This window comes from Carya illinoinensis, chromosome 1 (genome assembly GCF_018687715.1).
Source record: "Carya illinoinensis cultivar Pawnee chromosome 1, C.illinoinensisPawnee_v1, whole genome shotgun sequence".
In the NCBI taxonomy this organism is placed as follows: Eukaryota; Viridiplantae; Streptophyta; class Magnoliopsida; order Fagales; family Juglandaceae; genus Carya; species Carya illinoinensis.
Genome location: NC_056752.1, coordinates 52,971,579 through 53,254,633, shown reverse-complemented (window position 1 = coordinate 53,254,633; position 283,055 = coordinate 52,971,579). Strand labels below are relative to the sequence as shown.

The window sequence follows — 283,055 nt, the reverse complement described above, 5'->3', positions numbered from 1 at the left end:
CGTTACTGCCATTCTTTTCATTTCAAATTGCTCAATTCATCTTCTGTCATTAGTTTTACCCGATGAAGTGTTGGCACTTTTTTTATGTATATTTTTTAATGATGATTTTTTTGTTGTTGTTGTGAAGGTTATTACTTGTTTCTTGTAGAATGTTATATTGAATGGAACTCTGTGAAATAATGATAACATGAATCGGGTTCACCTTCTGCTGATATGACCCTGGCCATTGTAGCGCTTTGAGCGTTGTTTATTATTAGCCGGGTGGTGCTCATCCCATCTAGTGCATGGGTTTGTGGGGTTGGGATTCTTTCATGGTTTGTTAAGAAGTATGGCATTCTAGCTTGAATACATCCAACAATTGGGCTTGGCTCAAGTGGACAGTTGTGTTGTTCCATATCAAATATTTAAGAGTACTCTGCGCAATCATTGTTAATGATACTGCACTTTTGATGGTGTGCTCATTTATTTACCTAATTTGATGGCATGTTGAGCATCAATTTTCTTATCATATTGTATCACTAACTTGTACATGCTTGGCTACTTTTACTCTTTCTGTATGCCTATTTCTTATTGGGGTGCTCAGAATGTTAATTTCTCTGCAGTGGAGGATTAGAGCTCCTCTGTGACTCTGTGAAGATCCACAATGTCAATGTTGATCCACAAAATGGTACAGAGAAGGTGAGTCTCTACAATTATAAAATGATTCCAGAAAAGCATAAAAATGAGATATGCTTTTTCATGTCTGTGGTTAGAAGACTCAACATGTTCTCTCTGTCCTTGTAGTTAATCATGAAAGATTTGCTCAGTTGGGTCCGTACCAATTTGATCAAGGAGAGGCCTGAAATGTTCATGAAAGAAGATTCTGTGTAAGTTTGAATCTGCTTCTGAATTTTGAATGTGTGCGCACACTGCACTCGTAGGTTATGCCATTGTGATCATGAATTAGGTTAGTGATTAATAACACTTCTAAGGAGAAGAACAGAAAGGTGGAAAGGGGGGTAGCCGGAGAAAGATAGGGAGCTGTCACCAACAAACCTCTATTCTCTGTTAAGTCATAAAGTGACTAATTTGATTTGCATCGTTCTATCCTTCTTAAACATGTAGTGGCACTGTTTTCTTTCAGGAGACCTGGTGTTCTGGTCCTTGTGAATGATTGTGATTGGGAGCTAAGTGGACAGCTCGATACTACCCTAGAAGAGAAGGATGTGGTGGTTTTCATTTCAACCTTGCATGGTGGATAGCTAGATGATCGTGTTGTGTACTCAATATGATAATACAATGTCATGGTCTCAGCAACGTATTTACCTCTCTGTACTTTTCTTCTAGACATCATTGAAGCATATACAAGAAAGTGATGAAAGTTTTTGCCGTTTTCTCATCTGTGATGAACTTCAACTTTTGACCATCTAGTATTTACGACATTTTCCAGATGAATGTAGTTTGTTCTAAGCTGTGTGTAGATTTAGTGCACGTTTGGGATTGCGGTAGGAAATATAGCTTATAATTTTAGGATTTATAGCTCATAACTTAAGTAATAAGTTCTACTATTAAAAAATTATTTATTATTTGGTAACTATATGTTTAAAATACTTTCAAACATGTTACGTTTGTTTGGAAACAAATTAAAAAAGTACTTTTTGAATTTTGAGGTAGAAATGACCATTATTTGAATTTTTAAAGATTATGATCATATTCTTGAATGTTTAAAAGTTGTAATTATCTTAAAATTGTATAGATATTTTCGTCTATTGATAGTCTTTTTAAAATTTGAATTACGTTCTGCATTATTCGGAAAAGTATTCCTCAAATATACTTTTTAACTTATTTGAGATTAAAGGTGCTTTAATACGATTTAATTTTATCATTAAAGAGTTTTTAAGAATATTTAAACACTTTTTAAGGCTCTTATTGCAACCCCAGTTTGGCCCTTTTAAGTTCGTTATGAGAAATATAGAAACCAAGGCAATCTCTTAAGAGTCCAACATGAATGCAAATTGCCAGCGGCAAATCAACTGCACTCCGCAAAAGGAAGCAAATGTGTCTGTGACGTAACAAAACTTCTAAATTGTAGATATGGTGTTAGCCTTGATTAGTAGGGATACGGGGGATGGATAGTGGATAGAGGAAGAGCTGTTTGTTTTACCAAGTGTCCTCGGTTAAATAGATCTTAACTGATTTCTACTCACGATTACCAAATTTTTGCAACCCATCAATTGATTGAAATTTTAACTCTCTAGAATGAGAGGCAAATTATCAACATGGAACGATATAGCTGCTGCTCTTTATTTGGTCAGTTTACAAAAAAGGGTAAGATATTAAAAGAAAAAGGCAAGAAATTTGTTGAGAGTGGGATTTGAACCCACGCCCTTTCGGACCAGAACCTTAATCTGGCGCCTTAGACCAACTCGGCCATCTCAACATCGTATGCTAAACCTTTACAATTAAAATACTTATTTATGTTTGCAATGTCCACGGCAGATCCTTCTCCTATATTTGCACAATTATCATATTTTATTTTCAACCGCTTCTAATTGGGTGTTGTGGTACAGACTTACAGTTTAGATAGGTGCAAAACGCTACCCCGTAAGAGTAATCCAAGCACACTTTCTATCATCGTGTGCATTGGAGCTAGCAAAATGACATGCGCTATATTCTATGTAGCTTTTAAAAACATGGGTGGTGCTACTCCGCAGAGGGAGGCCACAGAAAGAGTTACGCAAAAGTTTTTAAATCTAGTTTCAAGCACAATTACATATTAATATGTGCATCAATTTAATTTGATTGATTAAAAATTAAATTTTATTAAAAATTACTAATTTAAATTTTAAGCATAAAGAAATCAATATTAATATGCAGATTAATACGCGACTTTATTTGTACCTAATAAAACATAAAGTTTTGTCTCTTCTGTTTTTTTTTCAAACATTTTTTTAAACTCATTAAATATTTAAAAATAAATAAAAATCACAAATAAATTAAAAAAAATATTTACTTAATTATTAGGTTAAAAAAAAAAAACTCAAATCGGTAGCCACATCGGTGACCACTTCTGTAGGAGAAGTATTTCCCTTAAAACATAGGACTATCTTCTTTGGCAGATGATTTTCGTTCCATCTACCAAATGAATTTAGCAACGGTCCGTTCATCTCAATATTTATAACTTTCACTAATCTTCCACAACTTCCAACTACAAGCTTTGTTGTAACCTCGTGAGTTCGAGATATTGGCGAGAATTAGCTGTAACCTCTCGAGGTCCTGGTTGACCGTGGTGGCCGCATCTTGTTTCTTTTTTCCTGCTGCTATGGGGTCAACTTTTCCATTTCTGGGACAATGAAGAAACAGGCCGGGGGGAGCAGGCGTCGCATAATGCAGCTCTAGATTCTCTCCAAATAGTGAGGTCTTTCACTAAATCACAACTTCATATATGAAGAAAAAAGAGATTTATATGCTACCAAAAACTAATTCACCTTCCATGGGTGGTCCAAATACCCAAGAAAAAGCCACAAAAACGCTTTCATCACACCCAGAAAATAATGGCATGTAATCTATATTCTCATCAATTCAAACTGTATGTAGACGTTCAGAAATTAAAAAAAGGAATTTACCATTATCGAAATTGTTCAAGATAGAAATGTGAAAAAAAAAATTATAAATATACCACTTATATATCTGAAAAGGTTCATCTTAAAAATTACAAATAAGTTTGAGCGGCAGAAAACATCAACCAGAGGTAAAATGAGAAGACTGACTTCCCTTGGCAGTCTAAAGAAAGGGAGATGGTGCCGTCTGATTGTAAACATGGAAAGAATGAGGGAAGGAAAAAGGAACAAAGGCAATACCATTGAGCCGAGCATCATCACACCTTTTGCTTTCCTTTTCTAAGTCGTTCTAGCTCTGCTTCAGCATCTTTCAACTGCTGCCTCAGTGTGGATACCTTTTGTTCCAACTCCTCCACTGTGCCTTTACTCGTGGAAGGTTGATATGGTGACACAAAATTATTTGAAAATGCCTTCAGAGCTTCAACCCCTGTAACCTACAAAATCAATATCTGACTTGTCAAAAGGGCCAACACTAACAGCTAAAATTAATTTGTTTACCCCTCATCTAGAATGACAAACTTCAGATTAGGTCATCACTTTTAAATATTCCAAAAGTTTTGCCACGATGTAGTTTACCTCTTGGGGCAGCAAAGGCAACTTGGTGATGTGAAAGTCATCATACAACATATAGAACTGGTCAAGGTACTTCTGTTGCATCCGCATTCTAGCTTTGAGTAACTTGGACTCTACATCTACAAGTAGAAAACCGGCCGACAGATACATGAATTTTGTTTTCGATTAAAAAGGTTATTTCCATATGAAAAAAAAAAACATGAAAACATGTAAACTTGCCTTCTTCATCATAAAGTAATTGGTTAATGATAATATTGTGTGTATCTATCTCAAACTTGGTGAGTTCCTGGACCAGTCTCTCTGTTTCATAAAGAGAGAGGAACTCTGGAATGCAAACACAGATAAAGGTTGTCAAGTCCTGCCAACAGGGAAATATAAGCGCATTAAGAATAACTACAAAAAATTTTGATATTCCATATGATTTTGAGTGAACCAGTAAACACGGACAACAAGGTCAAGTGCTTAAAAAATAACTACAAAACATCCAAACTAATTGCAAACTTGATTGATGAAATGCTGGCAAGTCACACGAAATTACAACCAACCTCACAATTCATAGTGCTTTTAATTCTAGCAGATTTTATAGTAGTTTGACTGATCTTTGTATTTTGAAATATTTTTTTTTTTTGATAAGTAAACAGTAGTATTAATAATAATAGGCATAGCCCAAGTACACAAGATGGTATACAAGAGGTAAGACCTATCTAGGTAGCTACAGTAGTCACTAGAAACTCATGTACATTTAGGCCATTAAAGTCTATAGCTAGCGACCACAGAAATAAAGTGCTGAAAAAAAAGATACAAAGCTCCTCCGTTGTCCTCTCCTTGTCTTCAAAAGTTCGTTCATTTCGCTCTTGCCAAATGCACCACATAATGCAGATAGGTACCATCTTCCACACAGCTTTGATATGTAGGTCTCCCCCCGGCATCGCCCAACTGGCTAGTAATTCAACTACTGACTTCGGCATCACCCAGTTTAACCCTACACGACGGAATACTTCACACCACACGGCACTAGCTGTCTCACAATGTAGCAGGAGATGATTCACTGATTCACCAGCTCTCTTACACATACAACACCAATCAGTAATGATTACCCGCCTCTTCCGCAGATTATCGGTAGTCAGAATCTTACCCAGGGCTGCTGTCCAAATGAAGAACAGTGATTTGGGCGGTGCTCTATTCCTCCACAATCTTCTCCATGGAAACGGAGCATTCGGTATAGCTGTAAGGGCCTTATAATAAGAGCGAACCGAGAAAATACCCTTTCCCGTATATTTCCACCACAGCTTATCTTCATGCAAACCATTCGGCTTCATAGAGTACACTAGGTTGAAAAAATCTGTAAAACTGTTTACTTCCCAATCATGTGCTGCTCTATAAAAAGTGACGTTCCAGTGAACATGGTCCCCTGAGCGAACCAAAAGGTCCGCGACCGAAGCTTCTTGGTCACAAGCCACTTGATATACACAAGGAAAAGCGTCCTTCAATGCCTCCTCCCCACACCAAATGTCCCTCCAAAAACTTACACGTGTGCCTTCCCCCACCAAAAGTTTAGTATGGTTGGCAAACAGATTCCATCCCCTTCTTATTTGCTTCCAAATCCCCACTCCATACGATCCATTCCCCTCTCTAGTACACCATCCCCCCCATAGGCTGCCATATTTACTGTGAACTACTACTTTCCATAAAGCTTCCGGCTCCATATTATATCTCCAAAACCATTTCCCTAGAAGAGCCCGATTGAATTTTCTCAAGTTCTTTATCCCCAATCCTCCTGAAGAAATTGGTCTGCAAACCGTGTCCCATTTGATTAGGTGAAACTTGAATTCATCCCCCAAACCACTCCAAAGGAAATCGCGATACAGTTTTTCAATCCTTGCCGCCACCGAAGCTGGAATTGTAAACAAAGACAGAAAATAAGTGGGTAAGTTAGAAAGAGTACTCTTTATCAAGGTCACCCGGCCTCCTTTCGACAAGTACAGTCTCTTCCATCCAGCCAATCTTCTCTCTATTTTCTCAATCACTGTATCCCATATAGCTATGGCTCGTGAAGCCGCCCCCAACGGTAAACCCAAATATGTCATAGGAAGAGTGGCTACCTTACACCCCAACGTGTTAGCCAACTGTCGAGATCTACTCACATTCCCAACTGGTACTAATTCTGATTTATCAAAATTTACTCTCAAACCTGATGCTGCTTCAAAGCATAACAGCAACGCTTTCAGAGTTCTAAGTTGTTCTTGATCAGCCTCACAGAAAATTAAAGTATCATCAGCAAAAAGTAAATGAGAGATTGAGATAATGCCCCTATTCAGATCACCCACAGAAAAACCAGCCAACAAACCATTATTAACTAGAGCCATTAACATCCTACTCAGGGCTTCCATGATTATAACAAAGAGGAGTGGGGATAGCGGATCCCCTTGTCTTAGACCTCTCGAGCTGTTAAAAAAACCTTCTGGACTGCCATTAATCAAAATTGAGAATCTTGCTGTTGAAATGCACCATCTAATCCACCTACACCATTTTTCCCCAAATCCACACCTCCTCAAAAGATAGATAAGAAAGTCCCAATTTACATGATCATATGCCTTTTCCATGTCTAATTTACAAATAATCCCTGCCATACCGGATTTTAATCTACTATCCAAGCATTCATTGGCTATTAAAACCGAATCCAGAATTTGACGACCCCTAACAAAGGCATTTTGTGGCTTTGAGATTATCTTACCAAGGGACTCTCCCAACCTGTTTGCTAATACCTTTGAAATAATTTTATAGACCCCGTTAATGAGGCTAACGGGCCTATAATCCTTCACTTCCACAGCCTCGGTCTTCTTCGGAATTAATGCAATAAAAGTCGTATTCAAACTTTTCTGAAATTTCCCAGACGAGAATAATTCCTGGAAGACATTCAACAAATCCTCTTTTATCACCTCCCAACAAGTGTAGAAGAACCCCATCGAAAAACCGTCTGGTCCTGGCGCTTTGTCTTTCCCCATTCGTCTGATCACTTCATATATCTCCTCTTCCTCAAACGCTCTTTCCAACCTAGCTGCTGTCTGCGGCTCAATGGAATCAAAAACAAGACCATCCACTCTAGGCCTCCATCCCTCCCTTTCTGTAAATAATTGTTCATAGAAATTCAGCACGTGTTCCCGTATCACAGGGGCCTCAGTACACTCTCTACCATTTATATTCAGCATCTCAATGGTATTATTCCTCCTATGAGAGTTTGCCACTCTATGGAAAAATTTCGTACTTCTATCCCCTTCTTTCAACCACAAAGCTCTTGATTTTTGTCGCCAAGAGATCTCTTCACAAGATAATACCCTTTCCAACTCTGAAGTCAATTCTGCCTTTCTTGATCTTTCCTCTACGGTGAGAGCTCGACCTTCATTGATCCTATCAAGAACCTGCAATTCTCCCATCATGACTTTCTTTTGCTCCCCTAGATCCCCAAAAGATTGGGAATTCCACAGTTTTAGATCTTCCTTTAAAGCCTTTAGTTTGACTAGCTTGTAATAACATAAGGCCTTTACCATGATGCTTTGAGCAAGAAAATACCACAGCCTAGTAATCATCAGGTTCAGATGTCTAGTTGAATCTTACGTCTCTCAATATGACAGAGAAAATGGTCAATTTTAATGTTATCACAACACCTTAACTTCCTAAACAAAACAGCTACCATAGAAAGTCCAGATGAGAACATGACCGCAGGACAAAATATCCACAAACATGCCACCAAATTAATTCACACCCAAAAGTTACTGCAAGTGATTGCAGGCCGCAGAGGGGTGCAAATCATGCTTAAGCCAAACTGCACTTTCAAGAGGGTCAATCTACTAAGAGACCACACTTTTTTGTTTCTTTTGGCTAAGTAAGGAACCAGGCTTCAAACAAATTCTTCCCGCCTCCAATGTTATAATCTACGAGACTTTCACTTACCTCTTATAAAGAGTACAAGAAGTTAATTTCAAATGTCCTGGTGCAGTAGAACATGTCTTTTATTAGAGCAGTTCAAGATTGGGAAGTGGGAGATATTTCTGACTTTTTCAGCACCTTGTATGCATTGAATTTGGAGTGTGGTGGGGAGGACAAACTGCTGTGGATTCATCCCAGGAACAAGAATTTTTAATTTGGAATGTCCTGGTGCAGTAGAACGTGTCATTTATTAGAGCAGTTCAAGATTGGGAAGTGGGAGCTATTTATGACTTTTTCAGCACCTTGTATGCATTGAATTTGGTGTGTGGGGGGAGGACAAACTGCTGTGGATTCATCCCAGGAACAAGAATTTTTCAGTTAGATCCTTATATAATGCTATGCTACTCATACCTATAAAAAAATAATAATAATAATGCTATGCTACTCATTAATCTACTGTTTTCCCTTGGAAGTGCATTTGGAAAAGTAAAGTGCCCCTAAAAGTTACTTTTTTGGTTGGCTGGCCTCTCATGGGAAAATTCTGACCATAGATAAGTTAAGGAAGCATGGTATTTTCATAATAGATAGGTGCTTTATGTGTAAAAAGAATGGTGAAACGTCATATCATCTTCTTCTCCACTGTGAAGTGGCGAAGGCTTTATGGGATGAGATCTTTGTAATGCTGGACATTGCTTGGGTGATGCCTAAGAGGGTGGTGGATCTTTTGGCTTTGCTGGAATGGAATACGGGGAAATCATCAAGTAGCGGTTGTTTGGAAGATGGTGCCTCTATGTCTTATATAGTGCATTAGGGGGGGATTAGAGACTTATTTTTCCAATCTTTGTTACTTTGGGCTAAGGCCATTGTTTTAGAGGTTTTAATGACTTTTATGCTTCTTTTTCTTGCTCGTAGGCTGTAAGTAGGTATTTCTCTCTTGTATACTACCTGTGTACTTGGGCTTTGCCTAATTATGACAATCAATAAATTTTCTTACTTATTAAAAAAAAAAAAAAAAAAGAGTATCAAAAGTTAATTTCGATTTAGAAAAAGGTTGTGATTATTATTTAAAAAAAAAAAACTCAGATGAGAAGGGGGTTAATCTACCTATGCAGCTGATTTTTGGGACATGGAACCTCACCAAGGCAGGGCCTCTTGGATCCAACCAAGAGGAGTAAACCTCAAATACATCACCTTACCAACCAGACCTGTGAACTCCTACTGTGGAATCAAACCCAAGATATCTTGTCTATAGCTCATCCCAAGACCGTCCTTTAACCACTAAGTTGCACTCTTGATGGGTACCTATGCAGGTTATTCATATGCAATGTGCTTTTTAAGTTCAAAGTAACAATTTAAAGCCTTTTTAATTTTTTTTATTATCAGTACAGACTTTTTTAAAATTATATCACGACTAGGCACATAGTTTGGGAAAAATAATTAAAGAAACTTCATATTACTCTTTATACAATTTCTCATTACACTTCCAATGCCCCATGAGCTTCCAGCCCTCCAAAACCTCCAGTAACTACAGTTCACACCACCCCCAATAAATTTAAAAACTAGCATTAAGATATTAGGGATTTAAGGTTGGCTCTAACTTTTATACATGTCCACTATTCGCATATGATTCAATACAAATAATTGGAAATCTATTAAAACAGAGAGGAGTAAATGACGTATGAATGGGGCAATCTTACTGGGTCTTTGAATTGTTTATTAACTTGTTCAATCACATCTTTCATGCCTTCGAGCTTTCCCAGAATTGCATCCTCACCAAACTCTTCATCCACACCAAAGAGTCGGGTCATCTGCCATAATAGTTTCAAAGCATACCATTTAGATATTTCTATCCTTAAAGATACCCATCAAAGAGGATACAGTTAGAGATGATTTAGAATATGTCAAAATCTAAAGCAACAAGAAGAATGCATGAAATATGGATTGCAATATCGGATCATTTCTGTTGCAATCACATCTTTAATGGTGTCTTTTGCAAGGAACATACCTGACTGATTATACCGCCAAATTTACTTTTCAAGGACATCATTTTCGTGAGACCCTTTTCTAAGGTTGATGGAAATTGCAACAAGCGCAGTGTATGGCCAGTTGGAGCAGTGTCAAAAACTATGACCGAATAATCCATTGTTTGCACTAATCTGTATGACAGTTCAGGCAAATAAAACCAAACTTATATGCTGCAATTGATGACACAGTCTACAGAGAAGAGGTGCATATGCATGCATAGCAAATGCAACACATGAAAATGCTTAATGCATCCATTTCCATTTTGCTTTGCATGCAAATTTTTTTAAGGAAAATTAAACATGGTAAATAGAAGTCAATCCCTGCAAACAAGCCCAATCAAACACTAAACCCAAAAAAAAATTCTACAAAAAAAAAGTTCGACTCATTTTATGATTCAGCGTCATGATATAGGCGAGTAAGAAGTATGGTCTACAACGAAAATTGGAGGTAATAGGTCTCATGAATATATCTTTAACTAATAAGGTGAATAAAGATTAAAGGGTCAACATCATGATACTCTGCTTTACTGGCATTGACTGACGCATTCAACCCTCCCCCACTCAAAATAAAAAGGGTATATCAACTGATAAACATAACAGATGTCTTCCGCCCAGTAGACCTTACCAAACTTGTACCTGCAGCCGACTCCTGTAATCGGTACTAATGAAAAGTCTATTGGCTAACTGTCGTTATTCCTATGTCTAGAATATTTTAATAACACCAGGAATGATCATCAATCATATACTAATCTCAATGAAAATATGGAATCCTCCAACAGCTTCATATAAGTCAACTAAAACACACAAATCGTAACAGCACTCGATTCACTTTAATCAAGTGAGGAATAGAGATCCGATGAATTTGGTGGTTCAATATAATCAAATAGAAGGAACGGGATTCTTACTTCAGCATCTCTGCAAAGCTCATAGCCTCATCAATTCCAGGAATTGCATTTGCTAGTTCAGAAAACAAGCCGTCCATTCCATCGGCACTGCCCACATCATCATTTTCCACATTCGGATCCACCTCCTAGAAAGGATCATACGAAACGTCAACTCGCAACAAACAGAACAAGAAAATAGATAATAATGCAAGTAAAATGCAGTTCGAAAACTAAGATATAATGGTTCAAATATATCTTTATTTTAGAAGAAAGCCCAGACAACCCAAATGTCTAGTCCACGGTCAACAGATCAGCGGATAATCATCGTTGCTTAAAAGCACTGCCATAATTTCCCCTAATATCGATAGAAAAAATGAAGAACTTTCTCTATAAATTGGGTATTTCCCAAATTCATCAAATACAACCGCAATCTCGCAAATAACTCAACAACAAAATATACCCAACAAAAATTCAAAATCCGAGTCTACACGGATTCATTTAAACGAAAACCTCAAAGTTTCAAAATCGAACCAGATAACCAGCTGATAAACCACCAAAACTTTCATAATTCACACAATAAAAAAAGATAAGGAAAAAACCAGAACCCCCAAGAAAATAAAAAACCAATAAAGGGTACAACTTATGACCCAAAAAATGTACCATAGCATAGAGATTGGAAAACCCGTTAACCAAGGTGGGTGTCTTGGTGAACCGTTGCTGAAACGCATCGCTGAGATTGTGAGCAGGGTCGGTGGAGATGATCAAAACAGAGGATCGAACCCTAGAGAGGAGGATTGAGATGATGGAGCTACAGGTGGTCTTGCCCACGCCACCTTTTCCTCCCACAAAGACCCACTTGAGCGACTCTTGATCCAGTATGTTATTTAAGGTTCCTTCTGGTAACTCTGTAGCCATTTATGCAGCTTTCGGTATTTGTTTTTGTATCTCTATCTCACACGACTGGAGCCCAGAAATTTTAGGGCGAGAAATTATTGGGTTTTGGTTTCGGATGGAAAGGGCTCGATTTAATTCGAAACAGACTACAAATCGAACTCAACCAAATTGAAGTTCCGGAGACGGGTTTGTGAAGAGTATCTAATGTGCGCTAATAGGGCGTACCGTCGGATTGTGCGAGTCGAAGAGAGTAGTCCTAAAAGCGACTGAGACTGCCTCTAATATCCTCCCAAGCCAACTGCTCCAAAAGATGACGCGATGTAATTAGGCCCCCGTTTTGGATTCGAAACTTGTAGTTTTTCTTATATTATTATTATAATTTTTTAAAATTTTTATATAAAATATAATAAATAATTTAAATTTTTAAAATTTAAATTTAATTTTTTTAAATTAGAAAATAATATTATAACGTTATTTGATTTAATTTTTATCTTTTATCTAAAATTATCTTATAGAATCTCTAAATCTAAACTTTTTTTTACCATATATTTTATTATTTTTAATTATTATAAATAATTTTACATCTGCTTATAATATGCCATATAACAGATATGATTCAGAATATTTAAATTAAAAATTAAAAATATAATATTTCTCTTAGTTAATTATAATCAAAACTTTTTAAGATTTTTTAAGCCAAATGTATTTTTTAATTATTTTTAAGATTTTTGAAGCCAGAGGTTATAGGTTCAGTCTAGTTGTTTAGATAGTGAGATAGGATAAAATAATTTTAGATAAAAGTTAAAAATTGAATAAAATATTATTAGAATATTATTTTTAATATTATTATTATTTTAAAATTTGAAAAAAGTTGAATTATTTATTATATTTTGTGTAAGAATTTGAAAAAATTATAATAATGAGATGAAATAAAATGAGATGATTTGAGTCTTTCTCAATCCGAACTAACTCTTAACTTGAGCATATTAATCCCAATGTTCACCAAAGAATATCGCCTCAAATACGTTGGCTTTATCCCTTTGCTTGTGCCGAAATCTCCCGGTGATTCCTTCCCTCCAATCGAGTACATTGCAAGTTTGCAACAGACATCATTACTTTGCAGATTATGACTGTATGTGATAATCCATTAATGTTTAAATCCCCTATCAAGTTCAAAGGTTCACTACTTTCTCTTTTAGTATTAGTGAAAGCAAAGTCGTATCATCTCGAAAATTAGAAGCAGAAGATTATGGCATAGCCGTTGCATCGCCACCAGTGTAGTTGGAAAATGAAGCATCTCTTCCATATACTTGTTGGTGGATGAAGCAAGCCAAGGTCGGGTTGTTTGGATTATCTTTACTCGCATAACCAAGCTGAGGAATTTTCCTTAAATGTTAAAATGCATCATGCAATTTATAGTTAGTTTGATCCAGTATATATATAGAAAGGAGCATAACAGTTTCTGCATTCGTCTGTGAGTAGAAAAGCAAATAAAGGGGCACAGATTGAAAGATCCCATCCTCAACAGCATTTAGATATATATATATATATATATTTATATATCTGCTGAATACTAGCAATGTAGAGCATTGGCTACCGTTGATTGGTGTGCATATACAACCATGCTATACAACAGTTGTTCAAGTTAAGAGTGAACAAGGGCATCAGTAGAGAGAGTTGTAGGTGAAGCAGGTAGCAATGATGGATGAAATACAGATGAGGAGTGCAGGAGCTAAGGTGATATTCAAGAGTCTACTCTCACCCAAATAACCAGACAGTGTTATTGTACCATCTGCAATTACTCGAGCCAGGGTCCCGGCTTCCGTGGAAAGCAGTCCACCATTGTATGTGCCACGGGAAAGCCTTGATGACATGACGCGAGATAGGAGTGATAAGTTCACACCTGGATTGCCCAAGCAAATGAGATACAAAATCATGTTCTGGAAGCAAAGGGTCCTCCAACAACAGATGCAGTATATATAACACTAAACAGTTATTTTCCAATGAAGATTTGATGGCTCAAGCAAATGGGATCCAAAATTTTGTGCAAAGCAAGGAAAAGATCCACCTTAAAATTCAATCAATATGCCAATTGCAATGTAAAAAAAGAAAAAGAAAAAAAAAGGAATAGGTCTGCTTAGATTTAGATATTCATTTCAGCCTTGTGACAGAGAACTAAGACCTAATCCAACCCACAGATTTTCTTTCTGATCAGAGAACTCCAATTATAAATTGGTAAACGAGTTCAGGCAAAGTTTTGGGGAGCTTCATGCCAATTTTTTTAAGTCCAAAAGTAATTTTTGCCAGCTTAGCCTGGGTTCAGGCCATCACAATCAAATGAGGGTAATTTGAACTAATAATGAAAGAAGTAAACAAATTATACAAGCAAATAATTCTTGCACAACTATCCAGTGTTTCCTATGAACAGAATGAGCCATAGTTACCTTCAAGGACTTCAGCGGATACAAATGTGATTAGAGCTGAGCCAACATATTGAGGGACAGAGTAAGGGATGAATACTTGGAAGCTTAGAAGTATACCAAAACACACCATAATTTCAGATGCCAGTAGGACTTGCCTGCAATCAGGTAAACCAGAAAAAGAAAAACAAATAAGGGGGAAGGGAAAAAAAAAAGACTAGAACTTCATAATCAGATGACTAGAACTTATCACCACATGAATGAGAAGATGCCACTACTTGGGGTTGGCTGAAAATTTAGACCATCATCAATGTTGCTCATGAGGCCCAAAAAAAATGTAGGATCGATGGCAACCTTAAGTAATATTCATGTATTCAGCACCCATATTACTAAATTTTGAAGCATTCAGACAACTTGTTGAAGGCAAGTGGCGTACTTGTGCAGAAACATCAGGATGTTGAACTTCTGCTCTTATCTACTTGTATTTATAATAACTACCAAGAAAAGGTGAAATCGAACCCATTTTGATGGTAAATCACCTTAGAAGTTTTGTACATATTGTGGAGGAGCAATAGCCTAAATTCTTCCTTTAATTGAGAGGGGAGAGGGGTTGCAATTGTGTGCTTAAATTCTTCTACCTTTCTTCAAACATGTTGCCGATATAGTTTCCAACAATAATGTTTACTGGAAGCACTGTTAGCCCGAGACATGCAAGAAAGACTGCCACACTGCTGCTTTGCCAAATAAAATAATATCCAGTGATGACACTTGATTCAGCAAGTAAAATCTCCATGGCATATTTGAGCATAAAATACACAAATAGTTGAACCTGGAAAGTAAGAGATCATGGTAAGAAATTCAATGACATTTACTATGTAGAGATTTGCAAAACTACAGAATGAAAAATGATAAATAGATGGAGGAATTACACTTTTTGCCCAGTTAAGATCTAAACATAGATTGTGCCATTGAACCAATTTTTAGATCATCTAAACAGCCAGATCTTAGTCATGTATGCAATTTGAAATACAAGTTGTTTTAGGAGCAAATTAATACTTTGGGGTGCAAAGTGGACAACATGTGATAGTTATGGACAAAAGGTGTAATTTCCTCTAAATAGGTTTCAACAGGGATTATAAATTGAATGCCTAAAATGCATATAAATAATGTCGAATGTAAATGTAGCTCCTATTGACTCTAAACCTTTACTGATGGTGTAAGTAGTCTATATGCCATCACAATTGACGTGACAGGCTTTTGAAATTCCCCAGAATCTTCTTCAATATCATCACATTCTTGGTCTTCGCCATCATCTTGTTGCTTAGCTTCTGATTTCACTAGCAATGGTTGAGTGAAATCACTATTTACAGCAACTTTTGCCAATGGTCCTAGGCCAGAAAAACAGTGCATAATTAGAAATCAGGCAAGTTCACAAATTTAAAAAATTACATAAATATTATTATCAACAAAAATCCAAGCAAGTGGTGATGCATAGAAAGCTACTTCTTATAGCCGTTATTTATTGTCAGGCTGCTTGGCCCAAGCCTGCCATGGTGATCTAGTTTGAGGGTATCTAGACACCGTATAATATTGACATTAACTGAGAGAGATGATATAGGGCACTGCCTCAAGAATACTCAGCACATAGATATAGGTTCCCGAATCAGCATTTACTGAGCATGAGGAAGTGTCATCTATTCACTTGATGGATATAGCTCATGCTCCAGGTAATGCCGAAGGTCTGATTTTGAAGTGTAGAGTAGATGGAACAGAAAGGTTTAGCAATTTGATATACAATTACAGTTTTCTGCTGCAGATTGTTTTCTAAAGTGAAGAGACATGGTATGATAAAAGCAAAAAGATTCACTAGTTATTACAATGAAGAAAGGGAAACGGATGGTAATATAATTAACCCAAAGGAGCAATCCTGTTCACATACCAGCGTTAGCTTCCTGCGGCACAGCAGTTTCTTTAGTCTCAAGAGAAGGCTCTCTAAAAGAAATCCATAACCACAATAAGTAGACAAGCCACGCAAGAGTCATAAGCCAACCGGGCAATGTATTCTCATTGAAAGTAAGCTTTGAAATCTTAAAATTCTTCTGGAGTAAACAAGCAAGAGCTGGACCACATGCCATTCCAAGCGCACTCGCACTTACAAAACCTGCAGACGCCTGCATTCTCAATTTGAGGGGTACACAATCACTGATATAACGCCTGTTAACAGCCCTTGCAGAACCTAACCTGACATTTTGATAGCATGACCTCATCAGTTGATGAAGTGAAACCGAAGTGAATGTTTTTTAAAAAAACGAGAATGAAGTAGTATCTCTAGGCAGAGTCACAAACATAATCATCATAATAATAAACAAATTTTTTTTAATGAAAGATATAATAATAAACAAGATGTACATACAGAAATTTAAACTCCTGTGGAGCCCAAAGGTGCCCTTATTCATCTTGTTTTCAAAACAATGTATTCTTTCCAAAAATGATTGCTTATATATCACGGGCAACTTGAACAGAGGATTAGCTATACGTACAAATGCAAGGCCAATTGGATATACAATCCTGTCAAAATTCAAGTTTCCATTTTTCAATCATGCACATAAAACAGTTAAGAATACCTCTGAACCAATTATAAATGTAAATTAATTAACCATTGAGTATAGCATGCGCAATAATCAGAAAATTTACTAGTTGAATGTTTTTTCTCAAGTAAAGAGGACTAAAAAGATCACTTACCCACAGAAGAGCCGACCAATCAGAAGAACAGATATTGAATTCAGATCAAAAGCCAGAGCATATAAGGTGTTTCCCACAAGAAGGACAACACTACTAAATACAAGGGGCCTGAAGTACGATCTATTTGACCATGCACTAAAATAAACTGAAGAAAACACCTGAGCAACAGCCATAGAACCTATCACAACTCCACAGACTGTTGCTGCAGCTCCAAGGCTCAAGGAGTAGCTGTCTGCTGTCGGAACTATAATGTATGTGTTGACCATATATAGAAATGTGTTTACCAAGTTCAGGAGAAGTGACATAAAATGATATCTCTGGTCAGCACTATCATCTTGAGATGGAGTTGGCAAGTCGTCCTCCATGATAAAGGCATGTCTTCCCAAAAAGTGAAGGTAATTTGTAGAGTTTGATAATTTCTCTACAGCTGACCTAATAGAATCGATGACAGGATCCTGCAAAACCAGTAAAAAAGACAACTATTATCATATGCAGCTGGAAGATTTTAGAATATGTCAAAATACTTAAGTGAACCCATAAACAATGCTTCGTTGTGAAACAGTTATGTGCAATAACTACCTGAAGTTTGATACAGAGCAATTCTACTGAAGTTTCCAATACAAATACTTCAATATTTTCAATTCAGTTAAGAACTTTTAAATTTAATTGTATCATTAATAAATATGTTGCATAATCTAATTTTATTCAGTTAAGAACTTTTAAATTTAATTGTTTCATTAATAAATATGTTGCATAATCTAATTTTATAGTTTTGTAGACATCATGACACCAACAACTTGAGTTATTTTTTCAGTAGTTAATACCCAGTTCAGAGGTACTAACTTTGATGAAAACTTCATAAACCGTTCAGAAAGTAAATCATGGTAACATCGCATATAATCTTGAATGGAGATAAGAGAAAACCGGGTGGGATAAAGCAGGGTGATCATATATCGATATGTAGTTCCCCTGATGGTGTTGAAGGTCTTGAAGATCTGCGAGATTGCGACATATGGCTCCAACGACGGCACCAAACCCCTGCAGTTCAGTTACTAGCTGGTAATGCCTTCCATTCACGTTTAGAGACAATAGAGCTAACCTATGCCTTGTGAAGTTATTATCATATATGAACAGATCTCAAAGCTGAAAGTAGGAGTGAAATATGAAAATAGGGGGAAAATCAAGGGAATTATAAGAAATTAAGAGACCTCATGCATAAGATTTATATTTGTTCTAAATTGGTCAATTACCACGTGCTTGAAAACTTGTCGCAGCTGGGAGTAAGGATGATTTGCACGAGTTTTGACATAGTAGTCGGTGAACTTATAACCAAACCGCTTATCGAACTTTTTCAATATCTTACGCAAACCAATGGCATTGATCTCAACAAAAGAGAGAAGCCTTAAAAGATCACATCCAACTGCTCTATATGCTTCCTGTAATTCAGATATTTTTGATCCATCTGGCTGCTGTAAAAGAGCATGGTGCTGTTGTCTAAGATCGGATAACCTGGTAGCAAGTTGCCCTTGTTGTTCTAGCAGGAAAAGGACAATCCTTTCGATCTGTGATTCAAGATTAATCAAAGATGAAATAAATATTTGCAATCAAGTTTGACTGCATGACCATAACATTTGCATTATTAATGAATCTACATGGATTATCCATGCCAGAAGGATCACTTAAAAGGCAAATGATAAAGCAAAAATACGCCCTTTTTCTCTATATTCATAATTGGGAGAATGGTTATAAAAAATTGAGTTCAGCATGCTCGCCTAAAGAACAATGAGACACTGAAAATCTCGGCGTTAAGGATAGTAAAACTGAGTAGGAGCAAGACAAATGGACAAAATGCAGGAATGCAGATGGACTGGCATGGAAGCAATGAAAAAATAGTCTCAAATGATGTCCTATGTAACTTCCAAGTGTGACCACCCTGCAACTAATCATGGGTTTTTGAGCTTCCTCTGGACTAGTCATGCAAAGGGTAGAATCATTTATTATAGCAAAAATTACCTCACAGTCGAGCAATCTTGAGAAGTCCATCAGAAAATTATCACCATTTTGTGTTCCGACCTCAATCTGTTGTCTGTATCGATTAACTTTCTTCTTCATTAATTTGTAATTGATGTAGCATCTGAAAAGAATCAAAACAAAGCACACGATAGAATAAAAAAAATAGCACCGGAAAGAGGGAGTGGGAAAAAAAAAAACAAACAAACAAGAAATTTCATATTTTGCATAACGATTACTCATTAACATAATTTTAAAAAGAAACGGGAAAATCTCGCTGTGGACGTAAAAATAGGTTCACACTTCCTTTACTGTATTGGCTTTAACCATTTCTGAAGCACTGGGGTTTCCTAAATAAACATTTCCTCTCCAAGTTTCCTTTGGCATTATATCTCAAAATCCGCGTGAAATATGTCAACATAACACAGAGATATGACTTTAAAAATAAAAAAATAAAAAAACCTACTTGTAAAACACCACTTCTTTTTTTCAAATGTATTCAGCTAGGCTATGGACTACCGCGCAGGAATGTATACGTTGCTTACTGAAATGATCTCATTGCTCAATACATGGCAGGGGCAATAAAACCCATTTCTTAGCAAATAGTATTTGGACCTTAAACCTTGGCTGAAAGTCGGGAGAAGTAGGAGCATACCCTTGCCATTCTTCAATTTGTGATTCTCTCAGCTTCTTTCCAAAGGCCACCATATCTTAGCTAGGAAAAAGGACTGATGTACTGTAATAAATCATCATCAAATGGCAAGTAAGAGACTAATTATAAGCGTTTATTATAAGTAGTGCGAGCACCCCATTTTCTCGACAAGTTTCTGAAGGCTAGAAGCCCGACAGATCAAATCAAGCTAAGAAATGGAAACCATGCAGACAACTTCCTTTCCACTTCAATCCTAATAATTCGTTCGTCTGGTTATAAAGCAAAGAAAACGAAGAGCTTGCCATTTATATTTTCATGATTTATAACTGCAATGAAAATACAGGACTTAATTTTTTTTTTTTAAAAAAAACACACACACACACACAAAACCTCCACGCCTACACATTGATACACATAAATTGGGGTTGCCACAATAAGCTTATATTTGCAGCCTGCCCTCTATCACTAGAGGATAGGCAGTATTGATGGACTTGCGCGCTTTCTTTCCAGAAGAAGAAATAGAAAAGTCATGCATGCAGCTAGCTAGCTTTAGTACTATCAATCCCTTGATAGCAATTAAGCACAATCGAAAACCGAAAAGAAAGAAAATATATAAAATTAATTCCAATGAAAATGGTAATCAAATTAAATGACTTTTTTTTTTTTTTTTAGTATTGTCCATCTTTTCCTCCTTCAACTTCCTTTCATTCATAGTCTGTCATCATCTGAAGTAAATTCTCGATATTAGTTCCCTCAAGTTAAAACCTGCGTATTTAAAACATCCACCGTTTTAAGTGTTTTTTTTTCCTCCTGCGCGCTATGATTCAAGGAGATAAGAAATATAGGATAACTGATATGGAAAGCAACTATCAAAACGACAATCCAAATTCAAAACACTAACAATGCTGCTGCTAATTAGCAGGCCAGGAAACAAACTGAAAAATCGCCCACGTAAAAAAAGAAAAAGAAAAAAAGGATCAGAAACCCAAATGCAGCTAGAAATTAAAACCATAAAAATAATAAACATATCTTTCATGAATTATATGTTTATTAAACTACTTACTTGACCTTGTTTACGAGAGCTAGCTAGCTAGCTACATATATATTTAATTAGTAAGTTAATCTTGTGAGATATATAGCATATATTTACATATCATGCTAATTAATTCAATTTCAGTATGCAAGAATTATATGTACCGTACGTAGTGTGCGCGCGCAAGAAGCTAGCAAAGCTACATGAGCATGATGCAGAGATCGATACCCCCGGACTCACGGTCTGAGTTCCTGGTGATGAGAAACTCCAACTTCACCCTACAATGGATACCGAGATTAGCCTAGAATATATAATATCTATGGGTCTGCTAACTCTACTGTAAAAGAAAAAAAAAAAAAAAAATATCAGTGAGATACACAGAGAAGCTGCCAAAGAGCTGAAACGACAAGCTTCACAGCATGAGTAGTTTTGGTTCACACTTCACATATGAGACTGTACTTTACTTGCCACCCTCAGAAAACCGTACAACTCGAGCATCTAGCTGAGCTTCGTTTGCCTCACTCAGAGAGTCGGATCAATATTAAACGAAGCTACAAGGCCCACGTGTGAACCTACAATGCCACAAGAGCAATTAGGTACACTCAGGAAGTAAATTTTATTTTTTTTAAAATAATTATACGATATTTATATATTTTATAATTATATATAACATTGTTTTTTAAAAAAAAAAAAAATTTTATCAATAAGAAATTAATTTTTTTTAAATAAGTTTCATATTTTTTTTACTTTTTTATGAAAATTTTATAAAAGGAATACTTGATACTTGCCTACTTGTCAATATTATTTATATATATGTGGTATATTATACTACAACATATTTCGTACGTACGTTAGGGTCCCACGTACAACATGCTTCCTTAATTTACTAGGGACGACACGCGAGACACGTCCGATCCGTCAATTTAGCGGCACAAAAATTTTGTATTGCCTGCTGTATACATTCGCTTTAAATGGTCACACTGGGAATATTCTCAAATCAAAATGAATATGCTCGCCCGGTCTCTCTTTTTTCTGGACCTTTAAATTAATTTACCATTGATACAGGGGTCATAATTTAAGGTCGACAGATTTAAGGGCACGTGTGGTGTGGGGGTCATTAGTCATGATGTCGACATCATGATATCTCCAAAATGTTGAAGTGTGGTCTTAAAGCTACTATTATTATTGGCCAAGTAAAATCATCAAGATATGATATGATCCGAAGTACTGTGTGCAGTCTAAAAATTAAAAATACTCATATTTGTGATTTTTAGGTCCATATATATATCGCAGATTATTGGTGCTAAAACGACCAAATCTTGACTAATTAGAAGCGAAAGCACATCGTTGTAATAAAAGTGGAGAAATAAAAACGAATCAAGTATGAATGGGAAAAAACGCAGCAGCTTATCAGCTATAAGGTAAGTGATTTCGATATTTCTAGACAGCTTTCTGACCGGTGAGGTTGAAAAATGAAAATAGCATAAAGAAACATATATATATATATAGTTATAGTGGTAACTGGTAGGAGTTAAATGCATCTAATCAAGTTTGAGATTCGTGATCTTTCATATCTATATCTAATTAGCAAGGCTTGTCGCTCGATGTGGACTTTGTCTATGCCTAACATGAAAGCTTTAAGCATGATTTAGACGGGTCCTTGTCCATTCCTAAGGGAGGGCCCATTGCTCAAAATCCATCTCATTAAACAAGGAAGTGTACAGTATATATAAAATAATAATAAACTTATTATTTCTTATTACTCATTTATTATTTTTTATATTATTTTTTTATTTATTAATTAAAAAAGTAATTACTAATAAAATTATATTTTTTTAATGATTGAGACTTAAAAAGTAATAATAAATATTTCAAATACATTATAAAATAATAAATGAGTGATAGGAAATAATAAGTCTATCATTATATATATATATTAAAAGAATATTAAATTTTTTTTTTTTTTTTAATTTTAGAAAATACCATCCTTACGTTAGTCATTGCGCATTATGAGAAACAAACCCCGTAAGATTAATGTGAAACATCAATGCATTTACTTTGCAAAGAACTCTAGACCATAAAAATAAAAAAATAAAAAAAAGGGGGAAAGAGAAAATGTGCCTTTTTGTTCGCATATACATAATAAATTGTGGATAAAAGTGGACCAATGAGTGATCGCAAACTGTTACCTTTGGATGACCATCATGTTCGATCATCTTGTTTTTTCCTCCTTTGTCTTGTGCGATTTAATTTTGTTATGCTCATCTGCATGGTATCGTTACTTAATTGATACGCCGACAAACGTTGAAAAACGAAAAGTACGAAAATATAATTCCGAAGATCACATCTGCAATCATGGCCATCGGATCAAGGGTTTCCAATCATTTACTTTGTGGCTAAGAGTGCCTCATTCATCATATCTTTTGGGGCCGGCGCCGCCCGGGGGGGGGGGGGGGGGAGGGGCGGTGTGCGGGGTTTTCGCCACGTCTTCTATCGTTGTCTTCTTCTTCTTCTTTATTTTTTTTACTCATTGTTATTTTCTAATAATATAATTATGCGGCCTAGTGACTGTATCTATTCATGAACGTGCCTACAAATTTGGTTCTGTTGTAATCATTGCATCAATTTGAAACTAATTGAGATCGATCGAGTTGCATGAGTTAGCTACAGACAATTCGCGACAAAGAATCATGTTGTGATAGGTCTGGATGTTGATTTTATGTTCTCAGCACTAAGACCGGGCTAGCCCAGCATTGCATGAATTAGCTAGGGTCACTCCTGCCGGTGGAGGGGTTGTGTCATGCGTGTGTGTGTATATATATATATATAATATATCTCTTTTATCTTTAGATGAGTCAAATGACAAATTAATCGATCAAGTGATCGGCTTAATTATTAGGTAGAAGAATTGTAATGAACAGACGAACACATTCAGAAGGGCACTTCTTGTATAATTATATCTTGGTTTTTCCCATGGCACGATTCACTTGAGAGTAGATAAATCCAAGTAATTATTTTATTTGAAGAGACTTCTTAGAAGTTTCAAGGTGCGACTTTAGTTACTTCAATTCCTTACAAAATTAGTATAAAAATAGACTAATTACTTAAATAGTAAAATTTGATTTATAAGATTTAAGTTTTAAAATTTTTCTTATTAATCAAATTTTATCATATATTAGGTGTGCTCTACACACTAACTTTAAAATAGAATAATTATGTATATATATTCTATATTGGATAAATTTATTTATAATCCTTTTTATAAACATCCTCTGAATATCTCTTGATGCGTCGTTAAATTATAAGCTTACAAGTAAAATATAATCAATAATTTCAAATTATTTAATATCACTTCATAGAATGATGACAGTGTAAAGGGATTTTCCCCTCAGGCCAGAGGCCCAAAGTACAGGCCCAAGTACGAGGGAGGCCCAAGTCAGCCAAGCAACGCATCAATTCATCGGAGGACCCCAGCCTTAGAGCAGAGGTTGGCCTGCGAATTCAAACATGCGAGAAACCCCCCATAACACGAAGAAGGAAGGAACACGCCATCTCGGCATCCCCCGATGGAGCCTAGTCTCATGTAACCCTGAGCAGACAGGTGGGCACAATTTGCAGAAGGCCCTTAAACCTCTAACAGATTGGGAATGGAGAAATTGACAGAATGCACCCATATGATGAACAGGACAAGGAGCCACCTCACATTAATTACGCTACCCCCAAAGCCACTTCGCATTAAAGGAACCTGATTAAAAAAAACTATCGAAGGGACACATCCCCCTAACATAGGGTATGGACAGCTGACCCCATAAATCAAGTATAAAAGGTAATCTCCTAGTACTAAAAACTCTCTATTTACTCGCACAAAAACTCTAATATGATATTGACTTTAGTATCGAAGACTCCCTGACCACCATTATGACCCTCGTTTGGCGGTGTTTTCTTTGTGTTCACAGCCTCAAGATTGAAAATCCTGATAGCCCATTTCAAATGTGTGCAAAACATGAAGTCAATAGTAGCGCCAACTATGGAATCTTCATAGACTGCACATGTCCTTCGTACGTCTGCAAGAAATTATTCTTAGATAACTCAATAACAAGATGAAATGATGTCAATGGACATGGAAGCCAAATTATAGACAACAAAACAATTGGTAGGATAGCTGACTGGTGAGGTGAATACCCTATGAAAAGATAACGAGAGGTGTAATTAATGGATGTTTATCTTTATCTTTAGATAAGTCAAATGATAAATTAGTCGATCCAGCAGTCGGCTTAATTATTAGGTAGAAGAATTGTAATGAACATACGAACACACTCACAAGGGCACTTCTTGTATAATTATATCTTGGTTTTTCCCATGGCATGATTCACACGATAGTAGATAAATCCAAGTAATTATTTTATTTGAAGAGACTTCTTAGAAGTTCCAAGGTGTGCCTTTAGTTAATTCAATTATTTTGCAGAATTAGTATAAAGATAAGCTAATTATTAATTAGCTAATACTTATAAATGTATAAGTTATTTTATTCTCAAATTAATGTGTAGAACCTATTATCCACGTCACTTAAATAGAAAATTTTAATTTATAAGATTCAAATTTTAAAATTTATCTTTCAAATTAAATTATGTCATATAGAGACTTTACTATGTGTGTTGTATACACTAACTTGAGAATAGAATAACTTTCTATGTATATTTTTTATTAGATAAATCTTTTTATCATCATTCTTTGATCTATTGATATAGTATTAAATGATAGGCCTACAAGTAAACAAAATAAATAGTCTCTAATCATTTAATAGAACATCATAAAACAAAGATGAGTAACATTTTTCTTCCACATTATTGATCATGAGTTGGTACAATATAAACTATGCTTAATTTTTGGTAAAAATAATATCAAAGAAGAATATTGACATACATATAATGTAGCTTGAAATATAAACAGATTGATGAAAGAGTATTTTCATCAAATCTTGTAAGTTGGCATTGTTACGTGACATAATTTAATTTATTAAAAAAATAATTTATCTTTTAAGTTAAATCATGCTGGCTAAATAAATAAGGTGGAAAGTGTGCATCTACGTCGAATTAAGAATATAATTTAGTGCATATGGAATATGCGTCAGTGCGTCACATTCACCTAGCTAGCTCCACTAGTAACAGGTCAGAATTCCAAAACCTAGCTAGAGTAATCTCCATTATTCTCCATATATATACCCTACGAAAAAATTAGAATTACAAAAAGAGATATTCAAGGGAGGCTGATAGATTATTAGGGCCTTATAAAATGGCTGGAAAAGAATAAGGGTGATCGTCATGATATAACCTTTGACTTAATAATTATATATACTGGGATTGAGAATTGGAAGTGGACAGACTTTCTACCAATCCCGCTAAGGGGGAAAAAGCATGCTTAATTATAGATCACTTGGAATCGTACCGAATGACATATCCTCAGGTGAGGTTTAGGTAACTTGAGATGGAATTTAAAAATTAAATAAAATATTATTTTTTTAAAAATTTTAAAAATTAAATTATTTATTATATTTTATAAAAAAGAAAATAAATATCTAAGAATGATCTAATTAATATGATTATCATCTATCGACTCTATTAATTACAATACAAGAAAGTAGTAAACTGGATGCGTACTGATCATATACATGATGCGTGTATGTGTGTTTGAAAACATGAGGAACTGAAAAGCTTCATATTAATTTATTTATTAAGTTTGAAGATGACACTTTTGATTGGAAACACCGATGGGAATCAAAAACAAAAACAAAGAGAAAAAGAAGGAAAAAGATCAGAAAAACTTATTGGAAATTAATACTTCCTAGCTAGGTTCTGAAGGAGGAGGAGTAATTCTAATAACAAGCCCAGGGAAAACATCATCCGGGTCGTGAATATGAGGGTTCTGCTCAACTATAAAGGGGTCGCCGCACTTATCACTGATCGTGTGGAGTGTTTCACCTTCTCCGACCACGTAAATTTCGTCACACGGCTTTTCCGAGAGCTGGGTGCTCTTCATGTCCTGATCGTATATAAGGGTACTGGTTTCCCTAAAATAGCATAGCAATATAAGGGCGACCAGAAAAAAGGCACAGTACCAGGAGGCTGCTTCTTCAATAGATTCTGATATGATTATAGGCCTCTTGGATTGGTTGGAAGCCATGATCAGGCCAGGAGATAGCTAGACTGAGTACTGAAAATAAATACGAAATAGAAAGTTGGGGGAGAAGATGGTGGGCAGTTTTGGAGTTTACATAATTAAGGTTTATTTGATCGATACAGTTTGATTTGTAAAATAAATTTTAAAATTTAAATTTTATAAATTAAATCTTATTTTTTAATTTTCAAATTGTACCCGATGAATATTATATGATATAGAAATGAGATTTTAGAATAACAGTAATCTATAAAACTGGATTGGGTAGGATAGTTGTGTTTTGTGGAGTTGGAGCTATAAAGAAAAGGGCCACGAGGTTTTACCTGAATCAGCTTCTTCTTCTTTTTATTTATTCGGGCAAACTCCAACCCGAAAAAGGGAAAGGAATTCAATCACGAGAGGGCCAAACGAGTTATTCTACGCATCCACAACTGTAGAGGTGCACACTTTACACACCATACGTGGCGTCTTCTCTTTTTTTTTTTTTTTTTTTTTCTCTCTTTTATGCTAAAATTAGCATTTGAATTTTAAACCATCGATGTATTGAACCCATCGTACTCCCGCGTCCCCCTCCCTCCCTTTCGTCGCATAGCACACTCAAGCGTCACCGTCCCTGTCGTTGCCCAACAACGGCGACTCATCGGCCTGCCTCTGACTATCGCCGCTTAGCCTTTTTTCCCCACAGTCCATTTCAAACAAGGGGGAGTTCACGGGGACCACTCGTCACCTAGCACCCGCGTCGTCGTCCCTCTCGTTGCCCAGCACCCGCAAGCCTTCCACTGCACAGTTCAAATCCTTCCCCCTATTTTGGAAGAGTTAAAGCAAAATGAAAGTCTCCTCTCATTATTTTCTGGGTTTTCTTTGGAGTGAGAAATTGCTCCGAATTTGGTCTTCGTAGCTCCAGAGTTTTTCTACAAAGGTACTCGAAGACACAGAGTAACAGACAGAAAGAAAAAGAGACACTCGCAGCTTGATAAGGCCAAAGGGGCCTAGCACCGGAGAGAGCAAGCCTCCGTACTTTTCACAGACTGGAATATAACTGTGAGTTATTTACGAGATTTGCCATTTTCTTTGATTCACTCTCTGCTCCTCTCGGATCTGCTAATCTCTCGTGCATGCCTGAAAATGCAGTTTTAAATTCAAACATTCAATGCCTCGATCTGTGCGGTGTTGTTTTGTTGCTTGTTATTCTTCGTTCTTTGACCTCCACCTCTCTCTGGTTTTGCCCTTCCTTGCATTTCTATTTCTTCACAGTGATTCGATTCGAAAACGTTGTTTATTTATTTAAAGCTTGGTTTGGCTGTTGTGAAAATGTAGGATATTAAATCAAGTAAAAAAAAATCAAATATTAGATTTATGATTCGATTATTATCTCCTTGGACCTTGTTTTTATTTGGAATATAATCTCAAGGTTATATTCTTTTCATGTTTTCATCAATCTACGAATTCAGAAGAACGGGAATCTTTGCTCAGCAAAGACTAATGCATCTGTTTGCTCTGGTTGACTTTAATCCATTATGTGTGTATATGAAAACATACATATGTCATGTGTTTCTGTCGTAGAAATGCATATCTAAGCTGAAACTTTTACATTTGCGTAAAAGATTTGTAGGCATATGGATGCTCTAAAGTTGAATCCAGCAAATGAGTGATCTCCTTTATTGATTTATTAAAGAATTACTGAAGTATTGGCTTTAATGATACAATAATCTCCCTATTGTCAATATGCCACCTTGTCATTTACTATATCTGAGTGTGTGCCTATTGTCTGTTATTTGTGCTGAACTTGCTTTACTCTTATAATATTGATAAAGAAGCAGTACTAGTAACCTTTTGAAGGTGATGACACCATATATATCTTTCAGAAATGGTATTGGTTAAGTGAAAACTGAAAATGCCTTATTTTTTGAATGGAACTCTCTTTTTGTGGCAAAGAGTCTTGTGCCATTAACTTTTAATGCTGTGAAGATTTTTAATATTATTAACTCCTTCTTTCCTATATCATGTATCTTGTTTTATGTGGGATTAGTGGCTTACTTGTGCCTGTCCTTGACTGCTATAGATAGTTTTATTATACTTTGTGCATCTGGGGTTTACTCTTTAGGGGTAAATTTGAAGGCTCTGCCTCGATGAGGTTCTACATTATTAAAAAAGGTCTAGCCAAGTTAGAGTCATCCTCAGTTTGATATCTGAATGCTTCAATGGAAAGAGAATTTTCAATTAGAAATGGCAATATTAGCTATACTAGTTGTTATCCTGATCCCATACTTTGGAAATAAATATTAACTGGTTGGTCAGTAAAGGCTGCAAATTAGTTGGTTGCGGTTCAGCAGCACCTGCCCTAAAGGTTTCAAATGATGATCTTGTAAAAATAGTTGATACTTTTGATGAATGGATATTTGTTCGAACTGGGATTCAAAACTGTCAGGTTCTTTCAGGTCAATTCTTATTTGCAATACATGATGATGACATATAATGGATACTTGTGAAGCATCTATGGTTACTTTACTTTTGCTAGCCCAAATATTAAATAAAACAGATTGTTCGAGAATGGATGAAGGCAGTTGGTTGTTCTATTCCCTTCGAAACTGTTTATGTCTGGTAAAAGCTTATTTTTGGTTTTTATACTCAATCCTCTAGGGGTGTAGCATCACCCTTGGTAAAATGCATTATGTTGTTTTTGGGTGCATGCAAATATATTTTGGTTGGGATGAAACAATGATCATCATGGGTAATTAATTCCTAGTTTCTGCAATATATATGTTGTCATTTGCTGGGTGTGATCTGCTATCTCAGGCTTTGCTTACATGTAAATATATGTAAGTTCTTACCTTTGCTTACATGTGTTGCGCATGCACTCCCATCATCTCTGACTGCAACATCATATTACAGTGAATATTTACCTTGAGGAGGACATTCCCAGTTTTGTATACTTGCTAAAGTTTGCACTTTTGGTTCCCACTTGGAGTTGTGCTCTTTTTGAACTTTGAAGCTTGTTGAAGTTTTTTTACTATTAAAATTTCATCATTACAGTGTTTGTGTTCCTTTTCTGATGAGGTTATGATGGTATTCTTCTAAGTCCAAGCTCTTTTTGCTTGTTTATCTTCAGCCAAATTTTCCTCATTTATGGCTATTAGTATATTTACTCTTGCCATTTTTCAGATTTGGTTTCAACCCAGGATCGGATTTTGGCAAGATTGAAAGCAAAGACAAGTGGACAGTTTCTAAGGGTGTTGCAGTGAAGCTGATTGTATATCTTGTATTACTATAGTTTGTCAATATTACTTTCACTAGGCCATCGTAGGACGTTCTTTAAATTGGAGTGAAGATTTTTTTGTAAATGAAATTGATGGCTAATGAGATAGTCATTATCATGTGAACAGTGTACTAATTATAAGTGAAATCTAAGAGTTTTTAGGAAAAGTTACTATGCTAGCAATCTGTGTTACAGACAACGGCTCCAGAGTTGCATCACAGGAAAATGCCTCTAGAGTTGTTGTTACAAGCTTTCCAAAGTGCTAAAATCATATTGAGTTGACTTTAAGCCTCAATAAGTTGTTACATATTTCCATAATTTCATTTTGTTATACATTTTCAATTACTTTTTAAAAATAAACAGTTGATGTGTTTTGTCAAAAGGCAAGTCCAGATTATGTTATACCATATGATTGACTTGTGGATATATTGAATCTTAACAAGAGAATGCATAACTTTGATTTTGTTATATATACAAGATGATTGTTTTCTCAGTGCAATACAAAACATACCATTACAGTTGATCCATAAGAAAAAGATGTATTTCATACAACGTGCTATTTATATACAATTTATCCGAATCATTACTTATATATAAAAAAAAAAAATTATCCGAATCAAGCCAAAATTATTACAAATATGGCAATCCAGTATAAACACTAATTTTTTCTTTTTCTTCTTAAGAGTTCTCTCTCTCTTGTACTTTATCTTCCTTTTTACTAACTTCATTCTCACGTAGCAATATGTCATCCCACATCTTCCATAATTTATTCTCTCTTATACGAATGTTTTCCTCTAGCAAGTGAAGTATTCCGCCCAAACGAAAAATTCACATCTCCTCACTTCTCCCTGCACACAGTACCAACATTTAATTCAAATGATAAAGCATAATGTGCAAAATAATATTGGTCCAAGCTCTCTTCCTATCTTGGATCATATTCCAATTCTTCCACAAAATAAAATCACAACAATACTTACACACAACGCTATAGGCATTGTGATTTGATATTCAATATTGACTCTCAAGAATAAGTAACCATAAATGATTAACTATGCTGCAGTTGAATCCACAACTTTGGCTGAAAGCAATAACTTACTCATCTAGCATATATTTCAATCGTTGAATTGCTTTTCAAATCACAAACAATTGCATACCTATGAACAAAGAAACCTGTTACAATAATCAACTAAGAAAGGGGAACAATAAAATTACAAGGTACCAAAATAAAAAATAAAGGAAAACAAGAGGGGCAATACATGATCAGATCGCACTAACAAAGTTGAGAAAATCAAAAAGAGGAATGTGAAAACTTTCTTGCAGAAAGAAAACCAGAAAATAATAGAAATGAAAGTAGAATCTAAATTAGCTTTAATAAATTAATAATTAATAAATGAAACTTAAGAAAAAGTCAAAATGAATATTTAATGAAACATATGCCCTTCAAAATTAACTTGACCATACAACTAGGACTAATATTATAGCAAGAAACACATTACATAGGGCCCAGAACGGCACAAGCGCTGAGGTTACCATGTCAAATATTGCCTCAAAATAACTCAGGCAACTAAAGAAGAAGAGCAACATACACAGTGTCTGGTATTTATTACTGATTGAAGAAAATGTCAAAATGAATAAAGGACCTGGTCTTTTTTCTTTCCAAATTTCATCAAGCCTGGCCTCCTACTTATCATTTTTATCAAAACTACAACAATCGTATATAATGTCTTATCCTCTCTCTAATGCCATTTTCTAAACAACCAAACAAGTCTTTTGTATGGAAACACTAATTACCAAAAATCAAATCAAGCATGTGCGGTCTACGTAAGGGGAGAGATGACAATAGGGCGAGAATGGGACCTTGGTGAAGCGAGGAGCAAAGTCTTTGAGACGCTTAGGGTTGCGCTTAATGGCCATGGCCAAGACACGGTGGAGCCAGTTGGGTTTCGAAAGGACGAAAGAGACACTGCAGCTTGGAAACCGGGGGACACATGGACTCAAGAAAGACGGCCAGAAACAGAGCGATAGCGCTGAGTCTTGACTGTACAGTTCATACTATGTAGTCATTTTTTAGAGTCTGTACACTTTGGCTGCACTTTTAACTAATTTGAACTGAGATCAGAGAAAAAGACATGGAGGTCACCGGGTCATCATCCATAGGCGATGCAGGGGGTGGGAGTGGGGGAGAGGATGGGCAACACGGGAGGTTGGGGGAGAGGATGAGCAACGCGGGGGTGGGGGTGGGTGAGAGGATAGGTGAATTTCAAATGAAGTGAAACCAAAGAGAGGGAACTGGAATTTCGAATGAAGTGAAACCAAAGAGAGGGAAAGGGAATGCGCAGAGGGAGAAAAATGGAAATTCACCTTAAGGCCACGTAAGGTGTGCTGAGGCTGAAGCCAAATAGTGACTGATGCGAAGATTAATTCGACTCAAAATATTAGCCATTAGATCAGCCCAACCCCACGCAACCCAATATGCGAATTCCCAAACCCAAACCCTAAGTCCTAGACTCCTCCGGAGTCCGCGCTCCCGCTTGCATCATCCAGCGCCACCATTTCAGACCGGTAGATGGAGAAGAAGATGATGATTTCTGAGTCACCGAGGACCAGTCGACGCATTAAAAAGCGCAAGCTCGCAAACGTTTGTGGTACAGAATCTCCACCATTTTACTCTTTCGGTGTTTTCCATGCATTCCTCTATCCTTATTTGGTTGCCGAGAAAATATTGAACGGAAATTAGAAGCAATTCGATTTGTTTTGACTCGGTTAAGAAACATAATCGGGATCTGACTTCAAAACTAATGCTAAATAATTCGAAACCAAACTAATATCATTTAGATTAGATTACAGGGATTACATTTTTTTTTTCCCTTTTCGGCAGCTTAATATAGCACTTTTTGACTCGTTTTACCTCTCTATTCCCCAGTTCCTTTTCAATTCTCTTTTTTTACGCATATATTTCCTTTGAAACTTTTTTCCGAAGAAACAAACAGAACCTTCGTTACATGTACCAACTGTACTCTTTAATTTTTCTCTTTAAATTTTCTTTCAGTTAAAACTTATAAGAAAAGGAAATCCAGGGAAGAACGGGTCAGTCCACTTATTGAAAAATATTGGTTTCAAAGGTACCATCTATTCTCGAGATACGATGAGGGTATCAAAATGGACGAGGAGGGATGGTATTCTGTTACACCCGAAGAGATTGCGATTCGACACGCTCAGAGGAGTGGGAATGGAATTGTGATCGATTGCTTTGCAGGCGTTGGTGGCAACGCTATCCAGTTTGCTAGAATGTAATTTCCACAACTTGGGTACTGTTCAAAACATAAAGCCTAAACATCAGTTTATGAGTCATTCTGAATTTTAGATAGATTTATGAGTACCTAGTTCCCACCAAACACTCGGAGAATTAGACATCTTTTAAAAAGAATTACATTTCCTTTCAAAGGTTTCATTTTGCAAGGCTTGAACATACTTTGCAAATATTAATATATATTTTTAACACTTTGAGTGACTGTCAAATTTTTTATAAGTAATAAGAAAATTTTATTTACAAGTAAATAGACATAGCCCATGTATACAGGAAGTAGGAGAAAACACCTAAATACAAGCTAGGAACTATAATAGGCTAAAAGCAAATCATGAAGATTATCTCCATTCAATACAAGAGCCTTTGCCCAAATTCTCTTTGAATTTGAATTGCGAACTCATTATATATTGTTCTTATTTTCCTCAAATAAATACAACAAAGAAATTGCTATATCTTGAAGTAGAGAGCCTAATAATTCTTCTTCTTCTTCTTCCCCCCCCCCCCCCCCCCCCCCCCCCGGTTAGGTGTTATTCAGTTGTTGCTATTGACATCGATCCTCAAAAAATTGAATTTGCCATTAATAATGCAAAAATATACGGTGTGGAAGATTATATCGATTTCATTGTTGGAGACTTCTTCCAACTTGCTCCATCACTGAAGGTAAAGTTTTCATACCATTCCAAATGGTGGAAATTCTGAAGTAATAAGCAAATTGAGAATGCAACCATGCCCACAACTGCTGACTGGAGTCACAGATTGTTTTTATACATTGAAAATTCTATGGGTTTTTGACATACTACCCGAAATGTTTTGCCCTATCTTGTTTTACTAAAATGTTTCTTACTTAAAAAAAATTGTTGTGACCTATTGCCTGCTGACATTTTCCATATTGGAAAATGCTAAAACCCACTACAATTTTAGTACAATGGTCATACAAACTGAGTTGGCAGATCATGTGATTGGTTGCCGATCAACAGTATAATAAATATGGCTCTGACTTGCATTTTAATTTTAACCCCTGATTGATGACTCACCAGCTTGTAAAACCTATATAGAAAAACTTGTGGTGTTTCTAGCATTACTCTTTGATGTTTTAGTTGGTTACAACTGCACACAAAGGCAAGAATTTCCTGATGGATTTAATCATTTAATCATTTTTACAAATTACAATGCAAACTTACATATGGCAACTATGGATTTCTTCTGTTCTGTATTTTTATTTTTTATTTTTGGATTTTGGCTGCTGTATAGTTTCTTTCCAAATTTAATTGCTTGCATGATTATGAAGTGAATTTATAGGAATGGGGAAGAGAGGATGAAAATTGAAACAGGAGTCACTATTATTTTTTTTTCCCAAAATATACCATATTAAAAACTTGGGTTAGAATATATAATGAGAGTCACAATTGGGAATGCATACCGAAAAGAGAAATGAAGATTTTGACTGCAAAAATTAGGATTTGATAGGATAATTAGAGAAACAGTGAGGAAGAGAGTTAATACGGAAAGCAAAAGGGAAGATTGGGAAAAATAAGTTGTATAAGTTATCACTCTTCATAGTCAGAAAGAGAAGTATATATTAAAGAATTGACCAATATCTGTATAGCATGATGTCATAATTTTACTTTGATTAATGTTTAATGTTGAAACTGCATGTTTTTTTAGTTGATGCATGTGTAGCATTTTATCTTGGAATGGAAGTTGTACTTCCTTTGTTATTGTTTGTCTTAAAATTTTTTTTGATGTTTTAATTTTGTTAGGGGGACATGGTGTTTCTTGCTCCGCCATGGGGAGGTCCATCGTACAAAAGTATTGAAAAATTTACGCTTGATTCTCTCGAGCCAAGAGATGGGTATGTAATGGATGCTTTTAATCTTCTGCACAAGGGCAAGAAGGAACATTTCATGAATTTATGCGCAGAGTAGGATGCTGATATATAAGTGCGTACATGTTACTTGTCTGAAATATAGTAATTATAAGAATACGAATAAAAATGTAGAACTGATAAAAAAAAAATGCAAATGTAGACAAGTTTTTTATCATATTCGCAGAGCTGCCTCTGATCAATGTTGAGCCTGAGGTTTGTGTTTCAAGTACTCGGGCATGGATTTATGAAAACTTGTAAATAATGGTGTTTGCACACAATAAAGACTTGATTTGCGTAGGAATGGTAACATTACATTTTATTTGATCAATGTACAATTCTACAGCAGCAATGTGTTTTAGACGGTGAAGCAAAAGTCTGGTTTCACCTTTTGGCTGCTGACTACATTACATGACCAGAAAGAGAGAAGAGGGGGGGGGGGGGGAACTACATTCTTGCATGTATAATAATCTTGCAATCCACGTCATCAAATATAATTATAATTGCTGCAACTTTTTAGCTCACAAACTCATAAAACATGATTTCTTTGTTGTTTTCTTCGTGTTCTCTTGTTACCTTGTACGATATGTGATATGAATTCTATTAGATTGATTAGCAAGCTAATGCTATGTACAGGTTCACCATATTTCAGGTTGCTCAGGCAATAACACCTAACATCATTATGTTCTTACCACGGAATGTGGATTTGCAGCAAGTGGAAGAGCTTTCTTGGCTGTCTTCTCCTCCCCTAGAAGTTGAGGTATGGGCTTGTTAACCTACCAGACTTTAATAAGATCGTAGAATGTCAGTTAAAAAAAATGTATTCCCGTGTCTTCTGATGGTATCAAGATTGGCATGTCCACCTCTTAAATTTTCCAGTCCAATGGTAATGAGATTCTTTACATGGTGGAATCAATTTCATGTGCAGATTGAAGAAAATTATGTGCAACGCAATGTAAAGGGTGTCACAGCTTACTTTAGTGGTGCAGTGTGCGGTCAACTTGGTTGGTCATAATTTTTTTCAGCTGTAGCCTTGTATATTTCAGACTTAAGAATACTCTGATTTTGTTTGGTGTATTTATTTGTGTAAACAAATGATTTTTTATCAAAGAACTAGTAAACTTTTTCATTATTTCCATTTCACCATAGAGGAATGGAGATTTGCAGTGGCTTCTTGTGCAAGTTTTAGTTTCTTGATTTAATGTTTTAACTTGTAACTTATGTGCGACCCGCAGCAAATTCATAACATATTGGTATTCTTGTTTGCAAATATAATTGATCTTCTAAGTGTTGCGGGACCTTTGAGCACAGCCCTCAGCTCTAGTGCAAAAACCTGGTCTGCATGTAAAATAGAGGGAGGGGTTAGATCTATGGATACAAGCCGAATAGAACAACTCCCTTCACTATGTTTTCTGTCATGCCATGACTAAAGCTGTTACGCTAGGGAAAGTAAAAGTCCTGGTTAGAAGCAGTAATTTCGACAGTTAAATTTAAGGATATTATACCCTATCAAAAATAAATAAATTTAAGGATATTATATTTTGCAGTCACAAACTATCATTTAAAAAAAAAATCATCTAAATTCCAAAATTTTTAATTTATTTCTTACCAGTAAGTTTCAATTTTGAATTTGCCCCGTTTATATATAAACATTAAGATTGTACCACAACCAGTTTCTTTGTTGTTCCATCCATAATGCTCATACATTAACAGAGGATGCAATTTTTGAAGTATAAATAATTTAGGGTATGATTTGATGTTCTTTATGGTTTAGAGCAAAATGAAAAATATATGACAGTTTGTCCGGGAAAAGTCTGATTTTTTTCTTAATTGTTTTAGGCTTTTCATAAATTGAGTACTTCCCGTGGTAGCAGTAACACCCCGTTTATTAGAAGTACCACAAAACGTACCAACCATTACAAGGGAACACATCACTGTGTCTGTAAGCATGATATAGCAATCCTTCCACTACTGTTGGAGGCTCATTTAAGTAAATTGTGCTTTATGAAGTTGGCACTACAACAGATTCTTAAGCCACATCGTGAGAGTTGCGTTTTCTAGACAATTTTCAATTCTTTGAGCCATGATGTATGCAGTGGACATGGATCAGGTTTTCCTTCTGATATTGCCTTCTCCGAGAGTGAGTAGAACCAACCATTCCTCCATTTAAACTGCAAGAATGAGGAAACTTGACAGTTAAACAAGTTTAAGTTCATGAAATCGTGTATATATGAATAAAAAGTCAATATGAGGATTGGATCTTTTACCTCTTTAACTGCTGTAGGAAAGTGGGAAACTGCTCGGGAGTACGCACATAGTCTATCTTCCATGGCTTCTTCAAATACCAAGTCTTTTTCGGCCGCTGCTGCAGTAGCAAGTTCTGCAATAAGACTAGACACCTGAAAGCATGCATAAATCATGGTCAAGGTCTAAACTCAATTCTGGTTCTCAAATTAAAACCAATATGAGCTTCAAGTTGCCTCCATAACTCCCAAAATCTCATATCATCTCATATAATCATTACAATTTTTTCAAATTCTTATACAAAATATAATAAACAATTCAACATTTTCAAATTCCAAAAAGAAATTAACATTAAAAAATTATATTATAATAATATTTTATTCAACTTTCAACACAACATCTCATCTCATATGAACTATATAACCAAAGGAGGCCTTAGCCTCTCATATTGTCAGCTAGAGATGGCAATAATAATGTACTGCAAAAAAAGAAAAAATATTGACAAAAGCAACTTACTTCTGAGCGGTATTCCTTCTCCACAGCACCTACAGTTGCCCCAGGATGACGAGCTCCCACAAGCATGAATGCCGATATCCATATCAGCTTTTCTAACATCTGCTTTTGAAATGCTTCCCTGTTGAGAACCTAGCTCACATTCAACCTTGTATTCAATAAATTTCTCAACATTGAAATATTCAAGTCATTGTCAAAATCTTCTAACTATGAATCGCCTGGAGAAAACCCTGAACATAATTACAAAACATTCAACACAATCTCAAAAGTTATTGCGAAATCCTTCCTTCACCTTGCAAGAGAGGCCTCCAGCATGTAATCTTGCAGCTACGGCCGATGCCCACTTCCCATATGCTGCTGTCAGCCCTTCAGGATTGGTATCAGTCTTCCCATCAACAGGGGCTTCTCCAAGCTTTGATACGGCAAAATATGCTAATACTTGGTCCGCATCACTCAGACCTTTACTTTGAAGCCATGGCTCCAGCATTCCATTCTGGACAAATATCAAATCTGCTAGATTGTCAAGATCCATTAAATAATAGAAATACATAATTCAAAGTCATAGCCCAAAAGGACATTAAGCCCAAAATTCCAGATAAAATCAACCAAGAAAACCAAGCATTCTTGTTAATGTACCAAAAAGAAGATTGGAAAGTTTGATATTAACCAGTAAAATTGGGATAAATGAGTACTGCAAATGTTAGGAGACCCAGCTCTGAACTATTGAATATATGATAAAATGAATATCAAGAAAAGTATTAGCTGGGGTAGTCCTGCTAAAGCCTTTGAGCAATTTCAGATTTTAGGCATTTGTTAAAATTCTTTGTTCGATTGAGAATTTGTAACTTTTCTTGGCTAGTTTGTAAGATCTGTTAAATTTTCACTCATAGAAAATATATATAGGATGTATATATCGTGGGGATAGAAAAGATGTCCCAATATAAAATGAGTAGCCGCACTAGTATCGTAAATGGCACTTTCCATCTAACACAAGCTCATGCGAAACTACGGCAAGCATCAATACGGTTTGATTCTGAAATGTGGGACTCGGAATCGGCATTATCTCACTATTTCTGAATATCGAGTTTGTGCAATCAATTATCGTGAATGAGATTTTTACCAATAGAACCAATATAAATCAAAATGCAACCTCAGAGTTTCAACAGTCTCACTCCAAAACAAGAATAACATTAATGAAATAACGATGAAAAGTGATTGCTAATGATAAAGGTGGAGGTACCGTTCCATCTGGAGGGAGGAGTGGCCTGAAGAACGGCATCAAGATCATCGTTCCTGGTGCAGACCAAGATGGGGCCTTCGAAATCGAGCGGCACGGACTCGCCCCTCTTGACTAGAAAATCCTGACCGTTGCCCATGTCCTGGAAGGCCCTACCTACGCGTCCGCCACCAACAATCACGGCCGGGACAACCTTGGTGGCGGTAGCGGGGGTGGCCATGGCCATGGTTCTGAGTCTGCCTGTACTGGGTACCAAGAGGTGGAGTCTGAGAGAGCTAGAGAGTGAGATGGAGAGTGTGTTGGCCATGGCTAAGCGCGGCTGGGCACATGGTTTCAGTATAGGTTTAGGGTCTTGTTTATTCAGAGAGAGAGAGAGAGAATTGACAGAGTGGAGAAGGTAAAGCCACTCGTTCTTTCCTCTGCCCTATCACTTTATCCACACACGGCCGTTAACCAGCGGAGGATGCTTTCTGGCGGAAGAAAAACTCCCAAATTTGACAACTTACTTTAAAAAATAAAAAATAAAAATGACACCACTTTCTCCTGCCCAGAAAATTAAAAAAAATATATATATATATATTTATGAAAATGTTATGTGTTCACTGCATTTGCCTCCTCTGTTGCTGCCTTGCCATGTAGCGGCTACGTAAGTTATTATTAAAAAATAAAAATAAAGAATAATACTAAGATATATATTTTTAATAATGACGCCGTTACGTGATAGAGTAATTTTATGTATAATTATTTTTATATATTCTTTATATATTTTACTGATGTAATTGATTGTATCAAATTTTTTTAACACATAACTAATCATATTAAAAATATATATTAAAAAATATATAAAAATAACTACATATAAAATTTTTCTTCTGTAAAATAGCGAGATATCGGACATGAAAAGTGTACCCATTACTGGTAGCATGCCTCACTCTCTATACAACAGTTCCTCAATTACTGATTGCCTCTTTTTGTTATTTTCTCGATCCTTTAAAAACTCGGATATATATGAGAGAATCTTTATGCTCTTTAGTTTAGGAGGCGATTCTCTCGATGCCACATGCGGAATGCTGTATAACATTTTTTTTTTAATTTTAATAAATTTTTAATTTAGTCTCCTTATCTATATTTTGGTAATAATAAAACTTAAGAAAGCTTTAAATTTCCAAAAATGCAGAAATATTAAATATAGAGATAAATATATAAATATTTAAAAAGAAAAAAAGCGAGCTTTTGGAGAATATAAACTGGTCATCTTCATTGTAAGCAGTCGGCAGTAATTAAGGGGAGTTGTTGGGTTTGAAACAACCTCATATTAATTTCCTGCATGGTCGGAGATTTAATTCGCTTTTTTTTTTTAAAAAAAAAAGAATTTTATGTAGTACGTCAATTATAATAAGGGGCCCCTCATGCTATGGGAATTTGTGGCATCATACCAATGAACGTTAGAAGTGGGGAGCTAGCCACCTGTTTTTTTCAGTAATTAAAAATATAGCTAGCTTTCCAAGTCGGCCTGATGATCAATATCCCCGGCCCTCCCACATACTCGGTGCCTCCATGCATCCATCTATGCATTGTTTGGCGTTAATGTCCCCATGCCTATTAAAATGTTTTGATTAAATTTATTTATTTATTTATTTATTTTTTGTTTTTGGGTTTTTGTTTTTAAGAACTTAAAAGATGGATTCTAGTTCTTGCTTTTCGAATTAATTATGACCGGAGAACACGCCAAAGAGGCCATTTTGTAATTAATCAAATAATAGGTACTTGCTCATGAAACTCATGATGAGTCGGCCTCTAGTCTTTCTTTTTTGCCTTGCCGATCACTCCTTTGGCCTAGATTTGTGGGATTTTTTTCTGCCTTACAACCTTTTCATAATTTATATAATTTTAAATATAATTATACTTTTTATTATATTTAAATCGGGAGGTGGGCAACAAACTCCACTATTCTGCCCTGCCCCCACCCCCGCTATGCAGAGAGAAATCCCAAGCAGGGATGAGGCCCCGCTACTTATATAAATTATTGTCAGGTGATACAAGAGTTTCACATTATTTAAGTGAGATTCTTGTATTGTTTTGATCTATTATATAAAATTTACATTAAGTTATATTAATTTATACATAATATATATTAACAAATTAAAAAATTATGTTACTAGTTTTTTAAATTATAATCATATTTATAAATTTAAATTTATAATTTAAATCTAAAAATATGTTTTAATTTTAGAACCAAAAATAGTTTATAAGCCCAATTAATCATGAGCACTATTGCAACAGGCGGGAGTAAGGCGGATAAAGGGTTTGCCCCTACCCCTATATTTCAAGGTGGGGTGTGGGATGAAAACCTCACCCCCTCATGTGAGGGTGAGGTTCGGGAAGGGTCGACCCCGCCATGGACAAATAGTAATCTTATTTAAATCTATCAAATCAAAATAAAATTTAAAATAATATTATTTTATTACATAATTATAAATAAATTCTTATTTAGTAATACAGTTCTGGTACTAACTGATCGGTCTGATTTTTCAGTAATGATAGCCCTCCACTTAAAAGCTACCACCCCAGCAATCACATTAAATTCAAGCTACCATCGTGTTATGTGAACTTTACTTGATTTCTCTTGGACGAACTTGATTATAAAACAACCGGTAGATGAAAAAGCAATTGCATGAGTTAGGAACCGTAACAAGTTTCAACAATAAAATTTCAATTATTTTCAACTTTCTTTTTTTGAAATTGAATTTTAACGGATGTATTAAAATTTTAATATATGCTTGGAAGAAACCCATAGAGCATTACAATTTACGTATTATTGATTTGTAAAAGATAATTGCATGATTTGTTGCCCAAAGGTGTTTGACAAAATGTTTGAAAGATAGATTTCATAAATGTTGCCTAGAGCTCTAGAAATTTCACCTGTTCAATTTTGACAGTGAATGGTCTACTCAATTGGCATTCTGGGCAAGAACCAACATTCACTTTTGAATATGAATTCTGAAAAAATGGCTGGTACCAGTCCTTCATCCTCAATTTTAAGATACATGGTGAAGCATTGTTTGAGGAGGGTGCAATAAGGTTGTGTCGAGATGGGGAAGGGGCTGAGCTGTGAAGGGGTGGGTTACAAAGGACTGTCTCTGGAGGGGGCTATGTCACTTTGCAGGGGCTAATTTTCTATGTATGTGCTGGTTCATATTAACTGTGGTGGAAAGTCTATTTGGCAATATATTATTCGCAGGGTGTTAAATGAGATCCTTGAACGGATCTGTTTGTAGAAATTCTCTAATATTCCGTTTGGTTACACAGATGAGATAAGATTATATGAGATGTTTTGAATAGTAATAAATAAAATATTGTTATAATATAAGTTTTTAATATTAATTTTGTATTGAAATTTGAAAAAATTATATTATTTATTATATTTTATATAAAAAAATTTTAAAAATTATAATAATAAACTAAAATAAGATGAAATTTTTAATTTTGATTAATCCATCCCGATCTAAGTGACATCATTTCATAATTTCTCTTCTTCTTTATTAGGGTGCGCGCGCACTAGACCGAAACTGTCAAATCCGGTTGGTTAGCTTTGATTTCTCGTCTTCAAGGACCAAAACAATAGGAGATTTTGTGGTTGAGTTTGTTACCGCCGCATTCACTCTAAATTTTGGTGGTGTTGTTGCGGTGAAAATGATACGTGCAGAGCCCATGGATTTTATTATCTAGAAGTTGTAGTACAAGCAAATATTTATTATAGTAAAGCTGGCTATTTATATATCTTTTTTAAAATTACTCATCATCTTTTTAATTCTCATTTTTTTATTATCTTCTAAATTATCGTCAAATATTAATCGACAAAATAATAATAGAATCATGGTATATATAATTATAAAATATGAATATTCTGCACATTATTTTTTGAGAAAAATAAGAGTTTATTATTAAAATATATATATTTTTTCTTATAACTCTCATATTTGTTATTATTTTTTTTAAATACGATTCTAAAGCAGCAAATATCATTTCTTAAAAAAAATAAAAATCATAAGACATGCAAAATATTTAGACGAGAATGGAACCAAATATACATGAGAGGAGAATATTGCGTTACTGCCATACGTGTTTACATCGCTACATACCTAATTAGCAGCTAGATCTTAATCCATGCGCCAGCCATCCATCTTCCGGCCTTTTCATCTTAATGGCACCAAACTTTCAACCTAAGGGCACTGCCTTCCCCTCTAGCCTAATTAATTAATTAATAAGGTTTACCTGTACGTAATTAAGGAGTCCTCAAGCCTCGTAGAGTAGTTGATACATCATTTGAAAAAAAGTTAATATTTTGCTATAGACATGGCCCTTGACTATAACCTACACCATAGCTCTAATTGTGCCAAGCGACTTTACCCGCCGGCCGCCACCGCCGAAAAGAGGAACGAACGTATGAAAGGGATCGATTAGGCAATTGGCCATACAATAATAGCTAGCCTAGCTAGATTTAGGTGCAACAATGCAATCTAGTATCTCACCTATTCTAATGAATTGACCTCATTTCATATGGGCAATGCTATACAACCTCCGAACATTTCAAACTCCACTTTTTTTTAATTTTTTAATATTTTTTTTGAATTTATTCTTTTTAAATTAATTTAATTCTTTTATTCATTATTTATATATTAAATATTTAATAAAAGATAAAATAATAAAAATTTAAAAAAAATATAAAATGTGATGTATTGGGAGGTTGTGAAGATTTTTTCTTTCATATAACACGTTTATGATTTATTTTATAATAAAATTTAAAATATTATATATTAATTTTTAGAAATAATGATGAAACAGTAAAAAAATACTTACTTCAGCTGGAGCCTCAGTGGAAATAGTAGCATTTTACGTATATTTTTCAAAGCTCAATCATTTCCAAATTAGCAATTTAAGCAACTGTTCACCTACAGTACTTGATCCCTTAAAAGATAATAATAAAATTGATCTGAATATTCGCTTCTGATCTTATGATCCGTAGCATTAAATGAGCCAACTTCAAATTAAATCTTTGTTATCGCAGTAAAAATTATGTTTACTTTTTTAAGTCATTTTGAGAAGAGGTGCAAATTTTAAATAGGTAAGTCACTCTTTAAAATTATTTTCTATTTATCTACAACTAATTTTTGAGGTAAATAACAAATAATTGGGCAACAAAAGTTTGTAAACTCCATGATAGGGGCAAATTAACAAGACAACAAAATATTAGTTGATTCCTGAAATTCACCAAAAATTAATGAAACATGATTGATTGGAGAAGCATAAATCCTAAATTCCACATGGTATTATAAAAGTAAAAACATCAAGACAATGACACACCAAACAAGAGAGAGAGAGAGAGGAGAAAATGGGGTTAGGTTAAAAATTAAGAATGAAAAAGTATAAGCTTATTTGGAAAACCCTATTAGGTAAATCAGGATTAGGGCAAAGTAGAAGCTAATTATATCGTTAGATCAATTTCCTCATAACACAAAACAAGAAAAAGAAAAAAAAAAGGAGTCATAAAGAAATAGTAACGACAAAGGGGAAGAGACTCCAACCCGCTTAGAGCCGGCCATAAAAAACGTCCTCAGCCGGCCGGCTATCACCTCCCTTTAAAGTCCTTCTCATTGGATGACTTTAGTCATCTCTCTCTCTCTCTCTCTCTCTCTCTCTAGTGATCGAAGGTAATTAATGGCGAAAAGCTCAGTCAAGAACAGTACTACCACTGCAAACACCAGTAACAATACCGAGAGCCCCGCAACCAAGGTGAAGCGGACGCGCAAAAGCGTCCCTCGAGACTCTCCTCCTCAGCGTAGTTCGATCTACCGGGGCGTCACGAGGTTGGAACTTGGATGGATGCAATGCTTTCTTTTGTTGACATATGTATATATTTGCTTGCAATTCATTACATTTTTATACGTTCTGGTTTTATCGATGTTCGCCGACTGATGATTTAGGCATCGGTGGACGGGCCGCTATGAAGCTCATTTGTGGGACAAGAATTGCTGGAATGAGTCGCAGAACAAGAAAGGAAGACAAGGTTCTTCTTCTTCTTCTCTTCCGATCCTTTTAAAAATAAATAATAAATAAGAAACATAATTTTGATCCGTTAATATGCACTCTTTATGATTTAAATATATTACTCATCATCAGTAACAATCTGTTTGTTCTGTAATTCTCTCTCTGTTTCCGGTACGATGATGGCGGTGGCGATTTCCAACCTTAATGCAGTATATTTAGGTAATTTTTTTTTTTTTTTGAGAGGTGGGGGGAAGATTAATTGTTTTGCTTGTTCTGATCTTAATCCATTCGCTCTTTATAAATAACATTTGAAGGAAATGAAGAGTTGGAGAGAAACAATTGTAGTTATCTTGTTATATATTTTGTAAAAAATTCAATGTAATTAGAGACGTCGGAATTTTTAGGGGCATATGATAATGAAGAAGCCGCCGCACATGCTTATGATTTGGCAGCATTGAAGTATTGGGGACAAGAAACCATCCTCAATTTCCCGGTACATAGTTCTCATGATCTCTTATAAGTTTTGTGACGTTGATTTGTTAACGTAAGTAATTATCAATCTCGTTTGATAATAATGTATGATAATTAATACATTATAACGTAATTAATAATTGATCATGTATTATTAGCTCGCAACCTACCAAGAAGAACTCAAAGAAATGGAAGGTCAGTCAAAAGAAGAGTACATCGGTGCTTTGAGGAGGTAATTGATCTGAAATTTCTGCCGAATTGATCTTACCATGAATATATAATCGTTACATGATGAAAATACCAATTGGTTTTTTATTTCTTTTCACTGTGATTCAATGTACAGAAAAAGTAGTGGGTTTTCTCGTGGGGTCTCAAAGTACAGAGGCGTAGCAAGGTATTTAAAGATTCCTCAATTTAGCCAATTTCATCAGTACTCCATCCTCGATCCGGCCTGTCGATTTATTTTACTAACTCATGAACATGAGAATCTCGATTTAAAAATAAATATTGGATATTTTTTTAAAAAATATTTTCCATCTATCTCCAATGGACGGCGCTAGCTAAAACGTGCATTCATATATGCATCTTCCTGCATGCCTGTCCCGTATGTATGTATATACACTGCAATTAATATCGCCACGAGTTGTTGCTGAAAAACAAGAATACCCTTTAGTCAGTAGCTCACGAACCTTTACGGCGATCTCTAATTGTCGAAATAATTTGGTAACCATCGCAATCTAATTATATTGGTCTCACAGATGTTACTCCTATTGCATGCTCTCATCATGTGTTTTATCTGGTCACCGACTTTCTGTGATTTTCAAATGTTCAGACATCATCACAATGGACGGTGGGAAGCTCGCATTGGCAGAGTTTTCGGCAACAAATATCTCTATCTTGGAACCTATGGTCCGTATTTAATTCCACATTTTTCTTATGATTATCTATGATCGGGCTCTCTCCATTTTTACAATTGTTTTCTCGGTAAAATTAAAAAATAAAATTAACTAGGTCCTCGGATTTTAAATTAATGAATTAAAAATTATAATAGTGTACAATTTACACCCATTTACCAAGTACTTACTGGCCCATCACCTTCTGCGCGGATGAATGATGGATGCACCCAGGGAGTCATTTTCTTTACTGCCACGTCACTAGAATAAGTGTCGTACAATCATAAACAGCAAACGAATGCAGTTAGCTAGGTACCTTTTTTTCCGAGGAGTTTTGTTTTATATAAATGAATTTGTATACCTGTTATTTTTTTATTTAAAATTTAAATTAGTATAATTTTTATTAAAATTTGATTTTTTAATCAATTACGTTGAATTGACGCGCATATCAATTAGCATTCAGATTCTAGCTAGCCAGCAGCCCTCATTACAACATAGAAATTAAATAATAATAATAATAATAAATTAATTGAAAATATATGAAAGTGAGATGTTTCCCGCTAAAATAACTAGTATTTCCTAGATCCTATAAATAAATATAGACAACAAGCATGTGATATGGGTCAAGATAATGGGATAAATCTAGCTGTACGTGTAATCAAATCCACTATCCAGTTGGTTGGGAAATAGATCACCAAACTTCAACTGCTTTATATATTCAATCCCCATCCGACTTTAATACAACTTCTCTTACCCGGCCTCACCGGATTTTGCAGGAAACAATTAAATTCCATATGCAGTCTAATTATACAATATTTATTTCCAAAATATTACCCCTACCATACTATCATTTTTTTTTAACATTATTTTATTTTATTGATGCACTCAGCCACTCAAGAGGAAGCAGCCACAGCATATGACATGGCAGCCATAGAGTATCGTGGACTTAACGCTGTTACTAACTTTGACCTCAGTCGTTATATCAAGTGGCTACGCCCTAATCCCAATAACCAATTTGATAGCCTCACCAACCCGAACGACCTTCAATCCAACCTTAATTGTTCTTTTAATCTATTGGAAAACCCTAATCCTCCTGAGCTTGGCTTAAGCTTCTTATCCAACCATACTAATTCAAGTGCCAGTGATACAACCCTAGCTCCTCCAATGCTTGGCAGTGGTGCCTCATCGACATCGTCAGCTCTAGGGCTTCTGTTGCAATCCTCCAAGTTTAAGGAAATGCTGGAAAGGACATCGGTAGCAGACAGTCCACCAACGCCTCAAGAGTCTGACCAACCGCGTCGAAGTTTTCCAGACGATATTCAGACATACTTTGATTGCCAAGACTCCGGCAGCTATGCTGATGGTGATGATCATATTATATTTGGGGACTTGAACTCGATTGCTTCTCCAATTTTTGACGTTGAACTTGGCCACTGAAGACAATGATTATGTGAATATGGCCCCAGAAAAAAGGTAAGAGTAAAGAGAAAATGCGAAATTTTCTTAGTCATTGAAAAGAGAGAAAACACTTGATATTCTTTTTTATTTTTGCAAATGTTTCTCTCCTTTCTTTAAAATATGGAGAGAAAGAGTCTGGTAATCGCTATGATCAGTTAATTTACATGTAGATATAGACGGGATTAGACATTCATTAATTATCAGATATTTCTTTCAATAAGACGTTGGATGATTGGCATGTAAGTGCTTCAATTTATAACTGTCTTTTCCCAAGTACTTATATTTTACTTGTTCTTATAATTTTCTGAACTAGTCTTATGTTTTGCAATCTTCGTAGAAATTCGTAGATTTTTCTTTTTTGGGGAGAAGACGCCCCCCGAGGGGGGGGACCATTAGCACATGATTGGAATGCCGTATTATATATTACACGGTTCTAAATTTGGCATGTGACACATTGTTTACATGGTAGATTGTAGGATCTTCATGAAGATGACACCATAAATTAGTTCCTCATGAAACTTCCCCAAACTTCATAGTTAACGTTAAAATCCGATATATGTCACGATCATCACCGTAGGCCAGCAGTAGAACTCGCTTTTACATGCATGGTACTGATAGTAACAATGTCAGACTCGTCAATTTCTGAAAATCTTTGAAGCTAGCAGCTTTAAATTAACCTGGACCCCCAGACTTCGGATATATCTTTCCCAACAGCTACAATACTGTTTGCTGTTTTGTGGTTACTTCTCATTTGTTTTCAGTAGCAAGAGAACCCAAATTGCAATAAGTAAAGCACACAATCTACATTATTTAAATGTTAATATTTGATTTATAAGTTTCAAATTTTAAAATTTATATTCCAAATCAAATTATACAATACCCTTTTTTTGGTTGTTGTTGTAATTTTCATCCTTTGTTGCATTGTCTGTAATATTGGCATATGGATATATATATATATATATATATATGCTTCTCAGTTTTCTTAAAAATACATACAATTTTGGGTTTGTCCCAGATGCACGAGGGCTGTTAAATTTTGTTAATTTATAAAATTGATTATCAGATGCTAAAGCAATTGTTTAGCAATCAAAAACCAATTTCTAGCCTTTTTGGCGGAAACTCTTTGTAGGCTAGGCTAGATGGAGATCATGAACTCTTTTAGCGAGTACCGTCCTTCGGTTTTATTTTTTTAAAAACCATAACTTGAGTTAAATAAAGCAACTTTCAATTAAGCCCCATTAGGGAAAATATTTTATAAGTTAAGAAGGGAGAAAGAAAACGAAGTTGTCGATAAACACCCAATTTTTGAGTTGGACTTGGGAAGAGCCTGCCTGCATTTTCTTACGAGCAAAATGGATCTGGGTTATATGGGTTTTGGTGTGAAGCCCATTTTTCGGCAGATACTAAGGAGATCCATTAACCCAAAAAAAACAATGAACATCTGAAAAACTATTCCTGGCTCCCAATCCTTTTCCCTATAAATAAATAAAATCGAAGGAAACTCCTTTAATTATCATTTTACTTTTCACTTTCGTTCATGATTTGAAACATGTTGCAATTTACTCACCCAATTAATATTTAACCGTTAGTTAGTTGAGTAATAGGTGATGTAGTAAGATCTCAACTGTTATATCTTAAAAAGAGGAGTAAATTTTTTATATATATATATAACCTTAATTTGGTGGGCAAAATTATACAATATTTCAGACTCTTTTTGGTCTCCACATTAGAAAGTAACATGTAATATGTTGTACATGAATCATGATGATCTTCCTCCATATATATGTTCTAGTTTGTGCATGGTTTGAACTGGGGGAAACTATATATATATATTACTCCTAAATTTTATTGCCATTAATGATAAATATAATAGCTTGGCGCCGCTTGGAAGAATTGTATTCACATCAATTCACCTGTTTTTATCATTATGATCTCCTGTTCATTATATGAAACTGCAAGTTTCTCCTGCAAATCCCAGCTCTGACTGTTTAATATCATATACAACCCTTTGGTTCTTCTGTTGATAGTTCCCAACAATACCAACCTCATCTTCATAGGAGAGACTTGCAACTGCGAAACAAACCTGAGATGCATCACTTTTTACGACATAAAGGATGCCTGTTACATCCACATTCAGCTCAGCATTACCCTCGAAGTGCAATTTTAGTGTAGGAATATTCACTTCCGAATATCCACTGAGGTTGAAGCAAGTGTCCAAGATAGAAAATCCTGGTGCTGGAGGAAGCCCAGACATTTGTTTCAGAAACTCCGCTTTCACAGCCTGGTAAACTGATGGAGCAAGCCTTGAAATAACAGTCCCAGAATCGATCAGAATTCTGCCATGAGCTAGACTTGGAGCTTGTACAGCCACCCCACCGATGCTTATGCCAGTAAGGTTGAGAAAATAGAAGTTGGACAACTGCGGATTCTGAACCATTCTGGTGTAAGAAATGGGAGTGGAATTCTTGAATACCGAAGAATCTCCACCCATAACCAACGATCCAGAAGCCCCAGCTTCAGTGGAAGGTAAGCAGTAGGAGAAAACCCCTCCAAATAAGGCAGAACTTTGAGAGATCACTGAGACATCGCTCCTTCCCAGCCCCATGAGACCTGAAGCTCCTCCAAAAAGACCTTTATTGTTCCGACCACAGCCGAATAGAAAATCATTCACAGGAGTTGCTCCGAGGTTAAGGTGGTCACGAGCTAGCTCGCCCTTAGTGTAGGACCCATCTCCATAGTTAACGACATAGTTACATGAAGAAGGTTGGTTGCTTCCACACAGGGGTGAATTCCAAGAAGCAGATTGAATCGACCGACATGCTGGTGAATTGCACAAAATTGATTGGTATGAGGAGGATGCCGAAGGGTTGAAGAGAGGTTCTTTTTGATTGTAACATGAATTGCAAGGCTGGCATTGAACCCACGTCAAATCGCTTCCCGTGTCCACAATAACTGTCATATTTCGGCCTCCCAACCCGATGGTTACGATATAGTTTAGTGTCTCAAGTTCTATTCCAGAAGTTAATGGGATTTGAGCTTTGGACACATCTTCGACACCACCGGACGCGGCTTTGTTTCGTATCCGGGATTGTAGTAACTTGACATGAGAATTATCCAATATCAAACGTTTTTGTTGCTTCTCACTCCAGTCGATGATCTTTCCTGAGCAGTAGTCTCGGTGTTTCATTTCCAATATAGTTGCACCATTCTCCCTCCCTACTTCTTAAAAGAACTGGATTAAAAACCGATAGATTTTGCATTGATTTTTCGCGATGACAACAAGTCCTAAAGAAGAAGATAGCAGTCCTAGCTAGAAATTATTAAGGATGAGCCAGCTGAATCATGAATACTAAATATCAAAGCACTTAATCCAAAATTAGTAGATTCCACAATTCAAAGGAAAGTAAAGCAACGCCAAGATATATATCCTATATATTAATTATCAAGACATCCGTTCCAGCTACTTCCAAGCCCAGCTGTGGCGGATACGTAAAAGGCTAGCGCACAAAGTCGGCCATATATTTTCAAGCCAGGACGATCTCTGTCAACTTGCAAAGCCAAAATAACAAAATATATATACATGCAGGACTCTCAGTGTCGGTTCATATTCGTCGCTGTACGTGGAGTACTGCCGCAGGGCATAAATCGGAGAAAAAAACTGAAGCTTTTAAGCCGATTAATGTCTATGTAAAATAGATGCAACACTCAAAGTCGGATTTGACTAATTAATTGTAATAGATGATATTATTTTACCGATTGTTACGAGGCTCCATGAGTAGTAATTATTTGTAATCATCAGAAACTCATGAACACGTTGAATTATCATCTAATCATAATTGAAATTACTTAACTAACCTTTCACTAGTTCAAGCAATTAATCAATACCAACCTAATACCTTGAAGAGAGAGAGAGAGAGAGAGAGAGAGCGCAATGATAGTTTTTACTTTTTCCCCTAAAGCAATGGCAGAGTCACTTTATGGTGAGGAGAAACAGTTACCCCCATTGAAATGTTAAGAAACAAATTAATTAAGAAGGAAATTAAAGAAAATCATATTTTTCAAAGTTGGTCTTCGTTTATGTAGTTAAAAGACAAAACAACAAACCCCCGTGATTCTAAATATGACTTTAGTTTGCAGAAACAGATCAGGGAGAGAGCTAAAGAGGAATTAAGTTTAGAGCGGGCAGGGGAAATTAAATAAGAAAGAAAATAAATCATGAAAAAGAGGAAAAACAAGAAGGATAAGAGAAAAAATGATCTAGGAAATTTTTTTTATTTTTTTTTATTTCTACACTTGTGGACGTAATTAGTGTAAAATTATTCAAGCCCTTTAAATTTCTAATTAAATTGACATTATTTAACAGATATGACATTATATCTGTTAAATTAATTATAACTTACATTGAAGGAGTACGTACATGGTTTTTATTTCTCTGGTGTATTTGATTTATTTGTTCTTGACAGTGTATTATAAGAGTTGGACTTGATTCTTTTAGGCCTAATTTAATACCTATGATCTTATAAATAATGTATTTATTGATTAGATATTACAGTGGTTTAAGCATTGATTGATTTAGTGATACTCGAAGTTTTAATTCTTACTTCCCTTTACTTACCCCCCAAAAAAAAAAAAAAAAAAAAATCAGTAGTTCTATAAATTAAGGACTAATCATTTAGGATATTTTTCGAAGATAATGCCAGCCCATGTATTTAAACATCTGTCCTAAAGCATAAAAGCAGTCAGACTAGAGAAGAAAGCAATCGTTGATAACAAATCTCAAAGTGGAGAATAAAACAAAGTTCTAAAAGCTATATCCAGCTATATATATATATATATATATATATGTAAGTAGTTTATGAGCTTTACTTTTTCCCTTTGCCAAAACTCACTTGATTTCCGGGAGATGCAACTCGGTGTACCATTTTGCTGTTTCCATTGAAAACTTTGCAGGCTGAGGACCTTCTTCTCTTCATAACAGTGGACCCCATTTGCAATGCTGAGGTAAAGAAAAAGAAGAGAAAGCATCAAGGGGAAAAGAGGCAATGCATCCACCATTGTTGAGGGAAAGTACTGAAGAAAGATAACAAATGCGTTTGCCGAGATCAGAACGGAATTAGGAGAGAGCAAGAACAGTGAGAGGTATAGAGAAAGAAGGGGAGAGGGGGAGTTGTGTGGACAGAGTCTTGGGAGTTGGAGTTTGGGTTGAGAACAAAAGAGAAATGGCTGGCCTTAGGACCCACCAGTGCATGAGAAATTATTGGGGTTTCACGTGCACATATTGGGGGAGGGAGGAACAAAATGGGCTGCTCTGTTTATATGTGAGTGGGATTGACAACTTGTGATTACCAACAATTTTAGTGGTTTAGTGAGCTTTCATTGATAAGGACTCGCCCATTCACGGAATCGAACTGTCATAACATATATATATATATATATATATATAGAGAGAGAGAGAGAGAGAGAGAGAGAGAGAGAGGTGTTTTGCGTCTTATGTATATGAAACATTGTCTGCTATGATGGATGCATGCATGCATGGGACTTGGGAGTTGCAGATGTCACTTGTACGTTTGCATATAGTTTTCATGCTTTGCTTATTGCAAGGGATAGAAAGATTATACGGAAAATAAAAGCACTGATCATATCAGGTTTTCATGATCCTGTGCATGCATTACTTCAATGTATAAACGAGTATCAAGCTGCTTTCTGGTTTTCTATGTTTGTGACAGCAGTGTCATTTATCTCAAGCTGTAAGAAAATAGTTTTTAGATGAAGTATACGAAGAAATTTATTAGCCTAACTTATTACATAAATTGGTTAAAAAAAAAAAGAGATTTATTCCAACCTTATAAATATGTTCAAGACCTGTTTACAGATAATGTGAGATTTATTATTCAACACCCTCTTTCATTTGCAGGCCAGTATTGTTTCTGATCCTTGTTACGAGTAAATAGTGTGGGTCCCATTCGTCCTGTGGTAGACTCTAATATCATGAAAAAATTATTAAGTTTGATTTATCTCATTAAACCGGTTCAAAAAGAGAGGTTTGCTCTAACCTTATAAATATACAAAAATTCTATATGCAGTCATTTTTGTGCACTCTTTTGTGCACTCCAGTGATATGATTGGTTGGATATTAAAAAAAAATTAATCCAGTTAATCATATCAGTGGAGTGCGCAGGAAGTACGCAAAAATGACTGTATGTAGCATTGCTCATAAATATATCCAAGACCTTATTCACATGCAATATAGGATTTATTCCTCAACAATATATATGTATTTGCTTCACGTGAGTAATCTTAGCTACAAGCTCCAAATAAATAAATTCCGTACAAGTCTTTTGTAAAAAAATAGATCCATTAATAAAAAATTATTTTTTTATATTTTTTAAGATGAAGTTCACTTTTTTACAAAAGCTTGAGCGATAAGTAGTAGGGTTTGTATAAATAATAAAATAAAATAAAAATAAAAATAATTTTAAAATATATAAAGGATATGACATGAAATAATGAGTAGCATCCTACTATACAAATCATTTATCTATTATAGAACCTTATCCCTAAGATGAAGTATATACGAGACTCTCGAATCTTTGGAGGAATTGATGTTTCAAGATTCCTTTCCTAACATTAGGCCGCTGCTGCTGTTTTTTATTTATTTATAATTCTTTTGGGCTGAGAAATTGATCGAGATTCAGATCTATCGAAGCCCAGCAGATAGGTTCCTCAGCCCAACTTATGAACAGTCCAGAAATAAATTTTAAGCCCATTAAAGTCATGCTAAGAGTTCCGTCAAGCTGGACCTCTAGTGATGCTATTATATCTCTCTTTATGCCGTTGGGCTACTAAGACCCAATGACTAATATTCAATTATTATAATAAAAAATATTTTTTAATTGTGCTGGATGGTCAACGAAACACGACAAAGTGGATCCTGTCTTTCCTTTGGCAAGTGGCCAAGTGCATCTTGTCTACTATCTAGTGTTAACCTTATCCACAAGGATAAAGATCTGTCCTACGTGTCAAACACCTCCACCAGATGATGCCACGTAGCGTTGCCAGCCAATCACCTTAACTGCAACTATAAGACAAGAGGAAACACACCCCGAACGAAGGTTCACGAACAGGGCCCCGCATTTATCCGAATTCCATGCGTGGGCGCACGTGTCACCTAGACCCTACCAAACAACTCATAGCCCACACCTCACCATCCCTCAACCACCACACCAATAGACAAAATTACCGCCCACAAGAGGGACTTGTGCCGCCCGTTTCAAGGACATTTCAGTAAAATCGAGAAGTGCATCGCTGTTCATCTTTGACCACGTGGCGATTCTTTCGTGCACGCGTAGCGCCCGTGAGTCGGCTGAGGCTCTATCAAATGAAAGCTTCCCTCTTCGTCTCTGTCATTGTGTTGTTTAGACCCCCTCTCCAGCGCCTAAAACAATCCCCTGTTCGCCGTGTCAACTCACCGAATTAAATTCCCTGCCGTTCGTGATTGGAAGATATCGTTGCGTCTCGCTCCGTTATTGACTGACTCGCAGCTTGCTAGATGGTTCAGTTAATGAATTCCGGGATGGAATCGGACACCAACTGCCGGAAAAAGCTCGGGGTGAAGCTGGAGGCTGATGACTCGTTAGAAGATCAAATCGGCCCGCTTAACAAGCGATCCAAAACCGAATCGTGTCCACAGGTTTTGAGTTTTCTCCGCTCACATTAAATTCCTTTTATTTTCCCACGCTTCCTCAGCAACCAAAAGGAGCAAACTTTTCTGGTTCCGTTTGTTTTCTGCAAGATACAGTGGCTAACGATATCTTTTTATTGCACCTTAATCTTTTCTGGTTTTCTACTACCAATGGCTTAATACCTCATTTCCGTTTCTCTTTATTACACCTTTTCAGCTATTGAACAGAACCCTGTTTTCCTCACAGCTTATTATGTTTTCTTTGATGATAAATAGTTAATTGTGTTGGTTAGTTATGATTTCATTCTGATGATTTCTGAGACCCTCCTATGCTTTATTATCAACCTAACAGAGCTAATTGAGTTCATTTTTAGTTTCCCTCCCTCCCAACTAACCAGACGCCAGACGGTAACATATCCCAACTTCCTTTTACGGATAGAGCTGCTTGTATTAGCTTCTTCTTAGAGCTCATCGATTGTTCGTGTCACCAGTGGCATAAGTCTAATTTCCTTCTTTTTTCCACTTTTGAATTTGCCAAACAGAGTTAACACAGACACACAGTGACACACCCCTCTTGCAAACGAACATAGATTCACTTTGCTGGTTAGTTATCATGCTAGATTTATCATTTCTATGCGCCATGCGTTAGATACTTTCTGTGCTTCCTCAGCAACCAAATAGTGGCATAAATGTTGTTCTTTATGTTAGGAGGCTGTGGTACGGGACACACAATTATAATTGAAGTAGAAATGAGAAAAAAATGAAAAATAATGAACAAGAAAAATTTTTTGTGGAAAAATCTTTAAACTAATTGGAGCAAAAATCTTTTACGGGTAAATTGTAGAAGGATTTTACTATAGCAAAAATGATTACAAGAATCTTTCTTAAATAAGGAGAGCACAATTGACAATACTCTCTCTTATAAGAGGAGAAAAATACTCTCTTATAAAAGGAAAGATAATATTTAAGAGAAATTTTACTATTTTTTTCTCTAAAAATTCTCTCTCTCTATATTTTGCTTCCAAAAATGGGATAATATTTTGAAGAATAAAAGCATGTATATATAGGAAATAAAGGTTGTGGGAATATGGCGGTTTGGTAATGTGAATTCAAGTTGGAATAGCTTGATATGTGCTGTCTTTTAAATTACAAATAACCTACTATTTTTGACCAATTCTAATGCTTAATAGAGAAGAAAAATGCTTCTTATCCTCTTATCCATTTTTTGACAGTTTAAACCCACAAAAATGGCTTAACCACCACATATCTCCCACTCAAAGTCACTTTTGTAATCCTTTTATCTTTTCTACATTTTACATCTCCATGCCGCTTACGTATCTGGTAGGCCCAAGGAGGATTGACACCAGATAAACTTGTCATTACTAATTTGATTTGTTAATATATCTGCTAGGTTGTCTTTTGTATGGATTTTTTGTATATCCACACTTCTTTCTTCTATCTTCTCACAAACGAAGTGATACTGAATTCATATGTGCATTGTCTTTGAATGAAATGTTAGATTCTTTGCCAGATGCAAAGCACTTTGACTATCACAAAATAGAGCAATCTTCTCTTGTATGTGTCTGAGCTCCTTCAATAGCATTTGCAACCATATTGTCTCTTTGCTAGCTTGTGTAGCTGCGACATATTCTGCCTCCGTCGTAGAAGTAGCCACAATAGACTGCAATTTTGAAACCCAGCTTACAGCTCCTCTAGCAAGAGTAAACACACAACTTGAGGTGGACTTGCTCTTGTCAAGATCACCTGCATAATTTGAATCAACATAGCCTCTGACAGTAAAGTCTGACCCTCCATAACATAATGCAACATTTGAGGTATCCTTGACATATCTCAAGATCCTCTTTATAGCACTCCAATGCTCTTTACCAGGATTCGTCATGTATCGACTAACCACTCCCACTGCTTGTGCAATGTCTAGTCTTGTACAAACTATAGCGAACATTAAGCTACCCACTGCTGATACATACGGTACTCGAGACATTTCCATCCTCTCTGCTTTATTGTTAGGACTCATACTTGAGGATAACTTGAAATTAATAGGAAGAGGTGTAGAAATTGGCTTACAATCTTGCATGTTGAAGCACCGCAAGATTTTTTTCAAATAATTTTATGAGAAAGTCATATCTTCCTATTATTTATGTCTTGATAAATTTGCATCTCTAGAGTCTTGTTTGCTGGTCCCAAGTCCTTCATTTCAAACTCCCTAGCTAACTGTGCCTTTAAGTCTGTAATACAATCTTTGTTGGGGCTTGCTATTAACATGTCGTCAACATACAACAACAGAATAATGAAATTACAATCACCAAATCTCTTGTAGTAATCACAAGGATTTGAACTATGTTTGTTGTATCCAAAACTCATGATAAAGGAATCAAATCTCTTATACTAATATTTCGGCGCCTGTTTGAGACCATATAGAGGTTTGTTCAACCTGTAAATGAAGTTCTCTTTTCCTTTTTTTTAAAAAATTTCTGGTTAGAGCATGCAAATCTCTTCTTCAAGTTCTTCATGAAGAAATGCAGTTTTCACGTCCAATTGCTCTAAGTACAAGTCAAATGTAGCACGCATCGCCGGAACTGCTCAAACTGTAGTGAGTCAAACAACAGGAGAGAATATTTCGTTGAAGTATATGCCTTTTTTCTAAGCGAATCCTTTCACCACCAATCCAGCACGATACAGCTCCACTTGGTCATTGCCGTCTTGTATGATCTTGTAAATCCATTTGTTTCCAATGACCTTCATTCCTTGCCGTAATGGAACAAGATCCCATGTTTTTTTTTTTTTTTATGGAGAGTTTCAATTTCTTCTTGCATTGCTACTATCCACAGAGAAGCTTCTTGGCTTTTTGTAGCCTCATGGGAAGTTGACGGCTCTCCATCTTCTGTTAGTAGACAGTATGCGACATTTCCTTCCATGATGTACTCTAAGTGCCAAGCTGGTTTTATTCTCTCCTAAGTTGGACGTCGAACTTGTGGAGTTGCACGCTCAACTTGTTCTTGTTCTTCGTGCTCTAATTCTGCTTTAGAAGAAACTTGAAATGTAGTAGTCCCTGGTTTCTCTTTTGAAGTGTTATAATTTTCTTTTTCTTGTATTTTATCTTCTACAAATATAACATCCTTGCTGATTAGCACCTTGTGGGCAGCGGGATTCCACAGGCGATACCCCTTGACTCCATCAGCATACCCTAAGAAAATACATTTCCTACATTTTGGATCTAGCTTTGATGTTTATTGGGCGTTGTATATAATATAAATAGGACTTCCGAATGTATGTGAGTAAGAATAATCAGTTGGCTTATTAGTCCACATCTCCATCGGCATTTTCAGATCAATTGCAGTTGATGGTGACTGATTGATCACATAACTAGCAGTCTTGACTGCTTCTGCCCAAAATGACTTGGCCATTCCCGCAGTTCTCAACATCGCTCTTGTCCGTTCTAACAAGGTTCTGTTCATCCGCTCTGCTACTCCATTTTTTTGTGGAGTGTATGCCACTGTGAGTTGCCTTTTGATATCTTCTTGTTGACAAAAGCTATCAAATCCAACACCAATATATTCTCCTCTATTGTCTGTCCTTAAACACTTGATCTTCTTTTCAGATTCAAGCTCAACCCGTGCTTTGAATATTTTGAAAATTGGAAATACATCTTCCCTATTTTTTATTGGATACACCGAATATCTCCTGGAGTAATCGTCAATAAAAGATAAAGTAGTATTTTGCTCCTCCTAGGGACAAAACTGGCACTTGCCAAATATCAGAATGGATTAGTTCTAAGATAGCTTTGCTTCTAGCAGAGGAGCTGCTGAATTTCAATCTGTGCTGCTTACTAGTAACACTGTGCTCTCAAAAGGGTAATGAAACCTTTTTGAGCTGGAAGAAGCTTTTGTTCAGCAAGAATCTTCAAACCTCGTTCCAACATGTGGCCAAAGTTACGGTGCCACATCATTATTAATTCTCTTGCCGAACTTGCCAACACAGTGGATGCTTCTCTTTCTTGTTGTGTTTCTCCTTTAAGCATGTACAAATTTGCAATTATCTTTTCTGCTTTCATCATTACAAGTGCGCCTTTAACTATTTTCAAGATCCCATTTTGAATATGGGTTTTACAACCCACTATTACCTAATTGTCCCAAAGACAACAGATTTTTCTTCAAGCCTTTCACATCATACCTCCTGGATGGTGCGAGCCGTATCATCACATATCTTCAATTTGATGGTACCAATACCAGCAATCTTCAAGGCATGATCATCTCCCATGAACACAGATCCTCCTGAGATAGGTTCATACTGATGGAACCATTCTCTCTGAGGAATCATATGCCGTGTTGCTCTCAAGTCCATAAGCCAGACATCAGCAAATCTTCTTCTGCCTACAGTAACTGTTGTTGCCTAACTATATAAAATTTCACCATCATTTGATGTGTTTGCTACACAACCATGAGCTTTTGACGACTCAGGACCTTTTCCTTTGGCTTCTTCGTTCTTCTTGAGATGACAACTCTCCCTTTTGTATTGTCATTTCTTGCCACAATGATGACACTTGACATTCTTCTTACTTTTAGATTTTGATCTACTCTAATTTTGACTCCCATTGGGGCCACATTCCGTTGATCTCCCTCTCCTCATTGCCAAAGCTTCGGCTTGCTGTGAACCTCTCGGTCTATCTTGTATGCTTTTGCGCCGACTTTCTTCTTCAAGAACCGTAGCTATAATATCATTAGAGACTAGAACTTCAATGTTGTTGGTTAAGTTGATGATGAGTTGATCATACGAATCAGGTAGACTTTGAAGTAGAATTTCAGCATGTTCACCCGTCTCTATATTATGCCCCATTGCTATGAGCTGTGAAAATAAAGTGTTGAGGGTGTTGGTGTGGTTTGTCACCATAGTTGACTTCATCATCAGAAGGGTATAAAGTTTTCTCCTCAAGAAAATTTTGTTATGTAGTGATTTGACCTTATACAATTTTGTCAAAGTATCCCAAATCTTTTTTGCTACATTTTTCTCCGCCAGACTTGACAATACTCCATCGGCTAGTGCTAGGTGCAGATTAGCAATAGCATTGTCATCCATCTTGTTCCACTTGCCGTCGTCAGTGATCTCATCGGGCCTATCTCCAATTGACGCCAAGCAGTTATCTTTCATCAAAACTGCTTTTATTCTCATTTTCCACAATGAGAAATTACTCCCATTGAACTTCTTTATTTCGTACTTTGTCGCCATTATTGAATATGTCTCCTTTCCACTAACTAGATTTAACTGTAACACGAAAAACTGGCTATAAACCTGGCTCTGATACCAATATGTGGCGGTAAAGCCACTTTTATGGGGCAAAGCTGTCAACAAATGAATAAAGATGATAAGAAGCATTTTTGTTCTCCATTAAGCATTAGAACTGGTCAAAAGCGGTGGGTTATTTGTGGTGTAAAAGACGGCACATATCAAGCTGTTCCGACTTGAATTCACATTGTCAAATTGCCATATTCCCACCGCCTTCATTTCCTATATATACATGCTTTTGTTCTTCAAAATATTATTCCGTTTTTGGAAGCAAAATGTATATACATAGAGAGAGAGAGAGAGAGATGAGAGTTTTTAGAGAGAAAAATAGTGAGGTTTTTCCTAAATATTGTTTTTTTTTTATAAGAGAGAGTATTGTCAATTGTGCTCTCCTTATTTGAGAGAGAAATTATTGTAATCTTTTTGCAATAGTGAAATCCTTCTAAAATTTGCCCGTGGAAAATTTTTGCTCCAATTAGTTTGGAGATTTTTACACGTAAAATTTTTGGTGTTCATTATTTTTTATTTTTTTCTCATTTCTACTTTAGTTGTAATTGTGTGCCCCGTACCACAATGTCCTAACACTTTAAATGTCGGAATTGTTTACTTTCTTGCATTGTTTTTTTCCCAACAGTGGAATTCAGGACCTGGCGCCTTGGCTATCCCTCCCTCAATGTACAATCCCCTGGATGAGCCAAGCCCACTTGGCTTGCGTCTCCGAAAGAGCCCGTCCCTTTTGGATTTGATTCAAATGAAGCTCTCTCAACAGAACTCTTCAAAGTTGGCCAACGTGGACAAAAAGGATCACAAGGGTACTAATGATAAGCTCAAGGCTTCAAACTTTCCAGGCTCCATTCTGAAAATTGGAACGTGGGAGGTATATTTACATTCGTTTCTGGACTCAATTGAGATTGAAACTCTTACGTAGAATACATTCTTTTGGCAAACGTTGTGCTTAGTGTTGATTTTTAAGTTCTATGATGTTGCAGTATAAGTCGAGGTATGAGGGAGACTTGGTGGCAAAATGTTACTTTGCGAAGCATAAGCTTGTGTGGGAAGTTCTTGATGGTGGTCTTAAGAATAAAATTGAAATTCAGTGGTCAGATATTGTGGCTATCAAAGCAAACTACCCGGATGATGAACCAGGAACTTTGGATGTTGTGGTAATTCATATTTGTTTGTATCATTTGCATTTTTTTTATTATCACTATCGTCTATATGTAATTTAGATTTTGATTGTAGTTTGGTGGTGTTGTCTGATACAGCTGGCCAGGCGGCCCCTTTTCTTTAGGGAGACAAACCCACAGCCTAGGAAGCATACCTTATGGCAGGCAACATCAGATTTTACCGGTGGACAAGCTAGCATACATAGGTACTGCACAAATACCAGTCTTGCCATGGTATTAATCTGTCTCATTAGATCTCTAAGTCAGCAAGTGACTGAATGAGCAAATATGCTATAGGTGTTAGCCTGTTTGGAACAATTAAATGATCATATTTTGTAATCTTTGTAACATGATCAAAGTACTGAAACAATTGGAATATTAAGTTCAATAAGTAAGCTAGCTTACTGCATATATGTAGTTAATCTCCTGAGTAACACTAATATCCATTGATACTTCAACTTGTTAGAAGAGTGTTGTTTCATAGATCCACCATTTTTGAGTTTGCATAAGCATCATTTTTCTTCAATACTTTGATCTAATCCCTATTTATGTAACCATTTTATTATTTAAATTCTTTGTTCTTTAAGTAATAAAAGGGTGCATTTGGTACGTTCATGGGAAAAATTGCTAATTGTAGCAAACAATTACAAGAACCCAAATGCTCACTTGTGGACCATTAGAGCATGGAATGTGCTTGAAAGTAAGCATTGTTCTTATTTTGCTGTGAAGTATTGCTAGTTTCCAAAAGCAAGCATTGTTCTTATTTGCTGTGAAGTATTGCTAGTTTCCAGAAATTGGGTAATAGGTTAGTAACTTTCGCAGACATACTGTTGGAAATTGATGGCTAGATTGGTCTGGCATCATGTGAAAGTAGGAAGGTAGTTTCCTGCTTAATCAAAATATTTTGATCTGGCTCCATTAAATTAGGATGTCCAAAGGGCCTCTTTGAAAAATCAGGGGAAGCTTCAAGTGTCTCCCTCTTGTCTGCCTCATTTATTAGGTTTTGTCTATCAACTAACACCTTGGGTCCTTGTAAATTATATTCTCTGTTAACTTGGATTCATACAAATTGATTTATTGCTATATTGAAGTCACACATTTTCCTTGCGACAGTTGCTTCTCTAATATGTTCTTGTAGCCAAATATTTGGTACTGTTTTTACAATGTATTTATTAGAACGCTTCTTATGAAATACATAAAGATTTATCCATTCCTCCATACTTCAGTTTACAGTTGTTTTACACGCAAGCAGTTCTATTGGCTTCTGCTTCTTTTTAATGTTGGTAAAATATTAATGTAAGAAGGGATTTCTTTAGCATAATGCAAAAATAGCATGAATCACTACTGTTTGTTGTATAATTAGGACTCCAAATATGCGATGATGCTGATGTAGCTTTTGATATTGTCACAGGCGACATTTTCTGAAGTGCCCACCAGGCACACTGGGCAAGCACTTTGAAAAGCTAATTCAATGTGATCCTCGATTATACTTTCTAAGTCAACAACATGAAATTGTGTTAGACTGCCCATTTTTCGAACCGGGAGTAGCTGTGTTTGAGGATCTAAATGAATCCAGCCACGTGTTTGATTTAAATGGTGAAGCGAGACCTGCTTTTCTCGGTTTGGGGGATGTAGCATCACCTTCTCAGGCTCAATCATCATCAACAAAAAATGAACAAGATTACATTGGTAGAAATCTCGAAAATTTTTCCCAGGAAACTTCTTCTCCGAGCTCAGGTAAAATTTTGAGCTTGGAAAGGAAAGTTTTGGATATAATTTCAGCTAAAAGGCCACGTATTCATGTGGCTATACTCTATAGTACTAGAATCTGATGTGATGATAAATGCATTCCCTTCACTTAATGAGTCTCCTTGATGAAATTTAGTTTGCATCTCTAGAAAACAATTTATACCGTATGAGAGCCGTGTTCTGGTTTTTCAATTTTTTTTTCATACAGACACTGCCTTGTAATTGTTCTAGTCTAACTAGTATCTTTTATTTAGTGATGGACACTAATGCAATTGAAGAAATAAGGAGCATTGAAGGCAAGAGTTCGAAGTTGCTCGGCCATTTGGATCAAATCAAAGTGCCTGGATTTCATCCATCAATGTCTATGAGTGATCTAGTGAGCCACATTGAAAACTGTATTGCAGAACAGATGACATCTGAAAATCCCGTCTTTTCTGGCATGAAACAACATGGAATAGACATTCTGGAGGAGATTACACAGTACTTGTTTAGCGACTCTCAATTAACATCGGCTTCTGATGAGCAGTCACTCATGTCAAGGGTCAATTCTCTCTGCTGCCTTCTGCAGAAAGATCCTTCACCTGCACAAAAACTGCAGGCTGAACGTGATGATGATGGTGATGGAAATGCTGATCAGAAAATAGGTGTGGCTGTTGCTGCGGCAGCAAATAAAAGTAAGCCTGCAGATGAATCTCCTGCACCTTGGGTTGAATCCATTGGTGTTTCTGGCTGCAAACAGCCGCAGGCCATGTCAAGGAAGGACTCATTTGCGGATCTTCTTCTTAATCTTCCAAGGATAGCATCTCTCCCACAGTTTTTGTTTAGCTTGCCAGAAGATTCTGATAATCAAGCTAGATAGCGATCCTCGTCTAATCTTCTTATAAGAAGCATGACACTTTAGTTTATTCTGGCCGCTGTGAATATTGTACCTATAGTTCGCTGAAACTTTTAAAGGTTAGGCAAGGAATTTACGTTGATGGAAGATCCTGACATGTTCATATTGCGAAAGCTAGTGGTTAGTAATACCACAGATCTGTATTATCTCGTATGCATGTGTTGGTGAATCCTTCTGCATCTGAGTTTGTGGTGCATCCGACGCAGATACCTTTTCATTCTACGATTTACTACTCTGCCATGTGGATGCAGTCTGCGGTTCACATTGAGGGAGAGATCATGGATGTTACATTGTGAACCACAGTCCACGTACATGGCCGTTTTCATTTTGCTAAACATTGTTAGAAAAACAAAGTAACCACTCGAATGTATAGTTGTAATATAAATGAGATTGGAACTTTGTAGAAACAAAAACAAATCATATCCAATGTACGTACTAGCACTACCAACAATATATAATTAACCATCCAATGTACTAGAACTTCCAACAACCTATGTTTTTATTTATAAGCTTTTGTTTTTAATGAATGCATTGAACTCTTTCCGGACAACCCTACCAAATAATAAACAAACAAACAAACAATGAAACAAGCAAACGACCGCTATGGTTCATCTGGGCCTTCATCCCCCATCGACTCGTCCTGTATCATGTTCATCAACATGGATATCTGCTCTTGCAGCATTGTGTTTTCTCTCTCGATCTCAGTACGTTTGCTTCTTTCTTGCAGAAGCTGGAGCTGCAGGTGTTCTAGGCATTGAGCATCCTCCTCCAATTGCTCATTTAGGCCATCGATCTCCCGGTCCTGCAAAGTGTAAAAAAGGGATGGATCATTTTGTGTTGCAACGGTCATAACATCCATGCGTGCAGTCTGCGGTTGAAAACAAGGTGGGGGTTTCGGAATAGGACCTTCCTGTTCATTTCTTGGATAGCTATCTTCCGCATGCTCTCAACAACATCCACATTGACTAGTTTTCTCTTCTTACCAATTAGCCAGCCTCGGGGATAGCTCGTGGAGTCGAAGTCGGGTGGTGGGAGTAGAGATTCAGCCGATGGTCGCCGGCCATTTATATCCGTTATAGGATCTAATGGTTCAAACAGAGCCTTTCGACGCTCAGAGAGCTCAGAAATTGCAGCGGATTCCTGCACCTTCTCTTCAGTACTCAGAGTTTCTTCCTGTTTGTTGGGTGTTTCATTAGCATTGTCTTCCGTTAGCTTGTCTAAATTCCTCCCGCTAGCTGTTGGAAATAAGTTACTATTCTAGTTCCAACAAACTTAGAGACGCTGGCATATCTATACACTATCAAACATGATAATTGATAAGGAAGCAATGTCGTTATGCCATTTCTTGTATCCCACGTGGTGAATACAAGAAACAATCTTCAATGCTTGAGTGCAGATCGCATCAAACAAAAATTTGGTTTGTTACAAATGCCAACATGCAAAATATAAGAGATACCACTGCCAGCACTAAGCATGCATATGTGTACGTACAAATAATATTGCTAGAATCTATAAAAACCAACTCGAGCGGTTGGAAATCTCGAGGCAAAATTTGATCCTGATCAACATTCTAAAAATGATTTTACTTGCCATGTGTGAAATTTGGTTTGTATTGCAACGTTTTGTCACAACCACAACTGCAGATGCTCTCAACATCGATCTCTAAATGGATTGGGTAAAAATCATTTTTTATTAGCATCTCTAGATCACTTTTAATTTGTATGCTTCGCATTTTGAGTGCATGACTTTATGTATCAATAAGGAGGAAGCTGACAGAAAGCTAATAGGAAATTGCATTAATAGAAATATGCAACTACACGCAAATTATTCCATCACAACCCAATAAGATTTGAGGATAGATCCATCATTTCACGTTTTCACTTCATTCTTACTCCCGACCCAATAATGCATTTCGATATATACTCGAATAGATTTTTATTTTTCAGTAGCTTAAAATACAAAAGGTGCACAGGAAAGAGGGTGAAACATCCAAGCATGGTTGGTGCAAAGTTAGGTATAGAATCGACCTTTCAGTAGGGACTCCAAGAAGTGTAAAACATCCGCTGGAATCCTATAACATTGGAAAAATACAGCCTATGCATACATCAAAAGAAGAAAACCGGTAATAAAGGATAGTCTTACTCGCCATTTCGATCAAAATGTAAGCATTATATATATATATATATATAGAACATACCACATATTATATTGCCATCCAATTATGATCAGTGCTTGGACGTACAATAAATCCCACTTTGCATGTGACATAATGGTAACCAAATTAAGGTCTCCAGGAAACACATTTGGTAATTAAAGCAGTTTCAAGCAAAAGAAAGTTCTACTATACGCACAGGCTGCCTGTGCACGCTAATTTCATTGATGCTGCGAGTATCCGTGCGCGTAACATTTTTTATTTGCAAAAACCAAACAGCCCCGTCAATTGGTGGAAGTGGACACTATTTCCGACATATTAAAATGTGCAATAAAAACGTGATCAATCAATTAATGAATATAGTGTAGATCAAAAGATGAAGCTAGGGCAATATAAACTACGAAACTAAAGTTGGTAGAAAAGGGCTACCTAACCACATGAATCATGCGACATATTGTAACTCACCGCACAGACAGAAAACAAGACAATCTGACCTAACTCAAGCCCCATGTAATCAATTCCAGACCTGCATGTGTTCCTCTGTCAAACACCTTCCCTAATTTAAATGGAAAAACATTTTCGAGAGGTTGTCATATTGCCTATTTTGTAATTAAAATATTTTATTAAGGAATTATACATAGGTAAAGAAAAATAAATAAATAAAATATTCAGACTTCAAAGTAATTAAAATAGGCAATTTGGGCTTAAGCTGAAACAAATGAGACATGGCTAATAAAATAAAGAAATTATAGATAGAAGAAGATTACATAAGCCCAATAAGCATAAAACAGAAATCTGACCGGGTATAAAGAAGTGAGCTTTGTTTAAAGCCCATCCTCCCTCATACTATTACTAGTCTAGACGTGGAATTTAACATAAAATTGTTAAATAAATAAATACACCGATGATTGAGAGAGAGACATATTAATGAGTAGCGTATGTACGAGGAAAGTCTGAAACTTTTGATACTGTTATGTCTTCTCTCTCTCTCTCTGCCTCTATCTTTGAGTGAGGATTGCGGTAGATGAATTCTTTGATGATATTAATCCAATACAATCTATTGGGTTTAGACTGTTTGGATGGAATTTATTTTTACTACTTTTTTTTTGGGGTGGGTTGAGTAAAGTAATCAGAAAGTGCAGGCTGTACGAGAATCTCTACATAAATCTGTAGGAAAAACAAGCTACGCAGAGATCTCCTCTAAAACTAAGCAAATACTACAATCAGTATATGACTCTTGAACTCCAGATTACACAGACAAATTTTCAAGCAGGGATAAGGGTTTGTAAGGTTCTCTTTGGAATTAATCATGCAAATGTCAGAGAGAGAGAGAGAACTGACACTACCTGATCTCTTTCGAGATTTCCAAAAAATTCGAGGAGAAGAGACAGGAGAGAACCCTGGCAAAGCCACATCCACCACCTTCTTTCTTTCCCTAATCGCGTTTTGGTTTTCCATTGAAGAAGAACAGGAAGAAGAAGAAATAAAGAACAAACTTCGTTTATTAGTTATTAGAGAGAGAGAGAGAGAGAGAGAGAGAGAGAGGTTTGATGCTCTTGTTGCCGTTGTTTGTTGGAGTTTAAGAAGGCGATCTTGTTTGTTGTGAATTTGGTTGGCGTTACCTGCAAGAGAAGAGAGAGATGGATAATTGTAAAGACATTATTCCACGGAAAAAGGGACCTCAACGGGGCCCACCTCTTTCGTAAAGGTCTCTTTCTTCGCTTTCCATTCTTCAATATTTTCATTTAACTTATTTTCCGCGAAAGTTCTATAGACCTGGATAATAAGACTTCAATCAATTTTTACCATTGATTAAGAAATTTTAAATTAATGGTAAGGTCTCTTTAAAAATAAGACTTTTCGAAATTTCCGTTTTTTTTTTTTAATATATTTTTTTCATCTTGCATTGCCTTCTATTTGCCAACAAGAGACGTCTTCAATAAAATTGGATCCATTCACTTCCATTAATTTTTAATTACTATTTTCGTTATTTTTTTAAACAAAAAAATTGGTGTCGGCTGGAAAAACTCATTTTGTGTTCATCTAAGATGACGGTGGTCTGTTAAAAAAAACCAAAAAAAAAAAAAAGATGACAGTGGTCTGTGGGCTGAGTTCTTATAGTTTTGAGGGTTGAATTAGATAGATTATAAATGTGTGCCTTAAGTGGTTGGGCTGAGCTTGTATTGGGCTGGACTCCAACAATAACAGGCCCAGAGCGACTTTTAGACTAGGTAAGCTTAGGTTGAACTTAGTCCGCTCCAAAAACAGCCAAAGCAAAAATACTCGGTTATGAGAGAGCAGAGAGATTCCTAAAATAAGTTTTATTATATTTATTGAGTCTTTATTATTTTTTAAAATTTTATTAGAGCTATTTTAATGGTTGTGAATCAGTTTATATGTCGAACCTCTCTTTCATTCTAAATCTTAAAATTTACGAAGAATTATATTTCTAAGCCGGTTGAAGTTACCAACACCACACACCGTGATGTGCGAATCCAGCCTAGTCGCCACGTCATGATTTTTCACTTTCCACCATGGGGTTCGTCCCTTTAAATAGTTTCCTCCTCGTCAGTTTCCTCTTCGTCTCCCTCACTTCCCTCTGTGCGTAGCCCACCAAAATCTCATTTCCAAAATCTCAGAGTTTGTTTCATTGTTGTGCGAGAAAAGGACGATCTGCTGCATCACCGTGCGAGAAGTTGCTCCGCACCCACCAAGCCTCTGTTTTCCCTAGGTGATTTCTCTCTCTCTTTTGCACCTTTGCTAGACCGACACCGGCAAGTTCTCCACCTCTATTTCCTTCACTCTCTAGCTATCTCATGCTCAATTTCTCAAAATTTTGTAGGTTCCACCTCCTAGCCCTCTTGCTCTCGATTTCTCGACATTTTGCAAATTCCACCTCTATTTCTTTCACTTTTTGAATTTTACGCTCACGGTTGCTCAACATTTTGTAGGTTACTCCACCTCCATTTCCTCTATTCTCTTATAATTATCTCAACAAAGATATTGCATATAATGGACTGCTTTTGTTGTCATTTTAAGGTTTTTTCTCCTTTGCAAGCCATCTCTTAAATGCATGACTACTCTATGGACAATGAAGGGTTTTTAACGTTTTGTGTAGTACATAGAGCATTCCTTTTGTTGGAACATGTAGCAGAATGGATGGATACCTATGCTCATGCATTGTTTTTATTGTGCTCATTAAGATTGCCACATCGATTTGTCTGTGCTCATTGTTTTATCCTTTCAAGTTATTGTGTTACTTGAACAAAGCACAATTGGTCAAAGGAGCACAGAGGAGCAACGCTGGAGAGGGGCAATGCAGGGGGAGCAAAAAATTTGGAATGTGCGTGCGTAAGAAGAAATTCAGTAAAACGTTCGTTTTACTATAAGGAAAAAATAAATAAATAAAATGCCACTTCACCCAATATGTAGTGTTGGAGAAGTGAATGCAGATGAATATCAGTACTCCAAATTTAAATATTTGAATATGAAGTTTATAGCTTAAAGCTTGTCTTAGGCAATGGGCGGAACCACATGCATCTAAGAGGGGGCCTTCCAAACTTTTTTGAAAAATCAAGATACATCTTAGTTTTTATTCATAATTTTATAAATATAAAAAATGGCCCATCCAAAAAAATTTATAATCTTCATATATTCTATAAAATTTTAATATATTTAGAAATGTCTTTTCAATTTTTTTCCTGTAGTCTCAAAATTTAGTATAATTCCTATATGTTATTTATTTTCAAGAATGTAGTCTCACCAAAATTAAATTAAACTAAGTTTAGGATAAATAATAAACTTATTAATATGGATCTCAAAGTTTTTTGTTATACAATATTAGGCTTCTTAATTTGAAATTTAAAGTAAAAATAGAAAAAAAAATCATTGAAGATTGGTAATCTATATGGAAGATAGTTAAGAGGTTTTATTCTCCAGACTTCATTGCATAAGAAAAATCTTATTTAAGGTATTTATTATAATATTATTTGCTTAATGTAATATGAAAATATATAGAGTTTATATAAAACTTATAATGAAAGATGACATTCTAAAAATTCACTTGATAGTTTATACGAAGTAAATAAATTCTAAATATTTCATTATAAACATAATGATAGATGCATATTAGTTTTATACATTATCGTAAAAAACCTGAAACACATATTAAGATGTTTTATTTTTAGAATTTTATATTTACATGTATATTGCAAATTATTGAGATATAATTTTATATATATTTATGTTTTTATAATTTTTAAATTTAAATGTGTCGCACATTAGGAATTTTGGCCCCCCCTCAAAAAAATTCCTGGTTCAACCACTGGTCTTAGATTTAATGAAGAAATTCATGGGATTAAGCATATGCTTGATGCTTGTCTGGCCTAGTTTAGTTACACAGATCAAATTATCTCAACTCATCTCATATATTTATTACAATTTTTTTAAACTCCTATGAAAAATATAATAAATAATTTAATTTTTTTAATTTTTAAAATAAAAATAATATTTAACAATATTTTATTTAATTTTTAATTTTTATCTCATTTATTTCATCTATTAACCAAACGAGGCAGTAGTGTTGGGCTGAGTCCATCCCATAACTGTAGTCTGTAGGCTTTTTGATGGTTTAATTGAAATCGCAGTAAACTACTAAAAGAATGAATATTGAGCCATCGGCCTATTTGTAACTAAACCGGACCAGCAGAAAGCCCACTGCATTTGAAGATTTAAAATTTTCAATTTGTTTTCAAACCTAATACAACTTCCTTGATATCCATCAATTTTTGAATATTTCTAGCACAAAATGTCAACCGTTCTACCGGCATTGACCAACACTAGCAAAATGAAAAAAAAAAAAAGAATTTCATAACAGTTAGATTTTCAATTAGAGTTTTGCTAATCATCATTTACACACAACATATTTAAGCTAGGCTTGGATACAAAAATAGTTTTAATTCATCTCATTTCATTATTACATTAATTGATTTACGTCCATATACTATATATTTGGTAAGAGAAAAAATATATAAAATATGTGTGGTATGAAGATGATAAGTAGAATTTTTCTTTCATATAATATGCAAATTGAAAAATATAGATACTTTGACACAAATTGTAGCTCTTGATAATTTAAAAGGAAAATACTTTAGTCATAAAATGATTACATAAAAATAAACCACAAATTAACGTGACTTGTTGTGATACGCCAAATTCTAAAATTATTTTTATTGTAAAGTAAATCTAACGGATCCTACGAAGTTACGTCAGTTTGTGAGTTTATTTTTATGTAATCTTTTTCTGTCGGTAACAATTCTTAATTTGAAATATAAAATGAAAAAGAATAAACGGTAGTTTTTTCACTAAAATTAATAATCCTCCATATCTTTGGGTTGTCTTATTCATTATTCAGAAAATTATAGAGAGACTACAACACCCTTAATCATATTGGCTACAGAGGGCAGGACTTGAGGAACCTATAAATTCTTGCACAGACAATAGTCACCCTCAATTATTCAGAATCTGGATGTTTTGGAGACCTGAAAGGAAGAAAAAATTACACATAGACAACAATGAAGAAAACAAAATGCATTACTATCTTGTAAATTTAGACCCATACATAAACTTAAATTGAAGATGTCGATAGATTTGTATATCTCAAGAAAAGTTCATCTTTTGAAACCGGTGTACATGGTGGTGCTATTTTGGGGGAGGCGGCGGCGATGGATTGCGTCTTTCCATGCAATCTACGTTTCCAAATGAGATCCTTGAGCTCTCTACAAGAGCCAAGAAACATGATACAGTACATAGTGAATATAGTATCGTCTCTAGATCATATATTCATTTTTATATATGAAAACTATAGTTGTAAAGAGGAAAATATATTCTAAAATTAAATTTGAAAAAGTAAATGAACATAACATACAGTACATTGGTATTAGTAGAATTGTTTTCTTTTGTATTTGCTTTTCAACAAACCATAAGATAAGATAACTGGGTTTCAAATCTTCATCTATAGTTTCACTTGGAAAAAACATACAAAGAGAGATGATCAAAACATATACTGGAAGGAAATATGACATTGTTTAATCATATTGACATGGTACATTGATAGGAGAATATAAAAGCAATTATAGGCTAATTTTCATGCAGTTTGATCGATTGAATTAAAAAGACCATCTCTTAAATGTTTTGGAAAGGCAGAGAAGTCCTCTTACCATTTTTCCTTTCCTTTTAGGTAAGACTTAACCTAAAAGTTTTATTATGCTTGTACGGTAACAATTTCATAACTTTTTCCCACAGAAAGTTGGGTTAGAAAAAGCTTTTACTTGCAAGGAAAGGTTTATAGAAAAAGCAACCAATTATAGAGGGACACGAGTGAGTGTTATACCTTGCAAGCTTCTTGCTTCGACCAACGCAGGAGGAGTTGAAATTCCATGAAAAATGACGAGACAAATGAGAAAGGATGTGGCGCTCGTAATGATCAGACTCTTCATCTTGTTCGAAACTGGCCTGTTGGGTTGATCAAGCATAAGGTTTGGCCGTTATTTATACACAGGGCAGTTGAGTAATGAGATGTGTGAAATAAAATCATTCACATCTCTTTCGAGTTTCAACCATCAGCCTGTCTTGTTCGTTGTTCCTGCCTAGATGCAGCCCACTTCAGTAGACCGACCATATGTATAATAGAATTTAATAATTTTTACCTGGTAAAGGTAAACCTTCGAGGCCCATGCAGTGGGCATTTGGAAAACCTTTTTCTTCAGTTTCCCCACTCCCACTGCCATTCTTGATTTTAGATTTTCTTATGGCACAGCTTGCTTTAATTTAAGCTCAGTTGGCATTGTTCCAAGTTGGCTATATAAGTTGAATAGTCTGTAATAACAAGAAAAATTAACTAATTGTTTTATTTTAAAGCGAATTTAAATTTTAAAAAAAATGTACGTGTCTCATACCAATTGCGAGTAAAGAACGGGATTAAAATATTTATAATTTTAATAAGATATTTTAGTTGTGTTTACATTCATTCATCTACCATATTGTAACAAGAGAATATACATGGCCACGTTGGTTAGGTAGAGTTTGACTTGATCAAGATGATTTTTAACTAGTTAACTAACTCCCATTTTAATATATATATATTAAAATTTAATAATTATATAGATGATGCTACTTTACTAACTACCATTTTTAACTAGTTTACTAACTACCATCTATATATATATATATTTCTATAATAATAAGTGCATATCCCGCTGCTACAGGAATGAGCAGTAAAAATTCATGTTCCGTTTTTTTCTTTGGTATTTATTGTATAGTTACTTTTTTAATATTTTGTTTTCTTCCTTTGTGTCCGTTTATATAAGGATGTTTTGATCTTTAGTGAAGTTGTGTCAATGATATTTTTTCAGAAGAATTTCAGACTACACAAATCTTGCTGAAACCCAAAGCACCAAAACTGTGAAATTTTAGAATTTTTGAGATTTGTTTGGTCGGCTGCTAATGGGAGGGATAGAGATAGGCTTCTAGAGAGATTTAAGAGGAAAAGCCATAGGCAGGTCAATCTTATCTCTCTGATTCCCAAACCAAAGGCTGGGGAAGAGAAGAAGCCTCAGGAGAAAGAGACTCCCAAACTTGAAGAGAAGAAAGAAGAGGTTTTTTCTTTAATTTTTTCTGGGGAAACAAAATTTTCTATAGATTTTTATCCTTTTTTTTTTTATTTGCTAATTCATTTGAGGCCTTTAATTATTTGATACAACCTCATATCGTCTCAGTGCTGTCGAATTCAAGCACGAACTTGGAAAAGGTGAAGAGTGAGCCAGCATGACTCGAACCCCATCCCAGCTCTTGGTTTTTTATCCGACGGTGGATATCAAGAACCAGATGTCGGATAAGAGGAAGGAGCCGGAGAAGAAGGTAAAATCCAAGGTTTTGTTTTTGTTTTTTTCTTGGGAATTCATTTTCTGTAATTTCTGTCACTTCCGTATCTGAACTTGGACCAATATGCAATTTTTTTGCTTCAAGATTCATGACTATCTCCAGCCTCACCTATCTGCACCGCCGCCACATCGTCCATCGCGACATCAAGCCCTCCAATCTTCTTACCGACGCCCAAAACCATGTTAAGATCGTCGATTTCAGAGTCGGTAGGTTCTCTCGCAGACTATGGACCCCAGCAACTCCGCTTGGGGACCATTGTGTACATGAGCCTCGAGAGGATTAACACGAATCAAAACCACGGCCAATACAACGGGTACGCGGGTGATATTTGGAGCTTCGGGGCGAGCATCCTGGAATTTTACATGGGGAAATTCCCCTTCAAAATTGGGAGGCAGGGTGATTGGGCCACCTTAATGTGCACTATTTGTATGGCCCAACCACTCGAGGTCCTGCCCACAGCTTCCAGAGAGTTTCTGCACTTCATTGCCTGTTGTTTGCAGAGGGAGCCGAGTCGTCGCTGGACCGCCTCGCAGTTGTTGACGCATCCTTTCATTACGCAGAGAAACCACACCCAGAGCCAAGTTCATCAGAATCTCCATCAACTTTTACCTCCTCCATGCCTGTTTTCTTCTTAGTCTTCTTCTATTTTCTTTCATTTTTGTTACTTGAAGAATGATAAAGATTGTGTAATTTTGATACAATGGGCAAGTTTGATTTTTAGGATCAGAAATTTGGGTCTCGGGCTTTGCCTCCGGCGAGCACTCTTTGGAGACGAGCTCGATGCTGTCGGATTCAAGCACGAACTTAGAGAAGGTGAAGAGCGAGCCAGCATGACTCGAACCCAAGAATGATAAAGATTGTGTAATTTTGATACGATGGGCAAGTTTGATTTTTAGGATCAGAAATTTGGGTCTCGGGCTTTGCCTCCGGTGAGCACTCTCTGGAGATGAGCTCGATGCCGTCGAATTCAAGCACGAACTTGGAGAAGGTGAAGAGCGAGCCAGCACGACTCGAGCCCCATCACAGCTCTTGGTTTTCGATCCGACGGTGAATATCAAGAACCAGATGTCGGAGAAAAGGAAGGAGAGGGAGAAAAAGGTAAAATCCAAGGTTTTGTTTTTGTCTTCTTTTTTTTTTTGGGAATTCGTTTTCGGTAATTTCCATCACTTCCGTATTTGAACTTGGAACAACTTTCAGCTTTTGGGGGGCAAACGGTGTACGAAGAAGACCAAGATGGAAATCTCCCAAGACGCTGAGAAGCTTCCTTACGTTCACGTCAGAGCTCGTCGCGGTCAAGCTACCAATAGCCATAGCTTGGCAGAGCGAGTATTCTCTTAATTAAAGACTAATTACGACTTAATTATTATGTTGTTTCCGACTTAATTATTATTCTGTTTTCTAAAAATTTAATCACAATAGGATTTACTCAAGTTTTCAATTTTATTAATTTGTATTAAAAATTCACAGGCGAGGAGAGAGAAAATTAATGCTCCAATGAAGACCTTGTACAAAGATCTTTGTTTGGAACTTTTGAAACATAGAAATGATTTAGTGAAAAAATGTTGTAGTAAGAGTAGGGCCCAGTGGGGTGGGTGGGTTAGTGGGTGGGTGGGTGAGTTAATATAAAAAGATATATATTAAGAAGATGATTTAGTGAGAAATGTTGTAGGTTGTGTAGGGTCCAGTGGGGTGGGTGGGTTAGTAGGTGAGTCGCCGGAGTTTTACAAATCAAGTTTTGTCATTTCATTATATGAAAAGTATGATTTACACATTAACTTAAATAGATATTTTTTGAAAAACAAAGATATTAAATATATTATTCTGAGAATCAACAAAGGCAGCTCAACCACCCCTCTTCTTACTAGACTTTCTTTTGACGAAATTAAGAGGAGCTCTCGTGTTTACATTGTACTCGGTATTAATTAAAAAGTAAGTAATAGTAGAAAGAATAACTTTTATTTTACTTTTATTAGATTATATAAGATGTGGTACTTTAAATGAGATGATAATATATATATATATATATATATAGAATTTTCTTAATGGATATGTTTAGAGTTTGGTATACAATAATTTCAACTGGTAAACACTTGACCATTTCATCGTCACTTCGCTTTAGAGTTAAATTTTGTTTTTTTTTTCCTACTTTTTCGACCAACAAGCATGCAGTTCCATCAAATTTTTGGTCGTCTGAGTCTTGAGCCAGCCAAGCTTTGTAGTTGCATGTGTCGAATCTGCCAAAATTCCGTTTGGAAGAAGAAGAGAGGCATCTTATCCTTCGCATCCTATCAACAGTGAACTGCAGTCTAAGAAGATAAGGCATTGGCCTATATATAAATATATATATATATATACATACATATATATATTATTTACATATTTGCGGTGTCCAATCTTTCAGCAATCATACAAAATGACAAGATGACAACGCCCTCCAAGTATAAAAAAATACCGTATGCAAAGACAGCAACATCCATGAGAAAATTGATATATATATATATATATATACAAGTGGGGTCGTCCTCCATGCCTTGATTCCTAAAAACCAAACTCACATCTTCCTTGAACGCGTAGGCGTACGGGTCCTACCCCTGCACATTGTACAGCGTTTACAAGTCTATCGTCTGCGACGCCGACAACATCGACACGTTCAGCGACTCCACCTTTTGCGTCTTGCACATACCATAAAAGCATCAGTTCCTCATATATTTATCATTGGATTCCTCCGTTATCATCGAATTGGGTTTTTCCCTTATAATCGACATGCTACAGGCATGAGGGCAGTTCATCGAGATAAACTATTTGATAATAATAAGAGGCAGTTATCATCAACCTGTATCACCTACCTCAAGACAATTTCCCAAATCATGCATACCTAAAAATTTCTTTGACTATGTCCAGTTGGTGCGTTGTTGCCTTCCTATCCATGCATATATATATATATATATACACATATATTATTTTCAAAATAATCGTCGATCGCAAATTTCAAGATGTAGGTCCCTCCAACTATTTTTGTATCCCTCCTCTGTCTCAACGTCTGAATCCACTCTTGATCCCTTCAACATTTGATTTCAATATTCTTTTTTATCGGTGATCATACGATGAATCTCATACACCACATATTTAATATTTTTATTTTTTAAATTCTTTTTTAAATTTTTTTAAATTTATTCTTTTAAATTAATTTAATTTTTTTATTTATTATTCATATACTAAATATTTAATAAAAAATTAAAAAATTGAAAAAATAGATGATATATAGTATATGGAATGATGGATTTATATTTAAAATTATATATATATGTGCAGGCACGCATGCAATTTTATTTTTTTATTTTTTTAATTCTCTTTTTCACACTAAGTACTGAGCGAGCTGCTTGCTTGGCATTGGCAAGAGGTAGACCAATTAATTAAACTCATTGTAATAATTAAGAAACTCATACATATATGCATCACAGCTGGATGTTGCTAGATAGCTAGCTAGCATGCATGTTCAGTAGACTATTACCCTTGAGAACTTGAAAATTAATTAATTAATTAATAGTGATGGGGGATGATTAGGAGTGATGTAGTAATAATAATGGATTAAGGTCAATGATTATCTTCGCTTAGGTGAATTAGCTTTTGACCTTTTATAGACCATATCTATCGGTTCCCTATTTTAAAAAATATTAATTAATAATAATAATGGATGATGAGGTAGCTCAATTTGAAGACTTTTTTCTTTTCTGCTTAATTTTGTTTTTCCTAGAAACTTTTTACCCTACTGCATGTACTACTATAATGAATAATTGTCTAACTAGAGTGAGTGGTATGATCTCATATTATAAGAAAAATGATCATTTATAACATATTATATATGCTGAAAATGATTATTTATAATCAAAACTCATTTTAGTTAAAAAAAAATATTTTCGTAAGATAATAAATGATGTAAAGATAAATAAAAAAAATTATTTATAAATATGATGTAAAGATAATAAATACAATTCTTCAAATTTTGGTAACTGGTCCAAGACACGACTTATTTACCTTACATGTCCGAGTCATGATCAATTTCAGGTTGTACACATTCAATTATCGTCTCATGGTGGGACCGTTTTGTCTTATTGGATGAGAGACTTATGATCATCTTTTGTTAAATATGGTGGGGCCTATTAGTTCAAATTCGGAATTACATGGCACCCACCTCTCTCGCTCTCATCTCTCGTCTTTTTATGTATGTGTTTTTGTCTGCCGTCAGCCGTGGCCATTGAGTATCAGAAATCTAATTTGTACATAAGAAAATTAATATAATATTAATTAAATTATTTAAATTGATTTTTATATTTTTTGGCAGGTAAGGTTAAGCCAATTCATTTTTAGGTACTTAGAAATGGACCCTCTTCAAAGTCAATTTCTTTTTCTACTTCACTTAAAAATTAAAGAATGAGGAAAAAGCATACACGTCGCACCTAACACTCGATATAAATGATCATCAATGATGCACCTAACACGTCGCACCTTTTGATTTATATTCCCTTTAATATAAATTGTTAACATATAAAATAGTTTATGGTGGAGTGCATATCTTACTAATTAATTAATGATGTGAACTGAAGTTTCTGCCTCTCTACAGCTTTTAGATAATACTGAATCCAAATAGAGGTGAAATTAAATTAATTAATAGAGATCAATTGAAAGATAAAAAGCCATCTTTCTATGTTTAAAATATGGAACACGCTTTAACAGATTTCTCAAAGTAGAAATTTTTTTTAAAAAAGAACTAACCTTAGTGAAGATCCGTTGATGGGATTGTTGATTTTCTTCCTTAGAGAAATTTTTTGTTTTATAGATCTGAGAAAGAAAAAGCATACACGTCGCACCTAACACTCGATATAGATGATCATCAATGATGCACCTAACACGTCGCACCTTTTGATTTATATTCCCTTTAATATAAATTGTTAACATATAAAATAGTTTATGGTGGAGTGCATATCTTACTAATTAATTAATGATGTGAACCGAATTTTCTACCTCTCTACAGCTTTTAGATAATACTGAATCCAAATAGAGGTGAAATTAAATTAATTAATAGAGATCAACTGAAAGATAAAAAGCCATCTTTCTATGTTAAAAATATGGAACACGTTTTAACAGATTTCTCAAAGTAGAAATTTTTTTAAAAAAAGAACTAACCTTAGTGAAGATCCGTTGATGGGATTGTTGATTTTCTTCCTTAGAGAAATTTTTTGTTTTATAGATCTGAGAAAGAAAATAAAACAAAAACAAATCTGTTCAAATAAAAAAAAAATCGTAAACAACAATCTAGATTTATATATGTATTATCAAGAATAGTAATGAATTTAAATGATTGAATGAGTTATATCTTATCTATTTAATATGGATTTAAATATATTTATAAATTAATAAGAATTTAGATATATTTATAAAAATTTTAAAAAATATAATTTAATCAATAGAAGATACTGTTTACTTAAAATACAAATATATATTTTATGATTGAGGATGAAACGTCAATGTTAGGTTGATGGGGTCAATTCTATGATGCCATACGTCCCTGGCACATTACTAAAGCAAATTCATCGATCCCCACACCACCGTTAGTTGAAATCAAGGTCTTGCACGTCTCTACACGCTACTGTTTAGGTCTCGTTAACTTTTACGACTAAAATAAAAATTTTAAAAATTAAAAAATTTTTATTGTCAAAAATTTTATAAAATTAAATATATTTATAAATTAATGAGAATTTAGATATATTTATAAAATTTTTAAAAAATATAAGTTAATCAATAGAAGATATTGTTTACTTAAAATGCAAATATATATTTTATGATTGAGGATGAAACGTCAATGTTAGGTTGATTGGGTCAATTCTATGATGTCATACGTCCCTGTCACGTTACTAAAGCAAATTCATCGATCCCCGCACCACCATCAGTTGAAATCAAGGCCCTGCACGTCTCTACACGCTACTGTTTAGGTCTCGTTAACTTTTACAACTAAAATAAAAATTTTAAAAATTAAAAATTTTTTATTGTCAAAAATTTTATAAAAATAAATACATATTTTAATTTATTAATTTTTATTTTAAAATATCTCAAGTTTTTCTCAAATTTTCATTTCAAAAAATTTAAAATTTCTTCTCAAATTTTCATCTCAAAAGATCTCAAATTTCTGCTAAAAAAATCTCAAGTTTCTTTTCTCATTAAGCAAGGCAGCTTTGAATATACAACATTAATTTCCTAAAAAAAAAAAAGACAAAGGACTTTGCAATAAGTTGACCAGAAAGGTAATGTTTACTTAAGAAGATGAGATGATTTTGGAGATTTTCATTATTTAAGAGCATTATTTAAGAGGTTTGATCAAGAGTTTACCAGTTGAAATTATTGTATACCAAACTCTAAACATATCCATTAAGAAAATTCTATACATATATTATATTATCATCTCATTTAAAGTATCACATCTTATATAATGTAATAAAAGTAAAATAAAAGTTATTCTTTCTACTATTACTTACTTTTTAATTAATACCGAATACAATGTAAACACGAAAGCTCCTCTTAATTTCATCAAAAGAAAGTCTCGTAAGAAGAGGGAGTGGTTGAGCTGCCTTTGTCGATTCTCAGAATAATATATTTAACATCTTTGTTTTTCAAAAAATATCTATTTAAGTTAATGGGTAAATCATACTTTTCATATTATGAAATGACAAAACTTGATTTGTAAAACTCCGGCAACTCACCCACTAACCCACCCACCCCACTGGACCTACAACATTTTCTCACTAAATCATCTTCTTAATATATATCTTTTTATATTAACTCACCCACCCACCCACTAACCCATCCATCCCACTGGGCCCTACTCTCACTACAACTTAGTACATGTTGTAGTGAGAGTAGGGCCCAGTGGGATGGATGGGTTAGTGGGTGGGTGGGTGAGTTAATATAAAAAGATATATATTAAGAAGATGATTTAGTGAGAAAATGTTGTAGGTTGTGTAGGGTCCAGTGGAGTGGGTGGGTTAGTGGTGAGTTGCCGTAGTTTTACAAATCAAGTTTTGTCATTTCATAATATGAAAAGTATGATTTACACGATGAATTTGCTTTAGTAATGTGATAGGGACGTATGGTATCATAGAATTGACCCCATCAACCTAACATTGACAATATTGGAAAACCCACATATAATGTATTTGTGCTGAGAAGTTGATTATCTCCCACCAAATCAAAATGCCAAGTCCAACCTGAGGTTAAAAATTAATAGAAATAAGAGATTGATTAGATTACGAATGATAAAGACATCAGAGTTGCAAGTGTACCGCCAAAAAGAAGGTAACATCATTTAGCTCAGCACGATATATCCACTTGTTACATCGCCATGCGAGCCAAAAATAGGATCTTGAGAGGATAGATAAATCATAGACATCATTCGAGGTCGTTCGTTCCTTTCTTAGGTAGGGGCATTCTATTCTAACATTAATGAAATAATTAGATTTGTGTCTTCCCAGAAATTTAAGCTATTTGAAATGATATTTAACATAGTATAAGAAAATGATTTAATCACCTTCCAATTGATTTACGAAAATTAACAAATTTGTTAAGGGAAAAATGGTCATCGATCTCTGGTTCATATATCAGCTTAAACCTTAAACAACTAAAACAAGCTTTGATCTTCTTTTTTTATTTTTTCATATCTACTAAAATTGCACTTTAAAAAAATATGCACGAAATTAAAATGACTTGTGACATACCTTAACTCTGATTAGCCCATCTGTTTGGAACTCCCAATCAACAATGTAATCATAGTTTGCGACCGATGCCACCATTCTAACCACCAACGTCACCTTTGGCCTCACTTCCCTAATCCGCCAAAAGAAATTAAAACCAAACATAAGAAGTTAGGCATCATAACACGTGGATTCGCATGCCAACAGACAAACTAATCGAAGCCACATGATTGCTTACATCCGTACCCGTGATCGGGCTCTCCGAGTGGCGCCAACCGATGTCGCCGGCATAGCTCTCGAACACGCAGATCATGTTCGATCGAACGTACGGTGTCCCATCACCGGCCGCAAACTCACCGTCCATGTAATGCGCGTTCCGTGGACAATCGTTAAGCGGTTCGAGCGGCATGGCTTGCAACCCGAACCCGTATTCGCCCGCATCCATATAAGTCTTGTCCATGTAAGGCACAAACAATTCAAAACTAAAGCCTTTGCACATGACGTCCCTTAGCTTCCCGGTATCTGGGTCCAGGACCCTGGCCCAAAAAACTATCACGCCGGCTCTCGCGTCGGGTTTCAGGTGAAATTCCCAGTTTGCCCATTTGACTAGGTGTTCGTCTTCGATGTTAAAACTCGGACCCTTCGGTTGCTAAATGGATATCGGGTTCGGTGGGTTCATTGCCTGATGGAGCTCCTGAACTGAATAACGATAGTCTGTGTTGGCGGCCTTTGGAATTGGTATCTCCCTGCCCTTATCCGATATCTCCACCACTTGTTTGGTGTCCAGGTCAACCAGCACGGTCAAACCTTCGATTGGTCTCATGTAGAAGTTCGCAGTGCCCTCCATGGAGTAGCACTGTACCTTAATCAACCTCCTGTTCTCCTCAGACGTCCCGTACCACCCCGTCGAAATCGGCAGGCACGCGAGGTCCGCAAGATCAATTCCTCGCTGGACAATCGTGCGGTTGAAGTCCGCGTTGGCGAGCGGGGCAAACGTAGACAGGGTCATGTCCTCCATCGTCATCGTGGGGTAGCCGGAGTGCAAGCCGGTTTCTCGCACGACCACCTGGCCGGTACCGAGATCGACGGTCAACCGTGTGACTTGCCGCGGACACGTGCCACAACTGAGGCCTTTCTCGGTAACAAGGGGTCGCCCTTTTTCCATTTCAGGACGAGCGGTTTCTCGGGCTCCTCGAGGTCGATCGAGTGGAGAGAGTAGCTGGAAGACGCGAAGAGCTCGTGGGAGGAGAGGATGGAGCGGACCTTCTTGAGTTCTTGGATAGTCAGGGGGTCTAGAGGGTGGTGGGGTGTGTCTGACGCATGGTTGTGGTGGCGCTTGCGGTTCGGAGGCTCTTTGAGCAGGTTGGTTTGTTTAGTTTGGATGCGGTTCTTGGAGGTGCACCACGGTGAGTTGGTGGCACAATCAAGGAGGTCAGTCATGCTTGGCGGCGCGTAGGGGAGGTGAACAAAGGTGAAAAGTAGGACAAGGGAGATACTGAGAAACGAGAAGCGGAGGACGGTTCTGGCTTCCATGGTCTATCAGTTTCTCTCTCTCTCCCTCCCCCCCCCCCCCCCCCCTCTTTCTCTCTCTCTCTCTCTCTCTCTCTCTCCGTGGAAGGGGGAAGGAGCTTGACGGCTGCGTTGAGAAGGCTCTCAGTGACTGTGGGGCAGTGAATGATTGGAATTGTGAACGACCAGCTTGAAAATTTGATACGGATATACATACCCGGAAGGTAGAGGACCATCCAACTGTGGACGGTGGAGTGAACAGTTATATCTTAAAAGTAAAGAATCTTCTCTTTTATTTTCTTGCCCCTCCTTTTTTTTTGTTTTTTTTGTCGCCTTATGTTTGAAGAATCAGGATTTTTATTTCTGCGCAATAAACCAGAATTGTTTAAAATAAACAAAAAAAAAAGCAAAACAAAACAAAAAGCAAAAACAAAGTGGATTTAGTATAGGAAAACACTGCTTAGCATATTTTTCACCAAATTTCTTAATTAATATCTTAATGTTCTCTTTATAGTTTTAGGCATGAATTGTAGGGATTTGATATTTTTAATTAAATCATTAAGATATTGTCATGTTAAATGTTTTTTCATCCATTTAAGGTCAAGTTTTAATGAGGGGTTAAAGTAACACGTTTCATTGTTTGATGGTCAAATGTTTTTCCTTATTAAAAAAAGTGCTAGTTTGAGAAACTAACTAACTAAGGCTGGTTTGAATAAAAAGATACTTATATTTCATTCTATCTTATCTTAGGAAAATGTTATTAAAATCAAATGAAATCATTAGCATATTAACTATTTTAAGACCCGTGATGGACACTTTTCTTAAAATAGATTCTTTTGTTTGTATTTATTTTAGACATGAGTGCAAGAGTTGGTGATAACTTTCTAAAAAATACAAATATTTTAACAAATAAGAGATCACATATACATTAATTATTTCTAGATGTTATTATATATAGATTAAAATATTTTTTTATAGTGTTAGATAAGACCAGGCAGTAGTTCCTCTGAAATCAAAATCGAACTATTTTTTTTTTCATTTCTCATATTTTTTCATTTAAATGTATTTTTGTCTGTTTGTTTCTCTGCTTGTTTGTTTCTGTAGGTCTGATTTCGTAGAATTTGCACCCATAGGTTGCTGCGGCATTCATTTGGAACTTTGAATCCCCCATGTGCACTGCTTGAAAATCTCTTTGTCCTGTCCTTGCCCTCTCTCTGTCTCTCTCTACCCCTTGCTCTTCCTCTTGTCAAAATTAACTGCAATGACATCTAAATTCTTTTGTTTGTATTTATTTTAGACAAGAGTTGTGAACTGTTTGTTTCGCCAGAGGTATCTGCCTTGTCATTTTGATAAATAACATAGATATGATAATGCTTAACTTCGTCTACTTGCTTGTTTGGTAATTGAAGATGGGATATATTCGAAAGGCCATATATGTGTGCGAGTACCATTTTTGCTTGCACGAATTATTAATTGATCAACACGTACAAATTATATTAATGTAATTAAGTATTTTTAATTAATTATACACTATCTATCTAGCATTTTGAGATTCGTGTCAAAAAGATTTTGACTTTTATTAATATTTTTATTAACTTTTTATCTTCATAACAAAGATTAAAACATTCGTGGAAAAGGTCAGATTGAAAATTATGTGACATCTTTTTTATTACATTTGAAAAAATATTATTCAATTTTTATATGTTCATATAAGTGCATTTACAATTCAGATAAATTAATGATATTATATCATTGTCATGTAAATAATTACTTTTCTCATTATATTGATTTGTTTTAATACATTTGTTTTATTCTAAGAGTTATTATTTTGTTTGATCCATTTAAGATTTGTTACTTTTGTGGTTTTTTTATAGCCTTTTATTTTTGATGGGTTTAAGAATGAAGCAAAGAAAATGGTTGTTGCGCTCGTGGATATGGAGCGACCTTTTGTACCACCCGGCACGCCAAACACTTCATACGTTTAGTGCAAAGGAGGTATTCTTAAAATGTTTTTTTGCACAAAAATAATTTCTTAGCATTTGTTTTCGTAGTGTAACATTTTATTTAGTATCTGGTTTTAGATTATAACATGATAACTCAACATTGGTGAAATATTGTCTCCAATATCACATGAATTCAAAACTTGAACGCTAAAAGATCTTTTGCTTGCTTTTGTTATGGCCGGAGTACGTAATTTCATGACTTATTTTCCATTAGAGATCATAAGCTTTGATTTTATTTAAAAATATATGTTTGTCTTAATCATTAAAACCCTCCCAACTCTCGTCAGCTTTTTCAATTTATTATTAACACAATTATATTACACTAAAAAAAATATTATTTAGTTATAGTTAGTTATTTTTTACGAAAATAATTTTTTTTACTAAAATGAGTTTTGATTATAAATAATCATTTTCATCATATATAATATGTTATAAATGATCATTTTTCTTATAATATGAGATCATACCACTCACTCTAATTAGACAATTATTCAATATAATAGTACATGCAGTAGGGTAAAAAGTTTCTAGGAAAAACAAAATTAAGCAGAAAAGGAAAAAGTCTACAAATTGGGCTACCTGATCATCCATTATTATTATTAATTAATAGTTTTTTAAAAAGGGAACTGATAGATATGGTCTATAAAGGTCAAAAGCTAATTCACCTAAGCGAAGATAATCATTGATCTTAATCCACTACTACTATTACATCACTCCTAATCATCCTCTGCCACCATTAATTAATTAATTAATTTTCAAGTTTTCAACATGCTAGCTACCTAGCAACATCCAGCTGTGATGTATATATGTATGAGTTTCTAAATTCCTACAGTGAGTTTAATTAACTGGTCTACCTGTTCTAAAAATAATACAGCTAAGTATTATTCTATTTGTTGGTTTTAAAAAATAAAGATAGACAATTTAAGAAAATATAATGAACAGTTAGCGTAATGTATTAAATATGATATTATATCATGTTAATGGTGTTGCGAGTAGAGTAGTTAATCTAGAGATCTAACGGGTCGAAGACAGACTTAGTCGAGCATCCAAACAAGTCGTAATTCACCAAAAAGCAAAACTAAAAACCGCTTTAAGGACGCCTGGTTTTCATTTGGTGGGAGAGAATGTACTTCTCAGCACAAATACATGGCATGTGAGTTTTCCTTGTGTGTATTGTCACGTACACAAACCTCCCACATTCCTCTCACGAAAAGTGTTCTCCATTGACCCACCCCAACTCCTATCATTTCGCTCCTCACCTTCTCTTTCCTCTCACTTATTTTCTCTACTTTTTTTTGCCCTATCTCATAGAATTTTCATGTTCTGGTAGTTCTGTTTCTCTCATGAACTCCAGCCCTAAAGCTATGTACGAAGAGATTTTGGTCGTTGTCTTCTTTGGTTTTCTCTTTTTTGCTCTGTTTGGAGGGTTTTCTGATGGAAAACGGTACGGATTCAACCTCCCAGGATTTTTTCAGCTGTACCCATGTCTAACATCTTCTGTTTCAGTGGTAAACTCTCAATTGCCTTAGAAAAACATAAATGATATATTTTAAGTGTTCTTCTAAATAACATACTTAGTAAAGAATTCATCAAAATTAAGCCGTTAACTTCTCTCTCTCTCTCTCTCTCTCTCTCTCTCTCTCTCTCTCTCTCAACAAAAATGGTGACCCTCTGTTTTAGACCAGATAACTCTAATCCGTAAGATTTTTACAGGTCTTCTGTAGCTGTCAGGTGTCGCAGCTATGATACTATATCGCTCTTCTGTAGCTGTCAAGCGCCGTAGCTATGATACTACATTGCTTTTCTGTAGCTGTCAGGCACCGCAGCTATGATACTACATCGCTCTTCTGTAGTTGTCAGGCGCCGCAGAACTATGATGCTACATCTCTTGTCTCTTGTAGAGAAATGCTTCACGAAAGATGTTATGAAGCAATAAAGAGATACTTTGTCATAATTTTCTATATAAAAGAATTATTCAGCTCATCTTCTTTCGCATCTCATCTTATTCACTTTTCTAAATTTAGTCTGCATTCTTACTCTGCAATCTCTTTCTGCATTCTCACTCTACAATGGCTTAGCAATATTCTCATAACCAATATATGACGTATTCTGCACTTCGTTCACCAGTTGTTTCTGCTTCTACCGTAGGTGCTATAATGCAATACAATAATGATCTGACTAATAAGTCAGATGATGAAATTATCTACGAACTTAGGAGTCTCGGTACCCGATACTCATCAACCATTATCGCATTTTCTCAGCGACTACAATCCAAGACTGGTGGGGTTAACAAACTCAACGAGAATATTTCTATCTTTCAGCGGCTTTTTCTAAAGTCCACATGAAAATAGAAGCACTAAAGCAAGAGAACAGAAATTTAAAATTCTTGCTTAAATATTCTTTTCGATTGCCTACTCCTTTAGATAGGAGAGGCATGCAAATTTTTGAAGAGTAAGAGCGTTTAAGCAATGAGGCGAAGAGCCTCAAATTTCTGTAATTTTGTTTCGAGATAATAAAATAATACTTTACAAATATTCTATCTTCTGTTAGATCTTCTATGTGTTCCATTTTATTTCTCCTTTAATAATGCACACTTTCTTACAAAATCGTAATATGAATCTGAAATACTAATTATATTTAAGATATAGTATTTTAGATCTAATAATTTCATTCATCTCCCCCATGAATGTTCTCTAAATCCCAACTGAAATTTCTCATTTTACAAATTTTTTAGTTACAGTTCACTTGTAAAATCTTTGCTTGTTATTTGGAAAAATTTCAGGGGATCAAGATATCAACAATCATGACAATGCTGCTGCTCTCCTTCTAAACAAGTTGATTCACATGAATAACCTCAGTTATTTCAGTATACTGAATGAGATGTACTTATTTCTTCTATTCTTTATTTTAGGGCATTTCATAAGTTTGAATTTGACAATGTATGAAAACCTGCTGCTGAGCTTTGTGGTCACATTCACCCCCAAGTATCAACAACTGTGCCCAACCTTGTTATTAGTGCATCTTATTTGGCTTATGCTTGAAACTGTTTGATTATTTGATTATGTTTTTTTTTCTTTTTTCTTTTTTAAAAAACTTTCTGAATTGATGTAATTGGTGTTGGTTTTACTTTCTGGAAGCAATTATTGGTTTCTCATTTCTGCTTGTGGTTTTAATTGCGTATCTTCTCATTTTCATGTTCAAATACTTTTTAACTCTACCTTTTGATTTATTAGGTTCTATTTCCAATTCTTTGCACCGAGTTAGAGTATGCAATAGCTTCTTAGGATATACTGAAGATAAAAGCTTGTTTGTTTTCAATTTGCACTTCCCTTATGGTAATAATTTTATGATATCAATATATTTTAATGTGATCATGAAGTACTGCTTTTCTTGATTACTTTGATCCAAATTGTCATCAATAATAACTATGCCACAGCTAATGTAAAGGTTTCTTCTGCATTGTAGATCAGAGGTAGAGATTCAGTTACCCATCATTTCGTGTTCAAAATTAGGAAGACGCTAGAAACCATGCTCCTATGGCCTTCATTGAATGGGGATGAAACTACATGCCTGATTACTTTTTTTTTTTTTCCATATTTTTCTACTGGTTACTCTTATCTCTATGCATGTAATGGCTGTAAGTATTTTCTCCCCTCAGTTTCCAAAGCACAACATGGATGCATTGATTGTCTAGCAATGATGATATGTGTTGAATTCAAAACTCCAAAATCGTTTGCCTCCACCTCAGAGAAGATTACCATTCCTAGAAAGAAAGATGGTACCAGTTAGTTTCATATCCTTATTATGAACATAAATATTGATCCATATAAATATGCAGTTAATCATGCATATCCAATCAATCTTAACTAAGCTTAACAATATAGTAGTCTTAGAAATATACCAGGAATGACATTTGCTCTATATGTTCTTGGGGCATCAGTGTCTGTCTCTCCACGAGTGACTGCATACACTCAAGCTGATACTAGAGGTCGTAGCTTTGGTTTGAGATCTCTGTTGGTCAATACAGACAAGTACGATTATAATAAAGCATAACGTTTTGAATTAGTGTTGTTGGGCGCTATAATTTGAATAATGGAAAATAATTTTCAGATAGATCTAAGTGTTTTTTATACATGGTAATTAAGAGTTGTATATTCATGGTATGAACATGCGTCGAACAAACTAAATCTTTTTTTAATCTCATCAATAAAAAAGTTTATTTTTACTATCTTAGCATTTTTTGTTAAATTTTTTTAATGCAACTGGATTTGAAAGAACTGGTTTATCATTGAAAACTATATCTAAAAAGTAGCTTCAACTTTTTTAAAATAATTATTTCATTAAACTAGATAAATGTGCATTGCACGTTGTTCTTACCTAGTAATAAATGATGCTACAATTATATTTTACACATCACTTGCAATTATTACAATTATTTATTGATATTGTCTATACCTTTCTGCACTCACAAAAAAATTACGGTGATGTAATTAGGGAATATAAATTTTATAAGGAGCAGGAAGATGTTCGCTGCTGCTGAAGTTTTGAGTCAACCATCGGCAACAGGTACAAATACAGAGATGTAAGCGACAAAAACCTGGTAGTTTATGAAATGTTGGGCCTATGGTGGGTGGCTGCAATGAATTTCAAATTCAAAATATATAGTTATCAATCGGGCGTTTTGGGTGTTGCTGGTTGGGCTTTAGGCCCGGCTGTTCGGGCCGTATTCCTTATAGAAGGTACGGAGTCTTGTTGTTTAGTTTTAAATTCATCTCAATTTATTTTAAATTAATTATTAATGAAATTTATTATTTTTTAATTTTTTATAAAAAATTTAAACTCATCACAATTTTAAAAACTTAAATTCATTTTAAAAATATTATTATCCAAAATTTAATTCAATTCATCTCAATATATAAACGCAACTTTAATTTTTAAAAACGCAATACAATTGAATCCTTTGCATTACACATATCCTCACGGTCAGACTATTCCTAAATATTCAATCTAACATGTGGGTCTTAAACCATACAGGACTTATCTGGTCTTCTGTATAAGTTTACATGACTAGTATGAACATAGGCATTGTGAGATAGATAATGCGATTACACGTGCCCATTGGGGTTGGTCAAAGAACAAGTAGAGATAGAGAAGATCCTGATTTGTGAGAGGAGACAATTAAAGACATGCTAGATTAAATATTTATTTCTTTTAAGTCTCTATATTTGTGTTTCACATGTACCACTTTGATAGTATTTCTTTGTCTAATTCTCTAGAGTTTTCTTCCACGCGTGTTAATTTAATAATACAAGGACTGTAGTAACAATAGCAATCAATTATAATTTTGGATTTAGTATTGTGAAATCGAGTAATAACAACTACTACTTGGGCCGGGGGATGGGTTTAAGAATGTAAGATGTTCGCTGTTGTTGAAAGTTTGAGTCAGTTGGGCCCAAGCCCATGACCGAGTCGTGATGTTTTCAAAAGGCTGTAATATGTTCTTTGTTCTCTTGGCTTTTTGAGCACTTCAACCTGTTTCCTTCTTGGTTGGTTTTCGTCAGAGAGTTCTTCTACAGGCAAGCAGATGGCGGACAAATTTGCTTACCATTGCTTACATGGCAAGCTACTGCTTATTTAAAATAAAAAATAAAAAAAGACAGAAAAAGAGGGAAACGAGATTCAAACCAAGAAGACCACCTCGCTCTGCCATTTTCATCTTTCTCGTCCGCGGCATCTACTTCTCCGCGATAGATCTCCTCTACTATTTTCATCTCTGCTTGTCAACTCCACTCTCACTCTCCCTATTTTCGATTCTCATTTTCATATCTTCCTGGAAAATAGTCTCAATTGAGCTCCATTTTCTGTCATTAGAGTTTGAAACAGTCTTCTTACACTGTGTAGTAGTCTCAGCAAGAGAATCGCACCTAAAAGAAAGATGTCATCTTTATCTACTGCACTTCCGTCCTTAGATGGGGGGAGGGGTTAGAGATTTCACATGGGGGAGGAGCCGTCGATGGCGATGATTTTGAGTGGTAGGAGATTTCGGTGAAAACAAAAGATTTCGGTGAAGGCACAAGTGAGTTTTCATTTTCTGCTCTAGACGCAAGGTGATATTCGCTTCCCTCCAGATGATGAGCTACAACTAGAAAAATGAAATGAAACGCGCTGTTTCATTTGACATGTCAGCATTGGTGCGCGGGTGTGTATGCAATCTGCTTGTAACAAGACTTTTCATTCGTGAAATCGATCGAGCATGTTTTCTTAAATTTTGAGTGCAAGGCTGAGTTCAATTTCTTAACTCCTTAACCTGATCATCTTGGTTCGACATCTTGAATTTTTATGGAATGGAAAATTCTTTCCTCAAACCATCGATTTAAGTTTTAACATGGTCAAAATTAACCTCCATTGAATCATCAGAAAATGCTTATTAAGCTAATTTTCATTTTGGAGGCCAATAGGCCCACAAACTTAGTTACCAAAGAAAAGCAATTGATTTGATAAGTTTGGATAAATGAGTTTAATTTCATTTCAAATGAATTGTTTGTAATAAGAAAATATATATATAAACTCTTGCGACATTCCTTTTATTTTATTTTTTTAAAATTTTTCTATCCTTTCAATTATACAGTACTATTCAGATTCGTTTCATATGAAGAAGATTCTCAATAAAAGTAATAAAAATATTATCTAAATTGCACAAAATGATGGTCATATAAAGATACGAGTTACGAAAAGCCATCAAGCTAGTTGCTTTGTCTTTTTTAGTAGTTTGAGAAAATTTTTGGTGATCCAGAAGAATCCAACTGAATTTTACAGATATTGTTTATTTTTTCCAATCTAATGAATACCCAAAAAGCAAAAGGGCCATCCAAATTATACCTTGAATGTCAACTCCATCTACTCCACCTGATCTCTTTTTGTCCTCGAAGTAGTAATAGTATTCCCCAGTCTAGAAGTAGAAGACCAACCAAACTAGGTGACCTTAAGACACATCACACATGTCGCAGTTTCAAATAGAGCACTGTCTGTGTGAGGGTGAACGCTCTCTTATGTCTACGGCATCCGTGTCAATGTTGGTGCACCATTGTATAAGTGATGTCGGATCTAAAATTCATGGGGAGAAATAAACACTACAACATTTATTAAGCATTTAATGTTATTTGAAAAGTATCAATTATTCATATTTTAAACCTTATTTCTTGGATCCATTTCTCTATGTTCTAAAATACGGAAAAAAAAAAAAATCTTTCATTTGTAAGGACAAGATCTCGTATCTAAGCTTTGGAATGCGGCCACCCTCCCATTGATAGAAGAATGCCATCCACTCAATCTTTTGCATAAATTCTTGTAGTGTCATCTCAGTGGGTGTTCCATTTTGGTTGAGCTAAAAGTCCACTCATCATAGTTGCAACCATCGTGAAATGGATAGGAATATTCTTACTAGTGCTCTTTACAAATCATTGCCTCCATTGAATGTTTCTTGCCAAAGGGTCTATTTCCACCTTCGCTAGAACCTCCTTCTCATTCCCAGAACCACACTTCTGCTCACTCTAATTCCCAACTCTCTTGGTATTTGTCATTTTAGTATGTTTTGATATGAAGCAATGTGAAGCCAAGAATAAGAGAGGAGACATTCTTCAAAGTAAGATTATCAGCAGCTTCCAACATGTCCATCTTCATAAAAGCCTTGTCTCTCCTCCTACTACAACAGTTGGCTCTAACTTTTGGTATTACAGATGTAGGAGGACATCACAACCCTCCTCACCTCTCTCTGAGTTCTGACAAGGCAGCATTGTTGGCATTCAAAAAGACCATAACACTCGATCCAAATTCCACTCTTACAAACTGGAACGAGACTAATGAGGTGTGCAATTTCACATGCGTAACATGTGACAAACACAATCATCGTGTATCAGAGCTCATCCTGATAGACACTCACCTTGTGGGGCTGCTTTCACCCGTTATTTCCAATCTTACTGGCCTTTGTAAATTAATTATCAATGGCAATCGTCTTTTCGGCAACATTCCACCTGAATTTTCCTCTCTTAGACGTCTCCGCTATCTTCGACTTGTGGGGAACAATCTGCATGGTTCAATCCCAGACTCCTTAGGCCATCTTTCTAGACTCACGCTGCTTCATATCATGTCAAACAATGTAAGTGGTACGCTCCCGCCTTTCCTCTTCTCCAACTGCTCTCTTTTGCATCACATAGATTTGTCCGGAAACTCATTGTCAGGCATAATTCCAGAAAATATTGGAAATTGTTCACAATTGTGGAGCCTCAATTTGTACAATAACCAATTTACTGGACAACTTCCTCCCTCTTTAATCAATTGCAAAGATGTGTTCAACATAGATGTGGAGTATAATAACATTTCTGGTGATCTACCTTCAGAGATTGTGAGTAAACTGCCTGCCCTCAAGTATCTTCATTTATCATATAATGATATGATAAGTCATGATGGAAACACCAATCTTGCTCCATTTTTCAATGCACTTGGAAACTGCACTCTTATAGAGGAGGTTGAACTTGATGGTATGGACCTTGGGGGGCAATTGCCAAGCTCCATTGGCAGTCTTGGTGTAAAACTAGAATCTCTTTCAATACAAGAAAACCAAATATTTGGATCAATTCCTCCAGATATAGGAAATCTTTCGAGTCTTATATTCCTGGACATGACATCCAATCTTCTAAATGGAACTATAGCAAAAGAGATCGATCAGTTGTCAAGCTTGGAGCAGCTTGGGTTATCGCAAAACATGTTCACTGGTGTAATTCCTTCAGCACTAGGCAGGGTTGCTCACCTTGGTTTGCTAGACTTGTCGCACAACAAATTCTCTGGTGAAATCCCTACAAGTTTGGGAGATTTAATTCTATTATCTTATCTATTTTTGAACAACAACCTTCTCTCAGGTACTATACCTCCAACTTTGGGACAGTGCACAGGCTTGTACAAGCTTGATTTATCGCATAACAGATTGACAGGGAGCATCCCTCCTAAGCTGGCAGGTCTACGTGATATCAGAATTTTTATGAACCTTTCACATAATAATCTCAAAGGGCCTTTGCCAATCGAACTTAGCAAGCAACAAAATGTGCAAGAGATGGATCTTTCTTCCAATAAATTTACCGGAAATATCTTCCCTCAGATTTCAAGTTGCATTGCATTGACAAAGATAAATTTCTCAAACAATTTTCTTGAAGGGCAGCTTCCAGAATCCTTAGGGGAGCTTAGATACCTCGAATCCTTTGACGTTTCTGGAAATCACTTATCTGGGAAGATTCCAATAAGCCTCAGTAAAATTTCCTCACTCGTCTATCTAAATCTTTCCTTCAACAACTTTAAAGGAACAATCCCAACTGGCGGCATCTTCGATTCAATAACAATGATGTCGCTCTTGGAGAATCACCGACTCTGCAGAAATGTTACGAGTAGACTTGCTGGAATTTCAATTTGCAATGTAAGCGGACCTTTGTTTCATTCAACTGTGTTCTTGGTTATTTTTGTCATCGTGATATTTATATCAGTATTCTTATCCACAATATGTTGTGTGATTGGAGTCCGACGCATTAGAGCCATTATTCACTCTCGGAAGACTCAAAATGTTAGAAAACCAAGTACACCAGAATTGATCCACAATTTTCCAAGAGTTACCTATAAAGAACTATCAGATGCAACCGAAGGATTCGAGGATCAGAGACTAGTCGGGTCAGGTAGCTTTGGACGTGTCTATAGGGGAGTTCTTCCAGACGGAACTGAGATTGCAGTCAAGGTGTTACACTTGCAATCTGGAAACTCAACGAAGAGCTTTAATAGAGAGTGCCAAGTCTTAAAGAGGATCCGCCATAGGAACCTGATTAGGATTATAACAGCATGCAGTCTACCTGATTTTAAGGCTCTTGTTCTTCCTTACATGGCAAATGGCAGCTTGGATAGTCGTCTTTACCCGCACTCGAACACAGGTTTGGGTTCAGGTTCTTCAGATTTGAGCCTTCTTCAGAGAGTGAACATTTGTAGTGATATAGCTGAAGGGATGGCCTATCTGCATCATCACTCTCCTATCAGAGTCATACACTGTGATCTGAAACCAAGTAATGTTCTTCTCAATGATGACATGACAGCTCTAGTCTCTGATTTTGGGATCGCAAAGTTAGTCATGACGGCTGGAGGGGGAAATGGTGGAGCTGTTGAAATGGGAAATTCTACTGCAAACTTGTTGTGTGGATCTATTGGATACATTGCACCAGGTACAGATTTCTCTTTGCCATTTCATCTAGAAAAATGAAAAACTAAATGAAAGATGAGGAATTTCTTTGAATTGGAATTTGATGGGAATTGATAAATGGGTGCTTTTTTTGGAGGCCTTGCAAAATGCAGCTCCCTTTCACATTTCTTTTGGAATTTGATGGGAATTAATCTGCACAAAAGTTTGTGGTACACTTTTCTACATTTTGTGCATTTTTTAATAAGTTGAGAACAAAAACCTTCATCACAACTCAAAATATTCTGATGCAGAGTACGGGTTTGGGTCAACTACATCCACAAAAGGAGATGTTTACAGTTTTGGCATTTTGGTGCTTGAGATGGTGACCAGAAGAAGACCGACGGATGACATATTTGTTGGTGGGCTAAGTTTGCACCAATGGGTGAAGAGTCACTTCCATGGAAGGGGGGAAAGAGTGATAGATACTTCTTTGTTGAGAGCATCAAAAGATCAATCCCACGAAGTGAAGAAAATGTGGGAAGTTGCAATTGGAGAGTTACTTGAGTTGGGTATCCTTTGCACACAGGAGTCTCCTTCTACTAGGCCTACAATGCTCGATGCAGCCGATGATTTGGATCGGCTCAAGAGATACCTTACGGGAGACACTACAGCAACCTTCACCTCTTCCCTTGGAATTTCATCTTCCACTCTAGGCGATGACTAACAGTTACTCTCACAATTGTACATGCATCAAAGTGTAATTTACTTTTCTGATCTAATCTTCAGTTTCTACAATAATCTTTCAAAAAGTTTGACTTCCACATTTAGGACCGAGCACATTCTTCTAGGCAATTAGAAAAAGTCAATAATTTGTCCATGAAAACTGCAAAACATATTTATCAAATCCAATCTATTTTATTTGTCTTCAAGATCAAAAGAAATAGAGATGACAAAACAAAGGAACCTCCTCATGCAATTGCAGCAAAGTACCTCCCACATTAGGCTTTAATGTGGTTGATATGTCAATGCTGTGGATGCCACAAACCCACAAGAGACATGTTTCTACAAATGCTATAAGAATTTGGCAATCATGCAATCCATCACAATGACCACCTTTAGTCAGTGCAGTCTGAAACATATTATGTTCTTGATAATTATCTAATTAGGAATTATCTATTAACAAAAGAAAAAGGAAAATAAGGATTTTGTAATTATAACTGAAACTGTTATGGCAGTCTTCTACTTGAGTGATAATACTATTAACAATTTCCCTAATAAATCATGCTACTTATGGATTATAACAACTACAAATTCAGAGACTTTCTATGGTTAGTAAATACAATAACATTGTAAGGCATGGATAAAGTAGATAGTTGAGTTGTATTCGTAGTGGTATATGATTCATCCTCCAATTCTGGTAGTGGTATTTGATGCAACCTCCAATTCTGGAAGTGGTGTATGATGCAACCACCAATTCACTCTCGATATTGGAGCAGCAAAGCCCCCATAACAGTAGACATGATAAACATTACAGTTAAGATGATGATGATGATGATGAAAATGGTTAGGCATAGATCGGATGATTAATCGGGCACGAAATGATTACGGTATCCACTGTCTATAACATCTTTATGGATGCAATTACCAAAGTAAATATAAAAAATATCGAACTTTTTAAGCATGTTGTGAAAGTGAATTTACTTTGCTCTCAAAGGTCCTTTGTAGTTTATCAAAATGTCAGCAAAAAGGTTTTAACGGTGTACTTTTTTTCCTATTAAAAAAACAAATGGCGCCTAGTTGATGTTGATCTCGTGTGGGAAATGAAATGATAGTACGGAGTCATATTCAAACTTCCAGTATTTTTTTTCATCTTTTTAATTGGCTCAAACTTGGGTCATGGAGTAATTATTTAATTGAATAATGATATTATGTCTTCTCATTTTGACTGTTTATGTATTTATTTTATTTTTTATTTTTATTTTTTTAATTTTTTTCTTATTAATTAAAAAAATGACTATTAATATATTAATATTTTTTATTTTTAAAAAATATATAATTTACACTAGAGACACAGCAAGTGGACAAATTGAGGGAACATGATAACTCCCCCCTACTTAATTTGGACGCTTGGTTGATGGAAGGCTTGACATTAACGAAATCCACTAGTTGATGCTATTAACTTCACGTCACGTGGAAATGACGGTACGGAGTGCGTATTCAAACTTGGAGTAATTAGTTTGAATGCTGGGTTAATAAAAGGGCAAACATTAACAAAACCCTACACTCATATCCCCAACTCCAGCAAAGTTATTGATGCAGTGGCATTTCCAGAGTATAGCTCTACAGGTTGAGTGCGCTCAGCACCTTCAAATAACAACGGCCACTGTTAATCTTCCCCTTCAGACTAGTTTCATGCATTTTCATAGAACTGAAAGACTAGTGCGGCAGCAGCATCACCATTTCCCTCGAGACAAGACCCTAATCAGTCAATACTATGATCGAGGAATTATAGTTGTGGGTTGGGGGGGATGATGTACATGGCCTGAGAGTCGCCAACGGAACGGGGAAAAGAGAAAGTAGAATGGTCAATTAAAATAAAATGGGAAATAAAAGGATATTCGATGAAAATGAATGAAATCTAGAAAGAAAAATGAAAAAACAATTCATCAAGTAACTATAAAGAGCACAATTCTTTACCACTGCATATTTTCAAATTGGTTGTTGACTTGTAATCATTAATATCACACTTGCAAAAAGCTCCATCACATTGTCAAACACATTCGATTAGAAAACAAGTATCTTCTCGAAACAATGTGATGAACACGTCGTGTCATCGAAGATATTCCAAGTGCACTACTTTTTTCCATGCCAGAACCTAAAGTGGTTTCCAGACCAGAATGGACACCACTATCTCAATTGTCAATGATAATGGGGAGAAATCATCATCGGTATGTTCGGTTCTAAGTTACAAACACAGAATCCCATTAATTGGGAGAGCAAATTTTGAAGAATAGAAGAAAAGGTACAATTAACAACAATATGCAGCAGTTCATAAGAAACTCTGTCAGTAGGCACCCGAAAAGAAAATATTCTGGAGGCATCAGCCAAGATTAAGCAGTTAAGAATGTGATTGTTGCTATTGCGACATTATAATGGCTACACCGGTTAAAACTAAAAACTCCGATATCACCTTTGGATGTGGGAAGCTATTGTCTTTCTTCTCCCCTGTAAGTGCTCAGAAACTCCATTGATTTCCAAGCATGCTACTCTTATCTTTTATCTATATAATATTCTTGTTTTTTCATTCATACACTTTCGATAATATAACAAATGTTTAAAAGTGTGATAATGGAATTATTAAAATTATCAAAGCTGAAAACATAAAGAGCAAAATATTCCAAACTACAAAGAATATTTTAGTTTTTAAGCCTAAAATTCAGCTGTCTTTTTACTAAAAATAAATTATTTGATTCCATATTATTTTCGCCAAAAACAACGTTAGCAGTTTCAAAACATGAGCGCTTTGTTCTAGACACAACTACAACACAGATAGAGTTAAATAAACGACACTGCACCCAAACAAATATTATGGTTCCATTAGAAAAACACCGCTCTACAGCGTGTCCAACCAGGATCCCCTCTTATCTGGCATGTTGAGAAAAACACCTCAGTCCGCCTCTTGTCCTTGAAGCTTTGAATGGCCTTAATGAGTTTAACCCATATCTTCCTCCTGAAAAGTACCTTAAGGATGGTGACACATTTAGCTATGGGGCAATCCTCCCAAAGGATGTCAAGCCAGCTTTTCCTCCTATGATCTGGTATGTGAAGAAAAGCCACGACTCACCAGTCATCCTTGAAGCTTTGCACGGCTTTAACGTATCTTTCATGAGAAATATATGCGTCTAATTCATTGAGGATGTTCACGCATCTAGCCATGTGGCAATCCTTGCCTCTATAACTCTCAGCCTTCACCAAATATAACTTGGTCCGGGTCCTAGCTACCTTTGCCATCAGTCATTTCAGATGCCCTAGCCACCCTGTTATTTCTATCCTGGACATCCCAACCATCAGCGCTCCTGCACTTGCCCGAGCTAGTGGACATTCCACACTGAGCGCTCAAAATCTCTAGAACTACTGGATCATCGTTGTCAGGGTGTACAGCAAGATGCAAACCACCAACGAGCAGCACATAATCCAATTTATTGTCATCCTCATCCGTGCTGGGTGGGTATTGAGATACACCATTCAGTTCATTCTCATCATCATCAGTGCCAGGAGCGTCTTGAGGTGGATCGTCCACAATTCACATTCTCATCATCATGAAGGCTGGGTGGATTTTGAGTAGAAGCATGGTGAAGAACATATGGATTGGCTGGGTCGTATGTTTCGGACATCCTTTACTACAAAAGTTAGGTTTCACCATGTCATGAACATAAAGTACAACGGAAAAGAAACAGGCATAAAACCAGTAAATTTTTGCCCCAATCATCTGAGATAAAATGTAAGCACCACTTGCCACTGGATAGTTTTATCAGAATAACTCAAGACAAGCAATTTACCCATTCTGGCTAAGCCTTTGAGTTGATCGCCACCTTTGTAAAAACAAACAAACAGCTATTTACCTATTCACCTGCTACTCAGGAAGTATATCTTGACCTTCAAAGCCCCCAGAGAGTATCCACTAGCACAAATTAAATTGCAATATATGCATATAAACAAAATGAGTAGAAACGTAAACACAGCACCAAATAAGGAGAAAGATCCACATGGATTGTACGCCACTCTATCAAGGAACTTTTGTCTTCTTTTTTTTACCTCTTTGGATTACAAATTATAATAGTGTACAACCTTTAAAAACACGATATATGAACTCTAATGAATTGTCATCAATGTGTCAAAATAAAGAAAGGTGATATGTTAGCTCAGATTTGCACCCTCTATATAATCTCTTACTATGCCTGAAGCTTCTATGGTAGTCCAACATATATCGCAAAGTTGCTTTTACAACCTAATTTTTTCACTGAATATTTTTTAAATTTTTTTCCCCTATTTTATGAACCACCGAGGATGATAAAAACTATGTATTGATTGTATTCAGAACAATCGAGCATGCTTCATTCAGAATACCACGCTTCTTCAAAACAGATCTGCATCAAACAGATCGTAAACAACCAAGTCAAGCAATAACACAACCGCCTTCTGGTAAACATTGTTTCAAACAGGTCCAGAACAGAACAACTAGACTTGATTGTATTCTCATCACACTCAACTAGTAGAGTGCGAAATGATTGTATCAAACAGAGAAGCGAGAAGTGGAATGCTTTCTGACAGCAAGACGGGAGTAGAGGAACAAGGGTAAGAGACGAGGAATGGGTTAGCGTTTGAGAAAAGAAGAAACAAAAACCAATACCAACTAGTACATCAAGAAAAATAATAAGCTTAAAACTAGATATCAAACTGAGAAGCATCTTGCCATAAAAAAAATATAGTAGGGATGTGATTTTTACTCTCGCCGATCAGGTTGGCGTCGAACGACGGTTCTAAGTGGAGCTACTCCGTACGAAGAGACGAAAGGTCGTTTAATGTTGCCAATCTGGGGCTAAAGAGATGACCGAAAGGTCGCCCACTATGCGGCAGCCGGGTCCTTCAGTGTCTCACAGTATGAAGTGCTTGGGCCATGGACTTTGGACCAGTTTAATTCTATTTACAATTGCTTTTACTGTGATTTAGCAGGTTATTTAGACTATAATGTAACTAGTGGACTTAGGCCCTTAGTTTTATTTTCTTATATGCCTTTGATTGTGTTAGCCTGGACTCATATAAGGGTCATCGTCTTTATAAACGAGCCAAGGGCTCTGGAATCCGTAAGGTTAATAGAATTAATTGTGTTAGCCTGGACTCATATAAGGGTCATCTTCTTTATGAACGATCCAAGGGCTCTGGAATCCATGTTAATGCAAATTTTATTTTTCTCGTCTTCTTCTTCCATTCTTCAATAGAAGTGCTCCCCTCGACGTGAGCAATTTCTATGTATTTCTCTTCAAACAACTTGAGGTGTGTTACACAGTGACTGCAGATCTAGAGAAGAACGAGGAACTACGGCAATGGCGATGCGGCAGCAACCCTAGAAAGAAATCGAAAGGAGATTATCACATTAACAGCGCACTTAACTTGCTCCCCTTCCCATTCCCAATTTCCCAGCCTCTGTTTTTGGAACAACTTCCAAGAATTTTGAACAAGTAAATCTTAAATCATATTTCTTAAATATAGTTTCAAGGACTTGTGAAAGCGGCGAAAATATTCATGGTAAAAATACAGCCAGAGAATAGAAACTGAAGCAGTAATAATTCAAAGAAGAAAATCATAATATATTGAGTATTACTGAAAATATTACAACTTTACATCTACAAGTACAGTTTTTACTTTTATTTTTCATAATTGTATTTCCTCCAACCACTCGAGAAGAGCCAAAACAAAGTAACGAAACCAGATTACAGACAATGGAATCGATAGATGGGACGCTTTCGAAGCCTTAGTCAACCTCTTCGATCTTAGGCCCGGCTCCAGAACTACCAGATGAATGCTCGGCGCCACCACCCATGGATCCGTCCCCACCAGCACCCTGATACAACTTCGCGACAATTGGATTGCACAAACCCTCCAACTCTTTCAACTTGTCCTCAAACTCGTCGGCTTCAGCCAATTGGTTCCCGTCCAGCCACTCAATCGTCTCATCAATGGCCTTCTCGATCTTCTTCTTGTCCTCTGGATTCAGTTTCCCAGCAAACTTCTCGTCCTTCACAGTATTTCTCATGTTGTATGCGTAATTCTCGAGCGAGTTCCTAGCCTCCACCTTCTTCTTCACCTCCTCGTCCTCTGCCTTGTACTTCTCTGCCTCTTGCACCAGTCTCTCAATCTCTTCCTTGCTCAACCTTCCCTTGTCGTTGGTGATGGTAATCTTGTTCTTTACTCCGGCAGTCTTGTCCTCGGCGGACACATTTAGTATACCATTGGCATCAATGTCGAAGCACACATTGATTTGAGGAACTCCTCTTGGAGCGGGAGGAATGCCCGTTAGCTCGAATTTCCCGAGAAGGTTGTTGTCCTTGGTTTTAGCCCTCTCACCTTCATACACTTGGATCAGCACTCCTGGCTGATTGTCTGAATAAGTCGAGAAAATTTGCTCCTTCTTGGTGGGAATGGTTGTGTTCCTAGGAATCAAGACCGTCATAACACCACCAGCAGTCTCGATACCAAGGCTGAGAGGGGTGACGTCAAGCAAGAGTAAGTCTTGGACCTTCTCATTCCCTTCCCCGCTCAAAATTGCGGCTTGCACAGCAGCCCCATAAGCTACAGCCTCATCCGGGTTTATGCTCTTGCAGAGTTCCTTGCCATTGAAGAAGTCCTGCAGCAGCAGCTGGACTTTGGGAATCCTCGTGGACCCACCAACGAGAACAATCTCGTTAACCTGACTCTTGTCGATCTTCGCGTCTCGAAGACACTTCTCCACTGGTTCCATACACTTCCTAAATAGATCCATGTTTAGTTCTTCAAATCTCGCCCTTGTAATTGTAGCATAGAAATCAATGCCTTCATAGAGCGAATCAATCTCAATAGTCGTCTGAGAGGTCGAAGAAAGAGTCCTCTTCGCCCTCTCACATGCCGTCCTCAACCGCCTCAAAGCTCTCGCACTGCCACTAATATCTTTCTTGTGCTTCCTCTTGAACTCTGCCGCAAAGTGATTCACTAGCCTGTTATCAAAGTCCTCACCACCAAGATGGGTATCACCAGCAGTGGCCTTAACCTCAAATATCCCTTCCTCGATTGACAGAAGTGAAACATCGAATGTCCCACCACCGAGATCGAAAATAAGCACATTCTTTTCCCCGGACCTCGACCCCTTCTTGTCAAGCCCATAAGCAATGGCCGCGGCAGTTGGCTCATTGATAATCCTCATCACATTGAGTCCCGCAATGGCTCCAGCGTCCTTGGTGGCCTGCCTCTGCGAATCGTTGAAGTAGGCAGGGACCGTGATCACGGCGTTATTTACTGCGTGACCCAGATAAGCCTCTGCAATCTCCCTCATCTTGATCAACACCATAGAAGAAATCTCTTCGGGGGCGAATTGCTTCTCTTCGCCTTTATGCTGTACCACTATCATCGGCTTGTCTCCGGGTCCTGCGACAACCTTGAAAGGCCAGTGCTTCATGTCGTTCTGGACGGTAGGGTCGGAGAATCGTCGACCAATGAGGCGCTTGGCGTCGAAGACCGTGTTCTGCGGGTTCATGGCGACCTGGTTCTTGGCTGCATCCCCAATGAGCCGCTCGGTATCTGTAAAAGCAACGTAGGAAGGAGTTGTTCTATTGCCTTGGTCATTTGCTATGATCTCCACGCGGTCATTTTGCCAAACGGCGACACAGCTGTAAGTCGTGCCAAGGTCAATGCCAATGGCCTTTCCTGCATTCTTGGATGCCATTGGGAAGTTTTCAGTAAGAGAATGAGTTGAACAGGTTGGTTCCTGAAGAAAACGGGATCGAGAAGCAGAGTGCTTAACAAGACTATGGTTCTTGAGCTTGCTTGTATTTGAATGCTTTGCTCACTGAGACGTATTTTTGCAAGTTTCGAATTTGACGATGTATGGCAGATGGTAGTGGTTTATATAAGGGTCGAGAGAGACGTGGAGAAAATTCCAGAGTGGAACGGAAAGAGAAGGTAGAAGAAGAAAAAAGGACAAACCAGAGGGTTGTGGATTGTTCCGACTCCCGAGGGAAAGTGCACGTGGATTTTGTTAAAGGTCGGCTGCAAATTATAGATGTTTCTGCCAAATTCTGCCAGGTTCCACAACAAGCCTACGGGTGAAATCTCAAAGTCAAGCCTGCAACGTGTATTGGGGCCTGTTTCATATTTCATGCTTGAGTTGGGCCACGGACTCTTGGGTAACTGGGCCTTCAGTAGTGATCAACACAAAAGCGTGCAAATTCAAGCGCTAGCTTCTGCTGCTCCTATTACCAACCAAAAGCACATTGATTTTTCCTATGGACGGTAATGGTATTCTTTTTGCTTGCAAATCAAGAATGCGCAAAATTTTAGATTGACAAGGACTCATGTTTAAACCCATCAAGTATAGGATTTTAAGATACTTTGCCGGTTGTCAAAGCAAAGCGCGTGTGAGAAAAAGTCTTTAACGTAAACGATAAAAAAGTTATACCACTTGTAAAAAGGAATTAAAACACAAATAAATTTCTTTTTATAATAATTGATCTAAGAGAAATTCTTCATGAAAACCTTATATCACACACCTCCGACGGACCAACACCAAAACACAAAAGAGAGAGAATGGTCTTCGGAGTTTCATGTGAATCATGCATCAACTAGTTTCATGTACCTTATCCTCAAATGTTAAAAACATCCTTTGATAATTTTGGGGGTGGAGTCACTCATGCATGGATGTCATAATCCACTTAAGCAGCAGTGAGTTCACTTCATTTTATTTTAATGTGGAGTCAGCATTAGGAAATCATGTCATCGGAGGATGATTTTGCATCACAAAGTTGCTGGCCACATCTTTTTTCGTTTCTATAGTAATTTGTCAAAACTCAATATAAATTCCAGCATAATTTGATGTAACGTAATTCGAGAGAATTTGAAAGAGAAAACTGAAACAGAGAGTGAAGAAACAAATTTCTAAAGAGGAAGCTAAGGGGAGCAGCTTGCTTTGTCCTCTTAACTATATAGTACCCTCTTCCTCTAAACCATCAGAGTAAGTTTTGTCCCTATCCTGCAACCACCCACCCGCCCCCCACCAAAAAGAAAAAAAGTACCAACGAAAAGAAAAATTCTTCAAGCAAAATGAAGTCAAGAGCTTTTGCATGCCTGGTGTTGATCATGTGCACTCATCAAATTCTGTCAAGCTCGGCTCTCAGAAACTCTCTCGACTTAGAAAATGAAGGCTCTCAAAAGCTCTCAAAACGCCTCAGGAAAGAACAAGAAGTAGTGCTTCATGGTAAGAATCGTTGTCTTATTTGATGTACAAACAATTCAAATGTACATTTCATGTTGTCAATGTTGACATTAACACTTATTCCACCTTATTTTCTTCCACGGCAATACTTGATGCGGTTAATGGAACCGTAGGTCTTTACAACGGAAAGCAAGAAATATATGATTCGGGGAAGTCGCAGAGAGGGAAGGGAGCCTACGGTGGTGCTAATATTGTTCATCGGCCTCACCCCGAGAATAAAAATGCAGCATCACTGTTAGCAACACCAACACCCCCATTTTTCATCTCAATCTTTGTAGCCACAGTAGGCTTCGTGTTTATTTTTGTTTCTCCCTTCCGATTGCTCTAAATATCCATGAATTCTTCCCTTCTTTCATTACAACCCCCTTTAAAAAATATAATCTGAAACAGGATTTTCCTGTTGTGTTTGGCGAGTCAGATTTTGGCCTCCCTGTGAGCATTATTGCACTTGTAGCTATTGATGCTGGTTGATTATACTAGGCATGTGATTTTCAAATGTTTTCTTGTAAACTAGTAAGATGAATAATAGCTCTCTCTCTCTCTCTCTCTCTCTCTCTCTCTCTCTCTCTCTCTCTCTCTCTCTCTCTCTCTCATACTTTTTTTTTCCGTTTACATAAGCGAAGACAGTGTATCGGAGTCAACACAATTTCAGTCACTGAACCAACTTCACAAGGTTCGCCAGAAACACCTACTTGTGCGTGCTAAAACCATATTATTTTGTCATCAACATCTCCACAAGGCCGCAAATAACATTGTGTGGTCTAAATTTATTATATGAACACTACGTTTCCTGTAAATTCAATATGTGATAAGAATGCATTTGTGTCAAAGACCATTTCAGCTTAAAAACATCAGATTTCAGCTTAATAAGTCTCACTGACACAAATTATGAATGGAAAAAGTTTTTTTTTTTTTTTTTTTTTTTTAACACCTGAGGAAAAAATTTTGGTATACCCGAAGAACGCCAGAAATCAGCTTGGAAGAGTTCCTCATGTGTTCCATTCCCTCAAATTTGATAGAATAACTCCTGAAACGCTTTCATATGTTCAGGTTGCAGTGCAATGGCTACTGATAAGCTACCATCATTAGTTGGGCTTGGTAACATAAATGATAACCCCTCGTATGGTATCCCACCAGGTCCCATGAATATCGGCCTACCCCACCCAAAATCAGCATCATGGATTGGCAGCCTGCTCCAGCTAGTTATACCAAGATTTGGGCATCTAAAAGTATGAGCCCCACGAACAAGGCGAGATAGATCAGGCTGAAGCTCCAGAAAGTCAAGGGCCGATCTCAAATAATCATTGTCCATCCGTGCCAATGCATCATGAATCCTGCTAGCAGCATACCATGTTGGTTTAGATTGGAGATCGCCTGCTAAAGCCATTGGAGTGGCAGTGAATATCACATTGCCAAAGTAACCAGTAGGGAGTGGGGGATTCAATCTGGACCGACCATCAGTTGCAATGTACAATTTGGTCTCTTGATCATCAGGAAGTGCGCGTGCCTTGCACGTGCATCTCCACACATGACCTGACAACATCTCATATGAGCTGTAGTTGATTGTGTTGCCGTCTTCCTTGGACTTGGCTTTGAGCTTGTTCAGTTGGTCCCGAGTTATTTTGAAAATTGATACCAATGCACTATCGGAACCTGGTTTTGTGGGTTGAACAGGCAATTTCATTGGAGGAGGAGGCTGGTATTCGATGTGCTGGAATACAGGTTGAGGAGGGTCCCGGGCACGGAGTAGGGTCCGGTCAATGAATGGTGGAACAGTAAGATCAAGACCCCGAGCCATATCTGACCATGTGTTCACAAAGTGGAGACCAGAAAATCCATCCGCAGCATGGTGCTGCATACCAACACCAAGCGAGACCCCACCACACTTAAAATATGTTACCTGCACACAGAGAAATTCAAAGCATAGAGTTGGTAAGCTCAACTTCTCAACAATTACTCCTAAAACAGATCATGCCAGTTGAGTTAAGACATGACTGTTCTATACTTTTTGTGAAACTTGGTTTAAGCTTTTCAAGTGGCCTAAATGTCATTAGAGAATGGTTTATCTAAAATATTTCATAAAACTTAACTTTTTTCTATGTTCAACCAATGAGACATAAACACATAATTCGAAAAATTGTGACCAATGCCCTACTTCACAGTAAGATCCAGCTCACAACTGGTATAAACTAAACAAATTTAAGTTGAAAGCTTTCTACCAGACTAGAGGAGTTATTTGCAATGCAAGTGAATTTTAGTTGTCAAAATTGTGAAAAGACTGCTTTTACTTCCCTCTGTTTCTTCTTAAGAGATCCTTACTTATAGATTCATTCTGCCCAGAAATGAATGAAGCAGGACAAGGCAAGGCAGTTTCTGAAGTGATATTATACAGTATCCGCCCACCCCTCTTCTCAAAAACAAAACCACCAGCAAGATCCATCTTCTCCCCAACAGAGAGGAAGACCCAGAACGCCACAATCTTTCCCTGTTGTCAACATAATGGGTCCAACTATACACAATTCCCAACCTTCTGTTACAACAATACCTCTCACAAACGCATCTTTTGTGGTGGGTTCAACGATTTTCAATTCCTGTTCTTGATATCAAATAGTTTTCATAAAACTAGTTGAGCATCAAATGATTGGAAATAAAGACATCAACAAGAACAAATCTACTCAAGAATCCATGCAAGCAAGGATGATGTGTTTCAAGTTAACCGAATATTCCACGATGATTACTACCAAACATACAGACACAATCTAACTTTTTTTCCTGGTCAAGACAATTCTTTTTTCTGGTTATTTCTAAAGCTAGCTTTAGATTGTGTTTTATTTGCATTTGCACCTTTTAGAGTGTAAAGACAAGCTACTTGCGGTGGATTATATTTGCGTTTGCACCTTTTAGGCTGGCTGGCCAGGAAGACGTCTCATGGTTATATTATGTCCCCACAACTCTGATTTCAGCTTTATTTTTTACCCAACAAAATTACATCATGAATGTGGAAACCAAGATGGTCGAAACTTGTGCGAAAATATAGGTGTTTCCATGGATACTTTCTGGACTTCCTAAGGCATGCCTTCTTCACAAATCACAAGCCTCTATTTCCAGAATTCCAAGCATCTCACCCCCACTTTTTACAGCCCATCGGTACTTGTCAATGGACTTAAACCCCACATTAACTCGATCTTTCTTTCTGAATAAACAAGAAAAGAATAAACTACCCGCATAGCCTATGTAAAGACTAATATCACTTGCAATATGGTCGGTATGACAATCACTTAATACCCCCCTGATATACTTACGAGTAGCATTGCAAGAAACAGAAATGTTTGTACTGCTGCACTTTCGCATCAAAGGCATCCCCAAAATTATCAACAGTTGTACACGTCACACGCCATTAACAGAATAATAGAGCGCCAAAATTGTATCCGACAGCAGTAAAAGTAACAAAAAACACACAACAGAGACAAAATCTTGCATACCTGCAAGACCAAGAGGGAATAAGACTCAATCCCTTTGGAATAATCCACCGTTGGAATGAGCTGCCGAAGCTCCAACGTGGGCGCAAAATCGCCGAAATCAGCGACGACGGAGGTAGTTTCGGCCTCGACGAAGAGCACGCCCTCGGCATTACAATCAATCTCGATCCTACCATCTTCGTCTCGTCTGAGTCGGCCGGCCATGGGGTAGAAGGGGACAAGGGCCTTGCTGAGCCCCTCCTTGAGCACCCCTGCGTCGAAGAAGTTGGATGCGCCCGCAGTTGGAATGTAGAAGTAGACGCTCGGGGTGTGGAAGCGCGGCACTACCAGGTCGACGTTCGCGTTCCACAGCGCGTGCCGGGGGGTCTCACCGCTTGGCCGCACCATCGTGGACTCCTTAACATTGATGATCATTTTTTGGCTTTGGCTAACCTACGACGGTTCTCGTGGGACCCAGGAGGTGAGTGACCAACCCCCAGCTACACGAGTATTGGGAAAAACACTAATGTAAGATGGATGGATTTGTTGGTGGAAAAGGGTAAGACCCAACATTTCACAATGGAATCGTAACAAGACACATTTTTTAAAGTTATTGAAAAATAATAGCGGAAACCCAGTTATATCTCACCTCGCCCCGTCTATTTTATTATAAAATTATATTAAAAATTAAATTTAAAAAATTATATTATAATAATATTTTATTTAATTTTAAAAAAAATATCTCTTATCCGTATAATCAAATGATATTTACTATAGCAAAAATAAAAATTTGTTGGTAGTTATGTTTGCAAAAATCTGTCTTTCAATTCAATATTGTCCTTGACCTACAAGAGTTGCCTACGGTCATCTTATAGATTGTAAACTTCTAGACGGCTTGATTAGCATATCTAGAGAAAGCAAATTAAGGATGGTTTTATTTTCACGCCATTAATGGTTTCTTGCGCACTCATCCTCTCCGACAGGCAGGACCCATCCAAGGCTCAGAACAAGAAACAGATTAACTTCAAATTCTCCCTTGCATATTTCCCCGCTAAGAAGTTCAGGGATTCTCATTTTCAAGAAGAAGAGAAAGAATCAAAACAAAAAATAAAACGGGTCGTGCATTGAAGAATAAAATTAAAGAAAAGGAGGAGAAGAAATACCTGTAAAAAGGAAGAGGAATACGATATTATGAGGTGGCCGCCGGAGTGGAAGACCCTTTGTTTTGTTTTCAAGGGATTCGGATTTGGTTGTCACGGCTTAAGAAGAAACACCCAAAAGGGTTTAAGTGCGGGGTTGCGTCGCTTACCTACCACGCCAACTCTGTTGACCATGACCACCCAGCCACTCATCCAGATCCTTAAGGATAATGATTCAGCCCCCAGTAAAGAAAGAAAGAAAGAATGCAGTAAACTCTACTGTCGTGTAGAGAAAGCGACTGGGAGTTGGTAAGATATTGACCTAAAGGCTAGCGTGAAGCCATCACTCGTCCCCCACCAACCCTTGTTCTGTACACTCTGATCCGCTTTTTTTCCGGGATCCATCACGTTGTAATGATGTGTTTGTGGGATGAGTTCTTTCGTAAAGAGTAATGTTATACATCTTAACGCAATCTCAATTACATCATATTATATATGATGTGATATATTTATTATTATTTAATAATAAAGAAACACATAATATATATCATTCAATAATAATAAATATATTATATTTTACTTAGTAAAATACAAGTAGGATGATAGTATAGTATATATAATTTTTCTTTATACAATTTCTCATATTCCTTAACCTCCACGCAACCAATCTACGCGGCAATTTTTTTAACAAAAACTCTGCTCAACTTCCTGATTAGACTGATCGAACGCGGCTATTTTTTTAACAAAAACTCTACTCAACCTTTTGATTAGACCGATCGACCATATCACGGTCTAACAAAGCCTCTGCCTCAACCCGACATTTTCCCTTTCTCTCCTCCCTCATATCCCTTTTTCCCCCTCCCAAAACCCTCGAAAAAATCCTCCCAACGAACACCCCTTTATGCCGTTACGCCATCACCCCTCAACAAGCCACCATCACCCTCATTTTCACCGATTTCTCCCCTCCCTCAGTTCCCTTTCCCCCTCTCAAAACCCTCAAGAAAATCCTCCTAGCGAACACCCTCATTTTTCGTCACTCCTCCCGTCCTCACCGTTCAATTGGGCGGTAAGATAGATGAAGAATACGGCGAAAATGAGAGCTCCAACAAGGAGTAAGTAGATGGTCCTGGATGGGTGGTACTGTGAGGGTTTGTCCGTCCTTTTTCCACGCATTTGCCATGAAAGATAAATTTAAGGCTTTTCCAATAAATTTTGAAGTTTCAATGGAAAAGTAAGACAATTTTTTTTCTTTTGTTTTCGTTATCCCTGAGAGCTATGGGCTGAGAGTAGTGGATGTAACGAGGGAATGTGAAGTAAAAAACATGATTTCTCCAAAAACTGTGGTATTTATAAGTGGTTGCCTACTTTCGGCACACCGTGTGCTTCGCCAACATGGCTAACAAAAGCAATAAAACACTTCTCCCCCACCTCATCGCAGATCATCTAATCCCACATTTTCCTCGATGGGTAATGCGATGATGGGTGAGTTTGCACTTCTATTTAAAAGCACAAAATATGATTTATTGTTAAAAAGATAACTTCTTTGATGTGAATACTCTCTCTCTCTCTCTCTCTCTCTCTCTCTCTCTCTCTCTCTCTCTCTCTCTCTCTCTCTCTCTCTCTCATGTAAATCCCACAATTTATGGAGAAAATCATGTTTTCTGCTTCACATTCCCTCATTACCTCTACTACTCTCATCTCACACCTCTTCGAGAAAACAAACACAAGAGGAAAAAAAATTGTCTTACTTTTCCTTTAAAGCTTCAAAATTTTTTGGAAAAGCCTTGAATATATCTTTAAGTTCTTCTATACAACCTCCCCATATTTCTCAACCCTCACACACCAACTTACGTGGCAATGATTTTTTAATATGAAACATGCGTTTTGATTTGTGGATACAAATTGGATTTCCTCCCCCTGCAGTCATCACCTCCAGCCCTTTTACAGGTGGTTGCCTACTTCCAACATGCCATGTGCTTCTCCAACACGACTAACAAAATCAATAAAATGCTCCTCCCCTACTTCATCGCAAATCATCTAATCCCGCATTTTCCCTGAGGAGAATGTTACGGTGGGTAAGTTCGCACTACCATTTAAAAAAAAAAAAACCAAAATATAATTTATTGTTAATAAGATAACTTCTTTTATGTGAATACTCTCTCTCTTTCTTGTAAATCCCACGATTTCTAGAGAAAATCATGTTTCTGATTCACATTCCCTCATTATCTCCACTACTCTCAGCCCACACCTCTTCGACAAAACGAAAACATGAGGAAAAAAATTGTCTTACTTTTCCGTTAAAGCTTCAAATTTCTTTGGAAAGGCCTTGAATTTATCTTTCATGGCAAATGCGTGGAAAAATGATGGACAAACCCTCGCAGTTCCACCAATCCACGACCATCTACTTACTCCTCATTAAAGCCCTCATTTTCGCCATGTTCTTCATCTATCTCACTGCCCAACTGAAAGGTGAGGACGGGAGGAGTGATGAAAAATGAGGGTGTTCGCTGGGAGGATCTTCCTGACGGTTTTGAGAGGGGGGAAAGGGAACTTAGGGGGGCAAGAAAGGGGCAAAAATGAGGGTGATGGTGGCTCTGCTGAGGGGTGGCGGTGTAATGGCATAAGAGGGTGTTCATTCGGAGGATTTTCTTGAGGGTTTCTAGAATGGGAGAAAGGGATGTGAGTGAGAGGAGAAAAGGAAAGCATCAGGTTGAGGGAGGGCTTCTTTAGACCATGATGTGGTCGACCGGTCCAGTTGTCCAACTCAAGTGTGTGGTGTGCGTTTCTATGAACCGGAGGTTGAGCAGAGCTTTGGTTGTGGAATTTGATTGCTTGGAGCATTGGATGTCATACTGCTGACCATTGAGTGTGTTAGTTGATGGCCAATAATGTTTTTTTTTTTTCTAATCCAGTTCGGATCAGAAGTAACATATTCCACTACTGACGAGTATGAACTCAAACAAGTAATGATCAGTCCTATTTGGAGGGGTCACAGACCAAAAATTTCAGTCTATCATTTTTGTTGAACCGTACAGTTAGCTATTGGTCTAATTTTATTCATGAATATTTTTTACCTCGTTTTTCTTTTTCTGAAAGAAAAATTCATGAAAAAAACAAATAAAATTAGTAAAATGAAAATTGAGTGATCTATTTAACATTTTATATATTATTAATGAATATTAAATAATTTCATTGTATATATAATCAATGATGATCTATTAGATGAAAATTACATAATTAATTTATATACTTACAGTATCAAATAATAAATTATATATATAATATTTAAATATATATATTCGGTCGGTCTCGATCGAATTCAATCTAAAAGTTAAACCCCAAAATTGACTAATAAGACTATCGATCTTGACCATCAGGTCGATTTTAACAATCTAGACTGATGTGCTGCATTGGGATACTAAATTGAGTTAAGTTGAAATAAAAGTTAAAAGTTGAATAAAATATTATTTTTTAATATTATTTTTAAATTTAAAAAAATTAAATTATTTATTATATTTTATATTAAAATTTTAAAAAATTATAATAATTAGATGATATGATTTTGAGATTCGTAGAGTCCCGTAAATTTAGATGAGCTGAGACGAGTCTTACATCCTTACGTGGTACGAGAGAGTCGGTTGTTCTCAATTTAAGCCATGAATCTTCTCTCTCCGTAACCACAGCCATCCAAGAAGCATTAGTGCACCTCAGTGTGGGGCCATGGTGGACAACAACTTCACACGGATGCACTACATTCACCTTAGTGCTCCGAGACTCTGAATGCTGGGAGCACCTCGGTGGTGAGGCCCAGGGCGTTTTTATTTTCTTACCGTGAAGTAGCGCGGATCAACTCGAGATGGTACAACCGGCACCATGGTGTTGGTCACGCCTGAGGCTGCTGAACACACCCAATTGTTGCTCCCGTCTGACCTGTGTTGCGCGATATAGGTGGCACAGCGAGCACCATCTAGGTGCTTTGCTGTTGCGTTGTTAAAGTGCGACAATTACTAAGTGTTGCTCCGCCCATGACACTGTGCACACTGGTCTTGCGCTAAAGATGCATTATACGCACCCCATTTGGTATTCTGCTTCCATTCTCGGCGATGCACCGCTACCCTTGTTTTTTTTTTTTTTTTTTTTTTTTTCGTACTACAGAAATCAGTGCTAAGACCAGACATGGCTGCCTCTCTCAAACCAGGGTGGTGCGTCGTGCTGAAGCAACTAGCACTACCACATGTAGTGCTGCACAAGGAGTTGAGTGCACTGCAGCTGCCGTGCACACCCAAGAGAGTGCAGCGAGCACTGCAACGTTGGCGCACCAACTAGGTGCTATGCTACGCGTGGCATTGCATGCACCAGCTAAATCGTCTCCCATGGCACTGCTCGGCCCATGGTGTTGCGTTGCTGCACATAGGCGGCGCCTGCATGATGCTGCCATGGTGGAGGGCTGCACGTTGCACCACTTGGGGGCAGCACCACCATAGCACTACTCTGCTGCCACTAACTGCAGAACTTCCATCAATGGCTGCCTCATTGCAACCGACGGCGGCCTGAAATATTTTTCTTTCGTTGCATGAATAGTAATTATAACGGGAGGTGAACAACTGTAGGTCAGTGTTTGTGTTAAAGGCATTCGATTTGTGGGCTGCAAAAAGGGTTTTGGACTCGAATTGTCTTCGGTCTGTTTTTAAAACAAATTTTAGCTCGAACCCATAACTTAGCGAGTTTTCAATTTTTGAGATGTATGTTAATTATTTTTGTTTTAATTTAGATTAACGCCACAATTCTTTTAGATTTGTGTGTAATTAAATAAAGCCTAGCAATTGGATATGTGACTTAATTGGCACAATAATCTCCTCCACGAGCAAGAGTTGAAAACAAACGAAAATTCTTATAAGTTTCAGATAACTTTAGACCATCATTATTATAAAAACTGAAAATCCTTAAGTTAAATTGTAGATTTGTATATGATGCATACACTATAATTATCATAAAAATTGAAGGAATTAACTAACCCATAAAGCTAAACCACTAATTTGTTTTTGAGAATCTTGTGGGTAATAATGTTAGTAGTGCATTTTTTATAATGCAAAGATTAATTGCTCCCTTATTTGAAATTGAGTATTGTAATCTTAAAACAACTTAAATTAATTCACAAATAAATAGATATTCTCTAAAACTTGCCAACATGTCTAGTTAGTGGGGCATTAAAATCTAAATGTGCAAGAGTATTGTGAACATTCTTAAATGGGACAATGATTTAAAAATAAATAAAAATTTGAATGCACCACTTTCTGATCTTGCTCAAGTTTTCTTTTTCTCTCGCGAGGAAAAGTAAGCCATTGCAAATATATGAACTTTTGAGCACTCATTGAGAGTAATTTCATATCAAGCAGCTTGAATGTATGCATTGTAACTGTGAGAAAGTCTGGATGAATATGTAAGACTTAATTAAGCCTAACAAAAATCTTGCTTGTGGTCGCAATGATGTAAGATAGGTTTTAGACCACAAGCAATATAGTTTCTAGACAAAAATAATTTCTCACAAACTTCTTTTATCTCTTATAGTGAATTGAAGAATAAGAAAAGATTGAGTAAGCGACAAATGAGATATATCGCTAATTGGTTGATAAGATATCACATAGTTTATTTATTGCACAAAGCGATATTTTTGCAAGTTTTAATACGACATTGGCGAAATCTATATTTAAATTGATTAAAGACTCGTTGAATACAATGGTGTTAATAAGAATTCCTAGGGGTTTGGAAGTTGGATGGTCACTTATTAACTCGGTAATATTATTTCTTGAGTGGTGAGATGATATACTAAAATGTGTCATTGAGACATAGAATGGTGGGTGTGAATCTTGAGAAGCTGAAATTTTTCTTGCTAATTTGATCCATCTCCTTTATTTAGCATAGTCAACCAAAAAAATAAAATATGAGCATTTTCTACATTAAATTTCTATATATGCACAAAACTATTTATAAAGATGTAAAAAATTAAAAAAAAAAAATTGCCTCATCGTATAGAGGGGCTCCCATTGTGGGCACTCCTTCCCCTCATATGTCCAAGGGTTATGAAGTGGCTTATTTTAAGGGCTTTAATGGTTGACCTTTCGGAAGTTACAGTTGAAGAGGTTATATATTATATATGAGTAACATTACGTATAGTCATGAAGAATGTAAATACCTTGTAGTCGTTTTGAAAAAGAGCGAAATTTATTATTAAAAAAATAATTTTTTTCATATAGATCATATATTTATTCATTTTTTTCAAAATAATTGTATATTATTTACATACCCACAATTGTAAGTATCATTTATCTATATATATAGCCCCTTCCCCCTTAGGGTGACGTGCTTTCAATATATATATAACATTCTTCAAGTATTGTTCTCTCTACTATAGACAATTAGACTACCAAAAAGATGAGTGTTGTCCTAATTTTTATTACGTTACACAATCCGGCCACTATCGATAATGATCAACTCGAACAAACAACAACCGTAAAAAGGTACGCAGAAAAACAGCATCAAATTCAGGATTTACCGCTCGAGATCAACACTTCATCCATATACTCCAATCTAGAATTTATAACATTTATATGTATGTACCTTTTTTATATATAAAATTTATGCACCGAGTCTACCCCTAAATGTTTATTTATCATAATGACATCTAGCACAGCGTAGACTAGAATGAAGGGACACCACATCTGTCGACCGATAGATAAGGGTAGCATCACTCTATAATTCTAATTATAGGAGCCATTAATTTATAGCATCACTCTTTAATCATTTCAAGATCATTTATAGGAGCCATTAATTATGAGGTGAGCTGGCATTCCACCGCACATAAAATAAAGTTAAAAACGTGAAAGATCAAAGCTGATGACAAACCAATTATAAAGGATTAACTTTTTTATTATATATAATAGTAATAATAATAACGCACCAATTATCAAAAAATAATCGGTAGAGCTGATTTTGGGTACGTAGCCTAGCTAGCTAGCTCCAACGAATAATATTGTTTGGGAAATATATAAAAATAGAACTGAGCTGAAAAACGGAAAATCTTTATTGATGACTCACGGATGGCAGGACCATAAAGATCACAAACAAAGCCGAAGATGAAAACAATCAAAGCAACAACGTCTCGAAATCAAGACGTACAGAATGACCCAAGAGTAGTCTTAACTGAAACAAAAGTGTACGAGGCAACCAAAGCAAATTAAGCAGGCAAGTTGACCCGTATGATCTCTTCTTGATCTGCATGCATGATAATTGCCTCTTGATCTTCTGCATGAAAAGCACAATTTCCTAATCCAAAAGATACTTGTATTAGAATTTAGAAACAAGCTAGTTTTAAACTGGGCGTGAATGCAAGTGATCATCAAAATGCACGGAGCAGTAATTACCAATTAAAAAAACGCAGTAAGACGAAAAATATCACAGCCCTGGCCCCTAGTTAAGACATGTTTATAACCTAGTTTGATCAGTACTTAATTATAAACCTACCTATACATAAGACATGAGCCATGATACAAATACGGGCGTTTTGCAGGCCCTTCGTATATATCATGAACAATAAAACATGAGTTTCTGTCTTCTCCGGGTAAAAAACACACAAGCACCATCCACGTATCAAAAAGAAACAAAAAAATCTTTGCATACCCGAAGATGACATGATATCCTCCCCTCAAATTTCATAAAACAGCTTCTCGAACACTTCCATTTGTTCAGTTGGCAGAGAAACGGCTACCGATAAGCTACCATCATTAGTTGGGTTTGGTATTAAATACGACAACCCCTCGAACAGAATCCGACCGGGTCCCATGAAATCGGGCCTGCCCCACCCAAAATCAGCATCATGGATTGGCAGCCTCATCCAACTAGTTATAGCAAGATTTGGACATCTAAAAGTATGAGCCCCACGAACAAGGGCTGATAGATCAGGCTGCAGCTCCTGAAAGTCAATGGCTGACCTTAAATAGTCATTGTCCATCCGTGCCAATGCATCGTGAATCCTGCTAGCAGCGCACCAGGTTGGTTTAGATCGAAGATCGCCGGCTAAAGCAATTGGGGTGGCAACGAAGATCGCGTTGCCAAAGTAACCGGGCGGGAGTGGGGGACATAGTCTGGACCGACCGTCGGTGGCAATGTACAACTTGGTCTCTTGATCATCGGGAAGTGCGCGCGCTCTGGACACGCATCTCCACAGGTGGCCCGACAACATCTCATACGAGCTGTAGTTGATTGTGTTGCCATCTTCTTTGGCTTTGGCTTTGAGCTTGTTCAGCTGGTCCCGGGTTATTTGGAATATTAAGACTGTTGTACTCTCGGGACCTGAAGTTGTAGATTGGAGAGGGGTTTTCATAGGAGGAGGGGGCTGGAATTCAAAGTGCTCGAATGCAGGTTTAGGCGGGTCGCGGGGACGGAGAAGGGTCCGGTCGATAAATGGAGGAAGGGAAAGATCAAGACCCCGAGCCATCTCTGACCATGTGTTAACAAAGTGGAGGCCAGAAAATCCATCTGCTACAACGTGGTGGATACCAATGCCAAGTGAGACACCACCACATTTGAAATACGTCACCTGCATGGAGGAAAATATTTTGAGAAACGGGAGCATTGGTTTCCGCAAAATTAGTTAATACGTCATTTTTTAACTTTTTAACTTCTGATTCAAAACTTCAAACAAAAAATTATGCCCACCACATTTACCACAATGTAAAAAAAAATAATAATAAATTTTTAAAAGAAATGATATTTATAATTGTGATTGTACAAGTATCATTCAGTTTTTTTTGAAAAAAATAAATTAATATAAAATCTACATGAAAAAAAATTAACTTATTAATCGTGAATCTCACTTTTTTTCAAAGTGATTGCGCGATATTTACACAGTTCACGACTGTATGTAACATTACTCTTTTATTTGTTGAAGAGTTTTGCTATATACAAGCACAATCGTGTACTAATCTGTGTATCAATACTGATTAATTCATATTTAAAATTTAAATTAACATTATTTTTAATAAAATCTACTTTTTGACCAATCACATTATATTGATATACAGATTAATATATAATTATGCTTGCAATTATATTTTTCTTTTGTTGAATGGCTTTCGCTCATAATCAAAATGAAATGACTATACCTAATTCAATGCAAAAAGATTTTAAATCCAAATTAACTAAGTTTTAGCCAATAATAAAATAATAGGTTTTTCAAAAAGCATAGATAAGCTTGTTTGCTCAATTGCTTAAAGGAAAATGGCAAATGCCGTGTAGCCTGATCTTGTTTTGTTTTTATCCGTTTGACCTTCCGCGTGTTTTATTTTCTACATAATTAAAAAGTGGCCTTTTTTAAAAATATATTTAAATATATTTAAAAAATTAAAAATACACCAGACACACGCCGTGTATTTTAAAATATGTTTGTAATTATGCTTATAAAATAGTGAATAATAGTGGATGTTGGGTGAAGTGAATTTTTTATAAATAGTAATGATTTGAAACGTGGAGTAAAGTATATAGAGTCCATCTAAAATATATTTGAATGTTAAAATGAGTTTAGTATTATTTATAAAAAGTTAAAAAAAGTTATAAATCTCATGTATAAAAAGGTGTTGAATTAAAAAAAGTTGTGGTCCTAGATTTTGAGTTGAAATGAGTTTAATAATTTGAAAGTTAGATGTTTAAATGCTAAGAACATTGTTAATGGATTATGTATATGTAAATGATAATTTGGATGAATTTAAGATAAATTTAGATTTTAGCTATTTCATTTACAAAAGTCTCCACATTATAATAGCTATTTTATTATTATTATATAATAATAAAATAATATAAGATGAATTTAACTTTAATTATTCACATCCAATCTTTACATTGGATATCTATTTATTTATTATATAGTAATAAATAATTAACAATTTACAAAATATTTATTTTTTAATTATTAATTTATTTTATTTTATTATATTTTAATTATTAATTATTATTTTATTTTATGGCGTTTTACTATTTAATTTAAAAAAACTTATAAAATTTTGTAGATGTAGATGGAAAGAAGAGAGTGTTATACAAAAATAATAAAACAAATATTTGATATATGTATAGTAAATATCAAATTTAATATTTTCTTTATTATTACTGTAGCTTAAAGTTATAAAATTTGCTAATGGCTAATCGTGAATTTTATATCCTATAGTTAAAAAAATTCACTTACTTTTAGATATAGATAATCCACTCTAAACTCAATTTAAAATTTGAGATCACGTTTAAATTTAACAAGCAAACGGCCGTAAGAATAAAGAAAACTATACTCCCACCTATAAATTAATTGACAGAACTTATTGATTGGATTGTTTTCCTTTTTTTACTTAATAACTTTTTAACGAGTTTATGATCTTTTTATATTTTTTAAAAAGTTTAAAGTGTTTAAAAAGTATTAGAAAAAGAAAAAAAAATTCTGAGAATCCTCCGCGAATACTGTAGCATCGCCGTAAGAATAAAAACCTCTTTATTTCATTCATGTTTGGATATGGATAAGTAGCCAATACCTGCGCGCACAAGAGAGGATAAGAATCTATCCCTTTGGTATAGTCCACAGCTGGAATGAGCCGCCCGAGCTCCTGTGTGGGTGCAAAATCGCCCAAATCATCGAGGACGGTGCTGATCTCGGCCTCCACAAAGAGCACACCCTCTGCGTTACAATCAATCTCGATCCTACCATTGCCATCCCGTTTGAGGCGGCCGGCCATGGGGTAGAAGGGGACAAGGGCCTTGCTAAGGGCATTCTTGAGCACTCTTGCGTCGAAGAAGTTGGAAGCACCGCTCGTGGCTGGCCTGTAGAAGTAGATGCTTGGGGTTTGGAAGCGCATCACCACCAGGTCCACGTTCGAGTTCCACAGCGCCGACCGAGTGGTCTCCCCATCTGGACACACCGTCGTCGACGACCTCACCTTGACAATCATACTGCAAATCTGTGGAAGTGGATAATATGGAGGATTCTGATATTAAATACGTGAGTTTACGAAAGTAGCTTGGGGCATGAGTTCGAAACTCCATAGCCACACGCACGTAACTACACTTTATTCATTAATTTGTCCTGATCGCGTGACAAATCATGCTCATCTTAGAAGAAGAAGATGGGGTCTCGTTTTCAACAAGAAAATAATCAAAGAAAATAAAAGTGCCGCGCAATGCATAAATTAGAAGGATCAAACATAAGGAAACTGGAAAGGATTGCTAGAATGCAGAAAATTAGAGCTACATATGTGAGCTCAAGAAGAAACAACGTACCAAAGGGCTGAAGTGATTGCGCCTTGCAGTAGTAGTTCCCCTATGCTAGCAACCTTCTTAGAGAAAGAGCTGGCCGACCGTAGCCACCCCACCGTTATGAGAATCGTACAGGGTAGGATTATTATGACTACTCTAAGTCTTTTATCTAACGCTGCAGTTACGAGAAACTTTAAAGCAGACTGCAACTGAACAAACTCAATATACAAGAAGCATTTGTGGGCCCAAACTCCACATTTGTGGGCCCAGACTCCACAACATGTAACGGTGTCAACATATGAACCTAGCATTTGTTACATGCATGCCCCCGTCAATTAAATAGGAGTGGCTCTCTACAGCCGGGGATCCCGACAATACAAAATTGGTTTTTTTTTTTAATATATTTTTAAAAAATAAAAAATAAAAAATAAAAAACTCTTAACACTATTAAAAAATACTATTTAAATCATTAAATAAAAAAAATTTAAAAAAATAAACTTAAAGCTGTTAGTATTTACTATTTGGAGTTTGGGAAAGACACGTGTGACATTATTTGAGTTATTGAGATAAGTATCCCAAAGTTCTTAAAGGATATGTTGCATATTTGAACCCATGAGTTGTGTATTAATGCGACTTCTTTGTAGATTTTTGAGCAGCTTGTATGGTGATTCTATAAAAGTCTAAAAGTCTTTACTTTTTATTTATTGCCTATCTATTAAGAAAAAAGCGTTTCGTGTTTCTCATTCGCCAACTGTTCATGCACCAAATTATATAATTCAATTAAATAATGACAAAAGGAGGTTTTATTGGCACTAGTTGTCTAGAAATGTCTTGACTAATTCCTAAAATTTACACCCTTAAGTCCAAAACCTTTACCACTTGAGCCAATCCAGGGTTTGAAAAAAAAAAAAAAAATCTTGTGTGTAATACCTTACTAAAATGTATGAAAGTGAAATCTTGATTACAATTTATTAATGAATTTAGCTTACATCCAATTAAAAATTCACTAAATACATTGTATTAAAAAGTGGATGATTTTTCAATTTATTTATTTTTAACTTAAACAATCTAATTCATGAAACAAACCCGTGATTGACATCCTTAATTAAATAGTCTCTTTCTAGCCTATATATGCAATCGGAAAACCAAGGAATCAAGGTCATGTTTGCAGGACTGCACTACGGTACTACTGTGTTTCATGTGATGTATTTTCCCATTTCTTATACAGATCATGTAAATTTGTAATGGACCTTGTAATTCAATGTAAACTTACGAGTAACTACTGTGATGTAATAAGGATTGCTGCAGAATGTAATAGACTGCTTGCGGAAGAATACAAAAACGCACGGTAGGTGTTTGATAAAAACTGTCATAGACACAGATCAACCTCCATACACAGATCAACGTCGAGGGTTTCCAACCTCCATACACAGATCAATTCTTCACAAGGTTCCAGAATGGATCTCCCTCCCCACAATCCCTAACTAACTATTATACATGGCCGAACTACAATAATAAACCGAAATGTAAAACAGAGCCGAAAAGGGAAGAGGGAAGAGGAAAATCATAAAACCGTTTACCTTGAGGGAGATTCCGAGTGAATCTGAGCGAGTGAGCCGTGCGGACCTTGAGACCGTGAGATCGTGAGAGGCTGAGAGCAGAGAGCCGAGGGGTGAGAGTTGAGAGTTGAGACCTCAGACCGTGCCGTCTGCCGTGAGGCCGTGAGAGGATGAGAGCCGAGAGCCGAGCTGCCGAGGGGTGAGAGTAGACTGTAGAGACCGTGCCGTGAGAGGCTGAGAGCCGAGAGCCTAGCAGGTGTGTGTGTCCGGGCAGTGCGGCGCAGGAGTGAAACACTGAAAGCGTAGGAGTCCAAGACGGCAGATTTTTGAAATGTGAATGAGAATCCGAGTGAATGAGTGATTCACTGATTCGACTTAGGGTTTCTATTTTTTTTTTTTTTCCTTTTTTAGATAGCAGGAACTAAAGGGTAGAAATGTAAATTCCTTTTTTTTAACGGGTCAAAACAAGTCCAAACTGGTTGACCCGTTAGTGACCCGTTAAGCATTCGTGTCTTAACGGGTCAACCCGTTTTGACCCGAACTCGATAAGACCAAACCCAAACCTGCTTTTATCGTGTCGTGTTCGTATTGGGTTAACGGGTCGTGTCACAAATTGCCACCCCTAATTGTCGGGATCCCCGGCTGTAGAGCCACTCCTATTTAATTGACGGGGGCATGCATGTAACAAATGCTAGGTTCACATGTTGACACCGTTACACGTTGTGGAGTCTGGGCCCACAAATGTGGAGTTTGGGCCCACAAATGCTTCTTGCATATCGAGTTTGTTCAGTTGCAGTCTGCTTTTTTTTTTTAGCCGAAGAAAAGTTGCAGTCTGCTTTAAAGTTTCTCGTAACTGCAGCGTTAGGTAAAGACAAGAGTAGTCATAATAATCCTACCCTGTACGATTCTCATAACGGGGGGGTGGCTACGGTCGGCCAGCTCTTTCTCTAAGAAGGTTGCTAGCATAGGGGAACTACCACTGCAAGGCGCAAGCACTTCAGCCCTTTGGTACGTTGTTTCTTCTTGAGCTCACATATGTAGCTCTAATTTTCTGCATTCTAGCAATCCTTCACAACGCCCTTTGGTACGTTGTGAAGATTTTTTCTTTATATTTTACCGTCTAAAAGAAATAATCCGGTGGATTCCACATTTTCCCACCATTTCATCTTCTTTGATCAATTAAAAAACAATTATTCCACGTGCGATCGAGAGATGCCGACGGTGGGGAGAAGTTGACAACACGTGAATTTAAAAAAAAAAAAAAGAAAAAGGAAAAGACTGAATAAAAAAAATCCCAAGATACAAACAAAAAAAGGACAGTGTACTATGCCGTCCAGATTGCACCGGTCTTTTTATTACACGGTCTTTTTTAATTTTTTTAATATATTTAAATATTTTTAAAAAATATAAAAAAATATCAATATATTTAAAATCAATTATTTAATCATTAAATAAAATAAAAAATAAAAATTTGTGACCAGAAATCACTTTAAAAGAGGAGGGCATCATTACATTTTCCATAAAAAGAAAATAACAAAAAAGACATCAAAACACCACATGGCAACTCAGCCATGCCATCTATTGCTGCCTTTTTACCGATCCTTAGCAATCGTGAACCACCATCATTGCAGCTCGTGCTTATTCAAAACAAACTACCAAGCATCATAGTTTTCCTGTGAACCACTGTCTACCTTCCAACACCGTTCTCAGTCGCTCAGCCAGCAAGACGCCATCGTAACCCCTGCTGAAAGACGTCGCAACACCACCTTTATTTCTGGTATTCAAAATAGAGCACTCTCGATCACTGTCTAGCTCCTTTACACGTATTCTCCTTAACTTCAGTTCTGTTTCGCACCATCTCTTCACCAAGAAAACCACCTACCGTAGTAGCATCACGAACGCAGAAACCATCATGTATTCCTTTGGTCTCTACCGACACAAGAAGCAACTAAGTCATCGTGGAAGCTCTTGGAGATGCAGTTTAGCCACTGTCGTCATCAGCTCTTCACCGCTCAGACCGAGGCATTTTATCTTCTTCTTTCGCTTGTTTGTGCGACAACAGCAACGCCAAATTCTCGACCATCGGCAATGGAGTAAAGCGACAGTGTGAGTAAGAGGAAAAATAGATTTTTGAACGGAAAAGGAAGGTATATTCTTGAACGGAAAAAAAAAAAAAGATTGGAGAAAATTACTTCAAAAACCTGAGAGGAAAAGCAACTGCACCAGAGAAGGAAAATAGGGTGCTGGAGTTAGGAGCGTCAAATCGTATTAACGGGTCGTGTTTGTGTTGTGTTAAAGTATAGATATTATACTGAATAACTCAATCCTAACCCGACCCGTTAAGCTTATCGTGTCAAAATATCAAATCCTAACACGACCCGTTAACATAACGGGTGGTGTTTTGTCAATCCGTTTTGACCCATTAGTTAATATTATGAAATAGGCTAACATGATACAATACGACCCGTTTCAAATTGTTTATGTAAATAGGTTGAATAGACCCGAAATTAACCAGTGTGACCTGATTAAATTTAGCATAATTTTATATAAATTTTAAAATTACAATATTTATAAAAATTATAAAACTAACTACAAATCTAAAATTACAATCCAAATAATAAAAATATCGAAATTGAAATTCTAACAATTTTACTTTTAGATATAAATGTATAATTTTAATTTTAACTTTCTTCACGTGTCATAACGGGTTATAATGTGTCATAACAGGTTGACTTGTTATCAACTTGTTAAGCAATCGTGTCTTAGTGGGTCAACCTATTTTGACCCGAATCCATTAAGACTAAATCATAACCCGCAGGTTGACCTGTTATCAACTCGTTAAGCAATTGTGTTTTAGCGGGTCAACCTATTTTGACCCGAATCTGTTAAGACTAAATCCTAACCTGCTATTATCGTATCGTATTCGTGTTGGGTGAACGAGTCGTATAATATATTGTCACCCATAGGGCTGCTATGGGTGAGAGAAAAAAAAAAAAGAAAAGGTCAAATAAAGGGGAGAAGTGGGAGGAAGAAAGGGATAAGGTGGGGTTAGCTTTTTCAAACGATTGCATCCCGACTCCCCACAAAGACTGTATATAGAGTGATATAGAGTTTTATCCTAGCAGAAATGATTTATGCAGTCGAGAAATGCAGTCGGCGTGCAGTCGGCTGTAAAAAAAAAATTAATACAGGACCTACATGAAAAAAAAAATTATTTTTATAGCTTTTTATAATTCATGCAGGTACCCCTGAATATAAAATAATTTTTTTATAATTTTTTTTTATTCATTCCGTACAGCCGACTGCACGCCGACTGCGTTTCCCGACTGCGTGTAGCAAAGCCCTTATCCTAACAATTAGTTAGGAGTTGGAGTGAGCAGTAAAAATGAGTAAAACAAATAATACAAAATAGTAATAATAAAAAAAAAAAAAACTACACACAAAAGTTAAAAAAAAATAAAAAAGGAAAAAATAAAATATTAAAAATATAATGTGCAAATATTACTCAATTAAATCATAGGTTAAAAAATTAAGTACAAATCATGATATTAACTAATTAAAATCACAAATTTAGATTTATGCTTATTTAAATATTTTTTTTTTTATCTAAAATCAATAATAATATCATGAACTAATTAAAATATATTAGTTCTAAATATAAAATATGTAATAATTCAGCTCAATCAAGTACAACACTTATACATATGTCAAGCAAGGATAACAATCCTGATATTCGAATGTATTGGGTGCAAAGCCCACTGTCACATCCTAATGTTCGGACGTATTGGTTGTTGAAATTAGTTTAATTTTAAACCGAGTCTAATGTGTAAATACCTAAGTTTTAAATTATTAAACTCACCTTAATTCAAAATTTTCTTACACAAGGGACCTACGACCTTTTTCAACTTATCAAATCTTTATAAGTGGGACCTACAATATTTTTTAATTTTTTATAAATAGTACTAAATTTATTTTATCATTCAAATATATTTAAACTCATTTTAGATGGGTTTTATATAACTCATTCTACCAATTCAATTTACTACTATTCATAAAGAACTCAACTCAACTTAGTTCAATATCAAAACGCAGCGTAAAAACATTTGTAAAAGATAAAGAAAAATATGAGTAGTCCTACGTCCTCGTGGGATTTAGCCCAAGAACCTACCGAAAGAGGCAAAAGAAGTTTTTTTTATTTTTATTTTTTTCATTCATTTTTTCATATTCTTAAATATTTTTTTAAAAATAACAAATTCATAACATTACTAAAAATACATTTTCTTAATTATTAAATAACAAAAAAAAGTGATTTGGGACACAAATTCATGATCCAAATTCGGATCCTAAAACATTTCTGAAATTATAGCATTACTATTATTCTACAATTTTTCAACTTTTAATAAAATAAAAATTTTAAATATTTATTTTTATTTTGATTTGATGGGTTTAAAATTTAAAAATATATTATTTTATTAACAAATTGTAGAAAAATTGTAAATGGGTGGTACGTAGATACACCAAACATACAACTATTTAAAAAATAACAAATTTTAAAAGTTTATTTTCGCTTTAAATTAATCAGTGTAATAGTAACATTTCATTAAAAATTTAATTTAATTTTACATAATCTTCCTTCATTTTATACAGATGAGTAATAAAATAGTTATAAACTAATTGTAAGTTTATCATATTCCATTATTACACAGTGGATTGGCTGTAATTGAATTATCACTCCATGGTAAAAATGAACACAGGACTTGAGGGTTGTTTGGAAAATAAGAAGAGATAAGAAAAATTTTCTCATTTCAAATTTTCTTTCAAAATATCATTCAAATAAAAAAAAAAATATTTAATTTCAAATATTCAACCTTTTCATCTAATCATTACCTAATTATTAATTTTTTTTCAAATAAAACACAAAAAATAATACAATTTTTTAAAAATTTAAATAAAATTAATATTAACAAATAATACTCGAATAATGTTTTTAACTCTATAGTATTTTTACTCAAATTTCTCTATCTCATTTCCCAAAATTCAACAAAATATTTTAACTCAATTTATTTCACTATTATTCATACAATTCTTCCAAATAGACCTTAAATAAAATAATATCCATGACCTAATGACAACTTCGGTGCTACGGTCTATTTTTTTTTTATAGATTATTACAAATTTATTTACAAAAGAATTAAAATATATACATCAATATATAATTGAAACATAAGATTGTTTTACTTTCCGTTCGGATGTTATGAGTATATCAAATCATTTATAAATTGTTAATAATAGTGAAAATCTCTCGAGACCGCCTCTCAGTAGTCCAAGCATTTTCCTTAGTAAAAATTAGAAAAAAAAAACAATGGAAATTAGAAAAGAAAAATTATGTTCATTATTTTATATCACACATCACACACACACACATATATATATTCCCTTACTAAATATGTGACGTATGAATGATAAGTAAAATATTTTTGTTAAAAAAGAATTAGATAGAATAAAAATAATAAAAATAAAAAAACAAATAAAGTGTGGTATGTGTTCTAGGAATGATAAGTATGATGTGTGGCGTAAGGATGACGAGTATGAACGCTCCATTGATTAAGAAAGCGTCCTTTAATGACGTTGTAATTTTTTTATATAAAATATTTAAGGGTATACAAAATTAGTCACAAAGAAATTATATAAAAATAAACCCACAAATTGTTATGGTTTAATGTGATATATTAGATTGTAAAGTTACTCTTATTATAAAGTAGATCTAAATGATTTCATAAAGTCACATTTTTTTATAGATTTATTTTACATAAGTTTTTGTGTTTGTAGCAGTTTTCATAAAAAAAATGAAAAAATTGCCATTTGGCTTTGCCAGTAGTATCTCATGCTACAAGCACGATCTAAAGAGCATTTATAATGATTCTTTTATCATATCATTTAAAATATATCATCAATTTTTTTTTTATATACTGACTTTTACAATATATCATAAATGAATTTATCTATTTTTTTCATATCATTTAAATAAACTTTTTTATTATTTTAAATATTTTATTTTTATAAAAATCAAATAAAATAGATGTGTTTTAAATGATCAACAATATTGGTGCAAAATTAAGATCAACGTGACCATGTTGCTTTACAGATCGGTTGCATGTCTACGCGTTGAATTCAGAAAGTGAACAACCTCTTCTCATTTCATGCAGCTACTTGCCCATCATGGTACCAACAGGTCAACTTTTGTGCCTGTCCTTGCAACGATGCCGTTTATTTTTTTAATTTTTAAAAAACTGATCATCGGCTTGTTCTGATCCAATCCAATAATGCAGTCAAGAAGGTGATCATTATTACAACGTTAAACCAAACATTTTTCCATGTGAATTCGTTCTCTATTGCCTTTTTTATTTCCATGTGAGCTCATCGCGAAAACGACCAAAACTGTATTCCCACCAACAGAATAGAACCCTCGGTCTGACAATAATTAACAATAATTCCTCCGCATTGCCAATAATTAAAAAAAAAAATTACTTACATGATGAAAATTAAAGTAAAAAAAAAAATATTAAATGAGATATAAATAATAAAAAAATATTTATAGGATAAATAGTACCCGCTATGTAATCAAATGTAACTCATTTTTTGAATTTTGGAATTTCTTGTCATCTCTATAGTACAAAATATATAGAAAAATGGTATTTATTGTTTGAAGATGTGTAAGTTCTATATAAATTTTTTTAAAAGTGAGTAAACATGAATCTATATAAAAAATTAATTTTTTAATAATAATTTGTATTTAAAAAAATAAAAAATGAACAGAGCTTGCACACTCTTTCAAAAATATATAAACACAATATCTTAGAATTTGGATATGCCATTTTGGGATCAATCTATTAGGAATAGAGCTACTAATTATGATTACTATTGGGATAAAAAATAATTATCCGCATCAACCGATAAAAGTTGGCCTGTGGCATATTAATGTCATGCGACAATTTATTATTATTTTTCTAATAGAAGATTGACAACATTAGTTGCAAATTATTTAAATTTCAAACATTAATTTTGTAAAAATTAAAAACTTAAATCTTAATTTTATATGAACACGAAAATCTAGGTGTCACTATAAGAAAAAAAGCATTTGCTATTATTTTTATTTCCAGCGATGTAATTATTGTCGCAACAAAGTTGTTTTACTATTTTAAAAAAATCTCTGTGTCAATCTGAAAAATTGTCGAAAAAATTCACTATTTTCAATAATTTTTGTGTGTCAAAAATATTATGGCCGCAAATAATACTGTATTGTAATTCTGTTATCTTCATAATAATGTATTTGCCATTACATTTTGTTTTTGCGGCAAACTTTTTCTTTATTTCACTTATTATGGCAACGTGTAAGTCACCGTAATAAGTTATCTATTGTCAAATCTCCTAATTTTACCCCTCACGCCTCTCTTTCTCTTTGGTTTTACATGGAGAATCTAATCATTGCCAACGCTGCTGTCTTCTCACCGCCTTCTAGGCTTCTCACCAACACTAGTGAGTTATGTTGTTGGAGATCTCTTTTGTTTGGGCGACATTTGCGAATTAGATATATTGAAATGCATTGCTACCTCTCTACATATGCCGTCGATGGGTCATGTTTTGATTATCCTGTTCTTGTATCGTGCTTGTAACCTCATGTAGAAGACAAACATCAGCACTATCTAAATGTCTTTATCTATATTGGTATTTCTAGAAAACATCTGCATATATTTACTGTCTTCTTTCTGTGTTGGTATTTCTACAACCATCATTCATCTTTCTCAGGAGATTCACCTTTTTGTCTGTTTGGATGAGCTCTACCACATTTGTCATATTCTGCGCATAGTGCTATCCATGATGTGTTCTATTCAATAAGGGAGCTGCTACGTACAGTCCCAGGAATTGGGACTGCATATGCAGACCTCACTTAAATGAAACGTTTCATTTAAGTGAGGTAAACGACTGCGTATTTCTTCGGTAGAAATCAGACTTCTGCATTTTTTCCTCAAGGGTATTGCTTTGGTAGAAACCAGATCTCCTGCATTTTCTCCTCAAGAAAGAAGTAAGAACAATCGGCAGCCTCCTCCTCCACCAAATTCTTCTCCTCTACAGTTTGGTTCTGGTCCACATGTTGTTCTCAGTGCTTGTATTACGAAGTTGTTCTGGGTGTTTTTTTTTTTTAATCATTCTAGGTGTGTGCATTTGACTACTTTGATTCACAATCCTCACAAAACCAAGAAACATGTTCAGGCAGAAGTTACGGGCCATACATCCAAGCAATAACTACATAAACAAACAACCAAGAAAATTTCTATTTTTTCATGTTTCTATGCAAAACAAACAACCAAAAAGTAATTTTTGTTTTTTAATCATTCTGGGTGCATGCATTTGACAGTAATCACAATAATCTGCCTTCCATCCATTTCAAAGGGATACTTGCTCTAACAATGTCTACAAGCATTACTTATATAAAAAACAAAAAACAACTTCTACTTATATAAAAATTAAAAAACAACTTCTACAAGCATTACTGCAATTTTCTCTGAGTCATGAGCACATTTCCAGAATTTGAAGTGGGCTTTCCAATTTTCTCATAATACTGCAACTTATGTTTACATTGGCCAAGTATTGGGTTAGCATCACATTAAATACATAAATGCTTGCACCTTTGTAGTTAGTAACTATTTAAACAAGAGACCCTTTATGCAACAATTTTACCTTGATGAGAAACTTGCCATCTGAACTAATTGCCAAAGACTGAAATTCTTGAGTGCCAACACACGCCTCCACAGAATCACATTCGAAAATCCTAGTCCTTACTGCAGCAACCACTATGTAAAGTAAAAATTCTAAAAACTGTACAGATTATGCGGATAGAGTTTTATTGGTGGAAACTATGGTTTACACACTACTACCTTTGAACCAAATCCAGACTACTACAGGTTTGAGAATTTAATTTTCATTTTCAACAGAACATAGAATAGAGTCTAAATGCAAGGAAATGTGTTTGATACTTTCTGAACTGCTACTAAGAATTCATTTATTTTTTTAATTTTCTGTTTGATGCTCTCTTCATTACAGTGCTCTTCTTTGGCATCGATTAATGGGAAGAAAATCCAACTTTAAGCCCATCCCAAACTCAAGCTCAACCCAAGCTTAACAAATCTTAACATGAAAAATAAGCAAGACATGCACGAAAATTACAAGATTATTTCTTTCTTCTATTAACATTTATGATGCAAAATAGCCCACAAGAGGAGGAACGGTGAAGAGGTTTTGGGCAGATTTAGTTGTTCTGAGAGGATGAGGAACGGTGAAGGTGACGGCAAAAGGGGAAGGGGGCGACGACGAATGCACAAAGGGACTTGGGGCTAGAGTGAAGTTTGAGGCACGAAAGGACTTGGGGCTTAAAGAGTGAAGGGGCTTAAAGAGGAAGAAAATGCAGGAGATCTAATTTCAATACGCAGTCGTTTAACTCACTTAAATGGAACGAATCGTTTCATTTAAGTGAGGCCTATATATGCAGTCCCGAATTGGGACTGCTGAAAGAATTATTCATTCAATAATTGGATTAATGGTTGAAACTTTCAGTTTAAATACAACTCTGTTCCACTTATTAGGCATGCTTGGTCTTTGTACTCATAATATAACATGTGAATAGTTTGTAGTTTATAGTTGCGGACCCCTACCAAGAGATAGTCGGCGTGAAATTTAATATACTACAAGGTCTTCTGTTCCACATGCAGTAAGCATTTTTATTTACACGTGTTATTTTATCATATGTGTATATATAAGATTATTATATTATAAATTGTTGGATTATAAAAATAAAAATGAATATAATTATTAGAGATTAAAGAAGTTTATAAAGTAAAATAAAAAAGTAATTAAAAAATATAAATATTAAATAAATAATAATATTTTATTATTATAAAAAAATATAAGGGATAATTCTAAAAATAATTTTATTGTACTTTTTCGCTCTTACCGTACCATTTGACTGCTTATTAATTAATATAAAATATATTTTTTTTAATTTTTTTTTAAATAATAAAAATAATAAAATTAATATTTTAATAATATTTTATTTAATTACCATCTTAATATAATTCAATTCAATTTATTGTTACATTGAGACTGTTTTCAAGACTTGCAGCTTCCAGACCATATAAGACCAATCGATCACGAATCATGCATGAGTCTTGTCGTGCTCCCTAATCTGCACCAACTTGTCTCTTACTGTACCGGACGTTATGAACCAAGTATTATTGTTGCAATGGTTGAGAAATGTGATCAAAGACAAATATATGGAAAGATGGTGCTATGTTAAGTTCATTGGAATTTGTATAAAAAAAATGGTGAATGCAGTCGGAACCTCAACCGACGTACAATCGGCTAAGTCGAGCAGCTGACATGACATCATTTCAACTAAACGGCGTCACTTTATTAATAAGGAGGTCGTTTCTCCTTCGTTATTAGGTTACAGCCCGAGCTTCCCACTCCATATCCCTTCGAGTCTCTCTTTCCTTCTTGAATCTCCATTGGAGACTGAATCTCCTCAGCAGCCCGAAACTGGAAAGGTTTATTTCAGCCCTCTTTCAGACGTCGTTGTCGGAAGCCCTCTCGTGGTTGTCTCTCAGACCTCCCCAGACGGTATGTAAAAAAAGGTAAAATTTATTTTTAGGAGTTTTACACCGGTATTGTATATTATATTTTTTTCTATGTTATTTTGTTTCACTGCAACTATTTGATTTCAGAGATATTAGTTTGAGATCTGGTATTTGACATTGTGAAATCTGTATATCCAAACCCATTTTGTTTTGATGATCTCTAATTTGGTGTGGTGTATATTTGTGCCCTAATTTGACCTTATGAAATCAATACCAAATGTCCTAATCTGGCGTGGTTCATACTTGTACTAATCTATCATTTTCCAAACTCCTGTATACCGAATGCCCTAATCTTGACTTTTTTTCGTCGATGATTTAGCCATATTGATTTCCAGTATCTCATCTTTGAGCTTGTAAAATCTGTATATTTAAAATAGTGATATACATATGCCCTAATTTAGTGTGGTGCATCTTTGCTGCTAGTGCTACATATGCCCTGTATATCGAATGCCCTAATCTGATATGTTTGTTAGAACAAAATTTTTTTTTGTCCTTCCCTTAGTTTCATGAGAATTATAGTGTAACTTAAGTTTTGTTCTTTTATGTAAATCTAATGATATGCCACTGTGTTGGAAGTTTAGCATGTTTTGTCTCTTGTAGCTTTTAGTGTTGGAAGTTTAGCATGTTCTATCTCTTGTAGCTCTTAGTTTGACAGTTTCAACTTAACAAAGAGAGATTAATAGTGATAACAGCGTGGGCTAAAAAAAAGAAAAAAAAAACCAATGAATTGAAGAAACATAACAAAAACTAAAGATGGAACTCTTGAATTCCCTATCATATGAAATTGTAAAACGGGTGTGTTTTGATATGCCTGCCTTTCCATTATGACTATATCATATGTTAGAATGTCGTCGTTGTCGTCATCACTGTGTTCTTCATCATTTGATATACGTAATTTTGAGTCAACCATTGTGCTTCTGTGAGCTGGGTTCTACATTGAGATACTCAAATACGAAGAGGAATCCAAACCGTCCATTTTTTTGCTGTCCAAAGTACAATACAAAGGTAAATACATCTGATTATGTAATCTATTTATTAAATTTATTAATATGTGTACATCTAACATTCTTTACTCGTATGTTTCAATTAATCAGGGATTACCTTACTGTAAGTATTTCAAGTGGGCAGATGGTGATCAATGCAGGGAGTTGGATCTACAAGCAAGACTAAATGAAGTGGAAAGGAAGGAGAAAGAGGTCTTGAAGAGACTTAGCAATATCGAGAAGATGGAGATTGAGCTTCGTAAGAGAGCGGCGGAGATTGAGAAGAAAGAGATGGTGCAATCCACTAGAGATGAGGCATTTTTGAAGAGGGAGTTGGTGCTTCAAAAGTAAGAAGCTGGAATAAGATGCTCACGCATGCTGCTCCGAGTGTATTGGGCTTTTGTAATTAGTGTTTTTTTTTTACTTAGTGACTTAGTAGTGGTGTAGTTGGTGTAAGTAGTTTAAGTATTAGAAGTTTATGAACTGTTATAATGTAATGGCAATGTAAATATTGGATGAATGGACCGGATGTTTAAGTTGTGGGGAAACTGCCCCTTTCTTGTATTTCTTTTTCAGATTTTCTAGGGAAACATATGCCTTGTATTTTTTGTTTTGAATTATGGGGAAGCTCCAGAATTAATTGATGATCTTGTTTCATGCAAGATGTTGTACTTGTAATCACAAACTGGGTTTAATACAAGAGATTGCAGCAGGTGCTGCAACTTTTTTTAGATTATGTTGTGTTGGGTCTGTTGTTATTGCTCTCTTGACAGGGTCTGATTTGCTAATGCAAGTAATGGATTATGTGTTCAATTACTGACATAGGATGGACAGAATTTAGAAACCTGTAATTGTGAAGCAGTTTTGTTTCATTTCGAAAACAACAAATATGGGGTCTGAAACTTGTTTTGTTTCATTTCCAAAACTCCAAAAACTGAAATCTGTTTGGAATAATTTCTAAAAAAACAAAACTGAAACCTGTGCTGAATAATTTCCAAAACAACAAAACTAAAACCTGTTTTGGAATAATTTCCATGTACAACAAAACTGAAACCTGTTTTTGAACCTTTCCAAAACAACAAAAACTGAAACCTGTTTTGTTTCATTTCCAAAACAACAAAATTGAAACCTGTTTTGTTTCATTTCCAAAACAACAGAACTTTCATTTCCATTGCAATTAATATTCACATGTCCAATAAACACATGCTGAATAAGTATGTCAAATTACTCAACTATCCCTACACATGCTGAAATTAAATCAAGTCTCCAACATAATAGTCTCCATTAAATCAAGGATTAACACAAATAATGATAGTCTCATCAAATTGTTCCAAGATTTTCATACAAAATAAGGAGACTATTAATATTCTCAAGTGCTTTACAATTGTTCCAAGATGAACATTAAAAATAACAAGACCATTAACATTCTCAAGTGCTTTACAATTGTTCCAAGATGAACATTAAAAATTACAAGACCATTAACATTCTCAAGTCTCCAACATTCATTTGGTCTAATTGTGTTGGTTCTCATTGCGTCGATTGTGGTCCATCGAATGCAACCTGGACCGGCTGTGATCCATCCAACTCAAATTGCATCTGTAAGGATTAATGTAATATAAAAATTAGTAATAACTTGCGAATATTAATGTAATGTAAATATTAGTAATAATTATTTAATATGTAATGATATATTATACTATCTTGACTTCTCCATGACTGTTATGAATAATATAATGTCTAATTTACTGCACTTCTGTAGGACCAGTGATATGTACTTCTGATGGCTCAAATAAATCATGCAGGTGTTCATGATTGATGTATCTCCATCTCGCTAAAAATAAGACAACCATTACTTATCTACTAATTCGAGAAATTAACTACCAACTTCTAATACAAATAAACATGTTTAAAACAAATAAATGCACCTGTTTACGTTTCTCCTTGACTGGTGCGTTTTTTGTTTGGCTTTAACTTTCCGCATATCACTTTTCATCCTGGATGCTTTCCTCAAAGATGGAGGTCTTCCTTTCCCTTTGACAAGAAGTGGACTCTTGACTTGTTGTGAACTATCAACATGAACACTTGTGTCCAGTGAAATTGCACCAGTATTTGAACCTGATTGAATCAAAGACCAAATAACAAATTAAGGACTAGCTAAGGACATGTGGATTTACTGCCCAGAGACGTATTTCTCTGATACCACCCTGTGACGCCCCCAAATTCCGTTTGGGATTGGACAGACATTTGAAGCGTCGAGACATGCAACACAAGGTTACCTGCCCCCGTTCATGACATATAAGATGCAATAATCCTAACATGCATCTAACATTATGCAATATTCGCAGCGGATAATTTTTTTCTTTAGCAATACTATGCACCAAACTGAAAATATCCCAAAGTACTGGAGATGCAACTCCATCGTACAAGTAGTAATTTAACTACTATATTAACATTAACGACGCACCGTCTTTCAGTCGACTGTGTCTAGTTGGTCAGCTCCTGATCTTCCTTCAGGTCCTGTAACAAGATCTACCATTCGGGGGGAATGGTAGTTGGGACTACACAGTGAGATTTGATTACAAATCTCAGCAAGTTAACAAAAAACTTCCATACAGACTAATGATGCATGTATGACAGTAAAAGCATAAATGCATAATCAAATTCATAAGTAATTAAAGCATAACTTAGCGTACAACATAGTATAATTGACATAACTTAAATTGAATCATGAACTGAACTTGACTTAGCATGAACTTGCTCTGAAACTTGAATTAACATGAAAAATACATACTCCACAGTTGTTGTAGCCCCATGTATTCTACGTGTAAATACATACTCCACAGTTGTTGTGGTCCCATGTATTCTACACAAACTTGACTTAACATTAAAAATACATACTCCACAGTTGTTGTGGCCCCATGTATTCTACACATCACTATGCAGTTAAATACATACTCCACAGTTGTTGTGGCCCCATGTATTCTACATAAACTTGACTTAACATGAAAAATACATACTCCACAGTTGTTGTGGCCCCATGTATTCGACGTGTAAATACATACTCCACAGTTGTTGTGGCCCCATGTATTCTACATAAACTTGACTTAACATGAAAAATACATACTCCACAGTTGTTGTGGCCCCATGTATTCTACACAAACTCAATGCAGTTAAATACATACTCCACAGTTGTTGTGGCCCCATGTATTCTACATAAAGTTGACTTGAACATAACTTGAAATACATGACCAACTTGAGATAGTAACATTTCGTAACATGACATAACATATAACAGACAACATATTTAACATGACATATTTGTAATGTATAGTAATACATGACAGAATATATTATGTAACAGATAAAAATTGATGACAGAATAAATTCTGTATAATAGACAATTACATGATAACTTGACATGGCATGACACATATGATAACGTACATACATACACTGTAGTTCTTTTACTTAGCACACATACACAGTAGACTGCTAGTAAGTTAAAAGCTAACTTACCTCGATCTCCGCGTTTCTTATAAAACTTCAAGTGCGATCACGAGGAACTGTAATTAGTAATTCTAAAAGTTAGAACTAAATCACTAATAATTTGAAATACGGAAAATACTAACTTAAAGAGTAAAATTTTTATTTTACTCTCTACATGTGGGAAAATGACCGTTTTACCCATAACTTAAGGATTTTGCATACTAACTCTAAAAGTTTCCAACCAATCAATTACTTTAAACGTTAATAATTATAGATAGAGGTTTATACCATCACGATGCACATCACACGGTGCATCGCCATACAACACGGAGTACACTCCACGTACACTCCCTTCCTTCTACGCCACACATCACTACAGCACACGTCACACGACGCGTCTCTGCACTACACAGAATACGCTCCACGCGTACTCTCTTCACACATCATGCCATATCACAACTACGGCATCCATCTCATATCCACACTTCATGGTACAATCCACAATACTATAATTCAAGCCCAATACTTCACAACTACATTTCGCTTCACAACTACGCAGCGAACTCCACAATTATTAATTACGCATTCTACGATCCAATCAATCAACTATTTTAAACGTAAATAATTAGAGATAGAGGGTTATACCATCGACGGGCTAACCCGTGTGTCGCTCGCTGCTCGTCACGGTTATGCGTCGGAGGAGCGTACGTGGCGGTAACACCGCGTACGGTGGCTGTCCACCACGTAAAGTGGTAGTTTGAGCTTGAGAAAAGCTAGGCGTGGCCTTGGAAGGCTCATGGTGGCCTCGTGGTGGTCAAAGGTGGCGGAGCACGTCGGCATCATGCTGTGAACAGTAAATACGAAATGCTAGGTGTTCGCTTGAGGTGGATGAAAGCCATAGAACTTCATGGGAAGGTAGGGAAAGGTAGAGGAACATGTGGTGAAGCTGTGGTGGCGAGGTGGTGGCCATACGGTGGCTGACGGCGGCGGATCGGCCGTTTGAAGCCATTTTCGGCCTTGGAGAGTGAGGGAGAGTGAGAGCTCCACATAGCTCCGTTGGCCATGAAATTTCTTGGGGAAGTTCATGGTGATGAGAGGAACAAGGTGGTGGTGGTGAAACACCATGGGTGGCCGTGTACGGTGGTGCACGGCGGTGCAACCGAACGTGTGTGTGTGAAGACCCATCGGAGAAAAAGTGAGAGTTAGGGGAAAAGAAGGACATGGGGAGGAAGCTCTTGACATGGTGGTTCCATTGGTGGTGCTTGGTGGCCGTTTCGGCCGTGTATGGTGGTCCAAAGAGGTGAAAAAAGGTTGAAGACCCATTTCTTTGAAGGGAGATAGAGAGAGACTCGGTGGTCGGTAAAGTACACCACCGGTGCAGTGGAGGTCGCCGGTGAGGGAGGATCACGCCGGTGTGGGAGGTGAGGCACGGCGGCCGGAGGTGGCGCCGGTTGGAAGCTTGGACCGAATGGACATGGAGGAACCAACATGTACGTCGGCCATGAAGAGGAAAGAGAGGAGAGAGAAAAGAGAAAGAAGAAGAAGAAAAGAAAAAAAAGAAAAAAGGAAAAAGGAAAAAGTGAAGGGAAAAGAATAGGAGCCTGGGTATTTAATCTCAGTCCTACACTTCGGGATCCTCAAAAGGATCTAACGATGAGTTTAAACACTGATTTGAAAACGCGTAAGTATTTTATTTAAAATAAACACTTTAATAAAACACTAAGAGAAATTAAGATAGAATATTATTTTATAAACTAAAGTTTATAAAATAATATTTCTTCATCATTATCTAAATTGATAATATATCATTAATCACTCAAAGAGGATAAAACCATTTAATTTAAATAAGAGTTTTTAACGTAAGGTTAAACCTCTTAATATTTTAAAATAACTAAAATATTTAATATAAGATATTATCCACAATTATAATATTTTCAGAGCTCATTAAAATATTATAATTGTGCTACATTAAAACATACTTATCTAATAATACTGAAAATATATTCTATAGATATTTTCATAATATTTAAAATATTCGTAAGCATTAAAATATCTATTTTATTTTGAAATCCGCAAGATAGTTTTTAGAACATGCCATCGAGATACAATACGTAGAATAAGTTTCAATACGTAAATCGAAGCTCATAAAGAAGAAGAAGAAAGGAGCGGATATTACAATAAGCTAACTTATAGAGTTTTCACGGGGTTTCCAATAGAAATTCCTTAAATTAAATTTTCTAGCGGGTTGTTACACCGTGGATCTAATGCATCCTCTTTATTTTCCTCATAAAATCTAGTGAAGGTACATGCATCGGTCTCTCTACGGTCGGGTGTATCATCTCTACCAAGGATTGCGCTCGTTGTGGAACTTGTAGCGATGTATGGAGTCGAAGGTCTCATACCATATTGAAATGGGTAATAAGCATTTTCCTGAAAACAACAAAATTAAAACAATTAAACTTCCAACAAATGCAAACTTATAAATAAAAGACAAGTACAGAGTTGAAAAATACCTGAATGTTGGTTGAATATTGGTTGCCATCTGGATATGGTAGAAACGGTGGTGACCATGCAGGCATTGGTCTATAGTAGCCATGCATGTAATTTGGAAAGTTTACTAAACCAGTTTGATGGATGTCCTGACATTAAAATCATAATGATAATTAGCAAGAAGTTGATGATAAACATCGAGCACACCCATTCCATAGACTATTAAAAATTTCCAATTAACATACTGAGATTGGGAGATTTGAGGTAGAGGGTGTTAGCGGAGATGGAAGTTGTTCCCTTTTTTCTATGCCCTGTAATAGTGAAGGTCAGTCTTAACATTTTCTTTTAGCTCTAACCAATACATAGTTAGCACTTCTTTTTCTTCATTTTTTCTGGAAACAATTACCAAGTCTAGTGAAATATTAAATGGAACTGGATTGGCCTAAGAGGTATGTGCCCTAAGCAATATTAACTAAACGAAAGAACCAAATGTTCAAATATAAGTCACTCGTTATTATTGTTAGATGAACGACTGGAGCTCTATGAAACATTCATAGCCAGTTTATTTCTCACATTAAGTTTTAAAAAAGAAAATGCATTGTCTATCAACATGTACGAAGGCACTAGGAACCTCGTAAGTATATCATCATTATTTATTCCATTGTATATGGTTAGAAAAAAATCAGCGTTTTTTTATCATGTTTACTACGGTCCAATTGCTTGTTCTATTGGCACTATTACTACATTAGATTCATTTTGACCTCACCTATATAAAGCTTGCTAACAGATTAATAAACATACGTTTATAGGATATTAACACAAATTAAATTCGTGCAGCTAAATACTTGTGCAAATGGAGAACAAGCAGACTAACCAAAAATCACAAACACGGAAAAAAATGCTGAATAAAAATGCACGTTTATATTTAGTGAACAAGCATAACAATCACAAACTTATGGGTCTTCAAGATGTATTATAGCATGTTTAAATACCAGCAAACAGACCCAAACTTACGGGGTCTTGAAGATGCATTTTGATGGGGTCTTGAAGATACATTTTGATGTTTAAATACTTCAAAATAGACTCAAACTTATGGGGTCTTGAAGATGGATGCATTTTGATGTTTAAATACCAGCAAACAGAGGAAAACTTACCTTTTCAAAAGATGACCTAGACAAGACGAAGACCCAAAGCACCACGAAGACCCAAGCTTCAGACCATGACGCCAAATTTCTTCTATCTTAGACCAGTTCCAACTTTCAAACCAAATCACACGAAATCTTTCTCACCAACGCACACAAGCTAGCAGAATTTCTTTGGGCGTGATGAGCTCAGTTGCAGAATGAAATTAGAAGCGGGAATGCACATTTCAAGCTATTATTTCTATTTCGGGTGTTTCTATTTCGGGTTCTTTCTATTTTGGGGGTAAAATAGGCTTTTCATGACATGTGCAGCTCTAAACACGTGATTGTTGACTTGGCGACTATGGGGCGACTGTATTTGCCGACTGTCTATAGCGCTATTGTTTATATAATAAGATCTATGTCGCGCAAATGTACTGTAATTCGAAATGTCGCACAATTATTTAAAACAAAAAAATTTTATTATTGATTTTTTTTTCTTATTTACCCACATTTTTAAGAAATTGATTGATATTTTATCATATTGACATCTTTTAAGAATATAAATATTATTTTTCTTTCATAAATAATAAAAAAATAATTTAGAAATTATAATAAAAATGTTTGAATTATAATATTTGATAGGTTTTTAAAAAATGAGAGAAAATTTTAAATAAAAATATTATAAAATGAAAAGTTTAAAAACAATAATAATATTAAAAATAATATTTTAATAATATTTTATTTAAATTTAAATTTTTATATTAATATTTTAAAAATTTAACAACTAGATGTCCAATATTTGCTTGTGTACGGATACACCGCAACAAATTGGAAATCCTTTTGAAGGAAGTCCGGCCGAGTTTTGACAACACATATATGAGCTAAGAACTTAAGAGAAAGTCCTAATATCTAAGAGCACCATGCATATCTCAAGTTATTGATTAAATCTGATTGGAGTTCCATTATGAATTTTAAAAAATATTTAAATAATTTTAATTTAAAATAAATTAAAAATTACTAGATTAAGAAAAATATCAAAAGTGTTTTTTTGAATAATATAAAATATAGTTTCAATTTAAAAAAATGCTGTTAATAACAAAATTATTCATACAATTTTTAAATAATTATAAAATTATCATTTGATATTTTCACATGCGTGTGACTTCAACTTTCAAATAACTTTTAATGTCATTTCGACTTCTAAAAATACCTCTGTATTAATTTCTTAATCTCACAAATGGTGTGCCATGCTAGTTTTTTTCCTACAAGTAACTGTCTCTGTAACAACCCGCTAGAAATTCAATTGTGAAATTTCTATTAACTTTAGGAATCTCGTGAAAAACCCATAAGTTTTCACGAATCCATTAATCGTATAGGTTTTTGTCTAACTACATAGTTAGTGTTATTATTTACTATGGTATCAGAAGTGTATTTTTGATTATTGGAGATAGTTAGAAGTGTCAAAATGTATTATGGTTTGTGCCATTAGACTCGGAGGGTTATTTAAAGTCTTATGGCGCAATAACATTTTTTCATATTTTCGGACAAAACGTCTGTTCAAAACTGTAGATATTATTGGATAAAAAGAAATATCTTGAGGTAATTTTCGTGAATATTATTAGATAAAAATATCTTAAGTTGATTTTTGTAGATATTATTGGATAGAATATTATGAGATAATCTTTTATAGATATTTTGGGTAGGAGAAAACCACACTTAACTCTCAACTCCAGCCTTATCACCTCCCTTATCTCGTCCATAAATGTGTCCAGCCAGCACCCATGAACTTATCTTCAATTACTCCTTCTAATAAAAGATTATCAAACACTCTCTCTCGGACAGATTTTAAGAGATCTTTTGCATGCCCATTTCGAAGCTGTTGTAAGTGTTTTGTCATAAAGTCTCCTTCATATAAGTTGTTCCTTTTTTAGTCTAGTTTACATGGATATCTTATTTGTCCCATTTGAAGATCATTTGGTCAGTCAAATATTGTATAAACTATAGAAAGGTCATTCTGGGAGATAAACTGGAGAATATGTTATAGTTTGGAGTTTTTGACCAAGCTAATGGATAGATATTGGTCAGAAATTTTTATGGAGTATTGTTAACATGTATATATGACTATTGGTTGAGGATTTTTGCATGATTAAAGGTTTTGATGAAAGATGTTCTTAGATTTAGAAACTTAGAAACTGGAAGAGGAAAAACAGTTTCTGTTTTGAGAAAGTTTAACTCTTTGGTGGTCTAAACCTATTCTAATGACTTTGATAATTTTATTGGAGGATCCTAAACATCTTATATACATGTTATATTATTATTTTGAAGATATTTGATATTAGTTTCAAAGATATGAAATTTTATGCAAAGAGATATTCAAATAAGTCAAAGTGTGGATATTCTTGGCTAAATTTATGTTTTGGTTAATTTCTAACCATATGATCTTGAATTAGAAGCTTATATATGTTTTAAGACATCTTTTTAAACCATGTGATGGTTTGCTTTGAAGATCATATATTTATAAGTCATAGATCAAGAGATTTATCAAAACTAGTTGAGGGAAAAGTTTATGTTTTTGGACTAAGTGTAAAACCAAAAACTCCAAATGTTATTTTGTGATTTTGGTGATTTTAGTTTGATGATTTAAAGCATGGTTGATGCTAGGATGATATTATGAATATGTTAGAAGTAAGATTTGACTTTTTTGAAATTCTTGGAGATGTTTTCATTTAAGGTCAAAATTTGTGATTCAAGTGCTTGGATTTTTTTACAAAAAAAGTTTGGTGTTGATTATTAGATTTTTCTAAATGAATGTTCTAAGTATGGTTTTGAACTTAGGATTGGAAGATGTTTGTTGCAAAATTTTGGTTTAAGCATGAGTTTTGAAGTTGGAAGGAATTGCAACAAAAATAAAGGGAAATGGCCTATGGATGTTTCGACCATAGTGTGTTCTTCATAGTTGTGTTTTGTTTTAAATTTTTCTGAGTTGATATTTAAGTTTAGGACAAGATTTACATGAGGAATGTAAATTTTGGAAACTTTTGGAGTTAGTATGCAAAATCCTTAAGTTATGGGTAAAACGGTCATTTTCCCACATGTAGAGAGTAAAATGAAAATTTTACTCTTTAAGTTAGTATTTTCCATATTTTAAATTTTTAGTGATTTAGTTCTAACTTTTAGAATCACTAATTACAGTTTCTCGTGATCGCACTTGAAGTTTTATAAGAAACGCGGAGATTGAGGTAAGTTAGCTTTTAACTTACTAGCAGTCTACTGTGTATGTGTGCTAAGTAAAAGAATTACAGTGTATGTATGTATGTTATCATATATGTCATGCCATGCCAAGTTATCATGTAATTGTCTATTATACAGAATTTATTCTGTCATCAATTTTTATCTGTTACACAATATATTCTGTCATGTATTACTATACATTACAAATATGTCATCCTAAATATGTTGTCTATTATATGTTATGCCATGTTACGAAATGTTACTATCTCAAGTTGGTTATGTATTTGAAATTATGTTCAAGTCACGTTATGTTACGTCAGGGCTTCAGTCCTTTCATATTCCAGTCACGTTTCATCTTGAGTATATTCAGTTTATGTAGAATACATGGGGCCACAACAACTGTGGAGTATGTATTTAACTGCATAGTGATGTATAGAATATATGGGGCCACAACAACTGTGGAGTATGTATTTACACATAGAATACATGGGGCCACAACAACTGTGGAGTATGTATTTTTAATGTTAAGTCAAGTTTGTGTAGAATACATGGGGCCACAACAACTGTGGAGTATGTATTTACACGTAGAATACATGGGGCCACAACAACTGTGGAATATGTATTTTTCATGTTAATTCAAGTTTCAGAGCAAGTTCATGCTAAGTCAAGTTTCAGATCAAGTTCATGTCAAGTCAAGTTCAGTTCATGATTCAATTTAAGCTATGTCAATTATGTTATGTTGTACGCTAATTTATGCTTTAATTACTTATAAATTTGATTATTCATTTATGCTTTTACTGTCATACATGCATCATTAGTCTGTATGGAAGTTTTTTGTTAACTTGCTGAGATTTGTAATCAAATCTCACTGTGGTAGTCCCAACTACCATTCCCCTCGAATGGTAGATCTTGTTACAGGACCTGAAGGAGGATCAGGAGCTGACCAACTAGACACAGTCGACTGAACGACGGTGCGTCGTTAATGTTAATATAGTAGTTAAATTACTACTTGTACGATGGAGTTGCATCTCCAGTACTTTTGGATCATAACTATTTTGGAATAGTGCTGTGATCTTAGTTATTCAATGGATCTTTATGTATGAAGTATGTTTTAAGTATTGGGATATTTTCAGTTTGGTGCATAGTATTGCTAAAGAAAAAAATTATCCGCTGCGAATATTGCATAATGTTAGATGCATGTTAGGATTATTGCATCTTATATGTCATGAACGGGGGCAGGTAACCTTGTGTTGCATGTCTCGACGCTTCAAATGTCCGTCCGATCCCAAACGGAATTTGAGGGCGTCACAGTCTCGTTCCTTTCCACTTCATTGTCCTCTTCTGTCTACCGATCCTTCTTTTTTTTTTTTGTGCGCTATATTCCACTTTTGTCACTGCTTGTTGTTTTTGATAGGCTGCAGGAAGCCCCATAATCCAAGCCACTACTGGCCCGACTCGATAGAGTCGGGTTAAAATTAAAAGCAGTCAGTACATGGTATTTAGTGGGCGAGATCCTCCATCACTTGAGTCGGGTTAAAATAGAAAGCGGGTCAATACATGATATTTAGTGGGCGAAATCCTCCATAACCTGAGTCGGGTTAAAATAAAAGCGGGTCAATACATGATATTGAGTGGGCGAAATCCTCCATCACCCGATAACCCGCTCCCTTCTTTAGGCAAAAAAAAAAAAAAAAAAAAAAACCCTACCCTCTCTCTCTCTCTCTCTCTCTCTCTCTCTCTCACACACACACACACACACAGAGCACTTGGCAGGGATGGCGTGGTCGAGTCGACGACCAAGTTTAGCAACCCATACGGTTAAACCCCCTGATGTGAGATTCTCTCTCTCTCTCTCTCTCTATTTATTTTTTGGAATCGGATGATTTGGTTTAGAACTTTGAGATGGTGTAATTTATGGAGTGAGAGTTCTTGTTCTTGAGGATGTTGCTGTTAATTTCTTTGTAATTTGACCCATTTCATCCCTTCAGACCACCAACCCAGAAGAGGTTTGCATTATGCATTTCGTCCACCAAAACAGAGCATTCTTCTAGCATAGAGATAAGGGCCACAAAATAAAAGTAGAAGTCTTCCGAAGTACTTTTGCTGTATCTAACAAGTCCAAGGTGGTGAAATGTCTTGTTTTTTAAAATCTATTCAGGTGTTCAAATAGTATATGTACGTGTTCTATTTGTTCTCTAGAAATCCTGGCATGTCATCGATGAAATTACTACGAAAATTTCTGGGCTTTTTTTTTTCACACACGTGATATAGTTGGTTAGAGAGTGGAAGTTTGGCTCATTAAGTTTTCTTTTGTCCATTGGATAGTGAGAAATGAGAATGGAAGATAAAATTACTTGTTGCATTCTTTTGTTTTTCTTGGACAAAGGTAGGAGATTACAAAAGATTGGGAGATATTTGAGGGGAATGCTTTTTATGTGGGATGTTTTTATAATGGGTTACCCTTTGATGTTAATATACATAAATTACAAATGCTCTTAGCTTCAAGGTGTGAGTGTTGTGCTAATCCAGCTAGTTCCTATGTAATATACTTCAGTTCTTGGGTCTTATCGAGTTTTATTATTCCAAATTTTTGGGGTTTTGATGTTTAGCTTGCTCTCTATAATGGTGAATAGAGAAGTAAATCAATTATTTACAACCCACTTTGCATTCTTGTTTGTTTTATGTCTTTTCATCTGTTGCTCTTTAGCATTTAGAAAAAATTGAATTTCTATTGTTCAAAATGGTATTCTTATTTTTTATAATGTTTATTTTTATGTCATTTAATAATTTTTTTTTTTTCAGAATTTGATCCCAAATCAAGCTTTATTTATGTTAATAAGGAATGACTCAAGGCTTATGGTATGCACATTCTATATTTTGTTCTTAAACATTTCTGTTTGAGGAGTGTTTGTTGACACTGAAAAGGCCATGTGGGGTTCCTTTGATGGGTCCTAATATTTCTAACAATAATGAATGAATTTCTTATGGCATGGATGTTTATTGTTTATGTTATAAATGGCCTATGGATGTCATGTAGTGGGTCGGGCCCCAAAAAAGGCATGGGCGGGCCAATGATCAGGCCTATTACTTTTTCATGACATATTGCCACGAAGTAGATCATTGCAATACCACTTCTCGGACAACCAGGACCGATACAAGAACAAAGAAAAGATAAATATGAGATTACAAGAAAAGATGACACTAGTTGGCAAAAGACTGTAAAGAACTTACAAAGGTTTAATATCGGGGATCATCCAACAAGACATCCAGAAAGTAATTGACATTTTTCAAACAAATCACTGCTGATTCTTTGGAAGCACTAAAATTTCCATCTTTTTCGACTCAAAATTTCAATATAATTACATCTATTGTTTTCCAAGATTTCTCAATAATTACGAATATTTCCCATTGCCAGACGTACCTTAATAATATTTTAGGTAAATTTATTTTTCAAAAAATAAAACGAAAAATACCAAATTCTTTTAACATGTCAAGACTTGTTTGCTTTATTATATGTTGGATTTTTGCGCGAGTGATAAAATCTTGTATCGATTTAAAGGAGATAACTAGAGCTACTGGGATCCACCTTATTTTTGGGTAGACTTGTTTGTCAACGTGTATTATCCTGACATTGGAGTCTTGACTATGAAAATGAGCCACCATCGTCCACCACCATTCATCCTTCCATGCATATCCTTATCATTGGTTTCTTTCTATATCACGTATTAGATACACACCTACGAGTCACTCTTATACGGGGCTTGACCACTTATTTTTATCATTATTAGGTTCTTATCGGAGCCTAGACTCGATTTCGGTTTGGCCAATCATCCAAATATAAATGATCAAATCTATAATTAATTTATAATTATTTTACCTACTTAAAATGAAAGGTTCATATAAAATTATAAATTATAAAAAATTATCGTACCAATAACTTCATCCAAATGTGCAAGCTCATTATAGTTTCTTAGTATTAAATTATAGGATACTTTAGATTCATATTTGGAGCTATTAAAAGTACTGTCACATTAAAAGGTTTAGTTTGTATGTTTTAAGAGTTTAGATATTTATTACTTATTAGTGAAAACGGAAAATGTTTTAGCCGATCTCATAAAAGTAAATCAACATAAATTGATATAGTTTAATGTGGTACGTTAAATTATAAAATTATTTTTATTACAAAGTAGATTAACGTATTATACAAAATAATGTCGATTTTTAAATTTACTTTAATAAAATCTCTTTATCGTTTAGATGGCAATATCCTCAAATTTTATCTCATCTAATTTTATATCATCTCAATATTCAAATACTACCAATATAAATATTTTTTAATCTCAAATCTTCAATTTTTTATCTAATCATAATAATTTTTTATAATTTTTAAACAAAACATAAAAAATAATTTAACTTTTTTAAATATTAAAATAAAATTAAAAATTAAAAATTATATCGTAACAATATTTTATCTTTTATCTTATTTTTTTAATTTTTTAAAAAATACTATAAAATATATAAACTTAAATTATTTTTATATTATTTACCAACTATTTTATTAAAAAATTAATCTATTTAGGACACATATTTTTGACACACCCGGCATATATGATCAAAGGCTGGTATATCGATCTTCCCTCCCTATCTCTCTCTCTCTCTCTCGCTTCGCTGAAATCAGTGCAGGGGCACAGACGATTAGCCTTCCAAGTGAGTCTGTATTGCAAACCCTAGAACCCTTTCATTCTTTGTGTTTTTGATTTGTTCTTCTTGAGATTATCCGAAGGCTTTTGCGAGTATCTACTTTTTCTTTGTTTTCAATTTTAGTTTCTTTTTTTCTTTGTTTTTTAATTTCTGGTTAGACTGTACGTTTGATTGCCGATAAAAGGAACGAAAACATCGATCAGAAATGAAGTCTTTCCAATTTTTACTTTCTTGACAATTTATTGTCCGACTTAAGCCCAATTCACTCGACAAGCTCGTCAGGGTTAGTGTCCGAGGCATGTTTGAGCCTTTAATTTTGGTTTCTTGATGTGGGTTTGGAATCTTGGCTTGATAAGGGTGTAGTGATTGGTTATGGAAAATTCGATTTGCCTGAGACGCAGCATGGAAGAGTCGCCGTGCTAAGAAACGTCAGATTTGTAAATGCTCTATTTTTTGGATAAATTACAAATGACCTGCCTAAACTACCGTGTTTCTTTCAAGCACACCATCGAACAAAATCCAAGTTTCTACTCTGAGTTGTTCCTTCCTTCAAATCCAACCATTATTTTGGATAGAAAACACTGCAAGTTGAGTTCACTTTAATTTTTAGAGACATTAATACTCCTAATATGGGCCGCAAAGTATCATTTCTTTACATCCACCCCCTAAACGCACTGTTCTGGCACTAAAGCCCAAAATGAAACGCCCTACTGTTATTATTTCCCCTATATGTAGTTGTCTTACTTACAGCTCGAAACCCGCCTCTTCTCAATGGTGGAGCAGTAAGGGAGACCATGGTCCCCCCTTGTCTGAAACCGTTTTGTAGCCTACACATCAATTAGCTTAATGAACAAAGATGAAGGAAGCCTGGAATTGAATAAAATAATCTGCTATAATGTATACTTCCTACGTACTCGGCTATGCCTTTTGCATTTTCTTAATCAAATTCTCGATTGCTTATTCAAAAGCTTATAAAAAATGTCATGTTATAATCTTACTTATCAAAAGCCATCATGTGGTCTCGTGCTTTTGCCCTAATGTAGACATGGTGGCCTAGGTAAAGAGTTAATTGTCTGTGTCAACCTTTATGTGCAAGCATGCATGTAACTTTTGACAAACTGAGTGAACATTGATGCCACATCAATTTTGGTGCAAAGAAAGGTAAGTAGACTAAATGACTGATTGTTGAAGCTAAATTATTTGTTATTATGAAACCTTGTTGTCTCCCTGGGAAAAATCAAGGCTTCATCACTCTTTTTTGCTCCCACACAATCATGTGCTATGGTGCCAACCAGCGAAACTATAGGTCATCAAACCCTAAGTTACTGAACACTAAGCTGTGAAACACTTACCTCACCAAAAGTCAAACAGATTACTCAAAAAAGCACCTACCCACTGAAGCAAAAATCTGCACACATAAACTCAAAACTCAGCCGCTTTTGCCGAATCGAAACTCTAACCCACCATAAATCTAACCCATTGACAGTCAAACATATCCAGTGGAAACACCCACCCATTCCTCAAAATAAACACTCAATTGTTGAATTGAAAATTCACAATCACTATTAGGGTAACTCAGTCTTTTGCCCAAAATTATCAGGGGGAAATCTTGTTGGTTTGCATTAAACTAATTGTATGATATTAATTGTTTATCCATAATTAATCAAAGGATGATTATAATTTTCCACGCATATCCAGGCGTATTTTTGTCATTTCATGTCCCAAGATTCCATCCAAGATAAATACTGGGTTTGATGATAGAAAGAGACAACCCAAAATCTCCTTCGTGGTAAAGTGCTTGCGTAAACGCAAGTGTGCATGCATTTATGTATATGTGTGTGTGTATGCATCTATATGCTTCTGCATATATTCTTTTTATTGGTAAACAAAACTATATGCTTCTGCACATATAAATGTACATTTATTTTTGTGTGTATTATTTGATAATGCGGTCATTAAGCCTAATCGTTGTGGGATGGGTTCGGTGATTGATGGTATTGTTCCAGTTGGAATGGGGATATATCTTAGTGCTCCCAAGACTGAAAAGGTATCAGAAGATGGTGAAAATGACAGACTTAGATATGGGTTTTCATCAATGCAAGGGTGGCGTGCTACCATGGAAGATGCTGTGAGTAGTCTTTGTATCTTGTCGTTTCAATTTGTTTTGGTTTCACCTGTTTGCATTGTATATCCTCGTAAAACACTGTCCTTGTCCAATCATCATGGCTAATGCTTCTTTACATTAATAAGATTGTGTTTACTTATAAAAAAAAAATGCTTCTTTACACGGTAGTAGCATTAGAGTTTTTTGTTTTTGGGCAAGAGTTGAGCTAAGAGATATCCCACCAATCCACCCTCATCCCCACTCGTATGACAAGCTATCTAATATTTTCTTGACATGCACTTTCTATTACCTGGATTGAGAAATGATCTGAAATAAGTATTTGCATATATATGTGTGTGTGTGTGTGTGTGTGTATTACTGGTGTTTTGATAAAAAAAATTTCTTAATTAGCACAAGGCAGCAATCGAAGCTGAAAAAGAAATAATTGCCTGTACAGGATAAAACTGCATATAAATAGAAAAGACAACTGCATATAAATAAGAAAGATAACTTGTATAGAATAGTAACTAGTTTGGCATATATTGGCATTTTTGTATTTATGTTAATCTTTTCGGAGGAACAAACATTTAAGATCCATAAAAATTGTAATTTTGGACAATTAGTGGCACTATCCTTTGGGAGGTTTCCAGTTAAGATGGGCTAGAGGTATTCTATTTGGAGTTGTGTACATAAATGTGCTTGTCATTCTATGTTGATTGATATGATTTGGTGAACCACAATTACAAATATGTTCTTTGTCCTCGTTTGCAAGAAGGTGAGTTGGAGTTGGCGCAGGTCTTAAGCTCAAGTCTAATTGACCCGGGAGTAAATAAAATAAACAGTTCTGTACTTGCCAAAATAGGCTGTATAATTGTCTGAAGTAGCAGTGTAGCAAAAAAACTTTTGAGGTTTTGACTATCTAATGTTTGAAAAAAAACTGCTTTCTTTATATCTGACGAATACCCAATTGTTCAGAGGACGGTCAAGTATTTGACAGGGTTATGGCTTCTCTTCGGATGGTGTTTTTGCCATGTGGATTAGAGATGATATGGTTGTCTTTTTCTTTGGTCTATCTGATGGACTCGTAACGATCTTCCAGGGATAGTTCTATCTTCTCGATTATTTGCTAAATTTAAATTGTTTTTTATAGCATGCAGCTTATCCAGATTTGGACAGTTCCACATCTTTTTTTGGAGTTTATGATGGCCATGGAGGTCAGCATTTGAATTAAATTAGTTTCATTTGTCTAATATATTTTATTCCTTCTCCATCAGAAACTTTTTTTTGTACTGAAAATACTTTTCACTCTTGGTTGCCATTTGCATCTTCTAAAGTTAAATTTTATGACTTGGTTTGCAAGATTTTATTGGTCAGTTGATCCTTTTCATGTTAACCTGACTTGGATTAATTAGCAGGATACTTTTAATTCATAAGAATTGCAGAAATTACATAGATGTTGCTGTACATACACCCTTTATTCCAAACGTATTTTAAATCCCAAAAAATTTTATTTTTCTCAAAAAAGAACTCATCTGATAATTTCCTTGGGTTTCTGGGAAAAACACAACTAAAATAATTTTCACAAAACCCAAACAAAAAAAATCCTCGTGAATTTTCTCCAGACAAGTTTTCAAATCTGCCTGCCCACTTTCGCAAACCCAAATATATTTCAAAATTGTTTTTATTCCAACCACTTCTCAATTTTCCTATACACTTTCAGCAAACCCATTGAAGAAAACAGCTTGATTTTTTTTTTTTTTTTTTTGAAGTATTCTCAAGATTTTTATTATCCACACATGCTCTAGTTAGTTCACCTTTGAAATTACTGAAACTGAGCTTTGTTTTCATTGGCTGCATCGGTTGTGCTTAATGAAGTCCATTCATTTTCAGGTAAAGTAGTTGCTAAGTTCTGTGCCAAGTATCTTCACCAACAGGTGGCCAAGCATGAAGCATATGCAACTGGAGATTTAGGTACTGCATTACAGAAAGCATTTCTAAGGTAACTTCATTTTTTCATTCTTAATCATCACTTCATCGTTATCAGTGGATGCCTCTGCTATAAATAAATCAGTGGATGCCTTTACAGAATCATAAATCAAGCACAGGCTAGCTGGAAAGCGTCTTTTACCTGTCAGTAGGATGTTATGAACATCTCAGGAATTTGTAACAAAGCTGTTTGTTATACCAGCTGCCTTTATTGCCTCATCATTTCAATGGCCTAACTGCCTATACATATATCGTTACAAGCCATTGTTATATGATTTCTTCCCATTGTGCTTAGTGTTGTTGTGGAATGTTTTTTGTTTATACTTCTGAGAGTATAAAATATTAAGTGGCATCCTTAATAGGAAATTGGACAAATTAAATATGAGGGAAGGGACGGTATATAGGTCTCGGGTGGCATGGTAATGTCCCATTTCATGGTTTAATTGGTGATTTAGACAGACGGGTGTCTCTATTGAATATTTGCTCACTATTTTATTTCCATGCTGTGGGTTGGTGCAGAATGGATGAGATGATGTGTGGACAAAGAGGATGGAGAGAATTAGCGATACTTGGAGATAAAATGGAAAAGTTCTCTGGTATGATAGAAGGGTTGATATGGTCTCCTAGGGGTGGTGAAGTCAATAACCGTAATGATAATTGGCTGTCAGAGGAGGTAATAATAACATCAGAATGGTTTTTAGCCTTTTTTGTTCTTTTATTTCATGTAGTAATTTTAAAAACGTAGCACTGGCACAGTAATTGTGCCTTTTTTCTATACTGATCACTGTCATCGCATATGCTTATGAGAAATATTTTGATGGGACATATACACGGCATTTTGTGCTTTAATGTCCATAACTATGTTTAAACTTGACACGGGTTATTAGACCTGCTAATGAATTAAACTTTACATGTTTTCCCAAATTCCTTTTTTATTTTTCTTGAAACATCTTGCGATTTATTTATGATATAGTCTGGGTGAAATTTCGAATTGTGAGCATGTCTTCTTTCATCACAAGTCATTTAAAGTTTGTCACACAGTTTGTTGTATCAAAGAACTGTTATGTTTGTGAACCATTATGTAAATCTATTTCTAACCCTGAAAAGAGGTTATTTTTCTGAAAATGGAGGTTTTTAGCTTGATATGATTAGGTGTAGCATTTTGGCACTTGCAAGGAATATGAATCTGAATGAAGATAACAGAATGTCTATCTGGAAAGCATAACTCAATTAGAAACATACAGAAGACTATTACTGCAGCATCTAAAACATTTCAGAGTTGTGAAGTTGCTGGTAGAAGTTGTAAATGCGTTTCATTTTTGTCATAGAATCTTGCATTGGTCAAAAAAAAAAAAAAAATCATGGTTTTGACATGTTTGTAAGATACTCAATGGTTACTAAATTAGGTTTGTGAAGTTGCTGGTAGAAGTTGTAAATGCGTTTCATTTTTGTCATAGAATCTTGCATTTGTCAAAAAAAAAAAAAAAAAAATCATGGTTTTGACATGTTTGTAAGATACTCAATGGTTACTAAATTAGGTTTTTCAATCATGTTTTGATAGTCCAGTACTGATCGGCTTGGGTGATAGCTCAATGGTGATCATCTCAAGTTGAGTGCTGTCTAATAGTTTTTTCATGCACAAGCTATCACAGCCCGACCCTGTTCACTCAGAATGACAAGCAACAAGCACGTAATTGCTGGTGTATAGCCTTGAATAAGTGAGGCCAAATAAAGAAATGTATTTATAAAAATCTTCGTGAGTGTATTAGAATGGTAGTTGGAGGACATTTGAAACGTTCATTTGACGGGATATCGGGATGAAGTATCGAATATCAATGTTTGCAATGATTAGATAGAGCCTTTGGTTGAAAAAGCATGGTTGCTTGTGTGAGAGTGATGCGCTTCTAGGCTTAAGTCCGAAGATTCTTGGTAGAGTTATCTTCTCTTCCTATGATCCCTTTATCCACTATTGCTTTGAATTTTTATTTTTTAAAAAAGAAAAAGAAAAAAGGGACATTATCAGACATGAAGATCTAGCAGGAATGGATGTGTTGATGAAGTCCGCCCCCCACCCTCCAGCTCACAACATACACAACAATGTCGTAAAGGCTCATTATCTGAAATAAGTGTAGGATTGTAAAAGATAAAGCTTCAACATATGGCAAAACTCATTCTTTAGAAAATTTATGGAACTGAAATTTAATCTATGAAGTGTGTTTTTGTTGCAAACTAGGGGCCTCACTCTGACTTTGACGGACCAAATTGTGGAAGCACAGCTTGTGTGGCAATCATCCGAAAGAATCTACTTGTTGTTGCAAATGCTGGTGATTCTCGTTGTGTAATATCCAAGAAGGGTCAGGTATTGGTCCCTCCCTTTTGAGAAGTTTTAAAACACTTTTCTGCTGAATTTTGCAATAAAACACTTTTATGCTCTTCTTCAAGTTTTTATCTGAAATGGTGAGGATTGTCACATGACGTGCATGGCCAATCTGTGCTTACTTCTTACTGGTCTTTTGATTCCATTATGGAAATGCTAAGATATTCTAGTGGCTGTCCTTATATGTTAATGGGCATTATCTATGTGCATTCTTTTGAAATGTTTACTTGATATATTATTGAATGGATGGTAAAGCTTAATTGAATGGAAACTTCAAAGTGAATGAAGTATGGCACGTATGACATAGAGGTGATGTGAGATATGGATCAGACACCCATCAGAGAATGTCTGCCAGCGGGAGGAACATTTTATTTTGTGAAGTTTTGTTACATGCATCTTTGTGGACAATTACACACACATGGAATCCCTTATTGTGAACAAACAACCTCAATGCTTGGGCTGGGTGCATTCCTTCCTGCATATCCATACAAGACAATTGTGGGTTGAGGTCCTACGGGATTCTGGAACCCTTTCCAATTGGTGCCACATGCACATGGAACCTCAATGCGTGGCCAGGGTATTGAAGGAAAACAGGACACATGATTTTTCTGTGCCCTCATGTCCATAACTTTTGAAGGTTCAGGTGAATCTGACATCTCAATGTCCTTGCCCTAGTTAACTCTCTGCTTAAATTTTGTATAAGCCCATATAATGTGTGGTTAATTATCATTCAAAAGGAGTTTTCTTCTTTTCAGTGTGCCAGGGAAACCATGGTACCTAGAATTGTATAATCTTTATCAAAATGTGTTTGTACGATGCTCTATCAAAGCTTTCATGTGCAGGCATATAATTTGTCTAAAGATCACAAACCTGACCTTGAGATCGAGAAGGATAGGATTTTGAAAGCTGGTGGTTTTATCCAATATGGTCGGGTCAATGGAAGTTTGAACTTGGCAAGAGCCATAGGTACCTTAAGCTTTCTTAAATCTTAATCCCAATTTTAAAGGATAAAATGGTAAGATTTTAATCCCTTGTACCATTTCTCGTGTTCACAATTGTGATGGGTTCTTTGTATACCCCTAGTGTACTCAGGCTATGCCTCTTTTATTAATAAAACTTACTTTTACCTATCAAAAAAAAAAAATTGTGATGGTTGCAGGAGATGTGGAATTCAAGCAGAACAAACATATGCCAGCTGAAAAGCAGATTATCACTGCCTTTCCAGACATAACCACTGTAAGTACCATATTGACTACTATAGTTACCTTAAGGATTGGGTTATAATTTATTAATTATATTTTGAAGTATAAAAATTTTTACCGTGCACTTTCTTGTTTTTATACTACCATGCAGTATGTTCATTCTTTTTAATTTTCATGATTGAATGTAGTTACTTATATATTTTTATAAGTAAACGATTGTATTAAAAAGAATAGGCATAGCCCAAGTACACAAGATGGCATACAAGGGGTGACACCTATCTAGGAAGGAGAAATAAAAACAAGACAATCATGAAAATCACGGCTGTTGAAATCAACAGCTTTGACCCATAAAAATAAGGTTCTAACAAAAAGTAGTCCAAGCTCTTCCAATGAGTGCTCCTTGTCTTAAAACGTCCGGTCATTACGCTTCTGCCATACGCACCACATAATAAAGATGGGAACCATCTTCCACACAGCTGTGATTTGTGGAATACGTTCTAGATTTGTCCCAACTGGCTAGAAGCTCAACCACAGTGGTAGGCATAACCCGGGCTAACTCTAATTGTCTGAATATATCTTCCCATAACACATGGGTGCATATATTAGTTTACTTCGTATCTTCCGTTACTTCGAAAAAATTGTTGGATTCTTGTCTCTTTAAGAACTTATTTTTTGAATAAGATAAAGTTACTTTGAGACTATCGTGCTGCTCATTACTCATTAAAAAAGTAACATCAGGCTGCTTATTGCTTGCTATCTAGTTTTGCAACACCATTACTGGTGATAAGTTATTGTCACTTGAAGTTGTCGGATACCTCGTCATAAAAAAGAAAGAAAGTGTTGTCACTTGAAGAGATTCTTCTTTCCAAGCTCTAATTTGATATCTTTGTTTCTCCATGAAATAGGTTGAGCTTTGTGATGATGATGAGTTTCTTGTTCTAGCTTGTGATGGGATTTGGTAAGTTCGTCTCTACATTAGTTTATATAATTGACTTTACATTTGAGAACTTGGATTCAGTTACACTGATGGGGCTCTTATTCTTATTTCAAAGTATGCTTTCCCCTCTGAAATTTACACTAATGCGGTAAGAATGATACCTAAAAGTGTGATTTGGGATCTCTGGTTTTTGAATCCAAAAGTTTGTGTATCTGGTGAAGATTTAGATGGTCTATGTGGCGGAGGATTAGGCCTTAGGTGTCTGGCACTGCCTTACTACTTTTCTTAGTAGCTCTTACAAGTTTTAAGAGGCACATCCAATGCAATGGAGCGTTGGACGTTGAAACCAACGTTTTAAATTCTGTTCCGGTCACCATTCTAGTTTAGGTACTAAAACAGAATATTTTGGTATTAGTGTGTTCTGGTGTACCGTTTCGGGATTGACAATTTATAAATAAATATATGTATATCACGCATACATAATAATTGATAACTTATAAAATGAAGATATGTTGAAACCCATAAAAAAGAAAGGTAGTGATATTATAAGAATAATCACAAACCTTGAGTTCAGATGCACACTAAAGAAGCAAAGAAAAAAAATGAGAGCTAAGAAAGTATTTTATTTTTTATCAGCAAACAAGAATTTTAAAAAGAATGGAATCTAGAAAAAAGAGGGGGGGCATATTTAAAGTTACAAACATGATTATAGAAATTTCATTAGATTAATTACAGAAAATTACATAAATGCTGTCCAGGATCAAGAAAATTACAAAACTGTCCCGAACACATTCTGAACTTTAATGCAAATTCTGGCTTTAATGGCCAGAACGGGCCAGAATTTGAAGCCTGATAAAAAACAAATGACGGGATTTGAAGCGAAATAGAACAAGGAGGTATAGTTTCCAGTCCAAGCGGAACTGAAGTCAAAACTATGGTTGAAACTCATTAATTTGGTTGAGCTCTGTTTCTTGGATTGCATTTTTGAGGATTAGTTTTTGATAACTTTAATTCCCCATTTTTTGACATTGTATTATACGGTTAATTATGATGTGTGTTCTTATTAAATTCAATTAGCTTTTTGTTATTCTTTTTTCCAATTTTGCTATGGATGGAAGGACTTCCTGGAATATGTAAGTTTTTGTTTTGACAAGTCAACTTTCCTTCGAGTCATTTACATGCGTATAAGACAGAGGGATAGAGGGGGGAAAAAGAAATTTTATGAGATCCCTCCCAACTTCCCCAACTGATAAGATTAGGAATTATCTTTCCTGTCTCTCACTCAAGCAAAGAATCAGCCCAGTACTTTAATCAATTTTGATTTATATGCCATTGAATCTTCTACGGGAGTATATTGTAGTGTTATTCCAACTAAATCTCTTCATACTTCTAGTAGTCCAATCCTACTGAGTTAATTTCAATTATTTTTGTAATTGGGTTTTTTTTAACCTATATGAATTATCTTGTACGTCCAATTCTAAAGCTATACTTATACGTCCAATTCTTGTATGAGAGGGGAAGGAACAGGGGAAATTAATTCGATGGACTGGTTAGAATCCTAGGTTACGGGTTGTGACGTCTGGCAAAGGGGAGATAGAGGAAGATGAAGGTGAGTTATGGTTGGGCACTACATTTTTCAATGTTCCCCATACACGTCAGTTTCATCTATTGTTGTTTTTTTCCCAAGCACTAGCCATACTTAAATTCAAGTCAATAGGAGGTTTACAAATCTTGGGGGATGTTTACAATGATTACTAATAACTTTGGGATTTAAAATGCCCTTGTGCAAATTTAAAGCTTCTATGAGGTGTCGATGTCCTCTAATAACTATAGGGTACTGCAAGTTGGAGTGGCTTTGCCTTGGCAAGGGTAACTAAGCATCTTTCCAAATGTCTGCCAGGGAAAATATAGTCTTGTTTTAGTTGTTTCATAATTAGGTTTGATCCCAGCCCCCCCAAAAACAATTTACCCTTCAAACTTTAGCATTTGGGTTTTCTGTTAGTTCACTGTTGTTTGATGAAAACCTGTCTGTCTCTCACTTGCACTAGGGATTGCCTGTCAAGCCAGCAACTAGTGGATTATGTGCGGGAACAGTTGAAAACCGTGAGTATTTTTCTTCCCTCTTCTCAGATTACTAAAGTACTTCATGTTAGAAGTAACATAGATATCTTTTGAATCATACTTATAAAAAAAAGATATCTTTTGAATCATACAGGAAAGTACACTTTCAGTCATTTGCGAGAGAGTGTTTGACAGGTGTTTGGCACCATCGGCCGGTGGCGAGGGTTGTGACAATATGACCATGATTTTAGTTCAGTTCAAAAAGCCTGTTGATAATACTTCTGTTGGGAAGCAGATGGCAGGGGAGCAGCCTTCGTCATCTGATCAACCATCTGAGACTGAGACTGATAGAAGTTCAATGGAGACTTAATCAAAGTAGCAGTAACTCTGTACAATTGGCTACAAATTTTCGTGCAAGTTGAAGCTCTGCAGAGCCTAGAATTCTGGATTGAATTCATTGAGAAAGTGAATTCTCACGACATGGCTGTAAATGTTTAGGATGTTTCAGGTAGCGGATCAGCTATTTGAGTTCTTGTATATGTTGCTGGGGTCTCTAGATTTTTAAGAGACTTGCCTTTTACCACTTGTCCCGGATCAAGCACACCAATGGGCAGTTATTATACTACTAAGAAACAGCGTAAATGTTTCGGTTTGAAAGTGGCAGTCTTGCCACTGTAATTGGGATTATGCAATAGATCTAGTATTCTGGAATCCATCTACTTCAACCAGATCTCGACAAGAAAGTTTTATACTCCATTGCTTGTTCTGACTCACTAGGCTTCCCCCGGTCTTATTACGACCGGGATGAGTAATTCAGGCTGCATGTGTGGTGACTGACTTTGATACTTGGTAAGTGCTGCCGTTCTGTGGAGTGTATGCTAATGTATTGTAAGAGCATACTTGAAATTATTAACCCCACAAATAATGAAAGCATCCCGAAAACGCCCGGGGTCCAAATATGGCTTTCCAGTTTGGAATTTTGAAGTAAGTGGGAAACTCGAATTTCATTATTTACACAAATAACGGGAAATCCTAATTTTCTAGTCAGGTGGATGTATAACCAGATTACCTAACATTACTTTTTCAACCTTTCATGTTTAATCGAAAGAAGAAGCTCTGATGAGACGAGAACTGTAATGTAACCATGGCCATGCAACCTTGGGCCTAATATCGAGTTGGAACCGTTGGAATTAGATGATATTGCTTTTAACAGGATAAAACAGGCACGTTTATGAATTATGATGGTTCCAATTCCAACCCAAATCCAAGTTTGAATCTTAGAACTTTGACTCGTTTGATTATATAGATGAGATAAGATAAGATGTTTTGAATAGTAATGAATAAAATATTATTATAATATAATAATTTTTTAATATTAATTTTGTATTGAGATTTTAAAAGGTTAAATTATTTATTATATTTTGTATGGATATTTAAAAAATTGTAATGATGAGATGAGATGAGATTTTTAGTAGTTAACCAATTCGGGCCTGTGCAAGAAAATAATCACCGAAAAAAGATAATCCAGTTGCTTCTCTTCAATAGAAGTTTTATTTTCTTAGAATTAAGCTATTTGTTTTAGCTTTTGATTTATGTATTAAAACATACGTAAGTTTCTTTATGCTGAAAGACTAGTATTTTACATAAAATATAATTTTTTAATATAATTTTTATTTTAAGAATTAAATTATTTATTATATTTTATGTAAAAATTTAAAAAAACTATAATGATAAAATCAGATAAAATGAGATAAGATGATTTTGGGTATCTAACCAAACCTAAAAGACAATTGAGGGTTCAAAGCTCGATTGCTGGCTGCCAATGCTAGAGTCACAAACGAGAGTCTTGAACATGACCATTTCAGCCGCTTCGAGAAACCCGACGTTGTCCAACTAGTTTTTTATCCTCAGTAATTCAGTTTCTTATTATGGAAAAACTTAGATTTATTCCCAGAAAAATGCGCTTTCCCATCCCACAACTTTTGTTGTAAAGCCCCAATTTACGGCTTACCCTCTCTTTTCCGGAATTCCCATCATCTATGCCCCTCCTTTGGGGACTAGTGCATGTTAGATACCCAAATACATATACATGTATGTATATTTTTTTCCTGTCAATGACCAGAAATGCTCAATTGCCAACAGGTTGAAGGACAGACCACTACCCTCAGAAAAAATGGGTCAAATGCCCACATCTATTGTTTATTAACAGTCTTTAAACTAACCTTTCATTAGAGAATGGTGAATTGGTTCAAGCAAAGGCTTTTTTTTTAATCATATCAATTTTGTATATAATCTTATAAAGAAAAAGAAAAATCTAGTTATAAGAATAATTGTGGACTAATTTATGTATCAATTTAATATGATTGGTCAAAAAATAAATTTTATTAAAAATAATATTAATTTAAATTTTAAATATAAAAAAATTAATATTAATATATAAATAAATACACGATAATATTTGTACTTAACAAAACTCTAAAGAAAAATTTGAAAAATAAAGATATGCAAGAGGTCCAAAAAACTCAGTCAATATCCCCAAATAACTTCTTGGGCTAAAAACAACAGAAACAATTATATCGGCTGACTATGTAAACCCAAAAACATTGATATCTGCTGACTGGGACATATTAAAGAAAAGGAAAATAATAGATAAGCACGGATTCTCTCTCTCTCTCTCTCCCCGCAAAATGCGACAACAAACGTCAGCACCACAAACCTGACCCCCCACTGGATAAGGACCCTCGAGGCTTTTGCCCACTATAAATTTAATAATTGTACGTGAGGTCGATAGATTCCCGGTTTGAAAACGACTTCTATCCATTATTATTATTATATCCATTATTTAATAATCCTCTTCCCTCGAGGCCAGGCCTCTATATATGTTTATTCCAAATCAATCTGCCTAGTCCATTGGATCGTCTTCAAGCAAGAACCTTTTGAATTCCTTTTGTATTTCGAAGGCATCGTTTTCTCGCTTTATTTAAAACCGGAGCTTTGAAAGGGTGGTATTGAGTTTTTACATGATCAATGGCTGCAGCTGCTGCGACTGGATTTATTGGTGGTAATGGGTCGTCTTCTTCTTCTTGGTTTCAGCTCAGGAATGGGCAGAGGAGGAAGAAGAAGATGGTGAATAGGGTTATTTTTTGTTCTGCTTCACCTTCATCTTCTTCTGTGATGGACCCCTATAAGACTCTGAGAATCCAACCCGGTGCCTCTGAATCTGAGATCAAGAAGGCTTTCAGACAGCTTGCTTTGCAGGTTTTATTTTTAGGAACCTTTGTTCATCCGATTATGGTTATCACTTTAAGGTCTTCTTCTCTGATTGATTTTAACTTCATATTTCAGTATCATCCAGACGTATGCAGAGGAAGCAATTGTGGTGTGCAGTTCCACCAAATCAATGAAGCTTACGATGTACGTACTAATCCTATCCTCCGGATTCTTCTGAATCTTTTATGTTTTCTATTTCTGAGCCTGGAATTGTTGATTCGTTGTGAGTGGTGATTTGATTAATTTTTGTGTGTGATGACTTATATGCAGACTGTGATGAGTAATTTGAGAGGGGAATCGGTGGCGTTGTCTGAGTCGTACAATGACGATATGGACGAGTCAATGAGAGGAATGAACGATCCTGATTGGGAGTTGTGGGAGGAGTGGATGGGATGGGAAGGAGCAGGAATTCGTGACTACTCGTCTCACATTAATCCTTATATTTGAAAGTTGTAAATTGTAATTAATAATCATATAAGAGTTGGAGCGACGCCTTTCAACCAAAAATGGCTGTTTATTTGTGTATATAATTTCATTTCTCCCTCGCCTTGTAAATAGTTGAAGCTGAATAATTTAACGAAAACGCGCAGACAGTTCTTACATAAAATTTTCATACTTTATTAACGTCATATATTTTAGGCCATTTTAATACTAATTATTTATAATATATTATATCAGTCATTATTAATATTTATATTTGCCTAATTATTTTTCTTTCTTCCCATATATCTTAAGAACTCACTTAAGTCATAGGAAAATATTAGTATATTTTCTGAGTTTGTTCTATCATTTTAATCGTTTATATATTTAATTTTTTTATTTAATTAATGATTAAAAAAGTAAATTTTAGTATATTAATATATATTTTTTATTTTTAAAAATATTTAAATATATTAAAAAAATATAAAAAAATTTATACTGGGCACTCCCATCAATAAAAGCTGGCCGGCACCAACGATCACTCACAAGTCAGGACCTGTTGGGTATTTGAATCTCGGGTCAAAGTACCAACGGTCACTCATAAGTCCCGATTTATTTCTTGAAATTATTTAAATAAGTGATTTATATATATATATATTTTTTTTAATTTATCATTTTTTTAAAATTAATTATGCACATTTATAAATATCATTTCTATTTTAAAAAATAAAAAAGCAGCAAACCTGAGTTCTTGCTTGTGGCACTTTACAACGATTATAATTTAGGAAAAAATTACTCTGCCGCCTAATTACAGTATATTGTTTATGAAATTTATTTTAATTAATAATTAAAAATTTAATTATTAAGTATATTAATATGTTTTAATTTTTTAAAAATATTAAAAAATAAAAATAAAAATAAAAAATGACTAGCAATAAAATGGAGCGGGCTACTCCTAACCTCCTATAATTTATCACGCCACCGTATTAAATTATTAATTTTATTCTCCGGATTCCAGCTCTGAATTCTATTGCTTCGAGCACACCCAACCACTGCCAATTTATACTTCTTTTTATGATGGTCGCTCTTCCTCAGCGAGGGTTCACTTTCTGGTAAATCTAAGGCTCCTATGTTTTCCCGAATTTTTGTTTACATTTACATTTTCATATGATCTTTTCTTTTCTCTTCGTATTTTAGCTTTATGTTTTCGCGTGACCGATCTGTACGATCAACGACAGTCGTTCAACCGAGATACCAGATCATCTGTCCGGGAAGATCGCCCTAATTTCTTTGTTGCAGGTAGTTACCGTTATTTCCTGGTGCACAGCTTGAGTACGATTCTTCTTTGTTTTTAATCTTTTTAATAATAGATTTAATTTACGTAAAAGCATGTACATCTAATATACATGGTCGCGCGTGCGTGTACACGCTGCTTGAGTCCTTAAAGTTCTTCTTCAAATCATGAAGAAAGATACTCGTCCTTCCTCCTTTTGTTAGCGGATAGATCGAGTGAAAGAATGATTAAATATGACGTATCATGTTGTTTTAGCTTTATGAGAATGCGCTATCTTCTAAGTTAGTTGAAGAAGTCGAACTCTGTGTTGTGCCTAGCCAAATGGAGTTTTAGTTCTTATGGGTCTCAATTTTTGGACGATTTGAGTTTAAACGAGCCATGAAATTCATAAGATTGCTATGCTCATTTTTTTTTTGTCTTATGTATCACAGCCAATATTCAAGAGTATTAAGGCATCTTGTTTGGCCAGTCCAAGTTATAGGCATTGTCTTTTTGAAGGTTTGATTTTTGCGTACCATGCAACATCTTTCAACTTATAAAAAAACATCTTTCAACTTATTAAGTTAGATCATCCACTAGACGATTACATATACTGAAAACCTAAATACAAAGTGCTTACAGTGAATGAGTTGCATCATTACTTATCACGGGTAAGCTTTCTTCAAGGCAAGCAAGTGCCTTAGTGATATGATTTTAAATCTCATCTTTGCAACTTGTAATTGTAATTGTAACTGTACCATTAAAACAATGGGTGCATTTGATTTTTCAGCTGTTTAAGAAGTTGTGGTGGTTAAAAACTCATTGTTAATGGCGGATCTTAAAGAACACCTGCTCCCTCCGAAAACTCATTCAGCTATAGACCTGAGGGATGCAGCTTATCGATCTCCAGCCAGTGGGCGGCAACCTTTTCAGGGAATGGATGTTTTGGGGCTGAAGAAGCGGGGCCAAGGCCTTCGATCTTGGATTCGTGTTGATGCATCTGGGAATTCCCAAGTCATTGAGGTTGACAAATTCACTATGATGCGGCGTTGTGATCTTCCCGCCCGCGATCTGCGGCTGCTTGATCCCTTATTTGTTTACCCCTCAACGATCCTGGGTAGGGAGAAGGCTATTGTTGTAAACTTGGAGCAAATTCGTTGTATTATCACTGCCGATGAGGTTCTTTTATTAAATTCCCTAGATAGTTCTGTATTGCATTATGTGGTGGAGCTACAACGTCGATTGACAACAAATGCTGCAAGTGAGGTCTGGCAGTCAGATGCCACCGACTTGAACCAAAGGAGGGGAAGTAGAAATTTGGAAAATGTTGTGTTTGGGAGCCCATCACCAGACTATTTGCCATTTGAGTTTAGGGCCCTTGAAGTTGCCTTGGAGGCTGCTTGTACATTTCTTGATTCTCAGGTGCGTACAGGATCAACTCTAAATGTACAATTCACTCACTGTTAGTCTTTGCTCTCTCCCTCGTTTGTCAGTGCATTTGTTAGAGCTATATGAGGGTTGTTTAAACTTTTGGCCAAGATGAGTGCTTTCTACCGTTAGTAAAAGACCTTTTTTCTGAAATATTCACCCAAGTCATATATCCTTTCTATACCTGTTTATGGGCTTGGCAGGCTTCATTGACTATTAAACAAACTGTAGAAGTGCAAGTCATCCCTTTCCTGGACTTCAATCTGCTGAGTTTGGTTCTTGTTCCTGTCTTCAGTTTTGCTCACATATAGGGAGATGACACAAAAAATTATGGGTATGGACTGGGCCTTTAGCATTCATGTGAAACAAAAAGAATTTGGTTCTCTCAATATGAGAGGGGTGATAGAGGGGCTGGAGAGTATAAATACAGGACATAGATTTATTTTTAGAAGCCTGAAGAAGTTGAGAGCTAACATTTCTCATGGAAATAAAAGTTTTGGCCCTTCTGTTGAACTTTGAACCATGGTTTTCTCCTACTTATATTGGAGATATTTTTGACATCTTATTCTGACTGTTAGAAGGAAAAAAAGTTCACCAGAGGCAACATTATATGCACTGGTCTTTTGGTTGGTAGGGGAAAAAAAGAAAAAGAAACATGGGTTCAAATTGTGCCATGAAAAAAATTGAAAAAGGACCAAAATGATAGATGGATAATAATTTCTCTATTTCATCCTTAACTCATAAGCAGCAGTTTGAAGATTGTTGTACACTAGATTCTAATGATTAATGGATTTGGTGAAGGTCCATTTGTGTTTATGCATTTTGGAAGGTCCCTTGGATTTTTTGATGGTGATACTTGTGTTCAAACAGTATTTAATTTGTGCAGCATTGTTCAGCTCCTGTTTAGGTTTTTAGTCTTCTCTTTCACAATGCTTCTACATCTATCTTCAAATCTGTAGGGGAAATCAGAGCTCTTATGGGTCTTTCTGTGATAACGTTTTATCCCCCCCCCCCCCCCCCCCCCCCCCCCCCCCCCCCCCCCCCCCCCCCCCTTTTCCTCTCTCTCTCTCTCTCTCTCTCTCTCTCTGGGACTGCTTGTGCTCTTTGTTAATGTGAAGGTCACGTTAGCCTGTTTCATCATGTATTTATTGGTTTGGAGCATGTGTATCAACTGTTAACATGAATATCTCATAACTCATTTGATATTTGAATTTTCCAAAGGCAGCAGGATTAGAAATTGAAGCATATCCATTACTAGATGAACTTACATCTAAGATCAGTACACTCAATTTGGAACGAGCGCGTAGATTGAAAAGCAGGCTTGTTGCGTTGACTCGAAGAGTGCAGAAGGTACTGTATAGTTGCTAGGGCTATTGATGGGTTTAGTACATGTCTGGCAGGATCACACTAAAAATTTGAAACCTAAGAACCTAAAACACAGATTTATAAAAAGATGAAATCAAATTCAAATTCAAATAGAAGTACAGAAAAGCACATCTAATTCGAGTATGTATTTCTGTAATATATCTGTCATGTATTCATTCTTTGTTAAGAAGACGAATTTATCTTTAAAATAATTTATCGATGTATATATATATATATGTTTCACTACTTTGTATTATAATAAGAATCAGATCTTAATCCAATCAAATATCCAAGTTTATTTTCGACCTGATAATGACCAAATCTTAAGAAGTACCATATTTGAACTTGGACTGTCAAATCTTATTTGATGCTGATCAAATTTTGATCAATTTTTTTTTTTGATAATTAATAAGAATTTTATTATCACGAATAGGCATAACCCAAGTACACAGGAAGTATACAAATGTTTGATCAGTTTAGTGACCATATCCCTACCACACCTATTGACAGCCCTATATCTTTCATGTTATTCATTTTTTTGTACTTATCCAAATAAAATTTTGCAAAAGGTATCTTTTTTCTTCCTTCCCCCTGCACCCCTTCTCCCCCCCTCCTCTTCTCCTTTTCCTACTGCTCTCATTTTTGAGTTGCATCTACTAGGTTAGAGATGAAATAGAGCAACTCATGGATGATGATGGAGATATGGCTGAAATGTATCTTACGGAGAAGAAAAAAAGGATGGAAACATCATTTTGTGGTGATCTGTCATTGATGGGATACAGATCAACAGATGTTACATCTGTTTCTGCTCCTGTTTCTCCTTTTTCTTCACCCCGTGAAGCCCGGAAACTTGAGAAAAGCTTGAGCATTGTAAGGAGCAGACACGAGAGCATGAGGAGTTCTGAGAGTGCCACAGAAAGTATAGAAGAGCTCGAGATGTTGTTGGAAGCATATTTTGTTGTCATTGATAGCACCCTAAACAAGTTGACATCGGTATTACAGCATACATTATGTTACTATTTTTACTTCTTGTTCTTGGGCTATGCCTATTTATCTCATCAATAAAAAAAAATAGTATTTTTACTTCTCATTTTCTTGTGTAGGATTAAGCGACTAAAAATCATTTTCTTAAACTTGTTTCAGTTGAAGGAGTACATCGATGACACGGAAGATTTCATCAATATCCAGCTGGTACTTTTTTTTTTTCCCCTTTTAATTTCCCCTTACTTGGTATATGTACTAAAATCCAAGCACTTGATCCAAACAGAAAGAACATCACAGGATACCCTAGTGGCATTCATCTTTATGTCAAAAGGTTCCAATGCCAACGCTCACCACTCATAAGCATACCAGGAGGCATCCTCTTAGAAAATTTCATAACAATCTTATTATCTGTTGAAAATGTTTTGGTTGACCTCCATCAAGGATGTTGATATCTATTCAACCAAATAATTCCATTACAGTAAACGATTTCTATCAATAGCTTTTAGTACCCCTAAAAATGTGATACAAACATATATCTAGAAGCCAATAGAAAATTCAAGGTGATAATGAGATTAGTGAAAGCCAAAAACCATACAAGTCGCAACAAACAGGCCACACAGAATTATTTTGAAGATTTATGATGAGGTCATTGTCTGAGTCTTTAATCCCAATGACATCATTTATACTAAAACAAGCATTTAAAAATGGAAGTTGATATGAGGTTTATGCATGCAGGATAACGTTCGGAATCAGCTGATCCAATTTGAGCTGCTACTCACAACTGCTACATTTGTTGTTGCGATCTTTGGGGTGGTGGCAGGGATCTTTGGCATGAACTTTGAAATATCCTTATTCGATCACACTAGTGCATTTAAGTGGGTACTTGTAATCACAGGAATTATTGGGGTTGCGATATTCAGCGCATTCATGTGGTTCTTCAAGCACAGAAGGCTAATGCAACTATAAATTTGTCACGAGACTGCAACTAGGAAAGTACAGAGGAGAAAATCATTATTGTTTTACCCTTGTACTCTAAAGATATTATGGTAGATATTGGCTCTATTTTAGAGCAATTCTTTTGAGTCAATATAGGTTCAATTGTAAGAAATTTTGTTAGAATGTCCATTAATTGCATATTAGGGCGGGGAACGTCCTATCTATCAAATGTGTCTTAGAAGGGCGGAGCACTATGATTGTAATTGGTATGGAGAAGTGAACCGTTGGGTATATAGTTGGAGAAGTAGCAGTGGATACTAGGTTTGAGAAGATTGTTCTCCAAGCCGAGTCACCCGTGGATGGCAGCGGCCTCCGCATTCCGAATATTGAAGAATTTAACCTATAATCCAAGATATCTCAATGCTGGCTTGCATCAGAGCCTTAAAAGCTGGCCTGCACTAGAAGATCCGGTATGCGCTCTCAGTTGCCCCTGCTTGTTTTAACTTTTGTAGTGGAAAGGGTCTGCCGCTATATACCTTCTTAATAGACATGTTTTATGTTCTTTGGTAATGTGATGTGCAGCGTGCTTAGTAACACTCGTGTGGAAATACATGAGGCAGTATGCTGTGTCGGTTTTTAGAACTGGGTAAAGTCAACATTTCTTTATGACTCGTGATTTTAATACATCTAATTTTATTTTGGAATAAATTGTACAAACTCCGTCTGGTTACAAAAGACTTGAAGGTGGTTAATATTGATTATAATCCAGCGACGGTAAAGGGTGCTGCGAAGAGGTTTTCCTGGACTCGATGCTAACGAGTATTGGGAAGAGGTTTTTGCTTCTTGATTTGGTGGATGTGACAGATAAATGAAACTCGGGCTATGATAAGTTACTAAGATCTCCAAAACTTATTTATTTGTTTTTTACACGAAAAATTCTATGTTTACTATACAACTACTAAAATGTTTACATCACGGAACTTTAATTTAATTTGAAAGATAATTTTAAAATTTGAATTTTATAAATTACATCTTACCATTTAGGACAGATCTGGCAAGTGAGATGGGATGAGATCTATTTTATTATTATAATTTTTTAAAATTTTCATACAAAATAAAATAAATAATTTAACTTTTTCAAATCTCAATTAAATTTTTAAAATTTTAAAATAATAATAATATTAAAAAATAATATTTTAAACTTTTTTTTATAAAATTTTTTATCTCACTATCCAAACCTACCCTAAGTAATGTAGATGGTATGTTCTAGATATAGACTTAAGAATAGAGTAACTTTACTTACAAATCATTGATCTACTTATGTGTATTTTCTTGTTTTTTTATTTTATTTTAACATACAAGTTTTAAATAGACAAACTTAAGAAGATCATACTTAAAAAAAGTATAATAAAATTATTATTTATTAATGAGTTCCACTCTTTTATAAATAATTTATATAAGATTTATCTATTTAAAACTTGTACATATTATTAGTAGTTAAACCTGTTTTTACATGCAACACTCCTGGTTAAATAGGTATTAAAACTGGTCGGTAAAATAGATTAGATACTATCTATATACACGCATATAAACTTAACGGTTAAGTACTCCAAAATGTCGCACTGCTTTTGGTAGACCCGATGGCACATCTTCCCTCCCTTGCGAGGAGACTGCCACGAACGGATCCGCACTTCTTCCTACCCTTCTCCATACTCCACCCCATCACTCGATCACCCTCTCCTTCTCCGGCTACAGCTATACTTCAGCCATTCCTTCGTTACCTCTTTCGCGCATTTCATCAAACATGTAATTTACCCCCTTCACGGACCCGCTGTTTCTCAACCTTCCAACCCTTCTCAGCTCAAAATTACCAATATCCATTTGACTTTGACAATTACAAATTCAAAACCACCCACGGCACGCACGACCCGGGTCTTCCCCGATTCCTTGAGATGCTCAGAGGAGTCTCCCAGTGTTCCTCAGAAGCGAAGGCCATGGTGTCTCTTGACGAGTCAGGCATCGAAGTGAATCGAGAAATTGTTTGCTCTGCGATTTGGGAATCGAGGGAAGAGTGGAGACTGGCATTTTTGGCTTTCAAATTGGGTGAGAAATGGGGCTGCACTGATGAAAAAGCTTGCTATTTGATGATATGGATTTTGGGCGATCATAGAAAGTTTAATATTGCTTGGTGTTTGATTCGGGACATGCACACACACCGTTTTAAAATGGACACTCGTCGGGCAATGCTTATTATGATTGATAGGTGAGGTTGTGCTCTTGTCTCACTCTACTTTGTTTAAAGTAAGGTATGTTACATGTATGTTGTCATTGATTGATATAAGTATGCGTCAATATACATATATTGCTTTTCTACTAGTTCACACTATTTGTAGTTGTAAAACTGATATTTGAGATAGTAACTGTAGTTTTTCTACCATATAAAGCTTAAAAAGTGATTCTATGGGGTTGTCTAAGTTCTTGCTTTGGTGCATCCACGCAAGTTGATTCGAGCTTCTAAAGTTTTTTTTTTGATAAGTTGATTGGAACTTAAAGTTCTAAGATTTTCACACTAGTTTCTCTTTTCATTCCTGAATAACGACTTTTTTCCTTGTATAATTCAAAGAGTTTTAGATCCATATATATTATGCTAAGTTTCGTGATATAGTTAGAAGAACTCGGGATCATCTCTGATTGTATTTCTTTTGCTGAGTTTCCCGTTCAGTTGCCAGGTACTACATTTGGACGTAGGTCAAACCACATAAATATTTGTTTTGTTTCTCTTAGTTATTTTGCTGTAGTTTCTTATTTGTATTGGGTGCTTGTAAAAGAATATTAAACACATAATAATTAATAAAAGAAAAAAATATCACGTGGTGTAAAAAAAAAAAAAAAACCAAAGCGATTAGTGTAAAACTTTCCTCACAAAGTTTTATGTTCTCCTTCTTTCTTGCCGTTCTCAATTTGTTAACATCTCATACTTCATGCAGATGGATTTGCTGAAGTTTGCATTTTAATGTTTGAGTGAAAATTGTCAATAATTAAATGTGATGCAGGAGAATACTGGATAAATATTATGCTTTATCTTTAATTATACACAAATGTTAATTCAAGTTATTGATCTATCTATGTTTCCATTTGGTAATAATCAGATATGCATCTGCAAATGATCCATGCAAGGCCATTCGAACATTCCACATAATGGAGACATTCAGGTTGACCCCTGATCAGGAAGCATTCCACACCGTTCTGAAGGCACTCTGTAAATATGGAAACATTGAGGAGGCTGAAGAATTTATGTTTGTAAACAAAAAATTATTCCCACTGGAGACTGAGGGCTTTAACATTATTCTCAATGCATGGTGTAATGCATCTCTAGATGTATTTGAAGCAAAGAGAGTTTGGAGAGAAATGTCTAGATGCTGTATTACACCAGATGCAACTTCATATACCCTCATGATTTCCTGTTTCTCAAAGGTCGGGAATCTCTTTGATTCACTTAGACTCTATGATGAAATGAAGAAACGAAGTTGGATCATAGGCCTTGAGGTTTACAATTCATTAATATACGTACTAACTCAAGAGAATTGCTTTGAGGAAGCTCTCAAAATCCTGGAGAAAATGAAAGGTTTAGGTTTGCAACCGGATTCTACCACTTACAACTCAATGATACACCCTCTGTGTGAAGCAAAAAGGTTTGAGGAGGCAAGAAATATATTGACCACTATGATGCAGGAGAATCTCATTCCAACCATGGAGACTTACCATGCATTTCTTAAGAGTGCAGGTTTTGAGGGAACATTGGAAGTTCTTAATCGAATGAAGAAAGCTGGTTTAGGTCCTACTGGGGATACCTTTCTAATAATTCTTGGCAAGTTCTTCGAACTGGAGCAACCTGACCATGCATTGAAGGTATTTGTGGAAATGAAACAATATGAAATAGTGCCCAATTCCTCGCATTACTCGGTGCTGGTACAAGGGCTGGCAGTGTGTGGGTGGTTGATCAAGGCCAGGGAGTTCTATACCGAGATGAGATCAAATGGATTTTTAGAAGACCCAAAGCTTAAGAAGCTCTTGAAGGAACCAGTCCGATGCAGTGTACATGAAGGGAAGGGCCGGGTCCAACGGGTTGATAGAGATGAGAGGGCGAATCATAGGAAAGACAGAAGTATGAGATGTACAAATCATACCCACCAATCGAGAAAGAAGAAGAAATCAATCTAAAAGTCCAATTTATAACTTTGACTGGACATAAAAAGCATGACAAGTTATCTGTGCCATTTGATATGATAAATGAGGTGCTTTTGCTGGTTGTAAATATTGAAAGAATGACTGAAGAACCTCCTGCTTCAAGAGGTTTGATTGGGGAGTTATGGCTTAGGCCATCTGGTTCTCACTTCTCAATAACCTACCAATTGATTTGGCATGCCCAGAGAGAAGCAGCTTTGTCATTTTTCTCTTAACAAGAAAATTTTCTTCCCCAGTGTTCAAACATCTGAGAGTTTACTCTTTCAAATTGTTGCCATATACTTCAGGTATGCTCCTTCTTTTTTTACTTTTTTCTTTCTTTTTTTTTAATTTTTTTTTTCTTTTTATCATTGTGGTTCATGAGGCCTTCATGGCTTGGGGGGGCTAAAACATCTGGCAATTGGTTCAGTAACATGATTTTCCAATTCATAGGGTTTACAACACTGAGGTTTTTCTTTTTTCTTTTTTTTTTTTTTTTTTGTAAAGAAACATTTAAAGCGTCCTGTTTTCTCTGATTGGGCTGGAGATCTGTTTTCGGGAGCTGATGATTAGGTTCATTGTCACCATTTTCTTTTCTTTTTCTTCAATTAGGTGCTTTGCCTCAAGGTATGTTTGGACTGTTTTGTGTCTTTACATTTCTTTTAACGTCTTCTGGATTGTTTAGATCCCCCCCCTCTTCCTCCCCCCTTCCCTATCCCCTACCCAAAATAATGGAAAGAAAACACAAGTTGAATGTGGAGCAAAAATGAGTTTCTGCTAAATCACAATTTATTGGAGTTTTCTTATCATGGTGCCACTTCCTTATGCTCTAGGAAATGAAAAAGGATACCCCAGTTCCCACCCTGAAAGGTTCCTGAAAGGTTGGTTGGTCCATTTTAACTGATTTAAGTTATATTGACTCCCTTATCCAACACTCGATTGCTTTGTTTTGACAGGATCTAATTTCAACTGCTAATTCCCACCACCATTTGCATCCCAGAGTTGAGAGTATGTGTACTTTTGGCCACTATGAAGTTTCATTGCCCTTATGAAAACGAAAATCAGGGATCCAAGGGTCCTCTGTTTTTATTTTTCCTTCTCTTTTTCCCCAATTAATATCGACAATAGAGTTAGGTGCCCAAAAAAGTGGTGGTGATGTATGTTTTTAATGATGCATTTTGAGACCTGGGATGCCTGACAATCCCAATGGCAAATGGCCTGACATCAAGGTCAAACGAGACCAGGGGACCAGAGGTGCAAGGAAAAGCTTATGAGTTGGTCCGTGCTTGCAAGAAAAAAGCAATACCGTAAGGTCCACATAGGAGTAAAGTAATAATCTTTTACGAAAAATATCAACGGTTATTTTCTGTTGGGATAAGGCAATCCTTCCATACTTTGTTAATTGTACATAATCTTTGTTAAGCTAGTTGGCTGCATGTTTCTATATTTTTCTTGTAGCTATTTATTTTTTTTCCAAATAATTTTTACAACTCTCAAATTCTTATTTGTAGAAGATAATTTTCTGTTAAAATGAGAGTTTCTTAATAAAAATTAAGATCTGCCCCCTCTCATTTTTTTTTTTTTTAAAAAGTTCCACTTAGGATTTTAAACAGATTGAGATTAAAAAATTACTTCTTCATGAATGAAAGCGTGTGCGATTGACAGTCTTGCACATTATTAACTTCCACTTTATTGCTTTAATTCAAATCCTTTTTCGTTGTTTTCTTTTTTAATATTTTTGTGTGTGGACTGCTTTAATTAAATAAAAATAATTCATCAAGTAAATGGGTAGCAAGCAACTACTGATGGAAACGCATGTGACCCTTATCTGTAGAAGTCCAGGTATTTTCAAATTTTCTTGAACCAAGTCGAAGACAACTATCCAGCGCTCTCTCTCTTTCCTCAAGAAGCGTCTCTGTGTGTGTGTGTCTCTCTCTCTCCTCGTTAAAAGCGGCAGTCAAATCTCAACGGATACAGAAAAAGAAAGCATTACCACCAACCAGAGAAAAACACGATGATGTCCAGCTCAACCCACCTAATTTTCTCCCTCTTGCTCATCTCCGCCGCTACTACACTTTGTCCTATACATGCCACCGATCACATTGTCGGTGCCAACCGCGGCTGGAACCCCAACATCAACTATACCCTTTGGGCCAACAATCATACCTTCTATGTTGGCGACCTTATCTGTAACCCCTCTCTCTCTCTCTCTCTCTCTCTCTCTCTCTCTATGTTAGATCTGTTCCAATATGCAGATTCTAGATACATATTCTGTATTTGTGGGTAAACCCGCTCTCTGTTTTACTACTAAAGCAAAATTCATGTTCTTTCAAGAAAGGAAAACTGAGAAATTTATTCTTAGTGAGTGTAAGACCGAGCGATACAAATGACACTAGTTCTAGTTGTCCCAAAACCTTCAAAGTGATTTTATAACTAAGAATAACACATATCAAAGTGATATGTTTCTGTTACTTATCGGGGGGGGGGGTGGTTTCAAAGGAATGAATTTCAAACACGCAAGATTCGCTCTCTTTTGTCAGCTCTTTGCATTTTTTTCCCGTGTATTATGTGGCTAGGTTTGTATGTTTTTCTTTTTATAGGTTAAGCTTTGTAAGTTATCATTGTCAAAGTGTATTTTTGTTACGCATTTGGTTACCATTTTTTTGTTAGAAGTCTTTAACTTGACTTTTTTTAACAGCATTTAGGTACCAAAAGAACCAGTACAATGTGTTTGAGGTAAACCAGACTGGCTATGACAACTGCACCACTGAAGGTGCAGTTGGAAACTGGAGCAGTGGCAAAGATTTCATACCCCTCAACGATGCCAAGAGGTATTACTTCATTTGTGGCAATGGTCAGTGCTATAGTGGAATGAAGGTATCTGTTCTTGTCCATCCTCTGCCGCCGCCCCCATCTTCCTCCATCACACATTCGAATTCCTCATCGGATTCTGCTGTCCCTGTGGTTCTGCAGCAGAAAGGATTCGGGGTTCTCATTGTGTCTTTTGCTATCAGTTGGCTTGGATCTGGGTGGATGTAGTGCTAGCTGGATGTTTTGGCTTTGTTTTGAAGATGGTCAATCTGAGGGCAGTGTATTATTTGTCTGTTTAATTCTCTGAAGTGTTTGGTTTTTGTTTTTGAATTTTAGTGTTTGGTTTAAGTTATAATATTGGGGAACGTCTTCAAATATACTAAATTTCTAGTAGCTTGGTTGCGGTAAACTGATATCTTAAATTATACTATGTTTTTATCTCACTTTAATTATTATGGTAATACTATCATTTCAATACAAATAAAAATAATAATAATAAGAACTGGGAGGAGTGTATTATATGGTATTTTTCTTTCTTTAAAGTATATCAAAGACTAAAGAGTACTAGTTGTGGACTCAACATAGTTATATTTTAACTAAAGTTTAATTAGGTTGCATAAAACTCACAATAATAGACTCAATAAATCTACAGTATTTTTAACTTTGATCATTTTCACTAGCCAAATCTAGTCAGCCTAAGAGCACTAGTAGTAGTTTTAATAAATTTTAGTTAAAATTTGATTAGAAAATTTATTTTTATAAATTTTAGACAGTCATTTTTTACAAGATCAAATAATAGGTTCAATAAATCTTTCACTATTCTATTAAAATATTAATTTTAAAATTTTTATTATTTTAATTCTAATTATAATTTAAATATGATTGTATTAAAGATTATGATTCCATTATATTTTTTGTTTTATTCCCACCATAATCGAACTCTCCAAAAAAACCACCATAATAAAAGTCATCTTTGTCTCAAAAACACGATCTCATTTCATCCAAATCCCAAGATCTTGTCTTCTTACGAGCAACCGAACCATTTTGCCCCCGTCGTCGTCTCCCAAGATCTCATCTTCTTACCAACTCTGTATTATCCGTTGAAGCTGTCTTTGTTGACTTCTCTACAACTTCTCTCCGACAAAGTTGTCTCCATCGACTTCTCTGCAATTTCTTTTCTGTCGAGTTCTTCCTACGGTAACAATTTCATTAATCTCATTAGCAGCTCTGAGGTTATGGTCTGATTGGTTTGTAGAGTGGGGTGGTGATGGCCTGATTGGTTTGCCGGGTTTAGGACTTGGGAGCAAACACTAAACAGAAGAGCCTAGCTGAAATCTTTCAAGTGTCTTGCTTTCTTTGCCTGTATTAAAAATTTTTGAACTGCCTTGGTTGGTGAGGTCCTGGTTTTTGTGTAGTATCGAGCTGTTAAAAAGTATTTTTCCCTCTTGGATAATCTGTTGCGACATTTAATGTTTCTCCTCTACATTGCATGCCTTAGCAGAAAATCGTTTATGTGATCGAGCTAATTGAACTGTATCTGACAGGGATGCAAATGTGTGCCACTCATTTTGGTTTGCACCATGCTATTAATCTCTAAATTGTTTACATTTATCATGGCTACACGTCTCTACTATCAGTTGGAAATTCCAAGTCAGTAGGATCTCTATTGGAAATTGATGTTCTTGTAATTAAGAATCAAGTCATGCGGACTGGTAACGAAAATTAGTTAACCATGTCGTCTACAACATATGAAGTCAGTTTGATAAACCTAGATTAATGAATCTATACTATCAAAATGTCAGTTAGAACAGAGGATTTCGGATTGATCCTTAGTGACTACCCTTCTATTATGCAAGATTCAAGATTGTAACCATTAATGTAAGTTGAACTTTTGTAATGAATATTCTTGTAAATATCTTCCACCTCTAGAGTTCAAACCGTTTATTTAAAATATTCACATCTCTTGTTAGGAATATATCCATCCAATCACTGTGGTGCCTACTTTACAAATCTTCTAAATAACAATAATTTTTTTTTTATGAGTGCTACAAATGATATTAATGAACAGTAATACTCTCCACCTCAAGTTGGTTATTGAGGTTGAATCGAGTGGACGAAAAACACAACGAGACAATAACTTTAGTAACGAGGAAGATTTGATGCTTGTAAAGGGATGGCTTGATGTTTCCTTAGATATGGTACAAGGAAAAAATCAATAGCACATGATGTTATGGAAAAAAATTCATAAATATTTTGAGAAAAAAATGAAATTTGATTCTTTACGTAACTACACATCTCTAATAAATCAGTAGTCGACAATTTAACAAGTAGTAAATAAGTTTTTTCCCAAGTTGAAGGAATGCATTCAAGTGGTTTTAACGAGCAAGACAAGGTATGTTTTCCACCTTTTAAGCTTATCTTTTAACACACTACTTATTTTGCCCTACACATTGCAGTGTTGAATAACATGTATATGTTTACTTAATTGTTCAAAACTGAGTTTTATATTTGTGAGTTTTATGGTGCTTTATGCATGTAGATTGGCAAGGCAAAGGTTATGTTCCTAGAGTTAGAGAATAATTGTTGGCGCGTATTGAGATTCCATCCAAAGTGGGTGGAACATATGGAAATAGTGAAGCTAAAGAAAAAAATAAAGTTCAAATGGTTCGACACCAAATTCAGTAAATTCAGGCGAAAATGAGGATTTTCATGCAGCATCTTTAAATTTGGATCGATCATTCAAAAAGCATTAAAAAAAAGAAACGAAAAAGAAAAAAAAATGACGGACTCCGATTCTCTCATGATACTAAATGAGATTAAGGAAATTAGAAAGAGTAAATCGTACTTATGTAAGAAACACGTGATCATAACAATAAGATGTGTGTCTTAGGTAAGAGGAAGTCAACCTTAGGCAAGAGGAAGTGAGCCTTAGGCAAGAAGAAGTGCGTATTTAGGAAGAGAATGTGCCACTTGAACATGAAAAAGAATGTAATGAAGAAAAGAAAGAAGAGTAAAGAATTATGACAATAAATACAAGTATCATGCCTCCAATGCTACGACAATACTATCTTTAACGATAAATGGAAATACTTGCAAGTCGTGGTATGAAAAACTAGCTATCATGTATTTTATGAAGTAAAATTTTATTTGTGATTTGTTGGCTATTTTGATCTTATGGAGTAACGTTTATTTGATGTTTTGAACATTGGAATGTATTTGATATTTTAGAAGTCTTTTATGTTTATTGGCTTCTTTAACTCCAGCGTTTTTTATGTTTTATGAAGTAATGTTTACTTGATGTGTGAAGAGAAATTTATATTTGTTGGCTTCTTTAATACAACTATAAAACAGGACTATAAAACAAGAATATAACAATAAACATTAATACAACTTTACAATTTAATACAATGTTAAACATTAATATAACCATAAACTTTAATACAAAATACACTATAAGATATTAATACACCGATACAATCATAAAACAATATTACAACAACAAACATTAATACAATTATAAATTTTAATACAACTATAAAACATCATGCGGCACTATATCGTTACCATAAGTGCTCAATGAGATCTGCTTGAAGCTGACAATAAATTTTCCTATCCTTTGGAATATGATGGTGTTGAATGAACTCGCTAAATTCAAGTGTAGGGCCAGTTGACACTAGATGATATGTGCTTTCTGTCAACTGTTCATATTCGAACTCTTCTTCTTCATTGTTAGCCTGTTCATCTTTAATGATCATGTTATGTAAAATTATGCATGTTATCATAATATCCTTAAGTATTTTCAATGTGAAAAAATTGTGCATGTCCATGAATTATAGCAAATTGTGCTTAAAGCACACCAAAAGTATGCTTCACATTCTTCCTCATGGACTATTAGGCTGTAGTAAAGTATTTTTTCTTATTTCCTTGGGGAGCTGATATGGTTTAATAAATGTTGCCCATTACAGATAAATGCCATTAGCAAGATAGTACACACATTGTATAGTTATGACCATTAATAGTGTAATTAACAATCGGAGTACACCCTTGAGTAAGATCGGAAAATATAAATGATCAACCAAGCATATTTATATCATTATGAGATCCTAGTAATTAAAAAAAAAACATGTCAAATCTATAGATCGTAAGAAGTCACTATTTTTAAAATAATTGTTGGTTCATGAATATGACCAGAGTGCATACCATGCCAAGTAGTTGAGTAGTTCTTCCACTTCCAGTGCATACAATCGATACTCCCTAGCATTGTCACCAACTGCAAATAATCTAACAATTTCATCATTGTTGGATTTCCTTAACTCTTCAGAAAAAATAGAAACAACTACTTTAACAAACTTTTCTAGGCTTCTTAATGCGATAGTCTCTCCAATCTTCAAATATCCATCCATAAAATCAATCGTGACAATATATGCAATCATCCTCAGAGTAGCTGTTATCTTTTTAAAGGAAGAAAAACCAAACATTCCAAAACTATCTCGTCTTTAGATAAAATAAGGTTCATGAGTTTCTACCGCAACTTGGATACGAAGAAATAGAGAATTATTCATTTAAAACCTCATTAAAAAATATTTTTGATGATAGATTGGAGGATCAGCAAAATAGTCGCAAAAAAAATTTTAGTGGGCTTGCAATCGATCACACCTTATGAATCTAAGTGATTTTTTAGAAGAACCACCTAAGCTTAATCATTTTTTTTCAAAAACAAGTTGTCTCGCTATCAAAAATTCTTCGTTAGAATCTAAATTGATAAGTGTCATTTTGCGAAAGAGCTAACAATCTATTGAAAAAACAATAAAAAACAAAAAAAAAAAAAAAAAAAAAAAAAAGAGTTTTACAGAGACACTTGAGTTGAAGTTACTAAAATTGTTGAGAAAATTTTATGTTTTATGGTAGAAGAATTTAATCGTTGGAGAAATATAGCCTTTAAGACTGATGTGATTACACAAAATCAAACTATTTCATCTCATATAATCATTACAATTTTCTAAATTTTTTACACAAAATATAATAAACAATTCAACTTTTTCAAATTCCAATACAAAATTAATATTAAAAATTAATATTATAACAATATTTTATTCAACTTTCAACATCTCATATGAACTATGTAATCAAACGAGACAATACATTGGAGAAATATAGCTGTTAAAAAAATATATCTTTTGGAGAAATATAATTGTTAAAAATATAGTCGTTGGAAAAAATAAGGCTGAAAAAAATATATCCATTTTAGAGATGTTAGAAAAATATGACCGTTAAAAAATATATCAGTTGAAAAAATATGACCGTCGTAAAAAAAAAAAAAAAAAAACTATTAGAAAATTTTATCCTTTGGAATAATATGAATGTTAGAATATTAATGTGTAATTTTTTAATAACTAATAAATATTCAAATTACAATTAGAATTAAATAAATGAAAATGTCAAAATCAATATTTTAATTAAATAATAATATATTTAGAGGGTTTATTATTTAGTATTATTGAAAAGTAGTTAGCTAAATTTGTAAAAGTAAATTTTCTAATAAAATTTTAGCCAAACTTTGTTTGAGTCCACTACTAGTATTTTTAGGGGTTGTTTGGATAGTAAGATAAGATGAGATAATTTTAGGTAAAAATTAAAAGTTAAAAGTTAAATAAATATGTTAGAATATTATTTCTTAATATTATTATTATTTTTTAATTTGAGTTGAATCGAAATTTAAAAATTTTAAATTTTTTATTAAATTTTATATAAAAATTTTAAAAAAATTATAATAATAAGATAAGATAAAATAATTCCTCAATCTAAACTCCACTTAAATTTTCATTGACTTTTTTTTGGATAGGAGAGGACAATATCACCTTAGCCACGCTTCAATTGGATCTTGCACCATCACTAGTTGCGTCATTCTGCAGACATAAAGATGGTCTTAATATACTAAAATACTAGTTGAAAGTAAGGGTGTCAAATTGTTATTTGTGTTGTGTCTAAGTATGTATATTATACTATATAGATAAACTCTAACCTGACCCGTTAAGCTTATCGTGTCAAAATCTCAAACCTTAACACGACCCATTAACATAACATGTCGTGTCGTGTCAATCTATTTTGACCCATTAGTAAATATTACTAAATAGGTTGACATGACACAATACGACCCGTTTCAAATTGTATATATAAATGGGTTGAATAGACCTGAAATTAACCTGTTTGACTTGATTAAATTTAACATAATTTTCTATAAATGTTAAAATCACAATATTTATAAAAATTATAAAACTAACTACAAGTCTAAAATTACAATCTAAACAATAAAAATATTGAAATTAAAATTTTAATAATTTTATTTTTGGATAGAAGGGTATAATTGTAATTTTAATTTTCTTAACGTGTCATAATGGGTTATAACAAGTCAAAATGGGTCGACCCCGTTATTAACCCATTAAGCAATCGTGTCTTAACGGATCAATCCGTTTTGACCCGAATCTATTAGGACTAAACCCTAACCCGTTATTATCATGTCGTATTTGTGTTGGGTTAATGAGTCGTGTAACAAATTGTCACCCCTAATTGAAAAAAAAAAAAAATTACCAAATAAAAAAGTGGGTTGGTATCATAATTTGATTATCGAGAGAGCCAAGAAGAAATCAAAGGTTTATGAAACCAAGGCCAAGAAGTGATTGTTGAGAACATAAATCTGGGTTCCTTGTTCATGCCTTGAAGTGAAATATGACTAAAATGATTGTCGACGGGCTGCAACACCACATAAAGCTATCAATCTTTTATGCTCGACAATTGAGTGCCGACCAAAGGTTGCCTCTTGATGAAGCAATTTACTTCATTCATACCACTTGTCTTTTCTTTTTCCTTCTTTGTTTTAAGTAAGAATAAAGAAAGAACGGTAGTCAACTGGCTACATTGTTTATATGGAAATATACAACTTGTGCCCAATCTTGCAATTAGTCTCAGCCCCTCGTGGCCTGATGATGTGCATATTATAGTGTTTTGAGTGACTTTATCCCGTGATTATGGCTTCTTTGCCTTTCTGTCCAGTATCCAGTCAAAGAAACACCAAGGGGGAGAAAGGGGAGACAATCTTCTATAGTTAAATGAGGGTGTCAACACGACTTTTCTCTCTAGCATTCTCCGTCCAGTACCTAATGCCCAGTCAGCCAGCCACAACCGCTCCGCCCAGGGGGTGGGAGCTTCAGCTCCTCCCTCCCTCCGCCTGTCCAGCCTTCTCAAGTTGTGTTTATACAGTTTTTTTTTTTTTTTTTTTATTTTTCAAGCTTTTGCCCGTAGCACAATGGTGTCCCGATCTGCTGCTCTTCGGACTTCGAAGACCAACATGCACCCTACCTTTGCACGCCCCAGTCGCCGATCTGTCAGAAGGCATGAGAAAACTGCCAATTAATGTGGCACATATTGCCCACGCGCGGCTCCGTTTGGGCCAGTAGCCCCAATTCTCTCTGAACCGGCTACCTTTCCTCTACATAGGGTGGCGCGTGTACCTCACGAGCCACCACCGCAGGTGGAGTTCTTTCGTCAGAGTATCGGCACATCATTTGGTTGATACATCCTTATGTTTCCGTTTTCCCTAACCAAGTATCAAGATGAAGTGATCGTGGAAACTCCCTTAAACCAGACCGGATCAACAAAAAGTAACACACATTTCTCTACTGCGGCTTTAAGTTGTAGTTTAATAGTCTGTTTATCAGACTATTTTAGAACCACTTTAAGCGGCATCCCCTTAGTGGGATTGGGTGGGAGCCAATTTTTGGCTCTGAAATCCATTTTTTTATTTTCTTTGGTATTGCTTTTGTTTGTTTTTGGATGTTTGTTGGGGACTCCCACCCCTATGAAATCTTGTATCTTGTAAGCACGTACTTTCATATATAAAATATCACTTGCTTAGAAAAACAAATAAATAAAAATAAACAAGGGGGGTGTCAAATTTTCAGGTGAACAGAAATCGCTTTAACTACTATAGGTTTTTATGACGGACCTACTCTTTTCCAGGCACAGTTTATACTCATGACGCCAGAAGTAACCTTTGAAAACATGAACATTTTACCCAGTTGCAGAACAAATATATAGCCGTTTGTCCTTCCATGAATTTGGGAGGCATTTTGGACTGGATTTCAAGTTTGTGGTTCACAGGCTAACAGCTTTGTTCTGATACATGCTTTACCACTTCATCAAGGTGTTAAACCGAACGAGTAACTGAAATATGCACCTACTAACATCCTTGTTGAAGGATTTGCAGCATACTCTTGAAGTCTTTTTTGTTCATGAATATTCATTGCCAAATGTTGAAGCACTTTTGATTGTTTGAAGCGCATATCACGGTAATTACTAATTTAGGCTGACTATGGTGATTCCCCATTGCAAGAAGATTAGTGTAGCAAAGCTGAGCATGAGGAAAAAAATATCACAGCTTGCTTTGGTTCTGCTTCCTGATGTTCCAACGGTGCAGTTGACTGTAGTAAGATGACAATGAACTTAAAATGGAACAATTGCAGGAGAGGATCTACAATAATGCTTCTTGAAGATCTTAAAACCGAGGAAAGCAAGTTGGAGAAGACAAATAGAGGTTACTTCTGAATGGTAAAACCTATAATCACGCAGGAACTTTTGCTTACATTAAACCAAAGCACCAAACAATTTCCAACTTTTTAAGAAAACTTTCTCAAGCTTAACATGGAGAACCATTTTTCCAGAACAGATTATTACAGAAAAGGAAAGATAACTATCGATTTATTGTGGCTTTTTTTTTAAGGAAGAGAACTTTGAAGCAACATATGGAAGCTACCAGTCTACCCTATAAACTTAGCTTGCATTGCTGGATAAAAAATGAGTGGCCCACAACTTAAAAAAAGGCCTAATCTTTTTTTTTTTTTTTTTTATAAGTAAAAAAAAAGGCCTAATCTGCACTTTTAAGAACTTGCAAAACAAATAGGTAAAGCAAGAACATGCGCCATCAATATTTGCATTCATTAAGTGGCCAAAAAAAGAAAAAAAATTATTGATCTAATGTACATATAAAAACAATTCTCACAGTACACACACCTTCAATTCCCTGAGACTGTTCTCTGATAACAGCTACAAATCATCACTCCTGTATCTTACACTCAGCATTCCCCCCAACATGACATGGTAAAGAAAATTAAACGAACTTTCTATCCAAATACTACTCTGCATTGGCATTTTGTTTTCTTCTTGACCTGCTGTATAATTTGGAAGATGGGGAGGGAGAGAACTCCAGTGGAAGGGGTGGGAGATCCATCTCCCCTTTCAATATCCTTACAATTTCCCCAATATCTGGCCGCAGCTCCGGTAATTTCTGTAAGCAGGCGAGTGCCAAGTTGATACACAAGGTTACCTGGTCCTTATTATAATCATCTTTTAACCTCTCATCCACAAGTTCTAAAATGTTTCCAGCTTGAGCTAAGTGCCGACACCAGCTTATCAAGTTTGCTTGCTCAAGCTTCATAGGGGAGGCAAGAACATGTAATGGCCTTCGACCAGATACAATCACAAGTATCAAAACCCCAAGACTGTAAATATCACCCTTCTCCATTAAGTACCCACAGCCACCATATTCTGGTGCGACATAGCACAAAGTCCCTCTCATACTGGTGGTACTGCTGAGCTCGCGGCTAAAGAGATCTCCACTCCACATGTCACTACCAATAGACCGGGTGCTCTTTTTCTTCCATCCCCTTCTAAAACTGAACTCCCCATTTAAATCACACTCATTCCTATTCTGCTCCCCAAAGTTTTTTCGTCTGCGAAAGCGGAAACGTCTTCCCAAACCAAAATGTGGCATTTTGAAGCCAGTCCTCCACTTGGTTTCAAGCCTTTTAAGCTTACTACCCTTCTTGCTAATCTCAGCAAGATGTTCTTCTTTCCACCACTCTTGCATCTTTCTCTGTTTCTTCTTACGATTTTTCTTGCCCCTTGACTCTTTCTTCTCATGCCCTGTATTGAGGTTTTCATATCCAATTTCTTGTGGTTGGGCTTCATTCAGGTCTTCTAATTTATCTAATGGAGTTGAATTATCCAAATTATTTTGCTCAGGAGCACTCTTCTTTTCTTCATCCCAATCAGGATTTGAAGAGGGGCAAATCTGGCTCCCTATCCATTCCATCACATAATCCTTACTACACAATTCACCACTACCATCCTGCTTCCACCACCAATTCTTTCCCCACTGTTTTGTATCCACATCCTCGTCAACAGCCGAAGATGCATTAAAATTCAACTCCTTACTGTGGTCAATGCTGGAGAATTCATCATCATAGGGCACAAACCTATTATTCCAATCATCCCCACCCACGTCTACAACCGAAACCTCCTTCCCCTTTGCACTACTATTCTTGCCATCATTCTCACTCGCCATGTTAGCATTATAATTGAAAGAATTCGTGTTCAACGCTCTAACACTATAAGATATCCTACTATTTTTGGATGAAGTAGAGGCTTGTAAAGCAAGAGCAAAATCTACCTCATGAGCACTCTCCACCGGAGTACCGATTGCTGGAGTCTCCGCGGCCAAATTCCCCGAAAGCTCTTGACTTTTCCACAGCTCCTGACTCTTCCCCAAGTCCTGGCTAAACAAATCCACCCCAAACTCACCCTCCACCTTAATCCTTGACAACCCGAAATCGGAAATCCTTGCCCGGTACTCCGAATCGAGCAAAATATTGCTGGGTTTAATATCCCCGTGAATCACCGGTGGATCGCATCCAAGATGCAAGAATTCTAGAGCTTTAGTAACGTCCAAGATTATGTCAAACCTCCTTTCCCAACTCAAACTAAAAAACCCATCTCCAAAAAGCGATTCTTGCAGGCTGTTGTTGGGAATATACTCGTACACCAACACTCTTTTGCTCTTTTCAACACAGTAACCCAAAAGCGCGACCAAGAATGGCGACCGTAGGCCACCAAGAATCTGCAACTCATTTTGAAACTCTCTCTCCGTCTGCAGAGAAAGAGCGTCCAAACGCTTAATAGCAATGAGTTTTCCATCTCTTAGAATTCCTCTAAACACGGTACCTGACCCGCCTTTGCCAATGATATTGGCAGTGTCAAAGCCATTGGTGGCCTGCTTTAGCTCTCTGTATGAGAATCTCTGAAGCTTAAGAGGAGCGCTGGAGTCAAAGGGAATGGTTTTCGCTCTGTGCACAAGGGAGTGCCAGATATGATAAAGAAAGTAGAAGATTGAGAACAATATAACTACAGAAGCTGAGATGGTGAGGGTCAAGAACAAGACCCTAGTTTTGGTGAAGAAACTTGGCCCTGGAGAGCTAGGAGTTGGAGCTAGGGGTCTCGAAGGCATGGCGGGTTGGTTTGTGATTCTGGGTCTTTAGTGCTAGTGGCTTTGGATGCAGGAGAGCAGGAAGGAAAGCAAATAGGCATGGATCTTCATGTGTGCATCAGTATCCAATGTGGGTTTGCTTTACAGTTGGGTTGGAATAATCATATTGGCATTGTTAATTCTCGTTTACTAGTATAATCTTTTGTTTTTCCTTGAGTTTTTTATGATGAGTTTAAATTTTTAATGGTGACTGGTGATGAAAGGGACTGTTAGGTTGGATTTTCTTTTTTTTCTTTTTTTCTTTCCTTCAAAAAAAAATCCTGGTTAGTATAATAGATTAGATAACAAGTTTAGTGATCGGGAAATGAGGATCGGAAAATGTGGGGACGGGAGGGTCCCAAGGTGCCTCAGATTTTTTGACTATAGATAAAAAAATTGTGCAGAAAAAAGACGCAAGTCATAACAATGGAGGAAAATCACCGAAAAAGAAGTAAAGGATAACTGGAGGGGGAGTTGGGATACAGTTGTTGCGTGGAGAAAGTTGTTGTTTTGTCTTACGCGCCATGATGAGAGTGGGGCAGAGCACGTGGCACGGTGGCACCTGTTCAGACAGTGGACTGAAAGGGTGCCTCAATTTGTTTGTCTTTGACTGAAAGAGGTTCACATGTCAATAGAATCCATTGTTTTGTTCCCTTAACATTCCTGAGTTAATTACGAGTCATTATCTCTTACCAGCTCTTCGCTTATTGTTCCCTCCACACCTTTAAACAAACTCAACAACTTGACGTAACAACTGCTTTAGCCTTTAATTCCGGATTAATTTGGTGCGATTCCCTCTTTTTTTTTTTTTTTTTTCCAATTTCCTTTTTTGGAAGAAATTCAAAGCTCATTGGTCACTTAACTGAGACTCTTTGAATTAAATTAAGTTGAATTTTTTATAAATAATAATATGGAGTTAATTTTATAAAATTTATCTAATATAAATTTTAATATATTTATAAAAAATTAAAAAATATTATAAATTTCGCGTATAAAGAGATATTGAAATGAAAAATATTATAAAAATATTGAATTAAAAAATATTGTGAATTACATGTATAAAATGGTTTTAAATTTAATATAAGTTTAATAATTTAAAATTTTAATATTTAGATATTACTCAACTTAAAATTAGACCATTCATATTCTAAACGGCCTGATTATTTTATATACGCAGGTTATTATCTTTAAACTAATTTTCTAATGGTTGATAAATGATTAGAAAGGCGAATCTCGATCCTATCTCTTTTTAAAGTTCTCACGAGTAATCTAGGTGAGAAGCAATAATTGTAGTTAAAAAGGTCCATGCGTTAACCTTTTTTTGTTTGCTTTGCACTATGGAATTTTGATGGATCTCGTGAGAAACTGATTAATATACTTGATTGTAATTAATATTTCCTACCCATAAAAAGAACAAAAAAACGAAGACAATCATGTTTAAAGATAAAGACCTAAAAAAGTAACAAAAATGTAAAAAGGTAATGCCTTGTGTAAGAGCACTATCAAGTCTAAAAGTTTAGCTGGAATCTCGAATTTTGGTCATAACATCGAGTTTTAATTAAATGAGTTCATATTAGATTAATTATTTTAAAAGTAAAATAATAATATAATATTTTATTTTAATAATATTTGATAATTTTTTTATATTTTACGAATATACTTCATATATTCAATAAAATATTTATTTTCCTTATAAAAAAAATATTAATTAGTAATTTGTAGTACTTTTATTATTGTTTAAAAAATCCATTTCATGAAACTAACTAATAATATGAACCAAAAAAACAACCTGATCATGTCAGGTGGATGCATAAAACAGATTTATTGGACAAATGATAAAATGCAATTGATGGAAGTAATTAATAAAAAATAGTATATTGTAAAAATTTATAAAATAATTTTTTGGCATGTGAACAGTAACTCTCCGAGTTTGGTGAGCACTCAAGAATTATTGTAGCTCAAGTATTGAGTTTTGGACCATTAGCTAGTCTAATATAAAGGCTTTTTCTCATATTTAACTAAACTACATTTAACTAGATCATTACTAATTCTATTAGGGAGAGCTAGTGTGTAGTCTCGTTTAAGAGAATGTTTTTGACCAGATTAAATAACTAATTAGATGGCTAATATGATGATAATTAATTTGATTAAGGATGTTTTATATATGTCCAGCCACGTTATACTGTCCTTTCATATCGATTATCTTTCTAACCAACAACGGGACGTGGTTGCGGAGACGTGCGGCCCGTGACTAGGTGAACAGCCACATACGACATGTATGCAACTAGCTTTCATTTGTTCTGTCCTAGTACTGCACCTAAATTCCCCATACCGCTGTGGTGTCACTTCATGCGTAGCGTTGTCGTTGCTATTAATCTTAGCAACACCTTTTATCATGTTTTGTTCCACTTACTGGCACTTGGAGTGGCTGATCAATACAACATGCAGAAAGCCATAGATAATTATGAGTTTTGGCGCATGTAGTGCAATACAGCACTGATTAACGTCGAGTTTGTAGTACTTGGGATTGGGTCTAAAATGAGATCCACAAAAGAACCGACAGAATATTATATATATTAATTATGTTATTATTTTTATGTATTATTTATATAATAAGCTGATATTTCAGAATTTAATATTTATTTTATATTAAAAAATTAATATAATCAACCACATTAATATAATACATAAAAAATATAAATATATAAAACTAACTGCAAGTAAATATTTTGTATATATATTGATGGGTCATGATCACCAGTTGTACGATCTTGGCACCAATCCTTGCGTAGTTATCTGATGCCAACCATGGATTCCCAAAGCCACATTCTCTACGACACTTGTACCAACTTTACACGTGCAATGAGGGCATTTCCTTATATATATATATATATATATATATATATATATATATATGCAACTGTTTTTGAGGTATCCATATCCTTGCTTTTGTGATAATAGTCCCCGCCTACTGCTCCAAGTTTGTTTTGTGCGCTCGACAGCTATTGATGAGCAGATAACATGGTTGCTGGTGGATTGTGGGGTCTCTCCACCAACGGGAAGGTGATAACTGTGCAGAAGTACTGAGACCTTGAGTTTTGCTTCTATGTTCTTGGCCATGCTCTGATTTAGATATTTTGTTAAATTATTTTTAATTTATTTTCAGTTTTGGACAGATAGAAAGAGGCATGGATCTAAAATATTTGGTTTAAATGTTTTTATAATATTTATACTTAATATAATTTAATTTAAAAGATAAATTTTTAAATTTAAATATCATGAATTAGATATTATCATTTAAGTGACATGTATATACTTTGATTTAAAAATAAAATAATTCATATCAATAATATGACCGATTTAATAGATAAGTAACGTGACACATTATTTAGTGGATGGTTTAATTCAACTCCAAAGAGAATATGCAGCTTACTTTTAGGGGAGATGCTATCTTGCTACGTTGGACACGCAGCTTATCTAGTTTATTTTTTTCATCAGAAAGATCTAATTGTTCTGTATCTAATAATTAATATACATTATAATAACAGTAATCCTAATTGTCACGTCTAATATATATGGTTTAAAAATAAAAAAATAAAATTGCAGACTAGAAGAGAGTGGGGTACTTTTGACTTTGATTATGATTTCATTTATATATATATATATATAGATGTGTGTGTGTTTACTTTATATGGTTTAAAGTGATGAAGTGACAATATGAATGCATGCCCACCACATCAAATCATATTAAAGAATCAATTAGATATGTTAAAGCATGATTGTGTTTTTATGCAATGGAATCTCATCTAACACTATGTTATGGCATATATGGATACGCATTATTTTCTTTTTTCTAGGCGTGAAGGCCAGAAAGCGTACGTACGTGGACTGAGTGGCAGTGAACTTTTATTTATTTATTATTATTTAATGCCACTTTCTTTTCATGCACAAATTAAAGTCGATCGTTATGCTAGTTGCTTTTATGAACATGTAGATCATGGATCTTATCTTTCGGTGGAGTTTTTATTTTTATTTTTAGATTAAGTTTAGGTATAGTTTTGGAGTAGGTAAATTCTGCGTATTGTTTAAGAAAATAAATTTTTATATAAATATCAATTTTTTTTTTTTAAAAAAAGAGTGTGCGAGATTTGCACAATATAAAATAATAAATATAATTTCTCTTTAAAAAAATACGTTTAAAATAATCTCTCTCTTTATCAAATATTCAGGGACCAAAAAAAAGGAATATACTTACTTCAGAAAATCACTAAGAGCCAAAGTAATTGTCTGCTTATATGTTCAAGTTTGTACATTTTCAATTTTTTTTTTTGTTGGATATAGATGTCAATTTTTTTTTTTAATTGAATCGCTTGATAGACATCATTAAAAGGCTAATTGGGACCAAAAGTTTACACTCCACTCATAAAAGGGCACAGCTAAAGAGAAAAAGGGTCATCATATTTTGCAATAAAGTGATGTAGTTTCTTTCACAGGAAGTGCAAAAGCAGATTCTTTATAAGTAGGCCCATTATCAACAGGCCTGAGACCATTCTGCTTCAGCTCAAGTCCACGATTTTTGGACTCGGGCCTGTATGTGTGGGCTGGAGCTTTATCTCATCCATCATCTCCCACCACCTTCTGATTCATTAGTTAGGCCCGATGCAAGCTCCACTACTTGGGGGAGTTCCAAAACTGGGCAACTAAAGAAGGGTCGTTAGATTGCAAGTATTTGTAAAGTACAAGGTTTGGGTCTTGTTTTTGTTAGAGCATATAGAAAATCAGATTGACGCCGGGTCTTGAGAAACCTGTCGGGTATACCCGCGCATCAAAACTTTGTTTTTGAACGAATAACCGTAATAACGGTCTGGCTCTCCCCAATCCCCTCGAATCAAACCACCCACATTTTTCCCCTTTTTCTGAAACCTAGTAATAAATTATTGTGGAATCAACAACTGATGATGGATGATCACTGTAAGTTTTCCATTCCATCTTTCACTCTCCGCATTTCTTTTTCTTTTGCCTTTTTTTTTTTTGTGTATTTTTAATGTAATTTTAATCAGCATTAGATTTAATTTTTCCAAAAACAATCCTTTCATCTGATTTTCTTTTAGTTTATTTGTGGTTTAAATTACGTTCCTTTCTGTTTTTGGTTAAAACATGATTTTATTATCGCTTAGAGAGACAGAATCGTACTTAATAAGACACTATTTTGATATATGCTATGATTTTAATGCCAGCATCTCACATTCTTTTTGTTTGCAGAGCAGGAATCTCGACGATCAAATTTGATCTCTCGCTCTCTTTTTATATATCTGTATATATGCCATTTTGTGATTTACTTGAAGCTTGCCCAGAATTCTGCCATTCAAATCTGTTATCTATGTACTTTAATCCAAACAATGTTTGATTGCGGTTACAAGTCGCAGTACATCGGTGGTCAGAAGGAGAAATTTGTGAGGTACAGATCTATATTGTATTATTGCACATGGTGTTCTTTGGCATAAGAGATTTCCATCTCTCTTCCCTCTGAACTTTATAGATTACGATTTTTCTTTGTAGATTCGTAGGTCTTATGTGAGACTTGTGATTTGTATCAATAATGAACACATTCCTATGCAAAACGAGGCCACTGGATTTTGAGCCGTCTTATTGTTTCTTTCCGATTATTTCTATTTTACATTTTCTCAAGGAATTTGATTAAAAGTATTGCGTTTCCCTTCAGATAAATCCTCAAGGAGATAGTCCTTGAACCAATATCTCAGTATTGAATCGCCTTAGCAATATAGCATCTTAGATGATAGCAAGTTGCACAATACACTTGTTGCGTAAATAATATGATCCCAATCGATTTGCTCTGTCAAACTATTAGATACCCCAGATTTGTAGCTTTGTGTTAGAAAAAGGTTTAAAAATAGTGAACTGATTATTTTCATGATTCTTATATGTTATTTTTCTCAGCGTGAAAAAATGGGAAAATTAAAGGAGTGATTGATTTCGAGGTTGTTGGCACCTGTAGGTTGGACGAGTTGGATTCTACATTGTCTATGCCTTCTAATACAGTTGGAATGAAGCGATCTAAGTATAATTTGGAGGGATTAACTCTTCCCGGCCGTGCAAAGAAAAATGCGTCGAAATCTTTCAAGCACGGCGTGAAAATGGGATCAGATGGACTGAGGACATTTGGTCGATCACTCAGATTTGGCGTTAGCCGGGCAGTGTTCCATGAAGATCTTAAAGTATCTGAGAAAAAGATATTTGACCCTCAAGATAAATGCCTCCTGTTATGGATTAGGCTTTTTGTCATATCTTGTATTCTTTCGGTATCTCTTGATCCTCTGTTTTTCTATCTTCCTATCTTCAATCATGCATCGTATTGCCTTGGTATGGATACAAAGTTAGCAGTCACAACTACGACTCTGCGGACAATTCTTGATGCTTTCTATGTTATTCGTATAGCTCTTCAATTTCGCACAGCTTATATTGCACCATCCTCTCGGGTTTTTGGACGAGGTGAACTTGTGATAGATCCTGCAAAGATAGCTAGGCGATATCTACGACGATATTTTATTGTTGATTTACTTTCTGTGCTGCCCCTACCACAGGTTCGAGAAGCCATGCTAACTTTGCTCCACTATCTACAGCTTTCTGTCTCTCAAAATTGATTTTTTACCTGTTCTTTTTGTGTGTGTGTATGTTTGTTTTTTTTTTTTAAAAAAAGAAAAAAGAAATCTCGTTGGCATTAGTTTTTTGTTTTAAATTACAAAATTATGAAAGGTTCTAATATGCCTAATGCCTTCTTTGCTGCATCCTCCATGTTCCATTTTATTTGCTGATATTTATAGAGTTCACTGTTTTAGCTATGTTCATCTATCATCTTTTCAGGATTGCTACATGTTTTGGAACAGGCAGGAAAGCATTAGTTTATTTTATTTTCTTCACATTGTCTGCAGATTGTGGTGTGGGAATTTCTTCAGAAGTCAAAGGGTTCAGAAGTATTGGCTACAAAACAGGCATTGCTACGTATTGTCTTATTTCAGTATATTCCAAGATTTGCCCGCTTTGTTCCTTTGAATGCAGAACTCAAGAAGACTGCAGGTGTTTTTGCTGAAAGTGCTTTGGTTGGTGCTGCATACTATTTGCTCTGGTATATGCTTTCTAGCCATGTAAGCGTTTCTTTTCAGGTTGTCGCTAGTTCCTTTTGACGTGTTTGTAAGCCACCCTGACATGTGAGTTGTAAATTTAATGCGAGGTAAAAGATATCATTAGACTGAAACCTAATTAAAAATATAAAATAAAAAGAGTGCGATAAGATTTAGAAAGTAATGAATGAAGGAGGTCTGAAGAATGGAACTTGTGAACTGTTGATTAGAATCTCACCATTTCGATCGAAATTATCCCCAGTTGGGTCAATATTTCGTTTAATGCACATATACACAGGACTTGAAAGAAAAAAAAATCTCGATCAAGCTAGCACTACATTTTATAAAAAGAGGAGTAAATTACTGGAAGCGATAGAAAATGATCGCATTCAACCTTTTGGTCTTGAACACAATTTCACTTTGAATAAATATTATCTGGACTTTTTTAACAGATAGCCGGGGCTTTCTGGTATTTATTTGCTGTTGAGCGTAATGACACTTGCTGGCGGAGAGCCTGTAAATATAGCGGGAAATGTGACATAAATTACTTGTACTGCGGGAATAAACATATGGGAGGCTACAGTGAGTGGCAAAAGATCAGAGAGAGTGTTCTTGTTCGTCGGTGCTCTATTGTTGATGATTCTTCAGCTTTTAATTATGGAATTTACACTCAAGCTGTAGCATCAGGCATTGTTGCATCCAGGGCTTTCTACTCTAAATTTTGCTACTGTTTATGGTGGGGCCTGCAAAATTTGAGGTATCTTACTTCTACTGTTTGAAGTGTCGTAGCTTATCGCATCACGCAATAGTGTTCCTTTCTGAACCATTACTCATGGCTGAAGTTTGAGTACAATTGAAAATGCTAATTAACTTGGTTTGTGAGCACCCAACGTTCTTAGTTTAAGTTCGTTTCAATTTCAATTTCCACAGCACGCTTGGTCAGGGCCTTCAAACGAGTACCTATCCTGGAGAAATTCTATTTTCTATATTTATAGCAATTTCTGGGCTCCTGCTCTTTGCACTTCTGATTGGAAACATGCAGGTGAGCTTAATGCTTTGTAGAAGAAATTCGTTTTGGATGCCTAAGATGCTGTTGTAGGTTCTGCTCATGTTAGTCGAAGTTATTATTACTAAACAGTGAAAAGTAAATGGATATTATAAGCTTATTGTTTTTATTTTTTCATGTGATTGCAACAGACCTACCTCCAGTCTCTCACAGTTCGTGTTGAGGAGATGAGGATCAAAAGGCGTGACTCCGAGCAGTGGATGCATCACCGCTTGCTTCCACAGGATCTTAGGGAGCGAGTTAGACGATATGACCAGTACAAGTGGTTGGAAACACGGGGAGTAGATGAAGAGAGTTTGGTCCAGAATTTACCAAAAGATCTCAGGAGGGATATCAAGCGGCATCTTTGTTTGAATTTAGTGAGAAGGGTGAGTGAATGTATCAGTTTCCTTTGGGGCTGCAATATTAAAAGTAGAGTACTGCTGTTTTCTACCCTGCCGGCGTTCTGTATCTTGTGACATTATTCCAGCAGTGTCAATTCTATAAAATGGTATGTGTGTGCAGGTCCCTTTGTTTGCTAATATGGACGAGCGACTGCTTGATGCCATTTGTGAGCGACTAAAGCCAAGTTTATACACAGAGAGCACCTACATAGTCCGAGAAGGAGACCCGGTGGACGAGATGCTCTTTATCATCCGTGGTCGCCTGGAGAGTGTCACTACGGATGGTGGGAGGAGTGGATTTTTCAATCGAGGTATACTGAAAGAAGGGGACTTCTGTGGAGAGGAGCTCTTGACTTGGGCACTGGACCCTAAAGCTGGCTCCAACTTACCCACATCTACTAGGACAGTGAAGGCTTTAACTGAAGTGGAAGCCTTTGCTTTGGAAGCGGAAGAGACGAAGTTTGTTGCCTCTCAGTTTAGGCGCCTTCATAGCAGGCAAGTTCAGCACACCTTCCGTTTCTACTCACAGCAGTGGAGGACATGGGCTGCCTGCTTCATCCAGGCTGCCTGGCGCCGTTATGCCAAGAGAAAATCTGCCGAACGCCGCCGTCAGGAAGAAGAGGCAGAAGAAGAAGAAGAAGAAGAAGAAGCATATTACAATGAAGGCAACGATGATGCAAGGGCATTAGTATCGGGAAGTGGTGGTAGCTCCAGACTTGGTGCAACTATCCTGGCTTCCCGCTTTGCAGCTAATGCTCTTCGTGGTCATAGGCTTCGCAACCCAAGTAGGGGGAACCAGGTGAAACTGCAGAAGCCACCGGAACCTGACTTCACTGGCTGTGATGCAGAGAACTAGTGTGTTTTTTTATAATATTAGATGTTAAAAAACCAAAACGGCTGAATTCCTAGCGCATCCTGTACACTGTATATTGCGTCCGGTATACCGCATCTCTGCTGCAAAATGTGCCAAAGGCCTTTTTTTTTTTTTTAAACACTTTTGATTGGCGCTTCGTTTCTGAAGTAAAGTCTGCTTGGCAATCTGGTAGGCTATTATTATGGACAGCTCACTGCTAATAGACCAGTAGTAAAAGCACATTAAAGTCAATGAAGTTATCCAATTTAAATCCCATGATATGAACTCGTGTTCCTTTTTATCTTACGACGCTACTATTTTATTTATCTATCTTTTCTTACACACTCCACAATCAAACAGGACACGAAAAAAATAATCTCCGGTTCGCAGAGGAGAAAGTCAATCATTTAGAGTGAAAAGGGAAAAAAAAAATACATTACACAGACAAAATTTAAAGGGAAAAAAAAAAAAAAAGGAACGGAAAGAAGAGAAGAAATGATTGTGCAGGCCTTATGCCTGGATCTTCTGGAATATTGTAGTGTTGAGTGACCCTGATTGATTGAACTTCAACATCTCTCTGTTAACTGCGCCATGCAGAAGATGCTTCCATTTCTACTTCCTCTTCCCACCAAGTGGAAACCTGCAAGATTAGAGATCATACAACTGAGAGATTTTCAAGTCTCTTTCGTAATAAAGCTTCTTAGAACAACTAAAAAAACTAACTACTGGGAGAGACGGGAGGAGGAAATTACTATACAAAGAAAGAAATTGTCTGTATCATTGCTAAGCATTTACAACTAAGTACAAATGAAAGAAACTACTTAGATAATCAGAGGGACCTTGTAGCCTCTGCGGAGAAATTCAAGTGAGCTCCCTTCTTCCTCTTGCAGTCCCATCACCCTCAACAGTTCTTCTTTGGTCTAGGTCACATGAAATAATTAGTACAAAAGCATATACAATTATTTTTAACAATTAAGAGAAGAAGTGGGGCTTGGAGCTTAAAAAAGATACATACTTCCCCCAGTGTAAAGCGTGTTGCACTCTCAGCCACACAAGCATAAGAACCATCTGCCTGTTTAAGCATCACCTGCCAAGGTCCTGAACCGATTCTAAAAAGGATAAGGGTTTGAAACTAGCTATGCAAAAGGATATGAAAATAAAGCATGACAGAGAAGGAGGAGCTTCCACTAAATTATTGAGAGCTAAAATAATGTTTTTGATAGCATTGTTTCCATCATAAGTATTTCCTATGGTTTTTCTCTTTATCATCCTGACACATTCGAGTACTTCCAAGTGGATGGAATCTATGATTTTATATAGTTATCATCTTCCCTTCAAGTCTTTCTTATCAGGTCCTTTTTGATATATATATATATATATATTAAAAAAAAGGGGTCTGGATATTATCGATCAAATAAATCAAAGACCTATGTAGACTTACCCCACAACCGCTGCTGACAAAAATGTGAAAATGTGATTCTCAAAAGATGCAAGACTTGGTCGGCATGATAAGAACAATATTTTCTCAAAACAATGCATGTAATTGGGTATAGAACATAGTTTTAATTCTCAGGGAAATAATTTTAATACCTGGGTACTGGCGAAACAGTGCTCCACTGTAATTCACAATGTAAGGTGCTACTGCTACTGTCTTCAAATTGAAGATCAAATAGATACACCACACTTGGATTGAGAAAACAATTAATGAGTAAGAAGGTTGACAAAATAACAAGTACCTTTGAGTATTCTCTGATTCGGATATAAAACACAGGAGTGAATTGAGAAAGAAATCGGTAGTGCAAATCTCTTGTCGGAAATCCCAGAATGCCCAAGTCAGCACTGCCAAGTTAACATCTTTTATTTGACAATGGAAAGTGTATTCAGTATAGCAAGAATTAAGTGTCAATCAAAGCTAAATAAAGGCATAAATCGAACCGCAATGTATCAAGTTCCAGATTGAAGAGAAGTGCAGGAGTTGATTGAGCAAAATTTTCCTGCACGTCCCAAACAGAATCATGAGGGAAACAGGAACCGACCTCTTGACATTTTTTTATGAGTAAAAAGATCTGTACTAATCAGTGCAAAGGTGCAACCCAAGTACACCACCTCCAACATTGTTTTTGAAATGTGAAAAAGGGACATGGTTACAATAGTAACAAAACTATCAACAAAATTATTGTGATTATGATGTGCATTTTCAACTTAAGAAAAAATCAATACAGATGAATCAGGTTGCGATACCCCATAGTCTACGACCATCAAGGAACAGAACAATACATATAACTATGTTAGCATATTATGGAAATCCAATTTTTATGTCAAGGATTTGAGAGTAGGAGAGATAATACTCTAACAGTGAAGATGCCATACCACATACTTCTCTATGGAAGCAAGTTCTCGTGTGCTGCAGTTAATAAATATATGGATGGATGGAGGCTCATTAGACTGCCAACAGTCTGCATTTGTAAGAGACGGCAGAGAGTGGAAAGTTAACATAAGATGGTTGGTGTGCACAATTCAATTAACATGGCATCAAAAACTCTTAACATAAGAAGCGTAGGATCTTTAAACAACAAAACAAGCCCATATCGCTTCATAAACAATATGGTTAATGCTAAAACTATAATAGCTAAGGGTTCGGATGAAAATAATGGCTTTTTAAAATCTAAACTACATTTTTTCCCCACAAGTTCCGCGTTTACTTTACAGATATTGTTTAACATATATTCCCAAAAAGACACAAATTCATGTGCTCATATAGGTCCATTATCGGTCTACATCATTTGATTGCGTAGAACTAACCTTCGTTGTCATCTTCAAAATCAAAATCAAGAGTATTCCTTATAGACCTGAAGAATTTTGTGACAGGACCACTTGGGACGTCATCCAGGGAACCGATGGTTACACCATCAATCTGAAAGGAATAATCCAGTATTAAACTTAGATAAAGCATCAAGGACTTCAACAATGAAGGTTCTCTAGTTACTAAAGGATTTTCATGGCAACAAGTCATCAATATTTGGTCAAACTAAACAACTGGTAAGTTCACGATGAGTTATTTTATTACCGAGTCAAGAGCTGCTTTAAAAAGTTGAGAGGCCCTGCGCCTCTCTGGCTTATCAGGAAACACCTAAAATTAGAAACAAAATATTAACATGTTTCAAGTCAAAGATATGCGTGCTAGATGAAAAGAAGTTCCCTTCTTACAATGCAAGCTCTTGTTTCCTTTGTTTCCCGCAGCTTCCTCACGACAGCCAAGACTAGTTGAATGTTGGCATCAATGAACTCATCTGAAGATCCCTTTACATATTTAGGAATTTGAGAAAATCATGTATCGTGTATTCAGATCAATTTGTCATTAACAAGCAACTTCGAGTCCAATAATAAGATTACATCAAATAATAACACCGATTGTGCCATGTCATATGAAATATAATGAAAAACTGTTGATACTAGTTTTTCTCCAGCATCATAAAAAGTAATCACGAATGCTATATAAAGCCAGTGATTGCATGAACAGTAGGATTCATAACGAGCTAGGGGCTTAATCACCTAAAGAGGCATGACAGCAGAAGGATGTACCTTATAGGAAGAGATGTTGCTAGGCAAGGGCCTGACCTCACAAGCGGCGAAGAAAAAAACGCAGGGAATAAACCAAATATTAGCATACAAAATGGTCACAAATTATTGAAAAAAATAAAAGAATTTTTCATGAAGTGGAAACGCGAAAGTTCAAGCATCATAGCAAAAGACAGTGAAAGAACAAGTACGGGAAATCAATCTCCAGGCGGATCTTGCCGTCCTCAATAGCACGAGCAAGAGAATTTGCTGCATCTGTAACTAAAACTTGGTAGGACTTCGGCTTGTAGACCGAGACTCCGGCTTTGGGATCGGAGGTGGAGGTTGGCCGGGCTTCGTCTTTGCTAATGCATTGGAATTTGGTAGTGAGTGGGAGTTTAGGGAGAGAATGAGAAGTAGAGAAGAGTGGGAATAGTCGAAGATGGGGTTGAAAGGTGGGGGAAGCGAAGCGCGGTGGCGAGAGAGAATGGTTGTAGGTTGGGCGGAGGAGAGAGAGAGTGTAAGGCGGAGATGAGAAGGCCATGAATGCGAGCATGGCCGTCTCCAAGGTTGGCTTAGTGGGTCCGGTCTGGGTGCGAAAGAGAGGGCGGAAGCAAAATGGATTAGAAGATAACGAACACTTGGCTCGACGGATGGGAATACGTGTACAATTGCAGCAGTTGGATTGTCGGGTTTGATTCTTCTCATGTACCCACTACACATATCCTGGTTTTTATCTATCTATAAATATAAGGGCGGGTCGGGTAAGGTTCTATACATAGAGAGAGCGGGTCGGGTAAGTGTTGATATATATAATAAGCAATTTATATTTTAGGCATGAGGATTATATTGAGATAAATGATATAGCGAGTCGCATACTCATTTGGAAAAAAGCAAGCAAATATAAAACTCACATGAAAAATAAATTTTTAATAATAAATTTTATTTTTTTAAAATATGTACTTACATATTTAACATTACTCTTATCTTCAAAAGGTTTTCTTCGAAATTCATTATCTAGAATAAGAAAGAGACAAATACATAAAATTTTGATTTAATAAATATTTGGAGATATAAAGGGGGTCAAACAATCTTTATAAAGATATATTTATTATTATTAGAAAAATATACACTAGCAATAATAAATATAAAAAATGATATTTGTAATATTAAGTAATGCGAGCCCCGCATGCCTCATTCATAAAAGGTAGTTAAATCTGAAACTCACGTATAAAAATTATTTTTTAATAATAGATTTCAACATTTTTTTAAATGAGTGCGTGCGATATCTTAAAATTATCTCTAACATTAATTAATAAATATTGTAGGGTTTATTTTATATATTCATTTTCCTTTCACTTTAAACCCTGTAGTTTGAACATGAAATTTAATTGATCTTGGTTTAGAGACGTGAAATGAGTTTTATAACACTTATTTTAGCTCATAAAATTAATTATGAATGTATTAAATGATATTTATTTGTAAGACCTATTTATTTTACTTATTTATCATTTTAGATATTAGAATTTGAATAAAACTATAGAATATCTTAAGATTTGTTGTTTGTACTTAATCTTTTAAGTACAAGACCAAATACTCTAGAGTAAGTCCGGGATGGAGTACATAAATTTCAAAATCCCTTTAAGGCTTGATGGAAGATTAGAGCTTCACCCCACTAAAGTTCATTCCAATTTGAGCGTCTTATTTTCATGACTTTTATTGAGTTCCCTCCACATGACCTAGCAAACATTCATAACGGAAAAGTTTTGACAGAAACCGTTGAAATTTAATTTACTATATATATATATATATATTTAAAATGTCATCATTCATTCAATCTATTAAGATAAACTTACACCTATGAGCTGATATATATAAATATATTCCTATATCAACTATTTGGAACTCAACCAATATATTACTAAATTGATCTAAACTTTATTACTACCGATACTCTCTACAAACAAACGTCTAAAAGATATTTAAAAAGTTTATATTAAATTAATATATTCCATCTTTCATCTTTCTTCAATTTTCAACGGAAACATTTATAACCCAAACTATTTATTCATCTCTCCGAGCCTTATTTGGATTTGAAAAACATCTTAACTCATCTCATCATTATAATTTTTTTAAATTTTCATACAAAATATAATAAACAATTCAACTTTTTTAAATTTTAAAACAATAATAATATTAAAAAAATAATATTTTATTTAATTTTCATCTTTTATTTAAAATCATCTCATCTCATATTATCTCATATTTGAATCCAAATTAACCGTTTATGATTCCAACATTTTCCAAAAATATATAAATTAAAATTTATTTTTACAACAAAAAAAAAAAAGGGAATCGGAAATACAGATAATTTTTTCTTGAAATGCAAATATCTCCTTACCATCTAGTATTAAGCCAATCTGACCCAAAGCATCCCTTCATCTCTCCTAATAAAATTTAATCTAATATTTTATAATTCCAACATCTTCACAAATTATAAAATATAAAAATTAAAATTTATTTTCACAGAAAAAGGAAAGAAAAAGAAATCGGCAATATTAGTATACAGGTAAATTTGTTTGAAATGCAAATATCTTGTTACTATCTAGTACTAAGAGTAAGAGCATTGAAGAAATTTGAATAAAAGTCAAGGTTATGGCTAGAGCCAAAGCCATAGAAGAAATTAGTCTATATTGAATTATCCGTCTTAAAATTAAAATAATAATATAATATTATATATTTTAATAATATTTTTTATATTTTACAAATACACTCTATATATTAATTAAGAATTTAATTTTTATTTAAAATTATTGTTTTCCAACTACTTTTTTCTTCAACTTAATTATCCATCATAATATATATTTAAAGAAAAATATTGTTTTGAAGATAAATAGTAACTAGCCAAATTTAAAGACAAAATAACTTTACTGTAACTCAAAAGTAAAGTCTTTGAATTTTTACTAGTTCAATATAGACTACTTATATTTGAGAAATTATATTTATAATTATGATTGTACAAGTGTCGCATAATCTCTTTAAAAAAAATTAATTAATATAAGACTCACATGAAAAAAATAAATTTGTAATTATAAATCTTACTCTTTTTTAAAATAATTGTATAATATTATATACTCTACAATTATATGTAATATTATTTATTTTACTTAATCTTGACCAGACACTAGCAGGCTAGCAGCCAATCTGACGCATTGGGCTTCTAATACGAGCCCAATTCCTTCAAATGTTGAATGAGCTGCAGGGGACAGGACTGCTTCGAGCTCGGAGGAAACCCATTTTCACGTTTGAATCGTTTGAACATTGGAGGTTGAATTGGGTAGCGTATGTTGCTCATCCAAGATATCCAACACGTGCCTTCGTTTTTACTATGCACCAGATATAGTTTTAAATCGTATAAATTTTGAAATTTTTATTATAAAAATAATTTTTTTTATGTAATTTTCCAGCACTTTATAATAAATAATTTTCTTACCGCAAATATAATTTTAAGCGATTCTATTCCTTAATATGCATATCTATCTAATATAATTAATTAAAAAATTAAACTTTAAAAAAAATAATATCAATTTAAAATTTGAATATAAATACAACGATATCCACACGCAAATTGAAATATAAATTCATTTATATATAACAAAACTCGTATAATTTTTCTTTAAAATTTGTCTCATGCCATTGCCACGCTCGAGCTGCTGAGCAGCATGTATTACCTTTTTATTTTCTTTTTTCTTTTCCCAAAGAAAGCCGCTTTAATATGATTTGACCCATGCTATATAGTATATATACATTTGTGCAGCTTTATTCCAAAATCCGAGTAGATGGCGACGTGGATCGCACGCTCATAAAGTATGTTTTGCAAGTGTATGAATTCAGGAATCTTCTCTCTTTTTCTTGTAAGCTTGTCTCCCCGCATCTCTTACTAACCTGCACGAATCCCTTAAGAAAATGTATTTTTAAGCAATGATGTGATGTTATCATTCTATTAACATGATATTTTACAAAATTAATATTACCTTCCACACAAATTTTATTCTATTTCTCCTAGTAATTTTCAAAATGTTCTCAAAAGTTAATAAGAACGCTTTTAAAAACTCTTATAACGCTCAATATATTTACGTTCTATTTAGTCATTGGAATTTCTCATATGAGAATTTTAAATTTTAAAATTAAATATTAAAATATTATATTTTAATATTATTATTATTTTAGAATTTAAAAAAATTAAGAAAAATTTAAATTGTTTATTATATTTTATATAAAAATTTGAGAAAGTTGTAATAATGAGATAAAAATTTTATATTTGAGATGAAAAATCTTAATGACCAAACTGAATCTTAGAGTTATGCTATACGTATATCTATCTACTAGCACACTACTTATAACGAAAGTTCACTATGACTTTAAGAATTTAAAATATTAATAATTTTTTAATATAGTTAATATGAAGATCAATGATATATTAGATGTGTAAAAAATAAGATGTATAATTATATTTTCTCCTATGGTAAAATCAAAGGATGTTGCTAGTCGGTTAGCGTTAGTTAAACATTTTTTATTTTCTTTTAAATATTTTTTTAATATTCTTAATCATTAAGAAAAAAAATAAAAAATACAACAATTCACTACTAGTCATTTATTTAATAATTAAATAAAAAAATAAAATACATGAATAATAAAATTGAGTAGACAAACCCATAGATTTATTTAACCTTTTCCAAAACCAACTAATAGGCAATGATTTTTATTTTCTCTAGATTAGAAAATATTATGTTTGGATATAAAAATAGTTTCAATTCATTTTATCTAATTATTATAATTTTTAAAAAAATATTTACATGAAATATAATAAATAATTTAATTTTTTAAAATTTTAAAATAATAATAATATTAAAAAATATTTTATTTAATTTTCAACTTTATCTTCAACTTAATTAATTACATCGGATGAAATAATAGCTCTACGATTATACATGGGATTGGGATCCTACAAGGTAAAAACTATTTTTTCATGTATTTTTTTAAAAATAATTTTTTTTTACAATATCATTAAAAAGTATTTGATTTTTTTTTTCTAAAAAAAAAAAAGTAGTTACATTTTTTACGCGGCTTTAGCATTTCTGCGGGCAAAAAGGTATTTATGAAAACTCAAAAAAAAAAAAAAAAAAAATCGTTGCTCTTAAAAGCTGCCACGTCGGCTCATCGCAATGACTTTCCGCGCAAGTCTCGTCTCATTACCGTTCAAGAATAAATGTTAACGGGTGCTTGAAAAGGTCACACTCGGTTGCTCTCCCCTTGCTTGGCTCTCTGCATTGACAGCCCTCGCTTCAGACGACCAATGGACGCCTTCATGGCCCTTATTTGCCCTAATTCCCCTTCCGTGAGCTCTCTCTCACCCTATTTTGCCCAGATCCTGTCTTTTCAGTAAATACGTTAACATCTTGTCTATTAAGGACTCGAATTTGCCCTCTGTTTGGCAGCCGGGAAAAGTTTGACGAAAAAAGGGAAAATCGAACTACACGTTGACGAAAGATTTTGATTCTCTTGATATCGTTTGTTTTTTTTTTCGTTGTCTTGGGCTGCCAAACATATAATTCTCGTGCTTCATTTATCCTCTGAAGCCTCTGACGCCACCGCGACCACCACCACTTCCCTCGCGCTTTCTCACTATCACCTCTACCCTCCTCCAACTTCTCCCATCACTGCAGCTAGAGTCATTACTGCCACCAGTTTTTTACGTGGTTCTGTTGGTCTTAACATAGATTTTCTTGGTGTAATCAAACCTTGGAAAATTATTTTCACAGTCAACCAAATAATAGAAAACGAACCAATTTTCTTGGCATTATCTGTTGAAAAATTTTGAGGTAGACACCAATGGAGCCTTAGTTATTTTGCTTCTTTAACTGTGTTAGACTTGGACCCCAAGAAAAAGAAGTTGTTTCATCGAGTTCAGCGCAAATGGCTTTGCCTGGGGTGAAAATATTTCTTTTCTATTTTCAGTTCCAGTTCGCCTTCCCCCCTTTCCCCGGTTCTCTCAGTGACCAGATAGACAGCATGTACTGGACTCTGTTTCGACATAGATTTGCTAATCTGTTTGTTTGCAGAAAAAACTGAAAAAAAACTCGGGTTAAGCAAGACCGATGCTAATGTTGTTTAGTTCGGTTTTTTTTTTTTTAATGGAATTAATTGAGTAATTTAACTTAGAATTGAAAATAGAAGGGGATTGAATCTGACCATGAATTGGCATATTCCTTGCTGGTTTTCAGGTTTGGGATGGAAATCGAACGTCCGAGTGTTTCGATAACATATATCCTTATGATCACAGGCTTTATTCGTAGTGCTAATTTACACTTCAGTGTATAAAAAGATAGTTAATGTTTTGGAAAATTGCATTTTCTTGACAATGCATACGGTTTTAGGTTTCGGAGTGAATGCTGCTACTCTTGTTATGATTTTTGTGGTTGGAATTACTCAGAGGAGTGCCGGACGAAGTTGGACGGTAGGTTCTGACTCCTCAGTTCTAAACGCTCATCTAGGTTTTGGCTATTTTGAGTTGAAGTTTCCAAGACTTTTTACATTCCTTTGTCTCATCTAGGCTTTTGCTAGTTGCTTAAAGAAATTAAGATAAAGTAAATAGGGTAGCCAGGTCACATTGGTTACGCTACTTTATACCCCTTCGATTAAGATCTCAAGCGTTACGGTTTAACTGACTTATCTTGGGAACTTCTACGCATATAACTCACTCACATGGGAACATAGATAGATAGATTAGAAATATATATTCTATTTGTCCACAGTAATATTTTTCCCCTGGAACTACATTCATATTGAGTATGCATTTATTGTTAAACCTTCGTCATAATGATAACTGATTAATTTGCATCATATCAAAATCTCTATTTTTATCAAATAGAAAGAAGCTGAAAAATATTCTCTTCTACATTGATGAACGAGAAATATCATATTGAATTTGACAGTTTCATCTATCAGTTTTAGCACATAAAGATATAAGCACAAACGTGACAATGATGACACCTACGAAATATTTCCACATCTTCTACTAATCTTTGATATCGTCGATTTGCATTTAGATTATTCCCTCTTAAAGCTGTTAGAGTTCTTTCGGTTTCTTAGTTAAGTATACAACATTATTACTAAATTTTTCCCTTTTTCCTTAATTTTCTCAGACAGTACTTGTAAAAAGAATGTGATCAGTTGGTTATATGGAAATAATGGTAGAATGCATGAGATGTAATTCATTAATTATTTAATGTAGAAATTTTTCATTGAATTACACTATCATGAATCCGATAACCTGTATATGTCTTAACTAGGGACCTATCTCTAGTATTTGCAGTATTTTTGGCTAGTCTCTTGTTAGTACCCTAAAATAATTTAATATATGTCTATGCCTAAACAGTATAATAACTTTGAAACTTCTTTTGTTTTTTACTTTTGAATTTTGTATCAAGTACATATTTTGGTTTCTTCGATGATTCTGATTTAGAGCAGGAAGGGCTTTGTGGTATGTTTGTGTGTGTGTGTGTTTTTTCTTCTTCTGCTTCTTCTTCTTCTTCTTTTTTCTTTTTTCTTTTTTTTTTCACTAGGAGATATGGTTAGGCACACTAATGCTTTCGGAAGATTGCTCAGGTAAACATGCAAGAAAAATTTTTCTTGCATTATTTTCCTGCCATTGGAGCTTGTTTGTCATTTTTGGATCTGGCTTTACTTTTAAACAAAGCACTGCATGGAGACTTTATTGTTCATCACAAGTGGTTTCTCAGATGCTCTCAGTTTGCTGTCTGGGTAAGCTTTTCTGACTTCTAGCTGTTGGCTACCCTGTCTTAGCTTAGTTTCTCATGCTACCTATATGTAGGTTTTCTTAGTGTTTGCTTTTACAAATATGTAGACAACTATCTTATTCTTCTCAATGTCTGCCAACTATCGGTCCATATTTTGCAACTTCATCCTATGCTTCTGGTGGATAGTGAGGCCACTATTGGGCATCTTTAATCTTCTAGCAACATGTTCTTCATTTGAGGTACTATTTCTCTGGTGGATGTTTCTAAGTACTGTTGTATGCCTTTTTCTGCTTGCAAATTTTCCATTGCTGACTAGAGATTACATGCCTATTCCTATTTAAGATATTTGTGCATGTTTTGTGTGCTTTGCACCACATAATGTAGGCATCAATAGTTGCATAGCAAAGTCACTTTCCTAAAGAATTATCATTGCTTAGTTTGTTTGTAAATTTTCACAAAGAAACACGTCTGGATGATCAGGTGTGGACAGTTGCAGCAAGAGGATATCTCTTCATATGTTTCATGTCCTTTACACACTTTTTTTTTTTTTTTTTTTAATTTTATAATTTTCGAGTTATTGTTAGCACAAAGGGGTTAAACCCATGGAAGATCATCAACCTATGAGAAACCTGACAACGGGCTAGATGAAATAGACATCTAGCTTAATAATAACTCAAAAGGTAGCTTGACTGCGGGCGTAGGCAGTTAAATATGCTCTAATGCCTGACAGCTCCTTGAGGTTAATATAATGGCTCCATAAAACTAAAACACTACATTGCCTTTCAAATCTCCCTTTTTAACTAGCTAATATATTGATCACTTGACTCCTAATAGGGTGATGAGATCAGACCAACACTCTTTCATGACTGCCATGCATAGCATGAGATATATTCATTGTCTTACCATTGCATCTGTGCATTGAGCATACCACATCACAATATATTTCTTCTTAATAAGGGTTTCAGTAGCAATAATCTTATCCAAAGAAAGCTACCTATGGAGGCATAGACTGACACCCAATGCTTCTCCATGGATACATTGACTCTGGTCATCCACTCAACATATGTGGAAGAAATAAGACTTTGAAAATTGGACTTTTTTTGTGCCTCTTGTTTTATTATTGACACCCCAAAAACTGGGTTTATTCAGGTTTGCAAAAGGGTTCCATAAACTTTAACTCCTATAAATTCTTAATTGCTCAGGTAGCGTAAAATCATTTGGTGTCATTTTTTTGGTAGATGGAGTCACTATTTATTTCATGTTTCCTTTGACAGACTTTGAGATGTCTTAAAGAGAGCAGTATCGTTTTGTTGGATATTGTCTTTGGCATATCCATTAACATTATCAGAATAAAGCGGTCGCCTTCCAAGAGCAGGTATTATATGCTTAATCATTCTATCGTTAACCCACTTCTTTCTGGATTATAGTCACATCCAGAACATTAGTATGTATAATTTAGGTGGCATTGTGCTTGGCATTACCTTAAGAAAAAATCGTATGTATGGATAATTTTTGTAAAAACCATTATATGAATGCAAGAAAGATTATAAGATAGAACAGTATTAAAAAAAGCGGACAGTAGATTTTGCAATTTTCTTTCCTATGTCGAGAATACAGTTACCTTTTCTCCATCCCTTTCCCCTAAAAGAAAGAGGAAACATTCTTTTACGGGACATGGTTTCAATCTTTCCTTATAATTATTGCCTATTAGCCGAACAATGAGATAAAAACAGTTGGATTAGAGAGAAGCCCGAAAGACCTTTTAGGGATTCAGTTCAACCAAATATATTGAACATTGCTTGTCTCCTATGCCCTTGTTTTTTGTACTTTAAGTTGAAGAACTGAAAGCGCACACACACATTACTTTTCCAATTCTCCCTTCTAATCCATACAGTGGTAATATTGTTATACTTTATAAGTAAAAATTTATTAATATCAATAGGCATAGCCAAGTACACTAGATGTATATAAGAGAAAACACCTAGCTAGGGAGCAGAAGCTAGCATCATTTACCCACTGGATGGCTAATTGTAATTTATGTGGAGAGTATCTAACACTTCCCTCTATTCAGTTCTTATTATAAGTCAGATCCACTAACAATTCTGTCTTCCCCAAATCGTAGTTCATTAGAAGAGTCGCTTCTTTCCACTGACATGGACCTTGAGGAAGGTTGCCTAAAGAATTCTGTAAGTATTATGCCAACATCTTGTTTTACCTCCGAGGAATTTCTTTTCTTTTTTGTTTGGATTATTTAATTTGTTATATTCATGTTGTTGAAGATGGTTGATGATAAATTCCCTCCACAATAAGAAGTTAAATGTAATTATTCAAAAAGTTACATTACAAAGAAACTCTTATGTATACCCATTTCTGAAGTTTATATTTCAGTTTTAACCTTGAATGCTTCATTTCTGGCATTGCTTACCAAAACTAATAAACTTGTTCCAAATTGGACATGGATGTCTCTTGGAAATTACCTAGCCAAACATCTGGAAGCACTTAATGACATATGGGAAACTTTATTAATTTGATTAAAATCATTACTGGATCTCTTGCGGAACTTGTTTTCACTATCGTTATATGTTTCCTTGAGTGATGTCTAGAGGTAAGAAGTTTATTACAATTTCTGAATTTTGGGAAAACTTTTTCTTTTTCAATAAATAGTTGGAACGCTTTTATGGGCTTTTGTGAAAATAGTGGGAATGTTTGGATTGAGAAAGCTTTTTAGAGACGTTTTTATTGAGTTGAAAAAGTGGTGGGACTCATTGAGAATATGTTTGGGAAGAATATTTTATGAAACCCCTGGTAAGAGTCCTTAGGCTTGCGGGTATGCTCCCCTAGGTCTAAGTTTCAAATCCCTTTTAGTGCAAACAATCTCTAGGAGCCATCAGACTAAGGGATTTTGCCCTTGAATTACCCTGGGTGCACTTGCAGGAAACTCCTTGCCAAGGGCCTGTGCACCCTTGGAATTAGTCGGGACACTGTTTTTGGACACCCAGTGCCAAATCAGAAAAGAAATATTTTTGTGAGAGGTTTTTCTTTCTTTCTTTCTTTTTTCCTTTTTTTTTTTTTCTTTTTTTTTTAATTTTTAATTTTTTTTAAGTTTTGTGAAAGTTGATTTTTTGCCATGATTGGTTACTATAATTTTTTAGAAGCCTTGAAAAAAAAGTTTTTGAGATGTGTTTTTATTGGGTTGTTGAAAGTGGGCAGGTTGTTTTGGTAAAATTTTAGTGAAATTGTCTTTTTGGGTTTTTGTATTTTTGGTTTATATTTTTCTTTCAATGGAAACCAAGGGAAATGATTAATTGAAGATTTTTATTTTCTCTAAATAGATTTTTATTTTCTTAATTTAAAGATCGTGGGTTTTAATTTGGATTTTTTGGGAATTGAGGCAAGATGCTTTGATGAAAATCATTTTTTGAGATTGTTTTGGTGTAAGGACTTTTGGATTGAGAGTGAGAAAATCTTCAAAATTTCTATGTTGTCAACATCATCTAGTCATTCATAAGGCAATTCTTAACATCTTTTTATAAGTTTTTTCTGTTTTGCCTTGAAATTTCTTTCTGTTGGGATGTGGCCTTACATGTAATGCCTAGTCCAAGCATTTTGACCAACATTGCAGCTATAATGAAGAGTACAATGTCAATTGTTGCCTTCAAGGCAAGCCTCTACCAAAAAATGAGACTACCCTTTCTGGATGCTGCTTATTATGAATTTTCTTTGCTTTTCCCAAAATTTGAAAATTTATACTACTTTTTGTGTTTAATTTGATTGTCAAAGGGAAACACACAGAGCTATTGGGATCTTATGACATTCAAATCTATCACTTCTGTGATGAATTGCGGTGCGGAAAAGCAGCTGGACTTTGAAGATTTGCTTCAGTTCCCTGCTGATATGGACCCATCTTCTTGTCATAATGCATTGCTAAGCAGTTGGCAAGATCAGCAGATTAGGAATATATCTAATCCATCCTTGTTTAGAGCAATCTGTTGTGCATATGGGTGGCCATATGTTCGCCTAGGTTTTTTAAAGGTATTTCTACATTGTGAGGCACCTTTTCTTCCCATTTGCTTAAATTTATGATGCGGCCTCTAACTCCTGTAGTATTTTTCTTAAGTTAGATAAGATCATGTAGCATATAGGCTTGTTCTCTTCGATTTGTTTCCTTGTTAAAATTGCTATAATTATCGTTCTTTTAATATATATATTTTTAATTTATAATACTGATTTTGTATTGGCATACTGTTAGGTGTTTAATGATTGTATTGGTTTTGCTGGACCGTTGCTTCTCAATAAGCTGATTCGATTTCTTCAACAAGGTTTGCTGAAATGAGTACTTTTTCTTAGTTCTGATTCTTGAAACTATCTGCAAACACTTCTATGGTATTAAAAATCCTTTTTCAATTGATTGAGATTGGCTGCAATAATTTTCCCCACCTTCTTTGCTATCTAAATATATTTTTCGTATCTCTATTTATTATATCCCTCTTCATAAAATCTATTCACATAGGCGTTGCTCTTTTATATGTCCAGTGTACTTGGACTATGCCTATTTCTTTCATCAATAAAATGCTTCTTTACCTATAAAAAAAAGTTTGCATATCTCTATTTATCATATCTCTCTTCATAAGGCATGACTTCTTTATGAAGTTTTTAAATTGGTTTTATACTAACGGTGATGGAATTTATCACTATTTTTTTTTTATTCAGGTTCTGGGAATTTGGATGGCTATGTTCTTGCTATGTCCTTGGGGCTGACATCTGTCCTTAAGTAACTCTTATTCTTCAACTTTCAATTGTGATAGTTTTAGATATATTTTTTTTCTTTCTTGTGAATTGCATTTGCTAGAACTTCTGTCAATTGTATTGTTATATGAACTTGTTCTTAATTCTTACTTATATAAAAAAATCAAATTGTCTGTAACTTTTAATTTTACTTGTATAAAAAATTTTGAAAAGAAACAGGACTAATCCGATTCTACTATAATTTTAAAAAAAGAACATGTTCATTATAGTTTTGGTCGAGTAATAATTCAGAAGTCAGATTCAATTGAATAGTTATATCAACATCCACCAGGGACCTAGTTATTATTACGTCCAAAGGGGACCTTGGTTGTTTTGTCAATTCTGATGTCCTGGATATCTGTGTCTGATGTAGGGCTTTTATTAATCTGTATCCTTGGCAGTCATATTTGTGTTACAGTGGTTCACTACTCTACTTAGCTATGTCACTTGTAGAAAATTAAATGCATTATTTATTCTTCTTAACGCAATATCAACAATGTGAAAAGTACTTTTTCTTAATAAGTTGCAATGTGAGAAGTACTATATTGTTTTCCTTTGAGATTTAGTTTTGTGTTTCTATTTAGGTTTGTGACAGACATGATATGTGTGCACGGGACAAGCATATAGCTCCTTTCACCTTCACTACTGTATACTAGATTAATATCATGCAATCTCTCTCTCTCTCTCTCTCTCTCTCTCTCTCTCTCTCTCTCTCTCTCTCTCTCATAAATACATAACTTATGCTGTCAATGCTATTTACTATTGACAGTGATATAGGTAGAATTCTTGCCCCAATTGTGCAGATCCTTTTTTGACACGCAATACACTTTCCATCTTTCCAATCTGAAGCTAAAGATGAGATCCATTATTATGATTGTTATCTACCGAAAGGTATTTATTCTCTCAAACGTTTGACTTTTATCACTCTTGTAAAGATGGCCTTCATTTTAACACAGCATATTTTCATTAAAATTCTTTGGTTGGAAAGCATTGACTGATGATATCTCATCTAATTATTATAACTTTTCCAAAATCCCACACAAAATACAAGAAACAATTCAACTTTTTCAAATCTCAAAACAAAAATATTAAAAAATTATATTCTAACAATATTTTATTCAACTTACCACTTTTATCTCATCTCATCTGTGTAACCAAACGAGACCTATACATTAGATTTATAAAAACCTATGGATTATGGAAACTTCTGCACTTTGATAGCATGTCCATAGGCTTGCCGGAAAGAGTTCATTTGGAACCTAAAACCAACTAGATGAAGGTCAACTGGTGGCGAAGCTTGACGAGAAAATAGTTGAATAGGAAAATGTGTTGTACATAATCTCAGGGATTAGATTATGAATGTTGATTTCTAATGGTTGTTTAGCACACCGGAGGGGAGGGGGTGCTAATGGAAAGATTGACTGGTATGGCCTGCTATAGGTCTGTCTTATCAAATTATAGGTATGTTCAACCATGAGAAAATCCCAAAGCTATGGATTCATCTCTTACATCTCTTTTGATGATACAAGTCTAATATGACTTCACTTATTATGTCAGTTATAAACATCGGACTTAACATATAGTTTGACACTTCTTCCTCTTTAGAAGCAGCAGGTGTTTTCTTACATTATAATTGCTTAGGTTTGCAGAAACTGTTCTCTATTCAAAGCGCGTGTTTCCTATATGGTCCTGTGTTCAAATAGTGGTCAATTTTGTTGGAATCTATGTTATTCTTAGGGGTGTAACGGGTCCCGTTTGGTCCCGTTTTGTAGAATTTTTGAAACCGAACTGGTTGCACTGGTTTTGCATTTTCAAAAACTGATTCCGTACCGATCATCTTCCTAAACTGGTACTTCCGGTTTTACTGATTCGGTCCGGTTTTTCAGTTTTAATAAAATGTCAATTTATATTATATATTAATATATCATAGTATTATAGTGTTACTACTATAAATTATAATATTATGCTACTATCATAGTATAATATTGATATATATATGTATATATCATAGTATCATACTATACGAATATCATAGTATTAATACTAACATATTGAGTTAACTATATTATGCTATAACTCTTATAGCATATGATCTAACAAATTACAAATGTTCATATTTAAGATTAAAATTTTATGTTATAAATTATAATATAGAATTATTTTATATATGATATATAATTATATATAAAAATTTCATATATAATTATATATATTATATATAAAAATTGTATGTATAAAATATTTTATATAATATTAAAATTTTAATTTATGTATATATTTTAAAACCAGTCCGGTCCAGTCCTGGAAAGCACATAACAGAAACCAGACCAACCAGTTTGGTTCAGTCTGGTCCGGGACGGTTTTCCGGTTTAAACTTTTATCTCTAGTTATCTGTACATGCCATCTCCACCTCATGGGAGTCTGTTAGGGTCTTTTTGTTCTAGATTTGCAATTTTGCCAAAAGACCTTTCCGAAAAGGTTTTAGCATGTTTAAGAATCCCACATCTTGTGGGTTTGGAGTTTGATATTGATTTATGCATTAGTTTTGCCTCTCCATCTAAAAGCATACGCTCTTGGGTTGGATGCTTTAACATGGCACTTTAGTTCAGTTTCAATCCAGTTTCCATATGTTCATGGTCTCCATGTAGGCTTATGTATTGAATGTAAGATGAGAAGAGCTAGTTAAAATGTGTGGCTAACAAAGATCTATAATTCCACTTGGACTACCCAAATGTAAATCAGGTAAATAGCATTGTGTTTGAAACTTATATTCTTTTTATATTCATGATATAAAATTATTTGTACTCTTTCCTCGTGCTCAATTGAGTTATAATGTTTAGTAATAACTTGATTGCCTTTTTTTAACTACCGGATCTCGTGAAAAGAATAAAAAAATGATTGATTTCCGTGCTCAGTCCGTTCTCTTTTATGTGGTAATGGATTGCTTTCTGTCAAATCAAATCCATGATAATGCTTTTCGTTTAGTTATTATTGCTGTTGTCTCATTGCTCCTCTTTTTTTTTTTTTTTTTTTCACTCAAGTTTCATATAGATGCATGCATGTTATTTATTTTTTGTTCCTTTTCCTCCTATCTTCCCCTCCTATTTCTGGGCCCGTAGTTTACTAGGTAAGACTCACATGATTGCTTTATTTGAAGTTTTATAATTTCTTACAGTGTCTATGCATCAGCCTAGCAGAGCGATCAAAATTTTCTGAGGGGGAAATTCAGACATTCATGTCAATAGACGCTGACAGAACTGTCAACTTGTGTAACAGTTTCCATGACTTGTGGAGGTAATGCCTCTTGTTTTTTTGTATCTCTCTCAAAAGTATGTATTGTAGCAGCTTTTCTCTTTTAATTACAAAATCTGATAATCTTTGAGCATAAAGTAGAGATATAAAGCTAAACATTGTGTGCTGTCACCATCATCCGTTCCCCTGGGGAAAAGAAAAGGGCCAGCCAAGAGTGTCCATATTCCTTTTCAAATAAGTAATCAAAGATTCTATTAAAAGAGCAAAAGGCATAGCCCTACACAAAATGTATACAAGAGGAATACCTAACTAGAAACAGAAAAAGATGCCAGAAAATCATGAAAGCTCAGCTCATTAAAGTCTCTAGCAGCTGCCTAATGGAGAGTATTGAAAAAGGAGGTTTTAAGCTTTTCCATTGTGTGTCCATATTCACAGCTGAGGAAAGAAATAACACGAGTTCATTTTAGCATTGACTGCAAAATTGGGCTGAGACACTTGGGTCCATCCAATAGACCTGTAATGTTCTCAATTTATTAGCAGAGGTGTTCAAAAGTTCCATTAATATTTCTGTGGGCCTCCAATACCATGCTACTAGCTAAAAACGAAAATGTTAAGAAAGCTTGTTACAGTTGAGACACGACCAGGAATATCTGTGAAATGATAATGGGCAATATAAGTGCTATTGGCTACCTGCAGTAAGAATGTAGATTTTATTTTTTTCTTGCTTGCAGATTTACATCTCTCAATGTCTATTTTTTATTTTATCTTTCTTTTGCAGCGAAATGTTTTAGGTGGAGAATAACTACAACAACATTTCAGAGAGTATTAGAAGATCTGATTGTACCATCTATTTAAACCATGCCAATGCAGCATAGATCCATTTAGTGCTTTTGTTTTCTGGACTTTTTTTATTTTTTTTTATTTTTTTATTTCATCATGTCATTGCGTTTGTTTTTGTTATCTATCAATGCAGCTTGTGATCCCATTTTCCTTATGCTTATAATTGTGCCTATCTTATATAATCAAGATTTTAAGCATATTTAATTTTTGGAACAACTCTACTTTGATGACTGTTTCAGCTTGCCTTTGCAAATAGGAGTGGCTTTGTGTCTTTTGTATACGCAAGTGAGATTCGCTTTTGTCTCAGGAATTGCAATAACCATCTTATTGATACCAGGTTTGTAAATGCAGTGTCCAACTTCTCAAATGGCATTGTTTTCTTCTCGTGTGTTGTCAACTACGCAGTCAGTGCAAGTTTGAATAACTGACTCTATGCTGCCTCTTTGTTTTTTTAATAAGAGCACAAAGGGTGCAATCCAAGTACACAGGGTGTACTCTTATCCTGTGAAATGCCTCTACAGACTTCAATGTGCTCAAATTCATGATTTTCTTGCATTACTTTCGATTTCTAGATAGGTGTCTTTGTTGTATACGTTATTAAAATTTCTTATTACTTATAAAAGAAGTGTCAAGTCAAATAGTGACTCCTACCTTGGTGGAATTGAGCTTCATGGTGATTCAAATTAGCTCTGATTAATTCTTGACTAGTACTTTGGAGTATAAGCCTAGATATGATGTGTTTTTTTTTTTTTTTGGGTTGTTACATAACCTCTTGAGTTGGCTGCTGGTTTTTACGAGCATTCCTTTTCTTTTTCAATCAGTAATATGGGTTCTTAGAGTATTTTTTTTCTTCTTCCACTTTAATGGTACACTTTATTAAGTTTGGTAATAGAGAGTACTTAAGACTTACCGACCTACTTTTTGTCCTCGTTCCTGCTCCCCACAAAGGTAGCTAACTGCATTGAGAAGTTACAAAAGGATTTCTTGTGAAGTGGATTGCGGGAAAAGTTCAAATTTCATTTGGTTAATTGGTCAACTGTTTGTACTCTAATTTCTGGTGGAGGATTGGGGATTCGCCACTTGACGAAATTCAATCAAGTCTATTGGGTAAATGGTTGTGGAGGTACCAACACGAAAGGGGGGCCTTATGGAAGTTTGTTATAGATTCACAGTTTGGAGAGGCTTGGGGAGGATGGTGCTTGAATGAGGTACGAGGCACACATGGGGTGGGGTTGTGGAAATATATTAGAAGACATTGGGAGACCTTTCGAGGACATGAACATATTGTGGTGGGTGATGGTTCTAGTGTCAGATTTTGGTATGACAAATGGTGCGGTCACCATAGCCTCCAAGACACATTCCCTGCTATTTTTGAGCTCGCATGAGAAAAGGATGCAGCTATTGCCGATCTTTTGGTCTTTTCCAATGGCTCCCCTCAATGGAATATTGATTTCATTAGGGCAGCCCAAGATTGGAAGTTGGAGACTATTACAAAGTTCTTTGCGGCATCATATTTAGTAAGTATGACAGGGGGCACCGGCAATAATATGCACCAGAGCCATTCCAAGAAAGGTAAGTTCACTGTTAGATCATTTTACCTAGTTCTAACAAGTCCTGGAATGACCATGTTCCCGTGGAAGAGAGTAAATGGCAGACGAAAGCTAATTCAAAAGCAGCTTTTTTCATTTGGACAGCATCATTGGACAAGATCCTTACCACAGGTAACTTAAGGAAACACCGGGTAATAGTGTTGGATTGGTATTGTATGTGTAAGAAGCATGGGGAATTAGTAGATCATTTTCTTTTACACTGCGAAGTAGCTCATGGGTCATGCCTCTTAGATTGGTGGATTTTCTCGCAAGCTGGAGAGGCCTTCACAGTAACTCACAAGTGGCGGCCATCTGGTGAATGGTTCTTATATGTATGTGTTGGTGTATTTGGAGGGAGGGAAATGCTAGAAACTTCGAAGATCGTGAGAGAACAACGGATGAGCTAAAAGTTTTCTCTTTTAAGTTATTGTTCTTGTGGGCGGGGGCCATAGTTTGTAACGGACTGATTGTCCATGACTTTCTATTTTCAATTGTAACCTCTAACTCGGCTTTGCCTATTTCTATGAAGAAAATTTCTTGATTACCTATCAAAAAAATATTTATCAACATAGCTCCAAACATCTCAATGCATTGGAATGAATCCAAGTTTTTGTGATGTCAATAAAGAGCTCAATGCTGTGGGATTAACGTTGCAACCCTAGCCTATTCAATATGTAGACGGAAATTTGGAGCTTCATATTTTTCTACACCAACTTTGTCCATTTAAGTCCGCTTCTTCTTGTTGCATCTTTATGCTTATGCTTCTCTCTTAACAAGATTAATATTCTGATTCCTTTGTCCTATCATGTGACCTGTTAAGTGGAAATTATAGTATTATACTAGTTTATGTTGGTTAATTTTGTGACCATTTTATGGTTTTGTTTCATTGTGGTGAAGTCTCCTTCTTTTCCAGTGGCCTGCTGAAAACATTCTCTTCATGTTCTGCAGTCAATAAATGGATCTCTAAATTGATTGCGAGTGCTACTGAAAAAATGATGAAGCAAAAGGATGAGAGGTAGATATATCTTTTATCTCTGATTCTCTATAGCACTATAAATATATCCTTAAAAGTTGCTTGATGGAATTAGAGTTAAGGTGGTTTACAATTGATTTATTTATTTTTTATAAGTAAGGTGGTTTACGATTGATCAGAAGTTGTATAGTATATCTATAGAGATTTGAAAATAATGAGGTGAAGGCTTGCTTTTGGCTCTGATTTCTGTTTTAGCTATATATTTATCATTATTATTATTTTTTTCTTTATTATAATGATTTTTCTCTCCATGTGAATGTATGTATTGCACGAAGTTGTGCATTTATCCTCTTTAAGAATTCCTCCTTTGAAGTCAATTCATATGCCTTTTTTTTCTGTATTTCTCCTAAAGCTGCCTTGTTTTTTCAGTAGAGATTTGTTGTCTATAAATAGACTTCATACCAACAACATTTGGCTGTTCAAAATGTCATCTTACTTAATGACATAGTATAGGAGCAGGATAATCATTTTTTTTATAAGAAGATATTTTATCGATATAAAAATAGGCATAGCCCAGGTACACAGGAAGTATACATGTGATTACACCTAGTTAGGAACTAGAAACGGTTACAAGAAAATCATGAAAGTTGAGACCATTAAAGTCTATAACAGTGGCCCACATAAATAAAGTCTTCCAGAAAAAAACTCTTGAACTCTTTCATATTATGCTAATCATACAACTGGCTTTATTTAATTTTGTTTCTAACTGTTTTTTTAATTCTTCTTTTCTGGTCCACTCTATCATATTAGCTACAAGGAAAGGCCAGCATGTGATCTTATGGCTACTTTAGCAAACCTAATTTCTCTTATTCTTTTCCTGCAACATATGGTTATATATCTTGAATGGTTCAATGATTGTCCAGCGCTTGGTCTTTTACGTGCATTATTAACAGAAAGCTGGTGCTTGATTAATAACACAAGGCTATATTCAGGACATGGATTTATAGCTTGATTTGGGCCGTCAGCCTCAAGTAGCTGGGTTGAGTTGGCCATAACAATGAGAACATGAAAAATTACAACCGTTAGCATTAGTAGTTGCAATGATATAATTGAATGCAGTGTGTTTTGCAGTAAATCTCATGATTAAAAAAATATCCAAATTCAATTATTTTGATCCTCAATTGGCTCTTGTATATGTCCCCGTGTACTTGGCTTCACCTATTATCAATAAACTTTCTTATTTACTGATTAAAAAAAAAAATTTTGATCCTCAATAGGATAAGGAAGACAGGTGAAGTTTTGACATATATTCGCACATTGAAGATGTATGGCTGGGAGCTGCTTTTTTCTAGCCGGTTGATGGATACAAGATCTTCAGAAGTGAAACACCTAACTGTATGACTTGTGTTCTTTGAGTACCCAAAATTTATGCATTTGATTAGTCGACTTCATTTGCCAATATCTAGAGGATTTTGGAATTTTAATATTTTGTTCCTTCTTTAATTAGACGCGGAAGTACTTGGATGCATGGTGTGTATTCTTTTGGGCCACAACACCCACTCTTTTCTCACTGTTCACATTCGGACTCTTTACACTCATGGGGCATCCACTTGATGCTGCAACGGTATACTAACTGTTTCTCAAGTATCTGTGCTTTTTTTTTTTTGAGTTTTGCTACATACAAGCAAAGTCGCGCACTAATTTGCGTATCAATACTGATTCTTTCATACTTAAAATTTAAATTAACACTGTTTTCAATAAAATCTACTTTTTGACCAATCACAATAGATTGGTGCACATATTAGTGCACAATTATGCTTGCAACTAGATTTTTTCTTTTTTTTTTTCCTTCGTTCGCTGCGCATTTCATTTGATCAATGTGGTTATTGCCAATAAAGTTGATTTCCCTGACAACCTTAAATGCAGGTCTTCACCTGTCTTGCTCTGTTTAATACGTTGATCTCTCCTCTAAATTCATTCCCATGGGTCATTAATGGACTCATTGATGTGAGCTCTCCAAATACCATGAGTTTTGAAGCAGACACCTTTTTAAGCTCAATAATAATTTATTGACTTTTATTTATGTTATGCCAGGCAATTATATCTACCAGGCGGTTGAGCAGGTTCCTCTCTTGCTCTGAGTTCAAACCTGGGTTGGAACAGACAGCAGATTCACCTTCACCAAGTTTTCTGAATGAACAGTCTGAAGCTACTTCTAAAGATGCGGCTATTGCTATGCGTGATGCATGTTGTGCTTGGTCAAGTAGTGATGAAAAAGAATGGAATATGGTGTTGAATCATGTGACTCTAAACCTCCCGAAGGGTTGCTTTGTTGCAGTTATTGGAGAGGTCAGACCTGTACTTAGTTTTTCAAAATTCTATTTTTCCATCATTACCCCATATCTAGTTGTATTTTAGTAACACCTGTGCGTGTGCTTGTGGAATCCATCTCTGAGTAACAACGTTTGTCTTCAAATCTTTCATGCTACTGGTGCTGCATATGATTCTAAATTGTATGATTCCATATGCCTGTCACCATAATGCTGAATCCAAGGTCTGTGAATGTTTTGCACTGTCTGTCAATTGTTTGCAATCCATTACCTTTTTCCTCAACTTGTGACATATTGTTCAAATCTTCAACTTCAAAATATCTGGAGTAGCATAATACTTTCAGGCAATTTTTACATTTCATTTTGTGACGTGGGGGCTGCTGCTAATAGTGCTGGAAAATGATGGTTTTGGAAAACTCAAGACGTTGCTTTACAACTACTTGTCTGAAATTTCTTGCCCATGATCTTCCAGTGAAGCATGTGGAATGGTAAATTATTAATATAAACAGAATGCTTTTCTACCTGTTGTATATGCAGATAATGAAATGGAGATTAGCACTTTGATTAGTATAAATCGCTGAATTGACTATCATTCACTGTTAAAAATTCTATCATGATTTTCTTGTTTCTATTTCTTCCTCCTAAATAGTTGTTATCTCTTGTATACCCTCTGTGTACTTGGGTTATGCCTATTCATATTAATATAATTTTACCGTTTACTTATCAAAAAACAAAAAATTCTATGATGAGATTTAGCGTATTATTCTTCGCTCAGCTAAGATCATGTAATCAGGTTGGTTCTGGTAAATCATCCTTATTAAATTCGATTTTGGGAGAGATGCGGCTGCTTCATGGATCAATACAGTCAATTGGATCTATAGCATATGTACCACAGGTTCAAAGCTTCTCTGCATGATGGTTTTCCCTATGTACTGTCAAAATGAAAGTTTCTTATGTTGGCCTTTGCTGTTTTGAAACTGTAGGTACCATGGATTCTATCTGGAACTATACGTGATAATATTTTGTTTGGAGAGAATTATGATCCTAGAAGGTGTAATATATCAACAATAAAAATTCATCTTTTCCTGACATATTGACTGCATTGACTCTATTATGATTTTATAATTCTATCAGCAGTAAAGAGTTTCTGTTCATCTGCAATTTGGGGCATGTTTGGGTAATGAGATGAGATGAGAATTATGTGAATAGTGGTGAAATGGTTTGAGTTAAGATTTTTATTGAGTTTTGGAAAAGGAGAGAGAAAAAGTTGAATAAAAATATTATAAAGTTAAAAAATTGTTTGAATATTATTTTTGAATATTATTTTTGTTTTGAATTTTGAAAATTTTGTATTGTTTTTTGTGGTTTGTCTGGAAGTTTGGAAAAGTTGTAATGATTGGGTAATGATTAGATGAAAAAGTTGAAGATTTGAAAGTGAAAAGTGTTTTGTGTTTGAGGGAAGGAAATTATGAGAAGTTTTGAGATGAGATGATCTCATCTAACTTCCCAAACAACCCTTTAATCTCAAGGTTGTTATTTACAAATTTTATTTATCTTCGACTGTTCTAAGTCCTCAAGGTTTAGAAATCTTTTTTTGATAAGTGAAAAAACTATAAGTCTTGAAAGTTGTAGTTCTGCAATGAACAATATTTTACTATCCTTGAGCAGATACTCAGATACTTTAAAGGCATGCACACTGGATGTTGATGTTTCATTAATGGTTGGAGGAGACATGGCTTATATTGGAGAAAAAGGAGTCAACATATCAGGTGGACAGAGAGCTCGTCTTGCTTTGGCCAGGTTATAGCATCTTTAAAAATTACCATGTTTTTCTTACCCTTCATATTTTTGAAGGGATTCATATCAAACTGACTTGTAGCTTTGTGACACGAACAGGGCTATTTATCATGGCTCCAATATTTTTATGCTTGATGACATCCTCAGTGCCGTCGATGCTCAGGTTGCTCAATGGATTTTAAATAATGCTATCTTGGGTCCTCTTATGAAGCAACATACGCGTGTACTTTGTACCCATAATGTTCAGGTGATTCCCTCAAATTCTTATGTTTTTTTAGGGTTTTACATGATTTGAGTAAACATTTGACTTAAATTGACAATATGGCCACGGGATCATTGGATCAAGGGAATATTTACTAGCACTGTGGTTAGATAGCAACTGATTGAAGGGAGTGATTATCTAATGAAGGCAACGATAAAGAGATAAACTAACCAATGGTATAAAAATTAATGCATCTCAGGTCCCACTGAGCCTTGATCCAAAGTTTTTGGGTTCATTTGAACTAGTTCTTTGACTCCATTCTGCATTATGGAGTCATATGTTGGCATTTCTTTCCAGACTATCTGTACCCGTATGATGAAAGTATCACTTTTTGGTGGCTTCGGGCTTTCCAGTCTCATCGTATTCCAAGTCTATTCCTATATTCCTTAAACATACATTACATTTGTATACTTAATCCTTTTTCTCTTGGTAAGTGTGGTCGTAGTCCACCAGATGTGAAACTTTAAGTTCCAACTTTCTTCCTCCCTAACTGAAGTTGGAATCAACACTTACTCTCATCAATTGAAGCTCTATTATTAGCAGACTGCATACACAATGGAATTCATTTTTGAGTATCTCTTCTTGTTGTTAAATTTCTATTTGTCCTAAAAGTTTGAGCTAATGGGAATAGGTGAAAATAATCACTAATTTACTTTACATCACACCCTATCAAATGTAGGCCAAACGCTCGCTTAATAAGTAGTTCTCATTCAATATCTCTGCTTGATATTATGTAAGTCATCAATTATACCAAAAGTTTAAGCTAATGAAAGAAGTGAATTTAATCATTTAATTTACATTCTGACAGTCACCTTTAATAAAACCAACCTTTGCTAAATTATGTGCAAGGAAATGAAGAATGGCTAGGTCCTTGTGTACTTGGATGCACTTTTTTTGCGGTTTACTAAAATTCGTCGATTTTATAATTTTAAAGTTTAGATGCATGAAATTCATAGATTTGGTTGGCGCACATACTGGAGTAGATTTCGATCTTTTGAAAATAATCTTCAACGTCACTTAATTCAGTGATCAGTGTTGAGTTTCTCTTATTTGTTTTTCAGGAAATAACCCAGTTGAGTATGTGTTGTATGTGAAATTCATCATAGCAATGCATGACTTACACTCAACATTGGATATCAGCATAAGAAAACAGTTTAATGTATACTGTAGCTTCCATAAACTTAAACAAGTTTCATATGTGTTATGACACTCCCAGGCAATATCATCTGCGGATTTGGTTGTTGAAATGGAAAAAGGACATGTGAAGTGGGTGGGAAGTTCAGCTGACTTGTCTGTCTCTTCATATTCAGCATTCTCTCCGCTAAATGAATGCAACACATATTTGCACATTCAACAAGAAGGCAGCATGGCTACAAACAATGAAATTGAACAAGATCTCCTCCTTGAAAAAGATGCCACCCATGTTTCAGAGGAAGCACAAAAGATCATTGAAACTGAGCTACGAAAAGAGGGCAGTGTTGAACTTGATGTATACAAGTGAGAAAATATTAACTGTTCTATTCTTGCTGCATATATGAGATAACAATATATTGAAACTGTAGTTGTTTAGGGATATTTCAGTAACATTCAGTTTGGTATTATTATCTTTTGCAGGAATTATGCTGCATTTTCTGGTTGGCTTATTACTGTTGTAATATGCTTGTCAGCAATTTTAATGCAAGCTTCTCGTAATGGAAATGATCTATGGCTGTCATTTTGGGTTGATACAAAGACAGGAAGTAGTCAGACAGAATACTCAACCTCGTTTTATCTGGTATTCAGCTTCTCCTCTTTTCAATATAAACAGCAAGTGGTCTTAGGATCAATCTGTCTGCTGTCTGTCTGGATGTATTTCACAGATGTTCAGACAATTTGTTATATCTTGTCCTTGTCAATACTATCTAGATCATAAGTCAATAATTTTATTAGAATGACAGGGTAACTACTTAAAATAATTATATTTCTCTTTCTTACCTATCAAAAAAGAAAAATTATATTTCTCTTTCTATCTTTATGTAACATTACCATGAGGACTAGCACTAGAGATATGTTAATCGTGGCAAAGATATATATTCTCTCTCATAAACACATTCAAAATCACAAGCACACACATGAGATTTCCATAGTTTTCTTCAGGTCCATATATGCATGACTTAGTTCTGCAAGTATGATGTACAATCATGTCAGTTACTGTACAAGGGCTAGTGAATGAAGAAGTTAATGGGAGACAGACTTTTTTGAAAGCAATACAATCCATGGGTGAAAATAGAAATATTTTTAAGGCTAGCCAATATAGATTATGAACTGCAAAGGGGAACCAAGTTCTTTAAGTGCATAATATCTCCCCTAGCTACCAAACAGACAAGATTTTGTATCCCCTTTTCTAAACAAAGTAGACTAAGTAGTTGTATATCGTGTGTAAAATTTTTAACTTGGCGTATTTCTACGCAACTGTTGAAATTATAAATGACGCTAAGTTTTATTCTACAAGTAAATGTCGGAACCGAAGCGTGAATAGAGTTTAGGGAGAAAACTATGAAGTAATAAATGCGATAGAAGTGGCATGTTCTTTTAGGAGCGTGGAAGATAACTTTATGTGGGCCTTTGCTGGTATCTATGAGCCAAACTTGGACAGCAATAGAAGCATGTTATGGGAAGAATTAGCTGGTGGGAATTACCATGGTGTATAGGTGGGGACTTTAATGTTGTAAGATTTCCAAGTGAAAGCTCAGGAGATAGTAGAATGCGACCAGCAATGACAGAATTTTCAGAATTTATTTTCTACTTGAATTTGGTGGACATCCCTCTCATGGGAGGGGCATTCACGTGGTCAAATCATATGTGGTCTAGATTGGATAGATTTTTAGTATCCTAGGATTGGGAAGCTTAGTATCCGGAAGTATGTCAAAGGAGGTTGTCTCGTTTATGCTCGGATCATTTTTCTATTTTGGTTGATTATGGTGGTATCCAAGAAGGGCGTCGGTATTTTAAATTTGAAAATATGTGGTTGAAGACTAAAGGTTTTGTGGACAGGGTTCAGCAATGGTGGTTTTCATATCAGTTTGATGGAATCCCTAGTTTGATTCTTGCAGGTAAATTGAAAGCTTTAAAAAATGATTTGAAGATTAGGAACATAGTCTTTTGGCAACATAGGGGAACGAAAGAAGTTCATATTGGAAGAGCTTCAGGAGCTAGAGAGGACACAAGAAGGCCGGGCTCTTTCCTTGGAAGAAATAACTTGAAAGTCAAAGGTGGTTACTGAATTAGAGAGGGTTATTTGCTGCAAGAGCTTTTATGGTGCCAAAAATCTAGAGCTTTGTGGTTGAAAGAAAGGGATCAAAGTACACAGTTCTTTCGTCGAGTGGTCAATTCTCACAGGAGAACCAACACTATAGAGATGTTGAATACAGAGGGTGCAATATGTATCGAGACCCCTGGAATTAGAGATCATGTTGTTGGTTTCTTTGAACATTTGCTTATGGAACAAATGAGGCGGTGGCCAAGCTTGATGGTTTAGCTTTTGATTCTATTGACCTACAGGATGCCTCGAGGTTGGAGAGGCCCTTCAAGGAGATGGAGATTCATGATGTGGTGAGGAAAATGGCCAAAGACAAAGCACCTCGGCCAGATGGATTTTCTATGGGATTCTTCCAAACTTGTTTGGAAGTGTGTTTCAGGAGCTGGTCATGGCTGGAAATTTTGAAAAAAGCCTTAGCTCCACATTTATAGCACTAATTCCTAAGAAGATTGGAGCATCGGATGTCAAAGATTTTAGGTCCATTAGTCTTGTGAGCAGGGTGTATTAGATCATCTCTAAGGTGCTTGCAAACCGATTAGGGGGGTTTGGGGAAGATTATAACAAAACCCCAAAACACATATGTACGAGGAAGGCAAATCCTAGTTTCAGTCCTCATTGCCAATGAATGTTTGATAGCAAACAAAAATCTGGTAACTCGGGGATCCTATGTAAGTTAGATATGGAGAAGGCATATGATCATGTTAATTGGGATTTCCTACTCTACTTGCTTGAAAGGTGTGGGTTTGGGGAGATATGGTGCTCATGGATTAGATGGTTTTGTGCTAGGAAATAGTAGTCCAATTGGCTTCTTCAACAGTTCTTGAGGTCTAAGATAAGGGGATCCACTGTTCTCACTCCTCTTTGTCATTGTTATGGAGGCATTGAGTAGAATGACTTCGGCGTTGGTTTGCAGTGGCTTCATGGCTGGATTCTTGGTTTGTGACCCCACTAGGGGTATTATTAACATTTCTCATTTGTTATTTGCAAATGGTACGCTTATATTCTTTGAGACGGAACAAAACCAATTGTGGGCACTGAGGGCACTCCTACTTTTCTTTAAAGCAACATCAAGTTTGAAAATGAACCTTGAAAAATCAGAATTGGTGCTAGTTGGTAATATTCGTAATATTAGACAACTGGCTAACACTTTAGGATGCAAGGTGTCTACCCTACCTATGAATTACCTGGGTTTACCGTTGGGGGCGGACGCAAGGATTGTAACAATATGGGATGAGAACTGCTATAGATACAAAGAGATTACATAAAATAAAACCACAAACTGATGTGATTTCATGGAATCCGTTAAATCTATTTTGTAATAAATGTAACTTTACAATCTGACGTATCACATCAAACCACATCAATTGGTCTGTTTACTTGTGTGTAATCTATTTGCGGCTAAAGTATTTTTCATATGGGATACAGTGATTGAGAAGATCGAACGTAGATTGGCTGGTTGGAAGAGACTGTATTTGTCGAAATGGGACAAGATCACTTTAATCAAAAGTACTCTCTCTAATCTGCCAACGTATTTCTTATCTTTATTCCCAATTCTAGCAAGTGTGGCGATCCGGGTTAAGAAAGCATACAAGGACTTCCTTTGGAGTGGCATGGGGGATGACTTTAAATTCCATCTAGTCAAATGGACTAAGGTATGTTCCCCACTTCCCATGGGAGGGTTGGGTATAGAAATATAAAGATTTTCAATAGGGCATTACTTGGGAAATGGTTGTGGCAATACAGCACGGAACTGGAAGCTCTAGGGAAGTCGATGATTGATTATAAATATGGAAGTCTATGTGAGGCTTTTTTTTTTTTTTTTTTTTTTTGGGGGGGGGGGGGGGGGGGGGGGGGGTTATAGTAGAGAGGTAAATAGGCCTCATAGAGTGGGGATTTGGAAGCATAGTAGTTGGGGATGGGAGGTGTTCTCACGTTACGCTAGACTTGTGTTGGGCGATGGTTCTAGAATAAAATTCTGGAGCGATATATGGTGTGGAAATAATACACTAAAAGATTTATTCCCCTCAGTATTTAGGATTGCATGTGAGAAAGAAGTTTCAGTGGCTGATTTTATGGTGATAGCTGGGGATCAAATATAGTGGAACATCATCTTTAGCAGGGCGGCTCAAGACTGGGAAGTTGGTAGTTTAAGGAATTCTTTTGACTTCTGTATTTTGTGAGACTAGGCATCCAAGGAAATGATAAGTTGTGGTGGGTATAGGCAGGTAAAGGCACATTCTCGATTTGATTGTTCTAGAAGTCTCTCACACATGTGCAAAACACTCAGTTTCCATGGAAGAAGATTTGGAGTAATAAGGCACCTCCCAAAGTGATTTAATTTGAATGTACAGCTTCATTGGGAAACTGAGTGTATCATCTTCTACTGCATTGTGATGTTGCTGAGCTTTATGGGTTGAGGTGTCACCATATTAGAGTTAGCGTGGGTTATGCCCACCACAGTGGAGGCGCTTTTGGCTTGTTGGACAAATCTAGGAGGTATTCAACAAATCAAAGCCGTGTGGAAGATGGTTCCTATTTGTATTTTATGGTGCTTATGACAAGAGTGAAATGACAGGACATTTGAAGACAAGGAGCAATCATTTGAGGATCTTAGATCTTTTTTTATTAGAAAGTAATTCCAATGGGCCATAGCTATAGATTTTAATATGATTTTCTTGTTTCCTTTTCTTCATCCTAGATAGATGTTTTCTCTTTTATACCATCTTGTGTACTTGGGCTATACCTATTCTATTAATACAATGGATTACTTATAAAAAAGAAAAATTCGACAGATTTTCCAGAAATAATGCATTATATGGCTGAAGATGCTGAGCTCAGCCAACCTATGTACTTGGGTTATGCCTATTCTTCCTTAAGGATAGAATTTTTGTTCACCTGTCAAGAAAAAAAAAAGGATGCTAAGCTTAGCCAACAAAGCCTTAGGCTGTGGTAACTTAACAGACAATGAAGTTACTGAGATAACAGTCTGGACAATTTTAGCAATATATGTATATTGCTACACATCTCTGCTTTTTTCTTTCAGTACATTATTTCTTTTTTGAAGAGGGGAAGCATGAGAGAATCCTGGGGAACTTGTTCTTGACATGTTTGTAATTGATTGTGCAGGTCATACTCTTCATCTTTTCTATGATAAATTCCTTTCTTACATTGGTGAGGGCATTCTCATTTGCATTTGGGGGCTTACAAGCTGCAGTGAAGGTGCATGACACACTGCTTTATACGCTTATCAATGCGCCTGTCCAATTCTTTGATCAGACACCCGGCGGAAGGATACTCAACAGGTTAGAATAACATACCTTCAGGAGATTGTTTTAGTATTTTATATATACCCCCAGGCTTTTTATTTTTATTTTTGTAGGTTCTCTTCTGATCTCTACACAATTGATGACTCCCTTCCATTCATTCTCAATATTCTCCTAGCCAATTTTGTTGGCCTGCTGGGAATTGCTATAGTTTTGTCATATGTACAGGTATCCAACGAGTTTTTCCACTTTGCTTGTATTCTCTTCCAGAAATCCACTTTTATCTATCTTAGAAAATGTGATTGAACGGTTTTTGTATATATGTAGGTTCTCTTCTTGCTCTTGCTGTTGCCATTTTGGTATATCTACAGCAAGCTTCAGGTACCTCTCTATATCATGAAGTACGTTGATATTTGAAAAATTACTACTTGTCCTAAAAGCTCATGTTGATGGAAAGTTTTTTTTTTTTTTTTTGTAGTAATGGGAAGAGGTAAATTTATCATATAATTTATATTCGAACACTTACCTCACATATGAGCTGAGCTCCTCCTTAATATGGGTTCAACATGTGAATATTCAATTGAAATGGGGTAAAGCGTCGAGTCGGGGTTCGAATTAAAGACCTTTGCTTTGATACCGTATTAATCACCACTTAGGTTATATACATCTGTGGTGAGGATTTGGGACTGCTTAGAATTAATGATGAGGATATAGCCTACATATTGTTGAATGGGCATTGAAGTATCTTAGATAGGCAGAAAGGAAGCTCAATTAAGTTTTGGAAACTAGAATTTATCTGGGCTTGCTTTTTAACAATCTATCAACGGGGGTAAAAGGTGTGTACCTTGGCAGAAAGTAGTTCCAAAAAATGTCTGTACAGATTCCAGTGCTCCATGTAACCATCTTATTTGGTAGTTCACTCTATGTAATGCTAATTAAGTAGCAACTTTTCAATGTATGAGATTAAGACACTAGGTGCTGCATTCTAAAGTTGCTTATGTAATTACGGCAGTTGCTTATTCGAGGATGAGAAGTAATTGGGGATGAGAATTATTTGTATCATATTTTTAATTCATGGGAATGATGTTCATGGTTCAAATATACTTTACTTGTAGAACTGGCTTGATTTAGCACTATAGAAAAAAGAAATTTAATGTGATGAATGACTGTAGTGAATTTTCTGGTACACCTCATTCTGTACAAGGAAAGAATAAGTCCGAGACTACCAAGCTGTCTACTCACTAGAAATTATTCAGTTTTTCTACAGGTCCACATCACGGGAACTGCGAAGGCTGGACAGTGTTTCTCGATCTCCCATATATGCATCCTTCACAGAGACACTTGATGGGTCGTCAACTATAAGGGGATTCAAGTCTGAGGTAGATATGTGTTTGTTGTTTTCATATAGTTTATCTTAATCATTATGTGGTCGACAAACAGTCACCTGGAATGACAAGAAGGGGAAAAAGGAATTGAAGAAGGAAGACTCAAACACACATACATGTTAAATGCTTACAAACATGCTCACGGAATTGCTTAAACTCTGGATTCTTTTGAGGTTCAGTGGAAGATCTTGGACTACTTATATGTGTTTGAGACACATATAAACGAGCAATTTATATTTTTTAGTAAATACAACTTCGATTTTTTTTTTTTTTTTTAACAATTCATCTGTACAAAGTTCTGTAAGCTTTATACTTGTTAGATCTAATGATGGTACCTTAGCCTTATAAAGTATAGTACTTTAAGCAACAAATTCTAAAATATAAAGGTTTGGAGGAACCTTTTTTTTCATATTTATAAAGGTTTGGAGGAACTTCTCGAAGAACATGTGAAGAAAGACTGACAACTCATACTGGCCTTATGATTACAATATTAGGTGCAACCTTGCCTTGGGAAAACCACTGTGTATTGCCTTGTGCAAATAAAATATTGTTGTGTCTTGGTGTGAGGGAGCTATACTGTAAAGACCTAAGGAAAACTCAAGCAACATCTGGGTTTATACTAAAAAAGGACAAGCCAATCTCCCTTCTTAAAACCATGATATCTTTAGCTATTCCATTGCAAGTAACATGACTCAAGCCCCACACTTCTAGCTGAGATTGGCTTTCATGCAATTTGTAACAACTTGAGGAAAACACAAGTCACATCTAAGTTTATATTACAAAAGGATGGTCAATGCTACAATTGGAATCTCTTCGAATCATCGTAATTGAAGTTTCTTAGCGTTTGAAAGAGAGATTAATGAGAAAGGTGAAGAGAAATGGAAAAAAAAAAAGATGAAAAAAATTATGAACTGAGGGTTGGTTTTGCATCGGTGCTTTGATACCATGAGTCATTGATAACTTTTTTTTTGAGAAAAGTAAGAAGATATATTCAAAAGAATAGGCAAAATGCCACGTTCAGTACAAAGAATGTCCTACACTACGTAGGATCAAAAGAAATAAGAAACTCATGTAAATTCTGGCCATTAAAACTAACAGCAATAGCCTAAGTACAGAGAGTTCTAAAAAAGAAGACTTTCAGCTCCTCCATTGATCTCTCTTTATCCTTGAATGTCCGATCATTGCGCTCTTGCCACACACACCACATAATGCATATCAGGATCATCTTCCAAATTGCCTTAATCTGATTGTTGCCCCTCAAACCTATCCAGCTAGCAAGAACCGCCACAACTGATTCCGACATAACCCAACCCAAGTCTAGTCTACAAAAAACCTCGTTCCATAACCCTCGAGCTACCTCACAGTGTAATAAAAGATGGTCAACAGATTCTCCCCCCTTCTTGTACAACACCAATCTACGATGATCACCCTTCGTTTTCTCAAATTATCCGTTGTGAGGATCTTGGCCAAAGAAACGGACCACACAAAGAAAGCTGCTTTGAGGAGCGCCTTGTGTTTCCAAAGCTTTTTCCAAGGAAACTGTGAGGGTTGCCCTTGTGTTAGAGCCTTGTAGAAAACATGGACTGAAAACATACCTTTTCCCGACGGTACCCACCACAACGAATCTAGAAGCTGAGCACTTGGTTTGGTTGAGTACAAGAGGCTGAAAAAGGCTTCAAAAGTGTCCATTTCCCAATCTTGGGCAGCCCTGCTAAAACTGATATTCCACTGGATTTGCTCCCCCATTACCACCATGACTTCTGCCACTGATTTCTCTTTGTCGCTTGCAACCAAAAATAATGTCGGGAATAAAACCTTAAACGCACAATTACCACACCAGGTGTCATACCAGAATTTGATCCTGTTTCCCTCTCCTAAACGAAACCTCCCATCCCTGTCTAATATGTTTCCACAATCCCATGCCATGAGCCCCTCGCACTTCCTTAGAACACCAACCACCCCATAATTCTCCATACTTATTTTCAATCACCAACTTTCAGAGAGCTTCTGGTTCTCTATGGTATCTCCACAACCACTTTCCAAGTAGAGCCTCATTAAAGATTCTCAGCTTTCTAATGCCCAACCCCCCAGTCGAGATGGGCTTACAAACCTGTTCCCACCTGACTAGATGAAACTTAAACTCCTCACCTATTCCGCCCCACAAGAAGTCCCGTTGTAGTTTCTCAATTCGAAGTGCCACCCTTGATGGAATAGGGAACATGAATAGAAAATATGCTAGGAGGTTAGTTAGAGTACTTTTTATTAGTGTAACCCGACCCCCTTTTGATAAGTACATTTTCTTCCAACCTGCTAAATGTCGCTCTACTCTCTCAATCACTGTATCCCATAACGCAACTGCTCTCGAGAGGGCCCCCAACGGAAGGCCTAGATATGTCATGGGGAGTGTAGCAGTCTTACACCCCAAAGTATTTGCCAAGTGTCTTAGACGCTATACACCACCAATAGGCACCATCTCTGATTTGTCCAGGTTCACTTTCAAGCCTGAAGCTACCTTAAAGCAAAGTAGGAGTGCCTTCAGTACTCTAACTTGGAGTTGGTTCTCCTCACAGAAAATTAGGGTGTCATCTGCAAACAACAAATGAGAAATGTTAATACTACCCCCTCCTCGGGTTTCAATCAAGTAACCAGTCATATGCCCATTTTCAACCAGGACTGAGATTATTCTGCTCAAAGCCTCCATTACAATGACAAAGAGTAATGGGGACAACGGATCTCCCTGTCTTAGTCCTCGTGTGCTATTGAAAAAACCAGTAGGGCTTCCATTTATTAAGACTGAGAATTTTGCCGTAGAAATGCACCATCGGATCCAAGTACGTCATCTCTCCCCAAAACCACACTTCCCCAAAATGTCAATTAGAAAGTCCCAATTAATATGATCATACGCCTTCTCCATGTCTAGCTTACATATAATCCCTGGATGACCTGCTTTTAATCTACTGTCCAAGCATTCATTGGTGATGAGCACTGCATCTAGGATCTGTCTGTCCTCTACAAATGTGTTTTGAAGCTTTGAAATAATCTTTCCAACGATCTGACTTAGGCGATTTGCCAGTACCTTGGATAAAATCTTATAGACCCCATTGACTAGGCTAATGGGGCGAAATTCCTGTATGTCCTCCACTCCCACCCTTTTTGGTATTAAGGCTATAAAAGTGGCATTTAAGCTTTTCTCAAGCTTTCCAAACAAATAAAACTCCTGCAACACCTCCATTAAGTCCTCCCTTAGGATCTCTCAACAAGTTTGGAAAAAATCCATAGAGTACCCATCTGGATCCGGAGACTTTTCTTTTGTCATTTTCCTTACCACTTCTAGCAACTCTGCCTCTTCAAACGGCCTCTCTAAACGATTAGAGTCCAAAGGTCCAATGGACTCAAAAGCCAACCCCTCTAGCTTAGGCCTCCACCCCACCTGCTCAGTAAGAAGCTGTTCATAAAAACTAACCACGTGATTGTTAATCATTTGCACATCCCTGCACTCTAACCCATCAATCTTCAGCATCTCGATGTTGTTGGATCGCTTGTGAGAATTGGCAACCCTGTGGAAAAACTTAGTGCTACGGTCACCTTCCTTCAGCCATAAAGCTCTAGACTTCTACCTCCACGAGATCTCTTCCATTAGAATGATTCTCTCGAGCTCTACAACCAAAGCTAATTTTTGGGCTTGTTCCTCCTGATTCAAAGGCCTTAACTCTTGAACCCTTTCTAACTCTTGTATCTCCCACTGCTTTGTTTTCTTGAGTTCCCCGATATTACCAAAGGATTGCCTTTAGCTTTCCAGCAAAAACAAAACTAGGAGTACCTTGAATCTGGTATGAAGACCACCACTGTCCGACCCTCTCCACAAAGCCTTCAGTTTGCAGCCACATGTTTTCGAACTTAAAATGTTGCTGCCTTCTTTGAATCACCCCACCGTCCAGCATGATGGGCCAATGATCCGAGCACAACCGAGGCAATCTCTTCTGGCACACCTCTGGATAGTGAATTTCCCATTCCGGGGAGATTAGAAATCTATCTAACCTAGACCATGTCTGATTATTCACCCACGTGTATATGCCACCCTCTAGTGGTAAGTCCACTAGGTTCAACTCAAAAATGCATTCTGAGAAATCTGATATTGTTGGACACATTCGTCTATTTCCAAAACTCTCGCTGGAGAATCTTGTTACATTGAAATCACCGCCTATGCACCAAGGAAGATCCCACCAGCTGTGTAATCCAGCTAGTTCATCCCATAGAAGTCTTCGGTCACTATCAGCGTTGGGTCCATAAACACCTGCAAAGGCCCACATAAACCCATCGATCACACTCCTAAAGAACATGCCACTGAGAACAACCCCATTGCCTCCTCCAATTTCTCCACCACCCGTTGATCCCACATCACCACCACTCCTCCCAAGGCTCCTTTAGCTGCCAAATACACCCAATCGACATGAACGCAGCCCCATATACTACGTATTATTTTTGTATTGACTATTTTCAATTTCGTTTCCTGTAGGCAAACAATGTCCGGCTTCCAACCACGCAATAAGTTTCTTACTTGAAGCCGCTTACCGGCATCGTTTAGACCCCGGACATTCCACAATAGAATTTTTGGTTTCATTTATTGGAGTAAGCTAGCCCCTTCCCTTTTGACCTCTCCCTACTTGAGCTACCTTCAGAATCATGGACCATGTTAACCTATTGAGTTCCCACTGTTTCTTGGACCCCGTTTTCCTTTGTTGTTAATGACCCACTTCAATGGCGGTGAGTAATGCCATGAATTGCTCTTCATAACCTTTATACTTTAGTCCCACCATGTCCTTTATATCATTCACTGTTTGGAACACCCAATCTGAAATACTAGATGGATCCGGGTACATACAGTTAAGAGGAATTGGATTTTGTATCCTAAAATCCTTCTGCCCCTCCAAGTTCACTTCTCCAATCTCTAAACCCCCTTCCCCTTCATGCTCATTAATCCCCTGTAAGAGCCTTTGAGAACTCTCTTCATCGGATAGAAAAAGATCACTGGCTGAATCCTCTTCTTCTCCTCCTTCACTGTGTTCCACCAATACAGTATCGCAGATTACCCCTAGGGATCTCACCGGACCTCCCCCTTCCTCCCCAAGCCCCATCGGCCGGTTCTGCACAGACCCCCTAAGAGGACAGCCACTCGGTGATGAAGGGAGAATAACCAGAGGCTCTAACGGCGTGGTCTGAGGCTCCAAAAAATCTTCCCGGCTCTTCGTCGCCTTTGGGTGATCTACCAGCATGTTCTGATGCCGTTGGGATGGAGAAGGAACCACCGTCGGCGTTGTCTCAGTACTCTGCACAGAGTTCTGCTGCTGGTTGCTCGTCATATCAACGGGATTTTTGGTGAATGGAACTTTTGGTAGCAACTGTTGGTCAGACGGCGTCGTCGGCGTCATCTGTTGATCGGCAGGCCGATTTTGTTGCCGGCGCGACGAAGTTTCTAGTAGAAGACCATCTCCCGACCCATGACCCGTTTGTTTACCCGTGACCCGTGCCCATTCTTGTCGGGCCGAGGTCTTTAGCTGGGGCCCGGGCCCAGTCCAGGGCCGGCTCACCTAAGACCCATTCCAGCCCTTCCCCATATGACTTCTGTCCTTCCTATGATCCATGGGCTTTGGCCCATGACCAGCCCAGCCCGATCCCTCATTCCAGCCTGATTCCCCTCCTGCCCTCCTTAAATTGTTGTCCCTAAAACTCACCGTTTCCACACCTTCTTTAAAAGCCTCGACCAACTTCCTCACCAAGGACACCTCCTCCTGCACCATCCTCAACTGCTCCTGCATATCACGTACCCAAGACAAAAACTCCCTCACGTCTTTGCCACTCACTGTCTCTCTAGACTGATCTCTATGGGCTCGATGCACAGTACCCCTTCCTGCAACATTTAACCCCGCATGCGTCCCCTCCTTCAGTAAAACTTCTTTGTAAGAAATTACCTTCTCACCCCCCCTCTTCAAAGCTTCACCAGGTTTGCCATGGCTGTTTTTCAACATCTGTAAACTCTCCCTCAGTGCCTCTCGTAGTTTACTCCAGCCATTACTACCTTCCTCTTCAGGGATGATAATGCAACAATTTCGTCCCCCATCACCATACATGGCCACCTTAATGAAACGACCACGACTATTTGAGGACCTTTGAATGATAAAACTCCTGTAACCCTCCCTCCTAGATGAAAAGAAATCTTCTCTTTTATCTGTCACACAGCCCTCCAGAGCTCCCACCTATCCATTGCGCAGTCCCCAGTCCAAGCAATAATTCTTGTTTAAACCTCCTTCCTCTCTCAGTAATGCGAATCAAGCCACCCTCTCTCACAACTGAAAAAAGCTTAGTGTCAATCACAAACTCCCGCCTGAATCCCATCCTGCCTTCTGACGACGTTAATATCAACTAAAAACCATCCCCGACAGCAGAAATGTGAAAAGAAAAGAAAAGCAAAAAATATGCACTTGTATGGAGAGAGAATTTTTAGAGAGAGAAAACCCCCCTCATACGTTGAAATTTCAGAGAGGAAATACTTACAGTAATGAAAGTGTAACCTGTACCTAAGAGAAACAAAATTCCTCAAATATTGAAAGGGAGAAAGAAATTTCGTCATTGATAACTAGAGAGAGAATATGAAAAGATTGCGAGAACTCAACCCTTGAGTAGTTTCCTTTTCTATTCATATGTTATGGATGTTGTAAAATTTCAGTATTATAGAAAATATAGTTGTCATAGGTATGGTAAATTTATTGTATTGCTACAATGTTATTTTCTTTTTTTTATTCTTCTTATTTAAGCAGGCAGTGGTCCTGTTTAATTGATTTACTCTGCCAATCTTGTTTTCACATTCATTTGTATTGAGTATGATGTACAATTCTTGTTGACAGTCACAATGGATAAAATTTTGGAAGTCACATTATCAATTGTCCTAAAAAGTTAATCTTATGAAAAAAGATGAATAATTAATATTCTTACATTTCTGTCATGAGTGGATCACACTCTCTTAATAAGTTTTTCTAACATGTGGAATATTTAAATGAAATGAGGATTATAGTGGAATCAAGGTTCAAAGTCAAGATTACTACTTATATACCATGCTAAATATTTTTTTTTTTTTTTCCAAAAGTTTGAATTCATGGAAGGAGTTGGCTTTAGTTATTTTATTGATATCCTAACAAAATCAATCAACGCTGGTTTTGAGTAGGACTTTTTCTTGGCCACCTTCACTCGACATGTTGCCTTGTATCAGCAAACTTCTTACACAGAATTGACAGCAAGTTTGTGGCTTTCTCTACGGCTTCAGGTACATCACTAGAGTTGAAATGACTTAAGGACAGTTTGTTTACTGACATCTGATATTGTGCAGTTAAAAGCTAGTTTACTCTGATGTTCTATTAATTAGGCTGCATCCAGGATCTGAAACACCCCTCTGCGTCCCACTGCGATTATCCTCTTGAGAAAGTCAATAATTAACTGATTGTAATCAATGTCTTGAAACTGGTTAATCCTACCACCTTTTTTAAATATTAGCCTTTCAGTGCTTAACTTAAGGGCACTGAAATTTATGTTTGTGGTGTAGAATGACAGTTATAATTTGGTATTAACTTTTCAAAATGGAGAAACGAGGCAGCGTTTAAAATGGAAAGCACACCTTTTAATCCGTTTGCTTATTGTTGTAAGATAATATCTGTAACCTGTTGTGACGATTATGGTAACCAGTCATATTCTTCCAGTTGTTAGCAGCAGTTATCATCTCATTTATTGCCCTGATGGCTGTTATTGGATCTCATGGTGGTTTACCTGTTAGTTTGGGCACCCCAGGGCTGGTATGTTCTGCTCCTCATATATCTTCAAACCATCCTTTTACATTCCGATTCTGTCTACCTATAACATTCAAACAACTAGATGCTTTAAGTGTAGTAGTGAGTACTTCGCACATTGTGAAAACCTGAAGAGAATGGAAAGTGATGTGTTCTTTTTACAGGTAGGACTGGCTCTCTCCTATGCAGCTCCAATAGTGTCTTTGTTGGGGAGCTTTTTAACAAGTTTTACTGAAACAGAGAAGGAAATGGTTTCTGTTGAAAGAACTCTTCAGGTACTACAATATACCTCCTTCCATAGATACTTTCCTTCTGATGACATACTTTGATTATATTCTCTCCAGTATATGGATATTCCTCAAGAAGAACTGCATGGATCCCAATCTCTCAATCCGGATTGGCCGTGTCGAGGACTGATTGAATTTAAAAAGGTTACTTTGAGATACATGCCATCTTTGCCTGCTGCACTTTGTGATATTACTTTTACAATTGGGGAAGGGATGCAGGTTAGTTCATTTACTCTGCTGGGTGTAGATTATTCGATCTTGTTCTGTATTTAAAACCCTTTGATTGATCATTTCTACTACATCGTTGTCATTTTTCCCTTGATCCTCAGACTTTACTTGATTTATTCTTACCATATCATTGACATTTTCCCTTGATCCTTTTTCAGGTTGGAATCATTGGCAGAACAGGTGCTGGAAAATCCAGTGTCTTGAATGCCCTTTTCCGCCTTACTCCAATATGTGGTGGATGTATTCTGGTGGATGGAATAAACATAGCTGATGTTCCTGTTAGAGACCTCCGTTCACATTTCTCTGTTGTTCCTCAGAGTCCATTCTTATTTGACGGATCAATAAGGTAAATGTATGGAAATGCTATATGTTCCATGCAATTTTATGTCTTATGTTCATAAGATATTTTCTGTTGTGTTTTCTTTCAGATATATATGTATTATCTATGTTCCGGTTTCATTATCATTTGGTCACACCAACTAATGTTTTTCTTACAAATCTCTAGGGATAATCTAGATCCATTCCGGGTGAACGAAGACTTCAAAATTTGGAAGGTTTTGGAGAAATGCCATGTCAAGGATGAAGTAGAAGCAGCGGGAGGGCTAGATGTTTGCATGAAGGAATCTGGGATGTCCTTTTCTGTTGGGCAACGGCAGCTGCTTTGCCTTGCTCGTGCACTTCTCAAGTCTACAAAGGTCATATTATCCTGATTGAGAAACAACACCAAGTATTTCAGTTACAAGCAGAAAGTCCTAGGGTGAATTAATTTAAGCATGAAAGGCACTTATAAATGATTTGGGGAAATAAATCTCTTATAAATCTTCCAGGCATTACATTACTTTTTCATGATTTAAATTAATATAAAGAACCAAATTCTTTCCATGGATCTTAGATGTCTAACCCTACTCCTTAGGTTTGCAACAGAAATCCAGCATGTCCATCTAGCGTGTTAACAATGATAGCTTGAGTTGAATCATTGTATTCCAGAGATTTTGGCTCTTTCTTCTTTTGAAAACCTTCTGCTCAGAGAAATTTCTGTTTCCTTGAGGGTTATGTTAAACTTCTATGAGTTTTCATCATTAGCACTTCCTATCAGCTCTCCTACTGTGGTGCGTTTTGAGTTCACAGACTGCATTCCTTTTATATCATCTATGTTTCTTACAAATCGACAATTGTACCATGAACTTAAGCTGATGGTAAGATGTGAATTTAATTATTTACTTATATTTTAAAAATTCCTCTCACGTGTCAGCTAAATCATCCCTTAGCATGTGGGCCCAACACATGAAATATTTGTTTAAAATGGATGCAAAATATGGAATCAAAACTCAGGAACTGTATTGTGATACCATGCTAAATTACCAATTGTTCAAAGCCTAAACTGATAGGAAGAAGTTAATTTAATTATCTGTTTTATAATTTGACATGTTCATTCACTCTGTGATCCGTGAGAAATTGAACAGTAAGTTTTTTTCTAGCAAAACAATAGACGAAAATAGAAGAGTGGTAAACATAAGGAATAGAGGGCCATGATGTTTTTTGTACGCTTGAAGTAGCATTTATACATGTTTGTGTGGGTGGATGGGTGGTTGATTGTTTTTAATTTTCTTAGTATGGAGAAGGGACTATCATATGTAGGGAAAAGGGGAGGGGAGATCATATGTAGAGAAATATGTAAATTACTGACACTATCAAGATTTTTAGGTATTGTGTTTGGATGAGTGCACGGCTAATGTTGACGCTCAAACAGCATCAGCAATACAAAATGCGATGTCCACTGAATGCAGAGGCGTGACAGTGATTACAATTGCCCACCGCATTTCAATGGTTGTGAACGTGGACAACATTCTGATTCTTGACAATGGGAACCTGGTATGCTTTATCTTGGTGTGCCATAGTATGCATCAGTGTGCAACTTGCTTCTGTGCATTTATTGTTATTGCTGCTGCTGTTGTTGATTCATTTGTTTTTCCCCAGCCATTAGATTTCCCAAATGAGAAGAAACTGTTCGAATTTTAGCTAACATCAATATCTTGTTAACTGGACTCTGAACTCTGATAGCAGCTACCAAATGCTGAGGATGAGCCTAATAAATCATAATAACTTAGAGATGAATTCTTGAATTAGTGAATATAATTGTTTCTTCCGTTGATGTTGGTATTCATATTTCGTGCTATTCTTCCATTGACTACACTCTCTTAAACCGTTGATATTTAACAATTTCAACCTTCACCATATTGGGTAGTCTCTTGATGCACAATGCGGGACTACCACTACCATCCAGCTTTATTTGATAAGAATAAACTGGGGCCTGAAATGAATGTCAACTGCTCTTCCAAGCAAATTGGTGATCAAGTTTATGAACAGGTCTCTTTGTTCCTCCACACATTTGAGGGCTGATAAATCCAGTTTCAGTATGCTCATTACGTTAGTAAAATTTGTGTAAAAAAGAGACACGTCTCAATCATTTGTGAATTTGATGAAATGTCATCTGATGCTTTAGTCTAATTGGTAGCATTGGCGAAACGCCTCCTAGCCACTTTATATCGCATAAACCTTTTAAAATCATATTCCTTGTTCTCTGCCCTTGAATAGGTCGAACAGGGTAACCCCCAGGCTCTACTACAAGACGAGTTCTCCAGATTTTCAAGTTTTGCTAAGGCTTCTACAATGTGAGTAATACAGAAGCACTGCTGCACTCGGTGTTGACAATATGCACCTTGAGATATACAACGCAGATCAGATCTGTAATCATAACTTAGGTAAATTATCAAGGGATTTCCAATCCCTTTTCATTTGCAACCTGGAATAGGCAACCACATTGTTGAAATTTAGGATATCACGTCTTTAGCTGGTCTACTTCTTGCAGAACTTGTACCTGAAACTAAGCGTAACTTGTTGACAATTATATTAAATTTCTATAACGTGCTAAATCATTTCAATTGTGACCGTTAGAAGCTTATATCATCAGATTCATCACAACCATGGTAGGGTCTCCGCCTGATCATGAGCTCACTCTGGTAAATAAAACAGGCTTGTTCGTTCCAAAACTCTGATTACTTATATAGTACTGGGTTTGCTTTTTTCTCGTGAATATGCATATCATCATATGTGGCTATTTGAGATTAAACTGATGTAAAGCAATGAAAGCATAACATGGAAGGAGGCAATATGGCTCATATAGGCAAAATTCTAAAATTCTTCCTTTAACGACAATTGAAAGCCATATACCCCCGGGGGATGGTTGCATCGTAATAATTGTTGCCCCGCATTTGTGGAATTCAGGGTGAAGTTTTTCTATTAGGTCTCGTTTCTGTTTACAACACATCTTATTTTATCTCATCTTATCATTGTAACTTTTTTCAAATTTCCATACAAAATAAAATAAAAAATTCAACATTTTTCAAATTCTAAAACAATAATAATATTAAAAATATATACTCTAAGAATATTTTATTCAAATTTTTAATTTTATCTCATCTCTTCCTATGTCTTTTGAATCCAAGGGTTTCAAAGTTCGTCCTATCAAATGAACCCATTGACTTCTCTCTAAGGGAAGTTGTTAGAATTTTCGTAAGAATGAGTGGGCGATTTCATGTATGAATAGCCAATTTCTTTGTAATGAATTTCTCGTTCGGAAAAGTTTAGTGAATACTTGTCTTCGAGGGTGACCATCCTCGAATTGCGTCACAATTGCCACTTTTTTTTTATATATTATTATTCATTTCATCATTTCTCGTTTCATTTTCCCTACCATTTTCTATTAAACAAACAAAAATAAATTGGAAGTGTTGCTTTAAAATTAGTGCGTGAAATTAGCCATAGAAGTGATCATAACATATTAACAGGGTACCACGTATGCAGCCTCTTTTTTTTTTTTCCCCTTCGGTAATGCAAGTGAACGTAGAAAGTCATCTGTTTTCGCAGCTGAGCTTTTATTTGTTCTTTACCAAATGTAAAGGCTATGAGCATCTCCTCTCCTTTCCTCTACCCGTGTGTCGGGTGGGTTCTCCATTTCCTCTCCCCCAATTTTCTCCTTTCCCAATCCTCTCATTTGCACCCAGCAACTCGTTAATCCTCCATTGACATATGCCGCGAGAGCTGCACGTACAACCTCTAGTGTGCCTACGTGTCACCCCATTGGTGTACTCTCTTTTACTGTAGATAACTGTAAATCTGATGTCTCCAGCATGTTAGGTGCGACTCGCTAAGATTGTTACCGTATTGAAGGGGGATGCAATGTCATCAATCATTGTAGAAAGGTGCAAGCTTTGAAATGAATTGAATATGATATTGAGATTCTGAGTTTAACCTTCTAACAATTTTCTTCCTATGAAGGTTGGAGCTAAAGTCAATTAATTCTGTGAAATCAGTCATCGAGATGGTAGTTAACTTTTTTACGATTGTGTTATAAAAGACCTAAAGAAACCTTGTGGCTGAATGCAAGGAATAATTTTTTAGTTACATTGTAAAATCTGACGTTGAGGGGACTAACGAGGAATCATAAAAAATGGTAGCTTAAAAAGCAATCAATCTAGAACAAGAACATGAAAAAGATACATCATTGCAGTATTTTCCACTGAAGTTCGACTATGTTGATCTCATCGATTTAGGGAGATATATTTACCCGATTTTATTTGAGCCGAATAAACAGAATGTTCTTAAAGAACAAATTATTTTCCCATTACTTATCCCAAAAGAAGAATCGAACATCCATTAGAGATTAAGATTGCAATATCAAAAGCATATAGTGTTTTGATGAAATTTAGGCTTTTTGACCCATATCTTAGCATCACTTGGTAGGATAGGAGCTTTTTGGTAACATTCTCAAATTATAGAGTGGTCCTTAGACACTTAGGTAGAGTATTTATGCGATATTTCACTAGCATCAAGAAGAAAACCACACTACCTCTGCTTTCGTGGGAGTAGTTAATAAAATTTGGAAGATGCATGGATTCAGATTTTGAGATCAACATCAAACGCTTAGTGTAATAGTAAAAAATTAAAAACAGTTAAAAAAAAATCAAAATGCTATATATTGTTTATGTTACGAATCATCTATTTGCTCCAATTAATAACTATATATAAAGATAGTAAGGAATTAGAATCGCAATTTGTTTACCTATCACTACTTTTGCTATGTTCTTCAAAGCAGAAACTTAACCAACATGCTTCTTTTATGAATTGATCTCAACTCTCATCCACATTCTTACAAGAATCGAGGTCATTTCCTTCTATTTCTTTGTCAACTAAATTTATTTCATTATTCAAATTATCTTGAAATGTATGCTACTCCACATGATCTCAAAGCACTTTGAGCTTGGCTTGCATAGAGAATTTATTTTATTTTTTGATAAATAAATTTTAAAATAAAAATTATATTAAAAAATTATATTCTTACAACATATTTTTAATTTTATAATATTTATATATTTTTAAATTTATAATATTTTTATGTAATTTTTTCTCTCTCATTTTTTAAGACTCAATAAAATATTTGAATTCAAATAATTTCACTAATATTGATGTATTTATTATCTCATCTCTACATGCAAACGAAATCCTAGTATATCATAGCTATACGAACACATACTAGTCAAACGAGGTCCACCTGTCCATTCTCCATGCATTCAGTTTCACTATTTTCTTTCCTCTCATCTCTTTCCCATCTTCCTGTACCTTTCGTAAAAGGAGATTATTGGAGATATAAGTGAAATAAATCTTGGCCTGGGGGCTAGAATCCCTGTATGCCAATAAGTAAATAATAGCAAGATAAGATTCACCCCAATGCAGCTAATAATTACCTTTGGCCAATGGGAAGCAGCATTTTTGGTAGCTGTTGTTCCGGACGCAACCATATATTATAGATATATATATATATACACTATTTTACTCGATCGTGCATCTGAATTTGCCAGTTTTTGCGGTGCATTAGTTTGCATGCATGAAAAGAAAGACATGCACTGATCATTGAGATCATCAACGCTAATTAAATTATTTTAAATTCAGAAAGATTTATATGAATAAAATGTAAGTTTTATATTAATTTATTTATTTTTTTACAACTACATTTCTCGACTAAAAAAAGTATTTCTCAAATAGGCACGAATAAGGGAAAATAGGTTGCCTTTTCCAACTAGCTGGACCTGCCAACTTAGTGCAAGCTTGGTCCCAGTTTCTCGGGTGACATTTTGACACTTGTTAGGTCCTAGGCCTACTAGGGCATTCCTAGTGGAGTTTAAAGTTGACACCTAGCCAGCCAGCCAGCCACAATATTAATATTATTCTGGGTATTATTCTTCGTAAAAAAATTAATAATAAATTGTTTTAGAATAATGATTTTACTATTAATCTGTAAGTGTACTTAATTGGTTTATTAATTGGATTCTAATTCATCACAATTGGGTTCGTATTGATCTTCTTTTGCCGAAAGGGCTTTTGTTGAGTAGGTGAGGACCCAAAGACTGAACAATTCTATCATGACACGTACGTTCGTGATATATTTAAGGCTCTAGCACTAAACATAATATATTTATTAGTTTCTACTTAGTAATCTGGTTTAGAATATTCTATTACTTTAGCTAGTGGAGCTACATATATATATATATATATATATTTATTATGAAATTCAAAAAATCAGCTTGCCTTATCTATAGCTTAGTAGCCAACACGTGCATACTTCACCTAGTTGGTTTTTCTTCTTAATTCTCTCCTTTAATTTTTTTTTTATATAATTATTATAATTATAAAAAGATTTTATAAAAATAAACCTACAAATAAACATTAACATAGTTTCATAGATCTACGTAATTGTACAATCTAATTATATTACATCAAATTATATCAATTTATAAATTTATTTTTATGGGATGACTAAAACATTTTTCTTTTTCTTAATATGAATGTGTTTGTGTTGTGTTGTGTTGGGTGGTGGGGGGCGGGGGGGTACTTGTCCATATGAACGTCAGAAAATGTCTTTATAGTTGATACCAAGAAAATTGCCTTTCCTAAGTACATACTTAAATTAAGCTATATATATAATACGTACACTACCTTCAACTATATATATATATATATATATATGAGTATTAAAAACGACCCGTAAGTAAAAGTGCTCGCACATTGACCACATGCATCCACCATTTTTGTGTTAACATGATCACTTATGTTGGCTAGTCAAATTAATATATAGCTTAGACAATTAATTACAACTAGTCATGGGCTCTCTCTCTCTCCTTAAGATCGGAACCCATGAAACCGAAAAAAACAAATGTACTTGAACCAATAATATTAATCCCATGCATGCGCCGGCCACCATATATATTCCCATAATTATTAATTGGTACGGTTACATGTTATTTGGATATTCTACTTATCATTAATTAGAGTTTCCAAGAATGGATTTGGGGAGGATATATGGTATCTTAATTATTATACTCATCCATTGGTTCATACCGTATTCTTTTCACAAAGGGGCGAGGGGTAAAATTAAACTGAAAAGCCTGATCATCAAGGAATCTTCATTGATATATTTCTCACAATATCAAACAAACAGCCATTAATTATTATTAGCAAGCAATATCGGGAACCTGTTTTTATTAATCTTTGATTAGATGCTTGCACCTTACAACTGGACAACATGTCACAACGTAGTCACAAGTACGTAATTAAGAATGTTAATCTTTGATCATTAGATGCAGCTTCCACCATACAACTGGAAAACATGTTCCAACAGTAGTACTACGTACGGACATTCTTTTTTCTCCTTTGAGGAAACATATATGCAAGATACAAGAGTCAATTATCAAGCCAAAAAATAAAAAAGGTTGTCAAAAGTCACGTGGATCAACGAAAATCACTGATGAAGACGATTGGGATTTGATCCAATTATCAGATGGCTCACAGTTTTCATGATCACTATCATCTTGCTTCGCATCTACAAGCTTCTTAATGCACCACATATCTTCAGCCCAAGAAAATCTCTTCCAATGAGGGATTGCCTCCCGAACTGGGTCCCGATGGCCCACCTCGGCCACCACGGCCCCACATCCAACATCATCCCTAGCCATGTTATGTGCAAATGCACATAGGGACTTCATGAGACGCGATGCATATTGACCTCCCATGTGTAGCCCGTACAAAAAGTACACCCCAAATTGTCTGAAAACGTCGGGAAATGAAGGCAACTTTAGCCATGGCATACATGCATCCAACAACCTAGTCCCCATGCAGCACAAGTACGTTAAGGCCGACACGCCCTTCACTTGCAGCTTGAACACTTCCTTGGTGTTCCACACACTTAGGATTGCGAAACTTTGGGGAAGAGTGCCTGTTTTTGGATCCCATTTAGGAAGGGACTTCTTGGGGAGAGCCATGAATGTGCCCAGATTGAGTTTGTTCCGTAATATGTCGTCTATATCTCTAGGAAAGAACTCTGAATTCGCAAAGATCGCACGATAAATTGATTCAGCAACTTCTTGTGTGAGTTTAACTATTGCATGGCCTGATCCAATTGCTTTCTTGTGAGCATGGACAGGCTGCACTAGAATTGTAGGAGTGCGAAATTTCAGGTATGCACATTTTTTGGTAAATAGATTGATAGAGGCCTCGTTGGTGCAGTCGGTGGCCATGTATGCATACTCTGCACCATTTAGCTTGCACCATTCTTCTAATTTTCGAACCAGTTTTGTGCCAATTCCAAGCTTCCTGTAAGCAAATAAGTTGCAAATTATGAGTTAGAAGTGTTGTGGTTGAGTTTTTAGAGAAAGTGCTTGAGAGAACTGAAGAATGTTGGTCATCTCAAGGTTCCTTCTAATGTGGAGTTTGATTAAAAATGGTTGCCATTATCTGGAGCATGTCGAGAAAAACATATTTAAATGACTAAAATGCGAGGCATTTTCGAGGGGCTTTTTACTTTGGAGAAACATAAAACATTTTCTATAAAATAACATTTGCAGACAATGGAAAAAATTCATGATCTCAGTCCATACTCAATGGAGAATTTTAAGAAAGCCCAATTAGACGCGTGGTTTTAAATCATTTGTTGTGCCCTGTGCTAGATAAAGGCTTCTCTTTTTTTATTTTTTTTCCCCTTCAAAACATGATGACTTTGATAATAATACTACAATTACATTAATAACAAAGATCAAAGAATACGATATTGTATTGTCTCTGTCGTCTTGTTCGTGCTGTGCTAAATTGGTTCGCCAGGGGCCTAGGGCTATGGTCCCACAAAGGAGATCAGAGACAAGGTACGGTCCACCAATGTTTTGTTTTGTTTCGGGTTTTCTTTTCTAGTTCGTCTTCTTCTTCTTTTTTCTTTTTTCAATTCTCGGATTCTTCTTCTATGAATAATGACATGCTAGCTAGCCAGCTGCATTTTCTCTGCTTTCGTTTGCTTGATACTAGGAATTAAGATTACGCTGATCTCTTGATTGTCGAATCTAATCTTTTCCCTTCTTTTCGTCTTTTTGTTATGGGATGGCAATGCCATTAGAATCTAGAAAGCGCGCAGATGAGAGAGCCAGAGAGAGAGAGAGAGAACCTGTGGGTGGGGGAGACCCGCAGCCCCAGAATATAAGCCAACTTTACGTACACTGAATTCCCTCTTGTCACGGTCTTTACACACCCTCTTATCACCCCCACAATCTCTGCTTCTCCATACTCCGCGACCTGCATGTTCATATCAGAGAACAGAAAACAATAATTAGATCTAAAATAACATAACTACAAAATAGTCAAAGAGATACAGTACTATATATCCAACTCTGCAATTAACTTACTTGTCCTTTTTAGAATTCAAAATATAAGATTAACGGTAACTTTCTTCCATATATTTATACATGACAACAGAGTACTGTACGTTTCCAAACTTGGGTACAGACAGCTTTTTGGATAGACAAAATGTAAACGGTACAACAAAAGATCGATCAGTCACGTCTACATCACACAGTTTTTTTTCCCAATATAGTAGTTCATAAAATACAACCAATGTTCGGTCGAAATTAATGATGAAATGATGAGAAATACCAGCATGATGTGTAATGGCAAGTTGCGGGCTCGGCATAAGGGGTCGCCCATTAGGTCAGTGACAAGCGAAGCCTTGCCCTGCTCCTGCTGCCCCACTTCACACAGTCTTTCCAACTCTTCCACCGCCACCTTATCTCTCTCTTCATACTCTCTCACCGCCACCAAGTTCCTCACTGCTGTAAGTGGCAGCTCTGGCAAGAACTCGGAAGCTATCTTCACCGACATATCACAAAAAAAAAAAAATGATGCAGAAATGATAGTAGATAGATAGAGGGCCGGGGATGAATATCTTTAATTTGTTTGTGCTCTCTGAGCTAGCTATAGCTAGCTGCAATGATATCTATCTCCTTATATATAAAGGTGGGATGCTTCAGTGGACTTGTTTATTAAAATGTACTGATCATGTATATTATTATATAAGTATAAACATTCTCTCCACGCATTTGAATAATAGTCGATGAAAGGCTGAATATAGTACTCTTATCACTAGCCAGAAGCAGATATTCTTTCAATTATTGCTTGATTTTATTAGTAGTATGGTCCATATGTATCTAGAAAATGTTAAAAAAAAAAAAAGAAGAAGAAGTTATATATAGTTTTAACATGTGTAGTGTCGAGGTGATTATTATGCGTATATAATGATGATAATGATGACATTAAATCACAGCACTCTCTAGTGCCAAATAAATATTGCGTAATATTATCTCCATCTTGTGGTTGGGAGCTATGTTGGACACAACGTGTCATTTCTTTTGTTCCTTTCTGTATTGACAATTGTTTATGAACAGGCCAGGCATGACATCTGTGACAAACTCCATCAATCGCTTGAATATGCATATATATATATATATATACATAGAGAGAGAGAGAGAGAGAGAGAGAGAGAGAGAGAGAGAGAGAGAGAGAGAGAGCTGAATATTTATGCCATGAACCATATGATGCATGGTAAGATGCCGGTAGTTGTACCAAATTGCTTTAGAATGATGATTTAATCATAAAATTTCCGAGCTTTTGAGGTACTTGATTATTAAGAAAGAATCAAAATAAAGTGAACTAAAACACAAGCATTATATATACTGTTATTAAATGGAGCTGAAGTTTGATTTCCCCCCTCATAGCTCCAGTGCCCCCAGGCCAGTGGGATCGATCTTAGTACTTCATGTGGATGGTATTTGGTCCGAAACCCACAATCATGATGCCATGTGTGCAAAATGATACCCAGTGTATGTAGCCGAAATCCTTAATCTCAGAAAATGCATGCTCTCTCTTCACAAATTATTGAGGTAGCTAGATCATGGTGTACTGGTACGCCACGTGTTTTTTTATGAGCATGTGGATGGTCTAAGGATATTGATGATTACTATCATCGTCTGCATATGAGTGTTTGTACTATCTGTTCGTTTGTTTATGCTTAAATAAAAAAGCTAACGTACTCTTTTAATGAAAGAACAGCATGATGTTTAAGTTCCTAAATTAATCTTCGGTTCCCTTCATTAAATTTCTAAGCTGATGTGCTTGCTTCCTTTATTGGAATGACTTTTGCCTTTAAAATTCTGGACATGATGCTAGAATACATGTACTACCTATTTTTGGAAAAGGAAAATTTGGGGAATTTTATCTGATATTTACCTACTTTGGTTCTTTAATTTCCTTACCCTAAGAGCTACACGCTGGCTAGCTAGCTACAATATTTATAAAAAATGAAAAATATTTCATACAAATTTTAAATAGATAAATTTCATAAAAGAAATCTTTATAATAATAATAAAAAAAATCCTATCTTAAAAAGAGTGTAAAAATTCTAACTCACTTTTTTTTATATAAAAGATTTACACGAAAATTATCTATTTAAAACTAATATCCATTATTTTTTTAAAAACCCAAAAGACCACTATCGATTTTTGTATTTTTTTTTTTTAATAAACAGATGGAGAATTTTCAACCTTGTTATAAACTATCTTGAATTGTATGATCACATTTATCTAATCGTCAAATGCATAGTGCATAGTACTGCATAGTAACTGGCATAGTAAATGGTCGACATATGCACAGTGCATAGTGCCAGCATAGTAACTGGCATAGTGAATGGTCGACATATGCACAGTGCATAGTGCCAGCATAGTACTGCATAGTAATTGGCATAATGAATGGTCGACATATGCACAGTGCATAGTACCAGCATAGTACTGCATAGTAAGCTAGCATAGTCCCTTTTGTACGCCTATATATATCGTTGAATTCTTTAAGAAATTCATAAGTTTCATAACCTTTCTGAGCTCTATCTCTTTCTTTCTCATTTTAAAAGTTTTATAATACGTTATGGCTTTCTCTTTTCTATGATTTCATAACACGTTATCAGCACGAAGGTTCTAACGATTTTGAAGCTAGTAGTCCTCAACTTCAAGTAAGTTTTTCAATATATTTTTATATTCCTGATTTATATATGTAAAAAATGTCAAATCTTACAAAATTGGAATTCGTTGCTCTTGACATTTCTGGAAAAAATTATTTATCTTGGATCCTTGATGCTGAGATCCATCTTGATGCGATGAACCTGGGAGATACAATTAAAGAAGGAAATCAAGGGTCCCTGCAGGACCGTGCTAAAGCAATGATTTTCCTTCGGCACCATCTTCATGAAAAATTAAAAACTGAGTATCTAACGGTTAAAGATCCACTTATTTTGTGGAATGATTTAAGGGAGAGATATGAACACTAGAAAACTGTAATCCTCCCAAAAGCTCATCATGATTGGATGCACCTGAGGTTGCAAGACTTCAAGAGTGTTAGTGAGTATAACTCTGCACTCTTTAAAATTAGCTCGCTATTGAAATTATGTGGTGAAAAAGTCACTGATGATGGCTTGTTAGAGAAGACATATACTATTTTTCATGCATCGAATGTGCTCCTGCAGCAGCAGTATCAAGAGCGAAAGTTCAAAAAATATTCTGAACTTATGTCTTGTCTTCTATTAGCTGAGCAAAATAATGAGCTTTTGTTAAGAAATCACCAGTCACGTCCTACTAGTTCTATATCATTCTCTGAAGTGAATGGTACTAGATTTACATCATTCTCAGAAGCGAATGGTACATCTTTTCAAAGAAAACGAGGGCGTGGACGTGATAGAAAAAACTATGGAAGTGGAGGCCCTAGAAGTGACCACACTAAAAGGGACAATAATAGATATACACCGTACCACCAGAAGTGGTTCAACTCAGAAAAGGGCAAAGGTCCCCAAAATAAATTTTTAAAGAAAGATGAAGATGGATGTCATAGATGTGGTATGACTGGACATTGGGCTCGTATCTGTCGTACAGATAAGCACTTGGTTGACTTATATCAGTCTTCTATAAAAGAAAAAACAAAAAAATTTGAAACAAATTTTACTGAACCATCATATGCTTTAGATTCTATAGATGGAGAAGATATTACAAGTCTTGATGTTTCTGATTTCTTTGAGGATTCTAGTGGTAGAGTTGATCATGAAAGTGTTCCTTTTTAATTAATGTATTTCCTTTATCTTATTATAAAATATTTTTATATTCTGCAATATTTTGTAGTAATAAAAGTTTTATTTATTCTTTTATACTTGTTATAAATTATTGATGATATGATTTATCTGAGAATGGAAATGAAGCATCCCTGAAGGATCGCCCTAAATCAATAATTTTATTGAGTATCTCATATGAGTGATACTTGTACCAAAAACTCATTATGATTTATGCACCTGAAGTTGCATAATTGAAATTGTGGAAAGAATATATATTTGAATGAACGTCTCGAATGTGCTCCTGAAGTAGCAATATCGAGTATGCTCCTGAAGTAGCAATATGAAATGCAAACGTTCACAATATATTCTAAATCTGTATCAGTGACTGAGTAAAATAATGAGCTTTTGATAAGAATCATTATTCACGTCTTACTAGATCTACATCATTCCTTGAAGTGAATGATAATGAATTTATATCATTCTATTCCCTGAAGTGAAAAGAATGATGCGTTTCACTTAAAGAAACTAAGAGATTGGACGTGATAATGAATATCTTTTTGGGCCAGAAGCTCGTATTGGAAAAGCTGTAAGCTTTCTCTTTGAGATGATATTATACAAATTATTGAATCAAATATTATGATGCATCAAAAGGTGATATGATTCAAAATATTTGTATCTTTTCATAGTTATCTTGATCATCCAAAATCAATTACGATAAATCGAATTATTTTCATATGGACGTCCATAAAAGAACCAGAAGATTCTTCTACTATAAAGTTTTACCACCAGAAATGAAAAGAAAAATTTGCTTGAAGCAAATAAGATAAAATTATTCGACGTTATCTTGATTATCATATGTGAACCAGAAGTTCAGATGATAATTAAATTTTGGATACAATAAGATAAAAATGTCTCATATTCTAGCTGCTAAAATCCCAGCGAGGATTGAAGTCCCTGTAGGACAATTAAGAAATTCAGCAGTCTAAAGACATGTATAAAGGCATGTGAGACTTATCGATACAAAAGATAGAGTATCTCAAAAGAGAAAGGCACAAATAATTTGGTACTCCTGAAGAAGCCATACCCACAAAACAAGTAATAAAGTCCATCCAAATTCTCTGTATAAAATCTCCTATATAAACTCTTGAAGAGTACCTCCTGAAGAGGTTTTTCATGAAAATGTCTTCCCTTGAAGAGGGACAGGTATCTGAAAATAACGAGATTTCGTTATATTTCATGAATAATGGAGAAATTATGGATAGAAATAAAATTGTTGTCGACAATTTATTTCCATATGAGATGGCAATTGACATTACCAGAAGTAATGATGAAAGTGAATCAAGAATCGTCGAAGAATAAGACGTAAAATATTGGCCAAATTTGAAAGAAACAATTCCTACAGAATTGATTCACTAGTAAAATATGATGCATCGGGACTTATAGTCCAAACACCTAAAGAGATGATGCTTGTTGAATGTCAGTGGGTATTTATGGAAAGGAAATAAAAATGTAATATATAAATCACGAGTCAGTTTCTCAATTCCTGCAGAATTGATATCACTAAGTAAAATGTGATAAATATGGACTTGAAGTCCAAACACCTAAAGAGGTGATTTTTATTAAATATCAGTGGATATTTATATACATGATATAAAAAGCCTGAAACTTTTAATATGAAAATGTGATATAGAAATCACAAGTTAGTTTCTCGAAGAAACAATATTGATATGATTTTAAAGTGGTTGAAATCATATTGAGATTTTTATTAGCTTGAAAGTTACCGAGAGTTTGGATATGCATGCTTAACTGCATATTTATATGGATCATTGGATCATGATATATATATATATGAAAATCCCTGAAGGATAGAAAATGTTTGAAACTTCTAATATGAACACATCTGAAAATATGTATTCTATCAAGTTTCAAAGATCCTTATATGATCTAAAGTAATCCAAACGTAAATGAAAACAAGCTATTATTGCAGTTTATATATATGATTTAAATGTCATTGAGGCTCCAGAAGAGCTCATAAAAACTGCACATATTTGAAATATAAATCTGAAACCCTTGCGGCTTCAAGGGAAAGATGGATGATATTATTAGTCATGAAATACCATCTTTTAATACAATTAGTATTTCAGATTTATATTATGGGTTTGATATGAAGTGTGCATTATTAAAGAAGAAATAAAAGGGAGCACACAGAATATCTACCAAAAGATAGAAACACAAATATGAATATTTTTGAAATATTATTTTGTTATCTTGAAGCAAGAATTATAAAAATTTGAGACATTTTGCCTCATTCTTCAAACACTCTTGTTCTTCAAGAATCTGCATAGCATTCCTATCTAAAGGGGTGGGCAATCGAAAAGAAAATTTAAGAAAGGATTTTAAATTCCTATTCTCTTTCTTTATTGATTCTATCTTCATGTTGGACTCCAGAAGAAGTCGCTGAAGTATAGCAATATTCTTGTGGAGATTGTCAACTCCACAAGTTCTGAATTGCAGTCGCTGAGAAAATGCGACAATGGATGATGAGTATCGGGTACCGAGACTCACAAGCTCATAGATAGCTTCATTATCTGACCTACGAGTCAGATCATTATATTGCATAATAGCACCTGTGGTAGAAGCAGGAACAGCTGATGAACGAGGTGCAGAATACCTGATATATTGACTCTGAGAAGATTGCTGAGCCATTACAGAGAGAGATTGCAGGATAAGAATGCAGAAAGAGACTGCAGAGTAAAAATGCAGTATGATTACAGAAAAGTGAAGAAGATGAGATGCGAATGAAGATGAGCTGAATATCTCTTTTATAGAGAAAATTATGATACAACATCTCTCGTGAAGTAAGAGAAAAGAGACGAAATATAGCTTCATAGCTCCGCGGCGCCTGACAGCTGCGGTGCCTGACACCACACCTGACACCTACAGAGGAGTTGAAAATCCGCGGTGCTTGTCTGATCTTAAAAGGCTGGCCACCGTTTTTATTAAAAAATGAGGTTAGCGGTTTAATGTTGATGAATTCTCCACTAACTGTGTTATTTACAAGAACTCCAGAAGAGTACAACTCCAGAAGAGTAGTGATGAGTAGAAAGATCCAGTTGTGATTATTTTATCAACATGGATCAAGTCCACAGTTAGTTGGATGTACAGATGCGAGTTATCTTCCAGATACACACAAGAAGATCATTGCAATTCATGAGAAGAAAGTTGAAATTGATATCAAGAATGTACGGTCAAGTAAAAATCTGGCAGATTTATTCACTAAAGCATTACCAACTGCAATATTTAAGAAGATTATGCAGAACATTAGAATGCGGAGGTTTGAAGACCTGTTATCATGCACTACCAACTGCAACATTTAAGAAGATTATGCAGAATATTGGAATGCGGAGGTTTGAAGACCTGTTATCATGCAATTTTCAGGAGAAGTAATGTCTTGAAGACTTGTACTGATTGTACTCTTTTTCCTTCGTTAAGGTTTTATCCCACTGGGTTTTCCTTTGCAAGGTTTTAATGAGACAATCCTAAAGCACTCGGCGATACACATGAATACTGTACTCTTTTTCCTTCGCTATTGATTTTTTCCTACAGGGTTTTTCCTTGGCAAGGTTTTAACGAGGCATATTCTTTAAATATGGTCATCCAAAGGGGAAGTGTTATAAACTATCTTGAATTGTATGACCACATTTATCTAGTCGTCAAATGCATAGTGCATAGTGCTAGCATAGTACTGCATAGTAACTGGCATAGTGAATGGTCAACATATGTACAGTGCATAGTGCCAGCATAGTAACTAGCATAGTGAATGGTCGACATATGCACAGTGCATAGTACCAGCATAGTACTGTATAGTAACTGGCATAGTAAATAGTCGACATATGCACAGTGTATAGTGCCAGCATAGTAAGCTAGCATAGTCCCCTTTGTACGCCTATATATATCGTTGAATTTTTTAAGAAATTCATAAGTTTCATAACCTTTCTGAGCTCTATCTCTTTCTCTCTCTTTTTAAAAGTTTTATAATACGTTATGACTCTCTCTTTTCTATGATTTCATAACAAACATGAATTTTTCATTTGAATAACTTAATTGTATACTGTTATGCGATCAGGCTCTTCTCAACCACTATCAATGTTACGTGTACGTGCAATAGAAATGAGTACGAAGAGGCCGGGCCACATTGTCAAAAATGAGAACAACATAATGGCCCATCAGGTAAAAAAATGAGAAAATTTGTAAGGATGCTTAGGGTCATGTAATTTATCCGCTAGGGTACCGTACGATGTGCATTGATTGTCCTCATTGCGACGAGTAGATATATCATGATTCATAGTCGATCGCCAATGTAGCAATTAGGCTAAATATTATAATTTGAATTTTAATGATTATATTAAGGTAATTACTAGCAACCTTCTTAACATGAATATTGCTATATTTACAAAAGATTTATATAAAATAATTTTATAAATAGATGTAATTTTACCTTATTTATTAAATTTAGTTTATAATAAAATTAAATTTACAATATGACAAACCACGTTAAGTGACATCATAAACTCGTTTAGAAAAAAGTTATACAATCTCCTACTATTCACACAGCCTCTACACACCATATTGTTTTTAATTTTTATTATTTTTTCTTTTATCAAATATTTAATATATGGATAATAAATAGAATAATTCAATTAGTTTAAGAAAAATAAACTCAAAAAAAATTTAAAAATTTAAAAAAAAATGTGGTTTGTGGAGAGATTAGAAGGTTGAATAGTATTTTTTTATTAATTTATAAAATTATTTTTGTATAATATTTTTACGAGAATATGACTAAAGTATTTATCCTTTTGAGAGAATTGGCAGGGTGCAGTGGAACCTCGGGAACTTGGACCGTTTTGAAGAGTTGCAGATGAAGTTAATTCTAGCTTTTTTCTTAAAGTGAATGGTGCATTGATGGGCAAATATTATTAAATATATATTGTTTAAGAAAACTTAAAACAAAAATATTATATATATATATATATATATGGTCAAGCATATTCTCTTTCTATAATATATTGTTTTGGTGAGAAAGATGATCTTTTAGATCTTGGGAAAATACGATTCGATCATCCTCTTCTTTTTCATCTCACTTTTGAGATTTCTTCTAGAAATGTGTAAATTTATTTATTGCCTGCATTCATAATGGTATAAAGTTGGACATAGAACGAACCTGCAGCTAGCATGGTATTATCTTCATTCCTATTGCAGTGCCAGTCGTTTTACTGACTTTTTGTCCCTGCAATTTGCATTGCCATTGCTTCGAAAACAAGTAAATATTCGGTTCTAGGGTTTATTATCAGACATTATTTTGACTATATTCCATGACGTCCATATTCCTTTTTTTTTTCTTTGAAGGCATGACGTCCATATTCCAAATCAGAATCAAACAGAAAAGATATAAAATATTGGTACGTACACAAGATAATATATACATATATGCCTATATATATAATATACGATCCTTCATTACTTAGCGAATGAAGTTTGGTGTGGTGGGAGTGGGACTATTATTAAATTTGGAAAAAGGAAAAGGATAAAAGGAGGAATTTGTGCAAGTTGCCTTAGAAACCCAACTTTAATTACATTATACAATTAGATGGTCTAAATGCTTAGTTCAATCATTGTCAAGCAGTACTGCTACTGCTGCTACTCGTTTTGTAAATAATTATTAGATGCCCAAATATTTGTTTTTTTTTTTTAAAGAAAATTATCATCATTTATTCATCAGATAAACTTACATTCATGATTCGATACATTTTGAGATGTTTATATATCAAACATGGTATCATAAATCAAAATAATATATTTGGAGCTCTATCAATATACTACTTCTTTTGTGACTGGTGTGGTTTCTACTATTACCGATACTCTCTATAGATAAATATCTAAGAGATAACATTCTCTACTTAAACAGAGACTCAAGCTCACTCTTCATAGAAAGAGAGGATTTAATATCAAAAATTAATATTCGAGAGACAAACTATTTTTTTTATTTTAATTAACAAAAATAAAACTAAAAAGAAAAATAGTAAGCTAAATGCGAAAATAGACGGATTATAATTTGGACAACTCATGATCTGTAACATATAGCATTAGCATCATACAGTTAAATGCATTATCCTTTCTCTCCCTGGACTGAACATCCGACAAAAGATGTGTACTTCACAATCTTAGGTTGTTTATCCTTTCATCAGTACTAATACTATAGTTTTTCTCGCTTGCAAATATTGCACATGCAACTGTCAAAATTCATAGAAAAATATTAATCATCTTGAATTTTTCTTCGTATTTCGTCACATAAATTGATGCCGAAAAACACTTAAAATTTATTAAATCAGTTATATTATCAAGATGATAAAATTAAGAAAGAAAATTAGCATTGCTCAAATTTATGTATTGGGCCGGATGTTTAGCCTCTTCAAAGATCTGGCCCAATATTTGGCCAGGCCAGAAAGCTTACTCAACTATGGGTCACATTAGATTATCTTAAGCCACTCTATTGGGGCCCAACATCTGAAAGCACAACACTCCTGTGTCTCGCCCTTCCCGGACCCAAACGCAGGTACGAGAAAGTGGGAAGAGGGGGCGGCGAAGGAAATGGGGATGGCGGCAGCGGTAGGGGTTTTGGTGCCGTTCCCATTTTACTACTGGATATGGACGAAGCCACAGTCATGGGTGGACCTGTGTGGGAAGGGGCGGGACCCATCGAAGGTGATGGCCCACGTCTCGCATCTCCTGAAGCTGGTTCAGTTGGTGTCACTCTTCTCCGTTTCATCCCTCTCTTGGCCACCCCCTCTCTACTTCTGGCCCCTCCTTACCTTTGGCCAGTTCCTCAACTTCAGGTCTGTCTATTTCTCTCTTTATCGACAATACACCATATGCGTGTTTGTTTATGCTTCGGTAGTTTATTGTTGTGTTCTGAGTGTAAGTGATCACTGTGAATATGAAGTTTAAAGCTTTAAAATATTTTGTTGAGAGAGAGAGGGAGAGGGAGTATCACTTATTCGATGAGGGGAGATTAACTGTTGTTCAATGTAAGATTATCAACTTTTTTTCGTTTAAGTTGTAAACATACTATGATATTTAAGGGTAGAGTAATCCCTTTCAAGATTGCAAAAGAGAATTGACGACAGTCAAATAACTGTTGAATATTGGTATTTCCCATATTCTTACCTCGGAGCATTTAGGGGATGTTTGGTATGTAAGAATTTATGTAATTTTTTGGAATTCTGAGAGAGAGAGAGAGAGAGAGAGAGAGAGAGAGAGAGAGAGAGAGAGAGAGAGAGAGAGAGAGAGAGAGAGAGAGAGAGAGAGAGAGAGATGTGTTTTGTATTAGATTTTGTGAAATTGGGTGGGTAGAATGAGATGTGTTTTGGATAGAAATTTTCTGATGTGTGTTTTGTACAAGTTTTATGCATTGTGGTTTTAGGAACTTGCAGAATGAGTTGTTTAATTGGTAGCATATCAAAATAGTCTTGTTATGTGAGAAAATATGTGGAATTAATCTTTACAGAGATGACTAAGATGTCTGCCTGAACTTTGTAGACTCCACAATTTTCAGGCTACTGTTGTTGTTTCTTAATCTGTATCTCTGATGCTTAATTCGTCTCAACCAAAATCAGAACTAGCCAAGAAACCCAGAGAGCTGTTATATCGTGCTTGTAAGTCAGCTAAGGACTAATGTGCCTACCTAGGTGGGGCAATAGAGTTGTATTTCTGGTTTTTGCCATTCTTTGATCAATAAAATTGTTTATTTATCCAAAAAAAAAAAAGGATATTAACAGTATAAAATTACGCTTTCTATCTGCAAACTACCACCCAATTTTCATTTTGCATCCTAAACTACAAAAAGTTTCCATTTGCACCATAATCTACCAATAGATTTCACTTTTCACCCTTGATTCAAATTTGATCATTAAGATTGTGTTGCAAGTTTTTATTCATCTTAATGTTTAGGTCTTAATTAAGAGTGCCAATTGAAACTTCTTGTAGTTTAGAGTGCAAAATGAAAAATAGGTAGCAGTTTGGGGTGAAAGGTATAATTACCCTTTAAAAAACAACAACAAAATCAAGAAACAATATAATGCTTAGTTTTATAGCCATAACAAAGCGATGCATACCATGGAATGGCCAGAGCATGCATGATGACTATGTTCTAGAAACTCATACCCACAAATATAATGGGCAAGTGAATGTTATCTTCATCTTGGAGAATTTTACTGTTGATGTTCAAGATAAAATCTCAATTGCTTTTGCTCCAATGGTTATCTTACTTTTTTAAAATTTCATAGATGCAGCAAATTTAGCTGGCAATGTATGCGCATTCCATGAACACATTTTGGTTGGTCTGTATTTCATATGTTTGGATTGAGCAGATGATGTGATGCTATGTATTTGTCATTTTCTTATTTATAAAAAAAATGTATTTGTCATTTTCTCTCTTATTTGTCATACTGAAAACTGCCGAATTACAGGGTGTATCAGTTGCTTGGGGAATCTGGCACTTACTATGGAGTACGCTTTGGAAAGAACATTCCCTGGGTGACTGAATTTCCTTTTGGGTATATCAAAGATCCTCAGTATGTAGGAAGCATTATGAGTCTTCTCGCATGTCTTTCTTTGGTGCCCTTTCAGTACATTCTCCTCTGGTCACTGGGCTATATCTTCATGATTCATCTGGAATCGAAAGAATATATATCTACTCGTGCAAAGATAATCTCGTGATCACACCAACTGCTAAGATAGTCCTAGGATCCATCTACTTGTATGCACACAACCTTCAAGGGGCTTGCTTTGCATGATGCTACTGATCACATTACTTTCATAGGAGGAAATTTGTTTTGGCTTGATCTAACACGAACATAATATCCTCGTAGTATTAGGCTACTTGCACCAAGATCAAGTTTCATGAATCAACTCGCCTTGTGAGGCTTTCCACAATATTCTGTCTTCTTGTTCTGTTGGAAATGGTGGACCTGTTTGTGGCTAGATTTCTTAAATCCTTATTCCCATGCAATTATTGGAGAATAATCAGCTGATTCATGAACCAGCATGCATGTTGTTCTTGACCGAAGGGGTCAAAGTTAATTCATACTTTTGACCAAAATAACTTAAATAAGGGTGTTGTGCATCAGCACTTGGTCCTTCTATGTAGTCGTCTACTTCGGATTGTTTACCTCGCTGTAACATTTCTGTCTTCTGTTCATTTCTTTTAAACCGGCCTATTTTTGTTCAATTGAATGGTGGAACCAGCAATAGTACATGAAACAAAGTATCGTGAATAATAAAGATTCCTCTTTCGGTTTCTGTCATAGTTTTGGCTTCAAATTTGGAGAAGAAAGGGAGAGATTTAAAAAATATGAACGGAGAAGTATAAACAAGAAGGAAAAAAAAAATTAAACATAGTTTTGCAGAATCTATAACTGTGAAATCTCATTTTTTTAAAACAAGTGACTTGAGGCTTGACTCTTTACAAATACAAATGCTTCATTTCACCTGCGGTGCCAGTGTCTTTATATATGTATGGAATGATCCGAACCTGGAAGCCTGGAATATGAGTAAATGAAACACTAACACACATAATCCAGTCTATCCAAATGACAGTTGAGAATTCTATATAACAATTACAATCATTTTACACACTTGTTTTGATGTTCACCCTCTAGAATACCAATTGGTAAGGGATAAATCGTTTCCTTTCTTAAAGAGATGCTAGTTATCATGCTGCTTTTCGTAAAGAGATGCTGCTTTTCATGATGAGAAATGGGGAGTCATGGTCCATGTTGACAAGTATGTACCATTGCAATATTTTTCACGTTATCAGATAGCTTTATCAGTCCCCATGTGTATCCTTGACACTTGCTGGAGACTGTCTCAATTGCTCAGCGTATCAGGTGCTTTGGCTAAACTTACATGGCCTGCAAGTCCTAATAAAACGAATATGTTTAGGTATTAGTCGTACTCTTCAAGTAATGATCTGTCTTATGTACTATGTAATATGTTCTTGTCAGCATAATATTCCATGAAATCTCCTGCTGTAAGTAATTAATAGTCAACAGATTATTCTCCTGCCTGCCATGCTATCTTGGAAAATCTACAACCATTATTCTTCAAATGGATTTTAGCGTTTTCTGGGTTCTAACTTTGTCTTGTTTGGCATTCCCTGTATCTGTACAGAGAGGTGTTGGCCACTATGTAGTGCCGTAGAAAAACTATCTTCTCACATTAATTTCAAACCTTATGGTCACCCCTGATAAGCAATAAGAGAGAGGGAGGGAGGGAGGGAGGGAGGCAGGCAATACATAAATTCACCGCTTCTGTACAACTTGACAACATTCTTGTTGCTTTTTGTTATTATGCAGGTAATCGAATAGTACCTAGGGTCCTTCAGCAATTTCATATGGAACTTTGTGAAACACGAGCATATAGTTTGTCAATTCCGTACCCCCACGCTTGGTTCAGTTGAAGACACCTAAAGCAGAACGAGTTATTCTACAAAAAAAGTCTTACACCACACAGTTTTACCCAACTAATATGAGATTTGTTATTTTTGTCTTTCAATTTAAATACACACATATTTAAGCATTAAGATTAAATGACAAATCATTTAAGGTGTGCAAGGCTTTTATATAGAATTTCTCAAAGCAAAATTGATAACATCCAAAGACCTAGCAGGTAGAGAGTTCCGTGATGTCGGGCCTACAGTTATCTAGACCGTCGTCTAGGTAGCCGAACTAAGAAATGACCATCTCATTATGTTAGTTGATATGATATACTTTCTACCTCATGAGTAGTGTATTTAATATCCCAATAAACGAGTTTGTAAGATGATTTTTTTAATTAAAATTAGTGGTACCATTAGGAAATGGACGAAGAAGAAATTACCCAAGGACACATGAACTCACTCGGGGCTAGCAAGAGCAATGGATTATTCAAGTTTCACCAAGAAATGATAGTCAAGGTTTGAGAGTTGTACATAGGCTTCCTTCCCTGGGGGTTGTACGTCCCCGTCTCGCAACTTGTATCATCTGATGATTATAAACCATTGAAAAAGGAAGCGTTTGGTTGCCAACCTTCTTTTATCTCCAATTTTCACAATAGATTATTAGTATTATTATTATTGTTATTGCATTCAAGAAGCGGAAGGATCAAAAAGATTTCAGAACTGTGACCAGGAGTTTCCATTTGCTCTAAAGATTTTAATGCTCAAACAGGAAACTACAAAAACCTGTTCCTCTGGCTCAATTAAAGGCTTGCTTAGCGTTTAACCTTTCCCAGATAACAGTGCAGTTTGCAAGATACAATATTCCTCCCAGTTGAGGAAGTTCGATAGCATAGGTTCCAAACTCTTTTTTCTTCCTATCCAACGTTATATTTACACAAGCATCCTAAACCTCAAAATAGGTTCACGAAGAATAAAACACTTGGTATTCATTTTCTATGTTGGAATTCACCATTTTTCCGTTGGATTCTGGGGTAAAATTCTTCCTGAAATTGCCGCGGCAAGTGCTGCTGTAAAATTGGGATCTTTGGTCAAGGAAGATGCCATCTGTTCCACCAAGAATTGTCTGACTTCCGGCGAATCAATTCTGGGTTTTGATTGCTTTGTATCAATACTACTGGACTTGGCTTTTGCCAAGCCAAGAGCCACGGTTGGTCCAGACAAGCTGAGAGAGGCTGAGCCGGGGTGCGAACCAAGGGTCACGCAGTGAGGCGAGCCTGATGTTGCCTCAAGTTGAGAAGAATGGGGATGGTTGTGCTCGCCTTCATATGTTGCAACCAAGACAGATTGGTCTTCCACGCTTCTTTGTACCTGAAAGATCCAAAATAGGAGCATAAAGACCTTGGCTTGATACCGGATATTCTTACTAAAACAGAATGGATGGTGGGATTTGAGTCAAAACAGATTTTGTGGCCGTATTTGTATGTCTCAGAGAAATTGAACCAGCCGGTGAAAGACAAAATGCAGAACTTTTGGCAGATTCAATTCAGAAAGACTTTCAAGTATGCTAGTCACAATAAAACATCTCAAAGTCCCAAGTGGTTCATGATAATTATTATTATTATTTTTCTCTGAGAGTCGGATGAAATATGCTAATTTATGGGGTTGGAAATATATACATTTAATAACCGAATTTCACTCACCTTCTTCTTAACAGGGCAGCTTGGAGCAAATGAACATTTAAAGTAAGCTCTGGGACAGGGATTGTCTCTGGTGACCTTCTGTCCATATTTCCTCCAATGATATCCGTCCTTTACGGTCTGCAAATACGTGCGAAGGAAAATCATGTCGCTGTTTGGATCACTCCTATCTCATCGCATCTCATCTTTTCTTATCTCATCATTACAAATTTTTCAAATTCTCATCTAAAATATAATAAATAATTTAACTTTTTCAAATTTCAATTCAACTTTTTTAAATTTCAAAATAATAATAATATTTTATTTAATTTTTATCTTTCATCTAAAATCATCTCATCTCATCTCAACTCCCAATAAAAATCGGAAATGGTCAGGAAAACATCCGTATATGTATGTATAAGACTTGTAGAGATCACCAAGTACTTACAAGGCTTGTATCGGATGCTTCAGTCCTGACATAAATCCTTGAGATTTTTGCCTTGATGACTTCCTCTCTGGGTTTCTTGCACGATTCCTCGTCAGTTGAGCTACTCTCGGAATTTCCTTGAATTCCGGTGACATTATTGCTGCTTTCAGACTTTCTTTTCCTTGTTGGGCTGGCCTCCTTTTCGAGGACGTTCTTGCTCATATAATCCGTCAATTGGCTTCGCAAAGCATTGTAGTTCTCGCACATCACCGTCAACATTTCGGTTAGCTTCTTGTTTTCCTCGCTCACACGGTTCATTTCCTCCATTAAAGCACCAGTCTGAACAAATTAATACACAATAAACTTTAGCACCGTATACGTAGTTAAGAACATGCACTCATCCTGGAAATATATTTCGCACAATAATCAATCTAACTTCAATTTGTTCTTTTTGTTTGGCTTAAAACGTAATCCCAGGACTTCAATTGGATTAATCAATATGCAATCATGAATATAAAGAGAGAAAAGGAACCGACCTCTTCATGTTTTACTGAAAGCTTCCTTTCAAAGTCTATAAAACTGCTTTCCACCTCTTTGTTCTGAAACCAAAAACAGGAAAAAAAAAAAAAAAAAAACTTCTAAGTTCATCGATTTAAGTGAATAATACCATGAAGAACTTCTGGGCATTATTGCAGATTCATTTTTTACGTACCGAGGCCTCGTCAAGAACTTGTCCTGTAGGATTAGAATTAAGATCCAAACGTGTACTTGGCCATGAAGAATAATCCATAGCCGTCAAATTAACTCGAACACGCACGTACGTCCTGTGTATAATCTTCTTCTTCTAGATCGAGCTTCAACCTTCTTCCAGCGAAACCCAAAACCAGAGTTTCCACAACCAGAAGCTAGCTATCAGTCTCCGTTTGACCAATCAAAAAGCTGCAATCGATGTTTCAATTTTCAAGCTGTGCAGATAGAACTTGTTAAATTGGCCAAGTTAACCAGAGGAATTAGGAACATATATATAGGACTTGGATCAACCAAGCTGCAAAGGAAAGGAAGGTTGGTGGAAACTGGAAAGAGATCCAGTAAAGATAGGGAAGAAGAAGAGCTGGCATGAGCTTTAAGTTCAATATACAGACATATATTTATAGTAGTGTGTAAGAGTGCATGGGGTTATTTGGTTTGGTTTGGGTTTGGTGTGATTTAAATAATCAATATTGGTAAATAAGAAAAGAATGCGATAGGTGGAAGGTGGCGGTTGCGTTGAAATTCTTCCAGCAAGGATTCAAAGTCAAGCACACCACAGAATAAAGAAAAATAAACAATGGGTTGTGTATGGTATTTTGGCGGACTGTGCAAATAGGTATTGGAAGACACAAAAAAGAAGTTCTATGTTGACCCGTCGCTGAACCTTTCCAGCTTATCTACTTTTGTATAACGGGGGGCATGTATGGTCCTTTACTTTGTCAATTTGTTTCGAGCATTTTCCACGTTCCATGCATTATTTTATTCTTTTTTATATTTAAAAAAGTGTTTGAAATTGTTATTATATTTTCACCACAAGTGTTTTTTTTTTTTTTCTTATATGGCTCCTTAATTAATTAAACACGTGCCATCTCCTTCATATAATATTGCGAATTTAACTCCTAATGTTCACTTATATATGCTTTTTAAAGATTTATGTAATATCTCATGTGTTTGTAGGCCTTCTTTAATAATAAGTTTCTATAGTTTAGATACCTACAAATTAACATTTAGATTCTGTAAAATTTATTTCTGAGAAATACTAATTAAAATGAAAAAGGCGGGTGTATGTCGACCTTAGATTTTTTTTTTTTTTTTTTTTTTTTTTTTTTTTTGGGTTTCTTCAAAATATTGTTCGAAGAGGATGCGTTCTCAGTTATATAGACAGATAGTGGAAGATGTCAAAGAGGTCTTCAAGTTCAAAAATGGGTGGTCTGCTAAGGTTTCTCACATAGAATGTAATGATGTGGCTCATCATCTAGCTAAGTTAGCTGTGGTTTTTAGTGTTGGATAGAAGAGGTTCCTCCATCTATTCAAGCTCTTGTGTTGAAAGAAACACTCTCTAATTTTTCTGATTAATGAGAAGCATATTTTTTTCACAAAAAAAAAAAAAAAGAAGAGAAAAAGAAAAAAAGAGGATTTCAGAAAAATGGTGGATATTGTCGAGACTAGCTTTCATGAACGGAAGGTTTTTGTGTTTTTTTTTTTTTTATTAGTCTCCAAAGTATTGTTCGAAGGGGATGCACTCTCAATTATATGGACAGATGGTGGCAGATGTCAAAGAGGTCTTCAAGTTCAAAAATGGGTGGTCTGCTAAGTTTGCTCACATAGAATGTAATGATGTGGCTCATTATTATTAGCTGTAGATAAACAGGATTTTTAGTGTTGGATAGAAGACGTTCCTCCATCTATTCAAGCTCTTGTGTTGAAAGAAACACTCTAATTTTTCTGATTAATGAGAAGCATGCATGGTATTTAATTTGTCATGGATATTTTTTCTCGTGGTCTTATTTCTCTGCACGTGTTCTGAGAACGTTTGTCCACTTCAACTATAAATTTTAAAATATTATTTTTTAAACAATTTTCTTCAATTTTAGTCGTATTTCAAAATTTTTATGTATCTCATTTTTATTTTTTCTCTATTTTATTAAAATAATCATAGAAATATTTATTTTCTGGGAAAAAAAATAATTCCATTAATGGGTCTAATTCTATGATTAAATCCGAAGACTACAAAAATAATAGAGTCTTTTCACAGCTGGGAGCCCAGTGAAGTTTTTTAACGAGAATATTTAATGATGCGCATCTGAGTTTCTTGCATATTTCTTTAATTTGTATGCCGATCGAGGAAGGATAATATATGATTGTTCAATCACATTAATATCACATGTTTAAATTAGGACCTTCAATTATAGAAACTTGTATCTGATTATTTCTTAATATTTTTTAATAGTAGATTTTATATTTTTTCAAAACGACTACACCACGTCTACCCCCTCTACGATTGTATATAGTGTTACTTTTTTTATAAAAATTAATTTTCAACATATCAATACTAACATACGAAGAAATAAATTTTTTATAAATTTTTGTTAAGGATATATAGTATTTTCCTTTATTTATTTCTCAAGATGCCCAGCCTGGTGTCTGGGACGTTAGGATTAGCCAGATCATGATCGGAACGAGATCTAGCTCTACAATATTTGATGACTTGGGCACATTGGATTATATACCATTTTTGGTGTGATTCTTTGGACTTTCAACTTATATTAAATTGGAGATAACTAGCATTAAATATCATCAGCATGAGCGCTATTATTGCCTACGAATTTATATTTACGGACAATAGGTGTATATTGATTATTGGGTGATCATCTCTTGAACCCACCCAAATTAATACCTCGTCGCACGTCGGCGCAGAGGACTTAGCTTGGAGTTGGGAATTGGGACCCTTTTTTCTCCTTTCCGAACGTGTACTTTTTGGGTCTTGACTAGGCAAAACACCGATACTGCTTCAAACTTTAAGTAAAGTTTCTTAAAATGTCTCACGTGTCAAGCTGGGTGATCTCCATTTACAAAAATCATCACGGAAATGGAAACATTTGCTCGATCGTTTTGATATCACATTGCTTTCCTGTAGGAGCTGTATATACTTAGCTCGATCTAGCACATGTTTAGCATGGAAGAAAATGGAAGACATGCCAAGCACAAAAGTGGTTCCAGGTTCCACTTTCAAGCAATAATAGATTGGCAACAGACATGTTTTAAAAATGCATTTTATGGGTCACTTGAGATTTCAAGCAGGTAGTTAAAAAGCTTTAGTCCGTACAAAATTATCTTATATACATATTGATTTGGACGGTGCCCCCCCCCCCCCCCCAAAAAGCGTCACAATATTGAGGTCACGGAACCCAAAAAACGTCAAATACCTAATTCTTGGTTAAAAAAATAAAAACATTTATATTATTACGAGAAACCAAAACACAAAAAGAAAAGCAAGACTCAACCATGTGGACCATGACCAAAATTTTAACGTTAAGTACTCCTAGTGTTTGAGTCCATTGAATTGGAACCATAAAAAAATGTCCACGCACGCATGTTTACATTCATTGATGAGTTTTAATTTGTGTCCACGTAAGTCCAATTAATTAATTGCATGACCCATCACGAAAAAGTTGTCATGGATATTTTTTCTCGTGGTCTTATTTCTCTGCACGTGTTCTGAGAACGTTTGTCCACTTCAACTATAAATTTTAAAATATTGTTTTTTAAATAATTTTCTTAAAATTGACTCATATTTCACTATTATTTTTTTTCTATCCTATTAAAATAATTTTTTTATTTTTTGTCTACTTATTTATTTGTAGATTTTTAACTCATTTTTTTTTATCTTTTCAAGAATAATAGGAAGAAAACATTTTCGTAAGTATTTCATTATTTGTTATACCCATAATTTTAATTTTTCAGCTATGAATTTTTTTAAACTACTCATTTCTCTTAATAATAATATTTTTAAAATCAGTGCATATGTAATAATAATATTTTTAAAACATATATTTTTACAAAGTGTCAAATCATCTCACATTTTTATTCAATTTTCAATTATAACAAATATGAGTATAGAGAACGTTTGTCCACTTCAACTATAAATTTTAAAATATTGTTTTTTAAATAATCTTCTTAAAATTGACTCATATTTCACTATTAATTTTTTTCTATCCTATTAAAATAATTTTTTTTATTTTTTGTCTACTTATTTATTTGTAGATTTTTAACTCATTTTTTTTTATCTTTTCAAGAACAATAGGAAGAAAACATTTTCGTAAGTATTTCATTATTTGTTATACCCATAATTTTAATTTTTCAGCTATGAATTTTTTTAAACTACTCATTTCTCTTAATAATAATATTTTTAAAACATATATTTTTACAAATTGTCAAATCATCTCAATGGTGACATTTTTATTCAATTTTCAATTATAACAAATATGAATATAGAGAAAAGGTAGATGATTAAAAAATAATTTATTTTATTTATTAGAATAATATATATAAGTAATTTATAGATGAAAAATAACTCTTTAAATATAAAAAGTCACTATTAAAATTTTAAAATTTTTAAAAATTGGATAAAGAGGTATTTTTGTTATAAAATTAAATTTATTTTTTAAAATTTAGAGATTTAAAAAATTTAAAGTAGCTGATGTAAATGATTTAATTAAAGGGTTGTTTGGGCAGCTGATGAACAGCTGAACTGCAATGACTTTACGTTAGCGGTAGTAATATGTCACACGACCCGTTAACTCAACACGAACACAACACGATAATAGCGGATTAGGGTTTAGCCTTAATGGGTTTGGGTCAAAACTGGTTGACCCGTTAAGACACGATTGCTTAACGGGTTGATAACGGGTTAACCTGTTTTGACCCATTATGACACGTTAAGAAAGTTAAAGTTACAATTATACCCTTATATCTAAAAATAAAATTGTTAGAATTTCAATATCAATATTTTTATTATTTGGATTGTAGTTTTGGACTTATAATTAGTTTTATAATTTTTATAGATATTGTAATTTTAACATTTATATAAAATTATGCTAAATTTAATAAGGTTAAAAAGATTAATTTCGGGCCTATTCAACTCATTTACATAAATAGTTTAAAATGAGTTGTATTGTGTCGTATTAACCTATTTCGTAATATTTTCTTAATTTATTTGTTTACTTATAAAAAAAATATATTTCGTAATATTTATTAATGGGTCAAAATGGGTTGACACGACACAACCCGTTATGTTAATGGTTCATGTTAGAGTTTGAGATTTTGACACGATAAGCTTAACGGGTCGGGTTAGGATTGACCTATATAATCCGTTAATATAATTTGATACGACACAAACACTACCTATTAACACGATTTGACATTCTTACTTTACGTACAAATAAATTAAACAGAAAAAGAAAAATATCTCACCACTTGCAACGATTTAACAAAAGCTACAAAACGTGAACTTTGGTCTACGAGCCGGGATTCTTTGTTTCTTTGTCATCTTATGTCGGCCTGATAAAATTGTCGTGTAAAGAATTTAGATGCTTTTTTTTTTTCGTCTTATATTCCTTTTCATTTCCAAAATATTCAACAAAGCATGTATATGAAATTATGAACAGTATAGTTTTCTAAGATTCCTTCCATATTGACTATGGAGGCTCATGGGTCGGCGAAAATGAATCTTGAAGAGTAAGATGCGAAATTTCACATGTCAACAACATGTCATGACAACGTGCGATTCTATTTTCAAGACCATAATTTTGTAAAATTCTATGATGAGTCCTTTTAAACATGTACTGGCCTCCCTAAATCTAATGTCTAGGTTCATTCATGTTTTGTATATATAAGTAAGACGTTCCTTGATCATAAGATATTGATCTCTCATGGCATTCTTATTGTGTTATGCATTTTCAAAATATATTATACTTTTTGACTATTAGATATAAAACACACTTGCAATGGATTATCTATTAACAAAATTTGTAATTTTTAGCTATAGTATCGGTAAAGAAAAGATCAAATTTGATCTACACTGTACAAAGAGTAAATCATAATTTATTTTATTTTTTTATAATACTCTATCTTCTCTCTATCTACATCTATAAACTTTCATAAGTTTTTTTAAAAAATTAAATAGCAAAATGTGATAAAATAAAATAAACTAATAATTAATAATTAAAATATGATAAAATTAAATATTTTTTAAATTATTAATTACTCATTACTATATAATAAATAAATGAATATCCAATGTGAAAATTTGATGTGAATAGCTAAAGTTAAATTTATCTTATATTATTTTATTGTTATATAATAAAAAAATAATTATTTCAATATGGAGACTTATATAAATAGAATAATCAAAATCTAAATTTATCTTATATTTATCAAAATTATCCTTTACATATACATAATCTATTAACAATGCCCTCGTCTCATCAAACCTAACCTGCCGCATCCTCCGCTGATCATTGCCTAATTACGTACGTCTGGATGTGGAAAAAAATAGGAACAAGTTAAGATTAATGTCTTTTATAACTCCAAAGGTCCCCATATTACTATGATGATCGAGTATGTATTAGTTTAGGACATCAAAATGAATAACATGATGGACCGACCAAATTAAGTTTGACAAAGTTCCCATGTCCACTGCAAGACGACATTGAAAAGAGAAGGTAAAATAATGATTATAATGAGAGTAATAGTCAAAGATAAAAGCTAGTAATTAGTTTTCAAATCAAACAAGTTTAGGATCGCGAGAACAATCATGACAAACGTAATTCACGATGCGATTGAACATCGATCGATCATTTCCAATCAAATTTAAATGGTTAATTTGATTAGCGAGAAGTCAATTCAAAATTTAATTTGGATAATCGGCCAACAGCTTCGGCCGTTCTCCTCAATTACCTTTTTAGATTGAAATTCATTTTAACAATTAAATAATATTAATTTGACTGTATTATAATTTGAAAATGTTAAATAGACCTAAATCAAATTCGGCAACTTTTTGTATATAGAATTAAAAGAATTAATATTTTTCTCGGTTTTCACGCCATATGTATTTTCAATTTGCATGCATGCATGCATGTGGACTACTTACAAGTTACAGTTTAATATTTTGCCAACAAGTAATTGCCCTTGCCTAAAATTTGTCAAAACGTGAACCTGATCAAGTCTCAAATTCTCAATAAAGGAGTGTCAAGCGACCCATATATCATTGCATTTTCATTCGATTGGACATGGAAGCCGCGGAAGTTAAGTAAACTCTTTGGTGACGTCTTCTTTCATTTCCTTCACATTTTTTTTTTTAAAATTTCCTAACCTTTATTGCCACATTGAAACCCATCTCTCTCTCTCTCTCTCTCTCTCTCTATATATATATATATATACTTGACAACAATGTAAAGATCTTTATCACGCCGGCTCCTTAACCCACTAACCCTTTTTCATTTGGAAGTAATTAGAAATGACACGAGTTTTACTATATATCATGTATGAGTAAAACTTTATATTATATCTTCATCTCACTTTTATTTCATTATATAAGATATGATATATTTATTATTAATATTAGATGAATAATCATCCAATAAAAAATTATTCAATTGTGAAAGTTTATTACATCTCACATATATAATAAAAAGTAAGATGGTAACATAATATATAAGATTTTTCATCACGAATATCATGCGATCGAGGCATACTTGGCGTGCAAAACTGGTTTTCCAAATATGATAGGTTGTAATGGTTTTCTTTTTCTGATGGAGATGGCCACGAGAGTTAAACAGTCAAATATTAGTTGAATTTAAACAAACAAGCAAGAGCCCCTCCCCATCTAGAAGCCACCTCTGACCCGTGTACCGGTACTCATACACGAGATAAAAGCATAAGAACCCGACCAATACCAAAAAATCCATCCCAACTGCCCGGCCCCTTTCCCTTTGATTTACGCACTTGCATTCTTCATCTAATTAATTATACCTCCTTTTTAGGCACGGGTAGGGATCACAGCCCTATTCTTGACGCCATGCATGAGATAAGCGGCACAAACTTCGCATTAGTTTTGTGATGGCTCGTGTTGTACAAACATCCACATGATCAACTCCTCCTTGTGCTTTTCATGTTCTTTTGGAATTTAATGATTGGCATCATACTCTTTGGTCTCCATCTCTTCTCTTCTACTCTTTTTTAGGGAGAGAATTTTTCTTTATATATATATATATATATATATATATATATATATATATATATATTTTATTTTCAAAAGAGGGACAAATCCGAAAACGTTTGAATTGCTTAAAGTATGTTGGATGAATACCCACTATAATTCAGCCGAAATCAGAACAGCAGCACTAGTACAGTTGTCTGGTTTGGATTTACTCTAAAATAATAATAATAATAAACCTGCTTCGTTTATTTCTGCCATGGCTACCTCTTATGATCTATATACTAAATCAATTTTTTATTGTTAAATCCATTCAATATTTCTCTACTTCAAAAATTAAATATCTTAAAAAACTTATTTTCCAAAATTTGTTCTATCTTAAATTCAATCGATCAATATATACAGATCCTTTCAAAATTACTTCCAACTATTTCCCTCTAGTTTTTCATTGGATTCTTAAGAATCTTACAAAAAATCTCTAATATTATAATGATATTCTGCTTCAAACAAAATTTATTGTTATTTATTATTATTATTGGCATGACAGCATTCACATCTAATTCCTTATAAAATTTCTTATAATGTAGTTAAAAAATACATTTCTTAAAATTTTTCTCTAAATTTTACTCATCTTTTAAAAACCTCCTACATCTCATTCCCTATCCTTTCTCTATTCTATTAAAATAATATTTTTCTATTCTTTCTTTATTAATTTTTTCTTTCAATTCCATTTACAAATTTAACTACTCAATATTTTTTCTTATGTTTTAAAATATTACTCTTGTGAATATTTAAAAAAAAAATTAAATTATTTTTTTGTGGATATGATAATATTTTTAAAATTAATTTTTTTATATTTTTGTAATTGATTAAATTATTTTTAAAATTATTATTTAAAACTATAATAAATATTAATATGAGAGAAAATGTAGATAATTAAAAAAATATTTATTTTATATATTAGAATAAAATATTGATAAAAAAATTATTTAGATGATGAATAGTGAGTCTCCATATTTTTTCAAATAATTTTTTTTTAAAATAAAAATCTGAATGTAAAGAATATTTTGATTAAACTCTATAATAAATTTCAAATTATAAAAAATCGGTGCTTTAAAATATCAGATGTGAATGCTCTGAAAATTGCGAGATTTGTACAAGTGGGAGCTGAAGAAAGTAGTAAGTAGTAAGTGAACGACGCGCACTTAATTTGACATCGTGAAAAGCGTGTCACACGTGGGGTGTTTATGTCTGGATAAGAGCACGTGTGGTCATGTTCACGTCCTGGTTTGACTTGACAACACTTTCTTTTTGTTTTGTCTTCCTCACGCGTTTTCTACACGTATACGTACTACTTTATTAGTATATAAAACTTTAAATATGTATATTAGAGAAAAATCTACCTATAAATATAACAGTATATTAATATGTATAATAATTTAATATAATTAATTAAAAAATAAATTTTATTAAAAATAATTTTAAATTAAATTTTAAATATAAAAAAATCAATATTAATACACAAATTAATACGTGACTTCACTTACATATAATAAAATTCATATACTAGCTTTAAAGGCACGTGGTTATCACTAGTTCTTTTTCAACTCCAATTCTAATGTTTACCCCTTTTTTATTAACAAAAAAAATTGTATTTTAACTTATAACCTAGAAAATTTATATTCATATAAATTTTTTAAAAAAATAAAAATTCCCAAGCACTTCTTAAGATTTTTCTTAACCAAACACACCATAATGTATTCACTTAAAATTCATTTGAATTCAAAAAGTGTTTCATCTCATCTCATATTATCATTAAAACTTATTCCAATTTCTATACAAAATATACTAAACAATTTAATTTTTTCAAATTTCAATTCAACTTTTTTAAATTTTAAAATAATGATAATATTACAAATTAATATTCTAATAATATTTTATTTAACTTTCATCTAAAACTATTTCATCTTATTTTTAAATCCAAACAAACCCTTATTTTTTAGGTGAAATTGTGTTGTCATGATATTGACCTCTAGCGACAATATTATATCTTTTCTGTATTTTCCTTATTATATCATGAATTGAGATGCTCTAATTTTTCAATAATTATACTACAGATGGAGTACTTTATAAGGTTTGAATGTATTCTTTTTCAAAAATTTTATGTACAATCATTTTTGTAAACTCTTTTATACACTCAAGTAATATAATTGATTGTGTATTAAAAAAATTAATCCAACTAATCATATCAGTAAAATGCACAAAAAATATACAAAAGTAACTACATATATCATTACTCATCGTTTTTTCCTATCAAGATCCCTTGCAATTTATTTCAGCCGCGCGAATGATAGGGAACCTTTATACTTCAATTTACGGTAATAATATATAATGCCTTGTTATGCATACTATTTTGTGGATTTATAAGAAGGGGTAATTTCTTCTCTCTCTTATGGGCAAAGAGGTAATATCTTCTCATTCTTTGAATACGTCATAGCATCCTCATTGACTTGTCCAAAATCTGAATTATTTATATAAAAAAGACTTATATTGAATTAAACAAATCTAAAACATTTTAGACTTTTATTATAGTAATTGACTAAATATGGAAGACCACTTTCATTCACTAAAAATTAAAATATTACTTTCTCACTCCTACACTTTTATTTCTATACTTTCATTTCACCAATTAAAATATTAAAATATTCTACACTTTCATTTCACCAATTAAATATTAAAATATTCTATACTTTCATTTCACTAATTAAATATTAAAATATTATACACTTTCATTTCACCAATTAAATATTAAAATATTCTACACTTTCATTTCTAAGGAGACCTTTGAAAATATGTTTTTTTAATATTAATTTAATTATAATATAATTATTAATAATATTAAATTGGTAGAATTATAAAATGTGATAAAAACAATTTTTTTAAAGAAATATTAATTTAAGAATATTTTATTATTATATAAAAAATAAATAGTTAATCTAATATGAAGATTAAATTTAAATAAAATAGATAATTGTAAAAAAGTTATTGATATTGACTAAATTTAAATTTAGTCAAACAAATGAGAGTGGTCTCAGTAAAGTTTCCCACCTATTTCATCCATTTAAGTTCCAACTGTTCCATGTTTATGCTTGTAATTTTCTTTTTTTAATTTTTCCAGTGATTAAACTCAATCAGTTCAAATTTCTTTTTAAGATATAAAGAGACAAATTAAGAGTGAGTTCATTTGTCTAAAAGCTTCTTTAAGCTAAAAATAGGGTGACTTTACAGCAGTAGCTCTCGTTAGTTAGTTTTATTTATTTATATATATATATATTTAATATTTTTAAATATGTTTAAAAAAATTCACGACATTATTAAATAATTTTTTAATCATTACGTAATAATAATAAATAAATAAGTAAAATAAATAACCCCAGTTGTAGCCACCAGCAAAAAAAAAAGCAACATTTTCTTTAAAAATATAATATAAATAATTAAATTTATCTATTTTTATTAATTTTCAAATTTAAAATAAGTGATCATTTCACACTCAAACTCGAATAAATAAGAACCAAAAGCAATATTTGATGTTGGCATTGTTCGTGAATTATATAATGATTGGGAATGAATCAAATTATATGCAAATTATATCAATCCTCCGTGAATGATTAAAAGAGATGGCTGAAATTAAACTGGATGGGGGTGGTGCTTAGGTCACGGACGACATCACAAAAGCATATAAAAGTCAACAGCCTAATCCAAAATTGAAGTAAAACAATAGTAATCTTGCCATACCATGCCGGCGATGCAAGGACCTTGACCGACTTAATAATTAGTACACGTCTGCGAGTCAGTCCACCGAACCTGTAAGGGATATAGAGTCTATGCATGTTCACATTCATGAACTGGTTTATTTCATGTCCACATCCAATTAATTACAGGACCAGAATTGCCAAATTTTCTAATCCAAGACAAAACCTTGGAATTCAGATCTCATGTGGTCTTACTTCTCAGCACGTGTTTGAGGAAAAATCCATTCATCCAGCTTTCCTTGATTTGGCGATCGACAAGTTAACAACCTTGTTTTCAAGCTCACTTGTTAGGCAGCTTGAAACTAGACTTTCAAATATGGCTGAACTTAGCTAGCTAGCTAGCGGGGTCCTCTCCGTGCGATGCAAGTTGAGGGATTGGACCACTAATGGAATTGTATACGTACGGTACCGATCTAAGAGCCAGAGGAACAAAACCTAGGTTTGACTTGACTCCTAGAGCTCGTGTTCTAGCTAATAGTCATTACAAGTCTAAAATTTGATTAATCTACATTAAATTATCTATTTAAAATTAAAATAATAATATAATATTATATATTTTAATCAAATAAAATTTTAATAAAGATTTTTTATATATTTTAACAAAGACACTCCATATATTAATCAATAATTTAATTTTTACTTAAAATTATTGTTTCCCTATTATTTTTTATATCAACCTAATTAATAATTATCTAACATAATATAGTCTTGTTTACAAAAAATATTTATTAAAAAATCTGGATATAATAGTCTTATTTACTAATGAAAGTTTTAAAAATAATTTAATAAAACTTTTTTGATTATTTGTGAATAAAATATAAATTTGATGGGTGAATAAAATTTCCTTTATAGTTACTGTAGTTCAATGTCTACGTTAAGCTAGTCCAATAAAGATCATTTATACAAACCTCACCCAACATGATCTAAGAGTACTTTCAATGATTTATGTATCCTATTTTTTAAAACATATCACCAAAACCTACTTTTTCTATTTTATATAATAATTTTGACAATATATCATATATCAACTTATCTATTTTTTCTTCATATCATTTAAATATTATACTTTTTATTCATTTCAAATATTTTTTCTAACTATCAATGATATTTTCATATCTTTTAATATTTACAATATCTCCATATATACAATGTCTTATAATTATGTTATATTTTAAATTAATCTAAATTTATAAGCTAAACCAAAATATAAATTAATTCAAAAAATAAAAAGAAGAGATTGTATAGTGAAAATATTCTCAAAACATATTATGAGAATGATAATATTGTATTTTTATAGCATAATAATTGGTCAAAGAATATATATTACATTCAACAAGATACTCTTTTTTTAAAAATAAAAATAAAAATTAAAAATTGTACTATATATATTATCACAGTTCTATAATATTTAGTCTTTGCAACTTAGATTTCACGTTCTGTGTAGGTCCAGATTTATTGAATTAAAACTAGAAGCAAACCCTGATGCTTTGATATACCAGAGAATGGACCAATACCAATTAATAACAGCAATGAGAAGATTCTTTCAATAAAATAGTACAAAAGATATGAGAGGAAGCGTGGGAAGTGGGAACAAGAGAGAGCGGGTCTGAAATGAAATAAATATAACTTATGTGAAATGGAGAAATCAGCATGAAAGGGGAGAGAGAAATGAATTAAAAACTTGTACATTGATGTACAGAATCTTTTACATGTAGAAGAATCACTATAGTAAAATGTAAAGCATTTTTATTTTACAAAATCCAATGAAGTTATATTTTAAGAACATTTATTTATATTTTAAAGAAAAATATATTTTACAAGCACCATTGAGAGTGCTCTTATTATAGTTCAGATCGAGATGCTTCGTTACAACATGATCTCATGCACGACGTAGGTCCAATGAAATTAACTTGCATCTATGATAGAATCTGAATAGTGAGAAAGCTTAATTTAATATATAATTTG

General features: G+C 35.1%; 25 protein-coding genes, 5 long non-coding RNA genes, 1 other non-coding gene and 1 pseudogene across 70 annotated transcripts in view; 16 read left to right on the top strand and 16 right to left on the bottom strand.

Annotated features, from left to right (window-relative positions):
• The window catches only part of LOC122286059 (ubiquitin-related modifier 1 homolog 2), a 1,794-nt gene extending 360 nt beyond the window's left edge, over window positions 1-1,434 (top strand). The window contains exons 2-4 of the mRNA XM_043095395.1: window positions 603-678; window positions 784-866; window positions 1,124-1,434. Coding sequence (XP_042951329.1) covers window positions 603-678; window positions 784-866; window positions 1,124-1,241 — 277 coding nt within the window. The 3' untranslated portion in view covers window positions 1,242-1,434. The remainder of the gene's footprint in view (window positions 1-602; window positions 679-783; window positions 867-1,123) is intronic.
• A 904-nt stretch (window positions 1,435-2,338) lies between these two features.
• TRNAL-AAG lies at window positions 2,339-2,419 on the bottom strand. The gene has a single exon. It is a non-coding gene; the product is annotated as a tRNA-Leu (tRNA).
• A 1,168-nt stretch (window positions 2,420-3,587) lies between these two features.
• Window positions 3,588-12,220, bottom strand: LOC122285975 (ATPase GET3A). The gene is made up of 7 exons (XM_043095389.1): window positions 11,668-12,220; window positions 11,029-11,153; window positions 10,105-10,255; window positions 9,797-9,907; window positions 4,392-4,530; window positions 4,176-4,291; window positions 3,588-4,033 (listed from the first exon to the last, which is right to left on the bottom strand). The coding sequence occupies exons 1-7, from the start codon at window positions 11,920-11,922 to the stop codon at window positions 3,857-3,859; spliced, it is 1,074 nt and encodes a 357-aa protein (XP_042951323.1). The 5' UTR covers window positions 11,923-12,220; the 3' UTR covers window positions 3,588-3,856.
• A 1,186-nt stretch (window positions 12,221-13,406) lies between these two features.
• Window positions 13,407-21,277, bottom strand: LOC122285782 (SPX domain-containing membrane protein At4g22990-like). Of its 5 annotated transcripts, none has more exons than XM_043095377.1 (12): window positions 21,136-21,275; window positions 20,923-21,036; window positions 19,729-19,809; window positions 19,077-19,197; window positions 18,314-18,625; window positions 17,988-18,101; window positions 17,064-17,518; window positions 16,261-16,562; window positions 15,525-15,709; window positions 14,960-15,150; window positions 14,346-14,479; window positions 13,407-13,804 (listed from the first exon to the last, which is right to left on the bottom strand). In XM_043095377.1, exons 3-12 carry the CDS (start codon window positions 19,779-19,781, stop codon window positions 13,566-13,568), a joined length of 2,106 nt encoding a protein of 701 aa, XP_042951311.1. In that variant the 5' UTR covers window positions 19,782-19,809; window positions 20,923-21,036; window positions 21,136-21,275; the 3' UTR covers window positions 13,407-13,565. The 5 variants fall into 5 exon arrangements, 4 of the variants coding, with proteins under 4 accessions (XP_042951311.1, XP_042951310.1, XP_042951313.1 ...); XM_043095376.1 differs by having other exon boundaries at window positions 20,928-21,036; XM_043095379.1 differs by lacking the exon at window positions 21,136-21,275 and having other exon boundaries at window positions 20,923-21,114.
• A 5,137-nt stretch (window positions 21,278-26,414) lies between these two features.
• LOC122286097 lies at window positions 26,415-30,371 on the top strand. The gene is made up of 2 exons (XR_006233440.1): window positions 26,415-27,973; window positions 30,095-30,371. It is a non-coding gene; the product is annotated as an uncharacterized LOC122286097 (long non-coding RNA).
• A 264-nt stretch (window positions 30,372-30,635) lies between these two features.
• On the bottom strand, window positions 30,636-32,517 carry LOC122286086. Its single transcript, XR_006233429.1, has 3 exons — window positions 32,046-32,517; window positions 31,285-31,342; window positions 30,636-31,036 (listed from the first exon to the last, which is right to left on the bottom strand). It is a non-coding gene; the product is annotated as an uncharacterized LOC122286086 (long non-coding RNA).
• An 87-nt stretch (window positions 32,518-32,604) lies between these two features.
• Window positions 32,605-36,525, top strand: LOC122286017 (trimethylguanosine synthase-like). Of its 2 annotated transcripts, none has more exons than XM_043095392.1 (6): window positions 32,605-32,833; window positions 33,238-33,478; window positions 34,020-34,155; window positions 35,256-35,347; window positions 35,996-36,119; window positions 36,288-36,525. In XM_043095392.1, exons 1-6 carry the CDS (start codon window positions 32,755-32,757, stop codon window positions 36,372-36,374), a joined length of 759 nt encoding a protein of 252 aa, XP_042951326.1. In that variant the 5' UTR covers window positions 32,605-32,754; the 3' UTR covers window positions 36,375-36,525. The 2 variants fall into 2 exon arrangements, with proteins under 2 accessions (XP_042951326.1, XP_042951327.1); XM_043095393.1 differs by having other exon boundaries at window positions 32,618-32,833; window positions 33,311-33,478.
• Window positions 36,526-37,227: 702 nt separating this feature from the next.
• Window positions 37,228-39,813, bottom strand: LOC122285991. Of its 2 annotated transcripts, none has more exons than XM_043095391.1 (5): window positions 39,357-39,813; window positions 38,409-38,609; window positions 38,120-38,248; window positions 37,627-37,758; window positions 37,228-37,530 (listed from the first exon to the last, which is right to left on the bottom strand). In XM_043095391.1, the coding sequence occupies exons 1-5, from the start codon at window positions 39,402-39,404 to the stop codon at window positions 37,417-37,419; spliced, it is 624 nt and encodes a 207-aa protein (XP_042951325.1). In that variant the 5' UTR covers window positions 39,405-39,813; the 3' UTR covers window positions 37,228-37,416. The 2 variants fall into 2 exon arrangements, with proteins under 2 accessions (XP_042951325.1, XP_042951324.1); XM_043095390.1 differs by having other exon boundaries at window positions 38,409-38,626; window positions 39,357-39,811.
• Window positions 39,814-44,903: 5,090 nt separating this feature from the next.
• LOC122285959 (AP2-like ethylene-responsive transcription factor At1g16060) lies at window positions 44,904-48,503 on the top strand. The gene is made up of 8 exons (XM_043095388.1): window positions 44,904-45,220; window positions 45,338-45,420; window positions 45,612-45,620; window positions 45,806-45,894; window positions 46,031-46,104; window positions 46,216-46,266; window positions 46,705-46,781; window positions 47,655-48,503. Exons 1-8 carry the CDS (start codon window positions 45,072-45,074, stop codon window positions 48,200-48,202), a joined length of 1,080 nt encoding a protein of 359 aa, XP_042951322.1. The 5' UTR covers window positions 44,904-45,071; the 3' UTR covers window positions 48,203-48,503.
• Window positions 48,504-49,831: 1,328 nt separating this feature from the next.
• On the bottom strand, window positions 49,832-53,487 carry LOC122285891 (aspartyl protease family protein At5g10770-like). The gene is made up of 2 exons (XM_043095383.1): window positions 53,113-53,487; window positions 49,832-51,439 (listed from the first exon to the last, which is right to left on the bottom strand). Exons 1-2 carry the CDS (start codon window positions 53,276-53,278, stop codon window positions 50,166-50,168), a joined length of 1,440 nt encoding a protein of 479 aa, XP_042951317.1. The 5' UTR covers window positions 53,279-53,487; the 3' UTR covers window positions 49,832-50,165.
• Window positions 53,488-55,618: 2,131 nt separating this feature from the next.
• LOC122285849 lies at window positions 55,619-65,168 on the top strand. Of its 2 annotated transcripts, XM_043095382.1 has the most exons (7): window positions 55,619-55,913; window positions 56,447-56,507; window positions 61,840-62,082; window positions 62,195-62,368; window positions 62,471-62,577; window positions 63,783-64,108; window positions 64,375-65,168. In XM_043095382.1, exons 3-7 carry the CDS (start codon window positions 61,879-61,881, stop codon window positions 64,977-64,979), a joined length of 1,416 nt encoding a protein of 471 aa, XP_042951316.1. In that variant the 5' UTR covers window positions 55,619-55,913; window positions 56,447-56,507; window positions 61,840-61,878; the 3' UTR covers window positions 64,980-65,168. The 2 variants fall into 2 exon arrangements, with proteins under 2 accessions (XP_042951316.1, XP_042951315.1); XM_043095381.1 differs by lacking the exon at window positions 56,447-56,507.
• Window positions 65,169-65,369: 201 nt separating this feature from the next.
• Window positions 65,370-68,782, bottom strand: LOC122286043 (protein HEADING DATE REPRESSOR 1-like). Its single transcript, XM_043095394.1, has 3 exons — window positions 68,514-68,782; window positions 65,922-66,250; window positions 65,370-65,817 (listed from the first exon to the last, which is right to left on the bottom strand). The coding sequence occupies exons 1-3, from the start codon at window positions 68,623-68,625 to the stop codon at window positions 65,617-65,619; spliced, it is 642 nt and encodes a 213-aa protein (XP_042951328.1). The 5' UTR covers window positions 68,626-68,782; the 3' UTR covers window positions 65,370-65,616.
• A 3,720-nt stretch (window positions 68,783-72,502) lies between these two features.
• On the bottom strand, window positions 72,503-74,039 carry LOC122286108. Of its 2 annotated transcripts, XR_006233457.1 has the most exons (3): window positions 73,559-74,039; window positions 72,788-72,944; window positions 72,503-72,707 (listed from the first exon to the last, which is right to left on the bottom strand). It is a non-coding gene; the product is annotated as an uncharacterized LOC122286108 (long non-coding RNA). The 2 variants fall into 2 exon arrangements; XR_006233451.1 differs by having other exon boundaries at window positions 72,503-72,944.
• Window positions 74,040-74,600: 561 nt separating this feature from the next.
• Window positions 74,601-76,200, top strand: LOC122286125. The gene is made up of 3 exons (XR_006233468.1): window positions 74,601-74,822; window positions 74,943-75,084; window positions 75,193-76,200. It is a non-coding gene; the product is annotated as an uncharacterized LOC122286125 (long non-coding RNA).
• Window positions 76,201-82,165: 5,965 nt separating this feature from the next.
• LOC122285875 lies at window positions 82,166-84,587 on the bottom strand (annotated as a pseudogene).
• Window positions 84,497-85,737, top strand: LOC122286075. The gene is made up of 2 exons (XR_006233418.1): window positions 84,497-84,634; window positions 85,464-85,737. It is a non-coding gene; the product is annotated as an uncharacterized LOC122286075 (long non-coding RNA).
• Window positions 85,738-90,268: 4,531 nt separating this feature from the next.
• LOC122301076 (putative leucine-rich repeat receptor-like serine/threonine-protein kinase At2g24130) lies at window positions 90,269-97,498 on the top strand. Its single transcript, XM_043112163.1, has 3 exons — window positions 90,269-90,393; window positions 93,965-96,612; window positions 96,881-97,498. Exons 1-3 carry the CDS (start codon window positions 90,269-90,271, stop codon window positions 97,291-97,293), a joined length of 3,186 nt encoding a protein of 1,061 aa, XP_042968097.1. The 3' UTR covers window positions 97,294-97,498.
• A 2,641-nt stretch (window positions 97,499-100,139) lies between these two features.
• On the bottom strand, window positions 100,140-105,347 carry LOC122285833 (heat shock 70 kDa protein). Its single transcript, XM_043095380.1, has one exon. The coding sequence runs from the start codon at window positions 105,043-105,045 to the stop codon at window positions 103,102-103,104; it is 1,944 nt and encodes a 647-aa protein (XP_042951314.1). The 5' UTR covers window positions 105,046-105,347; the 3' UTR covers window positions 100,140-103,101.
• Window positions 105,348-107,337: 1,990 nt separating this feature from the next.
• LOC122285907 (shikimate O-hydroxycinnamoyltransferase-like) lies at window positions 107,338-111,527 on the bottom strand. The gene is made up of 3 exons (XM_043095384.1): window positions 111,212-111,527; window positions 110,073-110,548; window positions 107,338-108,490 (listed from the first exon to the last, which is right to left on the bottom strand). Exons 2-3 carry the CDS (start codon window positions 110,481-110,483, stop codon window positions 107,597-107,599), a joined length of 1,305 nt encoding a protein of 434 aa, XP_042951318.1. The 5' UTR covers window positions 110,484-110,548; window positions 111,212-111,527; the 3' UTR covers window positions 107,338-107,596.
• Window positions 111,528-118,245: 6,718 nt separating this feature from the next.
• On the bottom strand, window positions 118,246-122,659 carry LOC122285766 (shikimate O-hydroxycinnamoyltransferase-like). Its single transcript, XM_043095375.1, has 4 exons — window positions 122,498-122,659; window positions 121,756-122,178; window positions 118,865-119,783; window positions 118,246-118,510 (listed from the first exon to the last, which is right to left on the bottom strand). Exons 2-3 carry the CDS (start codon window positions 122,167-122,169, stop codon window positions 118,890-118,892), a joined length of 1,308 nt encoding a protein of 435 aa, XP_042951309.1. The 5' UTR covers window positions 122,170-122,178; window positions 122,498-122,659; the 3' UTR covers window positions 118,246-118,510; window positions 118,865-118,889.
• A 27,965-nt stretch (window positions 122,660-150,624) lies between these two features.
• LOC122285724 (probable protein phosphatase 2C 60) lies at window positions 150,625-162,118 on the top strand. Of its 2 annotated transcripts, none has more exons than XM_043095373.1 (11): window positions 150,625-150,744; window positions 152,745-152,866; window positions 153,993-154,056; window positions 154,733-154,841; window positions 155,348-155,501; window positions 157,062-157,187; window positions 158,048-158,171; window positions 158,365-158,441; window positions 159,313-159,365; window positions 161,393-161,447; window positions 161,560-162,118. In XM_043095373.1, exons 2-11 carry the CDS (start codon window positions 152,750-152,752, stop codon window positions 161,773-161,775), a joined length of 1,095 nt encoding a protein of 364 aa, XP_042951307.1. In that variant the 5' UTR covers window positions 150,625-150,744; window positions 152,745-152,749; the 3' UTR covers window positions 161,776-162,118. The 2 variants fall into 2 exon arrangements, with proteins under 2 accessions (XP_042951307.1, XP_042951306.1); XM_043095372.1 differs by having other exon boundaries at window positions 150,663-150,748.
• Window positions 162,119-164,224: 2,106 nt separating this feature from the next.
• Window positions 164,225-165,282, top strand: LOC122285708 (chaperone protein dnaJ 8, chloroplastic). The gene is made up of 3 exons (XM_043095371.1): window positions 164,225-164,663; window positions 164,751-164,819; window positions 164,946-165,282. The coding sequence occupies exons 1-3, from the start codon at window positions 164,433-164,435 to the stop codon at window positions 165,120-165,122; spliced, it is 477 nt and encodes a 158-aa protein (XP_042951305.1). The 5' UTR covers window positions 164,225-164,432; the 3' UTR covers window positions 165,123-165,282.
• Window positions 165,283-165,975: 693 nt separating this feature from the next.
• LOC122285682 (magnesium transporter MRS2-10) lies at window positions 165,976-171,853 on the top strand. 2 transcript variants are annotated; one of them, XM_043095369.1, is made up of 7 exons: window positions 165,976-166,207; window positions 166,293-166,394; window positions 167,159-167,790; window positions 169,018-169,146; window positions 169,822-170,154; window positions 170,305-170,352; window positions 170,881-171,853. In XM_043095369.1, exons 3-7 carry the CDS (start codon window positions 167,197-167,199, stop codon window positions 171,109-171,111), a joined length of 1,335 nt encoding a protein of 444 aa, XP_042951303.1. In that variant the 5' UTR covers window positions 165,976-166,207; window positions 166,293-166,394; window positions 167,159-167,196; the 3' UTR covers window positions 171,112-171,853. The 2 variants fall into 2 exon arrangements, with proteins under 2 accessions (XP_042951303.1, XP_042951304.1); XM_043095370.1 differs by lacking the exon at window positions 165,976-166,207 and having other exon boundaries at window positions 166,214-166,394.
• Window positions 171,854-172,644: 791 nt separating this feature from the next.
• Window positions 172,645-178,224, top strand: LOC122285541 (pentatricopeptide repeat-containing protein At1g80880, mitochondrial). 26 transcript variants are annotated; one of them, XR_006232991.1, is made up of 6 exons: window positions 172,645-173,344; window positions 174,231-175,613; window positions 175,813-175,932; window positions 176,139-176,175; window positions 176,262-176,313; window positions 178,004-178,224. XR_006232991.1 is itself a non-coding variant. In XM_043095368.1 (2 exons), exons 1-2 carry the CDS (start codon window positions 172,722-172,724, stop codon window positions 175,300-175,302), a joined length of 1,695 nt encoding a protein of 564 aa, XP_042951302.1. In that variant the 5' UTR covers window positions 172,645-172,721; the 3' UTR covers window positions 175,303-175,614. The 26 variants fall into 26 exon arrangements, 1 of the variants encoding a protein (XP_042951302.1); XR_006232961.1 differs by having other exon boundaries at window positions 176,139-176,186; XR_006233003.1 differs by lacking the exon at window positions 178,004-178,224 and adding an exon at window positions 177,140-177,300 and having other exon boundaries at window positions 176,139-176,186.
• On the top strand, window positions 175,407-178,344 carry LOC122301069 (early nodulin-like protein 1). The gene is made up of 4 exons (XM_043112151.1): window positions 175,407-175,467; window positions 175,563-175,613; window positions 175,918-175,932; window positions 178,004-178,344. The coding sequence occupies exons 1-4, from the start codon at window positions 175,407-175,409 to the stop codon at window positions 178,342-178,344; spliced, it is 468 nt and encodes a 155-aa protein (XP_042968085.1).
• A 7,816-nt stretch (window positions 178,345-186,160) lies between these two features.
• Window positions 186,161-189,633, bottom strand: LOC122285525 (putative receptor-like protein kinase At1g80870). The gene is made up of 2 exons (XM_043095367.1): window positions 187,183-189,633; window positions 186,161-186,593 (listed from the first exon to the last, which is right to left on the bottom strand). Exon 1 carries the CDS (start codon window positions 189,452-189,454, stop codon window positions 187,304-187,306), a length of 2,151 nt encoding a protein of 716 aa, XP_042951301.1. The 5' UTR covers window positions 189,455-189,633; the 3' UTR covers window positions 186,161-186,593; window positions 187,183-187,303.
• A 4,546-nt stretch (window positions 189,634-194,179) lies between these two features.
• Window positions 194,180-199,189, top strand: LOC122285483 (putative cyclic nucleotide-gated ion channel 8). 2 transcript variants are annotated; one of them, XM_043095364.1, is made up of 8 exons: window positions 194,180-194,443; window positions 194,740-194,930; window positions 195,489-196,074; window positions 196,423-196,635; window positions 197,064-197,368; window positions 197,542-197,653; window positions 197,809-198,045; window positions 198,182-199,189. In XM_043095364.1, exons 1-8 carry the CDS (start codon window positions 194,435-194,437, stop codon window positions 198,914-198,916), a joined length of 2,388 nt encoding a protein of 795 aa, XP_042951298.1. In that variant the 5' UTR covers window positions 194,180-194,434; the 3' UTR covers window positions 198,917-199,189. The 2 variants fall into 2 exon arrangements, with proteins under 2 accessions (XP_042951298.1, XP_042951299.1); XM_043095365.1 differs by having other exon boundaries at window positions 194,182-194,443; window positions 194,735-194,930.
• LOC122285509 (protein LPA3) lies at window positions 199,156-203,177 on the bottom strand. Its single transcript, XM_043095366.1, has 12 exons — window positions 202,684-203,177; window positions 202,496-202,526; window positions 202,121-202,213; window positions 201,981-202,043; window positions 201,716-201,827; window positions 201,284-201,369; window positions 200,849-200,907; window positions 200,650-200,752; window positions 200,504-200,564; window positions 199,929-200,011; window positions 199,753-199,833; window positions 199,156-199,553 (listed from the first exon to the last, which is right to left on the bottom strand). The coding sequence occupies exons 1-12, from the start codon at window positions 203,025-203,027 to the stop codon at window positions 199,494-199,496; spliced, it is 1,176 nt and encodes a 391-aa protein (XP_042951300.1). The 5' UTR covers window positions 203,028-203,177; the 3' UTR covers window positions 199,156-199,493.
• Window positions 203,178-207,724: 4,547 nt separating this feature from the next.
• On the top strand, window positions 207,725-245,377 carry LOC122285437 (ABC transporter C family member 13). 4 transcript variants are annotated; one of them, XM_043095363.1, is made up of 36 exons: window positions 207,725-207,869; window positions 208,756-208,796; window positions 208,901-208,988; window positions 210,131-210,295; window positions 210,399-210,530; window positions 211,566-211,666; window positions 212,414-212,477; window positions 214,072-214,323; window positions 214,541-214,610; window positions 215,002-215,062; window positions 215,880-215,967; window positions 218,252-218,370; window positions 219,408-219,505; window positions 221,706-221,772; window positions 223,008-223,125; window positions 223,238-223,354; window positions 223,657-223,737; window positions 223,825-224,079; window positions 224,854-224,955; window positions 225,044-225,111; window positions 225,729-225,860; window positions 225,957-226,104; window positions 227,336-227,616; window positions 227,734-227,893; window positions 232,544-232,719; window positions 232,797-232,908; window positions 233,008-233,061; window positions 233,937-234,059; window positions 241,285-241,383; window positions 241,814-241,906; window positions 242,065-242,175; window positions 242,245-242,331; window positions 242,574-242,761; window positions 242,921-243,110; window positions 244,120-244,287; window positions 245,011-245,377. In XM_043095363.1, the coding sequence occupies exons 1-36, from the start codon at window positions 207,828-207,830 to the stop codon at window positions 245,089-245,091; spliced, it is 4,332 nt and encodes a 1,443-aa protein (XP_042951297.1). In that variant the 5' UTR covers window positions 207,725-207,827; the 3' UTR covers window positions 245,092-245,377. The 4 variants fall into 4 exon arrangements, with proteins under 4 accessions (XP_042951297.1, XP_042951296.1, XP_042951295.1 ...); XM_043095362.1 differs by having other exon boundaries at window positions 210,097-210,295; window positions 210,478-210,530; window positions 242,245-242,406; XM_043095361.1 differs by having other exon boundaries at window positions 207,726-207,869; window positions 210,140-210,295; window positions 242,245-242,406.
• A 4,842-nt stretch (window positions 245,378-250,219) lies between these two features.
• Window positions 250,220-252,669, bottom strand: LOC122303507 (probable N-acetyltransferase HLS1). The gene is made up of 3 exons (XM_043115318.1): window positions 252,445-252,669; window positions 251,960-252,087; window positions 250,220-251,121 (listed from the first exon to the last, which is right to left on the bottom strand). The coding sequence occupies exons 1-3, from the start codon at window positions 252,667-252,669 to the stop codon at window positions 250,245-250,247; spliced, it is 1,230 nt and encodes a 409-aa protein (XP_042971252.1). The 3' UTR covers window positions 250,220-250,244.
• A 9,830-nt stretch (window positions 252,670-262,499) lies between these two features.
• Window positions 262,500-265,132, top strand: LOC122285421 (phosphatidyl-N-methylethanolamine N-methyltransferase). The gene is made up of 2 exons (XM_043095359.1): window positions 262,500-262,827; window positions 264,460-265,132. The coding sequence occupies exons 1-2, from the start codon at window positions 262,583-262,585 to the stop codon at window positions 264,707-264,709; spliced, it is 495 nt and encodes a 164-aa protein (XP_042951293.1). The 5' UTR covers window positions 262,500-262,582; the 3' UTR covers window positions 264,710-265,132.
• Window positions 265,133-267,141: 2,009 nt separating this feature from the next.
• On the bottom strand, window positions 267,142-269,686 carry LOC122285405 (probable WRKY transcription factor 40). Its single transcript, XM_043095358.1, has 5 exons — window positions 269,245-269,686; window positions 269,069-269,131; window positions 268,554-268,871; window positions 268,130-268,246; window positions 267,142-267,797 (listed from the first exon to the last, which is right to left on the bottom strand). The coding sequence occupies exons 1-5, from the start codon at window positions 269,320-269,322 to the stop codon at window positions 267,435-267,437; spliced, it is 939 nt and encodes a 312-aa protein (XP_042951292.1). The 5' UTR covers window positions 269,323-269,686; the 3' UTR covers window positions 267,142-267,434.
• Between the last annotated feature and the right edge of the window lie 13,369 nt (window positions 269,687-283,055).

What these genes read in the sequence shown, in the direction of transcription:
- LOC122285483 (XM_043095364.1), top strand. An exon ending in GGTATATGCTTTCTAGCCAT is followed by an intron (nt 196,636 to 197,063) that starts GTAAGCGTTTCT and finishes CTTTTTTAACAG; the next exon opens with ATAGCCGGGGCTTTCTGGTA. An exon ending in GTTTGAATTTAGTGAGAAGG is followed by an intron (nt 198,046 to 198,181) that starts GTGAGTGAATGT and finishes ATGTGTGTGCAG; the next exon opens with GTCCCTTTGTTTGCTAATAT.
- LOC122285907 (XM_043095384.1), bottom strand. Translation starts at nt 110,483, where the DNA reads ATGATCATCAATGTTAAGGAGTCCACGATGGTGCGGCCAAGCGGTGAG. An exon ending in ATTCCCTCTTGGTCTTGCAG is followed by an intron (nt 108,491 to 110,072) that starts GTATGCAAGATT and finishes CTCTGTGTGCAG; the next exon opens with GTAACATATTTTAAGTGTGG.
- LOC122285891 (XM_043095383.1), bottom strand. Translation starts at nt 53,278, where the DNA reads ATGGTGGATGCATTGCCTCTTTTCCCCTTGATGCTTTCTCTTCTTTTT. An exon ending in TTGCATCTCCCGGAAATCAA is followed by an intron (nt 51,440 to 53,112) that starts GTGAGTTTTGGC and finishes TTTAAGAAGTAG; the next exon opens with GGAGGGAGAATGGTGCAACT.
- LOC122285724 (XM_043095373.1), top strand. Translation starts at nt 152,750, where the DNA reads ATGGGGATATATCTTAGTGCTCCCAAGACTGAAAAGGTATCAGAAGAT. An exon ending in GTGCTACCATGGAAGATGCT is followed by an intron (nt 152,867 to 153,992) that starts GTGAGTAGTCTT and finishes TGTTTTTTATAG; the next exon opens with CATGCAGCTTATCCAGATTT. An exon ending in TGCGGGAACAGTTGAAAACC is followed by an intron (nt 161,448 to 161,559) that starts GTGAGTATTTTT and finishes TGAATCATACAG; the next exon opens with GAAAGTACACTTTCAGTCAT.
- LOC122285849 (XM_043095381.1), top strand. Translation starts at nt 55,773, where the DNA reads ATGGTTCAGTTAATGAATTCCGGGATGGAATCGGACACCAACTGCCGG. An exon ending in TGAAAATTGGAACGTGGGAG is followed by an intron (nt 62,083 to 62,194) that starts GTATATTTACAT and finishes ATGATGTTGCAG; the next exon opens with TATAAGTCGAGGTATGAGGG. An exon ending in CAGGAACTTTGGATGTTGTG is followed by an intron (nt 62,369 to 62,470) that starts GTAATTCATATT and finishes TGTCTGATACAG; the next exon opens with CTGGCCAGGCGGCCCCTTTT.
- LOC122286043 (XM_043095394.1), bottom strand. Translation starts at nt 68,625, where the DNA reads ATGGAAAACCAAAACGCGATTAGGGAAAGAAAGAAGGTGGTGGATGTG. An exon ending in GAAATCTCGAAAGAGATCAG is followed by an intron (nt 66,251 to 68,513) that starts GTAGTGTCAGTT and finishes TATTTCCAACAG; the next exon opens with CTAGCGGGAGGAATTTAGAC. An exon ending in TCCAAGAAATGAACAGGAAG is followed by an intron (nt 65,818 to 65,921) that starts GTCCTATTCCGA and finishes TACACTTTGCAG; the next exon opens with GACCGGGAGATCGATGGCCT.
- LOC122286017 (XM_043095392.1), top strand. Translation starts at nt 32,755, where the DNA reads ATGGAGAAGAAGATGATGATTTCTGAGTCACCGAGGACCAGTCGACGC. An exon ending in CAAGCTCGCAAACGTTTGTG is followed by an intron (nt 32,834 to 33,237) that starts GTACAGAATCTC and finishes ATTTTCTTTCAG; the next exon opens with TTAAAACTTATAAGAAAAGG. An exon ending in GCTATCCAGTTTGCTAGAAT is followed by an intron (nt 33,479 to 34,019) that starts GTAATTTCCACA and finishes CCCCCCGGTTAG; the next exon opens with GTGTTATTCAGTTGTTGCTA.
- LOC122301069 (XM_043112151.1), top strand. Translation starts at nt 175,407, where the DNA reads ATGACTGAAGAACCTCCTGCTTCAAGAGGTTTGATTGGGGAGTTATGG. An exon ending in GTTATGGCTTAGGCCATCTG is followed by an intron (nt 175,468 to 175,562) that starts GTTCTCACTTCT and finishes TTTCTTCCCCAG; the next exon opens with TGTTCAAACATCTGAGAGTT.
- LOC122285959 (XM_043095388.1), top strand. Translation starts at nt 45,072, where the DNA reads ATGGCGAAAAGCTCAGTCAAGAACAGTACTACCACTGCAAACACCAGT. An exon ending in AAACCATCCTCAATTTCCCG is followed by an intron (nt 45,895 to 46,030) that starts GTACATAGTTCT and finishes ATGTATTATTAG; the next exon opens with CTCGCAACCTACCAAGAAGA. An exon ending in AAGTACAGAGGCGTAGCAAG is followed by an intron (nt 46,267 to 46,704) that starts GTATTTAAAGAT and finishes TCAAATGTTCAG; the next exon opens with ACATCATCACAATGGACGGT.
- LOC122285437 (XM_043095360.1), top strand. Translation starts at nt 207,828, where the DNA reads ATGGACGCCTTCATGGCCCTTATTTGCCCTAATTCCCCTTCC. An exon ending in TCCGAGTGTTTCGATAACAT is followed by an intron (nt 208,797 to 208,900) that starts ATATCCTTATGA and finishes GACAATGCATAC; the next exon opens with GGTTTTAGGTTTCGGAGTGA. An exon ending in ATCCACTTGATGCTGCAACG is followed by an intron (nt 223,355 to 223,656) that starts GTATACTAACTG and finishes CCTTAAATGCAG; the next exon opens with GTCTTCACCTGTCTTGCTCT.
- LOC122301076 (XM_043112163.1), top strand. Translation starts at nt 90,269, where the DNA reads ATGACATTTGCTCTATATGTTCTTGGGGCATCAGTGTCTGTCTCTCCA. An exon ending in CTGTTGGTCAATACAGACAA is followed by an intron (nt 90,394 to 93,964) that starts GTACGATTATAA and finishes TTTGATATGAAG; the next exon opens with CAATGTGAAGCCAAGAATAA. An exon ending in TATTGGATACATTGCACCAG is followed by an intron (nt 96,613 to 96,880) that starts GTACAGATTTCT and finishes ATTCTGATGCAG; the next exon opens with AGTACGGGTTTGGGTCAACT.
- LOC122285833 (XM_043095380.1), bottom strand. Translation starts at nt 105,045, where the DNA reads ATGGCATCCAAGAATGCAGGAAAGGCCATTGGCATTGACCTTGGCACG.
- LOC122285509 (XM_043095366.1), bottom strand. Translation starts at nt 203,027, where the DNA reads ATGCTCGCATTCATGGCCTTCTCATCTCCGCCTTACACTCTCTCTCTC. An exon ending in CTGGAACTTGATACATTGCG is followed by an intron (nt 200,753 to 200,848) that starts GTTCGATTTATG and finishes TTAACTTGGCAG; the next exon opens with TGCTGACTTGGGCATTCTGG. An exon ending in GAATCAGAGAATACTCAAAG is followed by an intron (nt 200,565 to 200,649) that starts GTACTTGTTATT and finishes TTCAATTTGAAG; the next exon opens with ACAGTAGCAGTAGCACCTTA.
- LOC122303507 (XM_043115318.1), bottom strand. Translation starts at nt 252,669, where the DNA reads ATGTCGGTGAAGATAGCTTCCGAGTTCTTGCCAGAGCTGCCACTTACA. An exon ending in TGCCATTACACATCATGCTG is followed by an intron (nt 252,088 to 252,444) that starts GTATTTCTCATC and finishes ATGAACATGCAG; the next exon opens with GTCGCGGAGTATGGAGAAGC. An exon ending in CGGGTCTCCCCCACCCACAG is followed by an intron (nt 251,122 to 251,959) that starts GTTCTCTCTCTC and finishes ATTTGCTTACAG; the next exon opens with GAAGCTTGGAATTGGCACAA.
- LOC122285405 (XM_043095358.1), bottom strand. Translation starts at nt 269,322, where the DNA reads ATGGATTATTCTTCATGGCCAAGTACACGTTTGGATCTTAATTCTAAT. An exon ending in AAGTTCTTGACGAGGCCTCG is followed by an intron (nt 269,132 to 269,244) that starts GTACGTAAAAAA and finishes TTTTGGTTTCAG; the next exon opens with AACAAAGAGGTGGAAAGCAG. An exon ending in GCTGCCCTGTTAAGAAGAAG is followed by an intron (nt 267,798 to 268,129) that starts GTGAGTGAAATT and finishes TGGATCTTTCAG; the next exon opens with GTACAAAGAAGCGTGGAAGA.
- LOC122285991 (XM_043095390.1), bottom strand. Translation starts at nt 39,660, where the DNA reads ATGGCCAACACACTCTCCATCTCACTCTCTAGCTCTCTCAGACTCCAC. An exon ending in AGAAGGAATACCGCTCAGAA is followed by an intron (nt 37,759 to 38,119) that starts GTAAGTTGCTTT and finishes GCATGCTTTCAG; the next exon opens with GTGTCTAGTCTTATTGCAGA. An exon ending in TTCCTACAGCAGTTAAAGAG is followed by an intron (nt 37,531 to 37,626) that starts GTAAAAGATCCA and finishes TCATTCTTGCAG; the next exon opens with TTTAAATGGAGGAATGGTTG.
- LOC122285421 (XM_043095359.1), top strand. Translation starts at nt 262,583, where the DNA reads ATGGGGATGGCGGCAGCGGTAGGGGTTTTGGTGCCGTTCCCATTTTAC. An exon ending in GGCCAGTTCCTCAACTTCAG is followed by an intron (nt 262,828 to 264,459) that starts GTCTGTCTATTT and finishes GCCGAATTACAG; the next exon opens with GGTGTATCAGTTGCTTGGGG.
- LOC122285541 (XM_043095368.1), top strand. Translation starts at nt 172,722, where the DNA reads ATGGCACATCTTCCCTCCCTTGCGAGGAGACTGCCACGAACGGATCCG. An exon ending in ATGCTTATTATGATTGATAG is followed by an intron (nt 173,345 to 174,230) that starts GTGAGGTTGTGC and finishes GGTAATAATCAG; the next exon opens with ATATGCATCTGCAAATGATC.
- LOC122285525 (XM_043095367.1), bottom strand. Translation starts at nt 189,454, where the DNA reads ATGCCTTCGAGACCCCTAGCTCCAACTCCTAGCTCTCCAGGGCCAAGT.
- LOC122285682 (XM_043095369.1), top strand. Translation starts at nt 167,197, where the DNA reads ATGGCGGATCTTAAAGAACACCTGCTCCCTCCGAAAACTCATTCAGCT. An exon ending in GTACATTTCTTGATTCTCAG is followed by an intron (nt 167,791 to 169,017) that starts GTGCGTACAGGA and finishes AATTTTCCAAAG; the next exon opens with GCAGCAGGATTAGAAATTGA. An exon ending in TGACTCGAAGAGTGCAGAAG is followed by an intron (nt 169,147 to 169,821) that starts GTACTGTATAGT and finishes TGCATCTACTAG; the next exon opens with GTTAGAGATGAAATAGAGCA.
- LOC122285708 (XM_043095371.1), top strand. Translation starts at nt 164,433, where the DNA reads ATGGCTGCAGCTGCTGCGACTGGATTTATTGGTGGTAATGGGTCGTCT. An exon ending in TCAGACAGCTTGCTTTGCAG is followed by an intron (nt 164,664 to 164,750) that starts GTTTTATTTTTA and finishes TTCATATTTCAG; the next exon opens with TATCATCCAGACGTATGCAG. An exon ending in AAATCAATGAAGCTTACGAT is followed by an intron (nt 164,820 to 164,945) that starts GTACGTACTAAT and finishes ACTTATATGCAG; the next exon opens with ACTGTGATGAGTAATTTGAG.
- LOC122285975 (XM_043095389.1), bottom strand. Translation starts at nt 11,922, where the DNA reads ATGGCTACAGAGTTACCAGAAGGAACCTTAAATAACATACTGGATCAA. An exon ending in ATAAACAATTCAAAGACCCA is followed by an intron (nt 4,531 to 9,796) that starts GTAAGATTGCCC and finishes CCCTGTTGGCAG; the next exon opens with GACTTGACAACCTTTATCTG. An exon ending in TGCCTTTGCTGCCCCAAGAG is followed by an intron (nt 4,034 to 4,175) that starts GTAAACTACATC and finishes TTGATTTTGTAG; the next exon opens with GTTACAGGGGTTGAAGCTCT.
- LOC122285766 (XM_043095375.1), bottom strand. Translation starts at nt 122,169, where the DNA reads ATGATTGTCAAGGTGAGGTCGTCGACGACGGTGTGTCCAGATGGGGAG. An exon ending in ATCCTCTCTTGTGCGCGCAG is followed by an intron (nt 119,784 to 121,755) that starts GTATTGGCTACT and finishes TCCTCCATGCAG; the next exon opens with GTGACGTATTTCAAATGTGG.
- LOC122285782 (XM_043095377.1), bottom strand. Translation starts at nt 19,781, where the DNA reads ATGGTGGCCTTTGGAAAGAAGCTGAGAGAATCACAAATTGAAGAATGG. An exon ending in GACAAGTTTTCAAGCACGTG is followed by an intron (nt 18,102 to 18,313) that starts GTAATTGACCAA and finishes ACTGAACTGCAG; the next exon opens with GGGTTTGGTGCCGTCGTTGG. An exon ending in ACCCTGCTTTATCCCACCCG is followed by an intron (nt 17,519 to 17,987) that starts GTTTTCTCTTAT and finishes CTGGTTTTGCAG; the next exon opens with GATCCTGTCATCGATTCTAT.